This window comes from Rhineura floridana, chromosome 16 (genome assembly GCF_030035675.1).
Source record: "Rhineura floridana isolate rRhiFlo1 chromosome 16, rRhiFlo1.hap2, whole genome shotgun sequence".
NCBI lineage: Eukaryota > Metazoa > Chordata > Lepidosauria > Squamata > Rhineuridae > Rhineura > Rhineura floridana.
This window is the reverse complement of record NC_084495.1, coordinates 6,970,635-7,258,992: the sequence shown is the minus strand read 5'-3', so window position 1 is coordinate 7,258,992 and position 288,358 is coordinate 6,970,635. Positions and strand designations below refer to the sequence as shown.

At 44.6% G+C, this 288,358-nt stretch overlaps 1 protein-coding gene, 2 long non-coding RNA genes and 1 pseudogene across 4 annotated transcripts; 2 read left to right on the top strand and 2 right to left on the bottom strand.

Moving 5' to 3' along the window:
* Positions 1-7,799: 7,799 nt before the first annotated feature.
* On the bottom strand, positions 7,800-9,133 carry LOC133371361 (uncharacterized). The gene is made up of 2 exons (XR_009759312.1): positions 8,774-9,133; positions 7,800-8,034 (listed from the first exon to the last, which is right to left on the bottom strand). It is a non-coding gene; the product is annotated as an uncharacterized LOC133371361 (long non-coding RNA).
* An 18,652-nt stretch (positions 9,134-27,785) lies between these two features.
* On the top strand, positions 27,786-50,004 carry LOC133371324 (uncharacterized). Its single transcript, XR_009759301.1, has 3 exons — positions 27,786-28,020; positions 44,869-44,988; positions 48,101-50,004. It is a non-coding gene; the product is annotated as an uncharacterized LOC133371324 (long non-coding RNA).
* A 4,939-nt stretch (positions 50,005-54,943) lies between these two features.
* Positions 54,944-213,347, bottom strand: NEXMIF (neurite extension and migration factor). Of its 2 annotated transcripts, none has more exons than XM_061598432.1 (4): positions 213,295-213,347; positions 137,692-137,850; positions 61,619-61,743; positions 54,944-59,600 (listed from the first exon to the last, which is right to left on the bottom strand). In XM_061598432.1, the coding sequence occupies exons 3-4, from the start codon at positions 61,692-61,694 to the stop codon at positions 55,270-55,272; spliced, it is 4,407 nt and encodes a 1,468-aa protein (XP_061454416.1). In that variant the 5' UTR covers positions 61,695-61,743; positions 137,692-137,850; positions 213,295-213,347; the 3' UTR covers positions 54,944-55,269. The 2 variants fall into 2 exon arrangements, with proteins under 2 accessions (XP_061454416.1, XP_061454417.1); XM_061598433.1 differs by lacking the exon at positions 213,295-213,347 and adding an exon at positions 145,932-145,967.
* A 10,515-nt stretch (positions 213,348-223,862) lies between these two features.
* On the top strand, positions 223,863-223,983 carry LOC133371583 (5S ribosomal RNA; annotated as a pseudogene).
* The last annotated feature ends 64,375 nt before the right edge of the window (positions 223,984-288,358 follow it).

The following is a 288,358-nucleotide window of genomic DNA, read 5'->3' as shown; positions in this document are numbered from 1 at the left end:
GGTGAATGCTGGCTGTGCTGCACACACATGCCTGCCATCAACCAAGATGGCAGTGGAGGCATCAGCCCCTTAGGGAAGCCTCAACTGCCATCTTGGTTGATGGTAAGCATGTGTGTGCAGCGAGGCCAGCATTCACTGCACCAGGAGAGGCAGGTGGCACATGCGGGCTGGTGCCGTGGGCTTGGGCAGGCTGGTGCCCAAGCGCCCAGTCACATGCCTGGTGCCAGCCCTGCCCAGTTACCACAAAGTTCTATTCATCTATGCTGTATTTCTACATAGACTGAGGATATTGGGTACCTGTGTGTATTATCATCATTTGTATAAGAAATAATTGTATAAGAAAACCCTAACCCTAACCCATATTGCTAAAAATCGAATTTGTGTGGTTGGTCCTCTAGATGCCCTCAGTTTGTGAGATATTTTATCCAGTAGGACTGTTTGCCAGAGCTTCTTATATGTTATTATTGAGTTTTTGTCATCTCATACTTACCATGCATGTATGTGATGATACCAAACGTCTATCCCAGACAAAAGTGGGTTTGAGAAGACTGGTAGAGGCATTTTCTGAGTATTGTTTATGATAATGATAATAAATTGTGAATTATAGCAAAACTGAGACAGTGGTGTTCTCTAAATGTTACAGACTCCAAAAATTGTATTTGGATAAACAGCTTATTGAACAAATAAGAGTTTATAAATATTTGGGCATCACTTTTCAGTCATCTGGAACAGGTCAACTCAACATCAGCTGGGACTGATGGGAGTTGTAATCCAAAACATCTGGAGGGCACCAGGTTGGAGAAGGCTGCAATATGCAGACCAAGCTCCTGGTAAACTATGCATGAGGTGGAAAGACAGTATGCTGAAGACTGTTGCTTTGTTCCTACCCAAATCAGCATGGAGGGAGGGATGCTGGGTTGTCATGGAACAGCCATGCAGATGTGCGTGCCGTAGAGAATAAGGTGTGTGTGTGTAAAACAGATGGGAAACCTTTGGACCTCCAGGTGTGGCTCCCATCATGCCTTGCCATTGGCCATACTTGCTGGGGCTGATGGGAGTTGTAGTTCAGCGACATCTGGAGGGCCACAGATCCCCTACACCCAATTGCCACCTGTCAATGGATGAGCCCCATTCTGAATGATTGGTTGGCTGCCTGTATAAAAGAGCTTGGGATACACTCAAGGTAAGTCCAGCATCCGGGCAATGCTAAGAAGCACCCCGAAAAATATCCAGCTTTTGCTATGATAGCCTGCATCTCAGAAGGAAGTTTTGGTTTAGGCCTGGAGAGGCTGCAAGAGGGCATTTGGTAAATTTGTTGTCTCCTTTCACTGCAAATTTCTGCCATCTCTCGCTCATTTAAAGGTAAACAAAAGACCATCAGATTCCGTCTCAAAGAGTTTAGCCAAGATATGATCAGCTAAATGTCACTCTTTCTTTCCTCCCTCCTCATAATTACTAAATTCAATACCCTGGCGTCTCTTGTCAGTAGAACCCAAAATATATGTTAATGCCTTTTCCCCATCTCACCCAGACAACAGAACAAGATTTTTCTAGAAGCCATTTTGCAAACATTTTAGACAAACTCTTCCTTGCTGGAACTGTCTGAAAACTTTTAACACCCATTCAAGAAGACGGGGTTTATAATCTTCGCTTTTATGTTAATTTTCGAGCCCAGCTCAAGCACAAGAGGCGATGCTTTTCACCTTACTAGCTAGGAATCTCTAGATACCCAAGGGACCTCACCCCTCTAGCCAGGAACTGTCTTGTGGACTCCTCCTTTCCTTCTCCCTTCCCTCTATCCCTTTTGCTGCTTGAAGGGCCATCGTTTGCAGAATAAGGAAAGGTACCAAACTCTCTCTCTCTCGCCCATCAGCTGGCCAAACTCACTCTTTCTTCTTATCTTTCACTTTCAAACCTCATCAGGTCTCCCTTTCTTGGGGAGACCTGCTGTCTTCATTCCCTGAACCACTTCCAATTTCTTTCTAATTCTTGCCTTAAACCCTTTCCAGGAATGTTAAGAACAACTCTGGTATTGGTTTTAAGGTCTTCCAAACTCAGCATAGTATAAGTGTACTATTGATTTTGTTTAAATGTACTGATTCTCTTTTAAGACAATAAGCTAATTCCCTCTTGATGTCATACATCTATTTTTGCTTTATTTTTGTGTCTGTGTTAATGCTTGGGGTGCCAAACTCTAGAGTGCGTTCAGGTCTCAATGTCAAAAGAACCCTAGAGCGGAGTATCAGATGGCACGTGAGTTTCACAAGCTCGCATGCAAGCTGGACACGTCATGACAGGTAAAGGTCTGGAGGCCAGACTCCATTTACGATTGCCAATAGGATTGTAACCTAGGTAAATAAAGGTTATCTGATTAATTGAATCAACTAAAACTCACACATTTTGCAAAAATGTTTGTATGAATCAAACAATCCTGAGGAGGAAAACGTACTTTGGTTTAATGTATACACCCACACACATATACTACACAAACATATTGTCCTGTATCAGATAGTAGGTTAGTGGCAAATTCAGAAGTGTAGCGTCCCTTCATGGTAGTCACACTATGTCCCCTGACAGTCATGCCCCCTTTTCCTCATCTCCCTTGCTCTCCAGGTAGTCTCAGATTCCACACTCCAATACAACAGAAGTCCCTAGGAGCCAATCAGTATGAAAAGGGAGGTTGTGTGTTATCTACTGAGAAGAGTCTTCTCAGTGGCTGACTCACCTTTCATTTTCATTGGCTCCAATCAACACGAAAGGACAAGGTCTCTTCTCAGTGGCTAACATGCTCCCCCTTCATACTCATGGCTCAGTTATAGGGACCTGCCTGGAATCCGGCTCCTAAAAAAAGTAAGGGGTCTACAAACCCTCCGTGATCTCAGATGACTACATTCCTGGTGTCGGAGTGAAAAGGCAATACCTCTTTTAAGAAAGCCTGGTCATCTGCAAGTTTTGTTATTGTATTAAAAATAACATTTTTTAAAAATATTGACTGATTAATTGGGGATGCTGCTTCGCCAATTAAATGTTTTCAAACCAATTCATCCAACCAAATAATCAATTAAAGGTTGCAGCCCTAATTGCCATATTTCTTGAGACTCAAGAGACCGAAACTTGGAGGTGTATGAATGGTGCTTGGCAGAATAGGGGGTAGAGTCAGAGCCCAATTGTGCCCAGAGCGGGTAGTTATCATAACTGATAGGGTCAGGGAAGAAAGATTGGCTTACGTCTGGTGGCTCAACCTTTAAGACTGGTAATTCAAGCAAATGATCTCAAGAAGCCAAGCAGAAAATAGCTTGTCCCCATAATTCTGTGTCGACATCCTGAGACATTGCTCCTTGAAAAGGAGGATAAATCCCAAAATCTTCTGGTTTCAGACTTCCCAAGACTCAGACCATAACCTATATGAGGGCCAGGGGATAGAGATGGGTAGGAATGGGGGAGAAATTCAATAATTCACATTTAAAGCTGAATTTATCAAATCTGCACTTTCAGAAACAACATGAGAACTGAAACACAGCCATCCTTCAAAACTTGCATGTATCCAAATTTTGCTGTGTACGAAGTAAGCAATGTTTGCAAAAATGCATGTATTAGGGCAAAGTGTGCATCAAAATGAATATATGAGTGAAAACAACATACAAAAATGCATTATATTAAGAGAAATCACTTGCAAAAATGTGTACGTTAGTCAAACCTACATGCATAAATGTGTTTAGTAGGAGAAATTCTCACTAAAATGCTGGAGAATTTTCATGAGGATTTTTTAAAAGGGAAATTCGCAAATTGCTGCAGAAATGTGACGAACTGAATTTAAGATAGGAAAAACGAGAAAGTGTGAGAACCAAAATCAACAGAACCTTCTAGCCCTATCAGTGGAAAGGGCCAGAATTTCAAATGAGGTCCTCAGTCTTTGGGCAACTTTCTTTCTGGAGTCTAGTCTCCCAACAACTCCCCATCCGCAGAATAGGGATAACATGGTCACCTCTCGTACAAGATTAGTTCAGAGACTGAGAGCGGGGTTGGAGGGGACCAATGAGACTGAGTTTCAGCAGCACTTTGTTGTATGCTGATGTGCTCCAGTGAAAAGAGTATCCAGATGGTCTCAATGATAAAGACCTTTTGCAACTAGTATTCTGCTTGACATTTTCCCACAATTGATCAATTCAATTGATATCGGTTTTAATGCTAAATCCATATTTTCCTGAGAAGGGTTGAAAATGTGAAAGCATCATGTTTGAGAGCCGTTCTAGGGAACAAACATGCATTTCCCCCCCAGAGAGCAAATAATGCAAATCTAAAGGAAAAGTAAAACTCTTCCTAAAGTGTCTTCATTGCTTAAGATGTAGGAAGAGAAAGACAGATATGACACTCCTTACTTATAGATGGAATGTGTTTTCTTTCCAAGCTGGCATCATAAATCTGTTTTTTTTTCATTCCCAAGGGGTCTTGCAAACTGCTTCTTTAGTATTCAGTAACAGACAGAGGATTTTTCTTTCGTCCAAATGTGGATCATAATCCTAGCACCGCTCTTGGACCCTGATCCCACACACATTTAAAGAGCATAAGAAGAACCCCACTGGGTCATATAAAGAGTCCAGCTATGCAGCCTCTGGCTTCCCATAGAGACCAACCAGATGCTTTCATTAATGTAATTGCCTCTTTGGATTTCAGTAGAATTTACTTCCAAGTAGGAGTTCTTAGAGAAGCCAGTGTGGTGTAGTGGTTTGAGTGTTGGACTACAACCTGGGAGACCAGGGTTCGAATCCTCACACAGCCATGAAGCTCACTGGGTGACCTTGGGCCAGTCACTGCCTCTCAGCCTCAGAGGAAGGCAATGGTAAACCCCCTCTGAATACCACTTACCATGAAAACCCTATTCATAGGGTCGCCATAAGTCGGGATCAACTTGAAGGCAGCCCATTTCCATTTCAAGAGTTCTTAAAATTAGGACATTGCCCATTATGTCAAAGATAAGGCCCCTCTAGACATCTTTTTTTCAATTGTGCATTCAGAATGATTTGGGCTCATGATGGTATTGGGGTGATCCTGCTGTCAATAATCTTTTGTGCCTGCTTTGTTTCCAGTCAGTGCATGCCCTGTAACTTCCTGCTGAAATCCTGTAACTTTTTATACCACAAATGTTCCAGGGTGTGTGTGTGCATGTCCCACGTTTGTTGCACTCTAGCACAAGATAACCCCCCCCCCAGACAGCAATAATGTTGTAACATTGGGGAAGCAGTGCAGAACATCGAATAAGGTGGAATGATGTGTGGACAGTCCAGTATAAATCCACCACTGTTGTGCTATTATTGTGCTAATACACATTGCAGAATATATCCACATACAAAAAAACACAAGACCATAGTGATAACTCCCAGAAGAAAGGTGAGGAAGGAAGAATGGTTCTCTTGTGAACTACAGAGGGAAGACTTTAAAAAAAAAAACACCAGCTCAACAAAATACCAAAAACAAGTTATCCGCACAACCTTTCAGCGGCCCATTTGATGGCTGTGGGAAGCCCACAAGCAAGATAGGCAGGGAACAGCTGTATCCACAGCACCCAGAGGTGTGCAATAATACCTCAGTTAACAAAGTAGATGTGTTCCTCCTGGACATGACTTCTTTCACAGAAACTTTGCTGAATAACTTGGAAAGAATAGCGATAGTTCCTACACCACAGAAAAGAAGAGCACTTCAACATCTTTCAGCAAACTTTTTATTCAAATCTAAAAATCACATGTTTGAAATAAAGCAAGCAGGCCAGGTAAGGCTTGCATGCAGACCACCTGAAGGCTTCTTCCAAAATGCATCCAGGGGGGCTGCCTTGCCTTTTTTCTTTTATTATGTAGCATCTTGCGACAGCAATCTAAAGCTGTGAGCACAGTTCTCTCCGTACACTCGAGCAGACAAACAAGGAGCAGCCACCACCACTCGCTCTCCCTCTCCCTCTCCCTCTCTCACCCTCTCCCTCTCTCCCCCTCTCTCCCTCTCTCTCTCTCTGCCACCCTCCCCTACACTCAAAGAGACTCGTCTGCAGTAAACAGTCCTTCCAGGGCACCTGAAACACTGTTTGCTGTGGAAGCACCTGGCAAGGAGTGCCATTCCAGCCACGCAGGAGAGAGCTGCCTGCAGCTACTGCAAAGGAGTGGACAAGGATCCACATTCTGACTTCAAGGAGCACTTCAAGAAGGATGCAGACAAACTGGAACAGGTTCAGAGGAGGGCAACAAGGATGATCAGGGGACTGGAAACAAAGCCCTATGAGGAGAGACTGAAATAACTGTTTAGCCTGGAGAAGAGGAGACTGAGGGGAGATAGGATAGCACTCTTCAAGTACATGAAAGGTTGTCACACAGAGGAGGACCGGGATCTCTTCTCGATCGTCCCAGAGTGCAGGACACGGAATAATGGGCTCAAGTTGCAGGAAGCCAGATTTCAACAGGACATCAGGAAAAACTTCCTAACTGTTAGAGCCATAGGAGGTAGTGGGCTGTCTGACACTGGAGGCCATCTGTTGGGAATGCTTTGATTTGGATTCCTGCATTGAGCAGGGGGTTGGACTCGATGGCCTTGTAGGCCCCTTCCAAATATATGATTCTATGATTCTATGACATGTCAGAGCACCCCCCCCATGCCCAACAAAGACTTTGTTAAAAGAGCTTCTTTTCTGGAGCATTTGTTAACTGAGGGATTACTCTACTGCCTCTCAAGTTAGGTTCCACTAATGCAGCTGTTGTGGGCTGGGGCTGATGGGGCTTGGAGTCCAAAACAGCTGGAGGGCACCAGGTTGCTGAAGGCTGGCCAATGCTGGAAGCCAACAAAGTTACCCAGCAGTTGCAACCAATCAGTCTGTTAAGGCCACTAGCAAAAGAGAGAAAGAAAGTTAAACATTTATTTACTTCTAGCATACAAAGCCATCTCTGAGAGGGAGTTCAGCAAGGCACATCCTTAGAGACAGAGAACAAAGGAGAGTGCCATCTGAAAAGGAGGAGGAAGAGAGGATCTAAGAAGCAAACAAGTTTCACAAGAGTCAGTGAGAGGAACACAAGGATTACTTTTTTTGTCCATTGCCCATCCACCCCCAGCCCCGGTTCAGGTGACTAACTACAAGCGTTGTCTGTCCAGAGGGAGAGGGCACTTGAATGGGGAGGTAGAGTGTGGTGAGGAGGGAGTCACTCAGGGCATTTTGCACAGGGCCCACAATTTGTGGCACCAGCAAGGTCCCTTGTACACATGTACGTAAATTCATGCACATGGATTGTGGAATCTACTCTGGGTTTTAGCTTTCAGTACCTTGGATAGCTCCTTGAAAGTTCAGATGAAAACCCAGAGTGGATTCCACTGCCATAGGGTCACCAGCTGCCACTGGTAACTGTTATAAATTAGTTTTGTGGTGGCTTGCCATTTCACACACCCCAACGGCTGGAAGTATGCTTTGATCTGCTAACACCAGATTGTAGGACAATTCTTTCTTTCTTTCTTTCTTTCTTTCTTTCTTTCTTTCTTTCTTTCTTTCTTTCTTTCTTTCTTTCTTTCTTTCTTTCTTTCTTTCTTTCTTTCTTTCTTTCTTTCTTTCTTTCAAATGCATCATTTGCCAGACTAAGAAACACCACTTGGCTTTCAAAGCCTGCAGCACAGGCTAGTGCAGAGTCAAAACTAAGGCACATGCAGCAGCAGAGAAGAGCCTCTAGCAAAGTGAGAAGGGGGCATGCCCCTATTTCCATCTGTGAAACGTTGGTGGGTCTGGTAGGGTGGCTAATTCCACCACATTAAAAATGAAGACAAGAGGCCACATATTTGCATTAAGTTTGCATTTACTAATTTTACGATATAGATATGAATTTGGAAACAATGGGTGTAATTCAAATAAAAACGCCATAGTGGGGAAGAATGACAAGGGCCCTGTGTGCCTGCTCGCTCTGTTCTTCATATACTGCGAACTATTGATGGGCAACTTCAAGTCTCCTCTCTGTGCCCCCCTCCCGTTCTCCATCCTTGGATTGGGCAGCTCTTCCAACAGAGGACTCTCCTCTGCAAAATAAAGAACATTGGAATCTGCCTTATATCGAGTCAGACCGTTGGTCTATCTAGCTCAGCACTGCCTACACTGGCCGGCAGGGGCGTGCCAGGGTTTCAAGCAGGAGTGTCTCCCAGTCCTACCTGTAGATGCCAGGGATTGAGCTTGGGACTGACCTTCTGTGTGCAAGGCAGATGTTCTGCCACTGGGCTACAGCCCTAAGATACATGGCCACTTTAGGGTCTGGTCACATCATTTTGACTAGAGTTTTCTTAGCCTTCTGCTACTCTAAGACTCTTGAGCTGAAGTGCACCCTAAGCTACCCTTCCCCAACCTGTTGCTCTCTAGGACCGCAACTTGAATTAGCTGCAGCATATGTGGGTAGAGATGATAGGAGTTGTAGTTCAAAATATTTGGCGTGCACCAGGCTGGAAAAAGCTAGATACTTGCATCGTTAAAAAATATTAAAACACATGCTGCTGTAAGTAAGTAAGTAAGTTAATGCTGCTATTAAAAGTGTGATTCAAAAGCAACCTGTGAAGCCTGTGGTCTGAGCCCTAAGGACGTCGTCGCTCTGGCTCAACTGGTTCAGCCGTGGCACTCTCTAGCAACTCCTCTGCTCACAGCAACAGTCCACAGCTTTTCAGGCAGCTTCTCATTTGGAGATAGTAGCTTTAAAAGGCAGGGGGGGGGAGTGTAGTCTGCAGACAGACAGATTCTCATTGAAATGTGAATGAGTATCTGGATTAGTACCTTAATACGAGGCAGCAGAGTGCCGAAAGGAGGGCCTGCCTCGGCTGTCGTCCGCAGCTGTTCCATCGGCAGCTAATGATCTCTCTCTCTCTTCACATTTTGTTCTTTCTGGGAGCATAAAAATAACCAGCCTAATGAAGTAGCGCCAAGCATCCAAAGACACAAGAGTGAAATGTTTCCACTCAGCATGCAGAGGCTTTGGGGGAGGAGCTGGTCTTGGTCGTGGCTTTTTGCAAGACCAGCTCAAGACTGGCTGAAATGATTGCCGCAAGGCAGAGCAGCGGGAAAGGGTGGTGCTTCAGGGCTCAAGGTTGCAGGAGGAAGCATGACAACGAGCGCTAGCCATTCACTTCGATATTAATGAGTCACAGTTGAGGAAAGTGCTCTGTTAATGTTTTTAGCTACATTTTCCCACCTGTGGTTTCTTTAATATATGGATGGAAAGGGTAACAAGATTGCCGTAAATTGCTTTTTAACATGTTTTTAAAGTTTTTTAAACAAAATATGTTTTAAATTGTTTTTTTTAAATGGTTTTAAATATGTTTTGTTTTAATATATTTTAAAGTCTGTTTTTAAAGATGTTTTTAGAGTGTTTTTAGTGGTTTTGTTTGCCGCCCTGGGCTCTTTCTGGGAGGAAGGGTGGGATATAAATGTAATCAATACATTTCTACCTTGATAGTGTTTGTCATGTTCAGCACTTTAATGTACAGAATTATTTACAGTCTTTGTTTACTTTCCCATCAATACTCTAAGAACACAAGTGGCTCTTTATCTCTCCCCATGGGAAACTCTCACTGAAGTGGAGAGGTTGGCCAGCTGGGGGGTCTGAGCAGGACCAGGGCCAGGGCCAGGGCCAGGCAAGCCAGGGCCTTTGGGCACCAGCCTGCCCTGGGCCGGTGGCACCAGAGCACAACCCTTCCATGCAGGCCACATGGGGCTAATAACCCCTCTCGCAGTCCCATCTTCCTCTATCGATCCTGTACATGACATGTGTGCTGCGCACGCATGCCCACCATCAACCAAGATGGCAACAGGGGCATTAGCCCCTTAGGGAAGCATCTTCCACCATCTTGGTTTATGGCAGGCAGGCACACACCGTACGCACAGCATTTACAATAGCGATAGAGATAGGTGGGGCATGCGTGGGCCTCACTAAGTATATGGGGGACAGGTGCCTGGGAGCTCCCACTCCGCGATCCACGGCAGGGTCAGGAGCTGCTGCTGTCACGAATTGCAGAACGGGAGCACTACCCTCTCACTCCAAAGGGCAGCCCCTCAGGGGCCCCTCTGGGCCACAGGGGCCCTCTGCCAGGGCCCAACCTCCAAGGATGGAAATGTGAGCGAAGGTCACGCAAGTCTTTCTGAAACACAGTGTGTTGGGTAACCACAATAAACTATGCTTTCTCATGATGCGAATGAGCTGCCTGCAGAGATTGGAAGCTTCCTGTTCCAATGAACCACAATGTGGTGTTATGCCCAAACCCTATGCTGTCGTTAAGCTGCATTATGCTTTTTTGAAACAAGCCAGCTTCATAAACCATAAAGTTGGTTTGTTTCTGCAGGGTCCAGCCAGGGGAATCCTCATCAGAGGAAGACCAGGAGGCTCCAGTCATGGACCCAGCCCTGGCGCAGGCTCCATCGGAGGGTGAGGAGCCCAGATCCTGTGACGAGGCCCAAGAGGGGCCGTCTGCACCTGGAGCACCTGCACCTGACATCAAGGCTGAACGGGTCCCAAGCCCAAGGGAGAGGTGTCCCCTCAAATGCCAGCTGGAGACCCAGCCCATCTGGAGGAGTGCTCAGTTGCAGGCCCAGACTCCTCGGGAGTAAAGGACTGGCTGCAGGTGATTCATAGGAGGCCGCTGAGGTTTGGGGTGTGGTTCAGCAGCTCCAGCTTAAACCCCCAGTGCTAGGCTGGAAGAGCTGCAGGAACAATCTCTACACACCAGCTCTGTAGTGGGACTGGCTGTTGATGGCTTGTTGATGCCGGACCGGCCGCTTGCCTTGCCCATGGACTCCTGACCTTGGGCTGCTCTGCTGTTATTCTTGCCTGACCCTTTTGTTGTTGTGGACTGGCTTGGGACCGGCCCTGGATACTGCCTCAGTGTTGCCCTCAACTGTATGAGCGCTGGGAAGTCTCTTGCCTCCTGAGGAGCCTGATGAGAACAGGGCCGTTTCAAACAAAACCAGGAGGTCACTATGGGCTGGATGCCTCATGCCCCCTGGAGTTCCTGCTCCTCCTCTTCACGGTTGCAGCCTAGCTGCTTCGTTGTCTGGCTCTGGCTGGCCCAGACAGCCGTGGCAGTGGTGAAGAGGAGGAGGAGGAGGGGATTCTGGGGCCTGCCAAGGGCCCTCCAAAACCTGGAGCTAAACAAACCATAGTTAGGGTTAGCCACAGTTTGTCAGGTTTGGGTGGCACAAATTGATAAAGCCAAAATGGAAGTGGACACTTCTGAACTCCCGTGTGGCCACGCCAGGGGCAGGGGATATGCTAGCCCGGGGGTGGGGAGCTAGGAACCGTAGCAGGTTCTGCTACCTAACAATCTAACCAGACTTCATGTTGATCCTTATTCACGGGGTCTTTTCTGTTGTGGGACCCCAACTTTGGACCCTCGATAGCCATTATTTAGTTAATTTATACTTACACACGCACACACACTGCAAAAAGCAGAATGGCCATTCCCCGCCCACCCACTCACTCCCCCCTCCACGAAGGCTGTTCCAGTCCTGCCCCACAATTAGGCTACCAGTGTTGGCTTATGATGTGTGGGAACATTCTGTGTTAGAATTGCTTTTTAATATGTTTTCAAACCTTTTAAAAAAAATGTTTTTAATGTTTTGTTTTAATGTCTGTTTTTATGATGTTTTAAAGTGTTTTTAGTGCTTTTGTTTGCCGCCCTGGGCTCCTGCTGGGAGGAAGGGCGGGATATTAATCAAATAATAAACAAACAAACATTGTGCAGAGTCTAAAATGTGCCTGGGCATGTTTCTTTTCATTATGGAGAAGGTCTGCGAGTCAGACACACAGGCCAGTTCTCAGGTACGAGGGTGCTAAATCCAGCCCAGCAGATCTACACGCCTGTGAAACTAGTCAAACGGCTGCCTGTGAGATGGATACAGGTCCAGAGTTCATGGTTCACATCACTAGACCACTCTCTTCAGCCAGCTAACGCTCACAATGACGCAAGAAACTTTCACAAACCCCGGCCCTCTCAGGTGGTTTTGGCTGCAGCAGCCCAGAGCTCATTGCATTGCTGCGTAGGGCAGAGCTGGCTAACGCCCGTCAAGGAAAACATTCTTTTGAACCATCTCCATCAAGAGCCTCTGCCCCACGTGGATGGGGAACCCCTGTGGAACCACTGGGTCTTTTTCTCTGGTAGATTCAGCCAGCAAATGGCATTGCCCTTCAACCTCAGCAAGCATATGATAAAAAGATTTCCCATCCTGACTGACCCAATGCAGATTTATTAGATACCTGAAAAGAGGCAGGACTTGGCAGAGAAAGGTCTGCAAAATTTGGCTAGGTTAGGGGAAGGGCTGTAGCTGACTGGAAGAGTACCTGTGCTCCACGGCATCTCCAGGTAGGGCTGGGCATGTTCCCTGTCTGAAATCCTGGAGACACTTTAGAGAATGCTGAGCTGGATGGACCTACCGCTTCCCTTTGAAGGCCACAGGATCGTGGTAGCGCATCGGCTAATGCAGAAGATCCCTGGTTCAGTCACCGGCACCTCCAGCTAAGACTGGGAGAAACCCTTGTTTGAAGCCCTGGAGAGCCACTGCTGGTGAATGTAGACAGTACTCAAGTGCAATAGACCAATGGTCTGAGTTGGTTTAAAGCAGCTTCCTGCGTCTGCCTGCTGTGACTTAATCCAGCAAAGCTAGTCATCCACAACCGAATCCCAGTAAAAGCACTGGTTTGGGATACAGGCTACAGTCCTGCACGCCTTTGCTTTGGGAGTAAGTCCCATGAACCAAATGAGGTGTATTATTTATTTATTACATTTATACCCCGCCTTTCTGTTCATGAAACCCAAGGCAGCTTGGAGGTCTCCCATCCAGGCACTGACCAGACCTGACCCTGCTTAGCTTCAGCAGAGAGGTGGCCTTACAGTATGTGCCTACAGACCATAGCCTGGGCTTAGTCCTGAATAGACTTGCGTCAGACTGCATTTTAACTGACCTAGACCTGCAGCCTAATTTTATTCAGAATTAAATTCCCATTGCATTCAGTGAGAGCTGCACCCAAGCAAATTTGCATAACCCTAATGCTCCCCCCCCCGTGGCTATTTTATCAGAGCTCCTAAACCCTACATGCAAAATCTTAAAAACTAAAAACCCCACACAGCACAAGCTGAACAGACTGTGTGGGTTCCTTTTGTTCCAGCCCCAGACAACAGTACTGACATCCACAAGAGCTGCCATATATTTAATCAATGTACTTATAGCCCACCTTGATTGCATGATGGCATTCAAGGGAACAGGCACAGGGGTTCCCCAGAGTCTCCCATCCAAGTACTGACCAGACCCAGACCTGCTTAGCTTCAGCAAGACTATGCAGCCTTGGGACTAGTGCATTAGCACAGGGTGCTTGCTTATATGTACCGCATCTCAAACCTCCTTTGGAGTGGTTCGGTCGGCAAAAAGTGAGTCAAGGATCATTTGTGTATTCAAAGACAAAACTGGCAGAAACAATTTCGTCTTCATTTGTTTGTGCTGGGAAAGGTGAACTGTCTGCTGGAGGAACTCATTGTAGCCAGTAAAGACCTTCCTCTTTCTAGGTTAGATAGTCAAACTTAAGGTGTTAGCATTGGTTCACAAGGTCCTAAACCGCTTGGGAAAGGTTACCTGAGAGAATGCCTTCTACTGTATAAACCATCCTGGTCACTGCAACTTGCAGAGGAGGCTCTATAAATCGCACCATGGCCTGTAGGCGTGCCTCTTCACAGCGGTGCAGAGGAGGGCTTTCTCTGTGGTGGCACCTACCTCATGGAATGATCTCTCCCTGGAGATGAGGCAGACCTCTACTCTGGCTTGTTTCTGCTCACAATTGAAAGCTCCCCTGTGTTTACCTTGGCATTGTGCTGGTCGTTATTAATGCAGGTTCCTGGTATGCATGGTTACTGCCATTGATGTTTTAACTTTATTTTATTGACCTGTTTTAGTGTTATTTCTCTTGTTGCTTTATTGGTCTGTGAACCATCATGTTATTTCTTTCATTTTGAAAGGCAGTATACACATTCTTTTAATAACCCACAGAAGAAAGATACAATGCTCCCAGAGCCACAAAAACAGCGGTTACAGGACTGTTTTTGACTATGCTACTTATATATTTAATGACTTTCACATACAGTGCCTTGCAAAAGTAATCAGACCCCTGGCCAGTGCTCTCATGTTACTTAATTACAAATGGTACATTGTAATTTTGTTCTATATGGTATTTTATTTTGAAACACCAAACCTCAAAATCCATTATTGTAAGGTGACACTGGGAAATGTTTGTAAGAAACATAAAAAAACCGAAATGTTGCTTGCATAAGTATTCAACCCACACACATTAATGTTTGGTAGAACCACCTTTCACTGCAATAACAGCTTTAAGTCTTTTGGGGTAGGTATGTACCAGCTTTGCACACAGTGTCAGAGGGATTTTATTTATTTATTTATTACATTTGTATACCGCCCCATAGCCGAAGCTCTCTGGGCGTTTTCCAACAATTTTGGCCCATTCTTCTTGGCAGATTCGCTCCAGGTGTTTGCGGCCTATTGCCGAAATAAAACACAAACACCATTCATTGGGTTAAATCATGGGCCACTTTATTAAACGGAATCAATTGGAATAATGAACCTGCAGAGGGGAAATCAAGTGCGGGAGCATTCTGATGATCCAGGCAAAGCCTGCTTGCAGCCATAGGGCGATCAAACCTTGCCTGAGCCCGGGGCTGCCCTGTGCCAGACCCCCAGCTCAGGCCACACCCAGAAGATGTGTAGGGGGTCCAACCCGCATCACCGCCCCCCGGAGCCGTGAAACTCCGAGCGGATGAGGCACGTTGGCCCCAAAGGCGGCCCGTGTTCTGCCCCCCGGGCCGTATAGCCCTGAGCTGCAGGCCCCCGGACCGCCAATCGCCCCCAAAGGTGCCTAAAGGTGTCACCTAGCTGCCCTTTCCCTTTAAACCTTTTCCCGCACTTCTTTGCCACAAGTGACCGTTGACATATTGAAGCTAAAAACACACCAATCAGCCTATTAACCCCAAAGGCACCCGTGCTAACCCTTGACCCGTCCCCCCAACCACAGTGTGGAGTAGGCAAAAGAAACCTGCCAGCAAAGCGAGGCAGGCAGGCCAAAAATTCCTAGTCGGCCCCGTAGCGACCAAATGAATCACACTGCAGTAGAGGGAGGGTCGGGCGGGCGCCGCCAAAATTCAAAGGAGGGCGGGAGGCTGGTGGAGTGGCCTTAAATGGCCTTCAGCTGCCCCGCCTCCTTACTGTGCGTCACGACGGCGCGCTGGCGCGCCACGTGCGCACGGACACACCCTTGATGGCGGCCTGGCTTCGGCAGCAGCCGCAAACACGCCCCTTTGCCCGGCAGGTACCGGGCACGGAACGGGATTGCGGCCTATTGCCGAAATAAAACACAAACACCATTCATTGGGTTAAATCATGGGCCACTTTATTAAACGGAATCAATTGGAATAATGAACCTGCAGAGGGGAAATCAAGTGCGGGAGCATTCTGATGATCCAGGCAAAGCCTGCTTGCAGCCATAGGGCGATCAAACCTTGCCTGAGCCCGGGGCTGCCCTGTGCCAGACCCCCAGCTCAGGCCACACCCAGAAGATGTGTAGGGGGTCCAACCCGCATCACCGCCCCCCGGAGCCGTGAAACTCCGAGCGGATGAGGCACGTTGGCCCCAAAGGCGGCCCGTGTTCTGCCCCCCGGGCCGTATAGCCCTGAGCTGCAGGCCCCCGGACCGCCAATCGCCCCCAAAGGTGCCTAAAGGTGTCACCTAGCTGCCCTTTCCCTTTAAACCTTTTCCCGCACTTCTTTGCCACAAAAGGGGGACAAGCCTCTGCTTAGTCTCCCTTTACCCCACACCCGATAAGAATCTCATGCAGACCCCTCTGCAGGTCCCTCAGGAGGATGGCATCGTTGCCTCCCGAACTGCATGTCCAAGCATGTCTGCCACTGAGTGCCTTGCCCTCCATGTCCGACCACAGCAGACAACCCAAGGCTACCGAGGCCTCGACTGCATGTCCTCACATGCCTGCCACTGAGGGCCTTGCCCTCCATGTCTGACCACAGCAGACGACCCAAGGCTACCGTGGCCTCAACTGCATGTCCTCACATGCCTGCCACTGAGGGCCTTGCCCTCCATGTCTGACCACAGCAGACGACCCGAGGCTACCAAGGCCTCAGCTGCATGTCCTCACATGCCTGCCACTGAGGGCCTTGCCCTTCCTGTCTGACCATAGCAGACGACCAGAGGCTATTGTGGCCTCAACTGCATGTTCTCACATGTCTTGCCCTTCAGTAACCTTCTGCCCAGAACCTGCTGGAACGACATGGGTAGGAGACCATTCCAGCGCATACTCTGTCGACCCAGTCACCAAACCATGGCCCACCATCAGAGGCCCAGCTGTGAACCAATGTGCGTTTGCGGCCCCAAGGCCAGCCTATGAGCTCATGCCATGGCTGCAGAGTAGACTGCGCGTCTGCTCCATCCCCGTCCAGCAACCTGCCAAAAACAGAAACAATCGTGAACAGTTGGGTCCCAGACCTTCAGACTCGCCCCTGGGGTGAATGTATTCCATGCGCCCCCTACTTCCACCTCCTAACGGCCTGCACCTGCATATACAAAACCAAATAGACCGTCCCAGGTAGGCAATTCCACTGCCAGGTAGGCAACCCCAATTCCGGAGGGGCATGGCCCTCAACCCCCCATGGGTCCGCTCCCAGGCATCGCGACACTAGACCGAAACTTTATGAGGGAAGATCGCTCCCCCTGAATATCAGGCAACCAGGCCTATAGCTTCCGGCCAAAAACACTATGTCGCCGTCATGGGGAAGTGTCCAGTCCAGGGGAGGGTAAAATAATGTGGAATGACTCTTGTACCCCTGGTCTGCCTGGAAACAAACCTTGGACCCCAGGATGGCTCGAAAGGAAGTCTGACCTGGCCCCAAACACCCCCACCCCCCATCCGGAAGGCTCCAAAATTAAGTGTGAGGGGTGCTACATGTAACCGCTGAGCTTTGAAGCATGATGGTCACAGGGCACCTCCCTGATCAACAATCCCTGGCGGGTCAGGTGAACATGGAGGGTGAGGATAAGGGGTATGGGGGTGTGCATGGGCCAGCTGGCCAGCACATGACATATCCCAAGACATGTGAATGGTCCTAAAGGCCCCCTGCAAGCCTACCTTGCGACACACTGGCAGACAAGCTTTACTCCTACCATCTGTGATGAATTCCAGGACGTGATTCCTAGGAATAGGCCACACTTTGCATAGCCCCTGCCATCCCCCAACTCCCAGGAATCCCCTCCTGCCCTGACCATCTCTGACTCCCCTCCTCCATCTCCCAGTATGCGGTATGGGACTAGCAGAGTCGGTCCTTCCTCTAACTGAAACACCATTGACGCACTGCAGGAACGGAGGGGGCCACACCGCAGGTTGGCGCATAAGGCAGCCAAAACCCTGAACCTGTGGTAAGGCTGTGAAATCCCTGTTATGGCACTATAAACCCCACCGCAGAAGGCCCCCAATACCTGAAGGGCAGAAAGCAACACTTTCCCAGCCCCTGAAAACTTCAGGATCTTGATCTGCAACAATTCAAGCTTTTCCCAGGCAGCCTACAGCCCTGGGTCCAAAAGTCGATTTTAATACCCTGGAAGGTGAACACTGGGGCAGGATCCTCCACTTCCCCAGCTGCCAAAAGAACTCCCCAGTTCATAGCTACGCTATAAACTGTGCCATCAAGCGCTAACATGCACCCAAAGTCTGCCCTACCCGAGAACTGGACATCATGAAAATAGTGCCCCACCGCTTCTGGGGCCTCTCGTCTCCTGGCTGTCCCTTCCAAGAAGGGGCTGAAGTGCTCCATGCAAGAATACAGCAGCCCATAGGTAATGCTCTGCTGCATAGTTGACCTAAAAAGCAAAACTCAGCAGCTCAAAATCCACCATGTGTAACAGCTGGCAACGCAGGCAGATTAGCTGCCACACTTGCCCATAAGGCATCTCTGCCACAGGTGCGCACTATATTGAATGAAGTGTAGTGCACTGTGCATAGACTATCTGGTATGAAGCCATCACTGACTGACCCCACTTGTATGACGGATGGTGAATCAGGTAGACTTTGCCCACTGCCACTTTGGGCACTATACGGGGGGGGCACTGAGAGAGCAGAGGTAGGGGATGATGGGAAGGGGCCAATAACCCTGCCCGACTGTATGTCTTCATCAATTGTCCCCTGGACCAGTGCGTCCATAGGATCCGGAAAACCGCATAATAAAGAAAAACCACATCATAAAATGAGTCTCCCCATAACTGGGCAGTCTGCAAGCAAGGTCCATAGCCCTCGAGCGTAGCTGGGAAGGGACACTTTTCTCAAGCAGCCTCTGCTGGGGGCTGCTTCCCACTCCTTTGGGGGGCCCTGGCCCCACATATCCTTCTGGCTTGTTGTTGTGCCTTTAATAGCAGGTTCGTATTCAGCAGTTATTAGATGGCATGGAGTTAAGCAATGTCATCTTCTAATGTCTGCAGATCAAATGACTCTTAAAAGCACAGGACTAGAGGCCTGTAAAAAAAAAGGTGGGCACCTTATCTACAGACCAGTTTGTAAACTAGCTAAAGAGAAGATGCAAGCAAATGTGCAGCCTGCACGTGATTAATTCCATTATGTTTAAATAATTTACTCAGAGAAATATGAATTGGACCAATTCTATGCATACTTACTTATGAGAAAATCCCCGAGTGTATCGTTACTTCTTCCCCCGGAAGGGGGCATGTGATTGCACACGTACAGCAGAATCCTATGTGTGTTTACTCAGAATACCACAGATTAAATGGGTCTTAGGACAGAGGTTTATGGGACTTAACTGATGGAAAGGTTCATATATTTTTACCTGGGTTTTGAAGAACGTATTTGGGGGGGGGAGAAGCTTGACAGTGAAAAAAGGGGGGGATGAGTTCCCTTTGCATTTGGAGTTGAAGTAGTTTTGGAGGTGAGGTTGCAGCACTAACTGGGGGTCCCTACTGGCTCCTGCAGCCTCCTTTCTGTCTCCAGCTGCCCCCCACCCTCATCAAAAAGCCTCTGCTCTTTGTAATTACATTGCATTGCTCCAATCCAAATGGCCGCTACGTTATGACAGAGCATCTTTCTAGGTTATTCTGCAAAAGAAGTGGCGGCCACAGGCAGCAGGAGGGTGTGGGAGTGCAGGCAATTTTTTGGGGGGCCCTCTCATCTCAAGTTCTCCCTAATTGACTAACCCCTTCTCTGAACTTTCCTGGTTTGCAAAACAGTGAGGAAGTGGGATGGCCTTCTCAGTACATCCCTTAATAAAAGCATCCCCTCTCCAGCTGCCCCTGGAATGCCCCCAGTGTCAGATAGCCCACTACCTCTCTAGGTAATTGGTAACTGAAAAGTAACATTTAGTTTAAACTAAAAATACACTTCAGTATCAAGAAAAGGAGTCTATTCCTATTTTGCTTTCTGTAATGGGAAGGGGACCCCAATAGAAGTATCTCCTGGCCCTAACTGGAGGTTTGCCACCCATTACAGCATTGTGAGAGACATGTAGTGAGCAAGCGGCAATGTCAATTGCCACATAAAGTGTGGAACTGGACCTAAATACATAGAAGAGTAGAGAGACAGCTCTTCGTCTATGCATCATCCCTTTACCTGCTGCATTACTATGCTTAGAGAAACAGACAGGAGCTCTCCATGAATACTTGCCTCTATGTTCTGCACAGAAGCCTGCCTGCATAAATATTTTGTTTAGTTTAAATAGAAAATCCTTAAAATAACCTTTTCCCCTACTGTTCTTTTCAAATTATATTTAATCCATAAAAATGCTGACTGTGATTCACCTTCAGCTAAAGTAAACATTTCTCTCTGCATACTTAAAACACAGACACACATGCCCTGGGTTGCAAGACATATTTGGCCTTTTCAATCTCTCTTTTACTATCAGCATAGAATTAAATTTTAAACATTGTCTCTCCCCCTACTCCACATATTCCAGGTTTATGATAGAAAGTCTAGGGTACTATTTAACTAGAAGTAGGTTGTTGTGTTTCCCTTAATCCCAAACATTATTTCTATGCTAAATGATGGAATCAGAAGGTGATAGTTTGAAGGAAAGAAACAGGAGAGAGCAGAAGAGTATCAAAGGTGGCCCCATAGCAGTGCAGTTTGTTTAGGCCTGACATGTTCTGAATTAAAGATTCTTCCTCAGGGGTAACTGAAACTGAAACTGTAACTGGAAAGCCACCCGTGCCCCGCTGCGGCTGAAAGTCCTCACGCGTCTCGTCGCAGCCGCAAGGCCGGCCCATCAGAGGCCTCACCGCGGCTGAAAGTCCTCCCGTGCCTCGCCGCCGCTGGAAGTCCCCATGTGCCTCGTCGCAGCCGCGAGGCCGGCCCATCAAAGGCCTCACCGTGGCCGGAAGGCCTCCCGAGCCTCGCCGCGGCCCGAAGGCCCCTCGCGTCCCGCTGCCGCCGCTGCCCCCGCTAGGCCAGCGCACCAAAGGGCCCGCCGCGGCCGGAAGGCTCCCCGCGGCGCGCAGCAGCCGCCGCCACAAGGCCTCCGCCGCCAAAATTCAAAGGAGGGCGGGAGGCTGGTGGAGTGGCCTTAAATGGCCTTCAGCTGCCCCGCCTCCTTACTGTGCGTCACGACGGCGCGCTGGCGCGCCACGTGCGCACGGACACACCCTTGATGGCGGCCTGGCTTCGGCAGCAGCCGCAAACACGCCCCTTTGCCCGGCAGGTACCGGGCACGGAACGGGATTCAGGATGGTTGGAGTTGCTTGTGGACCGCAATTTTCAAAGAGCGCCACAGATTCTGAATGGGATTGAGATCAGGACTTTGACTGAGCCACTGTAGGACATTCACCTTTTTGTTCTTGAGCCACTCCAACGTTGCTTTGGCCTTGTGCTTGGGATCACTTCCTGCTGAAAAGTGAACTTCATCCCATGCTTCAGTTTTTTAGTGAACTGAAGCAGATTCTCTTGCAGTATTTCCCTGTAGTTTGCTCCATCCATTCTTCCTTCAATTTAAACAAGATGCCTAGTCCCTGCTGATGAGAAGCATCCCCACAGCATGATGCTGCCACCACCATACTTCACTGTAGGAATGGTGTGTCTTGAGGCATGGACAGTGTTAGGTTTGCACCACACATAGCTCTTTGAGTTTTGGCCAAAAAGTTCTCTCCTGGTCTCATCTGACCAGAAAACCTTTTCCCACATCGCAGCTGGAGCACTCTCATGATTTCTGGCAAACTCCAGACGTGCTTTCAGATGGTACTTTTTGAGTAACAGCTTCTTTCTTGCCACCCTCCCGTACAGGCCAGGGTTATGCAGAGCTCTTGATAGGGTTGACGGTGCACCATTACTCCACTCCCAGCCACTGAACTCTGTAGCTCCTTCCAAGTGATTGTTGGCCTCTCTGTGGCTTCTCTTGCAAGTCTCCTTCTTTTTTGAGCACTGAGGCTTGAGGGACGGCCTTTTCTTGGCAGTGCCTGGGTGATGTGATGCAGTTTCCACTTCCTGATTATTGATCCAACTGGGATATCCAAACACTTGGATATTATTTTGTACCCTTTTCCTAATCTATGCATTTGTATTACATTATCTCTCACTTGTGTAGAATGCTCTTTGGTCTTCATTTTCCTTCAGAGCCGCAGCCTGACCAATGATCCTTCAACGGGGGGGGGGGTTACCTGACAATGTGACGGCAACTGTAATTGTTTACAGTTGGAGTCCAATGGTAAGGTAATTGTGTCTTCGACAGGGCAATTTCTTTCATCTGTGCAAACTGGGAGCTTCCACAGCACAGGGGTTGAATACTTATACAAGCATCATGTTTCTGTTTTTTATGTTTCTTACAAACATTTCCCAACATAAAACCAATGTCACCTGACAATAATTGTTTTCAAGTTTCAGTGTTTCAAAATAAAATATACAGAATTAAATTACAATGTACCATCGGTAATTCAGTAATATGAGAGCATTCATCAGGGGTCTGAGTACTTTTGCAAGGCACTGTACATGCCTATATTCCACCTACGCATTCTTCTAAACATCTAATATCTAAAATACTCTATAAAATGTATAGATACAACATACTGTATAAGAACATAAGAAGAGCTTGCTAGATCAGGCGAGTGGCCCATCTAGTCCAGCATCCTTTTCTGTCAGTGGTCAACCAGATGCCTATGGGAAGCTCACAAGCTGGACCTGAGCATAACAGCACACTCCCCACTTGTGATGCCCAGCAAGCAGCACTCAGAGGCATGCTGCCTCCCACAGTGGAGGTGCAACATAGTCATCAGGGTCAGTAGCCATTTATATAATCTTATTCCCCATGAATTTGTCTAATCCTCTTCTAAAGCTATCCAAGTTGGCAGCTATTAGTCCCTTCCATAGTTTAACAATGCACTGCATGAAGAAGTCCTTTCTTTTCTTCTGTCCTGAATCTTCCAACATTCAGCTTCATTGCTTGTCCACCAGTTCTAGTGTTATGAGAGAGGGAGCAAAGCTTTTCTCTATCCACTTTCTCTATGCCATGCATAATTTTATACACTTCTGTCAGGTCACCTCTTACTCACCTTTTTGCTAAACTAAAAAGCCCCAAATGATGCAGCCTTTCCACATAGGGGAGTTGCTCCATCCTCTTGATGATTTTGGTTGCCTTTTTCTGAACCCTTTTTAACTCTACAATACATTTTCTGAGGTGAGGTAACCAGAACTCTATACATTAGATTTATATAATGTATCCTTAATATATAATAAATAGGATATAAACGCATGCACAAGAACTCATAATATCCTTTTCTTATATAACAATAGCATTCTGTCTGCTATAATCCCAGCCATTCCAAATCCTCTTCTTATATATTGCACAGCCGGCTTCCATTTGTCCAACTTTTCTATAGAATTTCAGTCTTTCTTTAGCGTTATTGTCAATTCAGCTATTGCTATCTGCTCCCAAAAACATGGAACCAGTTTTATTTCATTTGGTTTGCAACCATCTTTCTGTCCTTTTCCAAGCAGAGTCCTAACTAATGTTAATATATATAAATATAAAACTTGAATGTGTTAATTGTTTTATATCTGATCATTTACATTATTCACTAAACATAACAATGGGTTAATCAAACAGAGCTCCCCAAAATCTAGTTAATAATTGAAATTACCATCCTCCAAAATCTTTTAGCTTTCCAGCATTTCCACCAGCTGTGTATAAAAACTCCCTTTCATCTCCTCCCTTTCCACTGACCCCTACCATTTTGCTTCTCCGTGGTGATCACTGGCACCCTAAAACCGTCTTAATGCAGTTTTCTTTGTATTACAGTTTTCTGTAATTTGTGACAGGTGAAATTTGAGCCTAAGTGTCAGCTCTGCGCTGAGACAGCAGTGCAGGCGGGGGCTGGAAATTCCTGGGTATTTACCAGGATGGGAAAGTCCTTAGCTGGCAGCCTGGTCGTAAATCTGCCAGGCTAACGAGGATGAAGCATGATAAGGGTAAGGCCCTTTCCAAGCTTACGTGCCAACCCAGAAGTCCAGAAGCAAGGTCAGTAGAGGTTAGGGTTGCCAGGTCGGAGCCATCCAAAAACCTAAGAAAATGGGGGTGGGCCCTAGTGACGTCACGAGGCGGGCCCTAGTGACGTCATGGGGCGGGCCCTAGTGACATCATGGGGCGGGCCCTAGTGATATCATTAAGCATGATACATTGTATCAACCACAGTTGCTTGGAGCATGCCATTCAAAAAAAATTCTCTGGAGATTAAAATAGAAATCTTACCTAAAATAGGGTGTTCCTAGGTCCATCTGAAGCGACAAGGTCATTCTTTCTCACAAGCTTAGGGTGATGCAAAATGGAAATGGACTGCCTTCAAGTTGGTCCCAGATAGGGTCTTCATGGTAAGCAGTATTCAGACAGAGGTGTTTTACTATTGCCTTCCTCTGAGTCTGAGAGGCAGTGACTGGCCCAAGATCACCCAGGGAGCTTCATGGCTGTGTGAGGATTCGAACCCTGGTCTGCCAGGTCACAGTTCAATGCCTTTAGGGAACATTTAATCTCGCTTACTTCCTTCTGGCAAGAAGGGTTTACGTGCCCTCAGGCCAGGCCATTATTGGAAGAAAGGAGCCTAGTGTTGCAGAGATGTTAGATGGGAGCACAGATGGATGCCCCTGAAGGCAGCAACTGTAAACATGCTTATTAAGGAACTAAGCCCCATAGAACTCAATAGGACTTACTTCTGAGTAGATATGGTTGCAGCCATGTTAAGGACAAGGGAGGGCATTCTAGGCAAGCAGTTGGCAACTGCCTGTCAGCATTGTGCTGTTGCTAAGACTTGACTGGGGATCATCCACAAAGTTATCCATAAGGCACTGCAACTTTATGTGTTGGCTGGCTACTGCAGTGGGTGTCCCCTAATATTTATGGCCATACAAGCAGGGTGAGTGTAGGCAGCAATTGCCTTTCTACTTTACAAGGCCTTTTATAGGACCGACAGGCAGCAGGAGAGAGGGGAGGACCAGAAAAATTAAAAAAAATAAAAATAAAGGAAGAGAGCGCCTCCTCCTAAGCAATAAGCATGTGCACTGTGCAGAGCACCTGCCTCTGTTTCCCCCCGAAGCCGCCCCACCCAATCTCGACGCCAGGGCCTTCTGGGCCAGGCAACCTTGGTGATCTCTGGGCTGCTTCAGCCCCAGCACCTCTCTGCCCTCCCCCCCCCTGAGAAAAATCAACTCATTTGAAATGTGGTGTTGGAGGAGAGCTTTGCGGATACCATGGTCTGCAAAACAGACAAATAATTGGGTGTCAGAACAAATTAAACCAGAACGATCACTAGAAGCTAAAATGATGAAACTGAGGTTATCATACTTTGGACACATCATGAGAAGACAGGATTCACTAGAAAAGACAATAACGCTGGGAAAAACAGAAGGGAGCAGAAAAAGAGGAAGACCAAACAAGAGATGGATTGATTTTATAAAGGAAGCCACAGACCTGAACTTACAAGATCTGAACAGGGTGGTTCTTGACAGATGCTCTTGGAAGACGCTGATTCATAGGGTCAACATAAGTCGTAATAGACTTGAAGGCACATAACAACAACAAAGAACAAATTAAATCAGAACTGTCACTAGAAGCTAAAATGATGAAACTGAGGTTATATTTTGGACACATCATGAGAAGACAGGATTCACTAGAAAAGATAATAATGCTGGGAAAAACAGAAGGAAGTAGAAAAAGAGGAAGGCCAAACAAGAGATGGATTGATTCCATAAAGGAAGCCACAGACCTGAACTTACAAGATCTGAACAGGGTGGTTCATGACAGATGCTCTTGGAGGTCACTGATTCGTAGGGTCGCCATAAGTCATAATCGACTTGAAGGCACATAACAACAACAAATAGCTCCCAAATATCTCCCAAACGTGTCCCTTGCTTCTGATTGCATGGGACAAGAGAGTATGTGACCTATAGCTGTTCATTCACACAATATGCCACCATGGTTTAGCATTACATCTGAACATAACTACTCTGTCTTCAACAGCGGCCAAACAAATTACTTCAAATGCCCATAAGCAAATCAGGATGTGCCAACCAGAGGTATACAGCCTCTGAATGTAGATTCCATTTAGCTATCATGTGCTTGATACACATAATCCTTCACAGATGCATCTTTTTTTTTAAGCCATCCAAATTAGTGGCCATCCAGCCCTGAATTCCTTAACTTGATTGCATGTTGTACAAAAAGACACTTTATTTTCTTTCTACTTCTAACCAGAGATGTAGTCATCCAGGGTTGTGGGGGGGTCATAGACCCCTTACTTTTTTGGGCTATGAGAGAACTAGAAAAGGTCCTCAAATGCAAAGATGTATCACTGAACACTAAAGTCAGGATCATTCAGACCATGGTATTCCCGATCTCTACATATGGATGTGAAAGTTGGACAGTAAAAAAAGTGAGTAAGAGAAAAATCAACTCATTTGAAATGTGGTGTTAAAGGAGAGCTTCGTAGATACCATGGACTGCAAAAAAAACAAATAATTGGGTGTGAGAACAAATTAAACCCGAACTGTCATTAGAAACTAAAATGATGAAACTGAAGTTATCATACTTTGGACACATCATGAGAAGACATGATTCACTTGAAAAGACAATAAAGCTGGGAAAAACAGAAGGGAGTAGAAAAAGAGGAAGGCCAAACAAGAGATGGATTGATTCCATAAAGGAAGCCACAGACCTGAACTTACAAGATCTGAACAGGGTGGTTCATGACAGCTGCTATTTTGTGCTTGCAGTACAGAACACTTCAAACAGGCTTTTGTGGTGGATTAGGTTTTATTATTATTGGTTGAGATTTTAATATTTTAATGTAACTATATGTTTTAATTTTGTACGTCGCCCAGAGTGGCTGGATTGCCAGCCAGATGGGCAACTAATAAATTTAATAAACAAACAAACAAACAAATATAGCTGTTGGTTATACAAGGGATGTGTGTGTGGTTCATTGTATGAGACTTTTAGGAAAATGTATGAGGCACAAGGGGAGCCTGATTTTTCTGTATTCCTAAGACTAGAGTAGCATGATAGCATCCTGCACTTTTGATACTACTCTCTCTAGTACTATATATAAAAATGACTTGTTAAGCAGTTTTGTGCCAGCTCCTGAATCTTTTTCAAGTCCATTTCATATGACAGTTTGCACAACTCAGCCCTGGTTTGGAGGACAAAACTTTTTGGGCTGTTCCACAGTAGGGATCCATCCTGTTTGTTTCCAGCTCCTGTCTGCATCATGTTCTAATCCTTATTTCTTTGCTGGTGGAGGATGTCAGAGTAATATTCAACAGCTCTGCAGAGTTCCTGCCTTATACTTGGCAGAGACTGTAACTGTTTTTGTAATATGTTTGCTGGAGATTTGGTTTTTTTTTTACTTTTTATAGTTTCTTGAAACTCATAAAGTTCTTAATAGTCACAAGAGTTGACTACAAGAGCATCCCTTGGGCAGTTCTTAGCTAACTGTGTAAACTCTAAATCTGCAACATCTGCCCAACGCCCCCCCTCTCTCCTCTCTCTCTCTCTCTCCCTCTCTCTCCTCTCTCTCTCTCTCTCTGTGCGCAAGGCCCTGTTTACCCCGGCAACGACTGCCCTCTGCGCAACGACCACCGAGCAAGGACCTTCCTACCAACAACCCGAGCCAGCCTCTAACCTAGAGGCCTTCTTACCCCGGAACCGATTTCTCAGTCCCATCACGGCCGCTCCCGCCCGTCGGTGCCCACACCATGACGGCTGAGGCAGACGCCCGGTGCTGCTGCTGGGGGGAGCCCTGCAGGAGCGCCGACTCAACCAAGGCACCCGTGTCGTCGCAGACGCGGGCGGGAAGGCGGCCAGCCACAGCCTTCTTCATGCATGCGTGTGTCAATCACGCATGCGTGGCTGAGGGGGCCAATCAAAAGCCGGAGATCCTCCTGTTTAAATGAAGTATAGCCGGAGGCCGGAGACGGCCCTCTTTTCCCTGAAACTCCGGCAGAAAGCCGGAGACCTGGCAACCCTAGTAGAGGTCCGGGTTCAATTGCCAAGGGGTCAGTCCAAGATAAGATTCAGGGAAACTGGAAACACACGAAGCCACGCCTGACGTTGTAGTCAGCAACAAGCTGAAGCCCAGGTTTGACTTTTAAGGAGCAGGTTTGTCAGCAGGTGTGAGCCATCAGCGTTTTGGCCTTAAGTGGACAGGCCTGCCCCTCTTCTGCCTGACCTTCTGTTGTCTACGTTCTGCAGGTGAGGGGGGAGTATCCTGTTCACTGGCTGCGTCTGGCTGCAGGGCTTCAGCTGTGTCTGGGGTGCTCTGCAGCTGAGGGGGAGAAGGAGCTGGGTTCTCAGGAGTTTCCTCCGTTTCTCCTTCTGGGTCTGCTGCTTCTGGGTCTGCTGCTGTTACTCCCGAGTCATCCTTGTCTGATGAGTCCTCCGACGGGGCCATGACACTAAGCCAAAAAAAATCCTATACTTCTTCTGGGATTTCCATCTGTAAGTTCCTTTGCTGCTTTCCTCTATACCTATGTTTTACCTTGTTATGCTTATGGGTCAACATCTGGTATAATTTAGAGATTTAACTTGCTTCTTGACCAAACTTTTAACTGTGCTACTTATAGAGAAGTAGCTATTTTAAGCAGCAGATGATCAATTTCAAGTCCTCCCAGGAGAGGGCAGTGTGCACATGCACACTAGCAAGTACACTGTTTGCCTCATTGCATGGATTTTAGGACAGAATGACCCCTTTTCTTGGCCACTGTGTTACCTGTTCTGTTGGTTCTGTTCTTCAGAGCATCCAACAAGACAAGACCGGGGACTCCTTCCTGACCCACTTAGGAGGCACGTCTTGCAATAGGATAAAGGGCTGGCAGTTAACTGCGTTTATGTGCTGCTTGGGCTCATTTGCCATTTCTTGGCTGCAGTTAAAGATGTGGCGGTCAAGGAATCTGCCATTAATGGTTCAGAAACAGAGCCAGGCATTGGCTGACCAGGTCTTGGGGATGCGTTATAGCTCAGTGGCAGCACATCTGCTGTGCATGCAGAACACTGGTCCCAAGTTCAATCCACTGCATTTCCAGGTAAAGCTGAGAATGTTCCCTGCCCAAACCCCTGGAGAGCCACTGCCAGTCAGTGAACACACTACTGGGCTGGGTGGACCAATGGTCTGATCCGGTATAAGGCAGCTTCCTGTGTCCCTATGCTCGACTGCGTGCCTAAATGCTGCTTTCAAGAACAGGTTGCAACATTGAATAGCTGCTACTTTGCGTCAGGAGCGGCCCTCCAGGTCTCCCTATCTGCCCCTCAGGTCATTCCCCAAGCCACACCCCTCCCACCAGGCCACACCCTTCACCAGCCCTGCTTTGTGTTCTCCTCCTCCTCCTCCAGTGCTTTTGCCCAAGGGGAACGTGTCCTTGAACTGTGATGATGCCTCTCGCTCAGAGCTTGGAAAAGTTACTTTTTTGAACTACAACTCCCATCAGCCCAATCCAGTGGCCATGCTGGCTGGGGCTGATGGGAGTTGTAGTTCAAAAAAAGTAACTTTTCCAAGCTCTGCTGTCGCTGGCCAGGATGGAGAGAGGCAAGAGAAACCTCTAGGCATCTGTGTGGTTGGCATGCGGTCTGCAGATAGCCTCTGGCCAGTTTTGCCTCTGGCCCCACCCATTCCAGGCCACTGGCATGCAATCTGCGAGGCTGCCTCCAAGGGTTATTGGATGTGGTCTTTTTTCCATCGGTTCACTCTGTAAGCCACTAGGAAATGTCGCCAACAGCAGGACAAAAGGGGCTTCCATAAAACAAAGAAGCATGATCCTCCCAGCATTGCCAGCATGAATGCCCGTTGAGGTGCAGCCATGCCCTCTTGCTCCACACCTTCCTTCCTCTCCTCAAGGCTTGACAGGCTCCAGTTGGAGTCCTCCTGCTACAGCTCTCCTCTCTTGACTTACATTTTAGCATCTGGCCAATCTGCTCACGCGACTTTTCTCCCCTTAAGCAACTAATACATTACACTAAACCAGTGAGTGAAGTAAGAACGGGGAAAGATTTCCTTCCCTAGACAGCTCGCAACACGGAGCTCCTCCAGGGCAGTGACACGGCATGTTAGATTCATTAAACTATCACCATGTGGAGAAAAAGGGAGAAGCTGATGCACTCGCAAGATCCTCAGCTACTTATTGGCGTGTGATTTATGCGTCCCAAAGTGCTTTGAGCCTCTGCTCTTCTCCTCAAGTGAAAGATCAGCGCAAGGAAAGGAAAAGCAATCTGGGCAACCTAGTCCCCCACAGCTGCTTTGGGTAAAAATGCCCATCAGCCCCAGCCAGAACATCTGATGGGAGCGATAGTACAAAACGTCTGGAGGGCACCAGGTTGGTGAAGGTTTGCTGGAGGAGGGTCACTGTCCCCACTTGGGTTTGTGATCCAGGAGGACCAAGTGCAGCATCCCTTAATGCAGAGGAATTACTATCATTTTTCAACATGAACACTGTCATTAGTTATTGACCAGGATTCTTACCAGGCTTTTCTGTGATACCTGTTCCCCTGTTCTGCCTTTTGGGGAGATGTTGGGGAGACGTTGGAGGTGCCTTTTAAAAAGATTGATGTGGATGCAATGTGCTGTGCGTGGGGCTGCCCTTGAAGATGACTCGGAAACCTCAACTGGTCCAAAATGGAGTGACCAGTTTACTGACTGGGGTTCCTTTCAGAACTCATATAATCCCTGATCTAAAACAGCTGCATTGGTTGCTAGTTCGTTTCCGGGCCCAGTTCAAGGTGTTCACATTAGGCCCCAAATATCTCAGAGATCACCCCTACAGACCCTCTTCGGTGTTTACAATTAGCAGATGGGGCTATCGTGGTAGTTCTGCCACCCTCAGAGGTTTGTGGGACGGTGGCCTGGGAGAGAGCTTGCTTTATGGCAGCCCAGAACATGCAGAATTCCCTCCCTGCCTCTGCTTTGCTACCACTTTCACAAATGCTGAAAACACACCTCTTTACCTTGGCCTTCAGGTCCTGAGGTGTAGTTTTCAGAACCCACCCTATTCCTGTGATTGAAATATGTTTTAATCTGCCCTGGGACCTATTGGTGAGGGGTGGGCAACATAATAATAATAATAATAATAATAATAATAATAATAATAATAATAATAATAATAATAATAATAATAATAATAATAATAATAATAATAATAGTAGTAGTAGTAGTAGTAGTAGTAGTAGTAGTAGTAGTCCCCACTAACACTTATCAGCCTCCTGTCCTGGGTCTCTAGAGGTTAAAATATCTTGTATCTAATGTGCCTGGATATACACGTACGTACACACCCATGTTTGCACTTCTGCTACACCCATTTACACTTCAGCCATGACATGCCCACTTTGACAAGTGGCCCCTGGAGAGTTAACTATGACTCAGTGTGGCCCTCGGCTTGAAAAAAGTCAAGTAACCCTTGCTTGGCCCTTCCCAGCAGACACTAAAGGGGCTAGAATCTGGAATGTCTTAGAGGTGCACCTTCTGGGAACCAGTTTCCTCAGTTACTAGTTCCCAGTTCCTCATTTGCATGAAGCTTATTTATTTATTTATTGCATTTGTATACCGCCCCATAGCTGAAGCTCTCTGGGCAGTTTACAGTGGCCATTGGCTAGATAGGCGGCCTATAAATTAAAGTTTATTATTATTATTAAAAACATTAAAAACAAATATACAAATTTAAAAACACGTAAATTCAAAAGAGTGAGCTAGGTCAGTAAACTTAATAAGGAACTGAAGTTTGACAACCAGTCCCACTCCCTGATAAGCTTTGAACTGCCTCATATCACATATCTTAATGACTGGGGAGGGCTGTCCCCTTCGAAATCCACAATAATTCTCTACAATCAAAACCACCATTTTTGTGCAGTGCTCATTAATGTACAATGACTTCAGAAAACCATTACAAATAAGGAACTGAGGGGATGTGCACCCCAAACTAAGCTTTGGGACACCCCAAATTAGACATTGAGTGTGGTGTAGTGGTTAGAGTGTCAGACGGGAAACTGGGAGACCAGGATTCAAATCCCTGCTCCCCCATGAGGCTCAATGGGTGACCTTGGGCCAGTTACTGTCTCTCAGCCTCACCTACCTCACAGGGTTGTTGGGAGGATAACATCAGGGGCAGGGGGGGAGAACCATGTCTGGACACCAACTTGAGCTCCTTGGTGAGGTATAAATTTAATAATAAATAAATGCATGTTTCCAGCCAAGTATTGGGCTACAAGCAATTCTCTGCCACCTTGAACAGAACACTTTTCTGGGGCGTGTGATTTGGGGTGGCTCAAAGTTTATTGTGGAGGGCACACCCCCAGACCCATATTCATTTATAGATACGGTGGCTGTTATTGTCACAGAGGTGCCATGCCAGGCAGTCTTGCATGCAAACAAAGCATTAGGTAAGGTGGGATTGTGTGCCATCTTGTAGGGAACGCTATCCTTGAGGGATGGAGGAGGAATCTGTTTGAAAACAGATTTATACATGGAGTGTGGTGATTCCAACCCAGTCAAGGTTTGCCCGCATCCTGTTGCCTCTTGCCTCGAGCGCCTGCTATGTCTGAGCCACTTGTGCTTTGTCTTTAAAATAATAATATGCAAAATATATTCAGTTGTATCCAGCTAAGTTCTATTTATTTATTTATTTTATTATACTAGTATACCACCCCATAGCTGAAGCTCTCTGGGCGCTTTACAGTAACTAAATAGTTACAGTAACTTAGAATAGACCCATTGAAATTAATGTACCTGCGTTAGTCAATAGGTCTATTCTTGGCATGATTAACATCAGATACAAACTATAATATGTATAGTATGTCTAAAATGGCTAAATGTGGCAACCTAATATTGGCAAGTGAGGCTTTGTTGGTGGTGCCACATGACAGGGCCTTGTCAGTGGTGGCTCCCTGCTTGTGGAATGCCCTCCCTAGTGAGGTGCGTCTGTCTCCATCACTATTGACTTTGAGGAGCAATTTGAAAACATTCCTGCTCACCCAGGCTGAAGGGGGCTGTTCCTGGCAACCCAGAATGGTTTTAGTTGCAATTGTGTTTTTCAGAATGCTCTTAACTGTTGTTAGAAAGCTTTTCTTTTTGTTGTTAAACCATTTTGCTGATGTGTTTGCTGCCCTCGGCTTCTCTGGGAAGAAGGGCGAGATATAAATTATAAATAAGCAATGAAAGAAGAATCAAGCCCCATGTGCTGTTAGATTTCTGCAACGTAACTTTGTATGTATTATTATGCAAGGATTTTTATGCAGTTATATGCATTGTATTTATTTATGTGCTGGTTACTTTAGGAAACTTGGTGTCGGTATATAATATACATATAATGCATATAATATTTGAGATGAAGGAGTTAGACAGGAATTAGGGGGAAAACAATCTGTGCAGACAAACTTGACATTGAGATTTTCAGAAACTCCCAGTCCGCGTGAGAGTGTGTGGTTCTGAGTGGCCCACCGCTTTGTTTGGGGTGCATACTCCCAGCTTGTAATTCAGAATTGTCATTTGGGGTCATCACACAATCATTAAAGAGTGTTGCACAAACACAATGAAAGAGATGACAGGGATTGAACCTGGGACCTTCTTTGCCACTGAGCTAAGAGCCCTTCTCTAGTTTCCTCTCTTCCAGAAGAAACTTACTTTTGGGGACATGCTGTGGGAGACTCAGAGTTACAACCCTGCTCAGCCATGAAGCTGCTGGGTGATCCTGGGCCAATCTCTCTCTCTCTCTGTTTAACCTACCTTACAGGGTTGTTGTGAGGAGACGATGTAATCTCCTTGTACACCCACATTTATAATATCCTTGTACACCCACTTTGAGTAGCTGGGAGGAACGGCAGCACACATATTCGGCTGATACGCCTGCGGCAAAAAATATCCTTGATCCATCATTCGTATGTTAAAAGGCAGATACTATTTCTAATGAGATTAATTGGAAGAAGCAAAGAATGTGAAACTGCCTCATTCTGCTGAAGTATGGGAAACATTTATAATAGACAGGCTTGCTGGGAGATGTTCCGTTTGAATGCAGAATGCCTGTACTGTGGTTCACGAGATTAAAATACTAAGAGAGACCTGTTCGCTTGTCCAGTGGATTGGAGCAGTATGTTTTAAGAGCAAATCTCTACTTGAGGAGCAAAGATTAAGAAATGACAAATGGAGAAAACCATTTATTTATTTATTCCCGTCACTCACCTCCTCTCAACCCAGGACCTTGAGAATATCTGGACTGAACAGTGGTTGCAAGAAAAACAGAATCTCTCATCATCTTCCCACAAGTGGAGAACTCACATGTTCCGTTTGCACATGATGTGGAGTCTAACAGCTGCTCTACAAACCTTCCCCAGCAGGGTGCTTTTGACAGACAGATTAGCTGCAGGAATGCTTTGCAGGTGCTGTTGTGATCAAATCATGACACCGCCTGAGGGAGTTTACATATAGGAAAATGAACAGAGGAAGACCGAAAGCAGGCTATAAATCAATAGCAGGGACCTGATGCGATTAGCTGGAGCACAGGCTTGCAAATCCCTCATGGTTCAGACAAACTCCATGCAACTCCCCAAATTCACCATTAGCATCTACTGTCACCTTTGATCTAATATCCAGACCACAAGTTCTTATACCAGAGGGCACATTTTGCTCCTTCATTCTTCTTTGTACTTAGGACAAGAATATTTCAGCCCTGGTTAGAGAGCAAGGAAAGGAGATTTTACACATCCCATTTGCCAAGCATTTAAATAACTGCATTCTCTTTGGAAGGCAGAGCATGGAAGGAAACCCATTTCTCATGTCACAGAGGCTAGGATGATTAGAAAAGGTATTAAGGTGGCTTTGAGTCAAGGTACAGCAGAGTAGCCTTTAAGCAGAGGTAATCTCATAATGGGAAACGGTATAGGGAATAGATGTTAAATTTAATCCTTTCTGGAATATGATGGTGCCATGATTCATTGTAGAACCATTCATTGCTCAGCTACTTGAAACATGGGGAGGGGGGGAAGCCACATACAGATTAGGAAATACTGGGCACTGATTATTTATTAAAAGTATTTATACCTTGTCTTTCTGTTTAATCACACTCACCTACACACTCTCTCCCATGGTGGCTTCCTACCACCACTACCACAATAATAACAACCAATTTTAAAAGAATGGGTGTATAACATACAAGCACAAGTAAAAATTAATTCTCCAAGGGATCAGCCAAAAAACTACAGCTTGACAGGCCAAAAGCTTGCCAAAAAAGGAAGGTCTTTTCCAGGAAAATGAAACTTCTTTACGCAAATTAATTCAATCACGGTCATTTACTTGACTATGAAAAGTTCCATCAACTTTGGTCATAATTTTCACTGAGGTGGTAAACCTGTGTCTCAATTCGGACTACAGGTGGGGACTTAGGTGAATGTTTTCCAGGGGTTTATTTATTTATTTATTATTTGATTAATATCCTGCCCTTCCTCCCAGCAGGAGCCCAGGGCGGCAAACAAAAGCACTAAAAACACTTTAAAACATCATAAAAACAACATTAAAATACATTAAAACAAAACAACTTTAAAAACATTTTTCAAAAAAGCTTTGAAGATATATATATATATATTAAAAAAGGTTAAAAAACATATTGTTTTTTAAAAAAGGTTTAAAAGCATATTAAAAAGCAATTCCAACACAGAAGCAGACTGGGATAAAAAGCTTAAAAAGCTTGTTGAAAGAGGAAGGTCTTCAACAGGTGCCGAAAAGATAACAGAGATGGCACCTGCCTCATATTTAAGGGGAGGGACTTCCAAAGGGTAGGTGCCACCACAATAAAGGTCCATTTCCTATGTTGTGCAGAACGGACCTCCTGATAAGATGGTATCTGCAGGAGGCCCTCACCTGCAGAGCACAGTGATCATCTGGGTATATAAGGGGCAAGATGAACTTTCAGGTATCCTGGTCCCAAGCTGTGTAGGGCTTTGTACACCAGAACTAGAACCTTGAACTTGGCCCAATAGCAAATGGGCAGCCATGCGTTGAGTGGCACTGCTATTCTAGGGCAATGAGGGTCATTCATTCACAGAGATATGGTGCAGTAGTCTTACTTCACCATACATTTAAAGCACATGATTTCCCCCAAAGACTCTTGGGAACTGTAGTTTGTTGTGGGTGCCGGGAATTATAGCTCTGTGAGGGTTAAACCACAGTCCCCACTGGATTCTTTGGGGGAAGTCGTGGGCTTTAAATAGGCTTTAAATGTATGATGTGTGAATGCAGCCTAGGACTGGAGAGACGTTGGCTTGAATCCCCTCTCAGTCATGATCAGTGTGTCACTAGGGGCAGGACTTTAGGTCAGATGTCCAGCGGCCCCCACTCAGGAGCATGAGCTTGAACAATAAGGCCAGTTTACCAGTTTCAAGCAAGGAAAGTAATGCACATTAGTATCTACAGAGGGCTCTCAATAAGACCCTGAAGTCCAGCGTTTAAAATTACCTAACTGCACCACTAACTGCATGTAGCTGACTTGGGCCAGTCACTGTCTCAAGTCTTGCCCACCTTACAGGGTTGTTGAGAAGATGGCGAATGGAGAAGCACGTATGTCATCCTGAGCTCCTTGTAGGATCATAGGAATCTGCCTCATACTGAGTCAGACCATTGGTCCATCTAGCTAGCTCAATATTGTCTGTGCAGCCCAGCAGCGGCTCTCTGAGGGTTTCAGGCTGGTGAGGATTGAACCTGGGGCCTTCCGTATGCAAAACAGATGCTCTGCCACTGAGCTACAGCCCTTAATCCATAATCAAGAAAACAGCTCTTAGCACTGTTCAGCAGGATCTGGAGTCGTCTGACATCTTTTACCCCATTCTTCCTCCCAGCTAACCAATAACCTCTGTTCTGTCTTGAGGACAAAATCATGCATATTGTCATGTACCTAATTAATGCTTCTTGTGAGTTTTCTCTGGGTATGGCAAAATTCATGTATCTTTTTCCAAAGGCTGAGGGAAAGCAATGTTAAAGCTGACAATGAGAGAGGCCGTCAGACTGCGTTTTGGTACAGAAATTTCAGAATATGTGAAGCTCCCTATGGCTGTGAACCCTTCAACAGAGACTACCTTTATCTTGGTGTAAAGAGCTTTTTGTTTTTGTTTTAAAATGCATTAATCATGTTTTAAAATGGTATCGAATCACCAAAAGCAGAAGCTAATGTTGTTATAAAAATCTTTGCAAGGTTTTGTGACTGAGGAAGAGGATACCATCAATGAGATTCCAGGTAAACAACAAGGGATCCTGGTTTAAACGGAGCAGCATCACAGCAAGTGCAGGAGGGAGGGGAGGGGAGGAAGGAGGGAATTGCAGTCTTCTTCTCACCTTGCTAAACCATTATTTGGCAAGCTGAGATCTCACAGGGCCAATCCAAGACCTTTTAGGTTGGAGCCAACAAAGATGTCCCATCAGCACAACAGAACTTTCTCTCCCCGCACACACCTCAAATGTGTATTGGGTTCCTCCCCTCCAGAACAGATTTGGGGGGATGCACAGGGAGAGGAAAGGGGAAGTACTGCTGCGCTGATGGGACAACTTTGTTGGCTACAACTCAAAAGGTCTTGGGTTGGCCCTGTGATCCAGGCTTCTTAAATAAAGGTTTAGCAAGCCAAGAACGAGGGAAGTTCTGTTGTGCAAGCAGATGTCATTGCACTAATGCAGCCTTTCCCAACCTTTGGGTCCCCAGATGTTCCTGGACTACAGTTCCCATAATCCTTGAGCATTGGCCATGTTGGCTGGGGCTGATGGGAGTTGTAGTCCCGCAACATCTGGGGACCCAAAGGTTGGGAAAGGCTGCACTAATGGGGCACTTTCATGAGATCTATCCATTTGCTGCCTGAGCAGAATGACAAGATCAGCCTTCCCCAGCCAGGTGCCCTCCAGATGTTTTGGACCACAACCACCATCAGTCCCTGCCAGCACAGTTGTAGCCCAAAACATCTGGAGGGAACCAGGTTGAAAAAGGCTGGACAGGCATTTGAATCTTGCTTCAGCGCTAAGGCTGGGACAGCACCCGCCACCACACCTGAGGGCAAGCAGACTAGCATAGAGGCGCAAGACAGGCTGCTTGGCACAACATGCAGCTCTGTCCTCTTGGACACCTTGCTGCTACCTGCTTGCTACCCACTCAAACAAATGCGGCAGTGCAGCAGCAGAATGCATTGTGTGAGCAGAGCAATGGATGCACCCTTGTGATGCCTGCTGGAATGAGTGGCCTGGGCTGCACACCTCTCTGCCTGCTTGCTCCGGTAGGGGCCTTTATTTATTTATTTATTAAATTTCTATACCGCCCCATAGCCGAAGCTCTCTGGGCGGTTCACAACAGTAAAACTTCAATATACAATAAGCACAAAGAAAACTATTTAAACATACTAAACTACGAAAATACTGGTATACTAAAATGCTGAATTAAAATGTTAAAAAGTTAAAACATAGATGTTAAAATGTTAAAATGCTTGGGAGAAGAGGAAGGTTTTAACCTGGCACCGAAAAGATAGTAATGTTGGCGCCAGGCGTACCTCAACAGGGAGATCGTTCCACAGTTCGGGGGCCACCACTGAGAAGGCCCTTTTTCTTGTTGCCATCCTCCGAGCTTCCCTCTGAGTAGGCACCCGGAGGAGGGCCTTCGATGTTGAACGAAGTGTCCGGGTAGGTTCATATCGGGAGAGGCGTTCCAACAGGTATTGTGGTCCCAAGCCATGTAAGGCTTTATAGGTTAATACCAGCACCTTGAATCGAGCCCGGAAACATATAGGCAGCCAGTGCAAGCGGGCCAGAATTGGTGTTATATGTTCGGACCACCTCGTCCCTGTTAACAATCTGGCCGCTGCATTTTGCACGAGCTGCAGTTTCCGAACCGTCTTCAAAGGCAGCCCCACGTAGAGCACATTACAGTAATCTAATTTAGAGGTTACCAGAGCATGAACAACTGAAGCAAGGTTGTCTCTGTCCAGATAGGGACGTAGCTGGGCCACCAACCGAAGTTGGTAGAAAGCGTTCCATGCCACCGAGGCTACCTGAGCCTCAAGTGACAGAGATGGATCTAAAAGAAAGCCCAAACTACGAACCTGCTCCTTAAGGGGGAGTGCAACCCCATCCAGGACAGGATAAACATCCACCATCTGGTCAGAAGAACCACCCACTAACAGCATTTCAGTCTTGTCTGGACTGAGCTTCAGTTTATTAGCTCTCATCCAGTCCATTGTCGCGACCAGGCACCAGTTCAGTACATTGACAGCCTCACCTGAGAAAGATGAAAAAGAGAAGTAGAGTTGCGTGTCATCAGCATACTGGTGACAACGCACTCCAAAACTCCTGATGACCGCATCCAGTGGCTTCATGTAGATGTTAAAAAGCATGGGGGATAGAACTGACCCCTGCGGAACTCCATACTGGAGAACCCAGGGTGCTGAGCAGTACTCCCCATGCACTACCCTCTGGAGACGACCCGCCAAGTAGGAGCAGAACCACTGCCAAGCAGTACCTCCAACTCCCAAATCAGCAAGTCTCCCCAGAAGGATACCATGGTCAATGATATCAAAGGCCGCTGATAAGTCAAGGAGAATCAACAGAGTTACACTCCCCCTGTCTTTCTCCCGGCAAAGGTCATCATACAGGGCGACCAAGGCTGTCTCTGTGCCAAACCCGGGCCTGAAACCTGATTGGAATGGATCCAGATAATCAGTCTCATCCAAGAGTGTCTGGAGCTGGTCCACAACCACTTGTTCCAGAACCTTGCCCAGGAATGGAACATTTGCTACCGGCCTGTAGCTATTAAAATTTTCTGGATCCAGGGAAGATTTCTTCAGAAGTGGTCTCACCACCACCTCTTTTAGGCAGTCAGGGACCACTCCCTCTTGTAATGAGGCATTAATCACTTTCCTGGCCCAGCCGGCTGTTCCATCCCTGCTAGCTTTTATTAGCCAAGAGGGGCAAGGATCCAATACAGAAGTGGTTGCACGCACCCGTCCAAGCACCTCGTCAACGTCCTCAAGCTGTACCAACTGAAACTCATCCAAAAAATCAGGACAAGACTGTGTTCTGGATACCTCATTTGATTCAACTGTGATAACATTGGAGTCCAAGTCCTGGCGGATGCAAAAGATTTTTTCCTGGAAGTGTCTAGCAAATGCATTGCAGCGGGCCTCAGATGGTTCCACCATGTCCCTAGGACCAGAATGTAATAGTCCTTTGACAATTTTGAAAAGCTCCGCTGGGCGGCAGATAGATGATGTAATAGTGGCAGCAAAATATTGCTTTTTTGCTGCTCTCACTGCCCCTGAATACAGCTTAGTATAGACACTTACCAGTGCATGATTGCATCCGTCAGGAGTTTGTCTCCATCTGCACTCAAGCCGTCTCCTATATTGCTTCATCGCTCTCAGCTCCAGAGTATACCATGGAGCTGTATGAGCTCTACACAGGAGAGGGCGCATAGGAGCGATCATGTCAACTGCCCGGGTCATTTCTGTATTCCACAGTTCAACCAGGGTTACGACAGGAACGCCAGCCCTATCAGCCAGAAAACTCCCAGAGCCCTTTGAAAGCCATCCGGATTCATTAGTCTCTGGGGGCGGACCATCTTAATAGGTCCCCCACCCTTGCAGAGGGGAGAAGCCGCTGTAATTCTAAACTTCAACAAGTGGTGATCTGTCCATGACAAAGGAACTGATGTAAGGGTCCCCACATTCAGATCACCATCTCCATGTCCAGTCGCGAAAACCAAATCTAGAGTACGCCCTGCTACATGTGTTGGGCCAGTAACATATTGGGACAGCCCCATGGTTGTCATGGAGGCCATGAAGTCCTGAGCCGCCCCAGACAAGGTGGTCTCGGGATGAATGTTAACATCCCCCAGTACCAACAGTCTGGGGGATCTCAGCAGTACATCCGAGACCACCTCCGTCAGCTCAGTTAGGGAGTCTGTTGGGCAGCGGGGTGGACGGTACACCAACAGAATCCCCAATCTGTCCCCTTGACCCAACATAAGGTGTAAACACTCTAGACCAGTAGTCACATGGACAGGGTGCTTGGAGAGGAAAATGGAACTCCTATAAACCACAGCGACCCCCCCTCCCCGACCCTCGGGTCTACCCTGATGCTGAACCAGGTACCCCGGTGGGCACAGCTGGGAGAGACTAACTCCTCTCTGCTCACCCACCCAGGTCTCAGTTATACATGCCAGATCAGCTGCCTCTTCCAGAATTAAATCATGGATGAGGGAGATCTTATTATATACCGATCTGGCATTTAAAAGCAGCATCTGGAGACCCAAGAGCTGGCTGATAGGGCAACCAACAGACCTGTGGATGTGGGGAGGACTGGAACAAGGCACAGCCAGTAACTGCCTGGGTCGAGTTCCCCTCACCTTGCAAGTCCTTCGCACAACGTCATATCTCCCTCTACCCGTCACTATACTAATTGGGGGCCCCTCAGATCTTTCCCAACAGCATCTTCCTCTCACCATCACCCCAGCAACTGCTCTCTCACTCTGCCTATAGGTAGGGCCAGCTCTGTGGGATTGTGAAATCTGACCCAGCCCAGTGTGTCCATTTTGTTTTGCCTTATAGTTGTTTATATTTTTATTCAGTTTTATAAAACAAACATACATTTTATAAAACAAGCATAATATTTTACAAGGAAATTAACAAAAGGAAGTAGAAAAACTGGAAGTTTTACATTCATAGTTTGGTATTATATCATCTCAAGCATTTTGGATCTTGTAAAGATGGTGCTTTGTTCTGCCAGTATTCAATAAATGTTGCCCAATTCTGTCTAAACATATTAAGGCAGCTCTTTTGGTTGATTTATTTGAAGCAGAATTTAAAAAGTGAGTTATTTTACTCTGGCCTCTTAGAGGTTTTTCTGCAGCTTCTAATTTTGATAAAAGATTTTGTTTTGACTTTTGGTTGCACCTCCGCCTGCTTTTCCTTGCAGGTATACTCTCAAGCAATGGCTCTTTGTCTTTCAGTAGCTTCCGTGTCATTCTTGTTAGCACCATCACGCACAGTTCTCAGTTTCTTCCTCGGTAGTTTTAAAATTTCCAGCACATATACTGAAGTACGGGTGCGAGCGAGGGGAGGAGGCGGAGCAAAAAGAGAAGAGGGCGGGAAAAGACCCTAAACTCAAGATCCAAGCTACGTGATACATTCTTCCAATATAGCGCCAGTTTAGACAGGCTAGCTATTAATAATTCTAGATTTACTCCATGGTATAGGCTCTATAAAGTAGACAATCACAAAGCTTCCTATTTGACCCAGTCGCTTCCATTAAAATTTAGACAGGCCTTCATGGCATTACGATTCCAAACTATGCCAAATGCTGTCATGGATGGCCGCTACACCCAAACGCCATGGGGTGAGCGTGCTTGTATCTGTGGTTCCAAGGAAACTGAGGATTTACCCCATTATCTCATACTCTGTCCTTTGTATTCTCACCCCTGGGATAAGTTTCTGAGGACCCTGTTGGCTAACCCGCTTTTAACAACTCTCCATCAAAAAATCTTTTACCTTATGTCCAATTTAGACCCTTCAATAACATACAGGGTCTCTCTTTTCGCTCTGGCAGCACGGAAAATATGTGCTAGAGTTGTCTCTGACCTGGGGACTGATTGCTGAGGGGGTGGTTCCCTATGAATATTTTATTCCTATTGTAATAGATCGTATAAGTCTGTTTTTCTTTTTCTTAAACACGTTTTAATATTTTAGCGAATTTTAATTGTATCTGCCTAATGGTTGTAGACGTTTGCAGATGCTTGTTATGCAATGGCCTACGGCCACGCAATAAACTGAACTGAACTGAACTGTAAACATATTAAGGTTTTGCATTCCCCTTTTCACAGTTAAGTAGCTTTTAAGCTGTGTTGTAACTGTGTTTGTGCATTTTCACTTCACATTTTGTCATGGCTCTGAGGCTTTCCCCCCAATATCAAGCATTAGCATTACACAATCTTACCTAAACATTAGTATGGGATCTTAATTCTGTAATAGTACCAAATGTTCAGATACCTTTTAAAAAATAGCAATTAATAAAATTAAACAGGATCTAGATAAAATTGCACACTCTTTATTCCATTTTCAAATTTGAGATGAAAATACTTTGGTTTTTGTTACATGGCCACCAAATTATACAGCGAAGAGAGTGGCTGTATACTATAGTCAGCATGGATTTTTCACATTCAGCAATATTAAATTGAAAATACCCCCCATGCCATTCTGATACTTCCCATAAGCTCATTTCAAAACTAAACCTTACAAAACTTATAGTCCTGAACTCAGAAATGCTTGCTTAACAGCCCTCTAAGTTTTCATGGTGACACACAAAACGTTCAGAGAGAATTGAGAGTTCAAAGTGTAAAACAAGAGGGGGGGGGGAATCCAGAGCCCTGCTGGACTATTTTCTGTCAGTCGTCTCATAATTTGTTGAAATTAATTAAATATCCTATTACCAACCTTGCCCCAGACTCTGATCTTCATCTTCTGAATTTAAAAGTTAAAAAAATACCTGGCTGATTTTAAATTAATTAATTTAACATTGGAGTCAATGATAAGCATGGCCTGCTCAGGAAGAACCAACTGTCAGTGTTCTAAAGCAGCCTTTCCCAACCAGTGTGCCTCCAGATGTTGTTGGACCACAACTCCCATCTTTCCTGACCATTGGCAATGCTGGCTGAGGCTGATGGGAGTTGCGGTCCAACAACATCTGGAGGCACACTGGTTGGGAAAGGCTGTTCTAAAGTCAGACTCACACCTGCTTGGCTTGTCTAATCAGGGGGCCACACCCACACCAGACTTTGATTTCACGTGAGACAGTCATGGCTTCCCTCAAAGAATCCTGGGAAGTGTAGTTTGTGAAGGTTGCTGAGAGTTGTGAGGAGACACGTTACCAAATCCTTCCAAGCTACACAAGAAGTGGATTGGATTGTGAAAGGCCAACCCAAATTGTGTTTGCATTTTGACAAATTTGTAGGGCAGTACAATATCTCAGAGAGGAGGTCAGGTCTCCTGCTCCCCTGGTGCATTCACTATAGCTGCCCAATTTCCCTGCTTTTTAAAGTTGGATAGAAATATCTGTTGGCTATAAGTACATTCTTAAACCACAAGGTTTTTTGCCTATTAGTGAATTTCCCTGCTTTTTAATCTGGGAGGTAAGAAATGGGATCCTGTGCAAGTTTGCTGAGAATGGATTGATAATTTGCATGCTTAATGAGCTCAGTGGGATTTACTCCCCTGCAATCATGCTTAGGATAGGTGAAACTGACCACAGGGGATGGGGAGGGAAGCAGGGGGAGGGGAGCAGGCAGGAGGGGGAGGAGGAGGGGAGTTTTGATCATTTGCATGTTTATTGAGTTCATTGGGATTTACTCCCGTGCAATCATGCTTAAGATAGTGTTTGCATTTTGACAAATTTGCAGGGCAGTACAATATCTCAAAGAGGTCAGGTCTCCTGCTCCACTAAAGAGGAAGTCAGGTCCCCTGCTCCCCTGGTGCATTCACTATAGCTGTGCATGTTACCAAATTCTTCCATGCTACACAGCAAGTGAATTGGACTGTGAAAGACCAACCCTAATTGTGTTTGCATTTTTACAAAACTGTAGGGCAGTACAATATCTCATCGAGGAGGTCAGGTCTCCTGCTCCCCTGGTGCATTCACTATAGCTGCCCAGTTTCCCTGCTTCTTAAAGTTTGATAGAAATAGCTGTTGGTTATAGGTATGTTGTTAAACTGCAAGGGTTTTTTTGTCTACTGGTGAATATGGATATATGCACTCCGGGTTTTAGTCTGAATTTTCAAGGAGCTTCAGCTCCTGGAAAAGTCAGACTAAAACCAGGAGCAGATGCCACTGCCCACTGACATGGAGCCAACAGCCACAACTGGCATTTAGAACTTGTTCCACATTTTCTCACCTACGTTTCTATTTATCTCATGAAGTCTATCAGGGTCAGATACCATCTGCTCATCTCCATATAGCAGATTTCACAAACATTTGGATGTATTTTCTAAATATGCTCCCATGCACAAAACATGATTGGAGCCCCTAAATCTGAGCCCACTGCACCTTTTCATTTGTCGCTTGTTCTTTCATGCAATAAAGGCAAGTAAGATTTCATAAATTTCACAAAGATAAATGTTTGCAAAACTTGTACCGTTTCTCAGATGGAATTCTCTTTGTCTCAGTTTTCTATAATATCTCAATTGGAGATATTCATACCAGAGTAAATAATCAGTTCTCTAGTAATTGTTTGATTTCTTTGTATGTTGGAAGTAATTCTCTGAATAAATTAATATACTTATATGTCTCTTTTTTTTATCCAGACAGCAACATTTCCTAGCTGTGAATAAAATCTGTATCATACAACAAATGCCTCTTATTGGACATTTAGCAAGCCCGATTCTCCTTCTAAGATTTGTCCCAGACTCTTCACAAATTGACAGGTATAAAATGCTCTCCTGTGTATTTTTCTTTCATTACTTTCTATCCACAGCACGGTCTGCAAATTTACAACAGTATAGCAACATTTGCACGGTAATCCTTTATTTTTTCCTACCCACCCACCCCCTGCCCCACATCAGACATTATAATGCATTAGCTTCGTAATATAGCTTAAAATCTACCTTTTAAGTGTGCTCCATTGAGACAGCCAATGAAGTGAGTGAGAAAGCAGGCTTTTCCCATTGAAATATTGACCCAGTCATTTAAATGAGCTGCTTTTGGAGGCTCATTAAAGGGAGTGAAATCTCCAGATTTAATTATCGAATGGCAAACAGTCAACCTAAAAATATAGTGAGGTTGTTACCGACAGAGAAAGCCAGCTCTAAAAGCAGGGTTAAAAAAAAAAAAAAAACACTGTACAGGAAGTGCAGAATTTTCTGAAAAGGCCAGCCAAAAGCAGTAAAAAGCAACGGTTGCATTGGGGAATGTCACCCCAAATGAAGGGCAGCTGATGTGGTGGTGTCTAGATATTGTCAGACACTAACTCTGATCAGTCCCAGTCAACATGGCCACTGGTCAGCGATGATGGGAGTTGTGGTCCAATATCATCTGGAAGGCACTATGCTGGCTATCTTTGTACTAAAGTTTAGCATGATCTGAATGAATCACAGTGAGGCTAATGTGCTCCCCCTCCTCCTCTGCAGCCATGAGCAATTTGGAAGCTTTCACTGCTTTTTTTTTTTTTTTGGCTTAGCCACACCTTGTCATGATGTCTGAAGTGACAACCTCTGGCTAATGTTAACTATCGTCCATTTGAAAAAAGGCAACTTCTAACAAGATTAACCACAGTTTGTTGGGCTGGATGACCCAACAAACTGTGGTTAAGCAAAAATGGAAACAGAAGCTTCTAAACTTCTCCTGGATGCTACACAGGAGGAGAGGGAAGTGAGCCAATCCAAGGCTCACTGCAGCTCATTCATGTCACACTAAACTATGTTTTTGCACAATGTCCAAATTTAACCAATGTGAGCTATGTTTGTTCCCCCCTTCCACCAGATAAGGTTTTCTTATTTGGAGCTGAGAATATTTGGAACGTAAGCCCAATAAAAATGCTATGAAAGAATGGGTAAGAGGAGACAGGATCCACATCATGGCATCACCACTGTGTCTGAAACTCAATAAATGAGAGTTTTAATTTCTTCGCATATGTCATCTTAAAATGAGATTTTTATTTTTATTTATTCCATAAACAATATAACAAAACTCAGCAAGTTAACAATATGACGTTTTCACCGTACAGAGTCAGTCACAAATATTTAAAACCTTTGCAACAAGAACAACAAAACCAAAAATATTACAAGAATAATTTACAAGAGGATCTATAAAACAGCAAAGCGCTCACAATTTTTTCCAGTTTCCTTTACACAATATCACTACACTCTTTCACAACATTTCTTTTTATTACAAAATCCCCAACAAAAGTTTAAATTTTTTTCTTTGTATTTTGGTTTTTAAAACCAGAAACCTTTTAAGTATGCATCCTTTTATTAGCACCTGGACAGGTGCCAAAAAGGGGAAACCTCACACATACAAACACTTCACAGCACTTTCCTAAGAAAAATATACACTTACAAAATATTTTACAAATTGGCACACTTAAAAATATACAAGATTTTGTAGGCGTCTTAGAGTGATCCTTAAGAATTATACTTCAATTGACTCTACAGAATATTTATAAAGCTTGTTCTAAAAGAAAAGAAAAAGGCAAATTATCCCCATACATGTTAAAATTGCAGTGTACACTGTTAAACAGAAATGGATATGTTACATTCATTTAAAGGGCCATATAGGATTTCCTTAATGCTCAAGGGGAATACAAGTTTTTGTTTTTTTAGCACCATAAAACAGTAGCAACTGAATAAAGAGGTGCCTCTGGTTCTATGGAAGTTAACTTAAGGAGCAGTACATTCAAATCTCTGTAGGCAGCAGTTAAAGTGCCCACAGCAAGGGCTGTGGGTAGTGAAACAGAGCATCTCCTTAGATTTCCACCCTGCTTCCTACTGGGAGTAAAAGACAAAAAGGAGTTTAACTGGGACTTTTCCTTACCTATCTCACAGTTTCTAAACACACCCCTTTGTGCTTTTGAAGTATCCATTATTCTATCTCTACAAGGGGAGTAATAACTGAAAAGGGTATTCCTTTCTTCCTTTTCCCTCAGCAAGTGTTCAAAGGCTCAGTAAACGCATCTGCTAACTCTCTGCTCTCTCAAGCATCCTTTGCTTTAGTTCCAATTTGTCCCCCCCTCGCAACCCCCCCACCCTCCAATGGCTCTTACTCCATTGTCAGTAGTGTCACTTATTTACCTGAGAAACAGATTCAAAAAAAGCCATGCTTCAGCCAAAGCTATACCATACTTCATTTTAATCCCTTTTTTGCATCTTTTTTTTAAAAAAATTATTAACTCGTTGAAAACAGGGGCTTCACTTCTCGAACAGATATTGTGGAGGCTCATGCCACATCACTTCCTCGGAGGTCCTTAGGGGAATTGCATCATGCAGAGCTGAGAACACAAAGCTTTATATGCGATAATCTGGCACAACATGTCGATCCTAGACCTGGTTCTTTCCACACTGATCTCAATGGCCTTGCAAAATGATCTTTCATTCCACCGGCACAACTAATTCTCACGTGGGGAGGTGAACGGGTGGGCAGGACATGAACAAGGCTGAAGAGATTATCTGGCTTTAAAAAAAAAATGTAAAAGAGAGATATGAAGGTGGTTTTGCAAGACAGAGGAGAGTTTGTGACGTGGACACCTCTTCCATGTTTACATCTCGTGAACAGCTTGGGATTTGTTTGGGTCAAATGAATGTGTGTAAGCCATTGGGAGCAAAAGTTCTCCCAAGCCATTCTCATCTACTCTCTCCAGTTTTGTTGAGAATTCCACACTAGGCAACCTGCTTCAATGTTTCCTGGGAATATGAAGCATGTGATCATATGCTTAGCTCTAGCCACAGTAATGGCAGTTGTCACAATTTGAATGTTAAATGTGTCCAAATGCCAAAGTCCTTCCTCTTGAAACAATCTTGTAACTCTGGTTCTTCTACCCCTCAGTAGAAAAACACACCACCAGGCAGCAACTGTGAAAGGCCAACATGACTATATATTTCAGTTTTCCCCTTCAAAAGACACACAAGTGGCGACCAGGAAAAGATTGGCCTCCCACTTGGAAGGAAAAGGGCACGCTTCATATGTATGTCTCAACCTTCAAGACTGAGGTGCACCTTGTTTTTGTTGTGCTTGGATTCTAACACCGGATGGATCGCAGACAAGCGCCTCTGATCTTCATGTCCAGAGGCTCAAGAAGGCTCAGAACAGTTTTTGCACAGAGCTGAAGGCGGTTTGAAAAGGGACCTGTTTATCCCACCTTTGCCTCTGGGAAGCCACTCTGGCAGGTTTTGGTATTCTTTGAAAAACCTGTTTGAGCAGAGGTAACAGTGGGACAAAAGATATGCATGTACATATCATGGGAAACCATATCTCTTCTCACAACCCTTTGGACCCTTTTGAAAAGTACAGTCAGCATCCCCTATTTAGCGGTGAATCTCTCCCCAAACCATGGGATTAAATCCAAATGCTATGGACCAGCAGGGATTGGGTTGTAGTCCCAGAAAACAGCATCACCCTTGACATTTAACAAACACATTGCCTTCAGACACTCCGCCTCACGTTCTCATAGGTTTTTAATTCTTCATTCAGGATCTGGCGTGACTTTTGGTTCTTAGAAGGATGGCCAGCCTGATAATCCTTGGGTAGCCATGCTAGGATCCACTCTCATTTCATGTGTCACCTTTGCTCCAAAATGTCACAGATGTTTTAAGAGCAAGAGTCAGTGGAAATCCAGGCAATGTGACAAGGGTTGTGAAGGAGAGCAAGCTAGCGATGACAACCAGTTACGCCAACAGGCAGTGCCGCCGTCAGTGGGACAGTGGACTCTGCTCCGGGTGTTAGTCTGCGCTTTCAAGGAGCCGTCGAAAACTCCTCAAAAAGTTCAGACCAAAACCCAAAGTGGATTCACTGCCTCACTGACATTGGAGCCACCAGCATCCACTGCCAATAAGTGGGCCGGCGTGTACAAAAGGAGTAATGGGAGGAAGCCAAGAAGCAGGAAAGGGCGTGGCTGTGCAGGAGCAGTCGGAGGATGGACATGGTGTCAGAAGTGAGAGGGCTTCCCAGCAAAGCAATCAGGAAAAAACACAGGGCAAGAGGGAATGTATGATGGCAGCAGAATCCGGTGTCCTGGAATGAGGTCAGGGCCTAGCTGCAGTGCTCTAATTTTGGGTGAGCAACACAATGACAAAGCAAGCATCAAATCAAGTGGTGGTGAAGCCAGGAATGAGGGGCGGTTTTTTTTGGCAAATGCAGGAGCAAGAAAAAAGGTGCTTATGACAACATTGCATTGAGGTAGCAGTAAGGGAGATGCACCACCAGCAGGTTGCCAGTGTGCAAATGTGTTTTTCCTAAAGGGCTTCCGAGGGGAGACAGAGACGAATCTGAGAAATCAAGCAGCGTAACTGGGTGTGTGTGGATGGAACATGGACGAGAACTGGGCATGGATGACTTTTAACAGAGTGAGTGGTAAGAAGATCTCCGAGGCTGACAGAAATAGAGCATGCATGAGAAACTTAAGTATTCAGAGGTGGTGGCAGCACTCGTGGTGGAACTAAAACAGGGAACAGGACGGGGAGAAGAGAAAAATGGATTAAGTGCAGGTTTGTCAAGATGCCGTAAGTCTCCTAACATCCCATATGCATGTCCTGTATTGCACATTTAGGAAACACTGTAACTATTGCTGCATGTTTCAGTACAACATACTTTATTGTGTGTCAGCATGATCATGTTGAATGTATGAACCGTAATACAGGTTTATGTAGAAACATAGGGTCAAATAAATGTCCATTCAGCTGCTTTTTAAAATATATAAATAAAACCCAACCACCCTCAGCCACAGGAGCAGCAAAGAAGGCATCCCTGTAAGAAACAAGGGAAATCTCTCATTCCTCTCATCTCGGGATGCCATACTGCAGACCGGAAGCCAAGCAGGAAGATCACTGCTGTGCTAGCCAGTAATTTGTGGGATGGGGCATTTATACTTCTCAGAGAGCTTCATCCGTATCCAATGGCCAGACTTTCCCAACTTGGGGATCTCCAGATGTTTTGTTCTCAAGGGTACCAGGTTGGCAAAGGATGCCAAACACTGTAGCCACTTTGTAGCCCAGGCCTTGCATCTGCAAAACCAATAGGAGGGGCGCCTCTGCTCATCAAGACCCATCTGCCTGTGGGCACGGAGGGGAGGCCAAGGTCACTTCCACACTCTACCAACAGGTCACAGCCAGGGCTAGTTTACATGTTAAGGCTCAGCTGCCAAGTGAGGTGGCCGCTTCAGTTAGGCAGGAGGAAGTGGCAAAGTGAACTGGGGATGGAGATACCAGTCTGGATGAAAAAGAACAGAGAAAGAGCTACCTTCAATTTTTTAAAAAACAAACGAGCACATGAGGGAGAAGGTTCTAGCCTAGAATTTTTCCTGTTATGCTCATTTTCTAGTTGTAGGGAGCTTTTCACATTGGGGAGGATTAAAAAAACGTGATCCCTGCTCTACCTGTAATCCATTCTACCACCTTGTTCTACTGCATGTGTAGACCAGGCTCTTACTCCGCATGAGGGCTCTTCACTATTTCATATTCCCCAGCTCCCCGCAGAGTTTGGGACACTTCTTCCAGTTCACTGTATTTTTATTTTTATTATTATTATTAATAACAACAACAACAACAATAATAATGATGATAATAGGAAAGCCTAGACTGGCTAGAAACTCTCTGCCCACAAAAACTCACCCCACGTCGACAGCTGCAAATTGCAGCATTACAAAGCAGTGTCCGCATGCTGACAATGACATGTAAACCAGTCTCCCAGATGTGCACTGTGACATGTTCATTGACACAGGGAAGCAAAGAAGAAGTTGGGGGATTTTTGGGGGGGGCAAGGTATTTGGTCATGCGACGGCTCTAACACATCACAGGCACATGACAAGGCAGGGACTCACCGTGGTCTGGCTCAATTGTCTTTTTCAAGTATGTGGCGACTCTTGAACTTGCCATATGCCAATGGTGTGTTGAAGCATTCAAATGACCAGCAGCCGCTTGGCCAAAAGAAATCAGTTTGCAATTCTCTGAAACCACCCCTAGTGGGAGACTGTGCTAAGGTGAGGTGCTAAGTATGTGGTCAGTGTGAGTCAATTGGCATGATTAACTTGGGTTCATTCATTTCAGTGGATCTAGTCTGAGTAGGACTTAGTTGACTACAACCCAGTATGTCCTCCGCACCCTGTAGATGCCAGAGGAAGAAGCCTGACAAGAAAGAGCATTAACTCTTTGTGTTTGCTGATTAACTCTGCATTTACAGCCCGGAGGAGGATACTGAGGATCAGCAGGGCCTGGGCAGGTGAGAGGGAGAATCATAGCATCATTGAATAGGAGAGTTGGAAGGGGCCTACAAGGCCATCGAGTCCAACCCCCTGCTCAATGCAGGAATCCAAATCAAAGCATTCCCAACAGATGGCTGTCTAGCTGCCTCTTGAATGCCTCCAGTGTCAGAGAGCCCACTACCTCTCTAGCTCATTGGCTCCATTGTCGTATGGCTCTAACAGTTAGGAAGTTTTTCCTGATGTCCAGTCGAAATCTGGCTTCCTGCAACTTGAGCCCATTATTCCGTGTCCTGCACTCTGGGATGATCGAGAAGAGATCCCGGCCCTCCTCTATGTGACAACCTTTCATGTACTGAAGAGTGCTATCGTATCTCCCCTCAGTCTTCTCTTCTCCAGGCTACACATGCCCAGTTCTTTCAGTCTCTCCAAATATGTACCAGTGAGATCCTATCATGGCATCCTAGGCTCGGAGAATGAAGGCAGGACAACCTCTTAGCTTATGAAACTGTTCCCCTCCTGCTTATTTCTAAAGTGCGGAGGTGCTCTCCTTTCCGACAAACAGCAGAGTGTGTTTGAAAATATTTTTTGAACGATGTAGGGCAACACTATTCTGCCTCAGAGGCCAGTTGATGCAATCCTGCCTCCCCTGAACCATGAGGAAAATCTGCTTTGGCACAGGCCTTATGGGAAGTCACAGTTTTTAAGTGCTTAGCTTCAGCCATGCTGTGACACTGGGCACTCCTCTCCTCCACCCATCCTCAACCACAAGTTTCCATCATGAAGTTGGTAGCCTTGTCTCCAGGATTACCCTGGGACCCCTCCCTACTAGGATCCTATGAGATCTGGAGGCAGCACACCAAGGAAGATCTGACGCTTCCTCCTTCAGGCTGCAAATTGGTCCATGCAGCCTTTGCCAACCTGGAGGGCACTCCCAATGGCCCCAGCCAACACAGGACATGGGAGGTTGCCCTCAGTGCATGACTTTCACTGCTGCAACAAAGGAGCCTAGTGGCTCAAATATCATTTATCCTTTGATTACCAAAAGAGGGACATGAATAAAGACCCAGGCAAGCCTAAGGTTCAGAAAGGCTAGAGGCCAACCATGCCAAACAAGCCTCTCATCACCCACAACTTTCCTGTGTGGAATGGTTTGGTTTCATTTATGAAATCTCAAGATTTTTTTTAATCCCACCCCCCTTTCAGCTCTGCCATTAGGTGAACAGATAAAACATCTGCCTGAGGGAAAAATACATATTGAAAGCTGCACATACATGAGGTGGTCCCACACAACAATTAATTGTGGACTTGGTGGTGCTCATCTATGCATTCTTTTTTGCTGAGTCCACATGACACCATTCTCATCAAAAGGCCATTCCATATCTCTCTCCCTCCCCCCCAATTTAATCCAGATTTCAGTTTCCATGCTGTTGTTGTTGTTTTGGAATCTGGATTAAACAGGAAAATAATATAGGATGGCATTTTGACCAGGACAAGGTCAGCAGCACTGAGTCCACAATAAATTGCTGTGAAGAAGCACCCTATGAGTCTAAATGGTATAATCCAGGAAAAAAGCCATGCGTTTCCCCCAGTGAAAGGAATGAAATAGGGCTTTGTTGTAATTATCTTCAGTCCTGGGTCACTTCAGTGCTTTACTTTTCTCCATGGAAAGGCTCTTAAATCCCTATTCATATTACTATTTCCTAGTGCAGCAAGTCCTCATCTTATCTGCCTCTGCTTTGAAAAGGCTCCCCAGTTGTGAGGCTTCTTGCATGATCAAGTTTTCACAATGTCAGCAGCAAAATGCACAGGCTCAGGTTCACATGAAAAATAAATGTAACTTTTTTTCTTGGAGGGAGGCTTGAGGTGGGGAGAGAGGCTTGAAATAAGGCCTTTTGAAAAGTACATTTCATTAAGCAGTCAGCACTTATTACTGTCCCAAAAAATTACATTCCCTTCCCCCCTCCCCAGATCTGGTCCCCAATTTGGTGAGATCATCAAGAGTTCCACTTCCTTTTGTATGATGTATGAAGTCAAGATACAAATCCATAATTGCATTTAAAAATGTTTTTAAAAAACAAACCCTCAAAACAATATTTTCTTTGCAAAGGTTAAAACATTTAGAAAGCACCAAAGCTTGAAGCAGAGAGCTCTTCTGACAGGAGAGGCGCAGAAATGGCTATGAAACAGCTCAAAAGGAAATATCAAAACAGTGTATATGAAATGCATTAGTTCTCAGTTTTTTGTCCTCACTGTTTTTAGAATTTATCCCAAGTAGTATTATAAAACATAGAAAACTGAGATACAAGGTATCAACAATACAACTTCACTCTTGAAATAATCTTCAGCTACAGGTTTTGCTTCAAAGGAAACTGGCGATACAAAAACGTTTTTTTTTAATTCACTGACTAAATGTAGACACTTGAGTTTCCGCTAAACTTACCTTGAGTGATTTTGTTTAATATCTGAAATACTCCAATAAAATACTCCTATGCTGAGGTTTAATTTCCCAGTTTCCATTTTTAAGTCCTCCTCACTTTTTGTGTTGTTTTTGAGCTACAAATCACAGGGCAAAACCCATGAAATGAGGTAAGTCAATTTGGCACACGTTTAGTGATGTCCGTAAAACTTTTGGTACATTCTCGTTTAAGTGATCAACATAATTTTCATAGTGGTTGCTTTCAAAGGGGGTAGCTAACTCTTATCAGTGGAATGTTTACAGTAAAACAGAAGGTCAAAGGAAAGGAAAAAGCTTCAGAAAACACTCACAACCCATTGTTGCTAAAGATGTAAAAATATGTACAGTACAACACTTGTTCAGAGTTTGGCACAATTTGTGTGGTTGTTGTGGGTAATAGTGCATCAACAACTGTACAACAGTACGACTTTTGAAACACAGGGAATACCATGTTAGATTTGTTTTCAAAGATTAAAAGTCCCACAATTGCAAACTTTTGATTTCAGCACTTAACACTTCGACATATTACAAGGCATTGTTATTTTTTTTTCCTTTTTGAGCAAGAAAGGGGGGGAGAGAGAAAAAGAAAAAAAAGGGGGGGCAGAACCCAAGCAAGCATTAAATGTCTTTCTAGAAAAAGGCGTCTCTTCTCCAAGTACAGGTAAAACCAAAAATGCTGTTTCTGCTTTAAGAAGAATGTAGTCTGTTTCCCTGCAGAAAAACCAAACATTTTATGCCATCTTAGCTTATGTGGAGTCAGGTATGCTCTAACTTGGATAGATGAAGCTTAATGGTGCAGGTCAGGATATAAACAGCTGGGAGGGCTGGAAAGTACACGAAATAGCGTGAACATGGTGTTCAACTAGGAATGAGTTGTAATTTTGCAAACTAAATACCCTTTTCGTTTGAATATCTTGGCCTTTTTTTTTTGGATGCATAACCTCTTTTTTTGTTTAATTTTTTACAAAAAAGTTCAAAAAAAGTCTTTTCCTTTTTTGAAACCATTAAAAAAGCACATAATTAACCCTTAAAAATAAATAAAGGAATTAAAACCCAAGAAGCCAAACAGCGAGAAAAAGGAGTCTCATTAGTTTTGTTTTTAACCCCAGCCAAGCCAGAAAAAAGAAAGACAGACAGACAGAAAGAAAGAGTTGGTCATTCTTTTAGGTAGCTTGCAAGAAATAAGTATGTTCATGCACTTTAAGAACAACGACAAAAACCGAAAAAAGACCTGTAAAAAGGGGGAATGTCTCTTTCATGCAACTCTTGCTTTCACAGGGAGGGAAAAATGAGGAGGCAGCAGGGGAGAAGCGGCAGTTGCATTCCAGCCCGTTTGGTGTAGCATTACCTCAGTTTTTCGAATGAAGCTGTCCCAGACGGGCCCTTATGGGCTGGCTCGCGCTCTGCTCCCTTTCCTTTACAGTTCTCATCCCTCAGTGACTTAGACGTCGATTTATGCCGATACAGCTTTTTATGGGTGGGCTCATTTTTGGCTAAAGTGCTCAGGTTACTATAGCTTTTATCAAAAAAGGGAGAGTGAATGTCTGTGGCATACCCAGTGGAACAGTTGGGGCGCCCGGGGTCACACGAGGCAGCTCGGCTGCTGGCTTTGCTTAAGCCCTTGCCCCCCGCTTTGTGACTCTTCCCCGCTCCTGAAGAACTGCTGTTCACCTTTTTCTTGGATTCTTGCGACGTCCCGGCCAGAATCTTAAGGGTTTTCAATTTCAGACTGTTTGATTCCGGTGACCGGAATATGTCGGATACGTTGTTATGGGCAACAGGCCCCCACAAGGGTTCGATGGAGGCCATCATGAACCTCTGGACATCTGCCATCCCAGAGGCAATGTTGGACAGAATATTGGATGGCTCCTCAAACTCCCTTTGATCATCATCAAGAAGGCTGTGAGCATTCCCTATGCTGGTTTCGGACCAGCCTCCGCCACTGTCTTTTCCCAGCGCCCATTCCCCAGGGAGCCCATTATGCTTCCCTATCCTGAGGGAGGTTGGGCTACAGTGCTGAATGGATTCTACCAATGCTTTTGTTGACGAGGCCGCATGGTTCAGTGGAGCTGCTGCTCGCCCGCCAACGCTTGGCACCTTTTCCCCGTGCACCCCAGCTGCACTCTTCCCCTTCCTTGCAGATTTGGGAGGTTGCCTGGAATTCTTGCTTTGCACCTTCTCAGTCCCTTTGTTGCCTTTGGGAGATTTTTTCCGAGTGTTTTTCTGGGGAGGGCTTTGGGTTGCACCCACATTTTTATTTGATGAACTTTTCCTCTTTGATTTTGACACTTTGCTGTTGCTGCTAATTTGGCCAGATGGCTCATTAAACGTTGACAAGCACGGGCCTTTTTCGAGGAGGCTGACAGAATCCTCATCATTAAACATATGGAACTGAAACTGATGGTTATTTAAAGTGAATCCATTATTGGCCTGGTCCTGGGTCTGGAGAATCCCACAGCTCCACTTGACCTTCTCAGGGTTGTTTAGCGCAGCCTGAGAGCTCTCAGGGAAACATTTCATCGTTCCCAGAGGTTTGGTTTCTGACCCAGTTATCTGTGGGGAAAGGTTTGGGGTATCTGGGGGAGACATTTCTGAAAGGGACGACTGGCGGAACTTATCAGGGGTGAAGTTAGAAATATCTAAAAGGTCGGTAGACTCCTTCAAAGGTGTGATTTCGTCTATGCTTTGCTGAATCACTAGCTTGGGACTGCAATGGGCCAAGAAATCATCAGCAATTTCATCTTCTCCATCCTTTTCACAGGACTTTAAACTGAGGGAACTGTAATTGCTGGAGCTAACTGACAAAGAGCCCACTGAATCAAAACTAACAAGCCTCCCATCGTCTGTGCTTAGCGTACCTCGCTGGAACTGAAAATGTCCCTCTCTGTTATTAAAATGACATGACTGATAAGAGTCATCAGACTGCGATTGCTGGCTATCTGACACATATTTTTTTTGGTGTAGTAATTTGCTGCTACTCAGATTTACGTGGCTGTATCCAGAGGCCGGGAGGCCGTCTGCACCCGCACAGCTCCCAAACTCTGCCGTTGACAGCGCAGGGGCCTCCTGCAAGTCGCTTGCAAAGTCCTGGCTGTTGTTGCTGGAGGCTTTGCCGGCTGGCCAGATGCTGCCGAAGTGGCTTGGCTCCATTTCCAAGCGGCTCGGGGACTGCTGTAGCTCCGACTCCGAAGGTGGGGACAGAACGCAGCTCTGGGCAGGTTGCAGAGCACAGAGCGGCTTCTTTGCTTGAACGAGGCTGGGGAGTGGATCCTGCTGCTGCTCGGGGGGCTGAGGACTGAAGTAGGCAATACCAGTGCTGCTTGACAAATCAGAGGCATCTAACAATGTCTGCAGATACCCTCCAGGGATGAGGGGCACATTGGCAGCAAGATTAGCAGATGGAGGAGGCTTGTCTGAAGAGCAGGTGGTGGGTAGGAAAGACGAAGAATTTTTAGCAACCTTACCCTCCTGGCACTCAGAAAGGCGAGAGCCGTCTGCAGCACAAGGAACACTTTCATCCTTTACACTCGTCGCAGGCTCCTGATTCTCCAAGGCTGGGGAAGCCTCGGCCAGGTTGGCGCTGGCCTTGATTCGCTTGCATTTCAACCTGGCTTCACTTTTGAACTTGATTCTGCGCAACACTTTTCTCTCGGGCCCCTTGAATTCCCGGTCCTGCGATTTGCACTTTGGCAAGGCGAGGCTGGCAATATTGTTCAAATGCAAACCATTTGCACAGTTGGGGGCTGCGATAGCCAGGGCTGGCATCCCTTTCAGGCCAACCTCGCTGTCTCCAATTCTGCGACAAAGCTGCTTTGGGTCTGAAGAGCAAGAGCCAGGCTTGCCCACGGGCTGCTCGATGGCCTTGATTCTCTGAATCCTGTGCCTGTTTGCCAATTTGCACTTGCGCTTCCGTGGGTGAGGCAGAAAGGAGACCTCGGAGCCATTGAGATAGAAGCTTTGCTTGCGGTACAGTGCCGATTTGAGAAAGTTGAGCCGGCTCTGCCATCTCTCTTGCCAAAAAGCCTTCAAGGGGGCCAGCTTGGCATATTTGCTCAGCAGTTCCTCACTCAGGGTAACTGTCGTTTCACTGGGATCCACTTTGCTGAGCTTGACCAGCATGTGTTTCTCCCCTTTAAAGCGGTTGATGATGATGTATTTGATGATGACCGGGGGCTCCTTGCGGGAAACTTTTCGCCTCTTCTTTGGGCACCACTCGTCATCGTCCTCTTCCTTGGGCCCATCTGGAATCCACTCCTTCTTATCCACAATCTTCTCGCTCTCAATGGAATCCACGTCATACAGGTAATCGTCGCTGTATCGCACTTTCCTTTTTGCTCGCAGGCCATAGTTCTGTTGTATGAAGGAACTGGAATGGTCTCTTGGCAGGTACTTGTTGCAGTCCTTGAGATCTTGGAGGACATCAAAGGAAGATTCAGTACAGCTGCTGTCATCACTGAATTCCCCAGAATCCTCCGTGGAATTCATAAGTTCCAAGAAGTGGTTTCTTTTGGGGCCAATGTACTGTACCACCTCTGTACTGGTGCAAGACTTGCTTAAGGCGACTTTCTCACCCTGCTCCTCCTCCTCCTCCTCCTCCTCCCCATCTCCATCTACCTCCTCTTCCCCCCAAATGATGCTCTCCTCAGATTTGAACTGGGAAGTATCGGTGGCCCCTCGAGGTCCCCTCTTCAAGGCTGTTCGGCCTTCCCTTTTAGGGCATCCACTGAACACACTCGGGAAGAAATTAAACTGGGCATCCTCTTGCAGAGAGCCAGTCTTTTCCTTCACGTTGTCCTGGAAGGATTCGTAGCGGATTTTTAAGGAGCAAACGTCACTTCCCAATGTCGAATCATCATCATCAAACATGTAATTGTCCACATCTTCCTCCGAAAACAGATTTACAGAAAGCTCATTTTTGGAGCAAAGGTCAAGCAGCTCAATTTTGCTTTCACTAATGAAAGATTCAAAATAACCCCATTCCTGGTTGGGATTGGTTAGTAAAGGCTCCTCCCCATTGCACTTGTCTAATAGCAATCCCTCATAATAATTTTTCTGAGTGGGGTCCTCTGAATCGCTGTCAGATTTCTCCGCATCTCTTTTGTCTGCTGCCCTCGATTTATGCAAAGGGAAGCTTAAGAGCTGGTCTGAGAGCAGCTGATCTCCATATCTCATGCTTTCTCCTGTGCTCATGCAATGAATTCCTATATCAGAAACCGGACAGGTGTCATAATCCCTGTTTATATCGCCCACTTTGAGGCTTATCCCTGGCTCTGCATCCATGCCGTCCTTGGATTCAATAAAGCAGCCCAGGCAAGTCCGGCTTGGCTGCATCAAACAGTCTCCGGTGAGCGCCGACATGCTCCCTGGCTCCATAATCGTGAACGGAGCCTTCTCGCAGTCACCCGGCAGCGACCAGGCACTCATGCCCTTGGTCACGCACGACGTAAGGGAAATGGCGTGGACGGAGGAGGAGTCATCGGAAATGTGGTCAGGTACATCAGCCAGTCTCAGCGGGGAGGGAGGGTTCAGCCAACAGGGCTTCCTTGAAGTCAGGGCCGGCTGGGCACGGTGGCACCCGTGGCTCTCTTTCAGGGCAGCTGTGGACAGTGCCGGGAAAGGGGCGGCGGCCTCTGCAGCCTGGGAGGCTTTCTCGTCACCATCCAGGTCATGTGGTTCTGAAAGAATGGAGAGAACAGGGAGCAGGGGCGGAGGGGAAGAGAGGAGGAGAAAGTCAGCACCTGTGCATCTGAATCCTCCTCCCTCCTTGGAGAGGGGAACAAATGCTTCCTAGGAACCTCATGATGTCAAAAGCAGCTCCCCGCCCCTCTTTCTTTCAATATGCCTCACTTAATGTATCTGATGTTACATTAAAACATGCATACGCACATTCAAATAAAAAACACTCACAACAGCCCTAAAACTAGCAGATTCTGGCCACGTGCACACAAAGAAGAGCACAGCTAATCCTTGCTTGCTGTTTAGTTTTAAAACAAGTTCTAAATTAATATTCTCATGTCAAGCTGACCTCAGACTAGGTCGCTGTACAGAGAAAGTTTAATAATAACAACCCAGCTATTAGTTGAAAATTTAATTTCCATGTAGACAGACTCATGAACAGTATTAATATTAAACCATCCCCTACAATGTCTGTTGATTGCGCTCTGCAGCAAAATATCACTGCAAAGGAGGCAAATTTTTTATAAAAGCACACATTTTTAAACCCTTTTTTTCTCACTAAGCTTGGTGCATAAGATGCAAGTTAGATTTTGTTGAAGCAATACTGAGAGTTTCATATGAAAATATAAGACAATGTATTATTGCAGGACGCATTTGATGATCAATGCCATGACAGCTGGCTGTTAACAATCGAATTACTGATCTTCCGTTGGTGGGGTGGGACCCCTGGAAAGCTGAGTTGCACCCCGAGGCATCTGTGGCATTGTCACTCACCAAGCTGACTTATGGAGGTAGCTGGGGGAGGGAGGGAACTGCCAGGAATATTCAGGTTTCAGTATCCACATGCTTTCTGCAACCTTCTTGTTCCAGGAAATGGAAGGCATCACTTTGCAGTTTTCAGAAACAGCACCCTGTGACCACATGTGTAGTCGCCCAGAGTTGTGGGGGGTCATAGACCTGCTACTTTCTTGGGATCAGGGTCCTAGCCAGGTCCCTATGTGTGAGCCAATCAGTATGAAAAGAGAGTGTGTTAGCCACTGAGAAGAGTCCTTCTCCTTTTGTGCTGATTGGAGCCAATCAGAGTGAAAGGAAGTGTCAGTCACTGAGAAGACTCTTTTCAGGATCTAACACACAGCCTCCCTTTTTATGCTGATTGGCTCCTTGGGACATCTGTTGTGGTGGAATGTAGACTCGTGAGATGACAGGGAGAGCAAGGGAGATGAGGGAAACCTGAAAATGGGGCATGGCTGTGAGGGTGTGTGGCATGATTATCATGAAGGAACCCTGCACTTCTAAATTTGCTGCTACACTACTGACTGTGACTAAGGAAAAAAGAGAAACCTCCTCCACCCCAATCCTCACTTTGGTGCTTTGGCCTAGATTTATCTGGTGGTCAATCTGATTGCTAGCCACTGACTTAAATAATAATGATAATAAATGAAGCAACCAGGGATGAGAATCCCAATGATTCCTGTGAGCACGTCTGGTCAAAATATTCAAGGCAAGGCATACACTGTACTCTTCATAAGGCTTTTTCATAAGCTGGCTATTAACCCCCAACTGCTCTGAATTTCAATCCTGCCAATTACAAAAATTAAAGCATAAGCAGGTGACCCAAACCTCTGCGATTCCTTGAGAGCTGGTGTAGCAAAATGGCTAAGAGACATTGAGGAGGCTCTGGTTTAAATCTCATCCGGGACAGGAACTCGTGAGGGAGCCTTAGGGAAACCTCCATATGGTGACAATAATATTCACCTTGAAGGCATATAATAACAACAACAAACCTTATAGGGTTATTCTGACAAATGCAACAGATAATGTATGAACAGATTTTCAAAAGCATTACATGAATGTGAAGTATTCATCATGATTACTTATTTCTAAGCACACAAACCAATTTGCTTTCTTTGGAAATGGCATTAGTCAAGCATCCTGAAGTTCAGGGACTGATCTCTGAGTAAATTGGCTTACACTAGGTGTTGGCACTGGGCCCCTTACTATAATTAGATTTCCTTACCATCCTCTTTCACCCCATTAATCAGAATTGTTTCTTGGTCTTCTGAGGCACAATTCTTATCTTGTTGGTCATCCATCAATTTAACTTCGAGTTGTTCACTCCATGCTCTGCTGCATCAGGCCAGCCTAGACATGTACAAAAGCACAATATAGGACATTAGAATCCCAAAGCCAACTTGCAACCCTGGGAGTGAAATAAAACCTCTGTTAAGAGGACAGAAATGTGAAAGCATGGTAGCTGGTCCATCTTGAGGTCCACTGTATTTTTCAACCAGGCCAAAAGAAAACAATGCTATCACAACTGCTACATGCTTACATAGCCCCCCTAGCATGCTAGGCACTCTCCAGAACCCAGAGTCAAGATGGGTCATGTCCAGGGCACTTATAACTTAGATTAGGGGTGGGTGTTTATTGCGGGAAGGGGGTTTCTCATGCATGCTAATTTTTTGCAGTGTCCACCTGATGTTGTTGCCATCAAAATGCCAGCCCATTCCCCCCCCCATTTAATCTGGCCTGACCCTTTTCAGGGAAAATCCACTAGGTTATACAAATCTGCTGCCCACAACCCATTTCCAATATCCAAATGACCCATTTACAATGTTACGCCTCCATCTGGAAGCACTCTAGGTGGACAAGACAGGGATGGGCAGCAGAGATTGGGAATGGACAATGGCTTAGTTTTGATGTTACAGCCAAACCATAGTTTGGTTCTGAGGGCTGTGCCCTAGGTTCTCCCCCCTCTTCCCATCCCACCTCCCCTTACAAGCTCCAATTCATGTCCTCAGTTCTTAGTTCATGTTAAACATTACTTGTCATCCCTGCAAGCTATAATTTGTTTCCAGGTCAGAAACTGAAACCATGGTTTGGACTGAGTTTCACATTCTTGTCTGGAGGCAGACTACAGTTCATGATAACCATTGTTTATTGATGCAGATGTAGCAAACAATAATTATCGCAAATCAGGAAGTGAGGGAATGAACTGAGTCGAAAGTACGAAAGAAGCATCAAATGGTAGGGTGAGTCAGGACAGGTATCCTTTGGATCTTTTCAGACACCTGGATTGTTTTTCCTACCAAAAAATGCACATTTGTTACCTATTTATGGCACAGTCCAGATTAGTGGTTCCCAAACTTTCCCCCCCATAGATCCCTTGAAAATTGCTGATGGTCTTGCAGAATACTTAACAATTTTCCTGCTTGTTGTAGCAATTGTAATGTATTGTGCTAGACGCTGTATGGTTTTTTAAATGTATTTTTATTGCTTCTGTTATTTATATATTGTAGTTGATTGGAATTCAAACTGTAATAAATAAAATACAATATAAGAAACAAAAGAAGCAATTAAAATACAATTACAAATCAATACAAATATTTAATGCAGAGGATGGGTCATCACCCATCTAGAACCACAAATCTACAGAGGTGCCACGGAACACCTGAATTAAGCTCATGGGCCACTGGTGGTTCATGACCCACTGTTTGGAAAACCCTGGTCTAGATCCTTTTTCTCAACAGTGTGCTCCTGTGGAGGGGATATAGTGTTTTCCCGTTACTTGAAAGTGACCTTTTTTGTACCTTAGAAAACAGATTCCTCACTCAGACAGAGCTTCTGCTGATAAGGTGATCACCAGATGGAATATGCTTGCACAAGGTGGCATGCACTTTTGTTTGCAGACTGCCCACAATGTGAATAATGATCAGTACAACTCCCCACTCTCTAGTTAAGAAACTGCACTCTTTTTAAAAACAGATTATTTATTATTAATAAGATTAATCTAATAATATTAACATATTTACCTTGCCTTTTGCCAAAAGCATTTATACAGCAGCTCACAAGTCTGATTTTTAAAATACATGTTGTTATTTATTTATTTATAATGGATTCAACCCTGCCTTTCTCCATCAACACGACCTCAAAGTGGCTGAGAAAGACAAAACCCAGTAAAAACCATCAAATCATAATACTAATTACAAGAGACACAATCTTGTAAAATACAAAAGCAGCAATATTTGTGGTCAGTTGACTGTAAGTAAATAAAGATTGGTTGAGATTGGCAAAAGCAGCAAAAAATAAAAATACTAAAAAAAAAATCCAAGCAGGAAATTCCTCACAGCAGCAGGATCAAATCAGTCAGCTGAATTCAGGCTCAGATTGCTGCCCTTGTCCCACTGAAGACCGTGAGAACCAAGAGCTTTCATCAAATCCACTGAAACCAAACGCAACTGACAAAACAATCCCAACCCCCAGACCCACCGGCCGCCAGGGCGGAGTTGCATCTCTGTCAGGGGGATGAGGAGGTCACGTCCATGGCAGAGGCCTCTATGTCCACAGGAATCGATCTACTTGTTGGCAGTGGTCTTATAGGCAATAGCTGCCATCAGACCTCAAATGGGGTGGGCAGGACAGGGGCAGCCTTGGATCTGCTGGATCCAAGGCCCCTTCAATATCCGCAGAGAGCCAAGACTCTGGGACACACATCCCTTTCATGCCAGCCTGGAGATGGCATAAATAGTCCTCCCCCCATTGGAACCAATGTGGGAAATTAGAAATAAAGATCCACGAAAGAAAAGTAAATCACCCTCCACATATCCTGCCCTGGCTGGTATGAGCCAATGGAACTTTGGAAGCGGCAGCCAGTCTGCCCCTTCACATGCCTACTTAGGATTGCACTGTGACTTTGCCTGGATCCAACACAAAGACTAATATACTGAACAGCAACACCATGCAAAGACACAACTTCCCCTCTCCGTTATGCACGGACTGGGTACCCTGCTATTTCCCATCTCATCTTGCAGGATAAAATGGGGTCAGGGCCTGCTTTGGATGATCACCCAGAGAAGGCAGGGTCCCCACACGATAAACAGAGGCAGGGGCCTGCCCCAGGCATGGCACAAGCAGGGGCAAGGCAGCCATTTGAGTGGAGCAGCATGGGCCGTCGGGTCCCGCTCCTGCCTACACTGTTCCCTCTCATGCATTCACTGCTCTTTGCTTCTTAGGGGCCTTTTCCTGTGGGGCTCCTGGAAGCTCAGCATCACCACAGATGGGATAAAATGGGAAGACAAACAAAGGAGGCTGTCATATCTCAACTCACTTATGAAAGTGAGAGCCTGCGTGGTATGGTGGTTAGAGTGTTGGGCTAGGACCTGGGAGCAGTAGTTTGGTGGCAAATTCAGAAGTGCAGGGTCCCTTCGTGTTAATCACAGCCATTGAGAATGAGATCCTTGTTAATCCCTAGGAGCCAATAAGCACGAAAGAGGGGAGTGTTGACAATGAGAAGAGTTTTCTCATTGTTTGACTCACCTCCTTTCACTCTGATTGGCTCCAATCAGCAGGAAAGGACAAGGAAGCATGTTAGATGACTCTTCTCAGTGGCTAATACTCTCCTCTTTCATGCTGATTGGCTTGTAGGATGCTGGAGACATAGGGACCCTGCTCCCAAAAAAGTAAAGAGTCTAAGACACCCCCCAGACCCTGGACAACTACACCCCTGCCTGGGACAGCAGGGCTCAAATCCCCAACTCAGCCATGAAGCTCATTGGGTGACCTTAGGCCAGTCACTGGCTCTCAGGTTAACCTACCTCAAGGGTTCTTATGAGGATAAAATTGGAAGGGGGAGAACTGTATCTATATGCTACCTTGAGCTCCTTGGAGTAATAGTGGGATGTAAATATAATAATAAACACACCCACATTTCCAGGCACATCTTTGGCCAGATGCAACTCTATCCCATCTTGAAGAGAACACGCTCCTGGGGGGGGTGTTTTGGGGTGCCAATGCATGTCACTTTGAGCTCTTTGGGATAAAGGTGGGATATAAATGCAATAAATAAATAAAATGGAAGCCATGATCCTATAGCGCTTAGGATAATCCCCTTTTCTTGAGAGTGTTTGTAACTACAAAATGAAGACAGAATGGCTGGAGCATTGGGCTGAGAACAACATAATGGAATTCAACAGGGATAAATGCAAAGTTCTACACTTAGGGAGAAAAAAACAAATGCACAGTTATAAGATGGGGGATACTTGGCTCAGCAATACAACATGTGAGAAGGATCTTGGAATTGTCGTTGATCACAAGCTGAATATGAGCCAACAGCGTGATGTGGCTGCAAAAAAGGCAAATGCTATATTAGGCTGCATTAACAGAAGTATAGTTTCCAAATCTCGTGAAGTATTAGTTCCCCTCTATTCAGCACTGGTTAGGCCTCATCTTGAGTACTGTGTCCAGTTCTGGTCTCCGCACTTTAAGAAGGATGCAGACAAACTGGAACAGGTTCAGAGGAGGGCAACAAGGATGATTAGGGGACTACAAACAAAGCCCCATGAGGAGAGACTGAAAGAACTGGGCATGTTTAGCCTGGAGAAGAGAAGACTGGGGGGAGATATGATAGCACTCTTCAAGTGCATGAAAGGTTGTCACGTAGAGGAGGACCGGGATCTCTTCTCGATTGTCCCAGAGTGCAGGACATGGAATAATGGGCTCAAGCTGCAGGAAGCCAGATTTCGACTGGACATCAGGAAAAACTTCCTAACTGTTAGAGCCATATGACAATGGAACCAATTACCTAGAGAGGTAGTGGGCTCTGTGATACTGGAGGCAGCTGGACAGCCATGTCAGGAATGCTTTGATTTGGATTCCTGCATTGAGCAGCGGGTTGGACTTGATGGCCTTATAGGCCCCTTCCAACTCTACTATTCTATTCTAGAAAATTGGGCTGAAATTAATGAAATGAAATTCAATAAAGACAAATGCAGGATTCTGCATTTAGGCCACAAAAACAAAATGCACGGGTACAGGATGGGAAATACCTGGCTTAGCAGTAGTGCGTGTGAGAAGGACCTTGGAATTGTAGTGGATCGCAAGTTGAACATGACCCAGCAGTATGATGCTGCGGCAAAAAAGGCAAACACGGTTTTGGGCTGCATAAACAGAGCTATAGTTTCCAGGTCGAGGGAAGTAATAGTCCCACTATATTCTGCATTAGTCAGGCCTCCTCTGGAATACTGCGTTCAGTTCTGGGCGCCTCATTTTAAGAAAGATATAGACAAGTTAGAGCGGGTTCAGAAGAGGGTGACGAGGATGATAGCCGGTATGGAGAACAAGTCTTATGAGGAAAGGTTGAAGGAACTTGGCATGTTCAGTCTGGTGAAGAGAAGGCTGAGGGGTGACATGATTGCACTCTTTAAGTACCTGAAGGGCTGTCACATAGAGGAGGGTACAGATTTGTTCTCTGCTGCCCCAGAGGGTAGGACTAGGTCTAATGGTTTTAAGTTGCAGGAGTGTAGATTCAGATTGGACATTAGAAGGAACTTCTTGACAGTAAGGGCAGTTCGGCAATAGAACCGACTGCCTAGGGAGGTGGTGGGATCCCCTTCGCTGGATGTCTTCAAGCAGAGGCTGGACAGCTATCTGCAGGAGATGCTCTAGCTGTGGATTTCCTGCTGTGAGCAGGGGGTTGGACTCGATGGCCTACAAGGCCCCTTCCAACTCTATGACCATGTGAGATTAGGAGAAATCTAAAGACAAAATGTTGAGTTGGCAAATGGATGCAGAGTGGTGTAAAAAACTGTCATCAAATCGAATCATCATCATTATCACTGATCCAATTATGCAGGCGAGACAATCTACAAGTCTCCTGCCTAGACCCAATTGCACAAAATTTAGTGTCCTTTCAATGAAATACTATTTATTCTTGCACAAATAGCAGAAAGTAAGTAGAAGCTGTATTTATAAGAACCTAAGAAGAGCCTGCCGGATCAGGCCAGTGGCCCATCTAGTCCAGCATCCTTGTCTCACCATAGCCAGCCAGATGCCCCAATGGGAAGCCTGCAAGCAGGACCTGAGCGCAAGAGCACCCCCCCCCCGTTTCCAGAAACTGGTCTTCAGAAGCAGATTGCCTTTGACTGTGGAGGCAGAGCAGAGCCATCATGGCTAGTAGCCTGTGAGACCATTCTCCTCCACGAATTTGTCTAATCCTCTGTTAAAGCCATCCAAGTTGGTGGCCATCACTGCCTTTTGTGGGAGCGGATCCCGTAGTTTAACTATGCGCTGCATGAAGCAGTCCTTCCTTTTGTCTGTCCTGAATCTTCCAACATTCAGCTTCATTGCTTGTCCACCAGTTCTAGTGTTATGAGAGAGGGAGAAGAACTTTTCTTATTCCACTTTTTCAACGCCATGTATAATTTTAGACACTTCTATCATGTCTCCTCTGACCCGCCTTTTCTCTAAACTAAAAAGCCCCAAATGCTGCAACCTTTCCTCATAGGGGAGTCACTCCAACCCCTTGATCATCTTGGTTGTCCTTTTTGGACAAACTAAAAAAAAATCACGTTCATGTCAAAAAGATGACTATAGATATAAACCCATTCCAAATCTAAATATATGCATCTCATTATTATATCATTCAAAGAAGTTGTGTTTAAAAAAACAGGGCACAAATGCTCAAAATGGAAACAATTCATAACCAGGGCAAATCCATGCAGTGTCACATAGCCGAATAAAACATAGTTAAAACACAGAAATGTTTTTAAAAAGACTGACATGCATCAAATCTGACATAAATTGATTAAAAAGTTGTCCACTGCATTTCACTGTGTACAGGGAGGATTTGCTTATGTATATATCACAGAGTCTTTTACTCAGTTACTTTGCAAACAATTTGGTGCATGGTCATGGCAAATCTATGCAGTGCACAGAATAATGGTCACACTGGTTCAGATCCAGCTGTCTAGATTCAATAGCAGCTACAAAGGCGCGCATGCACCCACAACACACCCACACACACGTATGTGTGGGTGAGAGGGGCCTTACCCTGAATTTCTTTTTTATGTATATTTATAGCTTGCCTTTTACCCAATAGTCTTGCCAAATGTCACGGTGTAAAAGGAGCAAATAATGCAAGACTTCAGTTAAAACATCAAGCAAAGCCAAATCAGCAGCAATAGCAACACTAACAACATGTCGGAAGGCGGCAGCATCTCAGTTGACCATCCTTCAAGACCTGGGCAAAGAGGTGCGTCTCTTGATCTACTTACTTAAAGAGACATGGCATGGATGAAAGGCAGGTCCTTTTCACACAACCGGTTACCCTGGGATCACAACAATGCACACATTCAAAAGGTGAATCAAAGGTTGGAGTGAGGCGAGAGCCAGCAATGCCAAGTAATATCACCGTTGTAAGCACTGGCTGGTGGAGCTGACAGTTCCAGAAAGAAACACAGTGACCTGTGATTGGGCCACCACCAACATTGCCAAATCTCTGGCAGACACAGATTGGCCTGGTTTGCACAATCGTATCCTGCCTTTATGAGCCAGAATGTGCATGAGCTGCCTGTGGGTGCATGAAGCACCTTCCCTGCTGTTCGCTCTACCCAGCAAGCAAGTGGTTGAACAAGCCAAGATTCAGCTACTAATCACAGCTTCCCATTATGTGTAAACCTGGAAACTCTGGTTAATGTTTCAAACAAAGTTGATATTAAGCTAACTTTAAACCATAGCTTAATATCCTGGCTTGTTTTGAAGCCATTAGTTGCACGTAATGGAAAGCTACGATTGACAGATTGTTCAGCCATTCACTCACAGGATCTGGAAAGGGTCTGCCTGTGGGTAGATGCCACATGTTCAGATCCGGGCTTATTAAGCCAGCATATGATTGTGTGGATTGCCCATGATGAGTTCTGCATAACATAACTCTCCAACGATCACCACTAATTGTGCAAGCTAACTCCTAAACCAGCACTGCTCTGTTTGCTACAAACCGCAGGATTGCAAACCACTGCTTGCAATGATCAGCCTTTCCCAGCTTGGTGCCTTCCAGACATTTTGGACTTCACCTCAACTGTCCCACACATCTCTTGCATCAAGATATATTAATACAAATCCACAATCAATAGATCAATTCATTAGGTACACAGAGTAATTCATTAATGCTTTGAGCTCCATCTGCAATAGCAGATGGCAGAAATTGTTTACAGGAGAAATACTAGTATGTTTATTCATTTTTTTAATGGGAGATATAAGAGTAGATTTTCATTCATGTGTGTGTGTGTATATATATATATATATACACAGCCACTTTTACAAGCGCTAGGACAGGCAGGACATATTACATCAAACAGAACATCACCTGCAGGTCCTGCAATATAGTTTACATCATCGAGTGCAAAAGACCAGGATGTCATATCCAATACGTAGGAAAGACCACAACTGACCTATGCACGTGCTTCAGGAACCACAAGTCGACAATTTTGACAAAAAAAGTGGAGCAACCAGTTGCAAAGCATTTTAATATCGAGGGTCACAGCCTGTTGGACTTTTCCGTTACAGCGATAGAGCTGCCAGCAGATCCAGCAGCATTGACCAAAAGGGAGAACTTTTGGATATACTCTCTGGACACATTGGCACCACATGGCCTGAACCTGGAGGACAGTACCACCACCACTTAGCTTCTGCAAATGAAGCCCCTCTGAGCATTCCATTCTCAAAGCTCTATAACTGCCACCTTGGTAACAGCATTTGTATGTTGGCAGCTGATGAAGGCGGAAGCTGAAACATTTTGTTAATATAATAAAAACCTCTGTTTGGTTAATCACAATTTCGTTCATATATATATTTTAGGTGATTAATGGAATCCTTATAGGGATCCAGAGCAAGCTTGAGTGAAGTTATATATATATATATATATATATATGAATGAATCTATCTATCTATCTATCTATCTATCTATCTATCTATCTATCTATCTATCTATCTATCTATGTACTGCCTTCAAATCGATTCCGACTTATGGCGACCCTATGAATAGGATTTTCATGGTAAGTGGTATTCAGACGGGGTTTACCACTGCCTTCCTCTGAGGCTGAGAGGCAGTGACTGGCCCAAGGTCACCCAGTGAACTTCACGGCTGTGTGGGGATTCGAACCCTGGTCTTCCAGGTTGAAGTCCAACACTCTAACCACTACACCTCTCTCTCTCTCTCTCTATATATATATACACACACACACACACACGCACACACACACACATTGTTGCTTCAGATCCACTTCCAAGCTGCTCATAGACATACTCTTATTGTGTTAGTATTAAAAGCATGTCGGAACAGAACAGTTTGGATCATCTTCCTGGTAGCTGGAAGGGAGTTCCACAGTCCAGGTGTCACCAAGGCAGACCTGTCTCATGAACCCAAACACTCTTCACATGTTGGTGGGACACTGAGCAGACCCTCCCCAGAAGATCCTAACAGATGGGCAGAAATACTGCAGGAGATGGCCTTACAGATGCCCTGGGTCCAAGTGATAGAGGGCAAGATAACACCAAATTAGCAGCTCATGGATAGCGGTCCCCAGTCAACAGCCTGACAGCAGCATTTTAAACCAGATATAATACCCCTCTTTAGGCATGAATCACACAGAGAGCATTGCATAATTATCAGCAGGGGGAGGGCTGTGCTGCAAGCCCTGTTTCCAGATGTTTGCACACTGCTGTGGATATCTGCACTAACAAAGCCTATGCAGAAGCAGCTTTTTGCACACAGACCCCCACATAATTGGGGGTCTTGATCATAGGGAAGCCTACACATGAGCAGCATGAAGGGGGCACCACATGATCCACATGCAAAGGGGAGTTCTGTTTCTAAATTCTTCAAAAGGCAGCATCATCACAATGTATTTCAATAGTCTAGCCTGGATGTCAAGGCTGGCTCTAGGCTTGTAGGGGCCCTTGGCACAGTGCCATAGAGACCGTCCTATGACCATATACTTCCCATCGGGCAGGATTCCTTGACAGGGACAATACTCCTCTGATGGGCATTAGGTAGCTGCTCCCAAATTTGTGCTGGATCTCCTCTATTTTCAATATCCCACAATGCTCTGGAGCAAAACCACATTGCGGCTCCAATGCATTATAGGAAATTTAAAATGGTGGCTTAGCGTCCCACAGCCTGGTGATGGGTCCCCACAGAAGGTGCCAATTGTGGTGAGTCCTGTCGGTTCTCAGACTCTGGCAGCCTCCCAAGAAAGCCCGGCACTGACACCAGCTCTGCTGAACATAACCAAAGCATGTGTCATAGTAGCCAGATGTTTTCTCCAGAAAGGCACACCAGCTGAGACTGAGCAAATGCAGATCTGCCCCTAGCCACAACCTGCCTCTCCAGGAACAGGGATGGGTCCAGAAGCATTTCCAGATTGTGAACCTGATATTTCAGAGGAAATGCAACACTGTCCAAAACAGGATGAATACCTATAAGCAGACTGGCTTTCCCCCTGACCAAAATCATTTATTTTGTCATCAAGCCCATCATAGCCTTCAAACGCTATAGTAGCTTCCCAGAAGTTATGACACAGTAAATTTGCTTTGTCATGGGTGGATACCATCCACCTCTCCCATACTGGACAAAACAAATTGTGTGTAAATGGGTACTGTGTGCAGTTTTCCAGCCTGATCCAACAATCAGAACTACATGCATATAAGCCCTTTTAAAAAGTCAAACCCTTGCAGGTCAGCTGGTGGGGGTGTCAGGATAAGTCCCTGTGATGCCACCTTCCCAGCTAAATTGCTGAACATTGGGATTCCAGCTTTCTGCTACATGCATGCAGTCCTGGCTGCTTTTGCATTCACTTTGTTGGATCAGAGCCGCTGCCTCTCTTCTATCATTTCTTTTCACGCAGAGCCAACCTGCCAAATTTGCCTTGGAGGGCTGAACTTTCTTTCTTTTTTAAATTCCCACTCGGCTGTGTGCACAAATTTACACATTAGCAATTCACCCAATTAGCTGAAGGTGTCATCATTAGACATGAAGACATATCGTTTAATTGCCTCTTTAAAATAAATACTTTAAATGCTGATTTGTAAGGCAAACCTCTGTGCTAGGCAGAGTCGTTGCTTCTAAGGTATATCAGTCTCTTTCTACGTCTGTATCCTGGTAACAATATCAACAGCAAAAGTATTTAAGGAGACCAAAGGCAAAGAGAAAAAAAAGAAGCTATCTGGACACTTTCCCTGGCTCCCAGGGAAAGCCATGTTTGGTTTAATCGTGGATAATCACTGATGGGAGATGCCACACTGTGGCTGGAGCATTTTTCAGAGGGCTGAATTATTCACCCATGAAATTCAGCTGCAGAAGCCAAAGGGTCCCATTTATCTTTGGCTTAAGAAGTGGCTAACTACATTGTGTGGCTCCATCCACTCCAGGAATATTAGTGAATGTGGATGTTGAATCCAAGAGAATTCAGAAAGAAGCAATAGTATCATAATGAAGATAACTGCAAAACCCATAGCTGAGCATACTTTTATTAGGATGAATCAAAATGCCACAAAATAGTGGCTTCCCAGGGAGTCCTCTGAACAATTTATTTCATAGCACAAACCTTGGAAAGGAAAAGTTATGTTTGGACAGAATGTGGTAGAATGCTTCAAAATCAGCCTCCCTACTTTTTTAAAAAAATGTTACATGTCTTGACCCTTGTTGTCAAAGACAGGTACCCCTTTTTCCTCTGAAAAAAACTGGAGCAAATGTTTTGCATGAAGGTGTATGCCTGCCTATCCTGTCTACTTTCCCTCAGTCAGGAAGCTCCACTGCCTCCACCATCCAACAAATTAAGAAAACCATGTAAGGTGATGCATGCTGTGGGTAGAGCTCGCTTCTGGATCGAAACTCTGCTGTGCTTAACCTTGTTATCTGTCATAAGCTGCAGGTACAGAGCTGTGCGCACTGTCAACACAGAGCTGGGAAGAGAGTGCGATCAGCATTCTCAGATGCGTCTCTGGCCGGCAAAGCATTTGCACTTTTGTGTTGGCGGAGAGTGGGAGGTTACCAGATAATCAAGCAGGCAGCCTCATAGTCCCCTTATAATTAGACCACCAATAAGTTGCAAAAGGCTTCAAACATGCCAGTAGCTCACCCCGATATGCTCTTGGCCTTGAAACCACATTCTCTCCTTATTATCTTTGTACGCTAAGGACTTTTTAAAAAGTAGGGTCTTTTGTGGGGGTGTATTTATTCTCCCTTCTAAATCAGGACGAGAGCAATGAATTTCACTGCACTTTCTGCCTAGAAAAGGTGGGGGTGGGGTAAGAGGGACACCCGTAATCGAAGGCATTAATCACATTGTGCTAGAGGTATTCGCTTTTGCATATTGAGCTGCTAAGCTCTAATTGTTTCATTAGAACGATTCTGGTTCTGCCCAAGGCACTAGTAAATACTTCAGCGTGTACAAGGGAGGGGGTAGAGAACAACAGAGGAAACTCTAATAGGCAATACCACAGCAAAGATAATAAATTGATAAAGGCTCCACATCTGACATTAGTTAATTCATCACAGTTTTGTTCACTTAAGGCAACTACAGAGCCAATTTCTCAGTGAAAATGAACCCAAACACAAAGCAATAACAATCTGTGCAAAACTCTGTGCATCACAGAATGCAAATAAAAGTGAAAAAGTCAGTTCTTTCGATCTCCCAGTTGTCTTTCTTTAGCTTTAATCAGAGCTGTAGCCATAGAAAGGCCAGGCTACACAGGTTAGGGCGAGCAAACAATCAAGAAGGGACACAGCGCAAAAACTCTGGCTGTTTTTGCTCCTCACGTGGCCTTGTGGCTACTGGCCTACTCGGAGATAAGCCATGGTTTGGCTTAGCAAAACAGGTAAACCTGTTCACCACAAGCTGTATTCAAGGTGTGTTCTTGGTTTACCACCCGTGATTTGTCTGAGGAAGACAAATCACAACCCTGAATAATGATATGCCAAACCACGGGTTAGCTTCAGGTCGTGTGGCAGCTGTGATTTTTGCTCTGGGTACCCGCATGCTGGCTTGTTCTCTCTAACCCATGGTTTGGCTTAGCATTACATGCTACTGGAGCCAAAGTGTGACATAATCAAGCAGTGACCCACTAACTGGCTAAGGGCTTTTCTTTTGATTGGCGAGCCTCACTTGCATTTCCCCTTGGACTGGGACTCTACGGCCCTCTGGATGTTGCGGGGCAACTATTATCATCATTATCCCTGACCATTGCCCATGCTGGCTGGGGCTGATGGGAATTGGGAGTCCATCTGAAGAGCCACAGGTTCCCTACCTCTGCCTTCATGCAAGGCTCGTTCAAGACGTCTGTCAGAGACAACGCAGCAAGTATCTGACCCGAATGTTATCCAGCGGGGAGGCATGAAGGGTGCAACTGTCGCGTCTCTCCACCTAAACAAAAGATGCAATGGTTGGGCATTGCAGCACTGGACAGGGCAGGGTGAAAGAGAGGAAGGGTGAGGTCAGAGCTCGCATCGTATCACAGAGGATGGCTCCGTCACCCTTGCCCTCTTGGTCAGGTAAGACAACCTACTGCTGAAGGAGCAGGTCCGGTTCACAAATGAGAAGGGCATCCTCACCCAGCAATGTGTTTTTTAAGTTCACAAAAATGGCGGTGGTGGAAGAGAAGTGACTTCCCGGACAGTAGTTTATATCCCTGGCACTATCCAGTCTCGTGACAGCCCCAGGAATGTACACCAATTGGCAGCGGCTCGTCAGGAACTCAGGCAGGAATCTCTCCCAGCCCTACCTGGAGATGCCGGGACCTGAACCTGGGACCTTCTGCAGATGCTGTAGCACTGAGCCAAATCCTCCTCTCTAATAATGGTGAAGTGAGGCTGTGAATGCTGGCAGGATTAGAGCAGGGGTGTTAATTACAACAAACAAATCTCTAACTACAAAACACTGAGTAGTGTCAGTCTGAGAAGAAAACTCAGAGGGGAGGGGAGGGGAGAGACATGGAATGGAATACCCTGGTTGGGGGTATGGCTGGCTGGCACCCCCAACAGGAGTACATGCTGCAACATTTTGTTACAGGTCCCACTTGTTCCACATTAACACTGAGTCCGCATCCGCCCAATGGATATTCACATAAGGGCATAAGAAGGGCCCTGCTGGATCAGGCCAAGGGCCCATCTAGACCAGCTTGCTCTTCTCACATTGGCCGCCCAGAAGCAGGACTGGAGCAGCACAGCCACTTTCCTCACTTGTGATTTCCAGCAACTGCTACTCAGAGATATACGGCTTCTCTCTTTCCCCTGAGATTCTGAGCTGTAATTTTGTGAGGAGTGCTGGCGGATCTCTAAAACGCTTAGCAGCACTCTCACCAAAGTACAATTCCTGGGGGAGGGGTTGGGGGGGGGAGAAGCCATGATAGTCAGGCTGGTGTAAAACGAAAACAAGTGGCTTAATCTAGATACAGCCTGATTGTGTTAGCCGTAGGAAGAGTCACATTTCCTAAGCAACAAAATGTTGCAGTTTTGAGTGATGGGGAAATGTCATATCCCTGCAATAGAAACACTGCTATGTGGGAAGACAACAGATCAACATTTCTGAGTGGCAAACTCACCGTCTGGAAAAGGCCCTAATTAGATGTGGCTCTATGTTAAAAAAAGAAAAGAGCTAAGTCAAGGGGGTTTGCAACATACACAACGCATTGGGATCCTTGCAAGGCAGGAGGGCGCTTTACCAGGGAAAGGGCCCCCAGCACAGCCTATAGGTTCAGAATCTTGGACAGCTCCTCAAAAGTTTGGACTAAAACCCGGATTCCACTGCCCTACTGACACGGATCAACCAGCTGCCACGGCGGAGACACAAGGTGGACTAATCATGACATGCAGTCCCAAGAAGACTGGATGAACCTATGCCAAGAATCTTCCAACAAAACCATTTTCAAGCCAATGCGCTCCTCCAAAAGCCATGCCTGGAATGATTCTGCATAACAGATGCTCTGAGTGGAAAGGTATCTGGCTCAAATGGAGGGTAAGCTGGAAGTCCAGCAAGTGAGAGAGAGAATACACAAACCCCGTGTTGTAAATGCAGTAGAGATGGAAACAGAGCTGGCCTGAGGCTTTTGCTCATGTACCCATGCACCTCACTCACTCTAGAAGACAAATGTGTACCAAGGAGATCACCTCTGAGCATTCCACATGAACTATGTTAAATGTGGGAAATGGACTTTGCCTTATATATTCTGAGGGCCGCTGGCTTTCCCCCAGAATATTTTGGCAATGAAAGCAGGTGGGTGGGCCATCCACCCATCCATGAGTGAGAGGCCCTTAGAATCAGAGAGCAGCCAGATGCCCAGGGCTTCTTCCAATTTTATGGGGAAGATGAGTCCCCATTCAGTCATGGTGGACCCCATAACACACAGCAAAGTCTAATAACGTGGCACACAACCACATGGCCAAACTGGGCACATCTTTTCCGTGTATTTCCAGATGAATCTCTCTCCTCCATACCTTAAGAGTGGGCACTGCAGAAGAAAGTAGGAAAGATGTTTCAAGAGGCTCAGTGAAGCAGGGAGCAGATGCAGCACTATACCTGACTGCAACCAGCATGCTATGTTTTGAAAGACAAAACACTTTTTTATATATATAACAAGACAACAAAAAGGGGGCAACCATGCCTTCAAAGAGGGACAACAACAAAAAGACTAGCATGTTTCAACTCATTCCAGTAATCATGTGGGCTAGAAACATGACTTTGAATGCCAAGTAAACAAAAGCTTGTGTCAGAATTCATGGTCTGTGCAACAGCACTTTATACAAGGTTTGATTAACTCCAGAGGAGACGCAGTCTCTAAAAGCAGAAGACAGCTTCAATATAAGAAGAGATGGAGTGAAAATGCCAGGGGCATCTGGACTTACAGTCAAGTACAAGAGAGAGCAGCTGCTTACTCCTTCGGAAAAGTACTTCACTGTGGCTCTTTCTGCACAGCTGTATAACACAGGAGGAGTCCTTACGCTTCCTCCTCACCCTCTTTTCTCCTCTGAGGCTATAGCTCCTGTTGGCTATCAGACAAGGGAGCTTCATACTTATGATGCCTGCAGAGCAGAAGAGGGCCTGCTGCTTCTTGCTTCCTCTTGATGTCCAGGGATCGATTCCCTGGCTAGCACTCTGTTGCCCAAGCTAATTATTGGCATAAGAAAAGCCCGCTGGATCAGGCCAGCGGCCCATCCAGTCCAGCATCCTGTTCTCACAGTGGCCAACCAGATGCCCCAATGGGAAGCCCGCAAGCAGGACCTGAGCGCAAGAGCCCTCTCTCCTCCTGTGGTTTCCAGCACCTGTCGTTCAGAAGCAGACTGCTTCTGACAGTGGAGGTAGCCATCATGGTCAATACCCACTGATAGCCTTATCTTCCACGAATTTGTCTAAATGGAACGGTAATACACAAGAGTGCAGTTCTGCAGCAACAGGAAACTACAAGATTGTCCTAGTTTTCTGGCACAGCTAAGATCTGCTGCTTTTCCTTCTGGGAGAAGTGGAGACTATGGGCCTTGCTCAGGCTGGAGGCTGATCTGCTTGTTCAAGGACCTGAGACTGATGTCCTAAAAGTGATAAAGGAAAGGAGACTGGCCAGGGGAAGGGCTGTAGCTCAATGGGAGAACATCTGCTTTGCATGCCTGGTCAAGGAATACCTAATCACTTTGAACGAGTTCAAATCGGCAGGGCCCAATAAACTGCATCCTACAGTGATGAAAGAACTGGCTGAAGAACTCTCAGTACCGCTGTCTATTATCTTTGTGAAATTGTGGAGAACTGGTGAAGTGCCGGATGACTAGAGGAGAGCTAATGTTGTCCCTATCTTCAAAAAGGGCAAAAAGGAAGAACCGGGGAACTACAGACCAGTCAGCCTAACATCAATTCCTGGAAAATTCCAGATTATAAAGCAGTCAGTCTGTAAGCACCTTGAAAACAATGCAGTGATTACTAGGAGCCAACATGGATTTATGAAGAACAATCCTGCCAAACTAATCTTATCTCATTTTTTGACCGGGTAACCTCCCTTGTAGACTGTGGGAATGCTGTGGACATAATATATCTTGACTTCAGCAAAGCTTTTGACAAAGTGCCTAATGATATTCTGATTAGCAAGCTGGCTAAATGTGGGCTGGATGGAACAACTATCAGGTGGATCCACAGTTGGCTCCAGAATCGTACTCAAAGAGTGCTTATCAATGGTTCCTTCTCAAACTGGGTGGAAGTAACGAGTGAGGTACCACAGGGCTCGGTCCTGGGCCCAGTGCTCTTCAACATTTTTATTAATGACTTGGATGAGGAGGTACAGAGCATGCTTATCAAATTTGCAGATGATACAAAATTGGGGGGCATAGCTAATACCGTGGAAGACAGAAACAAAATTCAAAGGGACCTTGATAGGCTGGAGCATTGGGCTGAGAACAACAGAATGAAATTCAACAGGGATAAATGCAAAGTTCTACACTTAGGAAAAAGAAACCAAATGCACAGTTATAAGATGGGGGATACTTGGCTCAGCAATACGACATGTGAGAAGGATCTTGGAATTGTCGTTGATCACAAGCTGAATATGAGCCAACAGTGTGATGTGGCTGCAAAAAAGGCAAATGCTATATTAGGCTGCATTAACAGAAGTATAGTTTCCAAATCGCGTGAAGTATTAGTTCCCCTCTATACAGCACTAGTTAGGCCTCATCTTGAGTACTGTGTCCAGGTCTGGTCTCCGCACTTCAAGAAGGATGCAGACAAACTGGAACAGGTTCAGAGGAGGGCAACAAGGATGATCAGGGGGACTAGAAACCAAGCCCTATGAGGAGAGACTGAAAGAACTGGGCATGTTTAGCCTGGAGAAGAGAAGACTGAGGGGAGATATGATAGCACTCTTCCAGTACATGAAACGTTGTCACACAGAGGATGGCTGGGATCTTTTCTCAATCATCCCAGAATGCAGGACATGGAATAACGGGCTCAAGTTGCAGGAAGCCAGATTTCGACTGGACATCAGGAAAAACTTCCTAACTGTTAGAGCCATACGACAATGGAACCAATGACCTAGAGAGGTAGTGGGCTCTCCGACACTGGAGGCATTCAAGAGGCAGCTGGACAGCCATCTGTTGGGAATGCTTTGATTTGGATTCCTGCATTGCACAGGGGGTTGGACTCAATGGCCTTATAGGTCCCTTCCAACTCTACTATTCTATGGTCCCAGGTTCATTTTATACTTGTGGCAACTTTGTGGGGTAGGCTAAGCTGTGAGAGTGTGACTGGCCAAAGGTCGCTCTTCACGGCTGAGTGGTGATTGTAACCTGGGCCTCTTTAATCCTAGTTCAAAAGGCTGACCACTCTACTATGCTGGCTCCTCTAAAAGAGGGTCAGGAGGATTTGCTGCAACTACAGACTCTTAAAAACTCACACCAGATTACCAAGTGTGTTGGGGTCAGTGGGTTTCTAGACACCATTGCTCTCTAGTTACCACATTGTCTTTTGAGAGGGACAGGCACATTTTATTTATTTAATTAATTTATATCCCACTCTTCCTCCCAGCAGGAGCCCAGGTCGGCACATCCAGGCAATGCCCTAATACTCACAATCCACATGACAGTTGTTGCTAGCCCAAATGAGTGTGCGGGTGTGACACACCAGGGGTGTTCTTAGGGGTGGTCCATGGGACCTCAGCCCTGTGCCATGCCCAGGCCTTGTACCAGGCACAGAGCCCTCAAGGGATGATCCAGACCCCCACAGGTGGAGGACCTTGAGAAGCAGGCAGAGCCCCTTGAATCCAATGCTGAGGATCCCCTTTAGGGGCCCTCAGGGATCAGACCTGATAAAGAACCCCTGGAATTGTCACATCAGGTGGCGGAGGGGCCACCCTGGTACCTGAGAGCATGAGCGCCAGAAGGTTCTGGTCTAGATCATAGACTGACAGCACAGTATGTGTCTACAGACCCAGAATGTACTTGTGAGTAGGGGGTCCCTGATACTCGTGCTCTGCCAGCAGCTGTGGTAGGGTGTGGTTCAGGGGACCCGAGACCACAAGGCCCCCCACTTGAGCCTTCTCTGGTTCCTTGTGCTGGAAGCTAGTTCCCTTGCCTGAGCGTCCTGTGATATTGACTTTAGACTGTTGCCTAACTTTGTCTCCGGATCATGTTTGGATGTAGACTGCTTCTCTGTGCTGTTTCTGGAGCCCTGCTCTTGTTAGGTGAGTATTTGGTGAAAGGCACATATCTACTGTAACTGGGACCCTAGCCCTTGAGGGCACCCCCTGGAGCACTGCTCTGCAACCTTGGGTCCCCAGATGTTGTTGGACTATAACTCCCGTCAACCTTAGCCAGCTTAGCCAGCGGCCAAGGATGATGTGAGCTGTAGTTTGACAACACTTGGGGACTCAAGGCTGAAGAGCAGTGCCCTAGAGCATGACACCGGCCACCCATCGCCTTAAGTTGCCCAAAGACAAATGTGCGTCTTGGTTCTACATCTGGAGACTTTTCAGCACCCAGCAACATCCCTGACAGCAATCACTGAGCAAGACGCCGTTACCGTAGCTCTGACCTTGCCCAGCAACCCCAGGAGCCCTTCCTTGCATACTTCCTGTTTCAGTGTTAGAGGTGCTGTGCATGTTTGTGCCCCACAGGTATCAATGTGCACCACATTATAAGGCGCCACATGCCTCATCCTTGCTAGTCCTCCCCAGCTGCCTGCGGTCATTACTCTGGAAGTACTCCGGGTCACTGTCTAGGCCCACTGATGACATCAGGCTGAGCTTCGCCTTTGGGTCAGGCCCTATGCAAAATAAATGGTTAAATACTGATGAACCCGGGGAAATCACGAAAATAATATCTACTGCTGTCTCTGTCATTGGGAAGAGAGGGGGGGGGATGCCTTTAATAAAATGGTGGCTGGAAAAAGGATCCTGTGAAGGGGCAGAGATGGCAGGGAAGCTTATAGAACTATGTTTTTAATTACGGTTTCTCACCAGACTTCTTTTTCTCCTCCAGTGGCAGAATTCACTCAATCGCTTGCCGAGAATAAAGGCACTCCAAGGGATTTAACAAAGTCCATATAGGACTTTGATCTTTTCAAACCGTCTTTTAGGCTTACCTTCTAATTCTCCGATCCTCAATTAAAAGGCCTGTGAGGCTTGCTGGAGGGCAGGGGAAGAGGATGGCAGCGCTCTTCCACTTCATATGAATGCTACATAAGTAGCTGAAGCTGCAAATCAGATTTCCCTCCCGCCATCCCCCAGCCCACTCTCAGAAATGCTTTTGGACAGGAGTAGCAGGTTTTCGTTGGGATTATTTCCTTCCTCCTCACCCATCTAGAGCAAGGCAAAAGTGACTGGCAATTATTTTATTTTTATATTTTATTTTATATTTATTATATTTTATTTTAAAGAACAACCCTCAACAAGATGCTATAACCTGCAACGGCAATGGAAAACCGTGCCATGCAAATGGTGCAATTATTGTCAAACTGGTAAACACCTTGCTGCTGTTGCAAGCAAATGTGCATGAAAGGAAAACATTTATATGATGCTCAGAGGCACGTTACACCTACCTGACCAGGGTGGTATGAGGGCCACATTGAGCCAGGAGAAATGGACAAGATTTTGCAAAGAACAGCTGACATTTTAATTTGTTCTTTTTTGGATTTTAAATGGTTTATTAAGTTATTATTTTATTTTCATGTAAGCTACTTTGTGAACCTGTTCTAGGTCAAAATGCAGGACAGATCTTAAACAAAACAAATAGGACCTACAACAAAATGTTGCAGTGCAGAGTGTTCCTGTTCAGGGTTCCACCCAATCTGCCATGTGATCCTCCTTTCCACCACCACCCCCAGTTTTCCATTCCCTGCCCCAACAGTCAATAAGTATTCCATGGCTACTAAGCACATATGGCTCACTGTGCTATGAGCTATTTTGGTACACCCCCCCTTAATATTTTTCTCCTAATTTTTTTTCATACTTGTGCAATTTTTCAGTTTCCCAGTCTGTTGATACCTCCCCCTTCATGCTGGAAGGTGCTGTTTTGGTTTCATAAAGACCCACGTTCGGGGGGAAAGTCTGGTTTAAGTATATATGATAAATAAATGGCCACCAGCCCAATCTAGAAGCCCATTCTCTTCCATGGGGAGAACAAATCCATGCAATGAGTGTGAGTGCGGCAACTTTACCAGCAGGGTGCGCACTGTACAAACACTGATGCTCCTGTCCCAAGAGGCAAACACTGAACTGGGCTTTCATATACAAACCAGCAAAACAGGACTGTTTCATTTTATTCATTTTGGACAACTTATATTTAAATATAACTCTGAAAAATGGAAATGAACTGCCTTCAAGTCGGTTCCGACTTATGGCGACCCTATGAATGGGGATTTCATGGTAAGCGGTATTCAGAGGGGGTTTACCATTGCCTCCCTCTGAGGCTAGTCCTCTCCAGCTGGCTAGGGCCTGCTCAGCTTGCCACAGCTGCACAAGCCAGACCCTTCCTTGTCCGCAACTGCCAGCTGGGGGGCAGCTGGGCTCCTTGGGACTATGCAGCTTGCTCACAGCTGCACAGGTGGCAGGGCACATAATCCCTGAGCCACTCACTGTGGGGGTGATCTTTACCTGGCCCTCGACACCCAGGAGACACGAGCGGGGATTGGAACTCACAGACTCTGGACTCCCAGCCAGGCTCTCCTCCCCACTGTGCTATACCAGCTTTGTAAATAAACTCTACATGGTTTAAAACACAAGATTAACATAAGCTTGCATGGATTGCACCCAAGCATGGTGTGACTTTAAAAAAACCCAAAAAACAACAGCCCCAGCAGCGATATGACAGTCAATTGGTCACTTGACCTAAATATATTGATTGAAGCCAAATGGCTGCTTCTAGCCCACTAAGGTGGAAACGGAAATCAGCAGTGGTGATCCATATAGAAAAGGACTGCTTAAAGCATGGTGGCTCAGAAGCCAAACGGGTATGAGATAAGCATCATGAAGACCTGCTAGATGTGATGAACAAACAAAACAAGACCACCAGGCATTGGAAAGAAAACTGGTCACCAGCAGTTAAAGTCAGTTTGGAAAAGAAACTTCTAATGTTTATCTTAGGGGTGTCAATGTATTAAAAGTATTTTTGGTGGTTTAATCATCTGCCTTTTTATCACAGCTTTCAGTTCAAGTTAAATAAATGTGCATGTTACCAAAACAGCAACATAGGTGCCTTTTTCGTAACACTGACGGAAGTGAGAGAGAACTTGGAAGCTGGTGTGCTGGACTGGTTGAGAGGCTTGAGTTACAAACCAGCAAGTCTCCAGTTTGAATCTTGCCTCTGCCACAAATTCGCCAGGTGGCCTCAGGCAAGAGACACCTTCTCAGGCTCAATCCTCCCACCTGCAATATGGGGGACAGTAATACTCCCTTTACAGGGATGTTGTAAGAACTGCAACCAAATTGTGTATGGGAAGTGCTCTGAATACTTGGAAGTTGCAATCTGAACTTGCACTTTGATAACTGAAAGTTGCTATTTCTTATTGGAAGGAAAGGGTGTCTTTAACCATCTTTTTCATTCCCTGTTAAAAAAGGGAGACAACATAATCAAAAAGACTCAAATAATAACAGTGTACTTTTCCTAGTTTAAGCCGGCCCTCAAGTAAGTCTCTGGGGCACAAATCAGCCAAAGTTGCTGTTGGTTTAAATAGATAGTTAAGCACACACCAATCTCTTCCAAAGAAATTAACGGTACTTAAAAGTGCTTAACTTTGGATTGTCCCCTTTGTTGCTTAATCTGTCATTAGATTATGCCCTGAACCCCTACTTTTCATGCCACTGAAATGCTTCAATTTACTTGTTATTCAACAACACATACTGAGTTGTAGTGGCATATTATAGGATGCTGAAAGTGCACTGCTATACAACTGGCACGTGCTACTGCCTGGAAATGTCCCCACTTTGATTACAACTTATCGAACCTTGATTGAAGCTGCAGCTCTGCAAGCAGTCTTGGGCAAACCTCAGTCTGCCATCTGTAAAATGGGAACAACCCCCCCCCCTTACAGGAGTGTTGGGAGGGCAAAGGCAGTAAGTTAGTAACTGGTATAACCCCCTCGATCAGGCTCAGACAGGGCTACACTGGGCTCAGCCGGGGCCCAGCCGGATGAACTTGTGCCAATGGAAGTCCAAAAAAGCGGCATTCTGGAGGGGTGGCCATGATAGGGCAAGGAGAGACTTACATCTAGTCGAAACCTCTTTCAGCTCAGTCGCACAATCTGGCAACCTGACAGACCTTGGACTGCCTCCAAGTCAGTCCTGACTTATGGCGACCCTATGAATGGGGTTTTCATGGTAAGAGGTACCTTCCTCTGAGGCTGAGAGGCAGTGACTGGCCCGAGGTCACCCCATGAGCTTCATGGCTGTGTGGGGATTCAAACCCTGGTCTCCCAGGTCATAGTCCAACACTCTAACCACTGCACCACACTTACACCGACAAAAAGGATGGTATAAGTCAAACTCTATTTTAAGGACTTGTTTTCCCTCCGCCACGCACAGGCTGGCTCAGCCAGCAGTATCCTGGCTCCTGAACTGAGTATGGAATAGGGATAGTTTACGACAGCTTAACTTAAGCCAGCATAAGTTCTGCCAATTTCCTATACTTAGGATTGCTATGTCTGTTTACGTGCCTGTGCCTTTGAGCTGTATGTATCAAGCTAAAAAGCAAACAAGCCCCACCTCTGTGGTGAAGCCCATTTCCACATACAACATATGTGTGGACCATGTGAATGTAACAAAGGAAATAGGATGAAAGGAGATATTTGCCCGAACCCTCTGCTGCTGAGCTGCAAATTCATTCCTGGTAGTGGAATGCCTTTCAGAAGCATGTGTGCTGTTGCATTTTAAAGGACACCCTTGTTCTTTGTGGTGGTTTGCCATAAAAACGGAAAAAGGACTCTGCAACATTCACTCTAAGCCTCTGAGTTACTTGACATTCTGACATCCATCTTTTATTTGCCACAAAAGAAGCTGGCAGGAGAGAAAACCCTCTGCAGATCTGCTACATTTAGCCAGAGATAAATGCTACTGACTCACATTTACTATCCACCACTAGCCAAAAAAAAAAAAGCACTCATGAAAAACAGGACAGCTTGGCAAAAGAGGGAAAATCTCAAGAACTGTCTTTGGCAATCATCTAATGGAACTGAAGAGCCCCAATAAACAATAGATCCTGCAATTGTTGCCTCCCCTTTCCATAAGAAAAGATTAGTCTGACCTGATAGCACTTACTGGATCCTCCAGATATGCTGCAAACCAATGGAGCTAGCCTGAGTCAATGTTTCTTTTGAGGCTAACACTAGTTGCTGATTTCCTGGTCTTTATTCGATCCAGCGAGAGCTGGTATAGCACAGTGGGGAGGAGAGCCTGGCTGTGGCTCAGGGGTTACATGCCCTGCCACCTGTGCCGCCGTGGGCAAGCTGCAGAGTCCCAAGGAGCCCACTTGCCCCCCAGCTGGCAGTTGTGGACAAGGAAAGGGCTGGCTTGTGCAGCTGTGGCAAGCTGAGCAGGCCCTACCAGCTGGGGAGAACTAGCCTCAGAGGGAGGCAATGGGAAACCCCCCCTCTGAACACTGCTTACCATGAAAACCCTATTCGTAGGGTCACCATAAGTCGGGATCAACTTGAAGGCAGTCCATTTCCATTTTTTCCATTCAACCCAGCCTAAATAAGAACTGAAGTTTAGACACCATTACACCCGTAAATAAACTTTGTTTCACCCCAAATCAGACAACCCAATGACCTGAGACTGTACCTATCAGCATCATCTCCAGAGGTGTAGTTGTCCAGGGTCTTGGTGGGGGGAGGCTTAGACCCTTTACTTTTTTGGGAGCAGGGTCCCAGCATGGTTCCTGGGTCTCCAGCATCTTGTGAGCCAATCAGCATGAAATAGGTATGTGTTAGCCACTGAGAAGATTCTTCTAACATGCTTCCTTGTCCTTTCCTGCTGATTGGAGGCAATCAGAACGAAAGGAGGTGAGTCAGCCACCGAGAAGACACTTTTCAGTATCTAACTCTCTTCCCTTTCATGCTTACTGGCTTCTAGGGGTATTTGTTGTTGTGGGAGAAGGCATTAACAAGGATCTCATTCTCAACCCAGCAGCAAAACAAACATGGGACGTGGCTCTGACTATCATGAAGGGACCCTGCGCTTCTGAATTTGCCACTACGCTACTGATCATCTCCATCCTCACACTTGTTTTTATTTATTTATTATTTGATTTATATCCCGCCCTTCCTCCCAGCGGGAGCCCAGGGCAGCAAACAAAAGCACTAAACACACTTTAAAACATCATAAAAACAGACTTTAAAATACATTAAAACAAAACAATTTTAGAAACGTTCTTTAAAAAAGCTTTGAAAACATCTTGTTTTTGTGCTGTGAGCTTTAACACACGATGCCCTGAGGCCAAATACCTAGGAATAAGAAACAGGAGTTATTGCACTGCCTGAATGAGAGTAGTGCAAAGCTTATTTTGGTGTTTAGAGGTGGGTAAACTTCAGATCCTTGTTCAGGCTGTTCCTTGAGTGGTGGTCTTCTGTGGCTCCATGTTAAACATTCACATTGATTTCTTATTGTATATCTATTGCTTCTTTTATTTCTTATGTTTTATTTTGTTCTATGGAATTTAAGTTGTAATTCAATAAAATACAACGCAGTAGATGAAAGAAACAATAATACAAATAAAATTCACACAGCATCTAGCACAACTGATTAGAATTGCAATGAGAAGCAGAAAAAATGACCAGGACTGCACTCACACCATATATTTTTTCCACTATTATTCTACTTTAAACAGTCATGGCTTCCCCCATGGAATCCTGGGAAGTGTAGTTTGTGAAAGGTGCTGAGAGGTGTTAGGAGACCCCTATTCTCCTCCCAGAGCTATAATTCCCAGAGTTCTCTGGGAAGAGGGACTGACTGTTAAACCATTCTTTGGGGGAAGCCATGACTAATTAAAGTGGAACAGTAGTGGAATAAATGTATAGTGAGACTGTGGCCTAAGTGGTCTGCCAAGACCTTCAGCAAATTTCAAGTGGTCCATGGGGGAAAACGTTTGGATACCACTGACCTGAACAACGGATGGGGAACCTGTAGCCCTCCAGACGCTGTTGGACTTCAACTCCCAGCATCCCTGACCAGTGCTTTGTTTTGGTTTTTTGTTGTTGTTGTTGCAAAAAATGAAGTGCCGGTACTCACACGATCAATTTTAAAACGCTTCTCTCACCCCTTTCCTTTTCTTGTGCAGCACGCACACACACACTCTGTTGTTGTCCAATAACAACAGGTAGCATTCTCCAGTGCTAGGGAAAATATACAAGGTGGCCATGCCACTGTTGCTCTTGCAAGGACACAGAGTTCACACATAGTGATCACAGACACACATGCATCTCCCTCTCTCTGTCACCATCCCTCTCAAACACAAGCAACACACATTTTATATACACACAATCACACATATATGACTCCGTCTCTCTCTCTGCCCAAGTGCGCCCCTGACACATCTACATACTTACCTCCTTTTTCTGTCACAGACAACAGAAAGATCCCTCCCTCCCTCCATCACACGCACCACCGCCTCTGTCCTTCTCGCACAACTCACACCTATGTCGCTCTCTCAGTAACACACACATGCACACACACACACCCAGTTCACAAAAGCTTCTCCCTGGGGCAAAGGAAGCCCCCGCCACCTGCTCCACCCCGCCACCGGACAACAAAAGCCTGAGCATGCAGGGACCCCCCATCATTCCATCCCTCTCTCCCCAACCTCCAACAAACAAACAAACCCCAGTACAGGGTGTGGAGGGGCTCACCAGGCCTGAGCATGGGGGGATAGCCCGCTCCTTCCTTCCTTCTTCCCCTCCCCAACTTTTTATCAATAAGTGAGCCCCAGGACGGGGTGAAGGAGTGTGCAAGGAGGGATATCCCCCACTTTTCCTCACCTCCAACAGGATGAAGGAGGCACCTGCTGCTGGCTGGCAGCCAATCAGTAGCAGCCTGAGCGTGCAGAGATAAAAATGACCCTGAGGAGTCTCCATCCCAGTGCTGCTAGTGGGAGAGAAAAGGGAAGGACAGACAGACGGATGGACAGATGCCGGCATGATCTGAACCAGGGAGCATGATGCAGCCCACCTGCTGAAGCTAAGCAGGCTGGAGTCACGTCTGTGCCTGGATGAGAGATTGCCCAGGAACTGCATGTATGAGGACTTGAGTTCCATAATAAAAATAGGTGGGATGTAAAATGTACTAAAATAGGGGCTGTTACCAGGGAGAAATTTGGTTCAGTTCTCATTTAGAGGCAACCCTACTGAATTTGCACTTCCTGGAACAACATGTGAACAAAAACACGGCCGATGTTTGAAATGTGCACTTCTCCAAATGTTGCAAATAATGAATACATTAGTGGAAACAGCATACAAAAATGCATTACATTAGGAGAAATTGCTTGCAGAAATGTGTACATTGGTCAAAAAGGCAGACAAAAATGTGTTTATTAGAACTTCACACTAAAACGCTGATGGATTTTCATGAAGATTGTTTAAAAAAAAATTACAAATTATGCAGAAATGTGGAGAACTGAATTTAAGATTGGAAAAATGAGAAAATGAGTGAACCAAAATGGGCAGATCCTTCTATTCCCACCAGGAGACAGAGACAGACACCTCACAGGATCACAGGCTTCCCCCAGGCACCTGGTTGGCCACTGTGAGAACAGGATGCTGGACTAGATGGGCCACTGGCCTGATCCAGCAGGCTCTTCTTATGTTCTTATGTTCTTACATTGCAGGAGTGATACTGCAACTTGCGGTTGCAATAACAGACGTAACCCTGCACAGCTCGGAAAGGACCTAAAGATCATATGCATTGTTGTGCATGTCAATAGAAGGGTGCTGGACAGAGCATGTAAGACGACAGGCTGTGTTTAAACAGGCCTACAGTCTAATATAGATAAAAACCAAAGTGCAAAATAATTAAACTGGAGGAGGAGAAAACTCGAATTTAAACTGTAACAACTTGGGTGCAGACAAACCCATTGAGGAGTAATAAATCATCTTAGGCCCCAGCTTCACTATACATTTAAAACAGTATCATGCTACTTGAAATAGCCATGGCTTCCCCTCAAGAATCCTGGAAATGGTAGTTTGTTAAGGGTGCTAAGAATTGTTAGGAGACCTTCTGTTCCTACCACAGAGAGCTACAATTCCCAGAGCTTCCTAGGAAGAGCAATTGATTACTAAACCACACTGGGAACTAAACTTTTTTTAGAATGAAAAACCAACAACATCCACATACTTGATGTTCTTCCAAAATGCTTCTGTTTCTATGTAACTGCTACGGACATTTTAAAAGGAGCCATAAAACCCCCAAGGATAAATAAATATACAGGTTTGTGTGCATTAAAGGTACCCTTTTAAAGTGGCCCAGTGGACTGAAACCATTTTGGCGCTGGCGTTTTCAACTGCATGAGGATTGACAGCTTGAGCTGAGGCACACCCCAACGAGAAATGCCAACTCAAGATTAACTGTAGTGTTGCTACTAGTTACTATAATGATTTTAATCAAAGAGTATTGTGAGGAAAAAAGGAACTCTGGTTCAGCTGCTGCTGGCATATCCTAGTTATCATGGTGTCCAGATTTCTCATTATGCATTCGCAACAATAAACACTTTTGACCAGAAAATTCCATATTGAATCTTTACATCTTCTGCCTGAGTAAAAAACATATGTGTAACGTGCGTTTGTTTTCTGCTCCACTGAAAATATTCTCTAGCACTCGTAATGTCAGAGAAAGGGAGGGGGAAGGGGAGAAATAAATGAATGGTACTAGGAATTGTCGATCCGTATTAAATTTCACAGGGAATGCTGCAAGCAACAGTGGCTTTGGGTTTATTATCTGCGCTGAAAATAAACTTCCACATTATCTCCTTTGCATCGGATAGTCAATTGGAAAAAAACAAGAGAGGAGAAAAGATCTCTTATGCTGTATCATTCTGTTCAAAAGTCAGAACCAGTTTCTGCCACTGGAAAGCAAGATCCCATCTTTATTCATCTGGCCAGGATTACACCCTTTTGGGGAGATTATTGAAATTATGGGATTAGAGGAGAGAATGCAAAAGCAGGAAAATGTACAATGGAGCTGTTGCAAATCCCATAATAATTCTCCATTGGACCAGCCTTTCTTTCTTAGCAAACCATTCCACATTCTCAGTGGCTGGCATGACACCATTAATGCCAAAAGACCTTAAGGATAAGCAAGAATGCAAACCAGTCTAACCGGTAGCATTATACCACTATTCTCCCAAAACATACTGATGCTTTGAAACATAACAAGGGCTGCTAACATGGTGCTCGCTGGGGAGTTTTCCCCTTGCTGTGCCACATCAGCTGCTGGTGTCTGCACTGAGCCTTGGAATGTACCAATAATATATGACCACATGGTAAGATGATATTGCCAGTGGGGAGGGTGGGGATTCTTCTTTAAGTGGCATCTCTGTGGTCCATACAAGGTGGAATGGAGCTCTGAGAAATTGCTCAGGAAGGAATGGTTAGGAGAAAAATCTCGTAGGAAGGGTTCTTTTGCATAGCCAGCCATTTGAGGGAGGTTCTGCATGGAAGTGGTGTCAAATGACTGAGCATGGTTTCAATGGGGAACTTAGTGGCAGGGATGGATAGCCACTAGTTGGCCACCTGCACAGACCACACTGAAGGCTTCCAAAGGATGCATGCAACCTGCAGGCCTCAAGTTGCCCACATGTGCTGTAAGGTACAATGTCTACACACACACTAAGAGGCAATGGTTGTTAAAAAAAGGTAATGGTGTCCCCCGCACTTGTAGTGCAAGTCGTTTCCAACTCTTAGGGTGATGTCTTGCGACGTTTACTAGGCAGACCGTATATATGGGGTGGGATTGCCAGTTCCGTCCACGGCCTTTCTTTACCCCCCAGCGTATGCCGGGTACTCATTTTACCGACCACGGATGGATGGAAGGCTGAGTGGACCTCGACCCCTTTTACCGGAGATTCGACTTCCTCCTTCCATTGGAATCGAACTCCGTCCGTGAGCAGAGCGTTCGGCTGCGTTACCGCCGCTTACCACTCTGCGCCATGGATCTAATTTATGAGAAGGCACAACAGATGGTGCAACAAACAAATCCAAATGAATGTGGGTGTTTGAATAAGAGTATCACTGAACGGAACATGTTTTTACATATACTAGCTCTGTGTACTGTTTGATAGCCTTGAGTCATTTAAATATATTGGTTGCAGTATATAAATAAGTCAATATTTAATAATACCAAAAGCCCTGTAATGTCACCACAAAGGGAAGCAAATTGGAGTGGGGTGGGAAGAGGGAGAGATTGAATGTGTCATCTTAAAAAAGAAGTTTATTTAATATGGGACTCCTAAAATTAAACTGTCTCTATTATATAACACAGTAGCACAATAAAAATGTTTCTCATCTGAGGGGCACCCTATTAGTTATTGACTATTGTTTAGATGTTCCTCCCCTGTGCAAAAACAACGCAAGCTCTGGTTTTTCCTGTTTGAGAACACATGTAGAATCACGTACACTGCATTTTATCATAAGAAATGACAGTGAGCTATGCATACACCCACACACAAACACCTGTTTTTTTTAATACTAACCACAGTGATTAGAAATCACTAATTGATCACTTCATATTCTATACTCTGCATGCCCACCCAGAACTAGCCCAGGGTCACAGGTAGAGAGAAGCCCCAAATGGAGTGGGAACTGTGCACCCCAACAGCACAAGCCAGCACTTTGGGATGGGGAGTGAGGACTGGATTTAATCTCCTCACTTGTACAGATATTTGGTACTACTCAGTACAACTAACTGAAGCCACATGCATGCGGATCAGGCAGCTGCACATGCTTGGGTTTGGACTGAGGCCACTACATGTAAACTGGGGCTGGGACAGCACCCTCCACCACACCTGAGGGCAAGCAGGCTAGCGTAGAGGCGCAGGACAGGCTGCTTGGCACAACACACAGCTCCATCCTCTTGGACACCTTGCTGCTGCTCGCTCAAACAAATGCAGCAGTGCAGCAGCAGAGTGCACCGTGTGTGCACAGCAACACATGCACCCTTGCGATGCCTGCCGGAATGAGCGGCAGGGACTCTGTCCTCCTGAACACCTTGCTGCTGTTTATTCTGTTTATTCTCTACTCCATCTGCTGCCAGCTTGCTGCCTGCTCAAACAGGTTGGAGAAGGTTGTTGCATCTCCTTCCCCAAGAAGCTCAGAGCTATGTGAATTAGGTTCCCCAAGAGTCTCTCATCTAAACTCAAAGGACCCATTGCATGCAGCCATTTGTAAGTTTCCCAGATGATGATGATGATGATGATGATGATTTTATGAGAAGCAGGTGCAGGAAGGTGCAAACTTCAGTTAACCATTCCTTCTCCACCCGATTTTTCCATTCAAGAGTATCACCCAACCAAAGCTGCCTTGCTTCTCACGGAGGAAAAGGTTCAAGATATGCCATAGCAGCTCAGAAGGTGTCGAACTATTTCCCCCACAATTGCAGCCTCCTGTAGTTACTTAGGGAAGGGCCACAGCGCAGTGGCAGAGCATCTGCTTTGCGTGCAGAAAGTCCCAGGTTCAACCCCAATGGCAACTCCAGGTAGGGCTGGCGATGTGCCCAGTCTGAAACTCTGGAGAGCCCCTCCCTGTTAATGCTGACGATACTGAGCTCACCAACAGATAGCTCTCTATGCTTCTCCTTTTCATATTTAAAAAGTGACATAGGAGTATGGCAACACCATTCAGACTCATCTCAACATTAAGTGGCACCCAACACCCACATTCAGGTTTTCTGGACTGCAGCTGTGAATTGAGCTGCTTGTGAGCTTCAAAACATTTCATATATTTTTTTAAAAAAGCAAAAATAAACACCATCAAAATCTGTCTCAGTCCCCACCCCTGAAAAATACTTCTCTGCAGTGCTTTCACTTTCAAAGCCCAAATTACAGCCTGGTGCTACAAAGTGAGTCTGGATAGAAACTGACAAGTATCAAAAGCAGAATCAGTCCAATATTCATTTTTCAAACCCAACGAAGTGGAAAAAAGTAATCTATTAGCATCAGTGGTGAAAAGTAAATTAGGTTTTTAACCTGTTTCAGTTGTTGTTGTTTTAAAAAAAACTCTAAGGTATTTTAGATTTCTTAACGCGACAGTTTTTTTTTTAAGCTTGTTTAGATGAAAAGAAGCATGTAGATCTAGGAAGGGTAGGCATGAAACTACACAGAAATAAAATTCTAATAAGCCTTAACAAGCACAACTCTAGTATATGATGCAGTTTCTTAATGCCATCACTAAATGAAATATGGATACTACATTTTAAAAAAAAATTTAGTGCCAACAGGGTGGGTGATAATGATGACAGAGAACTTGTGTGCCACACTGGTCCCCTTTTGAGGGCTTTTTTAAAAATCCCATTTGGAGCAGACAGGGATGGAGGGAGGATCCTGACAGAAAGAGGCTAGGAGGCAAGTAATGTGGTTGCAGAAACAGAGGTAAATATGGAGCAATGCAGAAAAGGCTAGCCTTCAGGAGAACAACCCAGCCTCCCTATTCCATACCTCTATGGAATGACTTGGGCAGTGATTGGCCCAAGGTCACCCAGTGAGCTTCATGACTATGTGGAGATTCAAACCCTGGTCTCCCAGGTCGTAGTACAACACTCTAGCCACTACACCACACTGGCTCTCGTGGATTTCCATACCCTAAGGAAATCCAGAGAGAGAGAGAGAGAGAGAGAGAGGGAGTGAGAGAGACCCTGTTGAGTTTCTTTGGCCTAACCAACGTCCTTCAGGGCAAACGTCTTGTGTCATCATCTACACCATTGTTCTTCAACAGGTGACATCCCAACCTAAGGAGAGTCAAATCTGCAGATGGAGTTTTTCAAAATTTAAGTTTTTTTCAAAAGGGGAGATTAAAAAAAGCCTCCCTCCCCTGAAAAAAAGCTTGTGGCCCATTTTGAGTCAATCTAAACTTATATCTGAGCTGACCCTTGAACCGGACTGCAGTAGGTTGCAAATGCCAGCCCCCTTTTACAAGTCTCCCCCCAAAGGGGGAGGGAAAGCATTACCATTGCAAAAGAAGAGGGGGGGACGGCAGCAAGAGGGAGCCCAGCTCACTACCAAACAGGCAGACCCAGGACCCTCGTCTCTGGCATCCCTAGGTAGGGTTGGGAATGTCCCCCACCTGAAACCCTGAAGAGGCACGGCCAATCATTGCAGACAATACTGAGCTAGATGGACCAATGGTCTGACACAGTATAAGGCAGCTTCCTGTGTTCCTAGAAGGTCCTAGAAGGTTTGATCCCTCACCCACCCAAGTTACAGGGTTTCAGATCTGCTACTGGTCTGAGCAGGAACACAGCTCTCAGTAATTCAAATGTATCAAAACACATCTTAAAATGCATACTTTGAGAGGAAATAATTTAGCAGAGTGTTGTGAGATAAAATAGACTTAAAAACATTTAAACACAGATGTGAATATTCCTGTGGATCTTCTTTTTTAAAAAAATCACAGACTTGTGACATAGAGGGAAGGGAGCCAGTCAAGTGTGTGGAACTGATGCCAGTTGCAGAGGTACCCCAACTCTGAGTCAGGAGCAGGGCTGTATTTGTCCAGGGTCTTGGGTGTGTGTGTCTTAGACCCCTTATGTTTTTGGGAGCAGGGTCCCTATGTCTCTAGCATCTTGTGATCCAATCAGCAAAAAGGGGAATCTGTTAGGAGCTGAGAAAAGTCTTGTAACTTGCTTCCTTATTCTTTTCTGCTGACTGGAGACAATCAGAGTGAAGGGGGGGGTGAGTCAGCCAGGGAGAAGACTCTTCTCAGTAGCTAACATCCTCCCCTTCCATGCTTATTGGCTCCTAGGGACTTCTGTTGTTGTGGGAGGGCATTAATAAGGATCTCATTCTCAACCCAGCAGACAAAATGGAGAGAGGGGGCATGGCTATGACAGTCATGAAGGACCTTTCACTTCTGAATTTGCCACTACACTACTGGTCAGGAGGCAGCAGAGGCCACCCTGGATGAGAACCCCCTGAGAAAGCAATAGCAAGACTGTTTCCCTTCAAAGGATCAGCCTCCTCCACACTGGGTGTTTCAGGCATCTGAGTGTCAACTTCCCAACGCAGGCAGAAACTGACAGAGAGGTGACCAAGTGCTTGGTCCCATGTCCAAAGGCTGCCCTTCCCAACGAGGGAGTGGAGCCTGGAAGGGGCATTCAGGCTCATTTGGAGCTGGGACCCTTTCCTCTGTGATCTGTCCAGGGTCCTGACAGGCGTCTCTGTGGTTTCCCTTGTTCTCTGAACCAGAGTTCTCAACCCTCCTCTCTCCTTCAAACCCCTGCTGGGCCAGCTTCTTCCAAAACCTTCAGTGGGCTGAACCTCATCGGAACTAGACAACCTCCCTTCAACTTTCCCATATTTGTTCTTAAGCCTGATTTCCCATTGGAGCCTAAACAGCTGCCTGATGCCACAATGAACCATTGGTCCATCTCGGTCAGTGGACAATGACTCTCCCAAGTCACATGCAGGGGGGCTTCCCATACCCTGCCGGGAGATGCCAGAGATCCTTGCAATGCAATGCAGGGATTCTAGCAGACGCTATGTGCTATGGCTCTTCCCTTGGCACGTTCAGTGAGAAGTGTACATGTTAAAGCAGGGGTGGCTAATCTGTGGCTCTCCGGATGCTGCCGGACGACAACTCCCATTATCAGCCCTGACCACTGGCCATGCTGGCTGCTGGGAGCTGAAGTCTTGCAACATCTGGAGGGCCACAAGTTCCCCACCCCCTGTGAGAAATTTAGCGTTCACTTCTACCTTGACACATGCAAGGCTGTGACATCTCTTTTGCTCCCACTACATATGCTGTCGCAGTGATGGGGACCCTCAAGCTTAAGGGCCAGTTGTGGCCCTCCAAGCCTCTCTATCTGGCCCTCAGGGCTCTCCCCAGGCCATTCCTCTGACTGGCCCTGTTTTGCACCCCCCTTGATTGCCTGGCTGGAATGGGACCTTGAACTCTGATCCACCTTCTTTTTTCCTTGGGTGATATATATAGAGGAATATGTTACTGTGTAGGAACTAATCTACTGTCCAAAGGTAAAATCCATGTTTGTCGCTCTGCCCACTTCCTTCTCTGCTCCCGTTCCAGGCATGTGGCTGAGAAGGGAATGGCTGAAACACGTTCCCCATCTCTGATCTACAGCAACACCGAGGGAAGCGACAAATATATGCTTCTGTGGTGTAAACACATTGAAAAAGGCACTTAGCATTCTTTCTAGGCTTAATACCTGTTAAGTGTATGGAGGAGCTGCAATAAGAAATGCAAGTGATAATTAAAAGTTAAATGGGAAGGAGCGGGCAGAATTACGCACAGGAATTGCACAGGTGCAAATGGCAGGATAATTGAGACTCTTGCTTAGCATGACCATAAATCCAGTTAATTGGTTTCCTCAAATCTTATTGATGCTGGAGGAGCCAAAAATGTACATTGGCCCCAATAATTTGAACGGGGATTCCTTGTCATCTGATCATTTCGGCGCTTTGGACACATTTGCTTCAGATCAGCCTTTCCCAACCTGGTGCCCTCCAGATGTTCTCAACTACGGTTCCCATCAGCCCCAGCCAGCACAGCTGATGGGAGTTGTAGTCCAAAACATCTGGACGGCATCAGGTTGGGAAAGGCCACTTTAGATGAAATGAAGGCAAAGCAACAGCAGTGTGAAAGCTCTGATCATTTTTATTTTACCTTGAGGGAAGATCCTCTGATGTACGGAGTCTGGAGAGGAGCAACTCCCAAAGCTTTGGAGTTGGGTTGTCTGAGATTTCAGTCCTGCACATAAAACAACATCAGACAGCAAAAGCAGATTTCCGTACAATTCAGAAGCCTTACAAGGAATGCAGCAGAGGAGTTCTTAGACATGTTCACTTTTTTTCTTGCTGGTTATGTATTAGCCCTCTCTCTTTAAAAAAAAAAAACTTGTAAGAATGTGCTGCTTTTATCACCCTCTGCTGTATAAATCCTTTTTTAAAAAATAAATAAAACACAGCTAAACAAAGAGCTCTCTTAGGCAGAAACAGAACAGTAGCTTCTCTCTGGAACCACACATAAGTAAGTGAAAGCTTTGCTAGTCTAAGAGGAAGAAAGTGAGGTACAACTGGTCACATAAATTCCACAGGCTGCAGGGATAAGATCAACCGTTGCAAGAACTGCAAAGACAAAGCACCAGCTCACTTCCAGTGTCTGCAGCTGGCCATGGAGAAGGGAACCGCAGGTGCTTCAGCAGCATGGCAAAGAGTCTCTTTTAGCACAACTTTCCTGCTAGGTGGATCGGCTGCAATGGGAGAAATTGCATCCTGTTGTCAAGAGGTAAAATTTGTAAAGATAAATTAGCGGTGCAGAGAACTGCCTCCTGTTCACTTATTGCTCTGCCATATATGAACAAGACCATCATAAAAACCAGTCGGCATCTCTACAGGAATTGTTTTTAAGATGTTTTGAACATGTTTCTATATGGACTTTTATCACCCTCTGTTCCAAACTGTGCCTACAATGATCCTTGAAGGAAGAAAACTTTAAAATCTTCCATGAACAAAGGTTCTGTGTCTGTGACACACAGGTAAAAGACCACCTTGTCTCGTGTATCACACATACTATTCCTGTCTTAAGGGTAGGACTGTATCCAATCTACTGACTAGAACAACATTTTGGGGAAACATCGCCAAATTATAATTTCTACTGAACCACCAAGGGGCTATTTTTGTGGTAGCAGTCAGAACAAATTCTGAAGCTGAATGAAGTTTGTTATTAGAAGAAAAATATTCGCCAGCTCCTAAAATTCTATAGTGTACAATAACCTTGTCCACAATTAGCCCTTCTGTTCTGTAATTTTGTATGTTAATTTTATATGTTAAGCTCTGTTATTAGCCTGTGTTAAGTACAGTACATCAAGCCTTATTATGAGCTATGGTTTAAAACAAATAAAGATTGATCCAGTTTGAACTAAAAGGCATTGAGGCAAGCTGGTACCAGCCAAGCATGTAGTTGAGCTGCCCGGGAAGCCAAGGGCCAGAGATGATGAGAGTTGTACTTCTGGAGAGCCCCAGATTTTCCATCCCATGTCCTGTAGCTTCTGGTAGCCAACACAGTGCCCTCCAGAAGTTGTTGGGACTACAGCTCCACACCAACATGAAAGATCGTCTTATTCCTTATATCCCCAGTCGATCACTGCTCTCTGCAGGTGAGGGCTTCCTGCAGATACCATCTTATCAGGAGGTCCATTCTGCATGACATAGGAAGCAGACCTTTAGTGTTGTAGCACCAACACAATTCCCTCCCCTTAAATATTAGACAGGTGCCATCTCTGTTGTCTTTCCGGCACTTACTGAAGACCTTCCATTTTCAACAGGCCTTTTAGGTAGAGACCTTATTCCCATGCTGGAACTGCTTTTTAAAGGTGTTTTTAAAGCTATTTTTAAAAAAGATGTTTTTAAGGTGTTTTATTTTTAAGATGTTTGTTTTTGAGATGTTTTGTTTTTAGTGTTTTTTCCCTTGTTTGCCACCCTGGGCTTCTTCTGCGAGGAAGGGCGGGAGAGAGATTTAATAAATAACAACAGGGTCGGTGCCAGGCATGCCTAGGCCCTTGGGCAGCAGCCTGCTCTGGGCCCACAGTGCCTGAGCCCAACACCCCTCATGCAGATGGCGCAGGGCTAATAAGCCCACCTCCGTGCCTCACCCTACCTCTCATGTTTTGTGAATGACATGCATGACTATCACATGTGCCTGCCATCAACCAAAATGGCGGTGATGGTGTCAGCCCCTTAAAGAAGCCCCCACCACCATCGTGGTGATGGCAAGCATGCATGCACAGCATTCACACTGACAGGATAGGTAAGTGGGGCGTGCAGGTGGGCTTATTGAAGCCTGCCCTGTCTGTATTGGGAAGGGTGCCTGAGAGCTCCCTCTCTGCAATCCGTGGCAGGGTCGGGTTGCAGGACCTGACACTGCCACGGATCATAGAATGGGAATCCCAGCCTCCCACCCTAAGAATGGGCCTTTCAGGGGAGCCTCTGGGCCACAGGGACCCTGGGCCAGGGCCTAACCTGGCCGCCCTCTGACGCCCGCCCTGAACAACAACATGGCAGGAGGCTGCTCTCCTTGCACCACAGCTACTAAAAAGCAGCAGAAAGCTCATCGCTCCAGAACGTCAGGGACAAAATGAGGCTACCAATTCCCTGTTTGTCCTTTTACTCCCCAAGGAGAAGCTGCTGTTATTAGATACAGTGGTCATGTCCTTTGGCAAGCCAAAAAAACAAAAAACCCTGAAAGCAAAGGACTTCTGTGTTTATCTCAGAAAGACACTACAAAGACAAACAGGAAGAAATTATGCAATGAAAGACAAAATATTCAAAGAGAAGAATTATGCATGAGAAATTGCATATCTCCCTGGGCCCCCCTGAATGAACCCATGACATCACTTTGGGAAATCATTTCCTTCAACCACAGCACTCTAATTCAAGTATCTTAAGGGGGGGGGGAGCATATTTTTAAACAGCCCTGATGGGGTAAAACTGAGGGAGGAGATGGAAGGGAGGAGATCACTGCCCAAGCTGGAATGGCTTTTTAATTTTTTTATATTATTTTTCTCTTACAACAATAAACTATAACAACTTCAATAAACATGGCAGTATTGATGTTCTAGTCATATCACCCATTTCCCTCTTGGAGTTCAAGCTTCTGTTTAAAAAAATTAAAGCATTAATGTATCTGCAGACACAGGCAGGATCAATTACGGGGTACCTTTGCCAATATATATTAGGAGAAGCATCCAAGTATCTGCAAATTTGCCCTTCACTTGAGGTTCTCTGATGGCTCTATGGAGTTGTGTAAGCTCCCAATGTAAAGCAAGCTGTCAGATCTTGAAAATCCAACCCTGTACGGAAAAGCCTGCTGTCTTCCAGGGACATGCTATCTCTGTAGCTACCAACCTGAACACTATCAGACCTTTATGCCCTATTCATTTATCAGATTTCTGACCTGCCCATCCTGGGGAAGGTACCACAATACAATATACAATTATAAATCAAGAAAAATGTAAAAACAATTTTAAAAAGTTCCATATATAAAAGCAATACAAAGATTTAAAAACAACTCCATATATAAAACCATTTAAAAATAGTCCCAATACAGATGCAGATATAAAGACCTCCACTTAAAAGGCTTGTTCAAAGAGGTCTTCAGTCAGCACTAAAAAGACAACAGAGATGGCACCACTACTATCCAGTTGCAAATGCCCCCTTTTTAGGGAAGATGACTGAGAGGGTTGTGGTGCAGCAATTCCAAGTATTATTGGATGAAACAGATTATCTTGACCCACTTCAGTCTGGGTTCAGGCCAATGCTATTCTACGGACTTGACCTTGCAGGTAGAAATGCAGGACACCATGGTCAGTGCTATCAAATTAATTAGAAACATAATGAATAGACAGAAAATAAGTCAATAAATGCAATATTAGTCAATTCTAAAATCAAAGCTGCAACTGACTTTTTGAGGTGATTATCCCCAAGAAGCGCAAGTATTTATGCACACAACTCTTCAGGCATGCTAAAATTAGTATGTTAATAGTTTCCAATGCAGTTCCTTACATTATTTAGACTTTGAGGAGAAAAAAAGGAAATGTATGCTATAAAGTTGCCATATCATAAAATATTTGGAAGTATTCCAATAGAAATAATTTCCAGGTAAGGATCTGAAATATTTTTGAATATATAATTTAACCACTTGTAAGTGCACTTTGTTGACTGCCTCCCCCTAATCAAATATTTCAGTTCACCTACTTTTGGCAATTAGAAAAACTTTTCAGGTACTTTTAAAATTAACGTGACTTTAGTAGATGCAAGTCAAGCATAGATCTCAGTTGTTTTAGGGCAATTAAAAATTTTCCTATTCAAAATAATCCAGAAAAACACACACATCACTGTCAGGCTTCCAACTGAATGTCGGAGCCCAGCTCTTACAACAGGCTTGCATAGTTGCTTAAGAATTTTCACAATGGTGGTTGGCTGCCATTTAGAGATGGCCATTTCTACCCTGGGGTACGTTCATACAAGTACAAACACTGTGAGACATGTGTGTGCTGCTATCTTGAATCTACTCTGTTGTGACAGAATTTCAAGATGGTAGAAACATCTTTCCCTGCTAGAAGGATATGCAAGCTAGCTTCTTGGGAAGCCAAAGTCTTAAGAGAGGATGGAGTTCACAGAGATTGACCATCAGCTACACTCATCGTAGTTTCCAAAGAGTTGTCACACCTGTATTTGCTAAATGATCAGACTGTACAAATGATCTTTCTATGTTGAAGGAGAAGATAAATACTTACTGTTTTAAGAAATGCAAAAGTCTATTCTGTCAGGGGACTTGAAATAACTCAACTGGAAATTGAATCAGTTTGCAATTTTTCTTCAGAATTTGGAATATAGCTAGGAATATAGCAACAAAGTCTAATGTGTGTTTTTGAGAGGGAGAGGGAGAGATGTATGGATATCTATTCAACACTGGAAAGAAATACAAAATGGTTCTGCTGTGGTAGTATTAGAAGCCAGTTGAGAAGTGATTTATGGCTATTGGAAGGAAAAATACTAAAATCAATTGGCTAATGGCATCTGTGCAATTAAGGATGTAATCCTATGCACACTATTTATGATGAGCAAATGCCATCAAAATGGCATCCTGTCAAATGGAAATCAATGGAATTTACTTTGTAAATAACATAAGCCTTCAGGTCTGCCGTGATGCTGTGGGCATCTAGTGTGCATTCTGCCTCCAGTCTTGCCTTAGACATAGACAGTTGCTTGGGCTGACAAAATCTTACAGCAAGGACTGCCTGCCCATTTCCTCTGATCTTCCTCAAGATGAACAGCCAGCCCTACCATTAGGCAAAGTAGGGAGTGACCTTAGGTAGAAGATGCTGTGCGGTGGAAGTGGCAGCCCCACCTCCTGGCCGTTCCACCGGAGACCTCCTCTGTTGGTCATACCCCTCCTCTTGAGCTCTTCCTATACAGTCTTGCTTGGCACTGATGCTTTTACTGTTTAGACCCTAAGATTCTCTTTTCTCATACCTTTGGAACAAGTAGATTGGGATGGTACTTTTCAGCTGCAATTGCTCCTACTTTAGGTATTGATTTTAAGTATTGTAAGCCAGGGCAGACAGACTTCAAGCTTGTGGGATCTACTTTGGGGTTTTCTCCGTAGAACCAAGTCTAGCAACTGAAGGGTCAAAAAGGAGGGCAGCCATGCACTTAGAATGAACAAACACTGAGTGCATTTCAGCCCAATGATTTGCTTTCAGTATCAAAACTGAGTTCACAGTTCTTTCAAAGAAAAATCCATTCCTGATTACATCCCAAGTTCCCCTCCCCATTTGGCAGCCTACTTTGGGGAGAACCGTTGTTGGGATTTTGTGTGTGTTTTTAAAAGGGAGTTGGAAATCTTTGCTGTTCTATTGGAAACCATCCAAAGATCTGCTAGTAGACTCCAATCTACTTTTGAACCACTGCTGTTGTAAGCCACCTTGGATGTTATGATGGGAAGACAGGGAAGGTATTTCTTTTGTGCATATTATGGTCAGTTGACTAAAAAAATCCTGACTGAAGCTGAGCCACATATCAAGCAATAGTCCCAGGGCATGGTCTGAGGGCACCTGATGCAGCACCCTTGCTGAAACAAAGTAGGTCTGGGTCTACTCAGTACCTGGATGGGAGACTGTTGGGGAACCCTATATATATGCAGCATTGGGTCCAATGGAGGAAATGCATGATATAAGCACAGGGGTGTAGTCATCTAAAGTCTCAGGGGGTCCTAGATCTTTACATTTTGGGGAGCAGGGTCCCAGCAAGGTTCCTATGTCTCCAGCATCCTGTTAGCCAATCAGCATGAAAGGGGAGTCTGTTGGCCACTGAGAAGAGTCTTATAACATGCTTCCTTGTCTTTTCCTATGGATTGCAGCCAATCCGAGTGAAAGGAGGCGAGTCAGCCACTGAGAAGACTCTTCTCAGTAGCTAACACTCCCCCCTTTCATGCTTATTGGCTCCTTGGGATGTCTATTGTTGTGGGAGAAGGCCTTAACAAGTAACAAGTGAGGTACCACAGTGCTCAGTCTTGGGCCCAGTGCTCTTCAACATTTCTATTAACGACTTGAATGAGGAGGTACAGAGCATGCTTATCAAATTTGCAGATGATACAAAATTGGGGGGCATAGCTAATACCATGGAACATAGAAACAAAATTCAAAAGGACCTTGATAGGCTGGAGCATTGGGCTGAAAACAACAGAATGAAATTCAACAGGGATAAATGCAAAGTTCTACACTTAGGAAAAAGAAACCAAATGCACAGTTATAAGATGGGGGATACTTGGCTCAGCAGTACAACATGTGAGAAGGATCTTGGAATTGTCATTGATCACAAGCTGAATATGAGCCAACAGCGTGATGTGGCTGCAAAAATGGCAAATGCTATATTAGGCTGCATTAACAGAAGTATAGTTTCCAAATCATATGAAGTACTAGTTCCCCTCTGTTCAGCACTGGTTAGGCCTCATCTTGAATACTGCGTCCAGTTCTGGTCTTCGCACTTCAAGAAGGATGCAGACAAACTGCAACGGGTTCAGAGGAGTGCAACAAGGATGATCAGGGAACTGGAAACCAAGCCCTATGAGGAGAGACTGAAAGAACTGGGCATGTTTAGCCTGGAGAAGAGAAGACTGAGGGGAGATATGATAGCACTCTTCAAGTACATGAAAGGTTGTCACATAGAGGAGGGACAGGATCTCTTCTCGATCGTCCCAGAGTGCAGGACACAGAATAATGGGCTCAAGTTGCAGGAAGCCAGATTTCGACTGGACATCAGGAAAAACTTCCTAACTGTTAGAGCCATATGACACTGGAACCAATGACCTAGAGAGGTAGTGGGCTCTCCAACACTGGAGGCCTTCAAGAGGCAGCTGGACAGCCATCTGTCAGGAATGCTTTGATTTGGATTCCTGCATTGCGCAGGGGGTTTGACTTGATGGCCTTATAGGCCCCTTCCAACTCTACTATGCTATGATTCTATGATCTCATTCTCTACCTAGCAGCAAAAATGGGGGGATGTATGGCTGTGACTATTATGAGGGGACCCTGCACTTCTGAATTTGCCACTACACTACTGTATAAACATAATAAAATAAAATAAGCAAGGCAGCTAAAGAGAGACAGTGTTTGCATGTAACTTTAAACCATAGTTAAGCTTAAAGGTGAACATGCAGCATGCTTGTGCACAGGGCAAAAATTGTGGCTGCTTTACTTCTCCCATGGTCCAGCCGCTGCTACACTGCCCGAAAAAGAAATCCATGGTTTATACTCGCTATGGTCTGGCATAGCGCTGTGTCCAAACCTGCCGCTGTCAGTAAGCCCTGCTTGCAAAGGAACAATTGGGGGCTCTCTTTAAGCTCCTGGTTGCTCCTCTAGAGCCATGTCGTCGTGACATGTGGCATAGCAGATGGGCATGCTTTGGGGAAATTGGGACCCACGTTGGGCCTAATTAGGCCCGCAGGCCAAAGGTTCTCCATGAGAGTGTCTTAATGCAGTGGTGGACTAGATGACTGTCAATAAACTGAGTTTGAATCCCAGGAAGATGGAGACTCTGTGGGTAGATGGTTCCTGTGTCCAGAAGATAGGCCAGTTCCTGCATGGGGTTGCACTTCCTCTAAAGGAGCAGGTATGTAGTTTTAGGGCACTCCTGGATACATCTTTGTAATAAGAGGCCCAAGTGACCTCAGTGACCAGGAGTGCCTTTTACCAGCTTCACCTGGTATACTAGCTGCAGCTGAATCTGGATCCGGATAATTTGGCCACTGTAGTTCATGCATTGGTAACCTTGAGACTGGATTGCTGCAATGCACTCTACGTGGGGCTGTCCTTGGGCGGAAGCATCAGCTAGTGCAAAATGCAGCGGCTAGACCGCTGATGAGGCCAGACATCTGACAGCATCTGACACCTCTGCCAAAACATCTGCACTGGCTGCCCATCGCCTACTGGGCCAGGTTCAACACTCTTGTGTTGATATTCAAAGCCCTGGACAACTTGGGTCCAGGATACTTTAAGGACTGCCTGAGCCCTTATATCCCCATGTTACAGAGGCCCAACTGGCCTCAACCAGAAGTCAGGCATTTAGGGTCGTTTATCTCATGCTATGGAACACTCTTCTGGCAGAGATCCGGCAGGCACCCTCGCCTTTGACTTTCAGGTATCTCTTGGGGACTTTTTTTTTTATGATAGCAGGCTTTTAATGATTGTTTTGTATTACTTTCAAATGTTTTTATGTTGCTGTACAATGGTCTGATGTTTTGTTTATACTTTTATAAATAAATAAATGATTTTATAAAGCAAAATTGAAGTGATCCGGTAGAGAGATTTTGCCAGTGGAGGCAACTTTTGTGCCACCTTCCACCCTGTTCTGGTGGATCCCCCAGCGGGAAGTGGGAGCTGGCGCTGGGGGCTGAAGTGGCCAGAGGGGGAAATGGCAAAAATTACCTCCTCCTCTTTCACCACCATCCCCTGAGGGGATGTTCCTGCTGGGGAAAACGAAGTCTGGATTGTGGCTGCAAGTTTATCACCCCACATCACTGGTTCTCAAATCACAGATTAAAAACAGCAGGCCTAGAGATCAATAGCAGGAATTCTACGATACCACGCAGCTTTGGGAGTGCCTGCAATGGCTCTTCCCGGAAATACCTTGAGGTCAAGGGAAACATGAGAAGGAAAAACAAGGCATCACCACTCACTCTCTCTGTTTTGAAGTTAATCTCTGCAATCATCAGCCGATATAAAACACAAACTGCAGACAAATCTTTTGCTATTCACCCCAATCGCATCAGATCTCTTGGCCCACAAGAAATGCCAAGACACACCACACACATATGTGTTTATACGTGCTTACACGTGTTTATACACAAAGGAGAAACAAGATGCAGAAAGCATATTTGGGAGGAAATTAGATATTTTGATAGTTTGCTACAGTGCATTCAAACCAGTGCTGTGGGTGTTCTAAAATCTTCCCCGTCAACGGAACTGCACTTGGGTTCAAAGCCAATGGGATCACGCGCCAGGAGAATGTCTCTGCTTTGGTTTTTGCATCCCTCAGCCTAGAATCCACAGCATCTATTCATCTAGTTTGAATCCATGATATAGATAGTTGCGGGACGAGGGTCATGCTGTGGCAAGGTAATGGCACTGAGCTATGCATCCCACTACTGGTATCACAACCAAAGCACTGGAGCTGATTGCAAAGCAGTTTAAGAACTCCATGAATTGTGATATCCCTCTAGCCTCCTTCTAAGAAATCTGGGAGGTGGAAACCTCTTCACTGAACACTAACTTTGGAAGCGCCTGGCCAGGAGGCAGCCTTCTCAAGACTTAGCCCAGGCATGGGGTGAAACACTTCCGTCTGCAAGTATTAGGCCACATGACTGAGAGCTAGTCCACATTAGAATCAAAACCCCCATGCATTCACTGTAAGAAAGGGTGGCATATTTGCGCACAGCCTCTCGAGGGGCCATCTCTTCCCCTGCGGCTCTGCTTGGAGGTGGAAGAACCTGCTTGTCTGGGAGTGTTGCCAGGATGCAGCAGGCCTTGATATCTTGGCATTTATTTATTTTTTTATGAGAGAGGTTGTAGCTCAGTGATAGAGCTTTTCCTCTGCATGTGGAAGGTTCCCGGTTCAATCCTCAGCATCTTCAGTTAAAGGAAGAGGTAGCAGTGACAGGAAAGACCCTGCCAAGCCCGTGGAGAGCCACTGCCCGTCAGAACAGGACGAGACAGACAAATAGTACGGGTGGATGATGCTGTCATTTTTAGTTTCCCCCAGTTCCTCATTTTTTCCAGTCTTAAGTTTGGTTGGTCACATTGCTGAATCAATCTGTGATTTTAAAAAACACCTCCAAAAAATGGCCAGCGTTTCAGTGTGCATTTCTTCTACTATGCATATTTTTGTAGGCAATTTTGTCTATTATATACATTTTTGCAAGCAATTTTCCCTAACATAATGCATTTGTATGTTATTTTCACAATAATATATGCATTTCTATGCTCACATCCCCCTAATAGATGCCTTTTTGTACACGTTTTTGGCTGGAGAACCACATTGCGAAATTTGCAGAAGTGCAGATAGCTGTTTCGCTTTGCATACTATTTCGGGAACTGTCGTTTTGCACTAAAATGTGATCCAAATTCCTCTCCTCTCCTAGCAAATAGTCTGCCTGGCATAAGGCAGTCTCCCATCTGCCAACTTACTCCTAACTCCAGGTTCTTATGGTACGTACTTAAAAATAAATAAATCTACACTGTATTTCAATTAGCCATTTTCATGGCAGCCTACAAGGTTGACAAAAACAACAATAAAATCAAAGAAATGAGTTACAGAAACACAACAATAAAACAGCAGAGAACAGGCATCAAAGCAAAGCCTTGGCTCTGGCATGACCTGATCTTCCTCCACTGGGAAGGTCTAATCCTCAGACGGCATCTACATCACTTCCCCAGGCAGGAGTACCCAGAGAAGTGGATCTTCAGATGATCTCAGTGTGAATAAACAGATTTATGTGGAAGCAAGTGCTTTATGGCAGAATGTTTCATGCCAGCACGACTGAACTGAAGCATTTTTACAGCTCTTGGATTCACAATATGTACACTGCTTTAAAGCAGTGGGGAATTGCTGCATCAAAGGTATAGTGGCCCAGTTCAAATTCAAGGAAGTCACAATTTCCTGTTATGCAAACAAGCCTTGGGATTGCATATTCCCTTCTTCTTTTTTGTGCATCAGAAGATGAGATCAGAAGCTTCCATTTCTGATTTTAAACAACCCACAGTTTCCCAGTATATCTGAACTCAGGAAAGTGTGGTTTGTTTTCACTCTGGTTAGTAATTAAGCCAGGATCTGAAATCATGGTTTGATACCCTCACTAGCTTGAGTTTAAACAAACCACTGTTCCTTGAGTTCAGATGTAGTGAGGAATTGTGACTTGTCTAAAAGCAGAAGCAGATGCTTCCAGTCTCTTCATGAACATGAAGGAAGGATGAAGGAGACTGAACAAGCCTGAGGATTGCCATGTCCCACTATGTCTGACCTGGGCTAGTGAGTGAGTGAAGCTGAAAAATAAGCTAAGTGTTTGGCTACTCTATTTTGCACAAGTTTAAGTTTTTCCCTGGATCCTCTAGTTTATTTGTCACAACAAACCTTTTTAGAGTGTAGTTTAAGCACTGAAGTATCTTCTGCTATTCTCAAAACACCACAGTGCGGACCAGGGTCAAAGGGCTTGTTGGGTAAGACACAGCCTAGAAGCTTTCATGTCATGTATCACAGTGTAGAAGAAGAACATGCACAAGGAACAGCCTCGCTGGTGCATTCTGATGCAAACCTACTGCGAATATGGAGCTGTCAGCATTTACTTCTCTTTGGAGCCTGCCTATGCAGCAGTCTACAGTTGGCAGCACAGGCAGTGCAGAATCATGAATTCTGCCATCTGGGAGAGCAGTGAGCATCCCACGTTGCAGGCCCCAATTACAGACCCGGACAGATCATACTCATGCTACTATTTCAATGTGCGCAATCGACAGTAACTGAGCTGACAGATTGAAGGAAAAAGTTTTGTTCTGTTTTCGCCACCTCCCTCCATTCACCTCCCCCTGCACCAGTTTGGAGAATTTCTAGCTTCAGCACAAAGTAGGAAGATACGACATTAAAACAAAGAGCAGACAAACAAACAATTGAAGAAGCTTTTCATTTTAAAAAAGAACATAGCTGATTGTTGAGTACTTCTTTCTTTCTTTCTTTCTTTCTTTCTTTCTTTCTTTCTTTCTTTCTTTCTTTCTTTCTTTCTTTCTTTCTTTCTTTCTTTCTTTCTTTCACAAACACCGAAGTTGACTATACTGAGTTAGACCATTGGTCCATTGAATCCAGTGATGTCTGGGTATCTGTGTGGAGTCCCTCTTCATCACACCCACCTCTGCTACCAGAATGTCTTTTAATTAGAGATACCTGGGATTTTCTCTTCCACTGAGCTATGGATCCCCCTTCTCACAATATTAGGTCAAGTTGGATCAATCACAGTACCAGGAAGATGAGTAAAGCAAACTCTTTTGGTACAAGGCAGGCAAGAACATAAGAAGAGCCTGGTTGCTGGGTCAGGCTGAAGGCCTGTCTGGTCCAACATCCTGTTCTCACATTGGCCAACCAGATGCCCCAATGGGAACCCTGCAAGCAGGACACAAGTGCAACAATGCTTTCCCTACCTGCGATTCCCAGCATCTGGTATTATACAGCCACAAGAGTGGCTGTATACTATAGCCAGCGTGGATTTTTCACATTCCACAATGTTAAAATGAAAATACCCCCATGCCATTCTGATGCTTCCCATACGCTCATTTCAAAACAAAACCTTACAAAACTTATAGTCCTGAACTCAGAAATGCTTGCTTAACAACCGTCTCAATTTTCATGGTGATACACAAAACAGTCAGAGAGAATAGAGAGTTCAAAGTGTAAAAAGAGAGAGAGAAAACCCAGAGCCCTTTTGGACTTTTTTCTGTCAGAGTTCTCATAATTTGTTGAAATTCATTAAAAATCAGCCATGTTCACAGAGTACCTGGAATCCTATTACTGACCTTGCCCCATACTCTGACCTTCATCTTCTGCAGTTTAAAAGCTAAAAAAATGCCTGGCTGATTTTTAATTAATTTAATAAATTTTGCATTGAACTGAATGATAGTGTCGAGCATGCTCAGTAAGAACCAACTGCCAGTGTTCTAAAGGCCAGACTCACAGCTGTTTGGCTTGGCTAATCAGGAGGCCACACCCACACCAGACTTTGATTTCACGTGAGACAGTCATGGCTTCCCCCAAAGAATCCTGGGAAGTGAAGGATCCTGACAGGAGACTCCTATTCCACTGACAGAGCTCCAGTGGCCAGAGTGGTTTAACAGTCAGCCACTCTGATTGAAGGTCTGTGAGGGGAACAGGGTGTCTCCTAGCAACTCTCAGCACCCTTCACTAACTACACTTCCCAGGATTCTTTCAGAGAAGCCATGACTGTCCAAAGTGAAATAAAGAGCTGGTGTGGATGTGGTCAGGGACAGCTTTGGTTTAAATTTGGGTGCGAGGCTACACATGCCTGCTGTAGAATAAAGAGGTGGGGGAAACGCTGAAAAGCAATGATACTGTTCACAATGTTTTTCTTTTGGAAAGGGGCTTCCCTTCTGCCCAGTGCCCACCCACCCAATCTCCTCCCCTCCCTGCCCCTCCCCCGGGTCAGCGTTGGACTATGACCTGGGAGACCAGGGTTCGAATCCCCATACAGCCATGAAACTCACTGGGTGACCTTGGGCCAGTCACTGCCTCACCACTCACCATATGCTCAGAGGCACATGTTACCAAATTCGTCCAAGCTACACAGGGAGTGGATTGGACTGTGAAAGACCAACCCAAATTGTGTTTGCATTTTGACAAATTTGTAGGGCAGTACAATATCTCAGAGAGGAGGTCAGGTCTCCTGCTCCCCTGGTGCATTCACTATAGCTGCCCAATTTGCCTGTTTTTTACAGTTTGACAGAAATATCTGTGGGCTACAGGTACGTTCTTAAACCGCAAGGCTTTTTGCCGATTAGTGAATTCACATAGTTCCATAGCACATTATTTCAGTTGTGATTACTTGTTATTATTATTTATTTTTATTTTATTAAATTTATATCTTGCCTTTCCTCCCAAAGGAACCCAGGGCAACAAACGCTTCTGCAATAAAAAATACAATTATAAACAAATTATAAACAAAACATGTAACCAATCACGTGTCTGAATAAGCCTGCGGAAACAGAAATGTTTTTAGCAGGCATCTAAAAGAATACAATGATGGTGCCTGCCTAATGTCAATAGGCAGGGAGTTCCACATTACAGGTGTTGCTACACTAAGAGCGTGACTCCTTGCAAATGCAGAACGGACCCTGCATTCTATTCGTAGAAACGCAAGTGAATGGGTTGACACATATGGGCACATTCTACGTGTCCCTAATTGTCTCCTTTTCCCTACCAACAATAATCAATAGTTGGGCATGCTTTACTGCTGGAATAGCCAATGTGGTGCTCTTCCGATGTTGGACTCCAATTCCTACCAGCCCCAGCCAGCATGGCCCATGATAAGGGGTAAGGATGGAAGTGATCATCCAAAAACTGGAGGGCCACAGGTTCTCCATCCTTGCTTTACTGCATTAGGCAGCTGCCGCATGGCCAATCAGTAGTTGCACCAATTCCCCTTTTAGTGGGATTTTGGGGCAGAAATTCAGGGGTCTGCTCAGGAGACCAGCCAGAAGGGCTTCCAAATACAGCAAGGCTATCTTGCCACATTTCCAAGCAATATATATTACCATCTAAAGACCCCCCACGCTTCTGTGAGACCATTAAATCCATAGTGTAATATTACCTAACTGCACCACTGACCCCCTCTGCCTTACCTAGAGCCCTCACTAAGTCTCTGGGAAGCTGATTGTTACCGCCTTGAACACATCCTTCCTGAATTCAGTACCAAAAAGAAAACATTAACTTACTTTAATGACTGCCGACATCTAAACACGTTAAAATTAATATGAGGAAGAATGTTTATTTTGTATTCATGTCACTCGTCAGCCCACCTTGCCACCCCTACACCAGGGATGGGTGACTATGGCAACTCCAGTTTCTCATTTCCCCAGTCTTAAATTCAGTTCCCTACATTGCCACATTTCCTGCAATTTTAAAAAAAGTCCTCATCACATTTTTCAACTTTGCCTAATATAATGCATGTTCATATGTTATTTTCACATATATATGCACGCTTCACCTGAGCATATGCATTTTTCTTCAGACTGCTTGGCTGGAGAACTGCTTCGCAAAATTCGGAGACGAGCAAATTTCAAACAATGGCTGTGCTTCAGGTCACATCTGGTTTCAGAAAGTGTGAATTAGTTAAGTTCACCCTTAAATGAGAATGGAATTAAATTTATCCCTAACCCCCAATCTAGATGCACTACTGGTATGGACTTGCTTTGAGATTGCAGCACTATCACAGGATGCTTTTTGTTGTTGTTGTTCCCAGGATGGCTACTGGAGAAACCACCGCTCACCAGACTCTGACTCAATCGGCAGGTGGTAGAAGGATCATCGCATCCTGTGCTCGTGAGGCATCGACAGCATTTCAAACCAGCAGCTGCCACAACAACAAAATGTGCTCAATAGTGGCTTCAGACCAAACTGTATATGACACAGGAAAATAGGATCTTATGTATGCAGGTTTTAAAAAAGTAAATGCAGATGCAGGCAGGAGGAATTGTGATTTGGCTCAGTGACATGGAGATGGAGAAGGGTATTTGAGCCATTTCTCCTATGCTGATTTCCCTATAAAAATCCCAAGCAATAGGGGGAACATACATCAGTCACCATAATGACCATCAATATAATCAGTCACCATAATGTCTTATTTACAACTTAATCCAGACAAAACAGAGGTCAATCTGGATGGACGTTTGTGTGGTCTTTGACAGAGTTGCACTCCCTCTGAAGGACCAATCCTCTGTGGCAGCAGTGGCTAGGAGTGCCTTTCATCCACTTAGGCTAATCTGTCAGCTGCAACTCCACCTAGCATGTTACTCATCCACTTTAGACTACTCTAATGGGCTCTAGGTGGAACTGCCTTTGAAGACGGTTTGGTGCAGAATGCGGCCGCCCAGAGTATGTAACACCAATATTGTATCAATATAGTATCGGTGTGTCTCCAGACCCAATTCCAGTGCCAGTGTTGACCTTTAAAGCTCTAAGCAGTTTGGGTCCATGCTACTTGCATCTCCACATACAGCTACCTGACAGTGATGGAAGATAATCTTCAGAGGCCCTCCTAATAGACCCCAAGGTGTGAATAATTAGGTTGGCGGCGTGAGGGAGGGAAACCATTCAGCAGTGGCCCCATTTTTATGAAACTGCGTTTCAACAGCGGTTCTGTGGCTCCATCCCTGCAAGCCTTCACATCTATTTGTTTCGAGTAGCTTTTTCTTGATTATTATTTGGCTGCTGTTAATTGACCTGGGGCTGTATTATTTTGTCCTTTTTAGTGATATTGTGCCAACTCAGATGTTGCTATTTATTGCTAATATTCTTTTCCTATTATGTGATTGCTATTGACTCTTATTGCTGTCTTTTTGCTATATGTTTTATGATGGTTTTGTGTGTATGTAATATATATACATGATAGAAGCTGCCTTGTGAAGGCTTTGGCCCTAAACGGCAACGTAAAAATATTTTAAACAAACAAATAAAAATATTGGGTAGGAGCAAGCAGCCACAAAGACAGGCTCACGTTCTTAAAGTCCTAACAGCTCCGTAAAGGAACAGCAACATTCTTGCAGGAGCACCTCTTCGTGCCTGCCCACCTCCCAAAACCCCTACTTCTTGCTAACCAGCTCTAGAAACAGTTTTTTTGTTCTTTCTGGGCCAAATTAAAAGGCCACCTTCCTCTGCCCCTCACCCCGTGGCCCACACGTTCATCCCAAACATCTCTCATCCTCGGCAGCTAAATGGCCCATTACACACCAGGCCATAAACACCATCTAGGACAGCCTTTCCCAACTAGTGGGCCACCAAATGTTGTTGGACCACAACTCCCATCAGCCTCAGCCAGCATTGCCAATGGTCAGGAAAGACAGGAATTGTGGTCCAACTGGCATGGATATCTATGGTATGATAAAGTAAAAGTTAATGTGGATTTTAATAATCATTTTATGACGTCCTCTGTTGAAAATATGGAATAGATATAAACCAAGGTTTTATTCGAAAATACCACTATGTGTCTCAAGTCAAGAAGCATTTTATAGAAGAGAAATGGCTGGAAAAGAGAAATGGTTAACTTATCAAGAACTTTTAGAAAATGTACATGGAGAATATATAATGAAAGACAGAGAACAACTGATAAAGGAAGGATATAGTTCTCAATGGTTTGCCTATTTACAATTGTTAGAGAGATATAAAATGGATAAGAAAATGTATGGGTTTGAAATAAGTAAATCTGATTTTGAAATAGGTTTGTGTACAAATGATGAAAATATAATTGCGAAAATGTATAAACTCTTGCTGAAAATGGATGTGGAAGAAGAACAAGTAAAAGAGTGTATGGTAAAGTGGGCAAAAAACTTTGGTTATAATATACAAATGGATCAATGGGAAAATATGTGGAAAAAAGGCTTGAGATTTACATTATGCTATAATCTTAAAGAAAATTTCTATAAAATGATGTATCGTTGGTACATGACTCCAGAAAAGTTGTCAAAAATGTATAGTAATGTTTCTAATGTTTGTTGGAAATGTAAACAACAAGAAGGATCATTTTATCATATGTGGTGGTTGTGTAAACAGGCAAAATTATTTTGGGCACAGATAGGTAGGATGATGCAAAAAATCTTAAAGATAAATATTCAGTCAAAACCAGAATTTTTTTTATTGGGTTTTATGGATAAACAAAAGGAAAAGAAATATGGAAGAATAATATTATATATGATCACGGCAGCAAGATTATTATATGCACAAAAGTGGAAAATGGAATCAACACCAACAACGGAAGAATGGCTATTGAAATTAATGGACTTAGTAGAAATGGATAAATTGACATGTTTACTTAGAGAAAAATCGACGGATACATTTCTTAAGGAATGGAAGCCTCTCTTGGACTTTTTGTTGAAAGATAAAAATGAAATGATGATAATGGGATTTGATGATTAATTAAGATAGACTATGGAGAAAAGTGATTTTGTATTTATTAAGGGACAGGTTTGATATATATTATATATTTATAGCTGATCTGTGACAAGTCGGAAGTCAATTTATTTTTATTTTTATTGTGTTATGTTTTTGATTTTGTTTTGTTTGTTTTATGAAAATTTGAATAAAAAATTATTGTAAAAAAAAAAAAGGAATTGTGGTCCAACAACATCTGGAGGCACACTGGTTGGGAAAGGCTGATCTAGAGGAAGGTACAAGTCAGGACTGCCCTCTTTCTCTATTGATATTTGATCTATGTTTGGAACTATGGGCATGTGCAATTACACAAAATAGGGCGATTTAGGCTTAGATGATTTGCTACTATTTATTGCTACTATTTATTATCCATACTGGATTTAATAAGTTTGATAGAATTTCAGGGTATAGGATTAATTGGTCAAAATCTGAATTAATGTCAGCGGGCAATTATAAAGTGGGGAGATGATGGAGAAAAAATGGATTTTTTTTATAATTCACAGACAGGTTACTGTATAAGAAGGTGTAGATTTTATATAATAAAATTAACCAAAGGCCACAGGCCTTGGGATCATAAGAAAAAGCAAATTCAGCTTGAAGTTTACAGCTCATGAGAAGCGGGTAGGCCTGGGTGTATGATTAACTTATGATCTGGAGGGCCACTAGTTGGGAAAGGCTGATCTAGGAAAAGAGTCCTTTTCATATCATTCCAGGGCAAGGCGATCCGCACACCACAACTAGGCTTGGAAGGATTTGCCCATTTCGGTTCTCTCAGTTTCTCATTTTTCCAATTTTAAATTCAGTTCTCCACATTTCTGTAATAATTTGCTTTTTAAAAAACCCCTCAGGAAAATTCTTTAGCATTTTAGTGTGAATTTCTCCTAATAAACACATTTTTGTATGCAGTTTTCACATTTTTGCAAGCAATTTCTTCTAGCATAATGCATTTTTGTATATTATATTAACTAATATATTCATTTTTATACATGCTTTCCGCTAATATATGCATTTTTGTAAACACTGATCTATTGTACAACTGCATAGCATCCGTGGGTGAACTGCACTCGGCTAAGCGCAAATTTCAAAGGACAGCTGTGTTTTGGTTCCCATATTGTTTCAGAAACTGCAAATTTTATAGATTCAGCTTCAAATGTGAACAGAATTCACATCCCTCCCCCAAGTCTAAACCCACCATCATACGCAGGCTGCATATCATATTTTTGAACAGGGACTCCTTGTGGTACCATCTTGTAAAGCAACCTGCACCAACCTGGTGTCCTCTAGATGTTTTGGACCACAACTCTCATGGGTGATGGGAGTTGTAGTTTAAAACATCTAGAGAGCATCAGGTTGGAGAAGGCTGTTGTACAGGATATACCAAGAGGTTGTATTCATTGATCGGGATAAGCCTTGAATTTCTTACATGATGCCACACACATGGAGCTTACACTGCAAGAAGGTGAATTTCATCACACCTGGACTCTAGCTTTGAAGTTCTATTAAGCAAGGTAAACCGTATTTCAGTAAGACTTTGGTCTTAAAGCAGATGTTGACATCAGCACAAGTGAACACCCACTTTGTCTTCTCTGTTTTCATGTTTCTATTAATGGTTTTTATTAGCTTTATTGTGTTTACTTATCAACTGTCTTGAGATTGTATTTGCAGGTTTTAAAGTGGAGAAATAAATTTTTGGAAGGTGAATTCCATTACATATGGCTTCATATGTAGTGTGACACAACTTAATGCATTAAGGGTAGTATTTTATGTATCCTGTAATAACAACTTCAATGCGACTTTGTGACCTATTTTTGGTAATATGTCCTGCAACAAAGGGACTTCATTTCATTTGGTCAGAGTCTAACTTTTAAAATCTTTTTTGCGTCTGATAGATATCATCCTAGTGATTCCTAGCTGGGGTGTTGTAATCCATGTAGACGACATTTTCATGCCAGTTAGCAGGCTTTGAGTTTTTATTCCATGTCCCCTCCCTTTCTGGTCATCATGGATTTTAATGAAATCAACCCAGAGTGAAATCAAAGCCTTTTCTGAATCTTTAAAAAAAAGCACCCTCCATTATTACTCCTTTCCAAAAACATGCTGTGATAGAAATACCCAAGTTGTTCTGCTTTCCTAAGTACCAGATTTATCCATGTATGCAGCTGGGCACATCTTGCACATTACCACGTAAAATGTATTTGTATATCCAAGTATACGGTGTCTGCAAAGAGAACCAGCTTTATTTTCATCCATGGAAAACCTCCCCCTTTGATTCTAAAAGCAATGGAACAATCCACTATTTCAACTCTCCTCCCCTAGAGAATTCTGCAGTTGGGAAAACTGGCTGAATTTGATTAAACCTTTGGACACTCTCCAATATTTCCAGCTATTCCATCTGTAGAAAACACTCTACCGGCACTTGGCACATGGATAGCATTAACTGCCTTTTAAATCAGCAGCAGTTCTGCCTAATAATTTGGCGTTTGCACGCTGCCTTGTAAATTACAAACCCTCACATTCTTCGGTAGGAGGAGGATCCCGCCCTCTCCTCACCAAAAATAGAGGCGTGATCTGCAGACATTTTGGAGAAAGCAAACATCTTTCTGTGAGAATGCCCCTTGCTAGAATGAAGCAGGGTGGGGGTGGAGGTGGGGAGAGGAGTGTAAAAATAATAAAAGCTGAAATGGGGAATGAACTTAACTTTGCATCTCATGCAAGGAAGGAGTATATTGCACAATGAGACTTTCTGGCTGCATGCAGGGTATAGTGCATAGAGCTCTTCTGGATGTTGATGCCCATTGGAACAATCTAAGAGATGATCACAGTACTACATAATCTACCCAAGCATCCACCAGCATTGAAACAAATGATGCCATTTGCTGTATGATAAATTCTCAAGGAACATTTTTTCTTAAAGCTTTATCAGTATTTCTTTAATGCATAGCAAAAGGGGGGGAACCCTTCCTCCAAAGAAGCAGCTTCAACTTGCATGCATTTGCTATCTCAATGAAGGTTGCTTCACGTGTTACAAAATTCTTTCCAGGAAGGTATTTCCATGCCAGAATTCACATTCAACCTGCACATGTCATCACAATGTATGACAATTGTGTGCAAAGATTTCTTCTGAGCTGATAAGACACAACAGCCATTTGTGCACGCAAAGGGAGAGGCAAGGTTGTGATCAACAAACAGGCTGCATGTTAATTCCTGCACCAAAGCGCCCTCTGCGTGGGAACTTCTGCTGTACATTAAGGTGGCATTCAAGGCTAAACAACACATTTTCACTCTAGCTGCACCTAACATTAGCTTCCTCTCCACTCAAGACAGGATGATTTACATGAAGAAGCAATTGGAGGCCACTTCCCCCCGCCCTGCTGTTTTTCCTTGGAAACCCCTAACTGCCCCTTTCCATGCTTCTGCCGCCATCAGTGCTCCAGACCTCAATTTATTTCACAAAAGCAGAACCAGAAGAAACTGTCCAGGGTCAAAATGGCATGCTGGGGCAGCGTGGCTGGATAGGTGGAACAGACCGACTCTGCACTTCTAACAGGATTTGCATCTCTTCAAAACCTCTCTGGCTTCATACTGAATAAAGGGAAGCCACATTAAGCATGAAATTAATCAAATAAAGAACAGGCTGCAGGCCTTCCTGTAGAAGCCTCTGCAGAGCATCCCCCATTGCGATCTCAGATTATATTTGCTCCTTGCACGTTAGACACTGCAGTCTTTTCATCTTTATGCTGCCGTTGTCCTGCCTTGCCTCTCTGCAAGCCCTTGCAAAGACAAAACCTCGTCCCCAGCGCAGACCAAACACTGCAGCCCTATTGATTTTGATGCACCCTCGGTGGCCCTCAGGCAGCAACAGTCTCATGGCAAACGAGGGGTTCTTGAGAGCTTTTGGGGCAGAATTTGACGGGAATGCTGAGGAAAAGGAGTCAGCTCTTTGAGATACAGAAACACAGGATTGCTAAAGCTAAGCAAAGAGACTGTCAATGCAATGTGAGGTCTGCAGCACATACGAAGAGGAGCTCTGGTTCCCAAAGAAGCGCAGTCTGGCAAGCTCAGCAGCAGCAGCAACAACAGCAGCTATATAAATAAATTAGTGGCACAAGCACATTTTAATGACTCCCCTGACTATATTTTGCCCAGTACAGCAGGGCTGCCTGAGAAGAAAAGGTCCTTCCAACTTAACATGCTCTCCCTGACTGCGAGGTGAGGTGAGCCCCACTATCTGTAATATGAGGACAATGATATGAGAGCCTAGGGACACTGGAAGCTCTCTGATACCGAGTCAGACCACTGGTCCATCTAGCTTAGTATTGTCTACACTGACTGGCAGTGGCTCTCTAGGGCTTCAGGCAGGGGCCTCTCCCAGCCCTACCTGGAGATGAACCTGGGACCTTCTGCATGCAAAGCAGATGCTCTTCTACTGAGCTGTGGCCCTTCCCCTGTTGGCCTACCTTACGAGGTGGTGCAAGGCTGACTGAGATACGCGTGTTAAGAGTTCAGCAACTGGCAATTGGGACGCTGAGCTTGGTGCCCAAGGGAATGTGCCATCTGCCTTCCTCCACCTTGCTTCCCAGAGTTGCTTCTAATGCCCTTCATACATGTGACAGGGATATGGAAAAATGGGGCAAGACCTGGGCGTGCATATGCAAAATTAGCATCCCCCAGGTTCCTCCATGGCATGATTGCAGAGGGTTCTGAAGTGCTGCACACCCATTTTGTGGCCGGCAGCTGTCTGGGCAACAAGCAGCGTGCAGATCTCTTGCAGGCTGCTTTTGGTTTGGCTGGCACAGTTTCTCAGATGAAAAAGAGTTCTTTGTGGGGACCAGCACCAGCCAGTTCAAAACCAGCATGAAAAAGCCTTAGGGGCTTCCACTGCCCCACCCACCATGAGAAACTGAGGTCCAGTTTGCAGGGAGGCAATGGGCCTGATGGCTCAGAGGGCAGGGATACCTTCCTTTCAACCCCAAGGCAATGGATTCAACAGCCACAGAGGGCGTACTTGCTTTGCATGCAGGAAATCCCTAGTTCAATCCCTGGTATCTCTAGTTAGAAGGATCAGGCACCAGGTGATGGACAAGACCTCCCACCCGAAGAGCCAGTGCCAGTTGGGACAAGATAGGCTCACATTCTGACTTGGCCAAAGCTGAATCCGGGTGGTACCGTTTCAGATGGCAAGCAGAGGAGGAGACTCACATGATTTGAGTTGTCCTTCATACAAATGTAATTCCTTCCACGCAGGAAACTGGATGCCAGGGAAATGGATTCTAGCCTAGACTTTTCCCTGACACAGAAGTAATATGCGAGTGCAAAGCTTTTCCCAAGAGGGAACATTCCCTCATCACCTTCAGTCTGATGGTAGAGACCAGAAACAGGTTGACAGCCACACTGAAAACCAGAGTCACCGTGATGTAGCATTTGGATCAACCTCACCTGCTTGTCCACCAGGAAACGGGCCAAGCACCAGTAGAACATTTTGCTGGTAGACTCCGATTGGGATGAAAAGGGAGATGTAACCTGCTATCTATTACCACTGCAGCAAAAAATACTGGCTGACCATGAATGTGTGTGAATTACTTTGATGAGAGCTACATAAAGCCTGAGAATTAGGAGCACGACAGTTAGTTTACCTAACAGGATGTATATAAACTGCTTAATCAAAATCTATACACAGTTTACATAAAATACCAAGTATACATTAAAATTATCAATAAAAACAATGTTAAAAATAAATTAACCTAAACGTTTTCAAAATAAAACCAGCAGGTTTTTTAAAAAATACATTATAAAATAAATTTGCATATTCAATACCTGTCAAATATATACTGTATGTCTGGGTAGACATGCTGAAACAAAAAAAAGTTTTTACAATACAGTGAAGATGCCTGCCTGATATCAATGGGCAGGGAGTTCCAAAGTGTAGATATTGCCACACTGAAGGAGTGATTCCTTGCAAGCGTGGAACAGACCTTGTGCCACATTTGTAAAAGTGCCAGGAACCACAGATTGAAGCAGCTGAGTTGACATATATGGGATAAGGAGATCCTTCCAGGATGATTACTGGAGATGTGAAAGCAGAGGAAGTACAATTTTATCTCACCATTCAGCTTGGCTTTTCCTTTTGGCCTTTCTCAGCAAAAGGTGGCTAAGCTGTGGCCTTCCAGATGTTGGTGTACTGAAACTCACATCACTCCTTACTGTTGGCCATGCTGTCTGGGGCTGATGGGAGCTGAATTTCAACAACATCTGGAGGGCTACAAGGTGCCCCCCTGACAGTTTAATGCCTTTTCCTAAAATCTATACAAGCAGGGAGACAGTCAAATAGATACTAGCTGCTGCTTCTTATAGCTAGGAGGCAACAGGAGACCAATGGATTCAATTATAAACTGATCAAATCCTAAATGGTGAAAGCAACCTTAAGAAAGGTATGTACACCCTCGTCAGCGTGTGCATGCATGTCAGAAAGAGAGAGCATGTACATCAAATATGTATAAAATCTTACTAAATATTTCTGTGGCTATTTCCACCTTGCTAAACCATGGCTCTGCATGTCCAGAATGCTTATCTGCAAAAGTCAATACTCAATTTGCACCAGTGTGGAATTTTCTGAATGGGTCTCGTATGTTGCTGCAGAAGCCAGTATAGCTGAGTACTGTTCTGCATTATTTTTTTCCGGCATTCATAAACACAAAGACACATTCAGAAACAAGCAGATAGTTCTATTATAACCCCACACTGGCAATCGACACATGCAGAGTCCTTCTAAAATCTTGGCTCTGCGTCTGTTCCATGGTCCTTCCAATGTGGATCAGCTGGCTGGCACTGGAGCCTGCATTTCATTCCCTGAATGCCACGGATATATCTCTCCTACCAGACATGGGTGGCTGGACCACATGACTCCGTGGAGAATCCAGTAAGACCTGAAGAGCTTTCTCCAAAGAAGTTTCTAAATCTTGAAACCATATTTTCTGGGAGAAGCCAACAGCTGCAGAAATAGGCTCTGGTCTTTTAATCGGCCAGAGGCCACACTGAGACCATAGGGCTTTAAGAATGACTACCTAGCCCTGACCACATAGAACTGCCAGTCGCTACAAGACACTGCTGAGACAAGGTCTTACTTTTTCTGCCTCAGCTGCAGGATTGCTATCCATGGTGCTGAATTATTACCATGGTCCTTGTCCAAGGTCCTGACCTTGCCTCACCTTACTTTTCAGTCTGATCCAAAATCCTGGGGCATCACCTTCCCTTGGTAGTGGACAGCACCATGCATCAAGCTGGATTACTGCAATGTATCCTATGTGGGACTGCCCTTCGGGCTGATTCAGAAGCTTCAGCTGGTGCAAAATGTGATGGCCAGACTGCTGATAGGGCAACATGGCCAACAACATGTGCCACCATTCTTAACACTTTTGCACTGGCTGCCCATCCACTACCAAGCCAGGTTCAAGGTCCTTGTATTAGTTTACGAAGACCTGAACAACCTAGGTCCAGGACCGCCTGAACCCTTATGTCCCAGCTCGATCACTGAGATCATCGGCAGGAGAGGCTTTGGTTGTTCCCCGAGTTGGCGAGGCTCATTTAACACTGACACAAAATCAAGCCTTCACTGTCATCGGCCCATCTGCCAACAGAGATTCAGCAGGCACCTTCTGTTTTAACTCTTAAATGTCTGCTGAAAGCCCTTCTGTTCTGCCAGGCTTCTACAGGCATCTTTTTGCGATAGTTCACCTTTGTTTTTACTGTACGTTTTTAAAACTTCTTGTAAACTACTCTGACATTTTAAAATAAAATAGCAATATATAAATATAGTTATAAATAAATAAATACATCAGGACAGCCTCACACTATTTCGTTATAAAATTGAGACCACACATATACACATGTATCCTTCCTCTGGTTATAAAAATAATTCGGGGGGGTGACATACTAGGGATGGGGGTGATGTCAGGTCCCAGCCAAGGGAGGCCTCATCAGAAGAAGTTGAAGAGGCGTTGGTCTTGTATTTATCTGAGGGTGAGGAACCAGGGCCTATAACAAGGCCCAGGGCGGGCTGTCAGCACCCAGGGCAAGTTTGGCCTCTGACATTGAGGCTGAATGAGACCCAAACCCAAGGGAGAGGCGTCACCTCAAATGCCAGATGGAGACCTGGCCCATCCGGAGGAGTGCCCGACCACAGGCCTTCTCTCCTTGGGAATGAAGGTCTGGCTGCAGGTGGTCAACGGGAGTCAGCTGAGGTTGGGGTGTGGTTCAGCAGCTCCAGCATAAAACCCCAGCGCTATGCTGTAAAGGCTGCTGGAACAACGTCAATGCCAGCTCTGTATCTGACCTGTCTCTGGAGTGACTGCTGATGCCAGGCCTGACCTTGGACTACTCTGGGCCTGCCTCTTGCCTTGCCTCTGACCTGTGCTGTCCACGGACTGCTTGGCTCCTGACCCTGGACTGCTCTAACCCTGCTCTGTGCCTGACCCCTTTCTTGCTGTGGCGGACTCTGCGTTCTGACTCCAGACTGGCTCTGGATACTGCCTTGCTGTGGCCCTCATCTGTGCTTTGCTGGGAAGTTTCTGCCTCTTTAGGAGCCTGGTGAGAACAGGACAGGTGAGTCCCCACCTTCATCAAGAGACACCAGGCTGGCTTAATAACACAGGCTCTTTGCCCGAGGCAGAGGAACAACAGCAGCTGGCAACTATAGCAGTGAGGGGGGTCTTGCTCGAAGCTCCCCCAGAACCTGACACTGATCACCGCCGTGCTGGACTAGAGCTACAAGTTTGTTCGTTTTTAAATAACATCATTGTGGAAATAGAAGCCAAGAGAATGGTGTCAGCTCTGTCACTCTGCTGCCCGCATCATCACACTTTTGCACCTTGCTTGGGCGTAAGGGTGGCCGTGGAGGAGGGGCAAGTCCTTCCCTCGAAGGACTGCTTTGCACTTTTCCCTGTCTCCAAGGAACATGAAGATTCCCCTTTGGAGTTTGCCACAATTGTGAATTTCTGCTGACAGGCAGAGCAATCCAACTCAGGGGAAACCTGCACAAGTTTTGCTGGAGCAAGGAAAGTCCTGCTGCATCCAGTTGCTGTTCAGGAGCCTCTGTGTCACGCGCCCGGTAGAACGGGAGCAGAGCTGCGAGACTGCAGAAGAGGAGGAGGAGGACTCTGAATGGGATGGCAGTTCCAGCGTTGGGCTGACTGGCGCGCAGGACTCTGAGAACTCTCTCACCCTGGACAGTTACCCCCGAGAAGGCCCAACTCAGTCAGGTGAGGGGGCGTGTCTAGTTGCTGTGACAATGTCTTGGTGCAGTAAAGTTGTGTCTAGTCTCTCCTAGTGATGATGCTGAATTCTGTGTAACCTGCAAGCTGATTCATGAAGAGCTCTGAACTGAAAATGGAAATGGACTGCCTTCAAGTTGATTCCCACTTATGGAGGCCCTATCAATAGGGTTTTCATGTGGCTGAGAGGCAGTGACTGGCCCAAGGTCATCCAGTGAGCTTCATGGCTGTGTGGGGATTCAACCCCTGGTCTCCCAGGTTGTAGTCCAGCACCTTAAGCATTACACCAACTGAAACCTTCTATTAAAACAACTAAAGAAAAACACAGTTCGTTGTTCGTGTCTGACTTCAGGGTGTTCAGGCAGGACACTCTGGGTTGGATGAACACCAGCTCAGCTGGGAGCTGTGCACAGGGACCAGGAAGTAAAAACCAGTTCTCCCAGATACCCCTACTGGGGAGTAAGCCCTCTCCAATGATTTCTATTGTATTTATTTTCTTAGACCGACCATTTTTCCGCCCTAACTTTTGCCTGAATTGTTGTCTGCAGGAGTACTCTGAATACGAGTTGGATGTGGCCTAAGTCCCCTCACCTTGACCCCTTCCACTTGCACAGGTCCTGGCTGTGCCAGGCTAGCCTAGCTCCACCTGGCTGAGGGACTTACATCAGTGTAAGCCAGGACCCAGCTGGCTCAGCTGGAGATCTGCTGCATCCAACTCCCCTCCGCCCAGCATAAATGCAAGTTGGATTGTGTCCTTATATTTACACTGGCCAGAGTCACAGGCTATTTCTCTCTCAATCAGCGTGCATCAATCAGGGATGGTCAGATCTGTTAATGTGAACTAAATTTTATATGGCAATTCTGAGAGGGTCTCATTTGACAACTGCCCTAAAAATGTCAATGTCACCATTGCATGATACAAGGAACCTCCTGCTAGTATTGCCCGGGTGACAAACACTGACCACTAACAGCTCAAGAAATTCCAGTATTTCCCTTGAACTATGGAAAGGTTAGGCAAATACTTTTGCAAGAGGGAATTTAAGTACTGCATATTTATTTTATTTATCAAATTTATATCCCACTCCTCCTCTCAGAAGGGGCCCTGGGCAGCAAACAAAATACTAAAAACACTCTAAAACATCTTAAAACAGACTTTAAAAACATCTCAAATCAAAACATCTGTTTTTAAAGAAAAGCTTTAAAAAATCTTAAAAAGCAGTTCCATCACAGACTCAGACTGGGACAAGGTCTCTACTTATAAGGCTTGCTGAAAGAGGATGGTCTTCAGTAGGCGCCGAAAAGGTAACGGAGATGGTGCCTGTCTAATATTTAAGGGGAGGGAATTCCAAAGGGTAGATGCCACAACAACTAAAGGTCCATTTCCTGTGTTGTGCAGAATGGACCTCCTGATAAGAAGGTACGTGCAGGAGACCCTCACCTGCAGAGCTCAGTGATCGGTTGGGTATATAAGGGATAAGACAGTCTTTCAGGTATCCTGGTCCCAAACTGTACAGGGCTTTGTTCATCAATACCAGAACCTTGAACTTGGTCCGATAGCTAATGGGCAGCCAGTGCAATTCTTCAGCAGCTGGGTGACGTGTTGGTGATACCCTGTCCCAGTGAGCAGTCGGGCCGCCAACATTTTGCACCATACTTTTCTCAAGCCACACTTACTTAGAGAGAAAGAGCAAAGTGTTATGACCCCACCGCATGGCAGACCTACAGCTGATTATGCCCCCAAACTCACCTTTCCCTGTATCTTTCTATATATGGGGCAGATGAATCTCATAGCTATGTGGCTCTGCAGCACTTGACAGAGGAAATTCTTCTTCTCTTCTCAGAAGAAAAAAACCCTCTCTGCAGCCTTGCTCAGTGATGCATACAAGGCTGGCTGGCTTCTCAGCACAGGAGCAAAAGGGCAAATGAATCACATTACATCCCATGAATAAAGACTCTTTTAATGCACTAGCTGCTTAATGACTGCATTTTCAATAGGAGGGCTACAGCGTAATCCTAACTTCCAAAGGTGCTGTAAAAAAAACACAACTCATGTGCCCATATGGCTGTCAAAAACAAGTGCTGTGTTAAAGTTCCAGGCTTCTGGTGGAAGGTCTGGCTTAAAAACCAGAACCTTTTTATCTCCATTCCCTCCCCCCCCCCTAAAAATATGAAAATCTCACCACTGAGGCAAGCTCTGGAGTCCTCTGCTAAGTTCATGACTCTGGCCAATCCTTCCCAAGTACAGGCATACCCCGCTTTAACATACGCAATGGGACCGGAGCGTGTATGTAAAGTGAAAATGTACTTAAAGTGAAGCAATTATCTATGCATGTACTGCACGGAAATCGCCACTAGATGGCAGCGGTGTCATGCCATTAAGTGCCCGTAATTGCGAAGCACGCGGACGTTAAGTGGGGTAGGGTGGCGTATGGAGCATGTATGTTATAGCAAGGCGACGTTAAGTGAAGCGACGTTAAGCGGGGTATGCTGGTATGACCATTATGCAGTGTGAGATGTATTCTCCTTTTATGGTCTCTGGGATCTTCAGAGTCCCAGGGTGTCTCTTAACTGGTGGGTCCCTGACTCTAAGAGCGTGGACATTCCTTTCATCGCAGGATCCTCTGTTATATTCTTCTGTAGTGTAGCGTCCCCTTCTGACCACGATCTTTTCTCCCCTTCCTTCCGGCTCGCCACTGGAGTAAACACCCCGAGACCTTTCCCTGTACCTTCCTTGTGCCTTCCACCTTCTCCTCCTCTGAGATAGCACAGTCTTCCTCATGTGCTTTGCTCACCCCTTCTTGCGGCTTCCCTCTCTTTGCCCGCTTTCCTGGCCCTCTATCACGTCTCTTCTCTCAACCCCTGACGAGCCATCAGCTCCTCCTATGTCCTGCCGCTGGGAGAGCCAAAGGCTTCGACTTCTGCGCCGTAGCTTCATTTGTGGCCCACCTGTGTCATCGTTTAGATGGGCCAGTGAAGGAGCAACACCTAAACCAGCACCCTAGGCTGTGGCCTGCTGTTTTAATCAATTAATCAAACAAGCCTACCGATTAACAGAGCTCCTCACTCTTGTCATAGCTTGCTTGTTTAGAGGGAGAAGATGAGTAGGTAGCAATAGCAAGGAGGGGAAGGAGTGGGGTGAGGGGGGCTTCGAGGGCTGGCAGCAGGGCCCCAGCAGCGGTGCAGGCCTTGGCAGGTGCCCAACAATATCTACCCCAGATGCCGGCCCTGTCCCTCTTCCCTAACACACAGATATACACAGCTCGTCATTCCTGCTACATCCCTCCTAGTCACTTCCTGCGTTATATGGTGCCACTTCTTGCCTACTGGCTGTGTGCACATCCCAGAAGGGTTCCCTCTCCTCCAGACTCCCAATGGCATGCCTTTCTCTAGAGTCTGCCTCGTTCTGGCAAGGCTCAGATCAGCACAGCCCATTGGGCAGCTTGAGTACACGGGGCGCAATCGGACAGTTCACCTAAAACCTGAAAAGCCCTACTCTATGAAAAAGCAAGAGTTCGGCCTTACCCACATCAGGCTTAAACTGCCCTTGAGCCTTGTGCACCATTCAAAGGGTTTCCCATAGACGGTTTAAGGCATAATTGCAACAACCCTAGGCCACACATGCGACACAGAGAGCAATCTCTATCTGTATATTTTATTAATTTGATTTCTCACTCCACCCTTCACCATAAGGACCCAAGATGGGTTATTTAGAAACACAACATTAAAACCAGTTTTCATATGAGAACGTAAGTGCATCCATTCTGCCAATCAGCTACCATTGTACGGGCGCCCCCCTGGCATGGCAGTCCTTTGAGAACTTGGCACTCCTTCCATCTGTAACAGATTGTCTGGGAGGCTGAGAAAGATTAAAATCATAACAATCAAAACTCTTTGCTAATCTCGAGGGCCTTTCAAAAGAAAGAGAGCATAAGCCTTAGACTGGTGCATATATTGCAGCCCCCCTATGAATTGCCACATCCCAGACACAGGGATTTGCCTTACACCAAGTCAGATTACTGGTCCATGTAGCTCACAGCTGGACTGGATGTGTACACTAACTGGCAGTGGCTCTCCAGGATTTCAGGCAGGAAACATTCCCAGCTCCACCTGGAGATGCCGGGGACCTGTGATCTTCAACATGTACGGCATGTGCTCTACAACTGAACTATGCCCTGACAATCTCCAAAAATGACTTCCTTTGCTCTTCCTTCCTGTCATGCCAAGTTCTTTCTCCGACACACACCCTATTATTAAACCTGATGATGACAGCAGCAATAATAAAGTTGAAGGAAACCAAATTTGAAAAACACAGGGATCCTCCTCCCCCCCAAAAAACCTGTGTTGAGAGTTAACTTTTTTTGGATCATCCCTATTTTCTCTTTCCACACAGCTTTCTCTACTGCTGAGTATAATAATGTTCACATTGTACTCAACTGTTAAAAGCATTTTTGCAAAATGCAAAAAGACAGAAAAGGTTGGGGCTATTATTCCCTGGTGTGGTTTCTTCTCAGTCAAGGTGTAGAGGTGGGCGAGAAATTCAATTTGGTTTGCATTTAAATGTGAATCTATCAAGTTCACACTTTCCAAAACAATGTGAGAACAGAAACACAGCCATCCTTCGAAATTCACACTTATCCGAATTCTGCGATGCAATTCTCGAACCAAGCAATGTTTACAAAAATGCATATATTAGGGGTGCATAAAATGAATACATGAGTGAAAATAACATACAAAAATGCATTTTGTTAAGGAAAACAGCTTGCAGAAATGTGCACATTAATCAAAACTGCATATAAAAATGTGTTTTTTAGGAGAAATTTGCACTAAAATGCTGATGAATTTTCATGAGGATTTTTTTTAGGGGAAAACCCCCCACACAAATAGCTGCAAAAATGTGTGGAAATGAATTTAAGGTTGGAAAAATATGAAACCAAGAGAACCGAAATGGCTTAGCTAGTTGGGGAGGTGTTGAACTTAGCAGAAAAGCAGCAGCAGGTGGAGAGAGGCGGGGGGGGGACTTCATCTTTGGAAATCGCTTTGCTCCTCACACTACCTTGCAGAGGAGAAGCAGCCATTTGTCTTTTTACACAAATGCCTTTAGAAGTCTCTTTTGTACAGAGCACAAGGGGCAGCCGGGGCTGAAAGATGGAAGACACAGGGGGAATGTGTAGCTCTGGCCAAAATGTTCCTGCACAGCTTTTTACCGGGAGAGAATTCTGTGGTCAAAGTTGTGAAATGAAGACTTCGCTGAGCCTTCCAAAAATGGCCACAAAGACAATGAATAATAATACCAATACTAAAAATACTTTATTTTTACCCCGCCCTTTTTCCAAAACTGGAACTCAGGGCGGCTTACAAATAAAAACTACACATAGGTAAAAAAAACATACAAAAATATACAATTAAAATAGAATTAAACTATTCGTAACATTAAAAACATAAAACATACACTTAAGATACTAAGACAATTCAAAGCATTAAGAATAGGACCATAGAACAATACAACAGACCTTATGAGGCCCTATCGTAAATGAACCCCTAAACATGCTTACTACACACCCACAGGCATTTTGTCAGTCATTTGTGTCTCACTGACAGCCTGAAAAAGAAAAAAGAATCAACTTCGCCATCAGACACAACATGCTGCTGATTACCAATTGCTCTTGCGCTCAGGTGCTCTTGATGGCTTCACATAATGGGCATCTGGCTGGCCAATGTGGGAAACAGGATGCTGGACTAGATGGGCCCCCTTGGGCCTGATCCAGCAACAAGGCTCTTCTTATGTTTTCACCTCCTTTCCAATTTCCAGAACTGTGTTTTAGCGGGCGGGGTGTCTTTCACTCTTCTCCCCATGACTTACTCCACTACGTAGCAAGCAGGGCAGCCAGCCCGGATCCTCAGCCCTTGAACAATATTGCACACACGGGGCAAGGTTAGGGGGTAGGGAGGTACTGCAACCATTTGGAGTAGTTCTCTGCTTGTATATTGTGACTTCCAGTGGATTATTCTTCCAGTGGATTATTCCAGTGGATTATTATTCACCTCCTTTCACTCTGATTGGCTCCACTCAGCACTAGGAAGCATGTTGTTAAGCCAAGTGAGAAGACTCTTCTCAGTGGCTAACATGCTCCCCTTTCATGCTGATTGGCTTGTACATAGGGACCCTGCTCCCAGAAAATAAGGGGTCTCTGATCCGCTGTGACCTTGGATGACTACATCTCTCTGTGGAGGCAAAAAATAGGCACTCCTAGAAGATAAAAACAAATACCCAGAGGGTGGGGGATTTTTTGGCAGGGGGAGGGAGGTATCATAGCTAGTCCAGGAGGCATTAGGGCAAGAAGAAGAAACTGTGAGCAGAAACCAAACTGCAACGATTCACCCAGGCAAGTGAGAGGATGTGTGTGTGAGAGAATTTTTTTTGGGGGGGGACTGAGCCTCGGATGACCAGAATTGCAGTGAACCTGCAATATGTCAGCTTCTGTGCCAGGTTCCTGGGTAACCTCTATCTGTCAGCATTATCGCAGTCTTGTAGCTCATTGGAGCCAGAGCTGCAGTAGATTAGTGGCAACATCAGCAAAGAAAAAGTGCAAAGCAAATATGCTTCTAGTCCATGCTGGAGCATCCATCAGGAGGGAGGGAGAAATGAAGGGCTGATTATTATCCGGCATCCAGATTGTCAAAGGAATTTTTTCAAGTCTCTGATGTTCTGATACAGCTATTGGCACAAGTGTTGTGGGGCGGGGGGTGGGGGAAGAGAAAGTGAAAAGCCACCCAGGGCTTCACCAGGGAAACACGGTTGAAAGTAGGTCAATATGCAGCCCCCATCCAATGAGAAGACCCTGCTTTGGGGGGAGGGGAACATGCTACTGGGAAAAGGCACTTCAGCCAAACACTTGAGTGCTTTTATTGATGACTGGTGTTATTTCGAACAGGTTTAATTGGGAGTCCTGTTAAAAGAGACACATGGACAGAGTTCAATGGGACATACTTCTGAGTGAGCACATCCAGAATTGCAGCCTCTGTTAGGGGAACATGAAAATAAACATGTTCAGGGCTGGCCCCATCATAGGCAAGGTTGCAGTCATGCTGCAGGTTTTGGTATAGTATTAAAGAGCATGAAACGGTCCATTATTTTATCACTTTAAATCCTGTTTGAATTTTCTATCTAAGGCACCAAATAATTCACATATATATTGATAGAATCAATCAATCAATCAATCAATCAATCAATCTATCTATCTATCTATCTATCTATCTATCTATCTATCTATCTATCTATCTATCTATCTATCTATCTATCTATCTATCTATCCACCGCTCTGGGAACTTATGCACTGAAAGCAGCATATCAACATATGTAACTAAGTGTCATTAATTTGGCTTATCGAAATGGCATTTGCAAGCACTCTCAATGCCCAAATACTGGGTTTAACCAGTGAACTATTAATATGGGGATGGGCAGATGACACTACACCCAAAATACCTTGCTCTCAAAATTCAGTCTGCTGTCAAGCAATGAGGTCCCAGCCAGCTACCAGACAAGTTGTCTTACTCACTTTTCCTAAACTTGTTCCTATAGCTAGAGAATCTTTCAAACTTCTGATAGCTAAGGCACACCTTTTGTCTGAATTACAAATGGAGGCACAGTTCACTTGCAAACCCTAAGGGATCATTTTTACAGCGTATAAGGGAGTAGGAATGAGCATCTAGGAGTTCACCAAGCGGCCTGCTTCTATTCACCTTCATTGGGAATGAATGTTCACCGCCCAGAGAGCTGTTGCTAGTCGGGCGGTATATAAGCTTAATAAAATAAAATAAATAAATAAATAAAATATGATCTGATCTGATCACAGCCCACAGCAGACCAGACCAGCACAGTTAAGCAGGCAGAGATACAGTGAGTAGCCTCCTCTGTGGATGAAGGCTTTGGGCTTCCCTTGAATCTCTCGCAGCGCAGTTTGAGAATGTTACCACTATTGCCTCGCTGGCAGAAAATATGGCTGACACAAACTGACATGAAATAAGAGAACACTGATTTTTTCCCCCTCCCAGAACCACAATAAGCTCAGTCAATCAGTTAGAACACAACGCCACAAGGAGATACAAAAATAATATTTTGGTATTGAAATACATTCTGCAGATGGCACACCAGATGAGGGTCGATTCATTAATCACTTTTCTCACAATGATGGCATCTCTCATTTTTAGATACACTATCTCCTCCCTTTTTACTCACAGGAAAAAAGATCTAAGTTGCCTCCCAGCTGGGAACCTTGTAGAAACAAACTTTGCTAAAATGGCACTTCATGAATGACAAAGCCCTAAATGTAGGATGACCTCTCAAGCACCAGCCAAGATCAGCACACCTTGTGGTACACAAGTAAGCAAAACAGGTTTGGGGTCATTGACACAGTAGAGTCTGAGGCCAACTAAATGCTGGCCAAGAAAACAACAGTATACTGCTAAAATGAATCAACCCACGCATAGAGATGCAAATGTCAGCATTTGTCTAACCTTCCAACTGATTTCATAAGAGCTTATTAATATTAAAAGCATGTATGAGCTGTCTTGCCGGTGCTCAGGGTAGCTTTCAACAAAGAATGTATCAAATAGAAATACATCTCAACAGCCAACCAAAAAGAAAAGACAGGCACACAAGAACAGCAGCAGCAGCAAAAAGCCACAATCCAACTACAACTGAAGGCCAAGTGGATTTTGTACCCTCCTCTGGAAAGTCATTAAGAAGGGGGGAATAGGCATCTCTGGACGGTGCAGCATGGTGGAATCCATTCCACAACTGAGGTCAACTCCCCGCTCCTCCCTGCAAATGTCTTTACTTTGCACATTCATCCAAGAGCATCTGATATGTTGTAAAAAAAGAGTTGCTATCCATTACACTGAAGTAAAACACGTAGCATGAAGAGAATATGTTCTTCAACTCAAGACTGAATCTTTGTTATACACACGTTCCCTCTAAGGAAAGGCCAGTGGTGGCCCCAGATGTGATGAGCTCTGCTTATTGATACGTTTTCTCTCTGTCTGTGTCCTTATACACATCATTCTTACACTGCAGGACACTGCAACCATTTCCCTTGCAATCTTTGTAATTACTCTTACAATAATGAAAGAAGGTTGATCTGGAGCAACGTATTGGCGAGATGCAATTGCCACAAAGTTCACCAGTCTAAAAACAGGCTACATATTGATAATCCAGATAAAGCTGCCTGTGCCATTTTTTTAAATGTTTGTATGGGATCTGGAAAATTTTAGGTGTAGTAGTAGTAGTAGTAGTTGTTGTTGTTATGTGCCTTCAAGTCGACTTATGGCGACCCTATGAATCAGTAACCTCCAAAAGCATCTGTCGTGAACCACCCTGTTCAGATCTTGTAAGTTCAGGTCTGTGGCTTCCTTTATGGAATCAATCTATCTCTTGTTTGGCCTTCCTCTTTTTCTACTACCTTCTGTTTTTCCCAGCATTATGGTCTTTTCTAGTGAATCATGTCTTCTCATTATGTGTCCAAAGTATGATAACCTCAGTTTCATCATTTTAGCTTCTGGTGACAGTTCTGGTTTAATTTGTTCTAACACCCAAGTATTTGTCTTTTTCACAGTCCGTGGTATGCACAAAGCTCTCCTCCAGCACCACATTTCAAAGGAGTTGATTTTTCTCTTATCTGCCTTTTTCACTGTCCAATTTTCACATCCATACATAGAGATCAGGAATACCATGGTCTGAATGATCCCGACTTTGGTGTTCAGTGATACATCTTTGCATTTGAGGACCTTTTCTAGTTCTCTCAAAGCTGTCCTACCCAGTCCTAGCCTTATTCTGATTTCTTGACTATTGTCTCCATTTTGGTTAATGACTGTGCCGAGTTATTGATAATCCTTGACAAGTTCAATGTCCTCATTGTCAACTTTAAAGTTACATAAATCTTCTATTGTCATTACTTTAGTCTTTTTGACGTTCAGCTGTAGTCCTGCTTTTGTGCTTTCCTCTTTAACTTTCATCAGCATTCATTTCAAATCATTACTGGTTTCTGCTAGTAGTATGGTATCGTCTGCATATCTTAAATTATTGATATTTCTCCCTCTCATTTTCACACCTCCTTCATCTTGGTCCAATCCCGCTTTCCGTATGATATGTTCTGCGTACAGATTAAACAAATAGGGTGATAAAATACACCCCTGTCTCACAACCTTTCCGATGGGGAACCAATTGGTTTCTCCATATTCTGTCCTTACAGTAGCCTCTTGTCCAGAGTATAGGTTGCGCATCAGAACAATCAGATGGTGTGGCACCCCCATTTCTTTTAAAGCATTCCATAGTTTTTCATGATCTACACAGTCAAAGGCTTTGCTGTAGTCTATAAAGCACAGGGTGATTTTCTTCTGAAATTCCTTGGTTCGTTCCATTATCCAACATATGTTTGCAATACGATCTCTGGTGCCTCTTCCATTTCTAAATCCAGCTTGGACGTCTGGCATTTCTCGCTCCATATATGGTAAGAGCCTTTGTTGTAGAATCTTGAGCATTACTTTACTTGCATGGGATATTAAGACAATAGTTCGGTAATTACTGCATTCTCTGGGATCCCCTTTCTTTGGAATTGGGATGTATATAGAACGCTTCCAGTCTGTGGGCCATTGCTTAGTTTTCCATATTTCTTGACAAATTTTTGTCAAAATTTGGACTGATTCAGTCTCAGTAGCTTGTAGCAACTCCATTGGTATGCCATCTGTTCCTGGTGATTTGTTTCTTCCAAGTATTTTAAGAGCAGCTTTCACCTCACATTCTAAAATTTCTGGTTCTTCATCATATGGTTCCTCCGTGAATGAATCTGTCATCCTTGCATCTCTTTTATAGAGTTCTTCAGTGTATTGCTTCCATCTTCCTTTTATTTCATCTCAGTCACTCAGTGTGTTCCCCTGTTGATTATTCAACATCCCTACTCGTGGTTTAAATTTCCCTTTCATTTCTCTAATCTTTTGGAACAGGGCTCTTGTTCTTCCCATTTTATTGTCCTTTCCTATTTCTATAAAATAACTATTGTAATAGTTCTCTTTGTCCCTACGTACCAGTCGTTGTATACAGTAGGGCCCCGCTTCCCAGCGCTTCGCTTCCCGGTGTTCCGCTAATGCGGCGGCTTTCATTCCCCATTTTAAAGCCGCTTTTGCGTCATTCTTGCATCATTTTTGCACAACGCGCCCCATTATACTCAATGGGGTTCCGCTTTATGGCGATTTCCGCTTTACGGCGGGAGTCCCGAACGGAACGTGCCGTATAAGCGGGGCCCGCCTGTAGTTGCATTTAGGGTTCTGACCATGTTTCTGTCTCCTTTTGCTTTCCTTCTCTCTTTAATCATTTGAAGAGTTTCTTCAGTCATCCACAGAGGTCTTTCTCTCTTTTTAACTAAAGGTATTGTCTTTTTTGCATTCTTCCCTGATAATGTCCCTGACTTCACTCCATAGTTCTTCTGGTTCTCTGTCAACTAAGTTTAAAGCCTCAAATCTGTTCCTTATTTGATCTTTATATGCTTCTGGGATGTTATTTAAATTGTATTTTGGCATTATGAGTGCTTTGTTCTTCTTCTTTAGCTTTACTCTGATTTTTGATATGATCAGTTCATGATCTGTACCGCAGTCTGCTCCTGGTCTTGTTTTTGCAGAAAGTATGGAACTTCTCCATCTTCTGTTTCCAATTATATAATCAATTTGATTCCTATATTGACCATCTGGCGATGGCCACGTGTACAGTTGTCTTTTTGGCAAGAAACAAATCATTGGCTTCACAGAATTCAATAAGTTTTTCTCCTGCTTCCTTTCTGTCACCTAAGCCCCATTTCCCCACAATTCCTGGTTCTTCTCTGTTCCCTACTTTTGCATTCCAGTCCCCCATGATTATCATCATATCTTGTTCTGGTGTGTGATCAATTTTCTCCTGTACTTCTGCGTAAAATCTCTCCAATTCTTCTTCTGCGTTTGACGTTGGAGTGTAGACTTGGATGATGGTTATGTTAATAGGTTTCCCATTTAATCTCATTGATATCACTCGCTCAGACCTTGCGTTGTAGCTCCTAATTGCTTTTGCTACATCACTTCTCACTATTAAAGCAACCCCGTTTCTTCTTGATTTCTCATTTCCTGCATAAAATATTTTGTAGTTGCCTGATTGAAAATGTCCCATTCCTGTCCATTTTAATTCACTCACGCCAAGTACTGTAATGTTGATACGTTCCATTTCTTGCTTGACAATTTCTAACTTTCCCTGGTTCATGCTTCTCACATTCCATGTTGCTATTGTGTGTGTCGTACAACTCCGGACTCTCTTTTCGCATCTGTGCACATCAGCCTCTGGGCTTCCTTTTGGCTTTGACCCAGCTGCATCATTAGTCACAGCGCAACTCATACTTGTCCTTTTTCTTCCCCAGTAGCTCGGTGAGTGCCTTCTGACCTGGGGGTCTCATCTTCCAGCACTATCTCGTGTTGCATTTTGGATACTCTGTTCATAGGGTTTTCGTGGTAAGAGATATTCAGAGGTGGTTTACCATTGCCTTCCTCTGAGTTTGGATGCATCTTAGTCTGGTGTCTCAACTTTGACCATTCCGCCTTGGGTGCTCCTGCAAAGAGTCTAGCCTCTTGGTCTAGACTCCTGACGGCATTGCTCTCAGCTTCTTCAACACCCTCAAACCCCCTCACTATGTTAAGGTGTGCATCCTAAAGGGGGGTAGTAGTAGTAGTAGTAGTAGTAATAATAATAATAATAATAATAATGGGGTTGCTGCAACATTGCACTTAAGGACTGCTTCAGAATCTGCAGTCTAATAACCAGTTCATTCCCTCCAATAACTATATTCCCATTTGCATAGGCAGGTGTTGCAGGTACTATACAGTCCCTCCTGAGCACATGGGTGGACATTTTACACATTGGTGCAGCAAACATGGAGGTGACGGCAACTGTACCACTCAGACAGCATATTATCTGCATGTAAGATGGATTGGAAAAGAAGGGGATGGTCTGTAACGCACAGTGCTTCCCAGAAACTCTCAGGATATAACCCTCTTCATCTTGAAGGTCTTGTACAGCAATTTCAACAGTATGCAGGTGGTCTTTTCCCTTACCTTTTAAAATTATTTCAACACCATTTTGCACTCTCTTCACAGTTGGGTTTGCAGACCTGCCTTCTCCAGAGGTCCCCTCTCCCAGCACCAGTCTTTGGAGAGGCAAAGAGAAAAGTGGAAGGATTTTCAGCAACCAACAATGTAGGAGACTGAAGGTGACTGCAAAATAAAGGCAAGCGAGTTAGTCCCAAATTGCCCATGCTTTGCCTACATAACAAATAAAATTAAATTAGTGACATCTACACAAACGCCTCCTAATCCCCCCCCCCACATATAAGTACCGGATCTGTCAATTCAAGCGCAGCTATCATAGATACAACACTGGCGGCAGGGGGAGGAGAACAGCCAAAGTAATTTGTAAAATAAATTTAATAATAATAATAATAAAAAGAAATAGCAAACAAATACCAGGATGCTCTCTGGGATTCAGGAGAGAACATATCATTCAGCACATGTGAATGTTAGCCAAGCAATAATGGGACAAATAGAGTTTCACTTGGGGAATGGAAATGGGATTCCCCAATGCAATTCTGAAGGGGCCCTTCAGAGAGATTTTGTAGAAAGAGTGTGTACGAGGTTGAACTCCTCTGTCAGCCATTCCCCAACACCCAATATCAGTGAAAACGGGTGGCTCCACTATTAGTGGAGCAGTGAATCCGCTCCCGGTTTTAGTCTGAACTTTGAAGAAACTAGAACCCAGAGCAGATTGCCCCACTGACATCCTTTCCTTCTATGATGTTCTCCCTCCATCTTCATTGGGGATTAAACTGCTGTTGTTCCTTTCCAGTGCTGCCCCCGTGCTTGAGAAAAGAAAGGAACAGCTTTCCTGTATGTTGACTAAAGGGAGGTATATGGAAGTGGCAGAATGTTGTCTTTGAAAAGGGGACCCTGTTTATTATGCACCACGACAAAAGGAACTCTTACGTGTAACCAGCACAGTCCTTTTCAAGCATCCTAGCAGATAACTGCCCACAAAGCTATTTCTTTCCAGAAGTAAAGTAAGGGACGCCCTAGCTGTGCTCCCTCCGTTAGTCAAAGATGCAGTTGCAGGGTACGGCTTGAAAAAAATGGTCTGTGTGAGAATGAAGGTCGGGTTGGCTAGCAGAAGACCCTGCAGAAAAGGCAGTGGTGGTGCAAAAGTGGCTTTGCAGAAATAGGCTTCGAGGAGGGAAGGATGAGGCATAGAAAAGCACCACTAGTGCAGTACTAGTGGGTGGGCGGTGGGTCCCTCCAGAGCACTATGACATACAGATAATAAAATAAGGCTATCAACCCATGAAAGTTTTGTTAAAAAATTGATTGACTGTCTGGCTTTAAAGTGATGGGTTGTTTTAGTTTACCCTCAATGAAGCTGGTTTTTTCTTTTCTTTCAAGAATCCTGACACAAAAGGTGGGAATTTGGGCAACTTGGAACCTTGTAAACAGAACTCACCCCTTTCCATTATTTTTCTGCCAGCAATGCCTTCAGTTTTATGCTTTTACTGTGCAAGCCTTCAGTACATATATATATATACACCCAAACATACTGGAAGCGCTTCCTTGAGGAATCATAATCATATGTTAGAGTGCAATCCCAACAGTCTCCCCCCCCCAGTTGATGGCTGAGGGGTGGAGTGGGGTTAGGGCTAAGCACAGTCTCCTCTCTGCCTGCCTCCGTCGGTGGAGAGGAGTGCCCCGGGTAGGGATCAGTTGGCTTCAGTGGAGGCCTCAGTTTTGCCCACGTGCATGGGAAGCTATTGCCAGTGGTTCTCCTGCTGGCAGTTGGAAGCAGAAATTGATTGCTTTTGATCAATTTAGTTTATTTATATGCCACTTTTCCACAGTGGGCTGTGCCCAAAGCAGTTTACAACAAAGTCTACTTATCAAAATACAAAACATGACAGGTGGGTGGGACAAACCAGTTTACAAAACTTCTCAATACATTCAAACAGGACAAAATCAACAATGCAGAAAACTGAGAATAAATTCAATACTGCAAAAGAAATAATCCAGACTTAAATACATTAAGTGCAGAGAAAAAAGAAAATTAAAGGAAAATAAAAAAGTTCCAGGTGCTGGTCTCACTGTACTCTAAGGAGGCTCAACAGCTTAAGCAGTGGAGACTGGTGGCCCTGATGTCAGCGGGGCAGTGAATGCGCTCTGGGTTTTAGTCTGAACTTTCAGCACTTGGACAGCTCCTTGTAAATTCGAACTAAAACCTGGAGTGGATTCACTGCCCCGCTGACATCAGGGCCACCAGTCTCCATGACCTTAAATGCAGTTCACAGGGGGAGGGAGATCTTCTTACTAAGCTAGATCATTCACAACTTGCTCCCTCATCTCTCCTCCCAGAAGAGGCTGACAGAAGCAAAAGGTAATTGCTAGGGAGGCAATCATGGCATTTTGGGGTGAGGGGGGCCGCAGTCTGGGATCTGCTGGATCCAAAGCCTGAGCCTTCAGGCTCTCCAAATATATATATATATATATATATCACAGAACTATAAACTCCCCACTAGCAGATCTCGGACTTGGCAATGGGTCCAGTTAGGGTGGCTCTGTTAAGTCTTTTTTTATGAGCAGAGATGTCTGCATGGTCAGAAGGGAGTTGACAGGACAGCATTGATATCCAGATACAAAACTGTAACATTCAAGTTATGGCGGCTGAAAATACAAGTGGTGCAGGGGAAATGAGTTCTCAAATTAGTAGCAGAGATTACAGGTTATGTTCATCCTTTAGAGCCCTCGGTGGTACTGCTCATGTGTCTGAAAGACAATGTGAAAAAAGATACTACAGAGATAATTGGAATGATTTGGACGGTAGCATGAACTGAACTGGTTTCTAACTTTGGAGGAGGGCAAGCGGCACTATATTCTGTACAAATTAGAACAGCTATGGAAGTTTTGGAAGTGTGATAAAGCATACCAACCTTTTAAGAATTCGAAACAGTATGGAAAGAATTATGAATTTTCAGTGAAATTTGATAAAGCTTACTCTATATTTTTTAAAAAAGATAGATATTTGTATAACAGCATTAAGCTACAATTTTCTTTTGTTCTCATAATCTGGGACTGATACTATTGCTGATCTTTACCTCTCCAATTTTTTCAGCTTTGAAGTTTTATTTTTTTAAAAAAGCAGACCCCACCAAGCCTGTAATACTCAAAAACTTCCAAACCAAAATTTCCTACCTTGCTAACACCTCACTTTCCCCTCGCCAGTAGCCTGCTCCCTTTGTTTTTAGCCGTAGGGCACCGCAAACATAAGTAATAAGGTCCTCCGTGCAGGGCCCTGCGATATCCCTCTTGAATTATGCAGAAAAGGAGACTCATAAATAATGGCTAACAATGGCAAGAACAGCATCGATCCGTAATGTGCCTACAGAGCTCTCTCAAAGAGCTCTCAAAACTCTCCACAAAGCTGGAAGCTTTGAGCGCCTGCTTGGCATGAACGAACACAAAGCCAAAACTAAGACAGCCTCATGGATTTGTCCAAGATCACTCAGAAAAGTAAATGGCAGAGCTGGGAAAAGAGCCCAGGATGCTGTACTAACAGCAGACAAGGTGCTCTGCAGGAGCGCCCTGGCATATTGCTGGCTGCCTTGAAACAGGAATGTTATTATTAGCAACAGCACTGCTTCCTATTCTTCCTGCAATAAACTGTGTGTATTCTGCTTTACATCTCGCAGCCTTCCGCAACCTGATGTCCCTCCAGATGTTTTGGCCTACAGCTTGCATCAGCCCCAGCCAGCCATGGACAGCAAGGCAGACTTTACTAGCCAGGTGTCCCTACTTGTCGCCCTGCCAGCCAGAAGCCTCCAGACCTCACAGTGGAGGAAAGAACAGGTTTCGCTCCCATGCTTCAAAGGGATTTTCTGAAAGTGCAGCTGGGCCACTGGAGGCTGGCCAACCATTGTCGTCAGCAGTGGTGGCTGGTAGCTCCATGTCAATGGGACAGTGGAATCCGCTCCAGGTTAAAATACACTATATATGATATAACAATGACAATGATATGAAACAACAGAATGAGCACCAGCCATTGGGAAGAGAGTGAAATTAGCATACACTACAAAATGAAAGTGTTAGTGATCTAAGGCTGCACGATTCCTATCATTCAGGCGAGCGCTGCAGATCTTTAGCTTGTAAATGATGGGAATGTGATTGCAGGGTGCCAAAATTCCAAAGAACTGATGACAGGAAGCTTGATAGATCCATACAGCTGGCCACAGTCCTATTCTCGTGCCTTGTGAGTATGCAATAAGGAGCAGCTGCAACAGTATTTGGAAGATGCATCCTCTGAGGACAGGAGGATGGTCACCAAACCAACCTTTATGCACAAGGAAACGCTGACCATCTAGTGCAGTAGTTTTCACACTTTCAGGGGACCCTTTCCCCACTGACCTGTCCACCGTAAAGAAATCCTGGCACATGCTCTAGGCTACACATCCAGTTGTCATGAGGAGCTGGCCAAATCTGTCAAGCCTCACCATTGCTCTATGTGAGCACAGCCTAAAATGGGCCCCCCAAGTGGCTATGCACGGCAAAGGATGGCTGGTGATGGAGGGACAAGGAAAGCTGGTCTGCCATTGGTGAACTATCGACTGAAAAATGCCTGATAAGCTTTTGAGGAGCCCTGAGATTCTCTGAAACATGGCAAGGGTTTCATGGCAATCCAACATGGAGCAAATACAACATAACAATCCATAGCCTGGGCAGGTCTAACTGCTTCTATGCCTTCCAGAACACATGGCCATCTGGATGCACACTGGGTGAATGAAATCACCAACAGAACCTCTGTGTGCGTGTGTGTGCGTGCACCACAAGAAGAGTGACACTTCCAGTATGCCCAGCCCAGACTGATGGTGGCTTGTGGAGGTGTGCAGAACTATTATTTTATTTAAGACATTTTTGTATTGCTTAAATTATTTGCATTTCTAATCAGTGTACCTAGAAAAAGAAGCCATGCATAAAATTAAACAAAACTGGAACAGGTGCAGAGGAGGGCAACCAGGATGATCAGGGGACTGGAAACAAAGCCCTATGAGGAGAGACTGAAAGAACTGGGCATGTTTAGCCTGGAGAAGAGAAGACTGAGGGGAGATATGATAGCACTCTTCAAGTACATGAAAGGTTGTCACACAGAGGAGGGCCAGGATCTCTTCTCAATCATCCCAGACTGCAGGACACAAAATAATGGGCTCAACCTGCAGGAAGCCAGATTTCAACAGAACATCAGGAAAAACTTCCTAACTGTATGACAATGAAACCAATGAAATGAGGGGGGCTCTCACACACTAGAGGCATTCAGGGGGCAGCTGGACAGGCACCTGTCGGATATGCTTTAATTTGAATCCCTGCATCGAGCAGGGGGTTGGACCTGATGGCCCCTTCCAACTCTACTATTCTATGACATTATGACCAGTGCTGCGTGGGGTGGCACCTGCATGCACAGGTCTGGCTTGGCACAAGCAAGGAGCTGATGTGCACAACTATTTAAACTGGCACTGCAAGCCCAATGACTGTTCGCTGCAACCTCTCCAAATTCAACACAAATCCTGAAAAGTGCTTGAGCCTGACTCAAAGGCTAGTTCTTAGGTTAGGGTTTGACCAGTTGGTGGGTGGTGGGCCAGATGATCTAGACCCAGAGGAAGCTTATGCATCCCTTGGAGGCCTGTCCAAAGGATCTCTTTTCTCTTGTTGGCGTATTCTGATCCTTGCGTCTAGTCCTTTGTTTAAAACATCTCTGCACTGCCTTTTTATTAAAAGGTAATATCCAAAATGGTTTACAAAATTCAACACCAAATAATAGCATTCAGTGTAAAAACCTGCAAAGCAAGGTGGGGAGATATGGAATGAGCCCACGCCCAGTGGTGCAGTGACATGGGACATGCAAGGAAGCACAGCTGTTCTGCCCAAAACCAGTCAATGGATGAGTTTACTTGTCAGTAAGGAAGTAAGCTTTCCTTATTGCAGTCTAACGGTTCAAACTCAGCAGCTAGGAAAGAGCAGACTCTAGGCCAGCGACTCGGTTCAAACTCAGCAGCTAGGAAAGAGCAGACTCTAGGCCAGCGACTCGTACAAAACAAAGGAGGAGCAACAATAAATACAGTCCCAGAGCAAAGGCCAGGGTGCAAGAGTCCAAGATTGCACAGGAGCTGCAAAGTTGTTCCATCCATCTACTCGTCAAGCTTTCTGGCCTGAAGGTGGTCGCTCTCCCGAGAGGGATGAGTCTCCCCGCTTCTCTTGATGCACTGCCTCTCTTTGGGAGACATTGCCAGGCATACATTTTCCGCGGAACTCTCTTGCTCGGTCACAGCAGGTTGCACCCCAGAGCTCCCCTCATCCTCCACAGGCTGAGAAGGGGCAACCCCTGGGTATCCTGCATCTGGGTGCATCCAGGGGAGGGGTGAGGCTTCATCAAGTGGGCTCTGTTGCATAGTCTCATCTCTCCTCCCATTCTGAGTCCTCAAGTGCCTCCCACTCCTGGTCTGAATCAGAGGGCTCAGATAGAACCATGACATCAACTTGGGATTTTTTTCAGAGCGAGAGAGATGATGTCATCAGACTGAGCACCAGGTCAACTGATGAAACCTCTTTAAGTAATGAAGGAGACATTCAAGTTTGTTTTACAACAGATTAGCAAGGGAAGTCAGAGAATGGGGGGGAATCAAGCAGAAGGTAGGTACTTCTTCCCCTTTCTTTAATAAGGTTTCTACTTCATGCTAGCAGTCTGAATGGTAACATTTCTTTGTAGAATTGCTCGCACTTGTAATGAAAAGCTCAAGGTTCCATTTCAGCTGGTTGAGGAATGTTTATTAAACCTCACTATGTTTTACAAGTTGAACCTATGCAAACAGAAGAAAGCACTACTGAGTTCAATGGGGCTTACTCACAGATAACCATACACATGGTTGCGGTCACGTTTCTCTTTATAAATTGATTTTGTGCTATGTATTGCTAGTTTTGGATGTGAGTGTAAATGCATGAATATAGGACCAATAAAGCTGCCTGGACTCCCCTTGGGGCATGTCACTTCAACATTACCACTAGTCATCCCCACTCTGTTCAGTGCAGAGGCTGACCATTGATAAGATAAGGAGCTCCCAAAGATGAGGACACAAGAAAAGGCTGCAGAGGGGGACACAAACAGCTCCAAATGAGGTGGGGTCTCCACTGGAAATTTCTCTGATGTCAGTCCCACTGCAAAGAACAGGGGCTTTGGGGAGCAGCAGGCCAGCTCCTGACCACTGCAACAGGGCTTGCTCATGAAAACCTCCTAGTTTTGGGATGAATTAATGCTGTGTGAATTAATGGAAAAGATTTTCTGGCCCAGGCACCAAAACATCTCAGACCAGCTCTGGTTTGGTCCAAAGGTCTATGCACAAATGCCACTTCTGCCTTGTGGACCCAACGGGGCCTTGAAGCCTCAGAGATATTCACGAGTTGTTGACCTTCTGGAGAGCTGGAGACAGCCAAGATTTTGTTCTGATAGCATCTATACTATCAACCAGGGATTGGCAGATCTGTCAATTTCACTATCTCATTTTCCTAATATTAAATTAATGTTGCATTTCCACATCAGCTTGCGATTTTCTTTTTAAAGTCTCATAAAATCTATCAGCGTTTTAATGTATTATTTGCCTAATACACACTTTTTTCAAAGAAGTTTTCTAAAATAATACATCTTTGGATGTTGTTTTCACCAATATATGCATTTCTACGCACGCTTTATCCTAGTATACGCATGGTTGTACCCATTACTTCATTGGAGGACTAAACGGCAATATTTGGAGAGGCGTGAATTTTGAATGATGACTGTATTTCGGTTCACTTGTTATTTCAGAAAGTGAGAATTAGGTAGATTTGCCTTTATTTGCAAACTGAATCAAATCTCTCCCCCATCTCTTAACTGCTGGATCAAGATCCCAGGCAAACAGGAATTTGGGTCTATGAGCCTGCCACTAGCACAAAATCTCCCCTCTGTAAACAAACTTCCGAGCACATCAAAGAGGCATTTTCAAAGTTTCCTCGCCTCTTCTGTTTCTGCTGTTAAACACACTAGCTGCATGCAAGGGAGGCACCTTTAAAAACAGGCACAGCACATTTGGGAAGCAGAGGGAAACTCACAGGCTCTATCAGCAATGCAATCAACCAGCCTCCTTATGTCAGGAGTGTTTTACGGCCCAAATTGTTATTTTGCAGAGAAAAGGGTTGGCAGGAGATTACTGGAGGTAAATGCGAAGATGACGGTGGGTGTTGTTTACCTTTCCCACCCCATGAGCAGAATCGCAGGTGCTGCTGGCTTCCACAAAGGGCTGTGAGGCCTCCAGGCAAGGACAGCTGCATGGGTTTGGCCATGCGGTTTCCCCTGCTTCAAGTCTGCAAAAGAGCCAGTTGGAACAAAGCTGACCTTCTCATGTGTAAGCCTTGGTGGGTTGTTGCTCCCAGTTCCACAGTTCACGCTGGGAAGCCTGGCATCACCTCTCAAAGTGCTTCCAGGGCCTTCGACTCATTAACGGCTGATTTTATGAAGTGTTTTTGTTGGGGAAGAACAGAAAGAGCTCCTGAAAAATGAAAGTGGGGTGGGGTGGGGACGGCTGTGTGGAATACCATGTGCTGGGAAAAAATGTTTTGAAATTCTGGGGAGGTAAAGCTCAATACTGCAACTCAGATAAGTAACGCAAACTATAACATTTTTCTCTTATCTAGGATAATTTAGTCCCTCCCCTTTTTATTTCAGTTTTGTGCAAACTGTTCTGCTTTTGCTGGTCATCGACAGTAGTGTAGTGGCAAGTTCAAGTCTCTTTGTGTTAGTCACGGCCACGCCCCTCCCCTTTTTTTGCTGCTGGCTTGAAAATGAGATCTTTGTTAATGCCGTCTCCCACAACAACAGACATCCCTAGGAGCCAATAAGCATGAAAGGGGAGTGTGTTAGCTACTGAGAAGAGTCTTTGCAGTGGCTGACTCACCTCCTTTCACTCTGATTGGCTGCAGTCCATAGGAAAGGGCAAGGAAGCATGTTATAAGACTCTTCTCAGTGGCCAACAGACTCCCTTTTCATGCCGATTGGCTCTCAGGATGCTGGAGACATAGGGAGCCTTCTCCCAAAAAAGTAAAGGGTGTAAGACCCGCCGAGACCCTGGACGACTACACCGCTGGTCATGGAAAGGAAGCTACAGGGCAGGGAAGCCTTGTTTCCTGACCACTAGAAATTGGAATGAGGCAGCCTTCTGATTCCTGAGGATTCCCAGCATGCATTGCAGGTGTAGGCAGTTTGGTGCCCTCCACATGTTGCTGGAACTCCCATCAGTCCTAGCCAGGATAGCCAATGTTCAGACATGAGGTGAATTGTAGTGTATAACGTTGGTGGGGTGAGGCGGGGAACAGCACCAGGCTGCCATCACCACCACTCAGCATTTCTTTGCAGCCACAAGGACTAAAAACTCTCTCACTCCACGAGAGCTCAGATTACTGACAGGTGAATTCCGCACCCAGCACCACATTGCGCTGGGTTTTTGTGCTTCTGTGGATTCATGCATTCATAGGCCCAATATTATCACCAGGGAATTAAAACATGGCATTACTGAAAATATTGTACAAGAGAACTCTTGTTCTCTCCTTCTCTTTCACCAAAATTCCACTAATGTTCAGTGCTCTGTTTTTAAACAGAGTTGCCTCCAGGCTCTGAGCTGCTCAGGCGTTTGGATCTTTACCAGGGCACCTTGTTCTCTACGCCCAGAAATGCAGCGGGGTGGCTTGAGCTCATGTCTCAAGTGGGAGATGAAAGGATCTTTGAACATGCTTAGGTGGCTCTCCTTTCTAAATAAATAAATAAATTAGTACTTTATGTATCCTACGGCGATGCATCCAGAACAGTTTTAGCAGCTGAGTCCTTACTCAAATTAAGCCTTCACTCCAGCATAGAGGTGGGGAAATCTAACCGTTTCGGTTTAAACTGAGTTTCTTGTTTTTCCCTTCTTAGTTAACCACATTTCTACATCAGTTTGGGATTAAAAAAAATTATCCTGAAAATTTATCAGCACTTTAGTTTTAATTTCTCTTCATCTACACATTTTTGTATGCAATTTTCCCTAACATGATGCATTTTTGTGGGTTATTTCAACGAATACTAGAGCAGCGTTTCCCAACTAGTGGGCCACCAGATGTGGTTGGACCGCAATTCCCATCTTTCCTGACCATTGGCAATACTGGCTGAGGCTGATGGGAGTTGTGGTCCAACATCTGGTGGCCCACTAGTTGGGAAAGGCTGTACTAGAGGCTCCACCCCTGCTCACTTCACTCGCTAACCCCACCTACTGTCACCAGTGCTCCCTCCCCCCCATCGGTCACCAGAGCTGCCCCTCCCTCACCCTGCACATGGGTCACCAGCATTCCTCCCCCCCACGGCTCGCCAGTGTTCCTCTGCCCCCTCCCTCCCACGGGTCACCAGTGCTTGCTCCCTCCCTTCTTCACCCCCAGACATCACCAGAGCCCCCCTCCCCCATAGGTTGCCCTCCCACCCACTGTCATGAGCCCCACAGAAAGGGGATGAAGTGGTGAGAACGACGAGGTGGACTTTGAATCAGAAAAAGGCACTAGTGATATACCTTCAGGCATGATGGACTCTGAAAGATCTTGCGCTATTAAGAGTGACAGCTCTGCCCCTATAGATGCATTTATCAGTCAGGAGGCCCATCCTGGTCCGGGAGTAGCCTCTCTGCCCAACTTTCACTTCCTTCCTTCTCTTACTTCGCTGTCGCCACTGCACACACACCCCTTCTAGGGAGGAACTTGCTAAGGTGGATCAGCTGTCCTCACCTTGGACATGTAGACTGTGGTGCCGGCAAGCTCCATGAACCCCCACGGCCCCTCTGACGAGGAGGAGCGCTCGTGAGTGTGTGCACGCTCTCTCAACAGTAACACTCAGTTCGCGCAAGCAGGGTGCCCACCTATCCTTACTTAACGTTGAGAAGGAGCATGTCTAGCTGCTGTGACATCTTAGTGCAGTGTAGACATGCCTAGCTATTCCTAGTCACGGTAAGCTGATTCATGAAGTGCTCTGCACTGAAACTTTCCATTAAATCTAATAAAATAATGCACACCTCTACATCTGTGTCTGACTTCAGGACACCCACCCACCCAGGGCCAGGTTCAGTCAGCACAGCCACCTCTCTTCCTCGCTCACTCGGCCGGGTGCCTCACGCACCACCACCTCGCGGTGTCAAGCTGCCTGTGAATGCTTCTGCCCAGGCACACGCCTGCGCAGAAGCATTCACAAAGTAGCGTGATACTTAGGAAAAATATTATATAGTAAGATATGCATTGTTATGCACAGTACACCTCATATACATTTTTATATACATTACTTGGCTGGAGATCTGCACTGGAAAATGCGGAAATATGTGGATTTTGAAGGAGGCCTGTGCTTTGATCTGTGCATTTTTTTGGAAAGTGAGAATTAGGTAAGTTCGCCTTTAAATGCAAATTGATTTGAATATCTCCCTCAACACCACCCAAGCACTCAGATTTATTCAAGACTCCCAAGCACTGTAGGTGCATCGTCCAAGACCTTTGAAATATGCAAGACATATAAGTTAATAAATGCAGCCTATCTATACATGAGTAATGACTGATTCACACAGGCAGGGCTGTCACTCATTGCGCTCATTCAACAGAGTTACTTACAGTTGTGAACTGCCTTGAGCAGTACTGGGTTTTGAGCTGATGTAAGGGCAAAGCAGACTTGGTGACAGCGTCTTCTGACAAAAGAGAGACAGTGTGTCATAGTAGTTAGAGTGTCAGACTAGAACCTGGAAGAACAGAGTTCAAATCTCTGCTTAGCCCTGAAACTCACTGGGTGACCTTGGGCCAGTCAATGCTTCCCAGCCTCACAGAGTTGTTGTCAGGATAAAACGAGGAGCGGGAGAACCTTTTTATATGACACCTTTGGAGGAAAGCTGGGATATAAATGTAATAATAAATAAAATAAAATAAAATAAAAAATAAAAGGGACTACTCCTCTAGTGGGAGGTGCTTTTTCTGTGAACATAACGCTGGCTGTGACACACATGTGCATCATGCAAAAAATAATAATGTATGATTCTTGCTTCAGAGCCATTGAGTGGTATTCAATGCTGGTCCTATTCAGAGGAGACCCGTTGAAGTTAATCGACACAACTAATTGGGTTCATTAATTTCACCTCTGAGTAGGACTTAGTTAAATACAACCCATTGTTTTTACCTAAATTGTATTTTAATCAATACATTAATAAACTGAAAACTCATAATTAAGATTTGTTTAGTCAAGTGACAACCTTATCAAAATAGTGCTCTTTTTTTAAACAGTTCACCCCTTTTTTAGCTGATTAATCCTATCAATTTTATTTATGTTGTAGCCATAGATTTAATGACCCTTATTGTAGGCTGCTTCCAGAGTGGGATATCAATAAAACACATTTGCGCCAAATCAATAGTCTGAAAAAAAGATGGGAGGGGAGAGCTCAGCTCTTGCCCGACTCACCACATTCTTCTCCTTAGTTGGCGAGGGGAGATGCTTTAGTCCCCACAAGTTATCAGGAAAGGGGGTATTGATGAGCCTGAGTCAGACAAACAAATGGACAGCTATTCTGTATCAGATCTGAAAAAAAAGGTCTGCACATTCCCGCATCAATTTCCATCCTGCATGGAAGCCTATTCAATTCTACCCCCTTTTTTAGCTACATTAGTTTGATTCTTTGATGCACAAAAATTGTTCCAGATTTTCCAAAGCTGGGTGCAAAATCATCCTCTCAAGCAAAGGCTAGAAAGAGCTGCGTCAGTAACGAAGGTGGCGGCTATCAGCAGATAGAGACGACTCGAAAACAACCTGAGGTTTAAGCATTCTGTGTCAGCCTGACACACAGGGGAAATAACCCTTTAATCCAGTGCACTGTATTTCATTTACTGCAGTGTTATCCTGCGCAAAGATGTTATGAAAGGCATCCCCAGAGAGATTTAAGGCTTAAAAAACATCCAGAGTTTGAACTTAATTCTGCCACTCCAAAAGGCTGTACCAATGGCAGGCGACCTTTAACATCCCTCCCTTGCCAAGAACAATCCTGCTTCATAATGTCATGCCAAATTATCTTCTGCTCCCCTCTCCTTCACGTGGGCTTTGAGTTTGGTTGGGACTTTAATTTTTTTTAATTTCCATTAGAACATCTGTCTTGACTATCATTGACGCTGCACTTTTTTTTTTGACATGCCCCAAAGTGCTCACAAACCAGGGACTAGATCCTTTCCCCTGTGTGTCTTCTGTGACAATGGAAAGAAGGGGGGAGAACAGGTTACTCAGTTCAAACTTAGCAGATCACACTGCAAGACATTGTTAGGGAACAATGCTAAATGCTCCCCTGCCTGTGGACCCCCCTCCTGCCCCCCCCCAAGTCCTCCTTGCTGTATTATTTGTTCTCAACACATTTCACGCCTTTCTTCTCTAGAAGAGTTGCATACTCTGATTTTGACAGGTCTGCGCAATGTGCACTGTGTATTGATGTTGCTGGAGAATATGGGCATCCATATATTGATTCGCACAATGACTTGCTTTGTTAATTTGAGAACTGTAAAGTCAACATCCTTAAAAAAGAGTAAATTGTGAAAGGCATCGGGAATGAAATGCACAGCCATTTTCTATATACCTGGGTTGACCTGCTGAACATTTCTTACAGCTGTTGTATTCCTTTCGTTGCCCCAATGCCCCAGAAAACTTTGTGTACAGCACTGAATGTCAAAAGTCTGGCTGATATGGGGTCCAGATTATCAATCTCACCCAAGGCGACTTGGGCTCGATCCATCCCCACATGGTTAGGAACCTTCCCCCACCTCCACGGATGTCACAGATCTTACTTAATATGACAGAGCATGGATAGCCAACATGGTGCCCACCAGATGTGTTTGGGATGTAACTCCACCAGCCCCAAATAGCGTGGCCAAAGGCCAGGGGTGATGATGGCAGTTGTAGTACAGGCATGGGGAACTTTTGACCCTCCAGATGTTGCTGAACGACAGCTCCCATCAGCCCCAGCAAGCATGGCCAATGGCCATGGGAGTTGTCGTTCAGCAACATTTGGACGGTCAAAAGTTCCCCATGTCTGTTGCAGCCCAACATCTTGGAAGGCCACAGGTTCTCTCCACCCCTGGTCTAGCAAGTGGTCTTTCAACACTTAACATTTTTAAAATCTTCTGGAAATGGCAGCAGGTCATTGGACAAACTAAATGAAAGGTGTTTCTTTTTTTTTTTATTGTCCAGCTGCTGTGTCTCCTCTCCTCTCCTCTCCTCTATGAACATTTATCAATGCAACCACATGAGGTGATGTCATTGTGGTACATGTTTCCACGTGCTTTCAAGTGGCAGCCAATGAACCTGGGAGGGGGAACATCACAGGCATTTATTGATGAATATTCTAAGTGTTACTTGCATTGGTGGCCATAATGTTTAGCTGTGGCATGAAACACAGCAGCGTGTGTACACATCTTAAACTCTCTGTTTAAAAAAGCAGACGAAGGACAGAAACAACTGAAATAAAATAAAAAGTGCTCTCTGTCATGATTTAAATTCTGGAGTCTTGCACATACATCTTTTAAAGTATGCTACACAACATAAATCATAACACATACACATTATTAACAGTAACAGGAACTTTCCGTTTCACCCTGGAATTTGATGGCTAACAGGTACTGTTCCTGGAAACCTTGAAATTATTTAACTGTGAGGAAATATAATTGTTTTTAGATTTTTTTAAAAAATGCTGTATTTTTTGCTGTTTTGTGGCTTGCTAACCTGGGTTCACCAATATAATCATGCAATTATAAAAACAAGTAAAACTATACAATTATAGAATTCCAACAAATGAACAGAACATTCCAACAAATGAACAGAAAGAATTCCAACAATGAACAGAACACTACAGGTTGAACAAAAGAGGTGGGCCCCATAGATGTCGATAATACTTTTTAGTTTACTGCTGTTTTAATCATTTAAAAAAATGTTTTTCACTACTTGTTGTTATCTATTTTTATTGATAATTTTAAGGTTTCCACTTAGAGGTGTTTTTTAAAAACAATTAAGCAGTATATACATTTTATTAAACTAACAAACAAACAAATAAAAAACCAAATATGTAGCTGTCAAAGGCCAAGGTAAGGAGGAAGATGCTGAGACACATCTGTGGGGAAGGAGCTCCACATGTCAGGGGCTGCTAGAGAGAAAGTCCTTGTGATGTCCTTATATGTTAAAAACTGAAAATATGGTAAGTGCGGGTTTATATAGGGATATATGGTAAATGAATTGAGTAAGAGGGGGGAGTACATGTGTTAGAATGCAGGAGAACGTTGGATGATGATTGGCTGAGTGTTTGAATGACTGAAGGTATAAATGGGAGGTCAGTTGGGGAGAGTTGTTGGAGAGTCATTAGTGGAGAGTTATTTGGATGAGTTGGTTGGCAGAGTTCTGAGGGAGGGTAGGATTATATTTGGCTGATATTTAAACAGTATATATATATATGACCAGAAACATAAAGAGTGACACTATATTGAAACCATACGCTTGTTAAACATTCCTAAAGTAATCTTGTTATTTCCTGGTGTTATCAAATAAATACTTTTATTGGTTTACCAAAAGCCTGATCCTTGGCTGGGGATACACAGACCAGAAGGGAGGGCAGGGTAATTACCAAGGCTGAAGGGAAACTGTATCATATGGTGGCAGCGGTGAAGGGAGATATTGTAACAATGTCAAGTATCCAGAGCAACCCAGGATTGTATGCTTTATAGACAAAGATACAAGGGGGTTGTGGACAGCAAGGGCACTCAGACACAAAGTAACAAGCTATAGAGAGACTGAGGCAAAGTCTCTAGCAGTATTGTTTACAGGAAGTGACTGGTGGTGCTGCCTAGCAGTGGGATCTTGTGAGATCTGTGCTAGAGCGGAGTGAGAAAAAATAAAAATGACGATCCTGACTGGTGGTGTCCTGAGGTGGTGCCTAGTGAAAGGCGGTAGCCACAAGCAGGTGGGAACCTGACAGGGGGAGCCAAAGGCAGGAACGTCACAGCCCTCTCCTGTGCCACCATTTCCCTGCACTTCTGAGGGTGGTGGAACTGCTACAAGGGCCCCTTCTGTTGGTCTAAGCATCCAAGAGAGTTGGTAGGGATGAAGGCGGTGTAAGGCATTGAAGGGTTTAAATGCCAATGTGAACATGTTGCTTTTAAAGATTTTTTAAAGATGTTTTTTTAAAGATGCTTTGTTTTAATATGTTTTTAAATATGGTTTGTTTCAATACGTTTAAAATCTCCTGTTTTTAAGATGTTTTCAAGTGCTTTTAGTGTTTTTGTTTGCTGCCCTAGGCTCCTTCTGGGAGGGAGGGCAGGCTATAAATTTAATAAATAAATAAATAAATACAAATAAACATATTGCCTTCTAAATGCATTACAAACATAAATTATAGTTTTAATTGTCTTTGGTGTTCCATCAACACTCTTTTTAAATAGCATTAGCTTAATACGTCACAAAATGATGATGATGATGATTTCAAATGCTGTATTTTGTAATACATGGGGGATCTTTTTCATTTGACTTAGCTCAGATTTACTTACTCATGGAAAATTAAAACCAAATGTCATGGTACAATGAAATTTTTTTTTAAGATATCAGAATTTAGCAAGTCACCAAATTTAGATCCTGAAGGAGTTCAATCTGTCTTATGATAATGTGAATAGCTACAGTTCTCTGTAAACATCAGAGTGCAGTTAGAAATCATTAGACATACACTGAATTGAAAGGAGAAAGGGAGCCTTTCAGGTTTGCAGGGAACTGCATCTTGATTCAAGTGAGATTTGCATTTTGATCCTAAATGGGATTGCAAATATGCTTAGTAAAAATAAATTAAAATGCACTGTAATTATCCTATGACAAGTGCTTGATTGTGCTTATTCCATCATCTAAACGTGATTTTTGCTAACCTTCTTGTAATTATTGATGCTGGTGCAAAACCTGGAAAGATGACTCTACAGACGTTTTGGATTTTGTAGGGCTCTTATATTTCTAGTTCAGGATCAAAAGGTTCTGATATTGAAATGTGTTGAGCACCTGGGGTCTGGTGCTGAGCACCCACAGTTCCCCACAACCCCCGCCGCCATCAATGAGAAAGCAATGGCACTTAGCATTTCAAAGCAGCAACACCACCTAAATGCAAACTAAGGACAGGAGGAATTTTCATCCTCACTGGATGAAGTTGGATATTAACCCACCGTTCCTAGCACCAGCCTCCCTTACCTGTAGCTGAGAATTCAAAAAGCACTCTGGTTAGCATTAAGCCAAGAGCAAAGGAGATGACAGGTGAAATAAACAGAGAAGAGATTGCAGCTAAAATGTCATACCGTCATGCCTTCAGTGGCATTACAAATTAATATTTGCAAAGATTGAGGCCAAACTCTACGCTAAGGGAAACGAATATAGAAATACAGGCCTACAGCAAAAATAAAAAGGTCTACTGTCTATGCCAAACTGGACTAAATACAATCTGCAGCCCTTAAACCCCACCCCTACCCTATTTTTTCATCCCTCCCCCCCAAAAAAGCAGAGAACAAAGGGAATCAAAGCACAACGGTTTGGGAGGGCCAAATTGCCCACTCAGCAGTCCATCCCAGATTTTGTCATTGTCCTACATTTGACACATCCCTGAACACCTGCCTGGCTTCTAGGGGCAGGTCTAGATCAGGGGTTCCCAAGCTGTGGCCTATGAGCTTCATTCAGGTGGCCTGCAGCGCATCTGTGGATGTGTGGTTGAAGATGGGAGACGGCACATCCACCACACTGAATATTTATATTGAGTTTTCATTGTATTTCCATTGCTGCTTTTATTTCATATATTGCATTTTATTATGTTGCAATATGAATTGCTACAACAGGCACAGAAATCATTCAGGGGAAGAATGATAATGGAAGAATGGCTACTGAAATTACTGGATTTAACAGGATTATTGAAGATGGAAGATGGAATTAACATTGATAATGGAAGAATGGCTATTGAAATTATTGGACCTAACAGATGTGAACGAGATGGATTAATCGACATATTTATTTGGAGAAAAATTGAAAGACATATCTCTCAAGGAATTGAAACCTCTCTTTGACTTTTTGTGGAAAGAATAAAGTAATGTTTATGAGATTTGATGATTAATTAAGATAACTACTGGAGGAAAGTGATTTTATAATATAATTTAAGAGACAGGATTGTTATATATTGTAGACTTATATCTGATCTGCGACAAATCGGAAGTCAACATTTTATTTTATTGTTTAATTATTTTTGTTTTGTTTTGTTTTTTGTCTTTGAAAATTTGAATAAAAATTAATGATAAAAAAAAAAAGAAATCATTCAGGGGTCTGCCAAGACCCTCAGCAATTTTCAAGTGGTCCATAAAGGGGAAAAAGTTTGGGAACCACTCTTCTAGATGTTATACTTGCTATGGAGATCAGCACTTCTGGGGTGAGTTTCCCACTCTCGGCTATAGGAGTCATTAGCAGAACTCACCCTTTCAGTCCTGCCCATCAGGTAGTGATTATATGGTCAGCAGTAGGAGCTGCTGACAACTGAGCTCTGTGGCCATACTTAGAGCACCTGAAGATGGTGTGAAGTATAGACAAGAATCCATACGGGGACCTCTAAAGAGCCTCATATGGTCTCCAGGCCTTTAATGCTTAAACATCTCTGTTATATTGTTTAGTATGTAAAACCATCAGTGTGCCTGGTGCTTTGGAGAGTGCAGGAAGACAGGTCCCTGCTCCAAGGAGCTTACAATCCAGAATTCCACACAGGGGAAAAATACAGAGGGAGGGGGAAGGAAGTGGAGACAAGAAAAACATAGAAGCAATATGCCAGAAGTGCCCTGCTTGAGACGAAAGGCCCATCTAGTCCAGCCTCCTGGTCTCACAGTGGCTAACTAGATGCCCCACTGGGAAGCCCAGAAGCAGCATCTGAGCATTCTCCTCACTTATGCTTCCCAGCAACTGCCTCCAACAGAGGAAGCAGCACATACCCATCGTGGCTAGTAGCGCCATCGTGGCTAGTAGCGCCATCGTGGCTAGTAGCGCCATCGTGGCTAGTAGCGCCATCATGGCTAGTAGTATCCATTGACAGTCTTATCCTCTATGAATTTGTCTAAACCCCATTTAAAATCATCCAAGTTGGTGGGCATCACCATATCTTGTGGGAGCAAATTCCATAGTTTAATTATGAGTTGTGTGAAGAAGCACTTAAATTTTGTCTTGTCTTGAATCTTCTAACATTCAGCTTCATTGGATGATCCCTGGGCTCTAATATTACTCTCTTATTCACTTTCTCTACACATGCATAATTTTATAAACCTCTATCATGTCACCTCCCTCAACTATTCACCTTTCCCCGCCCCCAAACTAAAAAGTCCCAAATGTTGTAACTTTTCCTCATGCGGGTGTGTGTGTGTGTCCCTCCAGCCTCTTGATTATTTTGTTCCTCTTTTCAGAACCTTGGCCAGCGCTACATTTTAAAGGTGGAGCAAAGTTAGATGTGTTTAGGCTGATACAGTAGATGGAATGTTGAGATGATTTTTTTTTTTGCTTATTACAGACTCTGTGGATTCAAAAGAATCAGAATCCCACATTTGAACCAGCAGAGAAGGCACTTGTTTGGTATTTTACCATGTGAGAAGATGACAATGCAAACAGCCCAGGTGTGGCTTGATGTCCTGACCAAGTATTCTGTTCGGAGCTGGAAAGATATGGATACCTGAATCAAGCAACATAAGTAAATATCAGCTAGTTCTAAGAAGTGAAAACAGCTCTCTCAACATTTCTAATTAAACCAATCAATGTGAAAGAGCCTTTTTGAGGATGGGTCCTCATCTGTGGAATGACCTCCACACTAGGGGTGGGGGAGAAATTCAGTTTGCATTTACAAACCTACCAAATCTGCACTTTCCAAAACAATATGAGAACTGAAACACAGCTATACTTTTGAAATTTTCACTTTCCCTAATTTTGCCAAGCAGTTTTCTAGGCAAGCAATGTTAACAAAAAATAGTGTGCATATATTAGTGAAAATTACAGACAAAATGCATTATATTAGGGGAAATCACTTGCAAAACTGTGTGTCACACCTGCATCCAAAATGTGTTTATTAGGAGAAATTTGCACTAAAATGCTGAAGACTTTTCATGAGGAATGTTTTATTTAAAAATTTGCAATTCGCTGCAAAAATGAGGAGAACTGAATTTCAGGTTGGAAAAACTGACAGAACCAAACCTTGACAGATTCGTTCACACCTACTCCCCACTGAGGTTTGACGTGCCCACACTTCAGACTTGTTTAGACACTTGGTAAAAACTCACCTTTTGACAGGCTTCGGTAATGTACTTGTGTTTCATTTTGTGTAACAACATTCCATCCGTGCAACAAGGATGCCACTAAGTGACTTTAATTTAGTGCTAAACTGGATACAATAATAATAATAATAATATTTTATTTATTGGTCGCCTATCTGTCCAGGTTAGTGGACACTCTAGGCGACTTACAATAACAAAAAGCTATACATAATATACATATACAAAAACAAACCACAGTCCTAAACAATTTAAAACCAATTTCCAATTAAAACATCATAAAATTAATCCTCCTTAATCCCACAAAAAAAAAAAAGCAGCACACAAGAAACGAACAAAAAACAAACAAACACCCAGGCCACCCCAGCCAGCCGGCTTATGTATCCCTCCAAAGAGGGACAGGTGGTAGCAATCAGTCCCAGCTGGCTGGGTACCTGGGGCCTGGTCCTGCAGGATGCAGGTCTGCCAGGCAGAAGTCCCACAGGGAAGGGTGGTGGAGGTGGTGATCCCACAGCAGCAGCAGCAGCAGCCTCTCCTTCCCTGGGCAGCGATGTTCTCTTCCTGCAGGCCCTGGGATACAACCCTATGTTTTGTGATGCCTTACTTTGTCGTAAACCACCCTGTGACCATGTTGATGAAGGGTAGTACAGAAAAAAATAATAAACTCTTTGAGCTAATCAAATTAAAGTGAGAGCTTAATTACATATTCTGAATGTGTAACGAAGTCCTCAGTTTAAGTGTCATGGGCAAACACAAGCACAGCAGATCTACGCATGGAGATCTGTCTCCACATTTTGATTCTTTTTCACTGGGTCACTGCATTTATTTATTACAATATTCATAACCTGCCCTCTATTCAAAAGACTTCAGGGTGGGGTACACCAATAATTAAAACTACAGATCCAGCCACAGATTAACAACAGATAAATGGCAAAACAATGACTCTTGAAACACAAGTGACATGCATGATAAATTAAGCATCTAAATTAAAACCTGAGTAAATAACCAGGTGACAAAATGAAAACATGATAACCACCTGTCGGGTGTGCTTTAAGTTGGATTCCTGCTTTCACCAGGAAGTTTTGGATGGCCTTATAGGCCCCTTCCAACTCTACGAGTCTATGATTCTAGGAAGCAAGGTTGCATCAGGTAGATCTCAATGTATTTTTGTGGATACAACACTATACATGTCACCCAAATTCTAAGAATGTTCAACAGTGAAATAGTTGTGCTATCTGTTAAGCATGAGATAATTTCTTCATGTTAAATAAAACAGGAAGGATATGCAACCACATTCTGCACAGTTTTTATTGTGCCACTCTGGAGCTTTTGTTTACCCTCAGTAAAGATGATGAGATTTTGCTGAGGGCAACACAGCACAATGTCCAATTATGGTGACACACCAAATTAAAAGTTAATGTCAAGTGCCCCCAAATAAGAAAAAGAGCAAGAACATTTCCTCAGAAACTCTCAAGTCAGCATCATCACCTTCCCCCCCCCCATGGTAAAAAGAACATGCTTCCACTGTCCAAAAATGCTAGTCGTTACATAATGATCATCCACCGCATCTGCATATTGCACAACAACATCAAATTGTGTATGATTTTACACATTTATAATCAAGATTTATTGATGATGATTCCATAAATTTTATCTAGTTGTTCACTGCAGCTATTTGTTTCCATGGCAACAAATGCACTTTGCTCAAGCGACACAGTAAACCATTATTGTTCCAAATTTGGGGGTCCTTGCCCTTTTGCACTGTGGAATCGATGCATCTCACGTTAAACGTAAAGACTGCAATAATTAGCTTGGGATTTTTATAATAAAACACACACACAAAGCCGTCTGATTGGAAGAGAGACGCCGCAAACCGCGCAGTTCTTAGATTTCTGATGCCTTTGGCTGCAATCCAATATATGTCTACTCAGAAGTAAGCTCCATCGAACTGAATGGGACTTATTCCCAGCAAGGTCAGTTCAAAGCATCACAACCAGAATTCAGGATCGGGAATGACAAACTGGACCAAAGCACAGGATTCCACTAGAATTATACGCATCAAAGCGACTCAACACTAATCATTAGTGTGGGATTAAAAGGAAAACTTCTATAAGGTTCCTGTTTCAATGGTATTACACCAGCTAGAATAATAAATAATAAGAAACAGTGATTGGAAAGTGTCATGAGCAAGACATTGATTTTTTGCACATTTGATGAAGATATTGTATGTAATTATGACTAGCGTTATTTTGCATTGTGCTCATCGGCGATTTAAGCCAGAGGTGGGAAACCCCTCTCCCCTCAGGAATAGTCTGATGGAGGCCACGTGCCAGGCAGAACCCAAAAGCTAGCTGGGCCAGAGCTACACCATGCTCTCTCTCTCTCTCTCTCTCCCCCTGCCCTCCACCCACCCCAACATGCACCCCATCCATCCATCATCCATTTATTCTCATCCACACATGCACCCCAAATTCACCCCACATACACACTGGATACAGAAAATCCTAGACCCCGTCCCATGCATACAACCCTCCCAGCCCCTTCTATTTCCCCCACTGATCTTTCTCAATAGCAGCCTGGGTCCAGCATCGAGCCTTGGCTAATTGACAGCCTGGTTTGGCCAGGAGGCCGGCAGCTTCCCACCCCTAATGGAAGGAGCTGCATCAGTAAATAAAGCAGGAATTTGGTGAGGAATATGTCAGCAGGTGCTAAAATGATGCTAGGAAATAATCGTAGGATTCCTAAAGCCCATTCAGCTGAAGGATGGGCCAAGGGGTAGGCCAGGTTAGGATTGTCATGATTGCATCTACATTGACTGTATTTGTGGCACGGGTGGGGAACCTCAGGCCCTCCAGGCCTCTCTATGTGGCCCTTGCCACTCTCCCCAGATCACACCACTCACTGGCTCTACTCCACATCCTCCTCAAGTGCTTTTGGTGGCTGGAATGTGCCCTTAAACTATGAAAATGCCCCTTGCTGGCCTGGATGGCAGATGGGGAGGGTGTGTGCGTAGAACCCTCTAAGGACATAAGAACATAAGAAGAGCCTGCTGGATCAGGCCAGTGGCCCATCTAGTCCAGCATCCTGTTCTCACAGTGGCCAACCAGGTGCCTGGGGGAAGCCCGCAAGCAGGACCTGAGTGCAAGAACACTCTCCCCTCCTGAGGCTTCCGGCAACTGGTTTTCAGAAACATACTGCCTCTGACTAGGGTGGCAGAGCACAGGCATCATGGCTCTGACTTTTCAATGGCTGAAATACACGTCTGTGGGTAAAGGCAAGAGTCTCATCCATTACTCTGCCAGCTTTTGTCTCTGGTCCTGTCCACTGCTGGTATACAGCCCCTGGGAGGTTATCCACGGGGGAATGTAGCTCTCTGGCTGAAAAAGGTTCCTACCTGCTGAATTAAGGCATCATCTGGGGAGTTTAATTTCATGTCCAGGTTTGTTTGTCAGTCAGTCAGTCAGTTATAAGGCTGGGGATTTAGTTTTCTGGAATTCACGAGAGAACAGGCACCTTCAACTCCTGTTAATGTTGTCAACGTCACAAAACTAGTGGTCCTGTGCTGTGACCCCCAATGTAGTTCCCAATGGGCACCACAACACTCTCAGACACTTCCCATGGTGCCCGCCAAGGCCCTCTGTCTCTCCCCTCTCCCATTTATTTATTTAAATTGAGGGTGGGTGGGTTTTTTAATTTGGGGGGGGTGCCCGTGAAGTGGAAAATTCCACCTCTGAGGGTCATTGTTATTGGTATGTAGATAAGATGGAAGGGGATGGATGTTGCAACAGGACAGGGCAGACAAAAGATGAGTATGTGTGTTCTTACTTCCCTGTAATGGAGAATTACCTGGCGAATCACAGAGACAGGTGGAAGCGGGAAACAGGTAAAGCCCCTTATTGGGTACCTTGGGACACATGACTGTACATTGTAAAAACCTATAAAAGACCCTCAGTTTGGGGAAGAAGGCAGTCTTCCGCCATAGCACATGCTAGCAAGGACTCCTTACAATTGTTATAATAAACAGCTGTAAGCTTCAACCTGCCTCAGTGTCGTTTTCTGGACAAGGATTCCATTAAGGAGAAAATTCCACAACACCCATTTTGCGGGGATACCCTATTTTATGTCTGTCCTTTTGGGAGGCAGGGAGGTGTTTTCCTGTTGTTTGAAGGGGGGCTCCTAGGCATTGCCAATTTTCTTTCTGTGTAATGGGTATTTTATGGTACTCAAGACAGTGTCTGTGATCTCAAAATGCTCCAAAAGATCAGGAATCCTTGGTCTTATGTCCTGTATTATATTTGTTTGGCATTTATTACTTACTTTATCTATTTATAAGATTTTCTGTCCTTGCCCCTCCACCATAAGATCCCAGGAAGTGTTACAACAATATAAAATGCAGTATTAAAAACAACTAAAACAATTACAATTACAAAGACAACACATAAAACCATTATAATAACCAAAACAGTATAAATTCAACAAAAGAGATGGATCCCACAAAGCAGTATACCTAAACGATCAAAGGCCAGGGTAAAGAGGTGCATCTTCAGCATGGGACAAAAGCTGTACAATGAAGATGTTAGGGGTGTGTGTGTGTCTTTCTGCAACACAGGTGTTGCCACAGAGAAAGCCCTCTCCCAGTCTGCCATTCCCTGCACTCCTAAGGGAGCCTGCTCTGCAGATCTTGAGAGGGTCTGTAAGGAAGAATACAATCTTTCAGATATTTTTGGCCTGTCTCAGTTATATATTTATTATTAATATTTAAACTAAAAAAAAAGAGAATCACACACAAAATACCAACCCTACTTTGTGTGTCTGATAAAGAGGATTCTGGTGCACAAAAAGTATGTATAATTAGTCTTTAAGGTGCCACAAGACTCTTTGCTGTTTTTGCTAAACTGAGTGACATGGGCGGGGGGGATATAGGATCAGGACTTGCATTATATTCACAATCCAGATGCAAGACAGACACGCAGGGTCTGGATTCAGGATATGATCTTTGGGTTCTGGGATTTGGGTTTCTCTATCCTTTTATGTGCTCTGGTGATGCCATCGCCTGCCTTTCCAGCTGTACCACCCCAGGAAGAGCCAAGTTGACACCCCCAAGCAGATTCCTCAGATGCAAAGCTGTGCAAGCACCTTGCCAAAATTGCTGTGCAATATCAATGTTACAAATAATAAACAGCCTGCATGTTCCATATGTCTTAAACATATGGCATTAATCATTAATGATACATCCTAACCTGGATCTCCTAGGTAACTTGGATTTTAAAGAGCAGGGTTACAGGAGGGGGGGCAGTGCTCTGACTTTGGGAAAGATAAGCAATTAAAAGAAAATAAATGCATTAACTGTATATGCCAACAGTAATTGGAGCTGACACCCCACATTTTTGAAAACTTCCAGATCTGCAATTTCAAATATTAAACTGCTAAGTACTAATGCATATGAGAAAATAATTATTTATGGAGAGACATGATTATGTTTTAAACTTCTCAGTACTATGATGAGGGAAACCAATGTAAGATTCTTAACAGCATCTGTAGAAGGTTCTTTACCCACTGTGTTATGACATTATGCAACTGGCCTTCCACACATATATACAGGAGTGTAGTCGTCCAGGGTTGCGAGGGGTCGTAGTCTCCTTACTTTTTTGGGATCAGGGTCAACCAGCATGAAAGGGGAGCATGTTAACCATTGAGAAGATCCTTCTTGCTTGGCTAACACACTTCTTTGTCTTTTCATGCTGACTGAAACCAATCAGAGTGAAAGGAGGTGATTCAGGCACTGAAAAGACACTTCCCAGTAGCTAACACACATATCCCTTTTCATGCTGATTGGATCCTGGGGTATGTGAGCTTCATGGCAAAGTACCTTGGTCTCCCAAATCCTGGTCCAACACTTGCCTTAAGTTCAGAATTAAAATCAAAAGGTTTCTGGCAACATTTAGCCCCCAGAGAGACAGATATGGGGTGTGGGGGTGAAAAGTCTATGCACACAGCAGTTTTAACCTGGCTCTATAATTCTGTAACTGCAGAACAGACAGCGGATCCTAGGGGCATGACTGTGACCGTGAGAGGGCATGGTGTGACTATCATGCAGGGAGCCTGCCTTTCTGAATTTGCCACTGCACACCTATACTATGCATCAGCTGGACACTGGACCAGCCCATCGGTCTTGTCACTCCCTTAATGCTTCTGGAGAGCTCATAACTGTTTTGAAAAATTATATTTTAAAAGTGGCATATATGGGTTTATGCATATTTATGTTTATATATCGCCTTAGCAAAATAAATGGCTGAAACCACAGGAGTACTTGGACTAGAAAGCAAGGAAACAAGTGGAGCCTTGCAACAAAATCATTGCAGTGTGCAGGGCTTCTGCTCAGCCTAGTCACTGAGCCATTTCCCCCAATCAGTTAGCATTCCGTGCCTGCTGAGCATGCTCAGTTCTTATTAGTCTGGTCTTTTTTGGCATATTTATGTCCAATCCCAGCTAAATTTCATTTCTTCATTGATTTCTACAGGCCACTCTCAGTTTTGTCCCTGGGGATATTTTAAAGCAGCTTCTAAGTGTGAACTAGAAAGTGACCTATCCAGGCAACGCGACGATTCTTTCTATACTTTATATAGATCTATTTTTCTCCATCACTCTTTTATAGCCATTCCATCCTGTCTCACCCCCTCACACCTGCTTGCCAATCTCTCACCTAGCCCTGTAGCCATCCTTCTTTGTTAGGTGGGGCAGCCACATTTCTAGGTGGGGCATGGGGGGGGAGAGGCACACAGTGCCATCCAACCTCCTCCCCGACTGGTGGAGAAGACATGGGGCAGTGACCTTCCCCATCACTCTTCCTCCATCCAGAGAGTGTGTTAACTTACGAATGAAGTTTAATCTGTTGAATTGTCTCACCCTTTTTTGATAGATCCCCAAGAATATGACCCAAAAGCTTGCCTCTGCCTATAGCTACAGTCCCCTTTCAGCTGTGGTCTGTTCCTGTGTTCTGATTCTTCATGAACTGAACTACTTTGGTAAGAACAGTCAGCTCCTGAGTTTGGCTTTGAAGCCACATGAGGTATTTCAGCTTTAGATTCCACCTGAAAAACAAATTTCTCCACACTACAAATTTAGGGCAGGACAAAGAGAAAATAAATACTATATTTATTATTTCATTTATATCCTGCCCTTCCACCTGGCAGGAGCCCAGGGCGGCAAACAAAAGCACTAGAAACTTTAAAACATCATAAAAACAAACTTTAAAACACAATGAAACAAAAAATCTTTTAAAACATTTCTTAAAAAAAGCTCTCAAAACATCGTCTAAGATTAAAAACATTTTTAAAAAGGTTTAAAAACATATTAAAAAGCAATTCCAATAAAGACGCAAACTGGGATAGGTCTCTACTTAAAAGGCTTGTTGAAAGAAGAAGGTCTTCAACAGGCACCGAAAAGATAACAGAGATGGCGCCTGTCTAATATTTAAGGGGAGGAAATTCCAAAGGGTAGGTGCCACAACACTAAAGGTTTGCTTCCTATGTTGTACAGAACGAACCTCCTGATATGATGGTATCTGCAGGAGGCCCTCACTTGCAGAGCGCAGTGATAGACTGGGTATATAAGGGATAAGACGGTCTTTCAGGTATCCTGGTCCCAAGCTGTATAGGACTTTGTACACCAAAACTAGAACCTTGAACTTGGTGCGGTAGCAAATGGGCAGCTAGTGCAATTCTTTCAGCAGCAGGATGACATGACAATACCCTTCCCCAGTGAGCAGTCTTGCCGCTGCATTTTGCACTAGCTGCAACTTCCAGACCAACCTCAAGGGCAGCCCCACATAGAGTACATTACAGTAATCCATCCTGGAGGTTACCAGTGCATGGACAACAGTGGTCAGGCTATACCGGTCCAGAAATGGCCACAGCTGTCTTACCAGTCGAAACTGGTAAAAAGCACTCCTAGCCACTGAGGTCACCTGGGCCTCTAGCGATAAAGATGGATCCAGGAGCACGCCCAGGCTATGGACCTGCTCTTTCATAGGGAGTACGACCCCATCCAAAGCAGGCAACTGACCAATTATCCGAACTCGGGAACCACCAACCCATAGCGCTTCTGTCTTGCTAGGATTCAGACTCTGTTTACTGGCCTCATCCAGCCCACCACCAAGTCCAGACAGCGGTCCAGGGCTTGCACGGTCTCTCCCGATTCAGATGTTACAGAGAAATAGAGCTGGGTATCGTCAGCATACTGCTGACATCTCACCCTAAATCTCCTGATGACATACTACAGGGTATGTTTGTTAACTCCTCCACGAGAGTCCCACTTCTAGTCTTGCTCCTGGCCTTTAGATTTTCCTTCCTGTTGGACAACCAAGGGAAAACTTTTTAACTGGCTGCTATATACAGGACAAATTAAGCAACTGGAAGCTGGTTGTGGAAAGCAATTGGATTTTTTTTTTTACTGGTTGCTGAGTTGATTTTTCTGTCCAGAAACCCTGAAAAGGCCTCATACTGAGCTGCACTTATTGGGAAAATCAGAAATTAGGCCTGAGTTACAGTCTAGGTCAGCCTTTCCCCACCAGTGTGCCTCCAGATGTTGTTGGACCACAACTCCCATCTTTCCTGACAATTGGTAATGCTGGCTGAGGCTGATGGGAGTTGTGGTCCAACAACATCTGGAGGCACACTGGTTGGGAAAGGCTGGTCTAGGTACACAGCAATTTCTCTTAGGGATGTTCTCATCCTTTGCCATCAAGTAATCAAGAAAAAGAAAAAAAATAGCCACTATGATTGTGAGTATGCTGGGTGCTTTAAAATAGTAAAGGGTTGTCATTTTTTCAGATTACTTTAAGTTAACTCTTTATTTCACTCTTTAGCAATAAGCACTCAATCCTGCTCTACTCATCATAATAACTGCAGATTAAACAAACTTACTACTTACTGCAGGCAAACAGACATGCTTCTTTATTGTTGGCTGGGTAGACAGCACAACTGAAGCTGAAAAGCAGAGCAAAGGAAGGTCCAAGGGATGGAGTCTAAGTCTAGCCGATAATACAAATTTCTAATATTTAACTTTTCAAGGGTCACGTTCCTATACAGGCTATTTTTTTCTAGGATTGCTTAAGTAATTAAATGGTGATTGTGATCATGAGAAATCCACTGTCAGTCAGGGAAACTCTTGAGTGAGCAAACTTTGGGGGGCTCCTCCAGATGAGGCTTTTGTTATGCCCTCACCCTGCATTATTCACTGAATTTTTCAGAGGGTCCTATTCTTCAACTGCTCCTGTTCTTAAAACAAGCTATCATTCTTTAAATGGAGGTTCTCACTGTCTTGTCATGTCACAAATTAAAAAGACAATTTCCCCCCCCCCAAAATTGGGGGGTGATACTCCCATTCCCTCCCCCGTCCACAGGCCTGCCCCCCACCCCATGCTGTTTGTGTATAAGCCTTATGTAAAATTGTAGAGAAAATGCAGAAGCCACCCAGTGGTGGAAGCTGGCAGTACACTCTTATTGCAAGAAATGCAATATGCATCACTGGGAAGGAGCCTAAATTTGCACGTTGGGTCGACCTGCAACATGTGCTTAATTGTAGCTATTGTAATAGGTGAATCAATAAATGGTACTATGGGCTCTTGTGCCATCTCCTGAGCCAGCCTCAACAAGAGCCTAGCTGCCTCACCCTGAACACAGTGTCACTGGGAACACAGGGTTGCAGCTCTGGTGAGAAAAGGGCCAATGCCAAAGCAGAAGTATACTTTCCAAATTGCATGTGAAGTGCTAGTTCCCCTCTTTTTGGCACTGGTTAGGCCTCATCTTGAGTACCACGTCCAATACTGGACACTGCACTTTAAGAAGGATGCAGAGAAACTGGAACACGTTCAGAGAAGGGCAACGAGGATGGTCAGGGGACTGGAAACAAAGCCCTATGCAGAGAGACTGAAAGAACTGGGCATGTTTAGCCTTCAGAAGAGAAGACTGAGGGGAGATACGATAGCACTCTTCAAGTACTTGAAAGGTTGTCACACGGAGGAGGGCCGGGATCTTTTCTCGATCGTCCCAGAGTGCAGGACACGGAATAATGGGCTCAGCAACCCAGATGTTGACTGAATATAAAGACAAATTTCCTAACTGTTAGAGAGGTAAGACAATGGAACAAATGACGTAGGGTGGTGGTGGGCTCTCCAATACTGGAGGCATTCAAAAGGCTGGACAGCCACCTGTCGGGTATGCTTTAAGTTGGATTCCTGCGTTGAGCAGGGGGTTGGACTTATTGGCCTTATAGGCCCCTTCCAACTCTACAATTCTCTGATTCTATAAGCCAAGCCTCCTGTTAAGCAGCTATGACTGTTAAGCACCTACCAGAATTCCCCACCCAACACCAGACGCAAAGTGGGTCTCTGGCTGATAGACAAAACTTAAGAGAGAACTGAGAGACCCCTGCAATTCCACCTTCCCAGCCATCATGTCTGTGTTGGCACTGAATTGTAAAATCTAGAGGAGCGCAATTATGAGAGGCTAGCCCCACCCTCTTTGCCGAGCTGCTCTTAGACACTCACACAAGCCAGAGCCATATTATACAGTACACATAACAGAATGGCAGAATTTTGGACTTTGCCACTTAGCAGAAGGGTAGGATCCTATTTTTTAATGGTCCTCACCCCACAAAAAAAATTTCCTGAGTGTATTCAAGTAGCACATCAGGAAGAAGGGATACACCAAAACTCTCTCCCTGGTGTGCTAGTTTGCTACAAGTAGGGAATTGGTGGTGGTGGTGGTTTACACATGACGGAGCATTGAAAAACATGGTCACCACACAACTGCAGTCTTGACAGAAAATTCTACGCATCATTCTGCATAATTACTGTATTTATTTAAAAGACATTCATACCCTGTCCTGTCCTAAAAATAGCCTAATCTGGCTCTTACTCTGGTGCAGCCTTTCCCAACCTTTGGGTCCCCAGATGTTGCTGGACTACAATTTCCATCATTCCTGACCATTGGCCATGGTGGCTGGGGCTGATGGGAGCTGTAGTCCAACAAATATCTGGGGACCCAAAGATTGGGAAAGGCTGCTATAGCGTCAAGGATGATCCAGAATCTGATCTACTGCATTTAATCACATACTTTCTGGTGCCTGGTCTATTTTTTCCCCCTGCTGCAGACATTATTCCCCATCTCCAAATAATTAACAGAGTCAATATTCCCAAAGTCAATAACCACTTTTTTATAATTTGCAAATGCACACAAGAAAGCAAAGCTTTCTGCTTTGATTAGGGGTGCAGCTGCACATATATTAAATGTTTGGAACAAATAATTTGCAGTGCTTGACTAGAGCAATGAAGTCAAGCACCCTGCCTAGAGGCACTGCCATTATATGCCCATTGATTTGAATATATCCCCCTAATGCTCTTATGCATTTCATAAATGCAGGGATGCTTCTTTAACCCCGGTAGCTACTGATCAGATTTATTACACTTTAAGTTTGATCATAGCTAGAAAATTAAAATTCAGAAGCAAATAATAAACAAGGTAGTCACGCAATATGCTTCCCCCCCTTTTTTTAAATCATGAATCTTTTAAGGCCATAATCTTTATTTTTAATTGTTCAAACTTCTTGAGTGTTTTGGATGTCTTATGCTCCAAATCATTCCCTGCACTAGCAAATCTGGGTAAATGAGTATCCATCCATTTGGAAACACTTTGGGCCACGCAGAAATAAGTGAGTGTCTTCTACATACTCAGTGGGGTTTCACAAGTGTGTGGAAGTATGAAAGTTCATAAATTACAATAACATCTTCCCAAAATGGCCTGATCTTCGAAGACTTACAGAAGGTTGAGGGGATAAAGCAGGGATGAGGAATGTCCAGCCCGCAGCCCAAATTTGGCCCATGACCCAGCCTGCCTTCTCCACCTGATGTCATATAGGACAGGTAGAGATGTGGCTTGATTGGCTGGGGAACTCAATTAACACAGCAGATCCATGCAGAAAGCAATCTTGAAATCACCGCCCACCAGCTGATGGGCAGTGACTTCAAGCCTGGTAATCAGTGGCACTTCAAAGCACCGCACATGGCTCTTTGGGATGGTTTGGAGTCCCATGATCATTACTGGCATCATTGTGATATCAGGTGATTGACATGTGGGCACCCCTGCCCACATGTCAAATTTGTCCCACAAAAGGTAGGAGAGATAAGCATCTGGCCCATTGGCCCGATCAGGTTCCCCATCCTGGCACTGTGATAAGAAAATTCTAGAATAATCAACTCATTGTTTGGAGAAGGAACTTGCAACTTGCAGCGGAAGGAAGCCAGTGTGGAGTAATGGTTAGAGTGTTGGTCAATGACCTGGAAGACAAGTGTTTGAATCTTGGCCAGAAAGTTCAGTGGGGAACCTTGGGCCAGTCACTATCTTTCAGCCTAACCTACTTCACAGGGTTATTGTGAGGATATAATGGGAAGGGGGAACTATGTACACCACCTTCAGCTCCTTGAAGGAAAGGTGGGATACAAATGTAATAAATAAATAAAGTGATGCACACTGGAGTAAAACAGAAAGATTAAGAAACATTTGAACCTGCCTGAATATTGAGCCAGGCCATTGGAACATCTAGTCCAGGACTGTCAACTCTTGGCTGTTCCAAGGCTGCTGCAGTAAAGGTCTTTCCTAGACCTTGCAATGGGACATTTAGCTGGACAGATGCAGCAGGGATTGTTCTCTTCCAACTACAGCCCCTACCCAAGCACTGGAGCATTTATTACAATAACTACATTAATACACATTTTAAAGCACTGCTGAAGCACGTGGGTCAAACTGTCACATTGAAAGTGGAGCTTTTAATACATATGTTTTTTAAAAAGTCTGTTCTTGTTCCTAGCTCACAGAAAGGGGGTGTGGGAGAGAGTTTCACATATAACTTTTTTCAGCGACTGTCTGCATTGCAGCTCTTTCTGTATGTATTATGTATTACGGAGACTCTGGCTATATGGGAGGAGACAGAGAACTAGTAGGTTTAACACTGTGAGTTACTTATACAGAGCTTTCATATTCCAGACATAGATTTTTACTTTGTATCTTCTTGCCGTTTGAACATATATAATGTTTTGTAAAAAGTTCCAAGCTATCTCACACCTAGACTGAAGTACAAGAGAAAGAAAGAGAGTTTTCACAGCTGTGGTACTTTAAGATGGCTTTTGTCAAAGAAACACAACTTCAGGTCTTTGAAGAATTTGTAGAAGAATTTGAAGACGGCAATATAGGAACACAATAAATAAATATAGGAACACAATCATGACAATCCTCTTTTCCCCCTCCTTTAAAATTACATTTGCCCCTTACCCAGCTTCTCCCTCGAGCAAAGAGAAACTATGAAATCCATGAAGCAAGGGGGCTTGTGGCTGCTTCTGAATGAATTCCAGTGGCATACCATTTCTTTAACCAGCTCTCAGGCAATAGGACATCACTGTACGGGGGCTGGGATGTCAGTACAATCTGCTATGGTCTTTCGGGGCTGGGTGGAAGAGGCCCTCTATCCTTTGCTATATTTTAAGCACCAAGAAATCTTTAGACCAAGGCATTAACAGTCTCCTGGGTTGCTGTTTGATTTCTTCAGACAGAAGAATTTCCTGTCCAAGGTCAAGAAGATACACAAACAGATCTTGGAAAGAATAGGGAAATTGTTGCTTCTAATCATGGTTCTGTCACCAAGCTTTTTCATGCAATGATCCTTGGTCATGATTCATAACCTTTGGTACCAAGTGCTCCCATTTATAAAACATGACCCAATGATTCAAAACCAGCCACAATTAAATGCTTAGAATGATCAACATGAGGGGAAATTCCCTAACGTTTGTCATTCTATTTATTTAGTTTATACCCAGCCTCTGTTGCATTATGGAATTCAAGGTGATGTGCTTGAGTTTCCCAGGTGGTCTACCCTCCAGGAATAGATCTGCTTAGCTTCAGCAAGGTGGCTGCAACATGCCCACTTCGTCGGTTATGAATTAGAAGATAGTCTTGGACGTCCAGGGCAGGAGTGGGGTGAGAGGTGATAGCAGAACTGCCACTACCATCAGCAGCATTCTCTTCCTCAAAAGCAGGGATAGCCAACACGGTGCCGTCTAGATGTTGTGAATTATAACTCTCAACAGCCCCAGCCAGCACGGCCAATAGTCAGGGGTGATGGGATTGTAGTCCACATCTGGAGGGCACCATAATAGCTACCCCTGCTCTAAGAAGACAAATCTATGGAGCATAATCCATGAAGTGCTGCAGGGGTCAGACTGTGCTAGCACCATCAAGGGGCAAGCATTTGCACCTGCCTTGCCCTCTCAGCTCTGCTCTTTCTGATATCTGACATCTTTCTGGGGACTGCCCTTTACCAGGCAGATGACTATATTTGGCTTTTAGTTGTCGCTTTTTTTTTAAATGTTGAAATTTTGTTGTCTTACCTTTTTGTAAATTGTATTGTTCTTTTCCTACTTGTATTTTGTATTTGTTGCTTTTAATATGTTGCTTTTTAATATGTTTTTAAACCTTTTTTTAAAAGATGTCTTGAAAGCTTTTTCTTAAAAAATGTTTTTAAAGGTGTTTTGTTTTAATGGGTTTTAAAGTCTGTTTTCATGATATTTTAAAGTGTTTTTGGTGCTTTTGTTTGCCGCCCTGGGCTCCTGCTGGGAGGAAGGGCGGGATATAAATAAATAAATAAATAAATAAATAAATTTGTGTGTCTTCTTTGTGAGATGCTTTGGGGGCCTTTTTGGCCAAAAGGCGGCATAGAAATAAATAAACCATAACACAATGGCTCCTTAGTCATGATGCCAGCGTAATAACTGCAAGATGGGGAACACCAATGGGTGAGAACTGATGTGCTCCTATCCTGCTTTGGGGTTTTCTAGAAGCATCTGGTTGGCCACTGTTGGAAATGGGATGCCAGACTAGATAGACCTTTGGACTGATCCAGCTTCATGCTCTGGTGTTGCGGAGCAAGAATTTGAACCCGGCTCTTCCTAAGCAGAGTTCAGCTCTTTTAACTGCTTTCACTACATTGGCACTTTCAGAGTGACAAACAGGGGCACTTGTGTTGATTTTCACCCCCCTTCTCTCTCTCTCAGAGGAAAATCAGCTCACTTCTAAGCTGCTCGGTCTGGCTGTTAAAATGCCTGCTCAGGCAAGAAAATCTTACAGGCCTGATGCAGAGTGTGGCTCATTTAATCAGGCATGAGCTCTGCAGCCCCCAACTCGCCTTTGCTCTATGGCTCATAAATCTACCCAGCATCCCTTCAAGTGTCCCTGGGGACCTTGCCGCCTCAGGGTCTAAAGGGATTTCACTGCCATGTCAGGGGCCGGGACTGACAGACAGCTCGCAACGGGCACAAAATGATGTTTGTTTACTTATTATGATAATTTATTAGATGTCTTTCCAGCATTCAGGATGGAGTACAGTGACAAATCAAAACAAAATAGCACCTAAATAAAACAACTGAAAGATGAACAGCACCAACCGGAGCCAACAAAACCAGCCGCCTGAATCAAAGGTCAATGGCTGCTGGGCCCCTTAGGAAATGCTTGGGAGCCATTATCCTGACAAATGAAGCGGACATTTTCCTAACAAAAAAAAACAGCCACACGTGTCGTGTCGTGTCACAAGGATCCAACGTTACAAGGGACAGAGGATCAGGTGGGGGAGGGCAGTGAGAGTTATTAGAGAAGCGGAAGCAGCAGCAGCAGCAGCAGGAATGAGCTTTCTGTGCTCTCCATAAGAACACAGGCAGCCATTGCTGGATCAGGCATCAGGCCCATCTCGGCCACATTCACACCATACATTCTATTCCACTACTATTCCACTTTAAACAGTCATGGCTTCCCCCAAAGAATCCTGGGAAGTGCAGTTTGTGAAGGATGCTGAGAGCTGTTAGGAGACCCCTCACGGAGACCCCATTCCCAGTACCCTTACAAGTAACAGTTCCCAGAATTCTTTGAAGGAAGCCATGACTGTTAAAAGTGATAGAAGATTGCTTTATATGTTTGTAGTGTGTGCGTGTGAGAGATGGATGAATGGGTCTGCAGAAATGTGTGTGTGTGAATGGATTGATCGTATGTGAGTGAGTGGGTGAGAGAGAGAGATTTGGACTGAGTAATCCTCAGACAAGAACATACGTGATGAAAGAAAAGGTGATGAACCTCCTAGGAGAAAAAGAGTGTGAGGGTTTTGGTGGTGATCGGGGGCGGGGGGAGAGACTGGGGCAGGGGAAAGTTGGCTGGTAGAGGATAAATGAATATGTTGAGTATTAATTAAACAGGAATTGATCTGGTATTGAATTCAGGGGAAATAGATTTGGGGATGATTTTCTTATTAATTCGGGGAGAACAAATAAACTTTAGAGGAATTTTATTTAGGTGTTTTGGGGAAATTAATTTGCTTTCTGTGAAATGGGTTCTGTGATAGAGCAGAAAACTGTGGGTTCAAAGGAGTGGTTTTGTGTTTTGTGGCTCACACACCACCTCTGCCTTCTAGTCAGGCTCTTTGACAAGTTACTTGTCTTTCAGCCTTACCAATTTGCCTTCTGTCAGATTGGTGCTCTGTGGCTTGCCTCACCCATCACAGCAGCCATTTTGTGACAGCGCCTACAACATTCTCTCAAAATTCCAAATGTGACACAAAGTGTGGGGGACCTCAGTGTTAGGGTAACTGACTGCTGAGAATAAACACAAAGAGCAAAGCTAACGTCTACCTTTTCTAACAATGAAATTACTTGTGAACACTTTGAGATGGCCACATTGCAGCAGTCAAACTCCACAATATTAAAGAGTTTTGCAGCCGATGGTGCCAGTTCAGTTCTGTACCAATAATCTGCCAGCTGAACCCTTCAGTCAAAGCTGACACACTGCCTCCCCTTCATGCTAGTTCAAGGCCCTCGTCATGAATAAGTTTTTGGTTGCTGGCTTTTTAAAAAAACTGTGTGGCTGCACAAATAACTCATCCTACCGAGCTGCAGGTTCCGCACCAATGCCATTTCTCAAGACATTACTTTGGAGTCATAAACCGGCATGTCAAACTATAATGGACAGCGGTGACAGGAGGCATTTCCAAAATAGTCATGTTGCAGAGCTTGCTCCAGCTCTCTGATTCTGCTGGCATTTAGACCTAGTCCATTATCTGTGCCCTGTACCATGTACCATTAGTTTCATATTGAGTTTTCTTTAGGAAACAGAAGAACTGAATCAATTTCTTGGGAGGATAAACTTGCAGCTACAAGGGAGGGGAACACTACAATTACACTTTTCAGCCATGAAAAGTAATTCAGATGGTGCTGAAATCCCAGCAGAAAACACAGATTAATTAAAGTCTGCATTTTCTAAATCTGTTATTCAACGCAACACAGCTGTTTGGGGTGTGTGTGTGTTTAAAAAAACATTCCTTTGCTGTGATTCTCATTGTATGTTCGTACCACTTACATGCTGTTAGAAAAGAATATGAAAGGGCCTTGTTGGTAACTGAAAACCTTCGTGCAAAAGATGCTCAAGGAAATTCACTTTCTGCCTGCATCGTCTCAAACGACATGACACCCAAATGTTGCAATTTCCTTCTACAAATCCATGGTAGCAAGTACATCCCATTAATATATTTGCCCTTTGTTGTTGCTGTTAATGGGCATGGTAATTTGGGAAATGGCTATTAAGTAGCTATGCCAAAATGATATCTTAATGAGGGCTCAACAAAGTGTCCAAGCTTGGTAGTCAAGAATTGTTTCTACTAGCCAGTGGGAATATAGTGAAAGCACATGGAGAGTGCCCCTCCCTTTCCAGTGAGCAAGTATAATCTGCCCTGTCCCTCCCCATGCAGAATTAAGATAAGGGCAAAGGTGTGAAGGGCAAAAGGCACATCTTTTTTAAGAAACTAAACAACTGGCAGAATTGGTGTTATATGCTCAAACCAGTTTATCCCGGTGAGCAGTCTGGCTGCTGAATTCTGCATTAGCTGAAGTTTCCGACCTGTCTTCAAAGGCAGGCCCATGTATAATGCATTGCAGTAATCTAACGGAGAAGCTACTAGAGCACAGATAACAGAGGTCAGGCTATCTTTGTCCAGATAACCCCCTTGGGGTTATTTCCTAAAGATTCCCCCTCCCCATTTTTGCAAACCTCAGAATTCCTCTAAGCCTGCTGATACCGTCTTCTTGCTTCTCAGCAGCTCTGATTTGGCCACCTGGCTGCCACAACTTAGTACCCAGGCTCTCTATTAATGGGGAGGACAGCCAGGCTGGGAGTCCAGAGTCTGGGAGCTCAAATCCCCGCTCGTGTCTCCTGGGTGTAAAAGGGCCAGCTAAAGATCACCCCCACAGTGAGTGGGCAGCCGTGGGCAAGGGGCATAGTCCCAAGGAGCCCAGTTGCCTCCCAGCTGGCAGTTGCGGACAAGGAAGGGGCTGGCTTGTGCAGCTGTGGCAAGCTGAGCAGGCCCTAGCCAGCTGGGAGGACTAGCCTCAGAGGGAGGCAAGGGTAAACCCCCTCTGAATACCGCTTACCATGAGATCCCTATTCATAGGGTAGCCATAAGTCGGGATCAACTTGAAGGCAGGCCATTCCCATTTTCAAACTTCTTTATGAACCTGACCATTCCCCTAAGACAGGGGCAGCTAACTTGTTGAGGAAGGATGTTCTGCAACATGGGATGAATGAATCCTAGGGTTATATTTAGCAGATAAAACCCATTAAAATTAATGAACTTGCGCTCCTACCGGGAGGAAACATGGGATATAAATCTAATAAATAAATTAGTCATTGCTAACTTCAGTGGGTCTACTCTGAGTAGAACTAGTACTGAATACCACCCCTAATCTTACAAGGAGTTTGGAACTTGATAAAAAACACACAGAACTGATCATACAGTAATTGATTTGATCTGCTTGTATAATTGATTCAATCTGTTCCGATTTTATTTTAAGTTGCTTTGAGACTTTTTTTTGCATAAAGCAACTAACAAATACAATACGCAATTTATTTGCACAGAAATTTATACCTTGTCCTTCTAACGTATGCACTTCACTCAGGCTGGTTTTCAACAGTTAAAGCCACAATATCAAAATAAAAGAGTATCAACTACACACAATTTTGACTACCTGATAAAGCAAAGGCTTGTCAGAAAAATCATTTTAAAAGGTTTCACTAAACTGGCAGAGAGGGATACCCACCCTTCATGGGACAAGGTGTTCCAAGATACTGGGGTGGCCACTGAGCAGGCCCTGTTCTTGTACCTTGGGGATCCTACTTATTCAAGGGTTCCAACTGCAGGCACAGCCTCTCTTAAAAAAAGAAAATTAAGCAACTTAAACGAGAACAGAAAGTTGGGATTCCTAGCTTATGCCAAACAGTAACTGTTTTATTGATCACTTTCATGTTTCTTGTAAATCGACCTGATGGGCTTTTTTAACAATCAAGCGGCATATAAATTATGTTAATACATAACTAAAGCCCACCTGTCGATCACGTGACATCATTGTGTTGTCACGGAATGATCCCGCTCGCTTATCAAAATACCTTGCTTGGGGTTTCCAAGCCAGCTGGCTGTTAGGCGCTTGGGAACCACAGCACAAATGATGTTGCCAACTCTAGATGCTTTGGGGACTGCTGAGCACAGGGTTGGCAAAGTGCTTCTTTCTCCCGCCCATCAACTGGTATGGCAGGGTTGGGAGAGAAAGAAGCCTGCATGTTGCAGGCATTCGCTGTGCAGGGGAGAACTCCAGCTCCCATCAGCCACAGCCAGCAATGGTCAATCGTCAGCAGTAGTATAGTGGCAAATTCAGAAATGCAGGGTCCCTTCATGATAGTCACAGCCACACACACCCTCCTCCCCTTTTGCTGCTGTAGTGACAATGAGAACCTTGTTAACACCTTCTTCCACAGCAACAGACATGCCCAGGAGCCAATCAGCATGAAAGAGGAGAGCGTAAGCTACTGAGAAGAGTCTTCTCAGTGGCTGACTGACCTCCTTTCACTCAGATTGGCTCCACTCAGCAGGAAAGGACAAGGAAACGTGTTAGAAGGCTCTTCTCGGTGGCTAACAGACTCACCTTTCATGCTGATTGGCTTGTAGGATGCTGGAGACATAGGAACCCTGATGGGGCCTTGCTCCCCAAAAAGCCCCGAGACCCTGAACGACTACACCCCTGATGTTCAGGGATGATGGGACTTGTTGTTCAGCACCATCTGCAGAGCCACAGGTATCCCATCCCTGTTTGTTAATTTCAATGGTTCACAAATGGACCACCTGACAATTGTTGAGAGTTTTGGTGTGCCACTTAGTGACTTTTCTGCCTGTTGTAGCAATTGTAATGCACTATGCCAGGCGCTGTATGGTTTTTAATTTTATTATTATTGCTTATTTTATTTCTTACATCATGTTTTGCTGTACTGCGATCTGCATTCCGTAGAAGTCAAACTATAATACAATAAAATACAATATAAAAAAAATTAAAGAAGCAATAGAAGTATAATTAGACATCGATATAAATATTTAACGGAATATGCCACCAGAATTAACCTTGCAGATTGATTGATCGATGAAAGTATTTATATGCCACCCACTTGCAAAACATCAGAATGGTGTAGTCAGCAACATAAAAATATTTAAAAGGATACAAAGCAATCACTGACATGACTTGTTCTACCCCAGCCTCCACTTTCCTCTTCCCGCTCTTACTGATTTTTATTATTTATATAAGGCCTTTATATACCGCTTATTCACATTTCTAAGCTGCGTACATATAAAACAAATCATACAGAATATGAAGCAATAAAACAATACAAATTCATCATAAAACAAAACACTACCTTAAAATGCCTGCTGGAACAAGAAAATCTTTGTCATGCACCTGAAGCTCAGCAAGGAGGGGGCCTGACTAATGTCAGCCGGAAATGAGTTCCATAAACTTTGGCTCACAACACTGAATGAGCAGTTTCCCCGTGTGAGGTCCAGCTATGGATTGGAAGCTACTTGGGGCGAGGGACTGTTCTCTTGGTAAAGCCCTGCGCATGTTGATGACTCTATATATGTATAAAAAATTAAAACAATATTGTGATCAGTCCTATTTATGAAACCAATCATGGCACCAATTACAATAAAACAATAATGTGGCTCCGGGAGTGACTTTACTGCATGACTTACTATCATCTTCAACACATCCAATTCCAGAAAATCAATTCCAGCCAAAACCCACCAGGTGCTGGTTTGGGGGGAGATGGCTGCAACAAAAGTCATTGGGGCTGCACCTGAACACACAGACAAACAAATCCCTCTTGCTATTTGTCATGCAGAAGAGGGCCGGGATCTCTTCTCAATCGTCCCAGAGTGCAGGACATGGAATAATAGGCTCAGGTTGCAGGAAGCCCTGAACATCAGGAAAAACTTCATGTTAGAGAGGTATGACAATGGGACCAATGACTTAGAGAGGTGGTGGGCTCTTCAACACTGGAGGCCTTCAAAAGGCAACCGGACAGCCACCTGTTGGGGAAGCTTTTACTTGGATTCCTGCACGGAGCAGGGGGTTGGACTCTATGGCCTTACAGGCCCCTCCCAACTCTACTCTTCTATGATTCGATGCTTCCGAGTTCACACCCTAGTGAACAGCAGAACTATTCTTCTCCATATAAATATTGATCTATGGGGAACCACAGGCCCGGGGACAAAGGCAGCTCCCAGGACTCCCCCTAGGTCATGCCCCCTCCCTCCCATCACCAGCCCTACTCCACACCAACCGTGAGCGCTTTTGCCTGGCTGGAGTGTGTCCCTTTAGTGTGCTAGTTCCTCTTGCCTACCTCTAGGGAGGACAGGCAGATGTCAACATGAGCAGAAATATTTTTACTTTTGTGTGGCCGGAATGTACCCTATCATGCAACGGTAGGAGCCACATGTCTTGCTCCACCAAACTCTCCTTCTGTCTCCGCCCACTTCTGCCTCTGGCCCTGCCCACTACTGTGCCCCCCTGGAAAGCCCCCCACAGGGAAAAGAAAAAAGGCTCCCCAGCTATAGCCTACGCTCTCCTCCTGCTCTGACAGGAATTTCTCAACCTATTGTGTAGAAGGAGAACAGCACCGTTGCCAGCAGCACTTTGTCACCACCTTCATCATCACGCATGCATTAAAAAAGACACACTTCAAACAAAAGCCCTGTCTTCTTTGCTTTTCCTCAAAAAAAAATCTACATCAATGATCAAAGTAGAAGGCGGCCTCTTCTGTCACTGAAGGAGGTGAAATTGCCACAACGTGCATGTTGCCTCAAACGCACTCTGCAATTCAATTCCATCATTCTCTACGTATTTCATCGCTCTGACACAGCTGTTCATCCCCTATGGAAAGAAAAACTACACTCCAGCAGACGTCTCTTTCTTCTTAAAAGAGCAGGCGAGAGCGAAGAACACTCCCCTCCCCTCCTCCTGCCATCCCTCTTCGAGCCTTCAATGGGAAAATATAATGAGCATTATCTAATACAGCAATGTTAATATTAGCAATAAAATTCAGTGTAACATGCAACGTTATTTAATCATCCATGCTCTGAGCAGCTGCATAACTCACAAAGGATGCTTCCCTCCCTCCCTCCCATCCCCCAAATCTCCTCATTAGGACAAAGTGTAGACTGAGATCGGCGGGTGGGTCTGTTGACTTTGAACCAAAAGCTGACAATTAATGGAGACTGGTGGCTCCATTGTCAGTGGGGCAGTGAATCCACTCTGGGTTTTAGTCCAAACTTTCAAGGAGTTTTCAGCACCGTGGGCAGCTCCTTGAGAGTTCAGACTGAAACCTGGAGTAGATTTGCTGCCTCATTGACATCAGAGCCACTAGTCTCCACTGGCTACAGTCTCAGGGACAAAGGCTGGATCACACAAGTGGCAAATAGCGAGGACACAGCATCAGCAGAGACCATGATGGCAGCACGGTCAAACACCAATAACATGAGCTGTAGGAAAATCCGCCCTGGGAGGAACAGGCATGGTCAGTGGAGGGGAAAAAACTGCAAGCTGACTAGAAAGAGTGGAGCAAGGATCCCGGAGTTGGGAAATGCTGCACATAGCCTCAAATCCAAACGGATTTGTCTAGAGCAGTGTTCCCAATCTTTTTTAAACCCATGCCTCCCTTTTAGCTGACATAAATATCCCATCACCCCTTACTCCTGGCTCCCCTAATTATTTTATTTGAATTTGCAAAAGGATTAATATATCGCGACTTTTAATTAAGTACATTTGGGGGGCTTAATAATAAAAATGAAGCTAAGTATATATAAAGTTCTGAAAATATTTATTCAAACGTTACTTATATTGTACATATTTTTTGAACACGCATACACCCCAAAATTTGAGAAACACTGGTTTAGAGGGCACAAATAGGCAGTACTACTCTACTGACCAGGAAAGGATAAGACTGTCCTCTCGGGGTGGGGTGGGGTGGGAGGTATTATCTGCCATGGCCAAGTTGGAAGCCTTTTGCTTTTTGCCTGTCGAAGGATGCAATTCCCTTGCTGGGCCTAAAAAAGGACCCCATGTCCTAAGCACATAGAGACTTGGGTCCAGAGAAGCACGAGAGCTTCTGCAGCGGGACTTTCATGCCTCCTCCTTCCTATGGCAGCCTCTTGCACTGCCTCAAGCCACTTTGAAGGGTCAGGAGATTCTCCAGAAGTGTGGGATGGAGTGCTAGAAGTTGCAAGTGGAGATGAGAACTGGAAGAAACTAAAGGACCCTCCACTTGTGCCTGTCAGGCTTGGATCTCCGTACAAGGTTGTACATTTGTTCCCACATACGTATTAAGCTGTAGACAGTCTACACCAGCAATGGCTCTGAACTACACAGGCCTTCACATTCTGGAAATGACCAAGTTCAAACAGCAGGTTTGCACTTCTGCTTATGGTGGAAGGGCCCAAATGGGACTGGGGTCTTAGTGGAACCCCCTGGGGCTCCTCCATGGCTCCTGAAGCTCATCATGGCGGTAGGTATGGAGAGAGAGACTGGCAATGACATAATGGTGTCATTCTGAAAAGATCCCCACATGAGCATATCGCAGCCAGCAATATCTACAAAACCGGAACCAGTGAATGTACTGGGTTCCAGTACACTTGCCAGCAAAATGGGGTGTCCATAAACCAAGAGGGATTTTGGTTTGCATTCTGGCATCCGGAAACCAAGAGGGATTCTTCCGGCATGATGATGATGATGATGATGATGATGATGAAGGAGAAGGAGAAGGAGAAGGAGAAGGAGGAGGAGGAGGAGGAGGAGGAGAAGGAGAAGGAGGAGAAGGAGAAGGAGGAGAAGAAGGAGAAGGAGAAGGAGAAGGAGAAGGAGAAGGAGAAGGAGAAGGAGAAGAAGAAGAAGAAGAAGAAGAAGAAGAAGAAGAAGAAGAAGAAGAAGAAGAAGAAGAAGAAGAAGAAGAAGAAGAATTCAGTTCTGGTCTGCTAATTCCAGAGCAGGATTTCCACTCATCTCTAAACTGAACAGATTCTCTTAACTCAGGTATAGAGAATTGGTCCTAAGCATGTACACAGACAGAAGTAAGTTTCACTGAAATAAAGCAGCTTTGCAAATGTATTTATGTAGAAGATTTAGAACCCACTGTTCATTAAAAAGTAGTCCCAGAGTGGGGCACAATATAACATACAATAAAACGTAAGTTAAAGGAAAGCATGAACAGTAGCAGAACGGATGGATCCGGTGCGGCAGGTGTATCCATCTCCACCAATAAAAGGTTGGCCAAAGGTTTGGGCACAAAAAATAGAAAGACCGTCTGCATGAGCAGCTCTTGAACCTGCACTGGGAGAGTGTTCCCCAACCGGGTCACCATTAAAGAGAACACCCTTTGACATGTTGCCTATTATTATTATTATTATTATTATCATCATCATCAATAACAACAAGAACAATAATAAAAATATCCCACCCTTCCTCCCAGTAGGGGCCCAGGGCAGCATATAATGAATGCTTGATTGATGAAACACAGTTAAGAGGGTGTCCCCGCCAGATCTAGATGGCCGCAGCTCCATGGTAGGGAATCTGCTTTGCATACAGAAGGTCCCAGGTTCAGTGCAGTGCTGGACTGGAAGAGACCCCTCCCTGAAATTCTGGGGAGCCAACAGACAACATTGTGGTAGACAGTCCAGTGGTCCAACTTGGTATAAGGCAGCTTTCTTTGTCCCTGTGTTCCCAAGAGTACAGTGTGTGTGTGTGCGCACATACACACACACACACACACTCTCTCTCTGACTGGTTGCACGCACCGCAGGCCTGCACACACCACTTGCGGCACATCAGCAGCCTGAAGGCAGGGGAGGGAATCAACCTTCTTCTGGTTGATAAATTGTCCCAGCCTGAAAAGGGATCCTTATTTGCCATAAGCAACCAGGCAAGTGGCTGCTAACAAGCATGCAGGATTCGGGGGGGGGGGATTCTTTGGCTATATGGAAAATTTTCAATCAAATCTCTTGTAGTAAACTTCCAATGCACACAGGTGATGTGGATCACACCCCGGGGCTCTGAACTGTAAAAGTGGGAGATAAGTATGATTAATAACCATTTAGCTTTAAGTCACCTCTTTTAATTTCTTCAAATCCCTCCTCAAAACCAAACTTTGCCATTCATATTATCATATTTGTTCATTGCTTCCAGGGGTGTAGTCATCCAGGGTCTCTTAGACCCCTTACGTTTTGGGGAGCAGGGTCCCAATTTCTTCAGAAGTTGCTGACCTGAATCTTAATGGGGTAAAATTGCCCCTGAAGGATCAGGTCCGCAGCCTCGGGGTTGTTCTTGATTCCAAGCTGTCCATGGAGGCTCAGATTTCGGCAGTGAGCCGGGCAGCTTGGTATCAACTACACCTCATACGGAGGTTGAAACCCTACCTTCCTATTCATCAGCTCCCACTGGTGGTACATGCCCTGGTTACCTCTCGATTAGACTACTGCAATGCGCTCTACGTGGGGTTACCCTTGAAAACGGTCCGGAAACTACAACTGGTGCAGAATGCGGCGGCACGCCTGCTTACAAACAGCTGCCGCCGTGATCACATCACGCCGGTGTTATTTCATCTACATTGGCTTCCAGTTGTTTTCCGGGCCCAATTCAAGGTGTTGGTCTTAACCTTTAAATCCCTATACGGTCTCGGCCCAGTTTACCTGAAGGAGCACCTCCAGTACCACCAACTAAGCCACCCGACCAGATCAGCCACACAGGGCCTTCTCTCCGTCCCACCAACGAAAACAGCTAGGTTGGTGGGGACTAGAGAGAGGGCCTTCTCAGTGGCGGCCCCCACTCTCTGGAACTCCCTCCCGTTCGATCTTCGCCATGCCCCTTCCCTGGATACATTTCGCCGAGCCTTAAAAACATGGCTCTTTGGACAGGCCTTTGGGGTCCCCGGGGTGGGCTAATTTCTTTATATTGTTTTAAAATTGTCTATTGATGGCCCTGCACTGCCGCTTTTAAAAATGGTTATTGTTGACTGCGCTGTATTTTATTATGTATTGTATTATTATGTATTGTTGAATTTAATGTTGTACGTCGCCCAGAGTGGTTTCGGCCAGATAGGCGACTCAAAAATTAAATTTATTATTACTATTATTATTATTCAGGGTCCTGCAAGCCGATTGGCACAAAAGAGGAGTGTGTTAGCCACTGAGCAGACTCTTCTAACATGCTTTAGAGGACTGGAAACAACATGCTTTCAAACAACCCCCTAGTTGTCCAGGGGTTCCCAAGCCTTGTTTCGCCCACAGGCCACTTGAACACTGCTCCGGGTCTCGGCAGACTAGCTTTTTCTGCCTGCTGCAGCCACTGCAATGCGCTGAACAAGACATTGCATGATTTTTAATTGTATTTTTACTGCTTCTTTTATTCCTTATTGTGCTTTATTGCATTCCATGGAATTCAATTTGTAACTCAATAAAATATAAGACATAAAAGAAACATTTAAAAATGCAATTCAAAGTAGATACGAGTATTTCATACGACGGAGACGCCATCTCGAGGCTTCAACTGCAAATCCACAGGCGTGCCGCAGTCCACCAGCTGAATGAAGCTGGTGGACCACCGGTGGTCCACATCCCACCGTTTGGAAACCCCTGCCCTAGCCTTCATGGCCTACTTCAGTCTTTCTCAACCTGGTGCCCGCCAGATGTTTCACAGTACAATGTGCAGGGCTAATGGGACTTATAGTCCAAAACATCTGGATCAGGTTACAGGGCCAGCCCTACTATTAGGCAGGAGAAGGCGGCTGCCTCAGGTGGCAGATGCTGGGGCAAGGGGCACACACGGCCAACTTTGCACACCCTAAGCTAGCTTTTGCCCCCCCTCAAATTCAGCCAAGGATGTGTTAGCAATCCTAAAGTAAAATTCCTTTCGACATGGTACCAGGGTGCTGGTGGTCAGCAAGATACCTTGGGCCAACCCTGCCAGGTTGGGGAAGGCTGGTCATCTGCAACTCTGCCCAAGTGTGTGTATCTGAGGTGTATGTGTATTCTTCCACCATTTACCTCCTGCCTGCATTTAGGAACAGAGGAAGCTGTCTTATGCCAAGCAGACCATTGATCCCTCTCGCTCAGTACTGCCTACGCTGGCTGGCAGCCGCTCTCCAGGGATTCAGGCTGGAGCCTCTCCCAGCCCTACCTCGAGATGGCGGGGATTGAACCCAGCACCTTCTGCATGCAAAGCAGATGCTCTGCCACAGAGCTATGGCCCTTCCCCCTCCTTTTTGTCCATTATCCCCCCTGTGACTGTAAGCTCCTTGGAGGGGCAATGTGCTCCCTCATTCTGCACATGGATGCCACTGTATTAGCAACAACTCCTCTTTCTGCAACTCACCACGCCAAATGCACACAGCCTTCACTACTGTGCACTGGTTGCACTGGTACTCTCTTTATTAGGGGAGGGAAAGAAAGAAAGGAAATTTGAAACCACAATGGTTATGCAGATCAAAGAAAAAAGAAAAGAAAAAATAAATGAAAGGAATTATCCATCTTTTAGGGCAACATACAGTTGACTGTGTGTGTACAAGGCAGTTAGGGGCAAACTGGAACTCAGGTCTACTTCAGGTGCTCAAGTCCACACCAGCTGTCCACTGAGATGGAGGCATACCAAGGAAGCCACGTCTAACCTGGTGAAATCATGTGACAGGAGCCATGTGCACATAAATGGCTGATTGGTTCATTTGACTTGAAGCTATTTGGTATTTTATACATTTGTAAGTAGTTTAGAGCCTTTTTTTTGTAGAAAGTGATGAACAAATGCAACAAGCAATTTTCTACCCTGGCCTGTGTCTACAGGGACTCTGTAAATGTAAATGTACTGCCTTCCAGTCGATTCTGACTTATGGCGACCCTATCAATAGGGTTTTCATGAGGCTGAGAGGCAGTGACTGCCCAAGGTCACCCAGTGAGCTTCATGGCTACGTGAGGATTTGAACCCTGGTCTCGCAGGTCGTAGTCCAACACTGTAACCACTACACCACACTGGCTCTCTACAGGGAGGTTTTTAAAGACTATATATTTGTGCATATATTCGTAATCTGACATTTCCAGACATTCAACATTTTTGAATTTCAGTCTGAGATTCTGAATATTCAATGTTATGCCTGTATTGGAAAGCTCACACTCTCATTGCCTGTTGTGGTCTGTGCCTGGGGAGGCCCTCGCATCCTTTCATCAAGGCTTGAGAAATTCATACCTTGAAACCTGACTTCCAGCACAAAGGAACGAAAACTAACTGAAGTCAGAAAGCAGCCTTTGGTGGTGGTGGGTATGCTAACTTTTCTTTTGTCGTGTTCTAAATTAATTTTGATTATGGTCTAGGATAAGCAGCTAACATCTTTTTCAAACACACACACACGCACGCATACACCTCCAGGGAGCAAAACACAACGTACCACAGAAATGTGTGTCGGTGAGGTTTCGCCATCTCATTTATAAAAGTAAAGTCTATTGGGGAGGGGGGAACACCACACAAAGGCACTGTAACAATTAGCTCTTGGGGGGCATGAGTAAAATTCTGAAAGAGGGTGACCGAAGGAAAGGAGCACAATTAAAAGCAATGGAGCAGTTATAACTGCAAGGATAAAAACACCGCACATGCAGAGAACCTTCTGTAATCTTCTATTAACGCATGGTGAAGTTTTAATAAAATGAGTCATCAAGCACTCACATTCTGATCTTTTTCTTCGAGCCAGAGCTGGTTTAATTAGCTCAACCTCATTATACAAAATGGGGAGGGGGGGCTGGATTGCTAACAGAGCCATTCCCCACCCCAATTTACTGATAAATGACATAACCTTGTCACCTAAGTTAATGTCGTACAAAAACTGACTTGGATATGACTTTCAACGTTTTTCTCTCCCCCTCCCCTTGCTTAAAAATGTATCTCGTAGTTCTTTCTCATCTGCAAGGTTGCTAAATCAGCAGACTTGCACCTCTCGTCTTCATTGTTATGGAGAACCTAAAATGCATTGTGTAATAATGAAAAACCAACTATCTAGGGACAAAGTTAGGCATCACTTATAGCCTACGTGTGGCTGTCGCCAAAATCAGGGGTGCCTATATTTTTTCCGCCTCTCTTTAAGTAACATGTAATAACACAAAACTTGCAATAAGATGTCACCTCCACCTATAGAAGCAGGAACCAATAAAAGGTGCCAAAACTCATGATGCAATAGCCCCACATCACATATTTTGCATTGCTAACCTTGATAGCTTTCATGACCCTGGACTCCAGCCAGGGCTGGATTAAGCTGAGGAGGGCCCCTAGGCTGATTGGTGTTTGGGGGCCCCTTCTTCTCTTAGACACGCATGCGTGCCATCAACCAAGATGGAGGCAGAGGCTTCAGCCCCTTAGGGAAACCTCAGCCGCCATCTTGATTGATGGCAAACCGCAAAAAACAGCGGAGAAAAAGGTAAGTGAAGCGAGGGGATGGCAGGCGGTTCGGAAGCTCTTGTCCCGCGATCCACGGCTCCTGTCCTGCTTCCACGGAAGGAGAGTGGAGGGCCCTCTGTAGCTCCAAGTGCCCTCGGGCCAGTGCCCCATGGGCAGAGCTTGGAAAAGTTACTTTTTTGAACTACAACTCCCATCAGCCCAATCCAGTGGCCATGCTGGCTGAGGCTGATGGGAGTTGTAGTTCAAAAAAGTAACTTTTCCAAGCTGTGCCCATGGGCCACCAAGAGCTCTGGGCCCCTAGGCTTCAGCCTACTAAGCCTAATGGATAATCCGGCCCTGACTCCAGCAGTGACCCAAGACAACAAGTCAGAGGCTACTGTGTCAGACAGGGTGCCAAGGAGCCAGACTGGATACTTCCCTTGGGCTTGATGTGGTGACCAGGGGATCACACTGAACCTGAGCCTGGTAGGAAGCAACCTACTGAGCCTTATGCCACAGCACCAGGGTCCGTAGAACCAGAGCAAGGACCTCACGAGCACCTTCCCCTGGGCTTGAGGAACTGAGTGCCTCCCACAGGATGCCGTCAATCCAGCCGCTCAGGCAATACACCAGGAGCGAGGGCATGGAATGCAGGAGACGTGCCTGTTGTGGGCCCAAAGGAGAATCTTTGGCAAGGTTGGGAGGATGGAGACAGGGTGACCGAGACTGGGGAGGACATTGGCAGCACCGATGAAGGAAATGAGGGGGTTACACACAATGTGTCTGCAGAAGCCTCAGAGTCAGCTGCTGGAGTTACTAAGACAGCCTTTCCTTGTCTCAGCCGGCTGGCAAGGACTCTCACACATACTCCCTCCCGTTCTTCCATCATGAAACTCAAAGGCTAGGCACATGAGACTCCCAGGGGGATCTCTTCCGTTGCCCCACTTGCTTGCAACGTACTGCTGCATCATGACTGCATTCCATAGCTCTGGGATCATTTGGATACATAACATATCTGAACTTGAATTGTCTCGGTCTTCTGATTCACTGCCCTCCTTTTTCCCCCCCCCGCTCCTCACCCCCAGTTAGCCTTTCTCCCTGTCTTGTCCAGTTCACAGGCGTATTCTATATGCCTACCAAATAAAGGGCTGTAGCGTCCGTGTGTGCCCATAAGTGGACAGACAGAGATAAGATTGCAAAAATGGAATAGCTACCCTTAATCAGAAGTAGCTTTCTTTCTTCCAAAGATCTTCCAAGGTCACGGAGGTTAGAGAAGGGACAGTGAGATGTAGTCCAATTTTGTCCACCCACCCCCCCATCGTAGCCCCTGCCTTGCAGCTTATGCTGAGAGGAGCCTGAATTAATAGTGTTCAGCGCCCTCCCTTTTCTGTATATAAGTACCTCTGTTTGTATTTGCTGTTACAGCAACTTGTCTGCTGTTGCTTGCAACCACTAATATACCTGTTCCTGTTTGAATCCCTGTTTAGGCCTAGCATGAGATGTTAGATCCCTGTTCTGATTTCTGGAATAAAGCTTCATGCAGAAAAACCCAGTCTGAGTCTGCTTCTTTGGCTGGAAGCCAGGACAGCGCCCATCTTCAGGCCAGAGGGTTGGCCCTTTAAGTTCTCCACAAAAGGGCAGCACCTAGGAGATGCGGACTGCAGTAGTGTAGTGGCAAATTGAGAAGTGCAGGGCCCCTTCATGATAGTCATGGCCATGCTCCTCCCTCTTGTTTTGCTGCTGGCTGAGAATGAGATCCTTGTTAATGCCTTCTCCCACAACAACAGACATCCTTAGGAGCCAATAAGCATGAAAGAGGAGAGTGCTAGCTACTGAAAAGAGTCTTCTCACCTCCTCACCTCCTCTCACTCTGATTGGCTCCAATCAGCAGGAAAGGACAAGCATACAAGAAGACTCTTCTCAGTGGCCAACACACTCCCTTTTCATGCTGATTGGCTCATAGGATGGTGGAGGCATAGGGACCCTGCTCCCAAAAAAGTATGGGGTCTAAGATCCCCTGAGACCCTGCACAACTACACCACTGGTGGACTGGAGGCAGAGGCTGGGAAGGGCTCAATTCACTTCCAACCCTTGCTGGAGCAAGCCGCTCACCGCCCATGGTGTGTGGAGATGGACCTGCCATGCTCTGCGAGGTCCTCCACAGGACCAAAACAGGGCAATGGAGGAAGAGAGGAGGAAGAGAGGTGATCACAGTGGCTATAGTACGTCGTTCCATCCTAAAGAAGACACAAGAAAGACAGAAGAAGGGAAAACGAAATGGAGACAGATTTCGACTGGACATCAGGAAAAACGTCCTAACGGTTAGAGCCATACAACAATGGAATCAATTACCTAGAGAGGTAGTGGGCTCTCCGACCCTGGAGGCATTCAAGAGGCAGCTGGACAGCCATCTGTCAGGAATGCTTTGATTTGGATTCCTGCACTGAGCAGGGGGTTGGACTCGATGGCCTTGTCAGCCCCTTCCAACTCTACTATTCTATGATTCTATGAGAGGGGAGGGGAGGTGGACAGCAAGGGGAAATAGGGCGGGAAGAGGAACACAGCATCCCTGTATCCCTAATTAGAAAAAAAAATGGGAGGGGGAACAACATTGACAAAATCTGTTGTCATTGTAGGATTCTTGGGGATCTATGCTTGCTTGCTTGCTCCCATCTTTGGAAGAAAGCTATTTCTGATTAAGGGTAGCTATTCCATTTTTGCAATCGTAGCTCTGTCTGTCCACTTATGGGCACACACGGACGCTACAGCCCTTTATTTGGTAGGCATATAGAATACGCCTGTGAACTGGACAAGACAGGGAGAAAGGCTAACTGGGGGTGAGGAGTGGGGGGGGGAGAAGGAGGGCAGCGAATCAGAAGACCGAGGCAATTCAAGTTCAGATATGTTATGTATCCAAATGATCCCAGAGCTATGGAATGCAGTCATGATGCAGCAGTACGTTGCAAGCAAGTGAGGCGACGGAAGAGATCCCCCTGGGAGTCTCATGTGCCTAGCCTTTGAGTTTCATGATGGAAGAACGGGAGGGAGTGTGTATGTGTGTGTCCGTGTGTGTGCGTGCATGTGTGTGAACTAACTAACTAAATAAATGTATGTTCTGGGACAACACATATTTAAGTAATCGGGAACATGAAAGGCCTACTCTGGCCTTTTAATCTCTCACACCATGTGGCTCAGGCACAACGGCCATCCCCCCCACCCCCCACTGCCATCTCCATCACCCTCCAAGAGTTACAGGAAGAGCTTCTGAAGCAGGGAGGCTTTTTCATTTACATAGGCTCCCTGCGTGATCTAGAACCCTGAGTCTTCCAGGTTTCCAAATCCTGCAGGGAGCCACGCAATTTAAGCAGGCATCTGCCTCCAACTCATGGACGGTGACAAGGGCAGTGATGATGAAAGGGTACAGCTAGTAACGATTCTCAGTGCTTGGGAGAGGGGTTAGAACACCCAAAGAGAGCTATAATGCTTACAGGGATTGAAAGAAATCACGGAAGAGGTACCCAGTATGGTCCCCTTAAACTCCCATCAACCCTGACCTTTTGCCCACGCTGGCTGGGGCTGAATGGAGTTGGAATCCACACTGGTTACCTGCCAGAGAGGCAGCATTTCAATCCCGCAGACTTTTCTTGGACGTCAGCTTCAGTGGAGTCATGGCCTTAGTCCTATGCTTAAGGTCAAGATGTTGGAAACCTGAACAGCTGAAGTTCTGGATTGTGGGATATAATAATACATGAAATTCAGCAGCAAGAGTATTACAAATAAATAATAACCCTCAATGTAGTTAACTGAGCAAGATAAACTGGCTTTGGTACTCATGTGTTGAAGGAATTTCTTCTTTTCAACGCCTTAATGAGAATGATACATAAAAAGAATCTGCAATTTCCACTGCAATGGATCTCAACGTCAACTCAGCAAATGTCACTTTGCTAACACTGTTTCTCTTTATTGAGTGTGTTAATTAATAATGACAGCAAAGTGCTTCTTCGTTCCAACTCTCCAGAATATAAGAACACAGTTACAGGGCTACAATGGAATAATTTGCACAACTATTGCTTTTATGATTATCATTATTTCACACATGTTCAGAGTTGATGTTACTGACTTAAAGGGGATTGTTTGTGGAACACCGTCAGATGTCTAAAAGAGGGTTGCACACACATAGACGGTGGCTTTTTAAGCACACACCCCTTGGTGCTGCTGAGTGAGTGCATCCCAGATCTGCAGGCCCCAGTGCAGACACCCTGCTACTGCACAGGACAGACCCCCCCAAAAAAGTGTAGATGGAATGCCCCAAGCAATGGAGTACCGTGGAGAGATCACACACAGTTCTCCTTTGGGGAGGTGGGTGATTATTGATCCACCTAATTTACAGAGTCAGCATGGAGGATGGGAGTGACTTGCTGTTGGGGAAAACCCCAAGTACATACCACATGCACCAACCATTCAATCTAAACCTGAACATAAACTGTGTAAACATAAACAGTGATGAAGGCTTGGAAAACGTGCATAAACAGGAACAGATTTTACTCACTGTGCAACAAACATGCAGAGCCTCCAAGTGATGGACACCATATATAAGTGGGCAATGTCAAATGGATAATACATATACACCAACCAGCCAATGTACACATTTTCCTCTTGGGGACTATCCACATTTCCTGGCCTGTGTATGAATGAAATTAATGCTGAGGCTATGCATACTAACCAGGCACCTTTCAAAATATCAAGTCACATTCTTCACCATCCACTGATGACTATCCTTATTGGCTGGTCAATATTCAAAACCCCTTCTAGATGGTGTCAATTTGTACACTTTCAGCATGCCTCCATGCAAACCTATGCAATCACTGGCAATCACGCACGTTCCCCAGTCAATTTGCATGCATTTGGGCACTGAGAATCTATATTCTCACAACAATAGCGTTATTCATCATGATACTACTAGGAGTGATATTACCAGGGCAGCGGTTTGCAGAACTGAGCTGTGGCATTTCTGCTTCCTCTGTTCAAAGCTCTGACACTTGTTAAAATTCAGCACCACACCACTGAACACAGCACAGCCTGTGACGCTGCAGACTGAGGAATGATGTATGGCCAAGGACTACTGGAATAAAACATTGGGTAATTGCATGAATCCACACAGGGTTGGAAAGTTGCACCTCTAATACAACTCAGCCCAGCTAACCCTTCAGATCATTCGACACGGACCACTGGCTGTGGTCACAGAAGCCTTTGGTGACCGATATGCATGCACCAGCTACGTGAGTGGTCAGATAAGATAAGACAGCTTCCCAAGTTCCTGAGACAGGTAACTCATCCATCTTGCTCAGCAGCGTTGATGCTGACTGGAGCAGCTCTCCAAGGTTTCAGGCAGGAGCCTCTCCCAGTCCTACCTGGAAATGCAGAGGATTGAACCTGAGGCCTTTTGCATGCACACCAAGTGCTCAACCACTGAGCTACAGCCCTCCCCCATCAACAAGAGCTCTATGTCAAATGTCAAAGGGAAAGTCTGCTGCTTGCCTATCCACCCATTCAACCCAAGAGAGCAGATCTGAAGGCATGGAGAGCCAGCAAGGTGCAGTGGTTAGAATGCTGGACAAGAAGATAGAAGGCCCAGGTTCACGTCTCCACTCGACCAGGAAGCTACTGAATTGCCAGCAAAGTTGTTGTGCTAAATAGGGTAGGAGGGGAGAGAGACAGAAGCATGGATGCTGCCTTAAATTCCTTGGAAGAAAGGCAGGACAGAAACGTAAGAAATTTAATAAATCATTTCCTAGGAGCAGGAAGCAGAAATGTTTCTAAGGAGGGCTCAGTTTCACACAAAAGACTGGAGCTCTCCAAGCTAGCCGATCTACCAAGAAGGAAGCTTCTTAGACCTCAGTAGGCCAGACCGGGCCATGCAGGAAGTTCTGACCCCTGTTAGAAGCTTTCAGGCCAGGTTGTTCACGGCCTTCAGCAACAAGAACACTCTAATTGCTCTTGCTGCAATCGACTGTTTTACTTCTGCCTCACCTCGAACTCTCTCCTTGCCCATCCACCCTACTCCACCCCACCCCAAGCTCAGCAAGAGCTGAGTCTGGCAAGCAGTTTACTGCAGCACCTTGAAAGTGAGCCAAAGTATTGCAGCGTAAACTTTTGCATTGGCAAAGCTTCCTGCAGGCATCTGGCTGGCTGCTGATAGGGAAAAAAAGAAGCATCTAGAATAGATGGTGTGCCAGCCCCCTGCTCTGCTTAATGTGATGCAGCAAGGGTTTTATGATCATCAGATGTATTTGGAGGAAGGGAATATACATGCAACTAACTCTGGCTCCCAGTTCTACCAACTTAGGGGCAGGAGAATGGTGGTACATTAAAAGTGAACATCATACAACCTCAGTAGCCACAGCCTTAGAAATGCCATACTAGGTAGTATTGCTGGATTACTCTAAGTAACTGCATGTCCCCACATGAACCTGTGTGCAGCATCTGTTGCACTACATAGACCAGGAGCTCTGATTCCAGAAGTCCCAGGCATAAATCCCAAAGGCAGTCAGGCTATCTTCTGTTTTAATGTTCTGGCAAATTATTTTGATGACTCTTTGTGGTGATTGTTTTAAAAAATAACACTTTTAGGATGTGCCTTTTGCAATTATTATGGCACAGCCTGACATAACTTTCTCAGGTGATTAGTATATTCACAGTTAAAGTTCCCCATCAAGCCTGTGTAAACGTGTGTGTTAATAAGTTTAAAAATGCTTAGATTCTTTGTATTCTAAAATTAAACAGATGGTACCAAACTCCTGACTGGACAAATTTTTAAAAAATGGCTTTTTTATGTGCGGTAGGAGGGAGAGAGAGAGAGAATGTGTGTGTGTGTGTGTGTGTGTGTGTGTGTGTGAGAGAGAGAGAGAGAGAGAGAGAGAGAGAGAGAGAGAGAAAGAGTGAGAGAGAGACAAAACGACAGGACTTCAAAACATCTGGTATTGTTTGGAGAAGGGATAATTGCAAAAGGAGAACATAGGAACAGACAGAATATAAGAAACTATTACATTTGAAATGCACTAGTAATAGCTGATGATTTTTTTCTCAGACAATGCAAATCCAACAAGAGTGACACTGATCCAACATGACTTGCAAAATGTACCCTGCATAGGTCTTGGGTGTAACATCTTTTAGCATCTATCTCAGTTCTAAATTACTGTGTGTGCTCCCTGCCCCAGTCTTCATTTTTCAAATAAATCTTATCCTTCTTTCCCAATTTTTTATTCCAAAAATTAAAAACAATCATCATATCTTCTAATTCTAATACTAAACTTGGATGGTTTAATACAAGGCTGGGGGACCTTGTGGCTCCCCAATGATCCTGGACTCTAATTCCCATCAGCCCCAGCTAGTGTGGCCAGAGATCAGGAGTGATGGGAGACACTGAATGAGCTGACACAGCATTGCAAAAATTGCAGGGGAGGCAAAGGAAGTGGAAAGAAATCACCACTGTTTGAAATCACCACAATATTTCTTATTTATTTATACTATTAACACTAAAGGAGCTAATTGAGAAATAAAAAAAAATGTACATAAATTCCACCCTGGTATGTCTGCTTTTCATCCTTATGCAATGAGGACACAAAAGAAAGAGTTGGGTACAGACAAAAATAACGTGCAATTTCACTCTGGAATAAAACATAAAAGCTGGAACAGCAGCATGTGTGTGTGTGTGTGTGAAGCATTTGTAGCTAAATTTTAGCTGCCTTTTAAAAGATGCATCAGGGAATCATGTAAGTGTCATATACAAGTGCAATCCCACGTTTGGGAGAATTTGGGATGAGGGAACAGAGGGAGGTAAGCTTTATTTTAATACAATATGTTGGTTCCTAGCTTTTTAAAAAAGGAAGGATTCACGAGAGGTACAAGTGAAGCTACAAATGTCATACTCCGCATCCAAAATATAATGGAGACCCAGGAAATCCTGAGGTTTAGTCATAACATACAAATGAAGTCCTTCAAGAAACAGGCACTTGTCTTATTATGCTGAACATCTGGATTTCACTGTAAGACACAGTTCCAGATTTGGAGCCATTTATCCTAAATGTCTCTGAAAGGTTATGGCATCTTTTGAAGATTAATGCAGAGAAAAATGAAACATGCCCCTGCTGCATTCAACACAGCATGGGGACACTCTGCGATGCACACAAGCGCGGACTCATTAGCTCCCTCATAGAAAATCCACATCATTTCTTGATCACCATACATACCAAACCATTAATTCTACTTTAAAGGCGGGGGAGGGGACGCAACACTGCGCCTTGTACAAAGAGACAGGGAACACATGTGTTGTCAGAAACAACCTCGCAATACCGACATTATGGGCAGAAGGATGGTAAGTGTGGCCACATCCAGATTATTCCATTTAGGAATTATCAGCCTTGAGGTTGCACCAAACAAAAATAAAAATAAAAATCATTTGGAGGCCATAATGTGTAAACTGCCTGCCTATTGCTGTCTAAACTCCTCCTCAGACTCACTGTCACCCTTGTAGAACTCAGCAGGGATGGGAGACAAATGAGTTGGCTCTGCCTGTCATTGGCTCTGGCTCCATCTACTCTTTGGGATCTCTGCCTTCCACCTCGCCAGCTCTGATAGGCAGAAGCCACCATTGCTCCTTGCTGAACGCCAGATGCAGGACTAAGACCTTCCTGTTCCAGAAGGCATTTTAAGAATTGAAAGCAGGCTCATCCTGGAGCTGAGACATTCCACGTACAAGAAGCTACAGGAAGGTCATCATTTCCTCATCGCTGTGCCAGAATGCAGCGAGCCAGCAACAGGGCGACTCTGAGGGGGAGGCAAGAGGACTGTGGGCGGCCGCCACGGCCGCCATCATCGCCGCCACCATCCAGAGGCCCCGTGGCTTTTCAATGGAGGAGCAGTCCGGTCCGCAGCAGCAGCACCACCACTTGCCATTGCCGCCGCTGCCGCCCCACCACCACCGCTACTGTTACAACCACCACCACCACCACCAGCAGTACTTGGCCGAGGGCAGCGGGTTCGGTAAGGCCCAGCTGCAGCGGAAGATGCCCCTGCAAGCGTTCAAGCTCCAGCCTCCGCAGCACAAAGCGCCCCGCAAGAAAGCAGCCCAGCAGTGTGGGTTAGCTGGAGGGAAGATGATGGTCCCAAGGTCATCTAGGGAGCTGAGCGGGGACTTGAACCTGGGGCTCCCCAGTACTTTCAATTTAACTAATAACTTCTTCAGGTTGGAACCCTGGGCTCTCCCTGCTTTTAATTAACAATATTATGATCATGTTATTTGTTATTTAATTTAATTTTTGTAAATTATATTGTTTTTTTATTGTATTTTATACCTGTGTTTATTTTTCTTTGTAAGCTGCCTTGAGGGCCTTTGGCCGAAAAGCAGGATATAAATAAAATTTAATAACAACAACAACAACAACAATAATAATAAAACAAAAAACAGGGTAATAAATCCAACTGCAGTGATAGCTTTCAAGCTGCAATGTTCAGGGGCAAATATCTCACCACAGTGGTTCAGACATGATGCCAAACCATAGTTTGATGTCACATGAATGAGGACCCTTGTTTTCAGGGCAAGCACAAAGCAGAGTTTGCTGGTTCAGACAACTATGATTTGCCCCAAACCAGGATAGGTGGCAGGGAATTGCCACATGGGAGGAGAGAGCTGTTCATCCACGTGATGCCAATCATGGCTTGGCACTACATCTGAACCAACTCACTGTCTTTATCATACAGTACTAGCAAAAGAAAAAGGTACAGCCCTAATACTAACGAAGAATATGCTTTAAAGGGGGAGGGGCAACGTTCTGTTGTTGGGCCAAAGCTAGAATGATCATACATTTATTTCCCCCAGTGTGACAAAATCACAAAATGCAGAGTGTTAATTGTAACATCTAAGACAGATTAGGGCTGTCAGTCAACATAGTTTTGCTTGGTTGTTTGTTGCAATCTTCTTTACTTTCCTTCGTTGTTGTAAAATAATCAATTCTGTTCTGCTTTTTAAAGATATATTTAGAAGAGGTTTTTAGAGAGAAGAACTTCAAAGATTTCTGTAAAATATGAAATACACTTCCGTGTGCAAATGAGAATAAATTGCCACTTAAACTTTCTCCCATTGTCTATTTGCCTGCAATTTCCACCTCATTTGCCATTTTTTTCTGTGTGTCTACCCTTTTGTTTAGTCTTACCTTTGGCATTCCTTTAATTTCTATTCCAAGATACTCAACACCTTTACATTAAAATCCACAATACATGTAATGTATGTTTCTCTGTGAGAAAGGATGCTTAACATTAATGGATGCAGATATGACAGAAGACGACAAGAATCCTTGCTTTTTTCTCATGCAGATTCTGAGAAAGATTTCTAAACTATTGCAAAAAGTGTTTCAAGACTACCTAGTAGTACCCCCCAATTCTATCAAAGATTAATGGTTCAAGGGGAATTGGCATGGATTTTACAAAACCTCTTTTGACACTCTGACCTGGTCAAGGCAAACAGCAGATCACATGGGTAAAAAGCGTGTTCTTGGTTCTTTCCCATACAACACTCCCTGATCACATAAAACTGAGTCCATGGAATTCTAGCTAGCCTGCTACCCATATGCCATTCCCCTCATCTTTCTAACATACAGAGGGTCTTTCTGAGATCTAGGAGCAACCACATCCTGGAATATGAACTGCTGTGGTCCAGTAACAGCTTTGTGACATTATGAGCTATTTGTCTAACCCCCAGTTCAGGGGACTGATCCAGCACTTCAAGCAATTTTTTCTTCCCTAGACCTCACCAATTTTGGCAGCAGCAGCAAAAATATATTTTCTAAAGTAGGCACAGCACTGAAGTGGGCAGAGCTCAGCACTCTGACAGAGATCTAAACTGCACCTCCGCAGTCAACAGACTGATCATTTGATAAGTGACCAGAGAATGATTCCCTGCACAGATCAGCAGAGGAGGGGGCTGTGGACATGTCTGCCTGTGTGTGAATGCCCTGTGCATGTAGAAGAGGGTGGGGTGCCACACCCACTGCTAGCATGCGACCCCTGGAAGCTTAGCCAAGGGTGAATGTGGCCCTTGGAACAAAAAAAGTTAGCCACCCTTGCTCTAGACCAAACTGATTTCCTAAGAGTTATTTTGTTTTTGTTGTGTTTGTGGCTTTATGTGGTTTTTTTTGTATTTAAATGTTTCCCCCCTTATTTATTGTAAGCTGCCGAGAGAACTTTGAGTCATATATAAATACATACATGTGTACATACACTGCTTAGACAGAAAGATCATATCCCCCAGATTCAGTTCAAGAAAAGCAGGAATGATTTATCTAGTGGTTAACTCAACAGCATGTACAAGTTCTGCTCTGATCAGCAGCTCATCTAGATCCTGCCTACAATTGCAGCAATTTCCAGGGAGAAAAGTTGAGAAACAAACAGGAAAATCCATCATTGGCCCAAGTAGGATTCAATCAAGGGCAGGGGGTAGGGAAAAGTTCGCCCAATTCTGTTTTGTTCTTTGCTAAGTTCCCCACTTCATATGCTCACTTCTACCAATTAGACATCTCCAACCCAGTTTCATTAATGGGGCAGTTTAGTGCCATTACTTAGGTCCCAAGCCAGGAGAAGTTAGTTGTGTTTAATTCCCATTGAAACACTGGATTTTCCCTGGTTTGGGAGCCCTGTCTTTTTTACCATATAAGTTCCCCATCTACTGAATCTACTTTCACACATTCAGAGAGTGCAGTCTGTTCTTTTTCTGTAAAGATCACCTAGGCATGGACGAATCTGTCAATTCTGGCTCTTCTCTGTTTCTTATTTTTCAGATCTTCGGTTCTCCATCATTCTATACCAGTTTGGAATATTTTTTTTAGAAGTCTCCCTGAAAATTTGTTGGCATTTTAGTTCAGATTTCTCCTATAAACACATTTTTTGCAATCAATTTTCTCTACTATAATGCATTTTTGTAGGTTATTTTCACTAATATGTGTGTTTTTATGGACACTTGCCTATATATTTTTGTACACTCATTCCCCCAAGAGGACTGCACCACAAAATTCAGAGAAGTGTGAATTCTGAAAGACAGGTGCATTTCAGTTTCAGCATTGCTTTGAGAAGTATCAATTAGGTAGGTTCACATTATCCTGAAACATTTCTCCGCCATCCTTAAGATCCCCTTCCCAGTTTTAATCACCCAGACAGGGCTCTCAACTGCCTTCCCATTTTTTCGCGGTCACTTATTGTAATGTAACTGTACTGCCTTCAAGATTCCGACTTATGGTGACCCTATGAACAGGGTTTCCATGAAGCTGAGAGGCAGTGACTGGCCCAAGGTCACCCAGTGCTCTTCATGGCTGTGTAGGGATTTCAACCCTTGTCTCCCAGGTCGTAGTCCAACACCTTAACCACTACACCACACTGGCTCTCTCAGATCACTTATTACATACATGAATTCGGATGGTGCCATCAACGTACAAGGCACTTCACAGGGTAGCATTAAGTAAAGACAAGGTACCCTCGACTGAAGGAGCAGGCATCCTACATTTCAACAGCTGGGAAAGGGAACAGATGGGTTGCAAGAAGAAGATGTATAGGTTCAACTTCCTGTGCTGAGGATCTGTTTCAGGAATAAGCAGTACACCAGAGGATGCCAGGGTGGTTTTTTGGGAGGGATTTCAAAGAAAGAATGGTAGCGAGGAATTGACTTGTGGGTCCAAGGGGCAGGAGGGGAGAGAGGGAACATCTGCTTAGCCACTTGTGAGAACAGAATGGGCCTTTGATCTGCTCCAGAAGTCAGGCTCTTTTTATATTCTTAAAGTTCATCTCATGCACCCCAATGGTCACCGTGTTCATATTTTTAAATGTGCTTTAACTGTTGGTGCTTCTGTTGTTAAATTGCTTCGGAAGTGACTCTGGGCAGCTGCAGGTGGACAGTGAGCTCCGGTCCCTCGAGTGTGACTCTCATGAGCATCCACTTGAATCGCCTGAGGCGGCGCTGAGACCAGCCGGAGAACGAGGCGGGCAAGAGACTGGGGAGCGCGAGGCCTGTCTGGCCCGCAGGAGCCGCTGCCATGGCTTGAGAGGCTGCTAGACCGAGCGAACAAGCGAAGAAAGCAGCTTGCCTGCCTTGTTGCTGCCGCTGCTGCTGCTAAGATGGGCCGCTTCTGTACAAACAGGCCCGGGCTCGGCCGGCGGTGCCTGGAGCCTTTTCCCCGAGGAGTCCTCCACAGGGAGCGGCGGCTGCCATGGCGGCAGCGGAGACCAAGATCACCTACCATCTGGACAACCAGGAGACGCCGTACCTGGTGAAGCTGCCCATCCCGGCTGAGCGGGTGATGCTGGGCGACTTCAAGGCGCTCCTCAACCGGTCCAACTACAAGTTCTACTTCAAGTCTATGGATGATGATTTCGGGGAAGAATCCGATGATGTTGGGGAGCGAATCCTTTGCAACAGCTGCTCAATGTTTGAGGACTAAAATTCTTGAAGTGGCAGTACTACATTTTGGGACAGATTATCTTTAGGCCTGTAAAGAACCTTGTTTATTTTTTTTTAACAATGTTAATATTTTGTTATTTAAATTCCTGTGCGCTGTATTCTTTTTTTGATGTGTATTTTGTATTTGTGTTTATTTAATTATTTTTTATTTTTTGTGAGCCGCCTTGAGGGCCTTTGGCCAAAAGGCGGCATAGAAATAGAATGAATGAATGAAGTTCAAAGGCAGTTAAAGGAACAGGAGACTTTTAGGCAGCTGACAGGGTGGCACAGGCATGCCCAGAAAGGGAGCGTAGGGCAAAACCACCATTCTGCTTAATTGGAACTAAGTGCAAAATTGGATTCTCCTTTTTCATCTTGAGCTCTCTCTACAAAAGAAAAAAAACAACCAAACCCCTTACACAACTCTCCGTTTATTCCATTCTGGTCTCCCAGAACTGCACCAGCTGTTCTGCTTTATTCCCTAGGCAGGCCAATCTGCCCATTTCACTTTGCTTTTTAACAAGGGGGGGCCCGACAAAACAGAAACAAAAACAGAGCCAAAACCAGCATCCCACACGCACTCACGCCATTTACAAATCTTCTTTAGCTGCACTCGGGCCCTGAGAAATCCCCACTGTTTTGGTGGGTTGTATGATGGTCACTCTACCTGGAGCCACACCTGGGCTGCGTGCATATTCCTGGGGAACCAAATTCATACCTCTCTGTCAAATGTTCCTTTCCTTTGTATCCTTCATAATTCCTGCTGGGAATACAACACATGGATTTACTGCAGCCGAGAGCCTGAAATTCTGGGGGAATGGAGACTTGATTTTCAATCTACTTTACTAAATTTCAACTAATTGCTTTTAACACACTTCCTCCGCCAGTATCTTCACAGCTTAACGCCTCATGGTCATTCCTCTGGGAGGTTTTCAGAAAGAAAATGAAATCTAAATACATTCCAGTGATGTAATTGCTATTGGCCTTTGTAACAGATACTCTCTTCCCCACCAATAACTGCTTTAATCAAAGTTTTAAGATAAATGAAAACCAGTAGAATATTCAGAGATTCTATAAATAGTTTAAAAAGCGAGCAAACTGAGTAAAGTGCAACCCAGTCTAGTTTTCTATAAGTGGAATGGCTAAAAAACGCATTGTCCTATGAGGCTTCCCACTATGATTCTTCTCTAAGAACATGAGGTTTGAGAAGATGCCCAAACAACAGATGCATGGTTCTCTCTGGTGGGTGGACGCTCCCATAACGAAATATGGTGGACAGAGGATCATAGAACTGTAGGGTTGGAAGGGGCCTATAAGGCCATCAAGTCCAATCCCCTGCTCAGTGCAGGAATCCAATTTAAAGCATCCTCGACAGGTGGCTGTTCAGCTGCCTTTTGAACGCCTCCAGTGTTGGAGAGCCCATCAACTCCCTAGGTCATTAGCTCCATTGTTGTACCCCTCTAAACGTTAGGAGGTTTTTCCTGATATTCAGCCGAAATCTGGCTTCCTGTAACTTGAGCCCATTATTCCGCATCCTGCACTCAGGACACCCCCCTTCCACTCAAGCTGCTCCGGAGCCCTTCAGTCTTTCCACCTACCCAGCTGAGCACACGGTGACATACGGATACCCCACAACAGAAAGCAACCGTTATTGCAGCATGTTATTACTCCTCTGCATTCCCCTTAAAAGAGCATCTCTGAAACACTGGTGGCAAGGGGTGCATTTTTCTGCCTTTAGCTGATACAGCATTTATGGTCCTTGCTGACAAAGGTAGAGCTTGCCACAATCATTCATTTCCTAGGGACCTCCCTACTGGACTAACAGAACACACTCTACTATCATGGTTGCTGAGAAGTGCGAGGCAATTTGATTCCATCATATGGGTTTGGGTGATCTGCACTGGTTGCTGATCAGTTTCTGGGCTCAGTTCAAAGAGCTGTGTGTTAACGTTCAAAGCCGTTAGCGGCATAGGACCGAGGTGCCTTACAGATAGCTTTCTTCTGTCTGTCCCGTTCTGTATGTTCCAAACATCACCTGAGACTCTGCTCTCTTGCCCTTGCTGGTGACAACCAGGGCTAGGGCTTTTGTGGTGCCCACCCTGTGGAATGTTTTCCTGTGCAAGATGTGACAGGCCTAGGGATGGGTGAGAATTTCAATTCAGTTTGCAGTTCAAGCCGAATCTATCAAATTCACAATTTCTGAAACGATATGAGAACCGAAACACAGCCACCCTTTGAAATCCACACGTAATGCAATTTTGCATTGCAGTTTGCCAACCATACGTCTACAAAATTGCATATGTTAGGGGAAAGTTGAATAAAAATGAATATGGGAGTGAAAATAACATAACATAACATGTATTATCATGTGACAAGAAATGGCTCACAAAAATGTGTACATTAGTCAAAACTGCCTACAAAAATGTGTTTTTAGGAGAAATTCACACCGAAACACTTGAGAATTTTCATGAGGATTCTTTTTAAAAAAAAATGCAAATTGCTGCAGAAATGTGGTGAACTGAATTTACGACTGGAAAAATCAGAAACTGAGAGAGCCAAAACTGACAGACACACCCATCCCTAGCCAGGCCACATCATTCTACTGCTTTCAGCAGGCTGGTGAAGATATGGTCCTTTAATCAGGCCTTCAGCTGACTAATGCTTTCACTGGCTTAGTTTTGTGTTTCTTTTCTTAGCTATTTTGTATCTTTTAAATTTGCTTTTAGTTCGTGTTAATATTTGGTTGTAATTGGGTTCAGTGTGGGGTTTGTTTGCTTTATATTGTTTTGCTACAGATTTCTTAGGTGCCTTGAGTTTCTTTGGGCAGAAATTTACAAAACAACGAGGAAAATTCTCGGTTTCTGACTTTTGCTTGTTTGGTATTGGGCTGGCAAGGTCCATTCTAGAAGACGTTCATGGCTAAATTGCAAAACAAACAAAAACGGAATCCTAAAGCAGTATATATGCACAGTATTTGTGTAGGGACCACTCAACACTGGAGCCACTCCAGCCCACAGAAAATGGCCCCTGGTGTCCCCTGCTCCTCTGTTGGTGAGCTACCAGCAAGCTTATGTGGCAGCGGGGATGGGCAGCTGCAGCAGGGCTGCAAGTGGTGTCAAGTGGCTGGTGGCCATTTCAGTTCCCCCACAATGCACAATGTGCAGCTGAGAACTGTCTGAGGGCCACCACGGTTAGGGTTTCTTATCTTGTGACCCTCACCCTATGGGCCATCTCACACCTAACCATATGTCCAGAGAAGATACTAGCTTGCAAAGTTAAATCAAATTGATTTAAATCATGATTTAAATCGCTTCTCCGAAGGACTCAATGTTAATTATTTAAATCACAGTTTAAATCTCTAGTGAGGAAGATTCCATATAATCATTTTTAGTAGAAGTACATTATTGTTTAATATAAAATTAATACATATTCAGAGATGTAGGTTTCAATAGAAGGTAGGTACACACCAAGCAATTACTCTGAATTGTTTTCAGATTAATGTTCATCAAAAATGGGGTGATAATTTGGTCATTTTAGTACTAAAGCAGAATGAACCAGTGAAGTCCTTCAGGAGATGAACCAACTCCAACTGTTCAATTAATCATGACGTTTTTGTCACGATGTGCCAGAATCACCACCACCAAACAGGCTTTTACATTGTACTACTAAGATTGTTTATTCTTCTGCTTAGTTTTCTTCTTCAACAACATTAACAAAACATGTACATGGATTTTTGAATGGTTAACTATTTCAGTTTTTGTTGTTGTTATGTGCCTTCAAGTCGATTACGACTTATGGCGACCCTATGAATCAGTGACCTCCAAGAGCATCTCTCATGAACCACACTGTTCAGACCTTGAAAGTTCAGGTCTGTGGCTTCCTTTATGGAATCAAGCCATCTCTTGTTTGGCCTTCCTCTTTTTCTACTCCCTTCTGTTTTTCCCAGCATTAGTGTATTTTCTAGTGGATCATGTCTTCTCATTATGTGTCCAAAGTATGATAACCTCAATTTCATCATTTTAGCTTCTAGTGACAATTCTGGTTTAATTTGTTCTGACACTCAATCATTTGTTTTTTTCGCAATCCATGGTATGCACAAAGCTCTCCTCCAACACTACATTTCAAAGGAGTTGATTTTTCTCTTATCTGCTTTTTTCGCTGTCCAACTTTCACATCCATACATAGAGATCAGGAATACCATGGTCTGAATGATCCTGACTTTAGTGTTCAGCAATAAATCTTTGCATTTGAGGACCTTTTCTAGTTCTCTTATAGCTGCCCTACCCAGTCCTAGCCTTCTTCTGATTTCTTGACTATTGTCTCCATTTTGGCTAATGACTGTGCCAAGGTAAATTTGGCAATTTCAACCAAGTCAACATGAGAAAATATTGGGGTGGTACAATTAACTCAGTCATCTTCACTTCTGTCTTCCTTGTTTATTGTCTGGAAAAGAAATACAAGCTTTCCTGCTTTTTCAGTTCCCAACTTATTTCTCAATTTAGAATGAATTAGTCCAAAGGAAGAAAACTTTCTCTGTACAGCTGCAGAAGAGGCTAGAGCTGTTAAGAGCTGGGCTACCACTTCAGTGGTCCCCTCCTTGTTCAGATCCACTCCATCTCCCCAAATTCTCCATTCATTGACCTTCTCTATCTTTGCACTTAGCGAGAGGCAAGGCCTTGAGAGAGGGCTAGAGCGAGAGTGTGCGGACTTCATGTGCACCACCTGCAGAATAGGACTGGTTATCTCCCATCTCCATAAACTACTGTCAACGTATTCACAGAGTATAATTAGTAGTTGTATACTTAATATTCATGGTGATACCTTTGGCCTAGACTCTTTTTTTACTAATTGTTTAAGAAAATTTTGAAATCTGATTTAAATACAAAAATCAAATTTTTAAAAATCCGATTTTAAATTTTAAAAATCTGATTTTTTTATATTTTTAAAAAAGCACTGATTTTGATCAACCCTGGTTTTTACTATCTTCCAGGGGGTTGGCAAAGACATGACTGAGCAATGCATGTCTAACCTGGGCACAGAGGAGAGGACTTCTACCAAACCCGCTTGGTTTCTATGCTGGGTACAAATGGAACACACCTACATCAACCTGCTCATTCACATCTATGCAATTGAGGGTCACCTATGGCTACTAGACTAGTGCGAAATTCAAGGCTGGTTTAACAGATACCCATGCACCACTTCCTAATACGTATGCTCTCAGCATAACACCCTTGTGTTGACTGTACAAGGGATAGCATACATAACTACATTTTCCCCTGACAGCAGTCAGCAAGGTTAATGGTTCCTTTCTAGTATCATTTGGGGTATCTGGTTGCACCATTCCAGACTTCTGCCATCCTGATTGAACATCCAAGTCAATTAGATGTCATAAAACGGATTCAGAGCTTCCCTGCAGATTTCTATGCAAGCATCTTTTCATTTCAACAAATCCACTCGGGCCTCCATCCCCTCAATCTCATCGCTCACCCAAACGTTTCAATCACGTAGAATTGGGAAAGTCAATATCCAAAGTTCCAGTATTGTGTGAGGTTTCCCAGATGTTATCCATTTAAGGTACTTCACAAAGCATTTCTCTGGAAACCCCATTTCCCTCCTCGCTGGAGGACACTAAGGCCTCCAGAGGAAACTCTTCATGCAGCCCCTGAAGAAAAACCCCAGGAATGTAAGAAATGCAAAAAAGCATTCTGAAAGGAAGAATATGAATGCTGGGTGCAAATCCTTTAGAACAGGGATACAGAAAGTTTGTTTTTTTTTCCTGTCGAGGACCACATTCCCATGGAGACAGTATGTTAGGGGATGCAGGCCAGTGATGAATGCAGCCAGAGCCTATAGTGGTCAACGTTTGCACCGTTGCACAGAACTTTCTCTCCTGGCTGGACTAAAAGAACACGCTCTACCAACTTGGCTGCTGACAAGTGCCAGACAATTTGATTCCATCACACCGGTTTTGTGTGATCTGCACTGGTTGCTGATTAGTTTCTGGGCTCGATTCAAAGTGCTGGTGTGTTAACTTTCAAAGCCATTAAAGGCCTGGGCTTTCCTCCCTCCCTTCCTCCCTGAACTCCGGCCAAAACTGATTGCTTGCAGAGGGCCTTGTGCATTTTCTATTGTTCCATCTACTTAGAGTCACCAAATCACTGAGCAATCGAAGGTGCCTGTAAGGTCATCAAGTCCAACCCCCTGCTCAATGCAGGAATCCAAGTTAAAGCATCCCCGACAGGTGGTTGCCCAGCTGCCTCTGGAATGCCTCCAGTGTTGGAGCACCCACCACCTCCCGAGGTCATTGGTTCCATTCTTGTACCGCTCTAACTTCAGTTCATCCATTTTCATTCTTGCCTTTCCTGCCCTCTTTCTCTCCCTTTGGGCTCCCTTAATTGTGGCTTAGGTTTATCAAATTTGTACATCACTTCCCACTGAGAAAGCTCCAAAGCGATCTACAGCTCACTGCAAGACTTTCCCCAGGCCCACCAGGTCCACTGTGTAGAAGCAGCCACGTCTCCTTCTCTGCCTTTCCCTGCCTCACACACAAACGCAACAAAACTATGGCATGTTTTCATCGTCTACTGAAAACTTGCCTTTTGCCCAGGCATTCCTCAACAGAGGATGCCAACTGCCTTCTGCATCGCCTGGAGGGTATTTTATCACACTCGTTTTATTGTCTTCATATATTTTTGATGTATTTTATTATGATTGTATTATAACCGCTATTACAAACTGCTTCGGGATTATTTTTTTTAAAAAAGAAATGAAAAGCAGCATAGAAATGTTTTTCAATAAATAAATACACAGAAGAGGAAGCCATTCCTGGGAGGGTAGTCTGGAGAAGAGATGAATGTATTCTGTCTTGCCCACAATCCCCTCACCCATCTATCCGCCCACTCCCACGCAGACAGAACAAGCATCACATTCGTCCCTTCATTCTCTCTCATGCACACACCATGCATCCATTCACACACACACTTATGCTTGCAGACCCTCTCCCTGCCCTGCCTTCTCTTCTTATGCCTCCTGCCACCGTTCTGAAGCAAATCTTTCTCCCCGCTGCTGGCCACCTGCCCCACTTTCTCCCCCACCCACCCCACTTCTGCCTCAACTCTGCACCTCATCCTTGTCTTCATCGTTCTGCTTCCCTGGCCTTGCACTGCTGGATGCAGGGACAGCAGGACCGAGACCAGGAGGCAGGCAAGCAGGCACACATACCACCTCGAGGCCCAACCATGGAGCACGGTGACAAGAGCATCTTTCAGAAGGATGTTGTAGGTGTCACGGCGCGCAGCGGTGCTTCCGAGCACATACAGAAGCCTGCCTGCCTGCCTCTCGCCTTTCGCCATGCACAGATGGGGAAGGAAAGGGAGGCCCTGGGGAGACACATACAATGAGGGCCCACCTCTGCCCTAATGACACCAGTGGCTGTGTACAGCTGCCAAAGGAAGTGCCAGACATACGTGCAAAAAGGGAGCTTGAGAAAAATCAACTCTTTGGCTTGGCTGAAGCTTTGAGCAAGTGCCCACCCCTGTGGGAAGACTTCCTCCATCCGTGAGGGCAGCAGAATTGGCAGTTTCCCTGCCCATCACCTCCTCCAGGTTCCTCTAACCCAAACCTCGGCAGGGGATCACTCTAGAAGAGGGAAACAACTTGGCATGGGTCTTCTAACATGCTTTCATAGGCCATGTTTTAGAGATGGGTTTATAGCACAGTGAGGAGTCTGGCTGGGAGTCCAGCATCTGTGAGTTTAAATCCCCAATCGTGTCTCCTGGGTGTCAAGGGCCAGCTAAAGATCTCCCCACAGGGAGTGGCTCAGGGGTTACGTGTCCTGCCACCTGTGCAGCCGTGGGCAAGCTGCAGAGTCCCAAGGAGCCCAGCTGCCCCCCAGCTGGCAGTTGCGGACAAGAAAGGGGCTGGCTTGTGTAGCTGTGGCAAGCTGAGCAGGCCCTAGCCAGCTGGGGAGGACTCAAAGGGAGGCAAGGGTAAACCCTCTGTGAATACCACTTACCATGAAAACCCTATTCGTAGGGTCGACATAAGTCGGGATCGACTTGAAGGCAGCCCATTTCCATTCTTTTTAATGACCCAAACTACCATGTTTAGCCTTGTTTACAAGCTTGAGAAGCCACTCCAGGAGGGCATGGTAGAGAGAGGTGGGTGGAGAATGCGTCACTCTGGCCACTTTTCCACCGACTAAACTCACCCTTGTCCAAAGTAGCTTTCTGAGCATTAAAAAAAGGTCTGTTGGGAAGCAGTCACAGGCTCTTGCTTGTTTGTTGTTACTTTTATGTTCTCAAGGTTGGATGATCGCAATGAGCTTTATGTGAGGATGCCTTTGAAAATGGGTTGGAAGCTTCAATTAGTGCAGAATGCGGATGCCCAATTGTTTTATTGTCTTGCTCTAACATTGTGTTGGTCGCCTGGTGACAGTACCAGATTTAGGCATAAGCTAAACAAGCTACAGCTTAGGGCCTCATAATCCGCAGGGGCCTCAAAAACTTTCAGAATTTTGTGGGGGGCTGTTAAAATTTTATGTGTACTTGTCAGGCCCAGGATGCGACTCAGGAACCAGACCACAGGTTGTAGTTAATTCGTGTTTTATTACAGTAATGTCCAACAAAGACTGCGCTTTCTCATGAAGCAATACAGGGATACAGGTCCTGCGACATTGGGAGAAAGTTGACAGAGCAAGGGGCTGCTTCCCGCCTGTTCTTTAAGAAGGGGCTAAACGGGCGCGCAATCTTTCGCTCCTCCTTAACTGCCCCTCAGGTACTGCCCGCCTTCCCCCCCTTCTCTCCTGTCTTTTCAACCGTCTGCGTGTGCGTGGTGAGGGGGGAGGCATCACCTCCTCCTCTTCTGAAGTGTCCGATACCCCTATGGGTGATAAAGGAGGAGCTGAGGGTAAACCATCTCTCCGCCTTTCTGCTGTGATCAGCCCTCCCTCTTGCTCTGAGCTGCGGAGAAGGGAGGGCCTGGGAATGTCTGGGGGGGATTCTAAAACTTCAAGGCTCTCAGGCTCCCCATTGCTAGGCGACCCTATCTCTGGCATGTCCTCTGTTTCGGCTTCGCTCCATAGAGGGTAAGTTCCTCCCTCCTCCCTCTGCCAGCCATTTGAATCCTCTTCTGACAACCCCCCAGGAGCCCAGCTCATCCTCCCGACAGTACTGAATATATGTATATATCTGGTGTAATTTTTTAACAAAGGGCCTCCAAGCTTTCTATAGCTTAGGGCCTCACCAAGTCTAAATCCGGCACTGCCTGGTGACCTCCGGGTATCGACTAAAAAATCTAATAAATAATTATAATAATATTCTACCTTTCCTCCAGGGTGGCACATGTGGTTTCCCCCCTCTTCATTTTGTCCTCACAACAACCCTGCGAGTTAGGCTACGAGGTGGTGACTGGTCCAAGATCACCTAGTGAGCATCACGGCTGAGAGGGGATTTGAACCCTGGTCTCCGAGATCCTAGTCTGACACTTTAACCACTACATTACACTGGCTGCCACGTGGTGTTCATGTGTAATGTGCAATGTGTAGTTTGGCCCAATGCTAGCATTGACTGTCAACTTGAGACAGACAAACCCCCCGAAATCTATCACTGGGTATTGTGTGCACATCTAATTTCCATAAATCTACTGGAGATCTATTCTAAAAGACACATTTTTAACAGAATATCGAAACACTGCTTGCAGGAACAGAGTGAAACAGCCGTGGTTCTCCTGAAACGATTGTGATTTTCAGATTTAATTATCAAGGCACAAGAGCTGCAGGTATCAGTGCCCGAGAGGGAAAGCGCAAACAGTGCAATTACTCCCTGCTCTCCCCTTTGAGCACATGGCTTCCAGGCACGCCAAGGTCAGGAGACAAATGCGGCACAAAGGTTTTCCTTTTCATTAGGGACATGCAGGAATACCTCACATGGTAACAGCAAAAGGTTGACACGGTAAAAGCTTGGCAAGGCAAAGATGAGTGTGTTGCTCAAGATCAGAAAAGAGCTGTATAAAATTACAAGAAATGAAATCAACATGCATCTCTCTTAACCAAATTATCTCTTTGCTCCTAGAGCCCCACTGAGTGCCACCTACGTATTTCAATCTGCAACCTCTCTTCATTAGCAAATGTAGTTGCCTGAGGGTACCAAGAGTGAAGAGACTGTGTATTACATTTTGATTCCCTCCTTTCTTCCAAGGTGCTTAGAGTAGTATGTATGGAGTGAATATGGCTCCCTCCACCACCCCTTTCATCCCCAGAAAAACCCTGCAAGGTAGGCTACGCTGAGAGGGTGTGAGTCGCCCAGTGACACCCATTGAGCTTCATGGGTAAATGAGGATTGGAACATTAGACTCCCACTCAAGTCCCACCCTCTGTCCCAGCCTTCACCAACCGGTGGCCTCCAGAGGTTTTGGACTACAGCTCCAATAATCCTTGACCACTGATCATGCTGGCCGGGGACGATGGGAGCTGCAGTCAAACAGCATCTGGGGCCACCAGGTGGCGGAACGGTGTTCTCTTTGGTTTCATTGGGTTTGGGGTTATTGTTTTCATCTCTGCTGTAAGCCAACACTGCAGAGGTGGCATATAAACATTTTAAATAAATAGCAACTATTTTTTCCCCCCAAAATAGTAAGAGTTTAAACAACTTGAAATATCATCTTCCCCCTTCTATACTCAGTCGATCACTAGGCTCTGCAGGTGAGGGCCTCCTGCAGATACCATCTTATCAGGAGGTCCGTTTCTTTATCGTAGTGGCACTTGCCTTTTGGCATTCCCTCCCCTTAAGTATTCGACAGGCGCCATCTCTGTTATGTTCTCAGTGCTTACTGAAGACCTTCCCCTTTCAACAAACCTTTGAAGCAGAGACCTCATCCCAGTCAGTGTTGGAACTGCCTTTTAAGATGTTTTTAAAGCTTTTTTTTAAAAGATGTTTTTAAAGATGTTTCTTTTTAAAAATGTTTTTCAGATTTTTTGTTTTTGAGATTTTTTTAGTGTTTTGTTCTCTGTTCGCCACCCTGCTCCTTCAGGGACAGAAGGGTGTTTGTTTGTTGAATTAATTATATACAACAACAACTCTCTGATGTGGGGGTGGGAAACCTCAGCCATGGGGGCTGAACGCAGTCCTCAAGGCCTGACCCTCTAGACTCTCTCTCACTGGCCCTGGCCCACTCTGCATTCTCCTTGAGTACTTCTGCCTGACTCGAACGTGTTCTTGAACCGTGATGACGCCTCTCGCTTGTCTTGATGGAGGACAGGAAGAAACCTCTGGTTTTCGCATGGCTGGAATGTAGCCCACTGTAAAACAGTACGCTTCACATCTGTCGCGCCACCATTTGCCTCTGCCCCCCCCTCCGAAACTGCAAGGCTCCCCTGTAGGGAATGTGGCTCTCGGGCTGACAAAGATTCCCTACCTGCTGCTCTAAATGGGAAATGGAAATGGACTGCCTTCGGGTCAATCCCGACTTATGGCGACCCTATGAATAGGGTGTTCATGGTAAGCGGTATACAGAGGGGTTTACCCTTGCCTCCCTCTGAGGCTAGTCCTCCTCAGCTGGCTAGGGCCTGCTCAGCTTGCCACAACTGCACAAGCCAGCCCCTTCCTTGTCCGCAACTGCCAGCTGGGGGGCAACTGGGCTCCTTGGGACTATGCAGCTTGCCCACGGCTGCACAGGTGGCAGGGCACGTAACCCCTGAGCCACTCACTGTGGGACTGATCTTTAGCTGGCCCTTGACGCCCAGGAGACGCGAGCGGGGATTGGAACTCACAGACTCTGGACTCCTAGCCAGGTTGTCCTCCCCACTGTGCTATACCAGCTCTTAAATGGCAATACAGTGGCCTAAACCAGAGTCTGTCCGCCCATCCAAACAATCTAATTTTATTCCTGCTCTTACCAGAACTGTTCTTGTACTGGTCCAGCACAGCAAAGTGGGCCAATGGTAAGCCAACATGTGGACGTGAGATGCATGCATGCAGCATTACTTGCCGACTCACCATGGAACCATGCCTCAGTAAGGAACGCCCACAGGCTTGTTTAGACGCATTCCTGTCCCTCCGGCTGATCTCTCGACACTTCTAGGAACTGTGCTAGGAACACAGGAAACCTGCAAACAAGACGAAGAGGAGATGGGATTATGATCAAACACCACAAAGGCCAGGGTGGGTGCAGCAGACAAGTATATGAGACAGATCAGCATAACGGAACAAAAGCAGCTTGCAATTAGCACCTCAGTAAAAACAGCTTCCAAGCACAGAGGCAAGGCCCCTGCTCAGCGAGAACAGAGCCGGTGGTCCTCTCGTCCTAACGTTAAAACACCTGCTTGGTTTGTTGTTGTTTTAAGAAAAGGGTAGAAATCAGACAAAGCGAGCCCAGTGAGTGGCCTCAATAACGCAGCTTCGTTTGGGCAGAAATGGGCACGATGATCAATGCAGGCATGCCGCTGAAAATGACAACCCTGTGTTGGGTTCTCCCTCTCTTTATGTAACATCTAAGTAGACTTATACAGGGTGTGACATGAAGACGTGGAGCATTTCTTAACACTCCACATCACTGGCTATTGTGGCAGGAAACAACACTTGCAAAGCCTGCCTGCAAAAGGAGGCGGAACAACCTGACACACGGTGGAGGCTGCCATTTGTTCATGCGTGCTGAGCATCGCTCCGAGTGAAGCACAAGGTTTGCTCTGATGCTGGAAGGGAGACAGAGTAGAGCAATCTCCATAGCAGCCACAAACTAAACCACAGCCATGCACAGCCTACCTCAGTTTGTAACCTATGCACATGGCAGATGTGGGAGACTCAGAGTTCCACTGTCCATAGCAAGGTGCCACACTGTCATGCAAAGCCCTGAATGGGCCTGCTATCCATGCCTGCTTACTGGACTTCAGGCTGTGAAATGAAGCCTGATCTCAGAGCATGGGCCACTGATGTATTCAGAGTCTGTGGGCTGAAGACCACAACTCTTTCACACACACAACTTTTGCAGTCAGGTATTTACATACCCCGCATTTCACACACACACACACACACACACACACACACACACACACACACACACACATCCATTCTGTGTTGTGAGATTTGCAAATTAAACACATGCTTGCTTTGCATGACGGAAAGGAGGTCTGCAGAATACTGATGCCTCTACTGATTATGCCCCCTGACCATGAGAAGCCTTACTGCCTGTCCCCTGCCCTGTGTCAGGGTTGATCCAGACAACCATCAAAGGGAGAGTGTATTCGAGCTCATGTCCTGCTTTGGATTTCACACAGGCATCTGGCTGGCCACTGTGGGAACAGAATGCTGGACTTCTGCTCTGGTCCAGTGTGGCTCTTCTGAAGTTCTGACATTGGCGCAAGGAACCAGGAATTGCTTCAGAGGTCAGTGCCAAAGCAGTCAAGCCAGGAAACACACCAGGCCCAGCCCAGCCAGAGAAGGCCATCATTGCCCTCATAGCCTTTTCGGCTAGGAGAGCCACCAGCCAATCTGCGTGGGTGGAGTCACTCCAGCACCCGGGAACTCTTCCACTATCCAGGAAGATGCTACAACTTGCAGCTCTGGTGGCTCACCAAACAGGACCGCTGGGGACTGAGATGCGGGTTCCCTGGTTGAACCAGCAGCTTCTGACACCTGGTATCTTCAGAGATAAGTCAGCCACAAAGCTGGGGTTCTCATGGTGCTGTTTAACTGCGCCAGTCACTAAATTCTGTGTGCAGTGCGAGGACGGGCACGAGAAACACATGCAACCCTCTTTCCAGCCCACAAAAGTGCTTCTCGGTTGTTAATGCATTTTATTTTCTCAATAATTCTGGGAGTTCAGATCCTCACTCTTGTTTACAGATGAGTAGCTCAAGTAGAGATATACCGCATATGAGAGATCTGTTCAGATAGTGAGATGCGTGGCTGAGCTTCTCTTTAAATGCAGGCCCTCTTACCTCAAAAACGGAAAGGAAGAAAAAGCACCTTGCCTAGGGTTGCTAAATTAAAAAATACGGAAAATAAGGGATTTGTTCATGTTTCGTGTCTGTAAAAAAGGGATACTACTATACCCAATAGGTCTGTGGAATTCTGAACAAAGCAAACACCTTTAAAAACTAAAGTCTCTTAAAACTCAGATCCGTTTGCCCACCCTGCTTGAAAGCACCTAAGCTTTCTAAACTACCTTAAGTATCATTTTTTAAAATATACATTAGATCCATTGTAAAATCCTCAATGTGGACAGATTTAAGTCATCTAAAGCCTAATTTAAATCAGCAAGACAGAGAGGCAGATTTAAGTAATCTCAATCATTTCAATAAAGTTGTGCTTCATAATTCCAGAGCAAGTGTGCATACCAACTGGTTTGCCACTAAACAGAGACCGATGGAATGGTCTTGGAGCACCTGACCCTCCCACATTCCTAACAGCCACAATTCTGTTGGAGGCTCATAGCATGGCAGCAATGATCCACAGGGTAAGCAGTTACATGTGTTATAGTCCCAATATCAATCATCTGCCACAGAGAGGCCAGTTTTTGCTGACATCGTCCAGGTTAACGCAAAGAGGGTGCACAAGCACCAAGTTTTGATCAAATGGAAGCAGTAACGTTGCACGGAGCAAAGGCAACCTTCTCCACTTCAGTGTCCTCCAGATACTTTAGACGACAATTAGCCGCAACCCACATGGCTGAGCTGGCTGAGGCAGATGGGAGACATAATCTAAAATATCTGCATAGGCATCAGGTTGGCCACAGGAGAACAGGATGATTGGCTAGATGGGCCCCTGCCCTGATCCAGCAGGCTGTGCTGTGCTGATGTTCTTAAGTGAGGAGCAAGTATTACGTGGCACCTACAACAGCGCCAGTTCTGCAGATCAAAGTGGCGGAGTGGCACATGTGGGGCAGGGCCATCCTGCAACATCACTGGACCATCCTGCAAAATTTTTACCCACATCACTCATTCCAGCATCTCCAAGATTTGCCCATACGGGCAGGTGCTGAGCAACGGGGACCCCCCTCTGCACCTCACGGGCGAACTCACCGCCATCATGCAAGTACAGCTCTCCAGGGGGACAGAGCAGCACAAGCAAAAATGGAAGGAGAAGCCAAAAGACTGGAACATTTTACTCCAGTAAAGTAAATACGGCCCTCTAGGCCCCTCTACCTGGTCTCTTCCCCAGGGCAGGCCACGCCCTTTGCTGGCCCTCCTCGAGCATTCAGCAACAGTGGCTAGTGTGTGCCCTTAAAGGTCCCTCTTGCTGGCCAGGGTGGGGAGATCTTACAATCACAGAACAGTAGAGTTGGAAGGGGCCTGCAAGGCCATTAAGTACAACCCCCTGCTCAATGCAGGAATCCAACTTAAAGCATACCAGACAGGTGCCTGTCCACTAAGTCTATCTATACCCCTCTGATTTGTGCCTGGCTGGACAGTAGCCCAATGTACAAAGGTAAGAGTTAATCAGCTGCACCACCCGCTTTTGCCTCTGACCTTGTCCATCCCTGGCATGTGGCCCCAAGAACATTCCCCACAAGGGAATGTGGTCCTCAGGGTGAAGAGGGTTCCCCACCTCTGCTTTACTATATAAACTAGTGATGAACACGCAGTTTGGGCTTTCTGACCTAAAGCCCCCAAAGCTACTGGCAAGGCAGGTGCTGGGCCTTGGGAGTTGGTAGTCATCTGGTTTCTACCACCAGCCTCGGCTACTACCAAGTTGTCACCCACCTGGCAAGTGTGCAGCTCCTTACAGCCAAGTACCAGCCACCATCGGCTAAGCGGGTGTGGGGGGGAGACCCTCCGCTGTAGATGCACTTCCATGGATTATTGGATGCAACTACTCGTCTCTGCACACAGTCCTGTCCCAAGTTCCCTCTTGACCTGGCAGGGAAGGGCTGTGGCTCACTGGCAGAGCATCTGCCTCGGATGCAGAAAGTCCCAAGTTCAATTCCCAGCATTTCCAGGTAGAGCCGCTGCCAGTCAGTGTGAGGACAACATTGAGGTAGATGGACCACGGGTCTGACTCAGTACAAAGCAGCTTTCTACATCCCTCTAGTGCTCCAACACGCACGTGGACCTTGTGAGCACGTGGACCAGTTTAGACTATCAGTTTCAATGGCTTTGCAAACACAAAGGCGTCCCATCACCCGTCGGATTACACAGGGAAGACTTTGAGGGCAGGCAAGTTCAAGCATCCATCCAAGTTCCTGCTGCAGATGACCAGATCAGGGCAAAGCCATGAATGCTGCTCGGTTAACTAATAATGATATTTGCTTATAGTGAAAGGTGAATTCTTTACAGGATTTCCCCCAGTGTAGAAACCAACCTACAGAGAGAAGACGGGCTCATGAAATCCAAACCATTCAGCCCAGCCGACTCATCAGCGGGAGAGAGAGAGCAGACGTAAACGACATGTGTGCATTAGAAAGCGGCAAGTGTTTGGTTATTGCTGGGAGGTGTTTCCTCCCCAAAATGAAATAAAGGCATTTGGCAATTCATTTTTACCATGTATGAAAATGCAAATTGGGTTTAAGAGAGAGAGAGAGTGCAATAAACCAGAAGTGCCTAATTATTTATACAAGCTTTTTAATCAAAACAATGAAACATACAGAGCAACTGTCTATGTTGATTGATAAAGCTGGCTTCTACCAACCGACCAAAAAAAAAAAAATCTTAGAGGAATTATACCAGGTGCCCAAATTAACAATCCTGCAGATGATTTCTACAGACAGGCGCTTGGCTTTATGAACACCTTTTGCATTCCTGAGCTGAGAACACTCATTAACCCTTCTGCTCTGCTCCTTTACAAGTCATTTCTGCTGTACGTATTGACTAATGCCTCTGACAGGAGGAGTAGCTATAATTCAGCACTCGGAGGCAAATAGCTGCTCACTGAATGCAGGGCTGGGTGGCTCATTTCTTGTTGGGGGAGATTGTTTTTGTTTCCTGTGCATGTCTGCCAGCGAGGGAAGGTGTATAGAAGGATGTGGAAAGCAGCTGCTTTCACTTAAGCTTATTACATTTCACTAGATGAGAATAAAATAAGCACTAATAGATGTTTGCATTAGATTGCAGGGAGTCACTTCTCTGTTTAGCGCTAGGAAAGCAAGCTGTACCGTGTAATTCTTCTTGCGGTACACCTTGGGCTTCAATTGATCAAACACCATTCCCCAATACTGTGTGACCAAACTGGCTAATGGTGACCTGCCACCGTTTTTGACAAATCAATGCACATGCCTTCGGAAAGCAGGTATTTCTGAGCAGCACCGATGCCTTGCAGTGGGCAGTGCATAGACGTGTGTGTGTGTGTGTGTGTGTGTGTGTGTGTGTGTGTGTGTGTGTGTGTGTGTGTGTGTGTGTGTGTGTGTGTGTGTGTGTGTGAGAGAGAGAGAGAGAGAGAGAGAGAGAGAGAGAGAGAGAGAGAGAGAGAGAGAGAGAGAGAGAGAGAGAGAGAGAGAGAGAGAATTTTATTCCAGCTTCCTCCTCAAAAGGATTGGTGAAGAAGAGAGAGGTTTTTAGTCTTTCCTCACTGCAGACAAACACTCTATTAAAATACATTAAAAGCTACTGCCTACTAATTTGCTTTTGCCTTTAAAGGTTTTTTGTTTTTTTAAAAAAAACAGTAGAAGTCAACACACAGAAATTTCAACAGCTGGCACAAAAGCGCTAAAGTAACAGTTATTCGTCTAGCAGCAACACAGAAAACAAGTAATGATCATAACCTAATGCACAACTGAAGGGAGGGGGAAGAGAAAAACAGCCCTGCGAGTTTCATTATAGGCCAGAAATATCCACTTTCAGCTCAGTATGTCAAGGGTACCAAGCACCTTGCATAATTTCTCCCAACAGCAGCACTAAACCTCTCCAAGCGGCTGCCCCTTTAGCAAGATCATATCTCTCCTCCTACAGAATCAATCAATCAGTCAGTCAGTCAGTCAGTCAGTCAGTTAGTCAATCAATCAATCAATCAATCAATCAATCTGCCCATTACAGTTACATTTTTATTACGGTGGCTTGAGGATTTTGATCATGAATTCCCTTACAAATTGACTTTAGCTGCACCTCCTGAATTAACGTGTAGCTTGGAACACAGTTATCCACAAACTTTCACACATCCTTGCTGAAAAAAACCCCTCAAGACCTATTTAAAATAACTTAAGAATAACATATTTAAATGTGAATTTTCAGGATTAAAAAACTGAACTAAACTCACAGAATAGTCTTATGAGTGAACACATATAAATTAGAAGCAAAACTGATTCGTCCATCTCTGTATTTTCTCCTGCCTTTTACACATTCAGGGCCCCAAAGCAGTGTACAACTTTCCATAAAATAAAGTGAAGCTACAACGGGAGGAGGGGGGGGGCACAGATAAAAAGAACAGCAAGAAGATGCAGAAAATGATCTGATACAATGCAAGCCCATGCATGGTTACTCAGAAGTAAGTCCTACTTTAATGTGGTGCTACTCCCACATTAAATAGGATTGAACTTCATTTTTATTCATTATTAATTAATGAAATGTTTCCCTGCTCTTCCCATGGCAGTTCAGGACTGCATCCTTGGTCACCTAAATACGATGGGAAAACAGAATGCTTTGAGCCCAGAAATTTGCAGGCAGCCAGCGCAGCTGTCCAAACACTGGAGAGCGGTGTTCTCTCCAGCCAGGCTAACTGGGGCTGCTGAGAGTCATCATTCGACAACATCTGGTGGGCCAAAGGTTTCCCACACCTGAGCTACCACTATCCAGCAATCTAGTGGCATCCTTCTGGGCTAGATGTAAATCTGAACACTCGTCAAAGGCAGCCCCATGTAAAGGGCATTGCAGCAATCCAGTCTACAATGACAATTCCGTCTCCTTAGAAAGGTGTGAATACGCTACATTTTACTTTTCCCCCTGCCCGCATCTCCTGAATTCGTGATGGCAGCTTGTGCATTTTGCCTCGTTAAGCTGGTCAAAAGGTGCTTCAGCGCTACAGCTCTTTTGCTGTCTAATCCACCAGCCACAACAGCAGGGGTGGGGTGGAGATGTTGAGCAAGAAGTGGGCCAAACTCTCTAAGGGGTTCCATCTCCCACTCAACAGTGCCAGTCTCTTTCCCTTTGTACCCAATTCACAAAAGCGTCCCAGAGAAAGATCGCAAAAGCCAGTGCCTCCCTCTTGCTGTTGCTCGCTTGCTGGCATGCTCGATGGGGAGCATCTGCTTTGCAGGCAGAAGGACCCAGATTCAGTCCCTGATGGCGACTCCATGGAGGGCTGGGACAAAGAGCCTTGGAGAGCCAATGCCGGTCAGTGCAGAGAGTACCACGCTGGACAGACCAATGGCCTGATTCAGTGTTCCTATATTCCTAATGCACGTGAACAGCATGTAACAGTAAGGAGGTGCAGGACCAGCAAGAGACGTCTCCTGAGGTCAGTGGTGACTCCTGTCACGGCCCACAACCCAGCACTGACTAAGACAGCAAGTCAAAGACTGCAGAGCTGCACTAGACGTCTCATGCTGGTGACCAGAAGCCACTAAATCTGGCCAGGCAAGAGCTCCCTGGATCAGATACCACAGCACCAGAGGCCACAGAGCAACAGATGGGACCCTCGCCGGCACTTTCCCCTCTACTTCACCAATTCAACAGCACGGGGAGAAGCACCAGGTCAGAGTCTAGGGACTGCAGAAGAAGTAAGGCCTGTAAGTTCTCACAATGGGGGCAGGAGTGGCTTGGCCGGTAGAGCGGTACTGCAGCAATAGCCTCCAAGTAGCGGCGTCGCTTCCACTTACTGGGAGAGGTGAGAGAGTAGTTAGGTTGGGGCTGCACAGGCACACTGGTGGGAATACAAGACTGGCTCCACCAATATACTTGCATTGCCCAATCCTCCCCACTGCCTCACTCCTCCCCCTCCCACTAAGCAGCAACAACTATGCTGCTGGGAGGTTATTGTTGCAGCTTCACCCCCTTAGGAAAGTCACTCCTGAAAGGGGGTGGGGCCTCGGCTCTCTCCATCTTTGTCATGTAACATACCTCTCATGGCAAAGGTACTCCGAGAAGACCCTTGGCCAAAGATCTTAAGGATAGACAGGCAGGTATTTTATGAATGCTTATCATTCTTTCAAGTGACAACTTCATGTTTCTGTAAATCTAACACATATGTGAGGAGGTGCCTGTCATTGGCTCATGCCTCTGTCAGCATTTGCAGGAACTAAGGTCAGGCTAGAGGGCACGCCTCCTCTCTCAGCATACAGTACAGTGGTAAAACAAAGGCACTGAGAGGGAGGTGGGGGCTTTAAGGGGAGGGAGAACAGTTGGCGGGAAATCCCCACCATGCTTGATGTTTCCAACAAGACCACAGTCAGGCACTGACAGGCAAGGACAAGGGTGGCACCCTCTGCCTCAATGCCGCCGATGACCCAACTGCTGTCAGGCTCAGAAGAAGGGTTGCAACCTCAATTTCTGAGGAGCCAAAGGGAAGATTGCCTGGGGGAGGAAAGAAACAGGAGTAACGCCCAAGTTAATTGTGTAGCGGGAGGGACCGGAGCATAGGAAGGTAGGAGAGGCCCATAGGAAGGTCCGGGAATTTATTTATTTATTTATTAAATATATAGAATCATAGAATCATAGAATAGTAGAGTTGGAAGGGGCCTCTAAGGCCATCAAGTCCAACCCCCTGCACAGTGCAGGAATCCAAATCAAAGCATTTGCATACATCCCACCCTTCCTCCCAGAAGGAGCCCAGGGCGGCAAGCAAAATACTAAAAACATTCTAAAAAGTCTTAAAAACAGACTTTAAAACATATTAACACATCTTTAAAAGCACCTTTAAAAAAAAGGTTTAAAAACATATTAAAAAGCAATTCCAGCACAGAGGCAGACTGGGATAAGGTCTCTACTTAAAAAGTTTGTTGAAAGAGGAAAGTCTTCAATGGGAACCAAAAATGGCGCCTGTCTAATATTTAAGGGGAGGGAATTCCACAGGGTAGGTGTTACCACACTAAAGATCCGTTTCCTATGTTGTGCGGAACGGACCTCATGATGAGATGGTATCTGCAGGAGGCCCTCACCTGCAGAGTGCAGTGATCGACTGGATATATAAGGAGTAAGATGGTCTTTCAGGTATCCTGGTCCCAAGCTGTATAGGGCTTTGTACACCAAGACTAGAACCTTGAACTTGGTCCGGTAGCAAATGGGCAGCTAGTGCAATTCTTTCAGCAGCGGGTGACATGTTGGCGATACCCTGCCCCAGTGAGCAGCTGAGCTGCAGCATTTTGCACCAGCAAAATGAACTGGGCTCCTAAGAACAAAGGGCTCACCAGGTCTACTCTGAAGCAAGAGTGGCCTGGTATTCTGAAGGGGGGTGAGTTAGAGGGGAGACAATCCCTCTGTGAAGCATAACATACATTTCACTGGAATTCATTTTCTTACATTAAATGTTTAAGAAGATGTCCATTAATTAGGCTTTAAAAAAAAAGGAAACAGGTATGACTTTTTGACAAATCACAACTTGGGTAAATATTTAAACCGCTTTGCTCCATAAAGTCATCCCGGCTCCTCAAAAGCTAGATATGAAGAGGTGACAAATCTAGGTATATAGCACACATACTCCTTCTATGTAACTTGAAGAGTTAAACACACTATTTACTAATAGGCACAGCTACTTAAAACACACACACAAAAACCCTCTCATGGTTTGAAACATAATTGTGAATTGCAAGAATGTGGCCACTGAGGGCAATATGATATATTTAGAAATAAAGTCCAGCTTTGATTGCTCAGTTTCAAATGCAGCCGGTGCATATGGCAAAAACAGAATATCTTTATCTCCGAGCTTTCCTGAATACCTATTACTATATAATCTTGAATATTTGTAATTTCATATGTACTTGTTTAAAATGCCCTTCTAGGTTAAAATACACATCACACAAGTGGGGGTGCTTTGCTGCTAACCTGAAATGTGATTTGGAGGGGAAACGTTTCACACACAAAGTGGATTCCCTCATTAACAGCATAGCTTCTCTCCTGTGCGATTCAGAGATATTTAAAACAAGTAGGTTAATGAAGCAACAATATGCTAACTGTGGAGTGCTGATTAACACAAACGTCAGGAGCGTGGTAAGATGACAACAGCTATGCAGCACTCATGTTAAGGTACGGAAATTGTGCATGCAATTTTTTAAAAAACAAAACAAAAAAATGATTTGGAATAGGGTATAATCATCCAAAGACCCAACGCCCATCCAAACTTATGAGGTTACATTTTCAACAGCCTGGGGTGGTCAAACCAGAATATGAATTACTTCTGGAGCAACCGTTCAGTATTATATCACTTGCATAAATACTGAAGTTTCATTTGATAACCAGAATGTCTCCAATGGCCATCATGATTTATGATCAGTTGCCACGGATCATTACCTTGTATCGCATCAGGCAATCAGTCTAGCAGCAAAAGCCCCGTTGGCAGATAAGATGCTTTTCCATGTCAGCTGCTATCAGTTGGCTTACACCACTGCTACGCCCATACTACCCTGAACATGCCTGATCTCATCTGATCTTGGAAGCTAAGCAGGGTCAGGCCTTGTTAGTACTTGGATGGGAGACTGCCTGGGAATACCGGGAAAGCAATGGTAACCCACCTCTGAATACCTCTTACCATGAAAATCCTATGAATATATCCAAAAGATTCATAGGGTCGCCATAAGTCATAATCAACTTGAAGGCAGATAACAACAACAGCAATACCACTGCTACTCAGTTACACATGCACTCTCAAAGACTACTTACGTGTTAGACAGGAACCAAAGAAATAAGCAGATAGTTTTCACAGCCCCCACAACCATTTTAATAAATTCCCCAAAACCTCCATTTTGGCTGAATGATGTAAACTATTCACTGATCGCAAAAACTTCCAGTGAGCACTGTCTCTCCTCCATTAACAAAGGCCATGGGAGCAGTTTCCAGAATTTGCATCCACCCTGTTCCATTGCTAATGCAAGAAAACTTCACAGCACACCTTCTGCTGACTGACTTCCTGGGGTCCTAAAGAGAGAAAGTATCAAGTGAGGAAGGACTGCATAAACAACTGGGAGTTGCATCAGCACCCATGAAGATTAAGGACTTCCACTCACTCAAAAGGGTGCACGTGAATTCCTTCTTGCACCCAACACATCTTTTCAGTCACCACCCACAGTGGGGAAAAGGAAGTCGGCTTAGCACTATCCACACCCTTCCCTCTTTTGCTTTAGGAAAAAGCTCACCCGCGCATAGCCAAGCCTGTAGTGGGAATCCCCAGCAAGAACTAGTGGTCCACGTTTGGGTCCAATTTTCTACCCGTGGCCTCCCCTCCTCTGTTTTCATTTTTTTGCACTGCATCTTTAAGGTTCGAAAGGGAACCCGAGATGGGTCATTGTCCATGTACCCCTTTCATGGCCTTCACCTAGGAAAGTCCCGTGCTATATGGGGCTGAAGGGAACCTACAAGGGCTCAATCCCACATCCCAGCCTGTTTCCTGCAAGGTTGTCAATAACACCTTGTTATCTAAGAGCCAAGGTGCCTTAGTCTTTTAAGGAGTCACATGGGGGGAAATGACCCTAAGCAACTCCGGTGTCCTAGCGCAAAGGTCAGCCTCCAGGTTCACAGCAGACTCCCCTTCAACCTCTTTTGCCCTCTGGTGGGTATTATTCACACCAATGACAGCTGGTGTACATTGGGACTGCAGGGTGGGCAGGGACTGGGCGGCAAGGGGACCCACACTAAGTGGAGCTTGAGCCAATGACAGAGGCAGAGCCCCAGCCCCCTCCTCCCTGTGAGTTCTGCAAGAGCAACACTGAAGACTAAGGCGGAGGAAGGTGACAGCCAAGGCTACCCCCAGGCAGGTGGGGGCCGGTTGAGGGCCGACTGAGGCTGGTGGGACAGTGCCCTGCTTGTCCTACTGGGCCAGCCTCCCCTGAGTCACACACTCATCTCCTTTCTTTCTCCATTGTAATTATCTTGCAAACCAAGTTTGCACATCAGACAAAGAGGAAAATAGGGGAGGGAGAGGGAGAGGGAGAGGGAGAGGGAGGGAGAGGGAGAGGGAGAGGGAGGGAGGGAGAGAGAGAGAGAGAGAGAGAGAGTCCACCCCCTGCCAGCATTCAGCCCCTTACAGATGATACCCCCCATGAGAATGCAGTCCTGAACAAACAAACAAAAAATATTCCCCACCCCTGTTTCAGACACAGACAGAATGTTTCCACCCCCAGGACTGATGGCAAAAGCCTTCTCAAGCTTTAACTGCAAGCTCGCACCAAAACGAAGAATTTCTGCATCAGCAGTTTGGAAATCTGGAAAGAAAGGTGCCTCTAAGGACAGAAAGCTCTGGCAATTGCAGTTCTCTCCCTTCTGAAATTCAGTTCTCCACATTTCTGCAGCAAATTTCAAAAATAAATAAATAATCCCCATGGAAATCCTCAAGCATTTTAGTGTGAATTTCTCTGAACAAACACATTTTTGTAGGCCGTTATGACTAATGCACTTTTTTGCAAGCCATTTCTTGTCATATCATACATTTTGACATGTCATTTTCACTTCTATATTCATTTTCATGCATACTTTCCCCTAACATATGCATATTTGTAAACACTGTTTGTTTGGCAAACTGCACTACAAAATTCAAGTAAGAGCAAATTTCGAAGGATGGCTGTGAAACTGATAAGAGTTGGGTTGAAATACAAACTGAATCAAACTTCTCGCCCATCCCTAGGTACCACTAATTATTTTTTTAAAGATGAGGAAAATGGAGGGGAGGGGCAAGGAAGCAACACAGAATCATTTGCAACAAACCCCAGCCTTATTTTTACTTTATTTTTAAAAGCTCCAAATGAACCAGCTTTGTTTGACAAACTGCAACACTGGGGGGCACATGGGGACAACACTGTAGCAATGCCATGGAGCCCTGCAATTCAAAGAGGATTTCTCAAAAAGGACCCCATAAAAAGAAACTTGCAGCTGTAGCGAGAAAGAGCAAACTCTGATCATAATGACACAGCGTCAGTTGCTTCCTCATGGCCGCTGCCTTAAATCTAACGAAATATGCTCCTGAGGGTATCTGACATCAAGGTCTGTTCCCAGCATCCACTTTCAAGGCAGTTTCTCACATCTCACTGGCTACATACACAGGCGTGCAGTGTTCCTTCTACCTCAGAGTTCACAAGCCTAAAACCAAGTTAGAGAAGAAAACGAGTGTTCTGCAGACAAGGCACACCATAGCTGAATATATTCAGCCAAGAGTCAGAGTGGTCGCATATGGATACTGTGAACCGGGAGCATGCAATGATAGCAAGGCCAAAGGTCACAGCCTTGCAATGCGTACCAATTAAGAAACTAGGAGGCACGGAACGGATTGCCTGACAGCGTCTGCAATTATTATCCATTTATTAGAATAGAAATTAGGCTCAAAATTTCCCCTAAGCCTTAAGCAAATTCTCTCATGTTTGGGGGAAAATAACATGCGATAACCTACCAATGAAGGGTTATGTTCCATGCCCACAGTCAAGAATTGCAATCAAGAAATCACCCGCAACTCCACTGTTCAGCTCCTGGGGTCCCCTGAAGGAAATGCACATTTCACAAACAACTTACAGCTGAACAGTGAAATGGAAATGAAAATAAGGGTGCATCCCCAAGCATTCTTTCCTATAAGCATATCAAAAGCAATAGGTCTTAATTTAGCCTGGGTGTAGTGACGTGAAATAGTAACGGTTATTTCTTTTTCAGAAATCTAGCATGTGGGAAAAGGTTCACACACACACCAAAATGCACTTTGTCCCTTTCGTGCTGACCCCCCACAATTTTTTTCCTGGTGCCATGGAAACCAAGTGAAAAACAGATGGTAGATGACCACTTGCAATATGCTTGGGGTATCATTTCATAATCCCTGAACAGAATGCTGAAACATAGGCCACACCTTCACAATCCATCTGGTTTATCCTACTCGATGCAGTACACCATGTAGAGAAGCACGGAGCAAGTCACTGTCCTCTCCCCAGCAGAAACCCCACACATTTGAAAGCATGATTCCTATGAGTAAAATGCTTGAAAAGGAGCTCTCACACTGGTTTGTCCCGCTATCCGCAGATTGTTTGATGCTTTCAGCGATCCTGATTTGCAGGGGGTTGAGAATCTTGGTTTAATAGGCGTCATAACCCATGCTACAGACCAGGCATGGGCATCTTTCTCAGACAGTGGGCACATTTGGAATTTTGAGAAAGTGCTTGTGGGCACCAGTCACAAAATGGCTGCTGTTGGGGTGTGGCATACCACAAAATGGCTGCCACATCTAAAAGAGGAGAGAGACAGAGCCACTAAATGGTGCAGGCATGCCCCGCCCCCCATCCCCCAGACATTCCCATCCATGGGAAAAGGGCACCTATATTAGCCACCCTCTTTGCACCTTTGTTCAAGATGGAAACAACTAAGATGGCAGCAGTGGCTTCAGTACCTTAGGGAAGCTGCAGCTGCCATCTTCATTAAGGGCAATGCTAAAAAGCCGGCTGACAAGTAAGTGGGGGGCGCGGATCGCGGAAGGGGAGCGGAGGGCCCCTCAGGGGCTCCTGTAGCTCTGTGGCCCTCGGGCCTGTGCCCAACCTAGCCGCCCTTTAGAACCGGCCCTGCTGCCACTGCCACCTCCTTCTTCCCTAACCCAAACTTAGCTCAGGGCCGGAGGAAGCAAGCGGCAGTGGCAGAGGTGGCAGCAAGTGCCCAAGAGCGCACTTCTGTGCCGGGGATACAGCAGGTAGTCCCCAGTGCCATTGCTGCTACGGAAACATGCCCTGCCAGACCCTCTACAGTGAGCACCACTATAACAAGCAACTGGGCCTTCAAGGCAGAGGAAGTCGAGGGCAGCAGAGGTGAGAGGCGCTTGCAGGACTGTGGCATGCCGAGCCCAGTTCACTCTGCTTCCCGTAGGCTGCAAAACAGGACTCCCCTCATTTTGAGCCTGTTTGCAGGCACTTGAAGAAGGGTGCTTGTTTTTTGAGCGCTCCTATTCAACCGCTCATGCCACTCCTATTTGTTTTGCCTGCATAATAACTATCCAGACAATCAGCACATATTCTGGGGGATGCTATAAGAGGTTAGCAGGCTTTAGTCAGACTTTTGTTTGTGCAAGGGGAATGATTAAACAGACACACCCCTACAGCTACTGAGGATAAGCTTGAAAGGCAACGCTGTCTTCCTTCAGCATTTCAGAGATCGGTCTACACTACAGGAACCAAATCCTTGGGTCAGCCCTAAACTGTCATTTCTTCTTCTAGTGCTTTGAGGAGTAAAAATAGTCTGCAGCGATCGTTCTCCAACTGCCAGACGGCTTTCCTGTGGAAGTACAAGCAGTTGCCAGGGGAACCACCAGGTCCCCTCAGGTCACGTTATCACAACCAGCACTAAGCAGGCAGCCACGTACTTCGCAAACAGAAATCATAGATGTTACGGTTCCCGGAGGAATCTTGGGATGAGCTGGAGCTGGGCGCCAGAGTCTGGAGCCTCAGCAAGTGCCCCTTGGAATGCCACACAAAGTGGATCCAGCTTGCAACACTTTTAAGTAATAATCTGAGGACTGGTTGATACAAATCAATTGAATCAAGTCGCAAGGCTTATCCTGGAATATACGTACCGTGCAGATGAGGAGTTGCATGTCTGAATGCCGCCCTATGGGGAAACAACGGCTCCTTTCACGCAGACAGCAAGCGCCGCAGGGAAAAGATTCTTCTCTCTGGGGATTCTCTTTTCTGTGTGTCATTTTTATGCACGCATATAGACAGAGGTGGTATACTCCAAGAAAAGCTTTAGTGCTTGCTTTCTATAAACTTTGCTGATTGCATGAATTGATCCTCAACTTAGGGATGAAGAGATGCAAGTCGGGTATTTCCTGAAAGCAAACATTTGATCCCAGGCCCCAGATCTTTCCAGCAGTGATTCTGAGTCAGAGGAGGCCCATGTGAGTGTGGGGCAGTGGCACTCTACCTCAGAGCTCCTACAGACCCCAAGGGAACCTGAGGTCCAATCTGCGAAGCAACACTCTGGAAACCACCCTGAAGAATGGGGTTTCACTCCTGGCTGTTCCCCCAAAAGTTCAGAACTCCTCCAATGAGGAACCTGCAGCTCCAGCTCTGTCACATCTCCAGCTGGTCAAAAACCCTTTATTCCTCCTGGCAGAGGAGGAGAGAGCGATTCCTCTGGAGACCAACCAATCCAGAATGTTGCAGTGATGCAGGACTGTAAGCAGCCTAGAAAGCTAGCAGACAGGGAGCAGGAGAGACCCAGGTCCCTGGGCCCAAGTCCTCAGGAGAATGTAGCCACAGTCTTTCCTTTTTTTACAAAAAAGCAAGAGACTTTTTTTCCCCCCAGAGACAAAACAGGGGAAACTGCCTTTTACCAAGTCAGACCATTGGTCCATCTAGATCAGTGCTGCTTACACTGTAAGTGGTTCTCCAGGGTTTCAGGCATGGATCTCTCAACCTTGCCTGCAGATGCCAGAGACCTTCTGCATGCAAGGCAGATGCCTGCCACTCAGCTGGGGCCCTTCCCCAAGCTTCTGTGTCTTTGGGTTCCTTCATTCCCAGAAAGGGACTTCCGAGGCAAGGATATACCACCATAGAACTAAATTAGCAGCGACGGTTTGCAAGCTATTTTCGATACTTACACCCCACTTTATAGCTCCAAGCTTTTTCAGAGTGGCTTACAAGACATGTGTACAATGCAATTCCATTCAAGTGCAGAATCAGGAACAGAAGTAACAGGATGTCTGTACGGTGCCAGGTTGATTCAGACAGCATTTCCTTCCTTCTTCCTTGGTCTTTCCTGATGCAGGCAGGCACCAAGTCCAATGAGGCAAAGGAGTGGGCCTGAGCAACTGGAAACTCACACAGGCTGCATATACACCATACATGACTGATACTGAATCCACACCATGCATTTAAAGCACATGACATCCCCCAAAGAATCCTGGAAACCGTAGTTCGTTAGGGAGGCTGGGTGCTGTAGTTCTGTGAGGGTTCAGTTAAACTAGGTTTCCATGGATTCTTTAGGGAAGCCATGTGCTTTAAATGCATGGTGTGGATTCAGTATCAGTTCATAAGAGAGGCCAGCTATAGAGATTCATGACAACTTTTGCAGAAGTGCTAAGGGGTAACAGTTTTAATTTTGTCCTAATATTGTTTAAATTTTTAACAATGACAAATGCATTGTTGGTGGGCGTTCAACTGTTTTTTTATTTTATTTTCCCTTCACAGGACGGAATCAAACATTTGGGCGTGAATGTATGTGTGTGTGTGTAGGTTGTTCTTATTTTGGAATCTGAAGGTCTGTGAGCCATTAAATGAACTTCAGCGAACAAAATCTCTCACTTGGAGACTGGATTCCCTGGTTGTTTTGATGTCACTTCCCCCTCCCCCCAATGGTAAGCATTTATACCTACTCATAGAGAAAAAAATGGAGAAAACCAGGGGTGGTATTCAACCAAGTCCAACTCAGAGTACACCCATTAAAACTAACAAACCTAAGTTAGTTATCTCTATTAACTTCAGTGGGTCTACTCTGAATAATACTAGCATTGAATACCATCCCAGGACTTTATTGCAGCTGCAACTGGGCAGGAATGTGTGCCTTCCATCCAGTTCCCACCATCACCAAAAAAAAGACAGAAGTGTAGTTTTTTGCTCTAACGGGTCTTATTTCATGTGAAAATGTAGATGAGAATGTTTACATATTTAAAAATGTGCAATAAATGCAAATGCAAGTGCAGTCGCTAGTTATCCCCGTGAAGCTGCATGCCAGGCAGTGGCTGGAAGATGGCAGCTTATTCAACAGCCCTCCAAAGCAGGCCAGTTTATTATGGCCACGTTACAAGTGGGGAGGTAGGGGTCACGCTGAAATAGATTGGCTTATGACAACCCTGTAGTCCAGTGTCTGTTACTTACTTTTTAGAAACACGTAACACACCCAGCAATTGTACAATTAAGGCTGTTTAACTGCGCTTTAAAATGCTGTACTATACATTATACCACTTTCTTCCCACACTAGGGATGCTCAAAGATTTCGTTTCATCTGCATTTTTAAACAAACCCGATCTGCACTTCCAGGACTCGTATGCAGATTAGAACGCAGATCTCCTTCTGTTTTCACACCTGCCAATTTTGCAATACAGTTCTCAGCTCATCAGAATATACCAAAGAGGTGTATATTTTAGAATGAAATGTGTGCAAAAATGTGGATTTCTGTGCAATTTTTAAAACATTGCAGGTTAGCGCAGAAATAGGACAGAACTAACTTAGAAATGAATGGAAGACACAACACAGGCCAGAAATAGACTACATCGATCATCCCCTCGTGATGATTTTTAAATTACAGCTGCCTCCCCCCAACCCCAAGCTTTGTGATGGTCCTCTCAGTTGCTGGGATTCCTTAGAAGGCTACAGGTAAAGTCATAATCTGGTTAGTTAGGAGTCAGAGGTAGGAATCGTAGATTTACCTTCCCCATCCCATAATTAGAACACTGTGGAAGGGTTCAAAAAGAGTTAAAGAGTGCAATCCAAACATACCTTTTTAAGAGCAGTCATGATTTTTTTCCATCCAGAGTTGTAATTTGCAATACAGAGGTACATTCCACAGTGTCTGCATCAGCCATCGGTATTGCCTATCCCCATTGGAGGTGGAAGGATCTGTCTATTTCAGGTCTCTCTGCTTCTCATTTCTGAAATTCAGTTCATGTTTCTGCAGTAATTTGTTTTTTTTTCCTGATGAAAATTCTCCAGCAATTTAGCGCAAATCTTTCCTAATAAACACATTTTGTACATAGTTTTGACTCATGTACACATTTTGCAAGCAATTTCTCTTAATATAATACATTTTGTATGTTATTTTCACTAATCTATTGATTTTTAATGCACACTTTCCCCTAATATATTCATCTTTGTAAACATTGTAAACTCCATCGCACAATTCAGATAAGTGTAAATTTTGAAGGATGGCTGTATTTCAGTTCTCATATGGTTCGGAAAGAGCAAATTTGATAGATTTGGCTTCAAATGAGAACTTAATTGAATGTCTGCTCCATCCCTAGTATCCACATGTACCATGGGAGCTGTTCACCTTTTATATGCATGCCCATCCTTCCCCTCCTCCCATCCCAGTCAAAAGTAAAAAATGAGACACACAACATGAAAACCTGCCCCAAGGAATTTGAGTCAGAGGGCAAAACATTATGTCTTGCTAAACCCTTAGAGTTCTGTAAAAACACAGTTATAGCGTTTGTGCCTTGTTTTTAGCATCCTAAAAAAGGTCCTGATTACAGAATGAGATTTTTTTTAAAATAGCTCAACTAGGGTTGCAAATTTAACCTTTAACTTCTCTACCTCTCTCCATCTGCAAAACAGTGATAATAGCAGCATCCATACTCAAAGGGTTTTGTAGGGAGGCTAAATTCATTCACATTGCCAGAACAATTTAAAATTCACAGTGAACGCTGCTATGCAAGTGCTAAAGACTATTAGTTCTCTTCTTCCACTCAAAAATCTGTAATACCTGCAAGCTTGGAGCGTGTCTGATATTTCTCTCACTGTGTCTTAACAGCTATTGATTTTCATGGCTCGGTGTGTGTGGGGGGGAATGCAGGGTGAGCTCATACACAGAACCATTTTCAGACAAAGCTGAAAATTATGAAAAGTCCACAGCTGAGGGTTTTGTTTGTTTACTTGCTTGCTCACCTGTAAAGAACTTGACTTGCTCGGGATTTATAACAGATAACGAGGGGCACAACACAGAAAGAAAAGTGTGTCAGAACATTTAGGGAACGGCAATAAGTCTGACACCATCTTTTCAGTATTTTATGTCACGATTTGCATTGAAGAAAGGATGAGACTTAACAGATGTATGAATAATTTGGACTCTACAGAGTCCCTTCCAAACATCGTTTTCTCGATTGTCATCATTATTGTTATTGATGCAATCATCATTATTGCTGCATTAACAACCTGCCCGAGGAAGTGTTCTATGAAGCTTGAAAGCTGACACGTGTGTATTCTGGTTGGTTCTAATAAAGACTTGTGTGTGTGCTTGTGTGGCCCTCCTAGCATTTTCCCCACTCCTAAAAAGGCCCACAGGAAAAACAGTTTTTGACCTAAGCTTGTATTTTTTTAAAACAGATACTACAATTTATATCTGCTGTAACAAATGGGGTAGAAAGGTTTTCTGACTAAAAGTAGTGCAACAAGAAGTTGCATTTTATGGTTCGCTGATGGGAGTCAGACCCTGTCAGCATATAATACCTCTGCTCAGAGATCTGCACTGGTTGCCAATTTGTTACTGGGCCAAGTTCAAGTTATTAGTACTGATATATAAAGCCCCTTGTGGGATGAGTGGGATGTGCCCCAGCGCTATTCTGACCATAGTATCTATACACTAAGACATGGGATGGGTTAGGGTATCTCCCTCTCAAGGGGAGGAAATTTTATTTGAACGGTACCTTTGCTCTTCCACTCTGTGTTGTCAAACTGTGTTTTATTGTAATATGATCTGTTTTTTTAATACGTATTTTGTATCTTCTGTTTATATCTGTTTAAGTGCGGTAGCCTATGGCTCTGAACAATAAAGACTTCATTCATTCATTCATTCATTCATTCATATAAAGCCCTTAACAGGTTGGGACCAGTTTACTTGTGGGACCGCCTTATGCCGTAAGTTCCCACTCGAGCACTTCACTCTGTGGAACAGGCACTGTTGCAGGTGCCTCATCCCTCACTGATAAGAAATTGTTCTTTTAGTGTTGCAGCACCTACTCTTTGGAACTCCCTGCCTGCTGACATCAGGCAGGCACCTTTGCTGTATTCCTTTTGGCACATGCTTAAAACGTTTTTGTTTAGGCAAGCCTATCCAGACACATAGATGTTGATCTGATTTTTTTTAGCTATTAGCTGTTTTAACTGCTTTGTTTTAAAAGCAGTTTAATTGCTTACATTTTAATTACTTATTTTTAACTGTTTTATTGATAATTTTAATGTTTTTTGTAAACCACTTAGAGGTCTTCACATTCAAGCTGTTTATAATTTTTGTTAAATAAATAAATAGTTTCAGTCCTTCTTATATAGCCTAACATAACTGATGGTCAAGAATGAATGAATGGTCTTTATTGTTTATAGCCAAAGGCCATCACAATATGATGGTCAAGAATTACAAGACTTGGCAGACAAGTTATCAAATAAAACCTGCATATTTTATGTCATGCGCATCAGAAACATATGACCAAGCATCACAGATTAGGCTTCCCTATAATGTGACTTCACAGTACTCCGGAACAGCAACCACAGTGGAGGGTTTTCCCCCGCATCAGTCCACCACTGGTCATAATCCACATCTCAGGGACCTTGCGGTGCAGGGGAGAGGACTCTGATAAGGATGAGGTTTAGGCTACTTCCCTGGGGGAACTACCAGTACTTGTTTCAGAATCCTCCCAACTGAAGGACACAGCCCTGAAGTCATCCTTTGATTCAGGGGATGAGTCATCTGCAGTATCTCCATTTCTCCAGCCTTGCAGAAAGTCTACAAAATAAGGCAAGGCCCCTTTAACCAAGTCGCCAGCTTCTCCAGGGAAGTGAAACCTTAATACACTCCAGGTCCAATCAACCTGCAGAAGGCTTGGGTTGGTTCTAGCTTCCTGCAGAGACAACATCTCAGGTAGCAACCTTAGCAAAGGGCCCTTGGAACTATCCAAGGTCCTGAATGGTCCCTGATTGATTGGGCAACTACCCTGCTTCCTCTGCAAGCCTCATGCCCCCACAGAATAGGGCACCACCCAGTTAGGAGAGAAGGAAATGGAGGGGTGGGAAAGACACAAGGTTTTGGGTCTGGAAATGCAAGCTCCAAATTTTGCGAGGCCCTTCATCAAGATGTTCTGAGTGGGCCCCTTCCTCTACGCCCCCATCACCACCTTGCATTGAGTTGTCCTCTCCTTCTGGGCCACTCTGCTCCACTGCCCAGAAGGAGATGAGAAGGCAAGTGGAATCTTCTATGATGCTCCCTTGCTCTTATTGCTCTTCTTGTGCTTGGGGAGGACAAGTGAGCATGCAGAGACACGGAGGAAGACAAGGAGCACTGCCACACAGCTGGCAGAGGCCCCTTTCCTGGTTTGTGGAGCTCAACATGAGGCCAGCCATGCTACCCCTTGATGCCATCCCTGCTCATGAGGTTTCTGTTTTTGCACACATGCCCCAGAGGCATGGAATAAGTCCACACGAGAGCAAATGGCTCCATTTCTTTTTAATTTGTATATGAACAACACTGTTACAGAAATGACATCTCTCACTTTCCCCCCTCCCCCCTTTCATTGTAGGAACCAAAATCCTAGCATTGATAGCTTTAAAGAAGTTAGGCTGTCTAAATTTCTATTCCTTCGTAGGAAGGAACAGCTAGCCTAAGGTTAGGGTCTCTTGTAAAGGAATATAAATGGCCACTTAATGGCCAAGTACTAAAACAAATATATGCCGTTTAGCTACCTGGACTTTATTTTTTATTAAAGGTTTACTTAGACATTTCATCTAGCTGCTACCAAAACATATGCTGCTAAGACTATATTGCCAGGTTCAAAATTCAACTGTAGTAACAAGGAGGACAGTCGGTGGTTCCTGTCTTGGAAAATTTTATCTGCTAACGTCTTAGCCCAGTTATTATTTAGAACTGAGCTTTGCAGAGGAATAAAACCAAAATTTTGCATTTTTAAGAAGGATCTTAGGACTCCCACCAGGGATGCCACCTACTCTCAAACTTGGGTTATCATCTATTAGTGTTAGGAGTGAGTTTTCTTTACCTGCAGTTTTGAAGCTGAATAACAAAAATGAATGACACCAGTCTTTCTAAACTTGTTTGGCCTGAACAACTAAGGGTTGAGGATTGGGAACAGAGATGTCAAAATAAACTGGTCAACTATCATCTGTTGAAGGATTTCTGCCCTAAGAGACTAGCTTTTCAATTATATGGTCATTAATGATATGACTTTCTTGCAGTGGCATGCTAAGTTGATAAAAGATTATACCAACACACATTACCTTCCAATACAAATTTTATCTCCATTATGTAGGGTGGGGCCCCCAAAGTGGCATTCATGGGCACCACAGCACCCCCAAGTCCCTAGCAAGGCCTCACGCCCTTTTAGAGTTTTAAGAGAGGTTGCCTGTTTTTTTTAAGCATCACCAGTTTTTCTTTTGTGAAATGGGTTTTTTGTGGTGTTCATGACAGGTACTTCGATTTCCACAAGAGGTCCTAGCCCCAAAAGGTTAAAAACCCTGATACAGGGCCTTCAAGGAAACTGGAGTCGAAGTAATGCCATCCACATATCTTGAAGGGCGCCACACAGATATCCCACAGCATGAGCACAAATGTGTTTTTTGATGTAATCAAATCGAAGATATAATCCATTACTTATTATTTTGCCCAGTATATGCTGAACCAAGGGAATTTTTAAATCACATATTCTCTTATAGTATTACAGTATTTGGATATATACATTATGATAGACTTATTAATTGCATAATAATAATAATAATAATAATAAAGATGATGATGATGACGATGTATATACTGCTTCAACCTGATGTACCTAAGTGGTTTACAATGAAATCAATACATAAAATACAATACACAAATAGGTTAAAATACAAATCACAGATCCCAATTACAACATACACACATGTGTAACACCAGAATATATGTTGGCATCACTTGCCACAGCAGCTAGAAAGCTACTTGCATGGTTTTAAAACAAATTTTGTTAATCATTTAAATTGAATTTATTTTTGTAACAAATATGGTTGGGCATGGATTGCTTTTTAGGAATGCTGTTAATCTCTCTGAATGAACAGAGGAACAGCATGCAAAAAGGGCTCTAAGTAGAATTCATCTTCCATAATGGATCACTTCCAACATCACAGGCTTTCACATAGCAGCAGTGGTAAGAGAACTTTATTGTATATTACCAGAGATATAATCTGTAGCATTAATTCCCCTAAGGGTGAGATATTTGTTCATTCATTTGTGCTTCTTTAAAATATTTACATACCACCATTAAGAAAAGGAAGTTGATGAGAAGGGACAGGGCAGTTTTGGTGGTGGCACCCCATTTACAGAACTCCTTTCCCGAAGACATATAGCTTGCCAAGGCAAGTTGAAAGCAGACTTGTCTATCTGGGTGTTTGGCCCATGGCTAATCTTACATTATTTATTTATTTATATATTTGTGTGCTGCTATTTCATTGAAAAAACATCAAAGCTGTTTACAACGAATAAAAACTGTACAGTAAAGACCATTTTAATGACCCTCCGTGGCACAGAGTGGTAAGCAGCGGTAACGCAGCCGAAGCTCTGCTCATGGCCAGAGTTCGATTCCAACGGAAGGAGGAAGTCGAATCTCCGGTAAAAGGAGTCGAGGTCCACTCAGCCTTCCATCCATCCGTGGTCGCTAAAATGAGTACCCGGCATATGCTGGGGGGTAAAGAAAGGCCAGGGAAGGAACTGGCAATCCCACCCCATATATACGGTCTGCCTAGTAAACGTCGCAAGACGCCACCCTAAGAGTCGGAAACGACTCGCACTATAAGTGCGGGGACACCTTTACCTTTACTTTAAAGACCATTTTAAAAATACAGTAAAAACAAAAAGGTCAACTATGGCAAAAATAGAGTTTCTAAAATACCTGCATAAGCCTGGGGGAACATTTTAGGTATTTATTGCTGCTGTTCTGTTGTATTTTCAGTGTAATTTTTACTATAATGTAATAATGTTCTACTTGTTTAGTCTGTGCTTTAAACCTGAGGAAAGGCAGGGCATGAAAACATCTAGTAAATGAAATAAAGCTTCCAGGGATGCTTACAAACACAAGATAGCATACAAAAATAGGAAGATACAACTTCTTAAAGTAACTTGGCAAAAAGAAGGGTCTTTTTTAAACAAAAAAAAGCGCCAAGAGGGTAACAATGTGGGTACCAAGAAGGCCTCATTGGGGAGGGAATTCTACAAATGGGATGCCATCTCTCTCTCTGGTTACCATCCACCTCATCTCAGATGGCAAATGGAGGAGAGCCTCCTAAGATAATCTCAGTAATTCATGGGACAGACAGAATGCAGCATGCACGCACGCACGCACACGCACAGAGTGCCTCTCTCGCTATGAACCTACCCGTTCACTTCGTTCAGAATCTAAGGCCCTCCTCCGGGTACCAGCTCATCGGGAAGCCCGGAGGGTGGTTACTAGATCTAGGGCCTTTTCTGTGGTGGCCCCTGAGTTGTGCAACAGCCTCCCCGAAGACGTATGCCTGGCGCCTACACTTCTATCTTTCCGGCGCCAGGTAAAGACCTTTTTATGCTCCCAGGCATTTTAATCTTTTAATTTTCTTAATCTTTCTACTTTTAACATGTATCCTTCTTAATTTGTGTTGTATTTTGTTTTTGTTGTGCTTTCTGTTGTTTGTTTGTACATGTTTTTGTGATTTTTTACTATGATATATTGTATTTTATCTTGTTTGTTCACCGCCCTGAGAGCTATTCTGCTAAGGGCGGTATATAAATTGAAATAATAAATAAATAAATAAATATGACATATGTAAAAACAATATAGAATAAGCCAAATAGCATAATACAAGAAATAAAATCCAAGAACACTGGGCAGAACATATTTTAAAATGCCATTAAAAACTCAAGCAGAAAAGAAAAACCTCAAGGAGCAGCATATACAATAAAACCTTAAATTAAAAGCCAGAAAAACAGATGAGGCTTTTCTTAAAAAAAAAAGATCTTTAAAACTTGAACTGCTGGAGCCAGCTGTGTTCTCTTTCATAAGGGAATTCCATAGGGTAGAAGCCATCACTATCACCAATGTCACATCTGATAAATGATGGGCCCAGTCAGGGAGCACTTGAGACCACACATTCCTAAAACTAAGCAGGTGATGGACAGCTTGGAAGAGAGAGACCACTGGGTAGCAGCAGGGTAGAAGTATAATAAACACATTTAACAATGACAACAAAACACCTTCCAGTGATAATTTTACAATTGTTTATTGGGCGCTCTCACTCTCTCCTGGCTCACTTCACAGGAAACATACACATGACCAACAACGGCACAGTGTCAAAGCTATTCATGTACAATTGATAGTAGATGATTGCACACAAAGGACAGAGAATAATTATTTCATGATTTCATGTGTGGAATAATTTGGAGTTGAATTAAATTTTACTGGTGGAACGGCGGCGGCAATGTTAACAGCAAGAGCAGAGAAATACTGCGGTGGGAAAGCAAACAATGGTTTGAGCTGGGATGTCCCCACTCTTACAGCCACCACGGAATCAGCAAAGCCATTCTCCCTCAGCCTCCCTTTGCAGTGACATGCAACCTGGGGATAACAGGAGTGGTCTTTCTAACAGGATTGTTGCAAGGATTTACTGTAATCTATGTGAAACTCTCCTGGAAGCTCCTGATCCAGCCGGGAAGATCAATGCATGCGCGGAAGTATTTTTTATTTATTTATGTATTTATTTTTAAAGAACAACTTACACCCTGCCCTTCCAAGCCTTTGCATCATTCAGGATAGCTTATGGCGATTAAAAAGAAAACAATTGCTACAGCTTTCCATGGGAAATAGCCACATGCGACGATGATGGGCTAGCATTGGTACCCTTTCCCCTCCCCTCCATCTTTACCTTTAACTTTGGTGTGTGGGAATGAATCTGTGGAAAAAACGGAAATTCTTATGGGGAATTTCTATTTCCGGGGCTTCCTGCAGGACAGTCATTGGCCTTGGGAATGGTGCCTCCCTCTGGGTCAGCAGGCAGGGTCCACTTCTGATGACTTCACCCTGGGGGAGGGGCCATCCCGCTCTCTCCAGACCGGCTGGACAAGCAAGATCACCCTTTTGCTCCCCCCCGGATCACCTGACTCGCGTGTCAGAGTCCATCCTTCTGATGTTTCCTGACTTGAACAGAAACTGAAGAAAGGAGTAGAAATTGCCAGGGAATCCTCGGGTGGCCCCAACTACCACCCAACATGTAGGGCGCTGGCAGAAGGCAGTAACCCCCAACCTGCATAGGAATGAAGCAGTGGGGACTGTCCTCCAGGAGGTTCCTGGAGGCCAGTCACTGGCCTTGGGACATACCAAAGCCCTTGAACAGGGTGGGATTCCGGTAATGCAGGTCACATCTTAACCACCCTCTGAAAGACTCCGCCCGAAGGCTGCATTGGCAGAGGCCCACGAATTGACTCTATAGTGTCCAGCGAAGGTGTGAACAGAAGCTCATGTTGCTGCCCTACAAATGTCTACTATGGGAAAGCTACCCTTGTACACTGCTGATGTAGAAGCCCCCCTCAAAGAATGCGCTGTTAAACCCCCTGGGGGAGATTTTCCCAAAGACTGGTAGGCTTGAACTATCGCCTCCTTAAGCCAGTGGGAAATTGAGGTGGGGGAAACCTTACCGCCTTGGGAGGTCCCTCCAAAAGATACAAACAGTGCTTCCGATTTTCTAAACTCTGACGTCCTGTCCAGGTAGAAACGCAGAGCCCTACGCACGTCCAGAGTGTGCCATGCCTTCTCCTTAGGGGAAGAAGGATTTGGGCAAAATGACAGCAAGACCACCTCCTGAGCCCTGTGAAAGAGCGAGTTGATTTTAGGAATGAAGGAGGGGTCTGTCCTCAACACCCCCCTATCCGTGTGAAAGATACACAACTGAGCATCAGAAGAGAGACCCCCGAGCTCTGACACCCGCCGAGCAGATGTAATTGCCACCAGGAACACCATCTTCAGGGTTCGTAACTTTAAACTGCAAGTGGCTAGTGGTTCCAAAGGAGGACCTGTGAGCGCTGTAAGGACTCCGTTGAGGTTCCATGAGGGGAAACAATGGACCACCGGGGGATTCCTCAGGTCCACCCCCCTGATAAACCGTTTAAAGAGTGGATGTGAAGAAACAGAAAAATCTCCCCTACATCCTAAAACACTGCTAGTGGCTGCTGCCTGTCGTTTCATTGTGTTGGTGCCAAGACCCTTGTCCAAACCTGACTGCAGAAACCCCAGGATATCTGCAATGTCCCTGGAAGATGGGTCCCTCCCCCTTGCCTGACACCAGATAAGGAAGGCCCGCCATGTAGACAGTATGCCCAGTTAGTTGAAGCCTTTCTGGAAGCTAGAACATATCCAACATAGCCCCTGAAAAACCCAGCTCCTTCAACCTGTCAGTCAAAAGAGTTCTGGCCCGGGATGAACCACTGGGCCCTGCCTCAACAGTCCTCCCTGTGAGGCAGCGTCCGTGGTCTCCTTGAGGCCAGGTGCATTATTTCCGGGAACCATGACCTTCTTGGCCAAAAGGGTGCTATCAGAATCACCTCTGCCCTCAACATTCTGATTCTCCTGATAGTTTGTAGTAAGAGACTGAAGGGGGGAAAGGCATACAGCAGGCCCTCCGGCCAATCCACCACTAAGGCATCCACTCCCTGTGTCCCTTGGGTCTGATACCGAGAAAAGAACCGGACTACCTGGGCATTGTGAGTGCCTGCAAAGAGGTCGATGATCGGGCAACCAAAACGCTTGGTCACCTGGTGAAAAACCTCCGGATGCAACTGCCACTCCAAGTCAGAGATCGTGGTCCAACTGAGCCAGTCTGCCTTCACATTCTGAAGTGCCGCCACGTGTTCCGCCCACAGGGACAGCAGGTGTAGCTCTGCCCAGTTGAAGATGTGCTGTGCCTCTTCTATCGGGGTCCTTGACCTGGTCCCTCCCTGATGATTGAGATATGCTGTCAAAGAAAAGTTGTCAGTCTGAACAAGAACATGGCAGCCCTGGAAGTGTGGAGCAAAGGTCAGCAAAGCTAGCCACACTGCCCGAAGCTCTAGCCAGTCGATGCTTCATTTGGTTTCACTGGTCAGCTACGTACCTTGAGCCACGTGTCTCATGCTGGCATCCATCATCACCACTTTGCAAACTAGGGAGTGTAGACTCACGCCGTGTCAGCCACCACCTCAATTGTTGGTGTAGGGTTGGCGAAACTGATATCAACATGTGTTTTGACTGGGAGATCTGGAGTTGAAATGGAATTAACCCTTGGGTGGGTGTGGAACTGGGACCAGCTTACTAAGTTCTGACAGGATACCAGCATGCCTTGTAGCTTGGCCAAGGTCATCAAGTCTGCTGACTCTGATGCGACCACCTTCTGCATTAGAGTCTGAATCTTGGAGACCCTCTCTTCATTGAGCTGGATCTAGAAGTTCCTTGAGTCTATCACCACCCCCAGAAGCAAAATCACCAATTTTATCACAAACCCATGCCTCTGAAGGCACTCCAGAGTGGTTTCCATATACTTCTGGCACTGGACTCTTGACAGTGCCCTGACCAGTAGGTTGTCTAGATAAGGGTGCACCCTCACCCCCAGAGTTCTCAGATGCGCCACCAGAGTCACCAGGACCTATGTGAAAACCCTGGGGGAGGAGGTGAGCCCAAAGGGAAGTTCCCTGTACTGAAAATGGCTCTGACTGTAGCAGAAGAGCAGGAATCTTCTGTGCTCCCTGTGAATAGGGATATGAAGATAGGCCTCTGACAGGTCTATGGATGCCATCCAGTTGTTCTGAGTGATGGCCTCCGAGATGGACATCAGCGTTTCCATCCAGAAGCTTTTGTAGGCCACCTTCTTGTTGAGCCACGAGATTGAGTATCGCTCTGGTACTCCCATTTTTTTCAAAACTAGAAAGAAAATGGAATACACCCCCTTCTCCTGTTCCTGACTCAGGACAGATTCTATTGCTTATATCGCCAATAGGTGACTGATGGCCGCTGTAAAGTTCTGACATTTGTGTAGATTCCTGGACCTTGGTGTGGCTATGAATCTCTCCCTTGGTTGTTTGGAGAACTCCAAGGAGTATCCGTAATAAACAGTTTGAGAACCCATCTGTCTGTTGTTGTTTCTGCCCCCACTGCCTGTACATGCGGTCGTCCTTCTTGCTATTCGGGAAGGCTTTCTGTTTGTCTCTTGTTTCCACCAGCACCTTATCCAGAGGGTCCCCAAATAACCTGGACCCGCTAAAGGGGTAACTTGCCAAATGACTCTGGGAGCCCCGATCCACCTCCCATCTTCGTAGCCAGATGTTCTGACGGGCTACTGTGCTGGCTGCCATTGCTGTAGCATTGAACTGCAGGGCGACCCTGGAAGCGTCTGCTTGAAAGGCTGATACCATAGAGATTTTCTTCAGCCAGTCCTTAATGCAGCCTTTCCCAACCAGTGTGCCTCCAGATGTTGTTGGACCACAATTCCCATCTTTCCTGACCATTGGTAATGCTGGCTGAGGCTGATGGGAGTTGTGGTCCAACAACATCTGGAGGCACACTGGTTGGGAAAGGCTGCCTTAATGTCTTTGGGAACATCCTCTCTGCACGCGAGCTCCTCTGCCCAGAGCATGCAAGCCCTTGCCATCACCGATGTAGCTGCAGAAGCCCAGAATGCAGCTGCCTCCGCTTCAAAGTCCCTTCTCAGTGCCACCTCCACACGCTTGTCGCAAGAGTCTCTGGGGCCCCCTTCTCCCTCTGATGGGATGACCAATGATGAAGATAAGGCAGCCACGGGTGGGTCCACAGCTGGAGTTCTCAACTGTTCCATCGCTTTGACTGGGAAGGAGTAGTGCTTGTTGACAAGCCTGTGTGTTGGTTTATGTTTTGTGGGATTCGCCCATTCCTGCTTCCACAAAACATGAAAGGAATCCAGAAAGGGAAGGCTGGCCATTCGTGGTTGACCCTCCGGAAAAGCAGATCTGGAACCTTTTGAAATAGAGGGTGTTGACGTTTCCAGGTTCTTCTCATTTTCTTCAGGGAGTTCCAGGATCCGCCTAGCCTTAGCTACTAAGGGTGGTAAAAATTTGGCCTGGAAAAGCCTGCCATTGGAAGGCAGTGCTTCCAGCTCTTCCTCTGAAAGCTCCCCCTCCTCCCTGTCCTCTGAATCTGAAAGTAGCCCCAAAGCAGTCACCACTGCCTTACTATGTCTCCTTTTCCTAACCCTTTCCCCCTTGGTTTTGTGTTTACACTTAGAAGACACAGTCTGCATCTGTGTCAGAATTGTTTAATATGTTTTTAATAATGTTTTTAACCCTTTTTAAGGTTGTTTTTTTAAAATGTTTTTAATGCTATTTTGTTTTAATGTATTTTAAGATCTGTTTTTATGATGTTTTAAAGTGTTTTAGTGCTTTGTTTGCCGCCCTGGGCTCCTGCTGGGAGGAAGGGCGGGATACAAATTAATTAATTTAAATAAATAAATAAATAAATAAATAAGAGCATGTGTGGCCCTTGCCATGACTCTTCTTCGGCTCTGGGGACGACTGGGAAGACAAGGGGGGGAATGGTGGGAGGAGGAGGAGGAGGAAGAGGAACTGGAGAAGGGGACCTCTCTTGCCTCCTCTTTGCCTGAGCCCTCTCCTAGGAACGCTTCCTCTTTTTCTTTTCATGAGGGGGGGCATTGGGCCATAAGGAGCTTATGGAGCTCAGCAGGACCCAACCGAACGCTGCAACAGGCAGGGCTGGTCTGGAGAGAGCGGGATGGCCCCTCCCCCAGGGTGAAGTCATCAGAAGTGGACCCTGCCTGCTGACCCAGAGGGAGGCACCATTCCCAAGGCCAATGACTGTCCTCCAGGAACCTCCGGGGAATGAAACTTTATCCTTCATTTTATTTTCAACGACTGGATGGTCATTCCAATTCCTTTTTCGGAGGGGGGGGGAGACTGCTTCTCAACGTGCATGTACGTAACAGTACTTAATTTGAAAGTCCTTTCCCCAAAACCTTCATTTTTAATGGGGGAGGAGAGGGAGGTGTTGGATACTCTGTTCATAGGGTTTTCGCGGTAAGAGCTATTTAGAGGTGGTTTACCATTAGTAACATGATTCACTAGAAAAGACAATAATGCTGGGAAAACAGAAGGGAGTAGAAAAAGAGGAAGGCCAAACAAGAGATGGATTGATTCCATAAAGGAAGCCACAGACCTGAACTTACAAGATCTGAACAGGGTGGTTCACGACAGATGCTCTTGGAGGTCGCTGATTCATAGGGTCACCATAAGTTGTGGTCAACTTGAAGGCACATAACAACAACAACAACAGAGGGGGGTGTTACATGATTGTGGTGGTATTATACATCTCCAGACATAGCTTTTTAACTAGAAGGTGACTTCTCCCCCCACTGTCTCCCACAAGCCATTCCTGGGGAACAACCCTCTTCTTTCTCCCTTCCTTACCTTGGTTTGGGAGAGAGTAATGTCTCCTATCAGCTTGCACAGGGGGAGGGAGGAAGAGGTTAGACCCCCAGAGACAGCTGGAGGAGGGAATCTCATCCTTGAGGGCCCTTGCTGTGGGGTGAGATTTCTCCTCCAAATATTTCCAGGAACCTAACCTCTGCTTTCTCCCTATCTCTATGCAAGCTGATGGAGAGATTGCTTTCTCTATTAGCTTGCATTAACTCTCTGTGCTGGTACAGATGCCTGAGATGATCTCAAACAAGAAGAAGAAACCTTTCAACTGCCATCTGCGTTCCACAATGCATGATATAGAAGAGCATTACAGCATATGTAGGAATGGGGGAGAATTTCGGTTCAGTTGGCACAAGCTAGAAATTCAGTTCAGTTGGCACACGTTTACACTTTCAGAACCAATATGAGAACTGAAACACAGCCATCTTTCAAAATTCACACATACCCAAATTCTGCAATGGAGTTCTCCAACCAAACAATGTTTAAAAAAATGCACATATTTTATATTAATATAATATATATATATTTAATATATATTATATAATAATGTTCTAAAATGCATTATATTAACAGAAACTGCTTGCAAAAATGTGTAAATGAGTCAAAACTCCATCCAAAACTGTGTTTATTAGGAGAAATTCATACTAAAATGCTTTAGAATTTTCATTAGACTTCTTAAAGAAAAAGCTGCAAATTACTGCAGAAATGTGGAGAACTGAATTTAAGACTGGAAAAATGAGAAACTGAGAGGACCAACAAGAGTAGATTCTTCCATCCCTAAGTCTACATGACTATAATTCCTCCCACTTTCTATTACACATTGCAGAAGCATGTAGTATGGAATGGCAATATAAACAAGGGAGATACTGCATCTTCTATTCCATACACTGTGCACCCGAGAACCACAACTGTATTTGTGAAAAATACCAGTACAGTGAATAAAAAGGGCTTCAGTGTGGCTTAAGGATGGAATTTTCTGAAAATCTCGCTATTGAACTTATCCACACAGATTTTTTCTTACTTCCCTTCTCACTCAAAGTTTTCTTTACTGGTTCTGCTAAAAGTACAAACAATTCTCCCATGTTATCTGCATTATTATAAAAAATTATAACATATTAACATTATTATATATATAATATTATATTTGTATATACTTCAGGTTTCCTAAAGTAATCAGCATATAAATAGATACATACTGTACAACAATACATAACTGATGGAATAATACTTATAAAATCATGTTGAAGAGCACTGCACGGTGTTGACTTTTATTCATATTATATGTATAGTATACATAATTTTTCATGTAATTTTACATTTATTGTGTTGGGGTTTAAAAAAAAAGAAAAGAAAAATGCCAGTGCACAAGCCACTTGCACATAAGTGATTGGGTCAGAACCACTAGATTTGGAATTATACAGCCACGAGTGTGGCTGCAAACTCTAGCCAGCATGGATTTTTCACATTCTGCAATGTTAAATTGAAAATACCCCCATGCCATTCTGATGCTTCCCATAAGATCATTTCAAAACAAAACCTTACAAAACGTATAGTCCTGAACTCAGAAGCGCTTGCTTAACAACTCTCTCAATTTACATGGCAATACACAAAACGGTCAGAGAGAATAGAGAGTTCAAATTCTAAAAAGAGAGAAAATCCAGAGTCCTTTCGGACTTTTTTTCTGTCAGAGTTCTCATAATCTGTTGAAATTCATTAAAAATCAGCCATGTTCAGAGTACATGGAATCCTATTACTGACCTTGTCCCATACTCTGACCTTCATCTTCTGCAGTTTAAAAGTTAAATAAATACCTGGCTGATTTTTAATTAATTCACTAATAGGCAAAAAAACCTTGTGGTTTAAGAACGTACCTATAGCCCACAGATATTTCTATCAAACTTTAAAAAGCAAGGAAATTGAGCAGCTACAGTGAATGCACGAGGGGAGCAGAAGACCTGACCTCCTCTCTGAGGTATTGGACCGCCCTACAAATTTGTCAAAATGCAAACACAATTTGGGTTGGTCTTTCACAGTCCAATCCACTTCCTGTGTAGCTTGGAAGAATTTAGTAACAAGTGCTTCTGAGCATATGGTGAGTGGTGGCAACACCTGCAATCAGCCCAAATAATAGAAAGAAGACGTGCTGTGCTGATCTTGTTTTAGCAGGGAGGAAGCAACATTATTAAGACAGTTGATATAGATCAGATGGTCACTTTAAATATGCCTAATTTACATTGCAATTTTAGTGAAGTTTCCTATAGGAAATCATAATCTTTTGTTTCTATTTCTGTGAATATGTGAAGTACAGCAACACTGCAAAATTTGCACTAAAAAAGCTCCAAAATTATTGTGGAATAATGGCACTGACTATTCTGCAGAATAGTCTCCTGTGGACATCAGGAGTGTCTCAGTTTACACAAGATAAAACAATGGGAGGTGAAATATATTCTAGCACAATTCTAGGTGTGCTCTATGTTTTTAATTGACCGTGCCCACCTTACCTTAAATAAAGTGGTTTAAACATGAAATGGAAATGGACTGCCTTCAAGTCGATCCCAACTTATGGCAACCCTATGAATAGGGATTTCATGGTAAGCGGTATTCAGAGGGGGTTTCCCATTGCCTCCCTCTGAGGCTAGTTCTCCCAGCTGGCTAGGGCCTGCTCAGCTTGCCACAGCTGCACAAGCCAGCCCCTTCCTTGTCCGCAACTGCCAGCTGGGGGGCAACTGGGCTCCTTGGGACTCTGCAGCTTGCCCACGGCTGCACAGGTGGCAGGGTACGTAACCCCTGAGTCACTCACTGTGGAGGTGATCTTTAGCTGGCCCTTGACATCCAGGAGACACAAGTGGGGATTTGAACTCACAGACTCTGGACTCTCAGTCAGGCCATCCTCTTTTTTCCAACAGCTAGAGTCATTGCTGAAGTAGCAACATACTATAATCAGTCTGATTTTACATTAAATTGCAATTTCAGATTCAACTGTTAATGCACCCAAAAGAGAAATAGAACATAACCTCCCATTTGAAACACAAAAGGCTGTCTTCACCATCATATGACATTGACCAATAAAAAGGCTTTGAAATTAATAAAAATAAATTTGACACAAGATTTCTAGGATGAATAATGAGGGAAATAAAATTTTCAAGATTAGAAACATTAGTAACACAGGAAAGAAGCAAAGTGAGAAGAACACCAACAAACATACAAAAATATAATTCTCCATCTTTGGAGATGGCAGCTGTGACCAGCACTCACCATATGCTCAGAGGCACATGTTACCAAATTCATCCAAGCTACACAGCAAGTGGATTGGACTACAAAAGACCAACCCAAATTGTGTTTGCATTTTGACAAATTTGTAGGGCAGTACAATATTTCAGAGAGGAGTTCAGGTCTCCTGCTCCCCTGGTGCATTCACTATAGCTGCCCAATTTCCCTGCTTTTTAAAGTTTGATAGAAATATCTGTGGGCTACAGGTACGTTCTTAAACCGCAAGGCTTTTTGCCTATTAGTGAATATAAATAGATTCCTCCTCCACCCCTAATGTGGACAGCACCCTGGTTATAAGCTTGTAATTACAGCTATCAAAATGCCAGTGTCTTTAGAAATGTTCTCCATGGAATACAGTTACTTTGCTCATGTCATGTTTACACACAGAGAAAATGCCGATATACCGTCCACTGTTGCACTTAAAACATTACATTGCTTAGGCCAACACTACATGGTTTCACATCCAAAGAGCATGCAAAAGGTATCTGAATGAGCATTGCACTAGAACAGCGACGAGGACCCAATGGCTCTCCAAGATGTTGCTGGCCTACAGCTCCCATCATCCCTGGCCACTGGCCAGGCTGGCTGGGGCTGATGGGAGTTGGAATCCAATGATATCTGGAGGGCCACTGGGTCCTCGTCGCTGTTCTAGTGCAATGATTGGTTCCGGCAGAGTTTGTGACAGATACACACGTTGCAGCTGTGCAAGGTCAGAAGGCCTTGGTTGTAATCTCACCTCATACATGAACTCAAGAAGTGGCTTTAGGGCAGAGGTAGCTGTGATGTTCCTATATATTAGTGTATATATGGTAAGTGCTGGTTGTTTAGAGTATACATGGTAAGTAGTGAAAGAGGAGGGGGAGTGAATGGGCAATAGAATGCTTGATGATTGGCTGAATGTTTAAAATGGCTGACAGTATAAATGAAAGGATGACAGGTAAATCTGGGGGAATGTGAGGTGGTGAATTGTGGAATCTGGGGGGAGGAGAGAAAGAGTGGATTGCTTGGTGGGGTTTAGAGAGTTGTTTACCAGGAGGGAGGTGGAGTTCGGATTAGTATTGAGTAAAACCATATGCTTATGTGCCTTAAGAAGAAATCTTGTTAATCTTGTTAGCTTTGTTATCTGTAATAAATACTTAATTTGGTTTACCAAAGGCCTGATCCTTGGCTGGGGTTTCACAGACCAGAAGGGAGGGTAAGGTAATGACCAAGGCTGAAGGGGAACTGTAACAAATGGTGGCAGCGGTGAAGAGAATAACAATACCAGTATTCAGAGTCTCTGGGAATACTAGTATTGGGACGTTACTGGTGGTTGCTTAGCAGGGGGATCTGTTGAGATCTGTGCTAGAGCGGATAGGGAAACCATAAGAGAGAGCGGTCCGGACTGGTGGAGTCCCTGGTGGTGCCTAGTGACAGGCAGTAGCCACGCGCAGGTAGGAACCTGACAGGGAGAGCCAGGGAAGGACGCATCACAGTAGCCAACCTGTTGCTCCCCAGATTATTGCACTCTTAACCCCCATCAGCTTCAGCCAGCATAACCAATAGTCAAGGTTCATGAGAGGGCACCAAGACGGGCACCACTGCCTAAGGGAATCGCCACACTGCCTAAGACAGCCGTTCCCAACTAGTGGGCCACCAGATGTTGTTGGACCACAACTCCCATCAACCTCAGCCAGCATTGCCAATGGTCAGGAAAGATGGGAACTGTGGTCCAACAACATCTGGTGGCCCACTAGTTGGGAAAGGCTGGCCTAAGAGAATCTCCACAGCAGCCGCAGTCCCTCCATCTTTAGGGAGCAGCAGCAGATTAGCAGTAGACCACGTGCTCTGCGTGCAGAACATCACAGGTTCAGTCCCTAGAATCTCCAGGTAGGGTTTGGAAAAGTCTCCTGCCTGGAGAACCACTGCCAATCAGGGTAGACCAGAGATAGGGACCCTGGGACCCTCCAAATGTTGCTGGACTCCAGCTCTCATCATCCCTAGCCAGCATGGCCAATGGTCAGGGACAATGTAGTCCAACAACATCTAGAGGGCCAAAGAGTAGCCATCTCTGGTGTAGACAATACAAAGCCAGATGGACCAATGATGTATCTACAGGGTGGATATCTACAGCGTGGTGATGATAGTACTGGCCAACTTTATAGGGCGATGGATGGATTGCAGGAAAATAATGAAGTACTTTGGACAATCGAAAGCTGTATATAAATGCAAATTATGATGATGCCAGGATAAAAATACAGCTTATTCAGTAGATATACATATTACTACTCTCTGCAGGGTACATGTGTGAGTGTGTGTGCAGACATATACACTAGAGTATTTCTACAGTGAAACTTCTTTTAAGGTGCAATTAATAACTAAGGTACAGCAGCAGAGAAATATAGTATAAAACACCTCCCCTTTTGGCCACCATGCTGAATACAATAGAGCACTTTGCAGGCATCCAATTTAAGGATTTGCTGGTTCTGGTTATAGCTGGGGGATTTGTCTTTTTTCTTGTAGAGTTCAGGAAGTTATTGGTTTTATTCCTTTTGGGTTTTTCATGCCTCTCTATCACACTATTTCAACCCAGACAATTACAAAAATAACATTTTAATTTCATTTCCAAGGACACACTTTCTCCCCTCCCCACATATATCTTTTTTACCTCACCTCCGGAGGTTTCGTTAAGGTATTTAGTCCCTCAATGGAGCTCACTGAGAAAGGACATTTAAATCAAGTGCTGGCTTGATTTCTACACCTCTCTCCTCTGAGGCAGCCCAGTTTTCAACACTGTCATTCTGATTTGCTACCTATCTGCAGCCAGAGAATATTATTTTTAAAATACTAGCCATTTGCATTAAAAACCACAGAAATCTCAAAAATCCAACGAGGAAGGCTTATTTAAAAAGTGTGCAGGGGAGGGAGGGAGAGAGAGGGGGAGAGAGAGAGAGAGAGAGAGAGAGAGAGAGCATGTACATGTATTCATACACAAAGCATCTCCATCTTGCTGCAGAGCAGTAGTGGGGGAAACACAGAGCGATCAGCCATTTGACCACTGGGAAAGCGCTAGGATTCGCTGGGAAGCTGGCTATCAGAAGCACTTTTTCCAATTATTCACAAAAGGCTGCTTCAATTTGCTTTTCCACCATACAAAGCTTTGACGTCAGCACTTGCTGGCAAAACAGCCACTAAGAACACGCAAAGACTTGGTGTGTTTTCAACTGCATTATGTATCTGCAAGGATTTAAACAGGAGCGTGTGGATTCAAACGTGCACCCTATTCCTTTTACAGTCAGTCCCGTCACCCCCTTGTGCACTTTTTGGGACTCCCATCAGCCAGGGATAATGAGCAGCAGTAATCCAAGAACTTTTGGAAAGCCAAAGCTTAGGCGTCCCTGACTTGTTTTCATGGTAAGACTTAGGTTATAGGGCAATGACATTTTCCCAGTATTTGCCTCTGATGTTATAAGGAAGAAAGCAATGCAGCACCTCTCTGTATGCCCAGATCAGTTTACAGCCAACTTCTGTTCAGAAGGTAAGAACTCTTCCATTTTATGCTTAAAATACAAGCACACTTAAGACAGCACTTTAAGAGTGAGAAATGTGGCTGATGGCAGGAACATTATTCCATAAACAAACCAAGAAGTGTGTCCCAACAAACTGAAATGTAGAAAAACAAGGAAATGGGAGCCAACAAAACTCAAGGCTGCCTATGAAAATGGAAATGGGCTGCCTTCAAGTCGGTCCCGACTTATGGCGAAGCTATAAATAGGGATTTCACAGTAAGAGGTATTCAGAGGGGGTTTACTATTGCCTTCCTCTGAGGGTGAGAGGCAGTGACTGGGCCAAGGTCACCCAGTGAGCTTCGTGGCTGTGTAGGGATTCGAACTCTGGTCTCCCAGGTCGTAGTACAGCACCTTAACCACTACACAATGTACAAACTGCAACTATATAATTTAGCATAAGTGTAACAATACAATTCAGAGTACAACTCCCTTTAAAACTGCAGAACTGAGATATGGATATTTCCTGAATGCCACAGCAAAATATATATATACAGAGGATGCTCTCCAACTCTATGAGCATTACAGGACTGTCCCTCCAATTTAAACCAACTCAATAAAATTATTTATTTCTTAAATCTACATCAGCATCCAAACATGCTGGAGCTCTGCTTTATTCCAGAATTCCTCTGAATTTCTGTTTCAGAAGCTGTTTTTGTATATATTGGTTATATTTACTTTTGCGCAATCAGCTATGACAGGAACGTTACTCCCAACCACCTCCCTCCAGGATTCAATTAGTCATTTATAGACAGGTCTGGACTGCGCATTTCCTCTGAATTTAAACAAACTGTAAAAAGGGCATAAGGCAATCTCAGTCCATCCACTATGTGGGGAAAGAATATCATACTGCTGGATTGGGGCTGCCATTGTCGGAGGAGGAGGGTGGCTGGGATCCAGGGGATGGGCCCAGTGGTACAGGTGCCATGGAGACGGATGCTGGGGAGGAGCCCAGGAGGTTGCCCATTGACAATCCCTCTCCCAAGATGTCAGCTGTGGATGAATGGGTTGAGCCTTCAGGTCCCTCCCCTGGCGGCTGATCAGCACCCCAGCCTGCTTCCTGCAGCAGGACTGCCCACAGTTCTGGAGGGAAAGCTGGAGGTGTGGCCAGAGGAGGATCTGGTGGAGTTGTCCCCGCCCCATCACAGACACAGTGTCGGTGGCACAGGCGCAAACAAACTCAGGCCGTTAGCCAGCCTACCTGTAGGAGTGCCTGCTAGCTTACCCAGTCCCAAGCTGAGAGAAAAGCCCTGGGAAAGTAGCTGTGCTCACCTTGTCCTTTATTAAGGGGATTCCCGGGGGGGGGGAACAACCTCTTCACTTGAGTAGCCATGCCTTGTCATGATTTTAGACCTTGTAAACTGTATGCTGACCTTTGTTCCAGCTGCGTGCTGACCTGTGGATTAAAGCCCTTGGCAGTAACCGTGTCGAGAATCCCGCATCTCATTCTGTTGGTGGGAGCCAAGACAACCGTGAAGATACTTCTATGGAAGCCTCTTGGTTTTGAAGGCTGAGCTAAGGGGAACATTTGGTTTTATTATCACAATCTGAAAAAAAGTCCAGGACAGACTTCCCCAACCTGGTCCTGTCCAGATGTTTGGACTACAACTCCCATCAACCTCAGTTAGCACGGTCATGGTCCCATAGCCCCACCATTATACAGCTGTGCTGACTGAAGCTGACAGGTGTTACAGTCCAAAACATCTGGAGGGACCAGATTGTGAAAGGCTGGCCTAAGTGGAAATCAGCCAACCACCTGTTATGCAGCTAAATATGGTCAAATATTCTGTGATGCCAAGACTGTGTCTTGTCAGCTTGCCTTCAGAACATCTTAAAATTGTTTTTAAGTACCTGTTTACTTTGCCCCATTTGTTTTAATTTAATTAAAAATATTTCAAAAATGAAAAACTGTAAACTGACCCCAATAATCCAGGATGAAAGACAGTGAATAAACCATTTATATTTACAGGAACTAACTAAATTTGTTTCCGTAATTAGCATAACTATGAAATCTATTAATTAAGTATTATTGTTGTTGTTCTCATAAAGTTAATGGTTAAAATATTTATTATGTGAGTTGACCAAATCTTTGACTGGTCAAATGTCCACCCTTACCATGGACACGAACAGCTTATTCACTGGAATATATTGAGAATCAATGTGACAACACTTGTTAGCTGCAATCCATTAACCATTCTCAGTCAAATTTAACAGTGAATGAACAAAGGTCCAATAGTATACTTTAAATCCAATCATCGTTTTAGATAAGGGGATGCTCAACACACCAAGAGCTTCAATGGAATCAAGAGGGCTATGTAATCAGTGTGTTGGAATGCATGTGCATTTCCCATAATTTTAATAATTTTAATTCTGCCAGATCCCAACGGCAATTGCTGAACACATAATATTTATTCTACACATTGTTACTTCACAACATCTTCCTCTCCAATCCAAGAGATACATTGCTTTAGAATTCATGAGTGTTGGACTCCTCCTTTTATTTCTTATCCCCTTTTCAAAATATTAGTTTTCTGTTCTTTTTTCTTTATCAATGCCTTCAGTGAGCAGAGGTGGACTCCTTTCTGTACAGTTTCAGACTGCATAGAAGCTACATTTAAGGTAGCTGATAAATAAGTTTATTATATACTGAAATAGGCATTGTGGTGATATAACTCTGGATACAAGTCTGCTTCTATGAGTAGCATTTATGGGGGGGAGAGAGAGAATAAACAAACAAATTAATATCTTTTTCTCATTATGTTTTCCCCTTATACGTATTATTATATATTGTCCTTTTTTATAATGCATTGAAAGAACAATACTTGGGACAAATTTTAGGAAGTGATGGGAAAGGTGTGACCTTGAGTCTGTAATTCATCTGCAGGGTGGACAAGATAGATATAAAACAATGAAAAGTAGCATTTTAAGTCACTGTCATTTTGTAAGGAGCTAGTGGGTCTAAACCAAGATTTAGGTCGCAATCCAATCCATGCCTTACTCAGAAGCAAGCTCCACTGGGTTCAATCGGACTTACTCCCAGGAAAATGTGTACTGGATTGCACCCGTAGACTCAGTTGATAGCAGTTCAAGGCAAATGCTTTCTTGTGGCTGTCTAGACATTTGGTGGCATGACTCAGGGCTGGGAATCCAGGTCGTCACCAAAGAGCAGCCAGCCAGTGGGTGCTCTCGAGCCAGGATTTTAAAATGTGCCATGCTTTCTGCATCATTTGAGGGGAGGCAGCAGCCAGTGGAACAGAAGCTGCAGACTGGGTTGGCAATTTCAGAAAGGGGACACACACGTTTTGGACAGGGGATGAGTAATTGCTATTTCTCCCCCAGTATTTACTTTGAAAATAAGAACTAGTAAACTATTACTATTAAGGAAAATAATTGCCTATACGAAAAATCTTTTAAAAGCCTGCATTCACACATTATTATTATTATTATTATTATTATTATTATTAAATTTCTATGCCGCCTTTTGGCCAAAAGGCCCTCAAGGCGGCTCACCAAAAACAAACACAAATATAGAAATACATATCAATAAAAACAGTACAATTTACAAAAATTAAATAACAAGATAACATTATTAAAAAGCAACAATAACAACTTTCAATAAAAATACAGTAAGAAATCACACTTTCCTAACACTCGTGGATAAGCCAGGATTGCTGGCTTATTGCAGCTTATCAGGAATGAGCAGAGTGCTGTATTGCACACTACCAGATTGTTCCTGCTTCATTCCTCCTCTGGTGTGAGTGAGCAAAAGAAAACCAGGAGGCTGCAATTAGTTGCCCTGCAAGTCTGACCACTGATGCACCTACCTCTGTTGTCAACCTCTGGCTGGCACGGTGGCTCTCCAAGATGTCATGATACATGGGGATGCCCACCACCAAGGAGGGGTGAAGACCCAAGTGAGGAAAGGTTGGCCAGTGTGGTGTAGTGGTTAAGGTGTTGGACTGTGACCTGGGAGACCAGGGTTCGAATCCCACACAGCCATGAAACTCATTGGGTGAATTTGGGTCAGTCACTGCCTCTCAGCCTCATGAAAACCCTATTCATAGGGTTGCCATAAGCCGGAATTGACTTGAAGGCAGTACACGTTACGGTAGTTTGGAGGGCAGCGAGGCAAAACAAGGCTTGGCAAAGTCAGCACCTTGGAGAGAGATCGCAGCTGGGGTTCAGCACCACGGATAGCATTTCTGCAGCTGAAGCCAAACATCCAGGCTGTCTCAGAAGGTCCTGGGGCAACTGGCTGAGTTTTATAGCAGAGCTAAGAGAGCCAGTGTGGTGTAGTGGTTAGACTGTTGGACTATGACCTGGGAGACCAGGGTTTGAATCCCCACAGCGGGTGACCTTGGGCCAGTCACTGCCTCTCAGCCTCAGAGGAAGGCAATGGTAAACCCCCTCTGAATATCGCTTACCATGAAAATCCTATTCATAGGGTTGCCATAAGTTGGGATCGACTTGAAGGCAGTCCATTTCCATTTTCAAGTGGTCAGAGACTGTAGGCCCTGCTCACTCACTGAGTGCTGCCAGTTAAAGGGCAGGACCCTCTTCTGCAGCCGTTGCCCCCTCCAAGCTAATGGGGTTTCCAGCTGTATGGACCTCTCCTCAGGATTCTCTTGATCCACTCTGTGGACCTCGGGGGGGGGGAGGTTCCAGTGCCTAGAGATGCAACACAGGATGGACCAGAGACTAATGCATGCCCTCTTCAGCAATCAATGCATCCCTTTCTCAGAGTTGCAATTGCCAGAGGACTCTACCTCCACGGTCCAGGGCCATGACATCAGGTTTCAGTCAGGAGTCTTTCTCAACTCTATCTGGAGATGCTGGGAAATGAACATGGGCCCAGCATGTGCATTACCACTGAGCTATTGCCTTTCCTGTGATGTCTGAACCTGGATTGAGGCTGGTTAGCGTTCCTGGTTTCTTAAGGAGAAACAAAGCACAATCTCAGATTCAGACATCCTGGGAAGTAAACTTTAACTGCACTTTCCTGGGGTGCTTTTTCTCCCCCGCTCATGCCAAGGGAGGTGCAAAGCAATCAGTCAGCGTGCCCTAGCATGTTGCTCATTCTCAATAAACCACAGTAAGCTAGCAACCCTGGCTTATCACAACATGAAATTGTGGCCATTCTGTCAGATAAGAAGGGCAACCACCAGTATAAATCACTGTTCTTCTCTCTAAAATGCATGAATAGAAAGGGATCATACCCCTCCTGGAATACTTGCTTTTTAACAGGAAAACAAATTATTTTTACACATATGCAACCGTCATATCTGACAGTGTATACCTGCATTTCACATGCTTAGGATATTAGCACTGAAGTAGCAACTAGCATGTAAGAAGCAGCCCTCTGATGCAGACATTGCAAAGGAAAAAAATAAGTCAGAAGCTAAAGCGGCATGAGGAGAGATTTCGCAAAATGCCATGGAAAGAACAGAGAAAACCAATTATTGTTTCCACAAAGTATTTGTAAATCCATTTCAGAAAAAAACAACAGATAATACTACACTACTAAGCTGTTCTGAGTTTTGCTTATGTATACCATAAGATCTTTTTCTCTATAATCCCAAAAGTATACTGGAAGGCAGTTATTAATTGTTCAAAATTTAAACTACATAAACTAATGCTTTTGTCAGCTTTCTTTTTGCTTTTGTACATCTCTAAATTTAATCTATGAATCTACTGTATTATACAATAACAGTTAAAAAAAACTGTAATCCACAGCAGAATGGTATCAGTACAGAAAGTGTTGATGCCTTAAACTGTGGCTAATTAGTCTCTCTCATGTGGGAATAACTACTTTTTTGCTGGACGAGTAAAAACCAGCTTTTTACTCTAGGAAGAACGACTCCAGTAAATTTAACGCCGACAACAGCTGCAGGGGGAAAAGTGACTGGTGAAAGCATTCCACCACCCCCACCACCAAATTGCCTCCTCCCTTTTCACACACACGCCCAACCTAACATTTTATAGCTGTTTAGTGGCAACACAGGTTTCCAGGTCTGGAGTCACTGTCAAATATCTAGTCTGGCTCTTATGGAGATGTCTTGGTAAAGACCCACCATAAGCTTAACAGTTATTCCTTCTTTTTAATTTATTTACCTATCTATCTTTGTCGTGCCCTACTAAGCTTATAACAAAGTCTAATTGTGTGTAACAGAAGCAACCATATATTGCTCCTCTGTCTCCTCCTCTCCCACTTTGTCTGTTGTTTCCCCAATGCTGAATGTTAGTTTTATGCTTCTTGGGGCAAGGACCTGCCCTCTTGTACACTACAAGGTGCGAAGAAGAGCGATAACGTACATCAAGAGTGCACTAGGCTCCAAGCAAGGTAACAGCATAATTTAACCAGGGGAAAAGGGAGGGTGGAGGTGCCAGAGTGTTACAGCTAAACTGGAGAATACGCGGTGGAGAAGGGTGATGCGGATAGGTCAGCAGAGACCATTTCTGACAGCTTGGTGGGAAAACTGGTTTTAAGAGAGGTTTTAAAGGAGGGGACGAGAGAGAATGAGAGGAAGGGACTTTGGGCGGAAAGAAAATTGAATAAATAGTTGTTTTGCTTGACTGATAGAGGAAGGATGTTTCATGCATAAGTGTGTAACATGAATGAAGGAATGGAAAACCGAGAGACTGAAAGAGAACAAACTGTGGGTAGACAACAGAGGATCTGGCATAAAGCAACGAAAGAGCGGTATTAGAAGGTAGAATGGAAGACTGGAGCACCTTATTAAAGTACTCATATTGAAACACATAGAAGAAAAATTCCAGTGCATGTGCTCAGGTTGGAAATGGCATCCCTGTTAAAGGCAAGGCTACAAAAATGCCAAGGCTTCGGGTTTTTAATGGCATTTGTTTTGCACTGAGCATTATGTTTTACAGATTTCCACGATGGTAAAACTTTCAGCTGCCCCCTCCTCATAGCTCCGACTCATCTCATGGCACAAGACTGAAGCAGACAAGTGTGAAAGAATTGTATCGGGCTCAACATCATTAGTCTCATTTTAAAAGCACAAGAATTGACAGCTCTGAGAAAGCCCAACTTCCTGTTTTCCCCCCAGGGCCCAGTTTTGGGGTCAGCGAGGTGATGGAGGAGATTGTCTGCTGAAGAACATATCAAAAATTAAACAAGAGGGAAGGTTTGGTTATTATTTTTCTTGCAGTTACAGGAGCTGATTACAGTAAGATGAAGAGGATGAGAATATATGAAACTTTCACGTTAAATATAAACCCAAAGCACAAGTCAGGTTTACCCTGTTAGAATGACTGTAAGTGATGAAAATGTGAGGCTGAAAGGGAGCAACACAGAGGAGGGCCAGGATCTCTTCTTGATCGCCCTACAGTGCAGGACACAGGACATGGGCTCAGGTTGCAGATTTTGGCTGAACATCAGGAAAAACCTTCTTATGTTCTTAACCTCCTGTTAGAGTGGTACGACTATGGAACCAATGACCTAGGCAGGTAATGGGCTCTCCAATGATGGAGGCATTCAAGAGGCAGCTGGAGAGGCACCTGTCAGGAAGGTTTGAGTTGGATTCCTGTGTTGAGCAAAGGGTTGGGCTCGATGGCCTTATAGGCCCCTTCCCACTCTACTATTCTATGATTCTAAGTAACAGAGCCATTGGCAAAAGGGCCGAGGGTGTTGCCTTCAAAGTACACTACAGCAAATTAAGTGTCTGATTGCTGGACTCACTATCTCTGCAGAAATAAGCAACACACACACACACAACGGACATGAGCAAATCTTAAGACAAGCATCTACTTCCTATGTATTTTATTGAATTGTGATGGTTTAAACCTTGATTATTGTTTACAATGTTCTGGATTGCTTTGGGCATTTTAAAGGAAGGAAGGAAGGTAGGAAGGAAGGAAGGAAGGAAGGAGTATAATACATACACTATATAGGACTGATTCTAACATTGGCTGCATTCAGGCACAACACTACATGGTTGAGCATTACGTGAGTGTAGGGCTGGGGTAGAAATTTGATTCAGCTCACATTTTCTGAAACAAGATGAGAACTGAAACACAGCCATCCTTTGAAGTTCTTAACCAAATTTTGCACTGTACTTCTCCAACCAACCAAATGTTTTTAAAAATGCATAAATTAGGAGAATGTGGGCATAAAATAAATATATTTGTGTACATAACATACACATTAGGGGAAAATGTAAAAATGTGTACATTAGTCAAAACTGTATACAAAAATGTATTACAGTAAATTAGCACTAAGGCTTTTTTTAAAAAAATCTCAGATTGCTGCAGAAATGTGGAGAACTGATCTTTAGCTGGCCCTTGACGCCCAGGAGACACGAGGGGGATTCAAACTCACAGACTCTGGACTCCCAGCCAGGCTCTCCTCCCCACTGTGCTATACCAGCTGTTAAATAAATAAATAAAGTGACTCAATTACACAACAGTTTCTTCCCTTCCCTGACCCAACACTTCACGTTTATCTAGAAAAATGTCATTAAAACACATAGTGCTGGTTATGGTGGTTTAATCAAAGATCACCATGCATCCCTTAGACTTATAAGTTGTTTTCTGTTTATTATGGAGTAACTCTGAGCCATGAAATAAAGCATGGCTTTCTGTGCAATGTAGCAAAAACAAGCTGCAGACCAGGGACTCCTAACTGCAAACGAATGTCACCTTCACTGATTAGTGGTACTGCCAGTGTGAGGAGGCTTTAGTGCCCAGACTAGTGTAAATCAGATTCAAATTGCCAGCTCTGTGTAAAAAGAAGGCCTCACAATAAAGGATTATGCAAAAGGCCAAGATTTCACAATGAGTCCACTGGCACATTCACAATCCAGCTTTGTGTACTCATTAGAACACCGAGCTAATCACTGCTGTTTGGAATGGCTTCAGAGCTACATTTTTTTTAAAGGCTGAAATTTCCCTCCCAGAACTCAAAGGGAGGGACATATATCCCTTTTCTACAGTTTTTGGCATGCATACATTTGGTTCCATTTCCCCCCATCACCTCCCCCCAATCCAGTGATCTGGCTAAAATATACGTTTCAAAGAGCAGGAGAACCCTGACTACGAAAAAGAACAGAATACTATTTCATGACTTTTGTACAGAATTAGGCATCTTTTCTGGGAAGTGTCTCCACAGCGACCTACTCTTTTCCAGTTAGTGCCTCATTTGTAAGGACACTGCAAGGCACGTACAGTACAACCAAATAAAGATAGAATAAAACTCCAAATGAGAAAGAAAGAAGACTTTCTCCATCTTAAGAGTAATGAAGACAGACACAGACACGCATCCTTACTTATAATCTGGCACCGCCCCCCCCAAAAAAACAAAAGGAGTTGAAAGAGTCACACCAGAATTTTTTTTTTTTAAAGGAAAGAACTGAGTTTGGATTTTCTCTTTTTCTTCTTTTTGCTGCGGAATGAGCCAGTTGAGGAAGAAGATAATGAAATGGCCCCTAGCTCTACTGATCCACCCACCTCTCTTCCTCTGCCTTTCACCAAACACACAAACACGAGATAGGGATAAAAACACAAGGCATTGTAAACTGATAAAGAGATTGTTATTATATTTAGCAGTATAAAAATTGTAACGGAATAAATAAAGCAAAGACAACTGCAGCAGCTGCTTCATCCCCCAGCCTTGTACTGTTCAGGGTGTAAGGGCATCCTTGTATTCTGGGGGGGCGGAAAATAACTCTCTGCCCTATGCTAAGAGCAGCAGCATAGTGGCAAATTCAGAAGTGAAGGTCCCCTTCATAACTGTCACAGCCATGGCCCCCTCCCCATTTTTGCTGCTGTGTTGAGACTGGGTTCCTTGTTAATGCTCACACAACAGAAATCCCTAGGAGCCATAAGCATGAAAGGGGAGAGCGTTAGCTACTGAGAGAAGAGTCTTCTCACTGGCTCACTTACCCCCTTTCACTCTGATTGGTTCTAACCAGCAGAAAAGGACAAGGAGCATGCAAGTAGACTCTTCTCAGTGGCCAACACACTCCCTTTTCATGCTGATTGGCTCGTAGAATGCTGGAGGCATAGGGACCCTGCTCCCCAAAAAGTAAGGAGTCTAAGACCCCCTGAGACCATGCATCACTATACCACTGGTGGACTGGAGGCAGAGGCTCAGAAGGGCTCAGTTCATTTCCAACCCTTGTTAGCGCAAGCCGCTCACTGTCCAGCACCCCCAAAGCTATCCTGATGTATTCAGATGCGGCAAAGAATGTTTTCTTACTGTTGATATTCACCAGCCCAGCTGGCTCCTGCACATAGAATTGAAGAGGTCCTTTGCCTCAGGAACTTTGTCCTTTGCCAAATGTCTTCAGCCATTCTCCAGGATGCATCAACAGAAGCCAAGGTGTTCACAGCTCCAACATCTGCCAGGTGGTAATGACCTGTATCTAGCAAAATGTGTGTGCAGTGCAGGGCCTTCTTATTAATGGCCCCAGTTTTATGGAACTCTAATTACTAAAACAGACTCGTGTCCAGCTGTGGCTCATAGGCAATTAGAAGCATTATGAAGTAATCCTGTACAGAAAACACTAAAAGATTATTTCATTTTGTAAAGGCACCATTGTTTATTTTTAATTCATATATTTAATATTATTCATAGTAATTATTGTGAGTATTGAAAATACAACAGAGAGGCCCGTGGAACTTAAAAGGACATTTAACATAGCATAAATTTTTGCAGATTAAAGACTTGGGCTATGATCAATGGAAGGTTATGACATAGAAAGCCACTGGTTCAAAGACTCGCCTCCATCAAGATCCAGCTGCGCAGCCCCACTCTCTTGCCTCAGTGAGCTCTGCTGTCTAGTAGGCGAAGGGCAAAGGGCAACACCAGGGAACACCGAGGACGAAATGCCACCTGACTAACACCATAGCAACACCATGTTATTCCTGTTCCTAATTCCAGCTTAAATGTGACTTTATTATATGAGGTTCTTTTCTAAGTTGTCTTGAGAGGCTCTCAGGAACATAAAGGCAACAAACAAAACAATTTAACAACAAAAAAAGCATTCTAAAACAATTAAAAACATTCTAAATGGGGAGCCACCACTGAAAAGGCCTTGTCATATGCTAGTATATGCTAGTAGTAACACCATGAATTGGGCCCATTAGCTCACTGGCAGTCAGGGCAGTGCTTTCTGGAGCAGTGATACACAGTCCCATCAGGCTGCTCCACTTATCAGTCTAGCAGCTGCATGCTGCACTAGCTGCAGTCTCCAGATGTCTTCAAGGGAAGCCCCACATACAGTGCATTACAGCAGTCCAGTCAAGAAGTTACCAGAGCATGGACAACTGAGGCCAGGCTATCCTGGTCCGGGAACAGCTGTAGCTGATGAATCAGCCTAAACTGGACATAAGCACTCCTTGCTACAGAAGCCACTTGGGACTCTAGTACTCACAAAACTATGAACCTGTTGCTTCAGGGGAAGAACAGACCCTCCCAGAAGAGGTCATATACACCTAATTCCCAGACATGAAAACTACCCACCCACAGTACTTCTGTCTTATCAGGATTCAGCCTCAGTTTATTGCCCCCCATCCAGCCCATCATTGCCTTCAGACACCAACACCAAATTAAAAAAAACACAGTGCTATCTACTCCGAAGGGCAACAGCTCTCCAAGGATTCTGGAAAATATCTCTTCCAGGGTGATCTTAGGGATCCTTTAATTAGAGACGCCATGCGCTGAACGTGGCACTTTCTACAAACAAGGTGTGTATTTTAGCCACTGAGATGTGTCCCCTCACCTTACGCCATGATAAATATGTCCAAGTTTATGGTGCCACTGGTTTCACTTTCTGGAACCACAAACTAGCAAGGCAACTACTCTCATCTTGAACTATGTTGCACTGCCTTTCACACTGTTCTCATTTGATAAATATTATTTTGCTTTCAGTTGATATTCTTGATTTCGTACATAAATTTTATTGTTGACTCCCAGGATCCCTGGGGAAAGGAATGGAAATCTTGGGGTCCATTTCTTAAAAAAATGAAGGTTGGCAAAATATGTGAAGGGGGGCTTTCCATATACAGATGTCTATCACTTTCAGACCATTCCTGATTGCCACTATAAAACCCTTTGCATGCCCAATCTGAGACTGGTTTAAGTGCATGAAATGGATTTTTACTCCACTCCCTTAAAACCCAGGCAGGCAGCACCAAGCAAGTCAAAGCCAAAGATATGATGGCGGGGGGTGGGAGATGTGAAAATCCCCCCTTTCAAACCTCTCCAACCGCCGGAGTGTGCTTTACTATTTGTGCACCTTCTGCCAGCTTTCTACTTATTGTAGATGCATTTTCATTTTCAACAGCTGGTATAGCACAGTGGGGAGGAGACCCTGGCTGGGAGTCCAGAGTCTGTGAGTTAAAATCCCCACTCGTGTCTCCTGGATGTCAAGGGCCAGCTAAAGATCACCCCCACAGTGTGTGGCTCAGGGGTTACGTGCCCTGCCACCTGGGCAGCCGTGGGCAAGCTGCATAGTCCCAAGGAGCCCAGTTGCCCCCCAGCTGGCAGTTGCGGACAAGGAAGGGGCTGGCTTGTGCAGCTGTGGCAAGCTGAGCAGGCCCTAGCCAGCTGGGAGGACTAGCCTCAGAGGGAGGCAATGGGAAACCCCCTCTGAATACCGCTTACCATGAAATCCCTATTCATAGGGTCTCCATAAGTCGGGATCGACTTGAAGGCAGCCCATTTCCATTTTTTCCATTTTCATTTTTATACCCTTCCCAAGGAGTTAATCAGAGAAGCCAAAGTATCTCTCTTCAGGAAAGAATTTCAGGGACACGGTACACGAGAGCAGTCTGCAGCTGTGTGTATTGTGTCTGTTCTGTTTTCTGTCCCGCACTCGGCACACTTGGTGCTGAAATAAATGTTTAGGAGTAAGAGTAGCAGCAGCGAGACAGAAAACAATGCAGAAGTTGGCATAACTGATTATGAGAAGAAGAAAGGAGTCATTTTGCATTCACTCTAAATATGGAGCAAAGCATTTGTGCTTGTCCTCTCTTTATTATCGTTCTTGAAGAATCAGTCAGCAGCACAATGCTAAGCAGATGTTAAAAAACACAATGTCTACATGGTATTACACCCTAAGCAGTGCTAAGGAAACTGTGTGCTTTTTTAAAAAAATGACAAGGAAATGCCAATCATTCCTGCAGACCTTGCAATCAGAAACCAATGCTTTCCAACTTCTCCAAGGACACAGATGAAAAGGAAGCTATTTTATTCAGAGGCTTGGAGCATGAGATCTGGCTTTTCAGTAACTGCCACCTTCATTGCAACTTCACAGTTGCTTGAAAAGCCAAACTCACGTTTCTTGACGGTATGAAACCAGTCAGGCCCAACTTATTTTTGTCCCTCTCTAATTCAGACAAAGTTTCATACGTGAAATGTCAGCTGGTTCTTCACCTCTCATTTGACCCTTCCCCAGAAAATATTCTTAATGAAAAGAAACGCTTAGCTGGCACTTCTTTAACGCAAGATCCACAACAACCGCAAAATGGCTAGATCAGGGCCAGGCTGGTCAACAGCTTAAACATCTTTACTTGCCAGTTTGAAACTACTTTACCTGCTATGGCTTTCTGCAAAGGACTCTGGAACTTGAGCAATTGTGAAAGGAGCGAAGAGTGATTTGCTACTTAGTACTGGCTCATTCATAGAACAACAATTCCTCGGTTTGGAACCATGATATATTAGCACAGTTGTCAGTTTAATCTCTCATGTGGCTACCCTACAAGTCAGGAAGGTATCATCACTATAGGGTCAAGCAATTCATCTGAGAGTTGGGTCTCAGATTAGGAAGACCCATTGCTTTATCCAAGTCCCAGGCTATGGTTTGAAGGCACACAAGGCCAGCACCCTGCTGAAGCTAAGCAGGGTCAGGTCTGGTCAGTGCCTGGATGAGAGACTGTCTGGAAACCATATGTAAGCCACCTTGGGTTTCTATGATAAAAAGAAAGGCGCGGTATAAATGTAATAAATAAATATCCAGAGAACTGGAACCAATTCAAATATGCAAATATACCACTGCGCTGCCTCACAAAGTACATGAGGATGCGTGTCTCTCATTTGGAACAACCTCCATGTCAGTTTTTTTCAGAATGAAATCTACTGGCCCTGTTCTATATACAATGGAAGACTTTTGATACGAGGAATCTTACCGTTGGTTTCTACACTCACATCTATCACTTAGAATCATAGAATGGTACAGTTGGAAGGGGCCTATGAGGCCATCAAGTCCAACCCCCTGCTCAATGCAGGAATCCAAATCAAAGCAGTCCCGACAGATGGCTGTCCAGCTGCCTCTTGAATGCCTCCAGCGTCGGAGAGCCCACTACCTCTCTAGGTGATTGGTTCGATGGTAGTATGGCTCTAACAGTTAGGAAGATTTTCCTGATGTCAAGTCGAAATCTGACTTCCTGCAACTTGAGCCCATTATTCCGTGTCCTGCACAACCGAGAAGAGACAACCTTTCATGTACTTGAAGAGTGCTACCATATCTCCCCTCAGTCTTCTCTTCTCTAGGCTAAACATGTCCAGTTCTTTCAGTCTCTCCTCATAGCGCTTGGTTTCCAGTCCCCTGATCCTCTTTGTTGCCCTCCTCTGAACCTGTTCCAGTTTGTCTGCATCCTTCTTGAAGTGCGGAGACCAGAACTGGACGCAGTATTCAAGATGAGGCCTAACCAGTGCTGAATAGAGGGGAACTAATACTTCATGCTATTTGGAAACTATACTTCTGTTAATGCAGCCTAATATAGCATTTGCCTTTTTTGCAGCCACATCACACTGTTGGCTCATATTCAGCTTGTGATCAACAACAATTCCAAGATCCTTCTCACATGTCGTATTGCTGAGCCAAGTATCCCTCATCCTACAACTGTGCATTTGGTTTCTTTTTCCTAAGTGTAGAACTTTGCATTTATCCCTGTTGAATTTCATTCTGTTGTTTTCAGCCCAATGCTCCAGCCTATCAAGGCCCCTTTGAATTTTGTTTCTGTCTTCCAGGGTATTAGCTATGCCCCCCACATTGGCTTCTTCTGTCCCCCCCTTTTTTTTCCTTGTTGGAATTGCTTGCCATTGTGCTTTTAGAATTTCCTTTTTTAGAAACTCCCACCCATCTTCGACTCCTTTTCTCATTAGGATGGCTTGCTATGGAACCGTACTTACAATTGTTCTGAGTTTATTAAAATCAGCTTTCCTGAAGTCCAGGGTGCGCGTATGGCTACTCTCAGCTTTCGCTTCTGTTAAAATCAAGAATTCAAGTATGGTGTGGTCACTTTCCCCCAGAGTTCCCGTAACTGCCACTTCATCCACCAAATCATCCCTATTGGTTAGAATCAAGTCCAGGATAGCTGATCCTCTGGTTGCTTCCTCCACTTTCTGTAGGAGAAAGTTATCTCCAACACAAGTCAGAAATCTCTTGGAGGGGCCGTGTTTGGCAGAATTTGTCTCCCAATAGATATCGGGATAATTGAAACCCCCTCATTACTACTACATCATGCCTCCTCGAAACATTGGCAATTTGCTTTTCAAACGTTACTTGAAGTTTTGTACACCATTATTGCTCATTTAAAATTCCAAGTCCTCCCACCTTCACTCTTATACTTTTATTTTGCTCTCATGATCCCTGTCGATCATCATCATCAGTCTTTACCTTCTCCTCAACCCTTTTCTCCTTGTGTCTTTTAGCACTGCTTTGGACAAACTAATTCAGATTAACTAATTTACTCGGTTCATTCAAAAGCCTCCGAATTATCAGATTCCTATGATTTCTGGGTGAGCTAAACATGAAAAGTTCCTTTTGTGGAGGAACTATGGGCAATTTTTAATTCAATTCAATCTTAGTTTTAATTCAATAATTTATATACAGTGGATGCTTGTTATAACACAGCTTGCTGTACCGCGGATTCAGATATACAGCAGGAATGACAATGTCCCCAAGTACAATAACGTGTACAGTACCACGGTTTTCATTATAACGCAGAACCCCTATTTCCTGACCCCCACATTATAACAAGCTTTCACTGTATATGGAGTTGTGTTTCATCGTGGTCACTGCATTACCATTTTCACATATCTAAAAAGTGATGCTGCTGTTTACATTTAAATATCATAATTGTTAGGAAAAATAAACAAATAAACAATAACTGTTCACATTACACTGTGTGGGTGTTTTGATGTTTTTTTAGTCTTCAAGTATATTTTATATTTTAGCAGACCAGCTTGTAAAATTCTGAAGGCTGAAACAAAATGCCAAGGGCCACATGAATGAATTGGGAATTGAACTGTGAACTGAATGGGATTCGTTCCTTTTTGGAGGAGGTGAGCTGGAACTGGAACTAATTCCTTTTGAAAATGAATCTTCCAAGCACTGTCTTTTAGATTGTAAGCCTGAGGGCAGCGACTGTCTTGTTTTTCTTTTTTTATTATTGGTGTGCAAGCCTCTCTGGAAGCCTGTTTAGCTAAATGGTGGGGTAAAAAATGCTTGAAATAAGATAAATGTATTTCATGACTGGCAACGTACAGTAATGAAAGACACTGAGGTGATGTGATTTCCTCATTTTACACATGCACATTATCTCTAGGAATGGCCCATGAGCACGTGCTTTACATTACAGTTCCATCTCACTGGCAGAGCATTTGCTTTGTATGTGGAAAGTCCTAGATTAAATCCCCAGAATACATCAGCCTTCACCAATCTGGTGCCCTCCAGAAGTTTTGGACTGCAATCCCCAGCTGATGGGATTTGTAGTCCAAAATAGCTGCAGGGCACCAGGTTAGCGAAGGCCAGTCGACACTGACTGGCAGCAACTCTCCAAGATTTCAGACAGAAATCTTTCGCAGCCCTGCCCAGAGATGCTGGGGATTGAACCAGGGACCTTTGGCGTGCAAGGCAGATACTTTACCATGAACCGCGGCCCTTCCCCTTCTGGTACACAGACGACAAAAGCACTGGTCCCAGAATGATGGAAATAAGATTCCTTTTTGAAGATTAGGCAGCCCCATCCAATGAGGCCGTTGGGTAGTCCTTGAAGACCTGCTGTTGTTATGCGTCTTCAAATTGATTACGACTTATGGTGACCCTATGAATCAGTGACCTCCAAGAGCATCTGTCATGAGCCACCCTGTTCAGATCTTGTAAGTTTAGCTCTGTGGCTTCCTTTATGGAATCAATCCATCTCTTGTTTGGCCTTCCTCTTTTTCTACTCCCTTCTGTTTTTCCCAGCATTATGGTCTTTTCTAGTGAATCATGTCTTCTCACGATATGTCCAAAGTATGATAACCTCAGTTTCATCATTTTAGCTTCTAGTGACAGTTCTGGTTTAATTTGTTCTAACACCCAGTTATTTGTCTTTTTCGCAGTCCATGGTATGCGCAAAGCTCTCCTCCAACACCACATTTCAAAGGAGTTGATTTTTCTCCTAACCGCTTTTTTCACTGTCCAACTTTCACATCCATACATAGAGACCTACCTCTTCCCTAAGGCCTTTGGTGCTTGGTATAAAGTGGGGGTATAAACTAGGGCTGTCATGCTGGGGTCTGGCTGAATTTTATTATTACTATTTACTTCTATGCTGGTTGTTAGGCTTTCAGTGATATGAAACGGATATTTTAAATAGATTTACCATGAACTGTATTTGAGCTTGGATTATATTTTTATACGTGTTGTGACTCAACTCTGTGGAACATGGGTCTCAGACAACAGATAATAAACCCTTTAAAATAAATAAGTTATAAAAGAGAGAGCTTACCAAACATTTAATCAAGCAGTTCTTTCCTTAAGTAAAACATGCCTCAGGAAGTATTTATTTATTAATTTAATTCCACATTTGAATCACTTCCCATGAAATATCTCGAAGGAATTAACAATAACATCAATAATAAAAGCATATGACATCTGTATATATAAAAACAAATTGAAAACAACTGCATACATATAGAAACAATTAAAATCTAATACAGTCACAGACTGGGATAAGACTCTCCACTTAAAATAACTGTTGAAAATAGGAAGGTCTTCAAGGGGTGCTGAAAAGACAACAGAGATGGCACCTGTCTGGTATGTAACAGGAGGGTCAAAGGGTAGGTTTGCTGCCATGCTAAAGGCCAAATTCCTACAGGGTGTGGACTGGCCCTCCTGATAAGATGGTATGTGCAGGATGCGCTCTCCTGCAGATTACTTGGGTGCATAAAGAAGTGTGTGCATGAGAGACAGACAGACAGAGAGAGAGAGAGAGAGAGAGTGTATGTATGTTATCTTACAACACCCTTAAGGACTTGCAAGGATAGCTAGAATTAGTGGACGTCTCATCCTATTTACATAATGTATGGCCTAATTTTGTATTCAGTGAGTATTTAATTACAGCTAATTGAGTACAAAAATTACTCAAAATACACTCCTAGCCCTAATTAATGTTTTGTCATCTCCCCTCCCTCGCTGCCATGGGCCAGATTGGCTTTGTTCCCCCCCCTTGCTTTTTCCTTTCTAGTCTTATCAATTTTTTTTCTTTTTGTAAGTGTTATTTCCAAATATTTAATTGAAAGGTATTTGCTCAATTAGGTGCCACCTTTTTTCTCCTCTTCTATTAGGGACCCTCAACTTCCATACAGGTATCACTGAATTATTGTAATTAGCCGTTTTGGCAAAGCTGCATCTCCTGTCAGCGTTCTTATAAAGGTTCCGTCCCTCTGGGAGAAGGCCGTGTCAAGCACACAAGCACCATCCGGTTTTGCCTTGGGCACAAGACGGAAAACTACATTGAAAAGAATGTGATCGCAGCTGTTTAACAGCTACTCGTGCAACACACGACAAAATGTCTGTATGAGCAGCATCAAACTATTCATCAGTGTTTTATAAGGCATATAATGGATACCTTCTTCACAAATATGTATTTTCCAGCCCTTGCCGCAACATTCTCAGGCTGCTTTACTATTTGCTGACGGTTGCATGAGAAAATAAGAATGACTTAAGAACTACACACACACATGTATGGATGGATGGATGGATGTGGGGCCCAGCAAGAAATGTTGCGGTATATCCCTGTCCCCTAGCAAGAGTCTGAAACTGGAGCCTTGGACTATTCAGGCCTTGGCAGAGGGAGATTGCAGGAAGGGGCGAAGAGAGAGAAAAAGAACGCTACTCTCCTCTCCCTCCCATGCTCATTTGTTTTCTGTGCTGTAGAGTGCTAATGTGGTGTAGTGGTTAGAGTGTCCAACTAGGACCTTAGAGACCAGTGTTCAAATATTCTGAGCAACCTTGGGCCATTAATCGTATCTCTCTGCCTAACCTACTTCACAGGGTTATTTGGGAATAAATGGAAGAAGGGGAGAATCACGTACGCAGCCTTGAGCTCCTCGAAGAAGAAGGCAGGATAAAAATGTAATAAACAGACCCCAAACCTGAACAATTTATTACTATTAGGTGGGAGTTTTCTGCGCCCTTGAAACCTTCCTATACAGTGCAAGGGAGGACGACATTTTACACTCACAGCAGGGATCCCCCTGACTCTAATCCCTACCCCTAGGATAGAGATAGGATAAGGGGCAAGGGACTCTTTTTATCCCTCTCCTCAAAGTAACACCTTCAACATGTCGTTAAGTCCTAAAAATCACATTGCATCAGGGGTGTAGTCGTCCAGGGTCTTGGGGGGTCTTAGACCCTTTACTTTTTTGGGAGCAGGGTCCCAGCAGAGTTCCTGTGTCTCCAGTATCCTGTGAGCCACTAAGTATGGGAGTGTCTTAGCCACTGAGAAGAATCTTCTAACATGCTTCCTTGACCTTTCCTGATGATTGGAGCCAATCAGAGTAAAAGAAGGTGAGTCAACCACTGAGAAGACTCTTCTCACTAGCTAACACTCTCCCCTTTCATGCTTATTGGCTCCTATGGATGTCTATTGTGGGAGAAGGCATTAAGAAGGATCTTATTCTCAACCCCACAGCAAAAAGGGGGAAGGGGTGTGGCTGTGACTAACATGAAGGGACCCAGCACTTCTGAGTTTGCCGTGCATAGGTCCTTTTAGGCCTTAAGAAAAAAAATACATAAGTGCTTGTATGTATCTCCGGCAACAGTGGTCTCATTTCCAGACTCCTGATCAGATCTACAGCTGTTTGGTTTAGTAATGCAGTAGTCACTGTAGACCAGAGCTACATCTGAAGAGCTATCACATACAAGACAATAATAAGGAATGTCTCCTGTATTACAGAGGCTCGACTGGCCTCGACTGGAAGCCAGACATTTAGTGTTGCCGGTCCCATACTGTGGAACAGTCCTCCAGCAGAGATTCAGCAGGCATCCTTGCTTTTGACTTTCAGGCATCTCATGAAGACCTTTAAATGCCTTTGCAGCTGTTAGCTAGCCCCCTTAATGATTATCTTTATTTTTATTTTTAAAAGGTGGTTTATTTTTTAACATTGCCTTGGTATTTCATGCTATGGCAGTATAAACTATTGAAAGAAAGAAAGAAAGAAAGAAAGAAAGAAAGAAAGAAAGAAAGAAAGAAAGAAAGAAAGAAAGAAAGAAAGAAAGAAAGAAAGAAAGAAAGAAAGAAAGAAAGAAAGAAAGAAAGAGGAAGTGCAGCCATGTTCTCTGTTGTCCCATACGACAGGACTAGAAGCAAACTGCTTTGAGAGGTGGTGGTCCCTCCTTTGCCAGAGGAGACAGCACAACAGACAGGTTGGCCACCCACCTGTCAGGGATGCTGCAGTTGCACCCTGCATTGCAGGTCTAACTAGATGCCCTTCCAAGTACCTTCCAACTCTTAAGATCCTAGGACTATGACCTGGGAGACCAGGGTTCGAATCCCCACATAGCCATAAAGATAACTGGGTGACCTTGGGCCAGTCACTGCCTCTCAGCCTCATGAAAACCCTATTCATAGGGTCGCCATAAGTCGGAATCGACTTGAAGGCAGTACAATATGGTATACTTTCAGCATGCTAAATTACATTCCACCCAATTTACAGCACAGGAAAAAGTTCCCGTGCAGAACTTTCCAGAGAACCCATCTCTCTCTACCTGCTACTCTTGCAACTGCTGCACAGATGTTTCAAGGCAGGATCCAGATCTCCTCTTGAATGCCTACAATTGTCATTCCTAGGGACCATAGAGCAAGTAGCCCCAGAGCATCATGAAGAGTGGTACAGGAAGCCAAGTCATCTGAGCGTTCCCCACAGACAAGGTCCTACTCCCCCTGCCCAGGTTTTGCACCAATCAGCCCTACTGATTAATTAGAGGGGGAATTTTAATAATATGTCCATTCATCTAACTCTAATACATAATAAAAATACAAGTCTACATGTAGACTTGCCGAAAGCAGGCATTTAAAATAGTACAGCAAGGTTCTAGTCCTGCCTGATGTTAGGCATGGAGCTCCAGAGTATGGGTGCTGCCATACTAAATATCAATTCCTCATTTTATTTTATCTTTTGCTGCATTAATTTGCTGTATTAATGTACATGCTTTACCATCTATGATGATGATGATGATGTTTGTTACTACTCTGATAGCTGTCCTGGGAATAAAAATTTATGTTGAAGATGTGGGATATAAATAAATGAATGTGTTTTTTGCAGCAGGGGGCAAGGATTCACCCAAGGTCACCTAGTAAGCTTTGTCACCTGAACTGGTGATCTGAACCCAGCACACACATTCTAACCACTACATCACATAACACAGCAAAAAAGAGGAAAAGGGGACCTCATCCATGCAGACATGTCTCCCCCCGTGCACAGCCCATCCATGTAGGCCAGAGGCTTGGCACCTCACACACACGTTGCTTATACACACTATGTCACGTGAACAGGCCATGGGATGCCCACCTGTGTTCTAGGATGCACTCAGTGCACACAGAACACTGGCCAGGACTGCTTGGTCTCAACAGTGACCCACAAGAGCAGTGCACACACTTCTCCCCTGCAACTCCACATTGCGGGGTAAGATCGTTAGTGGCAAGGAGGTGTATCTGCCACTACTGCTCTTCTCCCTGAGGATAAGCTTCCAGGGAACAGTTTGAATCCCACTGCCCTAAATGCCCAGCACCCAGAGCAAGACAACATAACAATCTATAATTTCCCCTGATGTATCAAATTTACAACACGCATACTACAGACAAACACAGGCAACTATACGCATTTATCACACTAAGCCACTGCATGCATCGCCTACATAATACATATTTACAACACAATTCTAAAAGGAGATGAATCAAAGCAATAGCACAAGGCTTGAGATGCTGCTGTGACTGCAAAGATCAAGTCACAACAACACTGGCAGCAGATGCGGCGGTGCAAATGTCTAATTTCAGGGATGCCGCAACCCAAAGGCTGGGAACCAAAAAGACCGCACAACTAGTTCTGCTTGCCCACCGTGGCTTTGGATTTGTGTTTGTCGAATGACAGCTCCAACCCATGCTCAGCACAGCAAACTAGCTTCAAGACTCAGGAAGTCTTTAAAAGCAGTTTGTGATCTTGGGTGGTGGTAAAAGACATCACTATTTAAAGAAGTCAAGAATCACACTGGATGTGCCTCAGATAGCTCAAGGAATCCTAACCAAAGTGCATTTTCATATAGGAAATCTCATTATGGCATTTCTCCTATTGTGACCTGCTAAACAACACCCCTTCTCATTTCAAAGCCATCATTCTTTGCCTTCAAAGTATTCAGCATTTTAATGAAATACTTACTGATTTACATTTTAGGGCTTAATTATCACTGCAGTCACTGTTTGGAGTGTTGTTATTATTCTGACAAGTGATTCCAAAAACAGTATCTTGGGGTCCCACGCTGTGTTTCAATGACTTACCAACCATATATACTTGCTTTGCAAGCTCTGGATTATTTGTTTTTTTTCTTTAAACAGCAAGATGCTTTGTCAACAATTACAAAGTTGGGAGAATCCAATTTCTACCTTTGTCTATTTCAATAAAGTTATCAATTTCTGCTTCAGCACTGCCTCAAGCCGGATTGCTCAGGAGGCCACAGTGTGGCCTTTTATCAAGTTCAAAATTATGAGTTAGGAGGGGGGGAAATCCAACAAATACTGATAAGAACATCAAAAGAGCCAGGCTGGATCAGGCCAATGACCTATCTAGTCCAGCATCCTGTCCTCACAGTGGCCAACCAGATGCCTGTGGGAAACCCGCACACAGGACCTCCCCAATGATGGTTTCCAGAAATTGGTATTCTGATAGTGGGAAAAGAACATAGCCATCTTGACTAGTAGCCACCAACAGCCTTATCTTAACTCCATGAATTTCTGATCCTCTTTTAAAGTAATCTCCCCTGGTGACCATCACTTCCTCTTGCGGGCTCAAATTCTGTAGCTGAACTATGTGCACTGTGTGAACAAGTCCTTTCTTTTGTCTGTCCCAAATCCCTCATAAGAATATTAGAAAAGCTCTGCTGGATCAGGCCCCATGCCCAAACTGCATCTTGTTCTCCCAGTGGGTAACCAGATGCCTCTATGGGAAGCCGGCATGCAAGACCAGAGCACAACAAGCACTCTCCCCACTTGTGACTGCCAGCAACTGCCTTTGATATAAGGGGATCCGGTGATGCAGAATTTTCTTTTTGAAAAGAAAAGAAAGAAAGAAAGAAAGAAAGAAAGAAAGAAAGAAAGAAAGAAAGAAAGAAAGAAAGAAAGAAAGAAAGAAAGAAAGAAAGAAAGAAAGAAAGGGGGGGGAAAGAGCCTGAGACCAAGAGGGGGGGGAATCCCAAGAAATCTACTTGTTTTTGTCATTGGGGTGTTTGTTTTGTTTTTTGGTCCCAGCCAACGTTAACGTATTGGGATAAAACACACCTCATAGCATTTTCCAAACAAAAACTAACCCAAGGAAGCAAGTATTCTTCTGGCACCACATAAACTTGGTTCAAGATATATTGGAATTTAGCTTCGGTAGAAAAAAGTCCCAATTTTTTTTATAATGCTGGATGAAGGCGAGATATATAAATTCCAAATAACAATTAAGATACACTAACAATGCTCATTTGACAATAACGATAAAAACAAGTACACCGTTGCAATACTTTAAAAAGTATAGTGCTATAATACAGTAAGACAAGACATTAACCTACATAAAACAGCAAGAATAGCAAGTTTACTTGCCTAAAAGAAACATTTTGCACTATTCATTTCCTCTTCAGGGACCCCTCCCCTTTCAAATACCACACCTTTGTCTATGTGATAGATTCCAGTACAGTTACTATGTTTGAGGCCACTCAGCTTGAAGGATAAAACTTTATAAATGTAAAGTTTAAAATACAAGCGTTCTGAAGCTTGGCATAAAATCTATCCCAGCTCAATGACTTAACTGCGTGTGAAAAACTGGTGGGGTAGGGCAGGAATCAAGCCTATTTTGAAACTTTGAAGTAGGCCCAACAATACTTTAATACTGGGAGGAAGATAATTGGTACCACAGAGAAGATAGAAGTCTAAACGACAGACTCATCCGTGCCAGCTAACTTCAGAGAACCAAGTTGAAATCAGTATGCATCATAAGGGAAACACCCACTAAAATATGGGAGCATATGCAGATGCACTGGTTATTGCTCACATCTGAGTGTCCCTTTGCTTCTAAAGCCCTTTCCATTAACCCTTTGCTTCCAAAAGCACTCAAGGCAAGAAAAGTTGATTGCTAGATATCCAAATGGGTCTGAGATGGGGTTCAGGATTGGTATAATGCAGGGGTTGCCAACCCTTTGGACCAAAGTGCACATTTCAAATTTTGAGAGAATTCTGGAGACACCTGTCACAAAATGGCTCCTATGTGGGTGTGGCATAACGCAAAATGGCTATCATGGGGGCATGGCATAACAAAATTAGGGAGTAGTCATGGTGGAGCTTTTCCTACAGTTGTATCTCCATTCTAGAAAATGACGGTTCCTTAAAAAGCAGAGAAGCACAACATTATTCCCATAAGCAGGTCCAATAAATAAGAGGCACTGGAGGGGCTCTCCCCCAACTAGGTGTTCCCAAACAGTGGTCCACAGACCACCAGTGGTCCGTAAGTTCTATTCAGGTGGCCCGTGGCATGTGGATTTATGATTGAAAACAGGAGATGGAACATCCATCGTTTTCAATATTCAAATTTCCCAAGCATAACCTATTCAATCCCCTTCCTCTCAAGGTTTCATAGTCTCCCTCCAACCCGTGCTGGGAAAATGACTCAGGAAAAGAAGAGCGACAGACAGTCATACCTGCAAGATACATGGGTCTTCAGTGTAGAAGATTGTGCTACTTTGAAGAAACTCTGAGCTGTTTTATTCCCCTAGCAGGCAGTAATACCTCAGTTAACAAATCCTCCAGGAAAGAAGCTTCTTTTAACAAAGCCTTTTTTGGATGGGAGGGGCCGTACGCTGACATAGTCAGAATGTGACTCCTGGTCCACTGGTTTGCGGCGGATGCAGAGAGCTTCCTCATGCATGGCTAGAATGGTGCAAGGACCTCCACAGTAAACAGTGCTTTGGGTGCCCTGGAAGCACTGTTTACTGCAGAAGCATCTGCTCAAGTCTAGGATGGCAGGCCGGCAGGCAGGCAGGCAGAGAGAGAGAGAGCATGGGGGGGTGTTGGCTGCCCCTTGTCTGCCTGCTTGACTGTACGGAGAGGAGAACTGTGCTCAAGCTTTAGACTGATGTTGCAAGATGCTACATAATAAAAGAAAAAAGGCAAGGCAGCCCCCCGGATGCATTTTGGAATAAGCCTTCAGGTGGTCTGCATGCAAGGCTTACCTTGTGTGGTTTTTTTCATTTCAGGCATGCATATTGTTAGTTTTGAATAAAAGGTTGCTGAAATCTGTTGAACTTCTCTTCTTTTGGGGTGTGTGGGAACCTATCCCTATTCTTTCCATGTTATTCCTCCCTCTGGTAGCAAAGTTTCTGTGAGAGAAGTCATGTCCAGGAACGCATGTACTTTGTCAATTACTGAGGTTAATAACTGAGGTATTACTGTACATTCATTTATGAAATGTTTTTACCAAGCTTTTTACCATGATTACAAGTGCCTGGGAGCTGCATACGGGCAAGTGAAACAATCATGCAATTTTCACTCATGGTTCTGCACTTTTTAAACCCCCATTGAACTCATCTCCTTATAAAGATGGTCTTGGCCTGCCACCCTCAGCAACCCCTGTGCTTCATCCTTTGGTTAGACACCTTGGCCTGAAATTGGGCAGTGGCTGTACTGGGGGGAATGCTTGAGACAACCATGTGCACTGCTTCAGTTGTGAAGTACACAATTAACATTTCTCTTCTTCCACCCACCTCAACCTCCCCCTGCCCGCCACCATCCCATGCTTTATAAATACTTTTATATTCCTGATATGCTACCAGGGGAGGGGGGGATCCTGGTTAAGCAAGGAAATACTGTTTTTAAGCATGTGCAGTTTTGCATTCTGAAATGGGAATGGAAGGCCTTCAAGTCGACCCCACTTATGGCGACCCTCTGAATAGGGTTTTCATGGTAAGCGGCATTCAGAGGGGGTTTACCATTGCCTCCCTCTGAGGCTGGGAGGCAGTGACTGGCCCAAGGTCACCCAGTGAGCTCCGTGGCTGTGTGGGCATTTGAACCCTGGTCTCCCAGGTCGTAATCCAACACAGTACCATCATGACTATAGATAAAAGATGGGGTTTGCTTCTGCTGCCAAGGTGCTAAGCACATTTACTTGGGAATCAGCACCATTGCATTCTAGAAAAGGATAATATATTTTCGAAAAGGATAATATATTTTCAAAGTAAAAATAGGAGGCAGAGCATCTGTAACCATGTTGTCCCCCGACTATAAAAAATAAGAAAGAAAAGGTGCTGTGGTAACCAGTGTCAACCTCTGTGGGCCCCGGCGTCTACACTGGGCCTGTTTGCCTCAGCCATAGCGCCCAGAAAGTCCCAGGGGAAATCCTTGGGAGGGTCCCCGCCTGCAACCCTGGTGAGCCACTGCCAGTCAGTGTAGACGGTACTGAGGTAGACAGATCAATGGCCTGATTCAGTGTAAGGCAGCTTCCTATGTGCCCTCATCACCTGCTGTCGTCAGGATGGTCATATGGAGACATCCTGGGCTGTGGGGCCCTCGACTGTGGCCCCAAGGTCCAGCCCTAGCTGCAACACTGCCTATCAGGGGAGCCTAAGATCCCTCTGGTGCTAGAACGCTGGGCTATATCAGCCATCCTTGTTTATAAACAAACGAGGGGCTCCCAAACTGTGGTCCACATACCAGCAGTGGTCTGCAAGCTCCATTCAGGTGGTCCATGCCAATATTCCATCTCATTCATCCATCTCATTCAACATTCATATTGATCTTTAACTGTGTTTTTATTGTTTATTTTATTTCTTGTATTTTAATTCTATGGAACACATTAAAATACTATACACAGTATAAGAAATAAAAGCAATTAAGATGCAATTAAAAATCACACGGCATCTAGCACAGCATTTTTAATCTTTTACTCGGGAAGACTTTCTTTTATTTTTGACCCACTATGTTGTGATTTTGCTGTATTTTTTGTTTTTGCTTTGTTTTGAAGATTGATCTATTACACAGGTACCTAAACGGTGGCCTGCAGTGTTATTTATTAATTATTAATAGTAATTAAATTTATTATTATTATCATTATTATTATTTATATCCTGCCCTACCTCCCAGCAGGGAAAAATTATACAGCATCTAGCACAGTGCATTACAATTGCTTACAACAGGCAGAAAAATAATTAAGTGGTCTGTCTGCCAAGACTCTCAGCCATTTTCAAGTGGTCCATGGGAACAAAATTTTGGGGACCATCTAAATGGATCTTGTTTGTGCCAGCTAAGGCACCCCATAAATAGTCCTTCAGTTATTGTACATCTTATATGACCTTGCTTCTGCATTAAGCACTCACATCAAGGAGTGTTTAAAACTGTCAAAATTCAAAAGAAACTCCCCTAGGTAATCTGTGCATACAGATTAGTCTATATTTGCCTTTTCAGACAAAGACACCCTGCAGGTTTCAAGCTCCTTGTGCTGCAAGAGATATTATTGGACAACAATGCTGCCTTGGTGTAAGCTGATCTGTATCACTGGATTCTGCCTTTGTCTTTGGCAGTCTTCTTTCAAGGTGACTAAATTAAATCAAGAAACATAATTCCAAGCAACTCAATCAGTGGAACGGTTTCCCTTCAGATCTAAAAAGTTAAATAAGATGAAGACCACCACCCAGCTGAAGAACTGGCTTAATTGTTATTATTTTAAAACAAATGCTAAAACAAGATCTGCACAGTTAACAGGGATTTCAAATGCTGAACAAGTGAGGTAGATCATCTCTGTTGTTCAAAATACTGGGTGTGGGCTTAAGTGCTCAGAGCAACAGCAAAAAAAATCAATGTAAAAAAATTATTTTACTTATGATTGCGGTTGTCCCATTCATATGCTCCTTTGAGTGCGTGACAAATACGGTTTTGCAATCTGAATGAGGAAATGCTCTTACGAATAGTGGCTTGGCGCATAGCAATACATACATGCATGTTCCAAATTACTACCTTGTTAATTTTACTACTTTGGTGTGTTTGTGAGCAGGAGAAACAGACATGCTATTTTGGTTTTAATTCACAAGGCACATATTGTGAGCCAATGGCATGGGTTGCTTTTCATCAGACTGTGCAGCTATAGGCAAAGCAACCACATTAATGACAGCAACATACGGAATTCAACATGAATTACCTACAGACACCCATCTGCTATTACAGCTTTTGGAGTGGTTATGATGAACTGTCAAAACCTCACCTATGCAAAACTCATCATACGGCACACGTAATCAATGCACACTTGATCTCATATAAAGCCCACATACCATCAAAAGAAAATTCCTTCCCATTAAAATAGTACAGTAAAATGTTATATTTTCTGGATTACTACGTTTGTGTATAGAAACCTACATAAATGTATTATTTATTATGATGTACATTTGTTGTTGACACGGACGTGTGTATGATATTGGATTATTGGGTATGCAGTCCCTCTTCAACTACTTCTAATTCTTTTGGGACACATGGAAAAGAATATTCAATCAGAAGATATAACAATAGTACAAAATCCATTGAGTGCTGCAAGAATTTTGCTGGAAACTAAATGGCAAACATCTAAAACATCCTTAATGGGTGATGAAAGGATAGTATGTGGTAACAATGGTTAAACTAACCGAGTTAGTTAGATGAAGAGTCAGATCGAGAGAAGGAAGGTTGGAAAAGGGAAGGTTGGAAAGATCATGGCTCCCTTTTTATAATTTACATGAGGCAGCAATATCATCTACAATTTTTTTAGGCCTTCTCACTGCTGAGATGAATAAGGCAATATATTAATGAAGATAAAACTCAACATAATAATAGTATAATATAGTACAATAGATGTTTGTTATAATATGTTGTATATATATATTGTAAAATAAGTGGCCATAATTGATCAAGCAAGGGATCTTCTGAGAATATAGATACAGCAGGGCCACGCTTTACAGCGATTCACTAATGCGGCAGCTTTCAATTAGGGAAAGTCCCCACATTAAGGCACTTGTTCCGCTTCTCCGGCGGTTTTTTCCCATTTTGACGTCATTTTCGCGCAACGCACCCCATTATCATCAATGGGTTCCGCTTTACGGCGATTTCTGCTTTACGGTGGCGGTCCGGAACGGAACCTGCCATATAAGCGGGGCCCGCCTGTACTGTATATACAGGCAGACACACACAAATAAATTTACATGTCCATTTATATATAAATGTAAACAGAAATAATAGATTCCATCCAACATTAGTTCTACTCAAAGTAGACCTATTAAATTAATGGACATGACTAACAGAGGTCCATTAATTTCAATGGGTCTACTCTGAGTAGAATTTACTTAGACACAATCCAACACAACTTATTTATATTTAATGGGTGAATATTTCATAGTTTGCACGCACTTCATTAAATCATTATTTATTTGAAATGTTTTTTATAAATTTATATTTCAGAATAAAATATTGACCTCCACCATCTTCACCTTTAGCTGGAGAAAGGTACACCAGAGTTCTTTAGCACAACAGCCATGAATCCAAAGAAATGTGGATGTGGTTCTGAAAGCCCTAGAAAGCTTTAGATTTGCTTTTCTCAAATGCAGACACCTACACATACAAGATGTCACAAAAGAATAATGTCAACATGACTTGCGATATGACTATAGGTGGGGTATGCATACGCATGCTCTGGCATGCAATTGCAAGAACAAACGTCAAAAAATATAAGTGCAAGTACTTTGTTACTTCCTGTCTAGGGTATGTACCCACATGGCATTATGTAATGGTTGGTCTGAATGAAGACGGGAAAGCCTCTAATGACAGCCAGTGTGATGTTGTTGTTAGAGTGTTGGAATGAGACCTGGGGGACCAGGGTTCAAATCCCCACTCAGTCATGAAGCTCACTGGGTGATCTTGGGCCAGTCACTACCTCTCAGCCTAGGGTTGTTGTGAGGATGAAATCAGGAGGGAGAGAACCATGTTTGTATGCAACCTTGAGCTCCTTGGATGAAAGGTGGGATATAAATGTAATAAATAACAACAACAACCGAGGGATAAAAGGCATAGGTTTCACATATGCATGGCCTAGCTTTAACCCACAATAATGCTTTGAGTTGGTGGAGCTGAAGCAACAGGGCTAGGACTGAGAACCAGCAACTCTGCTCCCACATATATCACTGCTGTAATCTCTCTATTATTATTTTTATCTGTTATTAAGATTTACACTTGGCCTTTCAAGTACATTATCAGGACAGCTTGCTGATAAGAAGTAAGAACACAATATAACACACTAAGTACACACACACACACACACAAATCTAGAAAAGTAGTATAAAATAATATCACAATAATCAAGATAAAACAGGTCAGTAGACAGAGTGAGGCAATAGCCTCAGGTAGCAGATGCTCGGGGCAGACAATTCCTCGTGAGTGCTCAACTACTCTGTTCTGTTGCACCGCAGCCTCTCTGGCCTGCCGCCTCAGGTGCGGAGGAGGATGCTACCCCATCATCAACGTCGATGTAAGATTTGTATGTAGAATTGGGAGGAGGCACCATCTTGTCTTTCACCTCAGGAGGCAAAGTGGGCTGGCCTGGCCCCAGTTAAACACCTGTACCCCACCATATGTCGCAATTTGGCCTTGAGGATGCCTTCCATTGGCTACAAATAGGCTTCTTAGAACCCTAATTACAATGGAGGAGGGATGATATTGTGGGGGGCTTCCAGCTGGGATTGCGTTTCAGTGTGTGTGTGTGTGTGTGGTTGCAGTATGCGTGTGGTACCTACAACATTTTCTCCTGTGTACAAATGTGCCCACAGGCCCAAGGTTCGCAACCTGTTTTAAACAAATTTCAATAGATATGAAAACAAGAGAAATGTTTTTAAAAACATAGGGGGGGAAGGAAATCAAATAAATCACAAGTCCTTGGCTGCATTCGCAGAAGGGGCTTACTGCGCCATTTTTGTGAATTAAAATGGTAGCACTTGTGTCCCAATTTCTGAAATTCCTTTCACACTGCAGTACCTGTTGCGTTAAGGAACCATGGCTTTTTTGGCCAATATACTGGCATTTTGCGCAACTGTCTTCCATGCTGCTGCAACAAACAATGTCTTGTTTTTGACCCTCACCTCACATGTGCACCGCAGCTCCCCACTGTGTAGGAGGTCTAAGATCTCATCCCGTCCCCATGCAACCCCTCTCCCTTTAGCATTAGACATGATTTTTGTTGGGTGTCTGGATATGGGTGGGAAACGGAGGAAGGAGAAGGTGCAACCTGTGCCTACGCCAAAATACTGGTACAATTTTCACCAGGCAAAAAAAAAAGAACATATTACAGGCCAGGACGCCTGTCACGTGAGCTGCAGCTAGCTCAAACTCCCACAATTTTCCAGGTTCCCAAGCATGCAAATGGCGTGTTGCTGGAATCATTTATCATGGAAATGAGCGCTAAACATCAAGTAGATTCCACTAGATTTCTGGAACTAGCTTTTACATCATGTGAAAGATCAAATAAAATGCACAAATTACCAGGTAAGAAATTGCCCCCAAAAAGGGAATAAAGTGCAATGTGAAAGCAACCCTTACAGTCATGTCTCTCACACACCAAGCCCCTCAGCAATAAAGCACTACAAACTGGGGCTGGATGACTGCAAAAGGGAACACATACTGTGAAAAGCACAAACCAAACCTACATATTCAAGATTAGGAGACAGATAAACAATAAGATTCACTCTGCTGTATGTGAAAGCCAAAATCATTGGCGCATTTGCAGTTCAATATTCTCCTAATCCCATCTTTATTTTTAGTGCACAAATAAAACCCAGTACAAACAATTTTCTTCAGAAATCTTCCAGCAATGCAAAGCAATTCACAAAGACTTCATCGTTTTTATTCGCACAGCCTTGGCATTCTCTATAAATATCAAAACAAGGGGCTGAGCAAACCATATTGGCTCTCTTAGCTCAACAAAAATTGTTCTAGTATAGCTAAAAGATATTGGGTTCTTCATATTGCTTACTTTCAACACATATGCAAGTTAAAACACACATGCTGTTAAGTTGGTGTGTATGTGTATACACACACAAGCACACACACACAACATATATAGTGCCGCCTGACGAGATCAGCCTCGCAAGACCTTCTCTCGGTCCCACCGGTGAGAACAGCTAGGCTGGTACGGACCAGAGAGAGGGCATTCTCTATTGTGGCCCCCACCCTCTGGAACTCCCTCCCTTTCGATCTCAGACATGCTCCCTCCTTGTCCAGCTATCGCCGTGCCTTGAAGACCTGGCTGTTCAGGCAGGCCTACAAGATTGGGACAGATTAATTTTATGTTATAATTGAATTAACGGATGGTTTTTTAGCTTAAAATTTGATTATGTTGATATGTATATGTATTGCTTTTATTCTTGTTGTTCGTCGCCTAGAGTGTCCCTAACCCGGACAGATAGGCGGCTGAAAAATAAAATTTATTATTATTTATTATTATATTATACACACACATACACACACACCTGCATACAAAAGACAAAATTACCATAAAGGATTTCAAATTTTCACTGCAAGTTTAAGTAAGCTAGCCAGTGTGGTGTAGTGGTTAAGGTGCTGGACTATGACGTGGGAGACCAGGGTTCGAATCCCCACACAGCCATGCAGCTCACTGGGTGACCTTCGGCAGTCACTGCCTCTCAGCCTCATGAAAACCCTATTCATAGGGTCTCCATAAGTCGGAATCGACTTGAAGGCAGTACATTTACATTTACCGCATATACAGATAGAATATAACAGATCAAGAAGTAATAGTATAATTTTTAAAATCAGTGTGCTGTATTCCAAAGTTCTCTGTCCGCTAGCACAAGGGCGAGTTTTACGTTTGTGCAACCGAGGAATGCAATTCAACAGTTGTGCTAGAGGAAACTTGTTGCACAACCAATCATTGCGCAAACAAATCTATTGCACAATGAAGTTATCAGCAACCTGCTTATGTGTTCTCTTGTACAACAATGTTACAGTGGCACAAAACATTTCACCAGTGGAACAGGTATACTGTACCACTAAGTGACTTTAACTTAGCACTACAATGGATACAATCCAGTATTAACATTAATTTGTATTACATTTTATTTGTATTAACATGAAAGAATATTTGGGAATTTTTAAGGGACCAGAGAGCCAACTACACACACATGGCTCTTGCTCCCTCCCTGCCTCTTTGGTCTGCTTGAACCCAACACCATGAGGCACATCAACAGAACCCACTTTGTCTTGTCTTATTTACACTCGGCTTCGATTCCCACAACCATGTCATTTGTGCAATGGTCATTTTAAAGCTTTGACTAGATTGAGATTCACCGCAAGGTGGCCTTTTTGTGACATACGGGCAGTAGTCCTCAATGGGAAGACTGAGAAGGTTGTGAGAACACTGTTGCTGCATGAATGAGTTTTCAAAAGGTCATTTTGACCCATCGTTGGGGTGGCTTGAACAGACGTTGATTAAAATTAGTGTGACAAACATGGAGAACATCATCTTCCAAGAACATTACCACCCTGTAGGGAGACTCCTGCAACTCCAGAAGGCACAAGTGACAGACACACACAACAGCCATCTGGATAACACAGTATCTAACTGTATGTTAGGTGTGGTGCTTTTTGCTATTACAATAAGCTATTTGTGGGGGGAGGGGACACCAATATTTTCCTGCTTTATAATCCAGTCTAGCCTTCAAATGAAACAAAAGTCTTGGAGGCTCACCGCAGAAGCAGCGGGGCTGGTGGCAAATTGTGGCTTGGGGCAGCTACACAAGGCTGACTTACTACAGGCATTCTAAACTCTACCTTTTCCTTGCACGCTGAACGAAATTTGGTGTTTGAATCCATGTCCCAGATTACATTTGTTAAAGAACACAATTCAACTGAAGCTCTTATTTTAGATCTGGAGATATTTGCCACTAATTTTAAACAATCCAAACAATCCACTTTGCATCTTCTTCTTCCCTCTTCTTTTTTGCAGAGCTGGTGAAAGAGAAACAATGCACCCTGCAAATAAGCATGCCAATAATGAACGTGAACTGGAGAAGAAGGTAGCCCAAGAACTAGATACAGTAATACCTCAGCTAACACAGAACATGCGTTCCCGCACATGACTTCTTTCACAGAAACTTTGGTACCAGAGGCAGGAATATCACGGAAAGAACAGGGACAGCTTCTTACACCCCCAAAAAGAAGTTCAACATATTTCAGGAAACTTTTTATTCAGAAACTAACAATATGCATGTCTGAAATGAAACAACCACGCCAGGTAAGCCTTGCATACAGACCACCTGAAGGCTTCTTCCAAAATGCATCCGGGGGCCTGCCTTGACTTTTTTTCTTTTATTATGTAACATCTTGCTAGTTACTGTAAACTGCCCAGAGAGCTTCAGCTATGGGGAAATATATAAATACAATAAATAAATAAACAAATAAAAATAAATCTTGCGATAGCAATCTATAACTGTGAGCAGTTCTCCTCTCCGTACACTGGAGCAGGCAGAAAAGGGGCAGCCAACACCACCACTCTGTGCTTGCGCTCTCTCGCTCTCTCTCTCTGCCATCCTCCCCTGGACTCAAGGAGACGTCTCTGCAGTAAACAGTGCTTTCAGGGCACCAGGCAAGGAGCGCCATGCCAACCACGCATGAGCGAGCTGCCTGCAGCCGCTGCAAAGCAACATACAAGGAGCCACATTCTGACTCTGTCAGAGAGTTTACCCCCTCCCACTTCCCCAAAAAAGACTTTGTTTAAAAAAGCTTCTTTCCTGGAGGGTTTGTTAACCAAGGTATTACTATACAAATGGCTGAAAAAATGTGTTAAAAGGAGACACTCTCCCCCCGCCCCATGTTTATGTCTCAGGCCTGGAATGAAAAAAGTGGAAGTGGAATGGGGGGAGGACTTCGTGAAATATTTTCTCTTTCAGAATAATGCATAAAATACTCTTTAAAAATGGAAATGAACTGCCTTCAAGTTGATCCCGACTTATGGCGAGCCTATGAATTTCACGTTAAACGGTTTTCTGAGGGGGTTTACCATTGCCTTCCTCTGAAGCAGAGAGGCGGTGACTGGCCCAAGGTCACCCCGTGAGCTTCATGGCTCTGTGGGGATTCGAACCCTGGTCTCCCAGGTCGTAGTCCAACACACTAACCACTACGCCACACTGACTCTCGACAATAATTACCCACCACCAATTAACACTGCTGCAAACTGCTTCGATCCAAGCTTCAAAGGTAGCAATGTTATTATTGAGTTGGACTGGATTACAAGACAAGCGATGTTGGAAAAATACTTTGAAATGTTGCAAAAGACAGAATATCTTCAGGCCCTTGGCTCAGGGGAGCCATATGGGGGTTGGCTTCAATTGGATGAGTTCATTTCCTTG

Excerpts from the sequence above, each read along its gene's own strand:
- NEXMIF (XM_061598432.1), bottom strand. The coding sequence starts at position 61,694 with ATGGATGACCAACAAGATAAGAATTGTGCCTCAGAAGACCAAGAAACA. Across the intron at positions 59,601-61,618 it reads TAATGGGGTGAAAGAGGATG|AACCACATGACCTGGATGGT; the intron begins GTAAGGAAATCT and ends CCATTCTTTCAG.